At 43.2% G+C, this 271735-nt stretch overlaps 2 protein-coding genes, 2 long non-coding RNA genes and 1 other non-coding gene across 13 annotated transcripts; 3 read left to right on the top strand and 2 right to left on the bottom strand.

Moving 5' to 3' along the window:
- Positions 1-6046: 6046 nt before the first annotated feature.
- LOC122232171 lies at positions 6047-6241 on the top strand. The gene has a single exon (XR_006209528.1). It is a non-coding gene; the product is annotated as a U2 spliceosomal RNA (small nuclear RNA).
- A 37226-nt stretch (positions 6242-43467) lies between these two features.
- Positions 43468-57909, top strand: NSMCE4A (NSE4 homolog A, SMC5-SMC6 complex component). Its single transcript, XM_042960696.1, has 11 exons — positions 43468-43810; positions 44503-44580; positions 47248-47378; positions 49523-49674; positions 51575-51674; positions 52362-52452; positions 53330-53424; positions 55575-55623; positions 56332-56426; positions 56527-56612; positions 57725-57909. Exons 1-10 carry the CDS (start codon positions 43519-43521, stop codon positions 56599-56601), a joined length of 1158 nt encoding a protein of 385 aa, XP_042816630.1. The 5' UTR covers positions 43468-43518; the 3' UTR covers positions 56602-56612; positions 57725-57909.
- Positions 57910-61792: 3883 nt separating this feature from the next.
- LOC122231938 lies at positions 61793-76822 on the bottom strand. 4 transcript variants are annotated; one of them, XR_006209239.1, is made up of 5 exons: positions 76671-76822; positions 76228-76308; positions 75146-75275; positions 62795-62936; positions 61793-61885 (listed from the first exon to the last, which is right to left on the bottom strand). It is a non-coding gene; the product is annotated as an uncharacterized LOC122231938 (long non-coding RNA). The 4 variants fall into 4 exon arrangements; XR_006209241.1 differs by having other exon boundaries at positions 61800-61885; positions 62861-62936; XR_006209238.1 differs by lacking the exon at positions 61793-61885 and having other exon boundaries at positions 62149-62936.
- A 763-nt stretch (positions 76823-77585) lies between these two features.
- On the top strand, positions 77586-231493 carry ATE1 (arginyltransferase 1). 6 transcript variants are annotated; one of them, XM_042960796.1, is made up of 13 exons: positions 77586-77928; positions 80910-80973; positions 84037-84099; positions 88310-88413; positions 90173-90427; positions 95954-96186; positions 97997-98125; positions 99034-99162; positions 124266-124298; positions 150055-150236; positions 153850-153949; positions 194705-194825; positions 230991-231493. In XM_042960796.1, the coding sequence occupies exons 1-13, from the start codon at positions 77844-77846 to the stop codon at positions 231167-231169; spliced, it is 1677 nt and encodes a 558-aa protein (XP_042816730.1). In that variant the 5' UTR covers positions 77586-77843; the 3' UTR covers positions 231170-231493. The 6 variants fall into 6 exon arrangements, with proteins under 6 accessions (XP_042816730.1, XP_042816732.1, XP_042816731.1 ...); XM_042960793.1 differs by lacking the exon at positions 77586-77928 and adding an exon at positions 77983-78444; XM_042960798.1 differs by lacking the exon at positions 97997-98125.
- LOC122231939 lies at positions 169086-170873 on the bottom strand. The gene is made up of 2 exons (XR_006209242.1): positions 170438-170873; positions 169086-169409 (listed from the first exon to the last, which is right to left on the bottom strand). It is a non-coding gene; the product is annotated as an uncharacterized LOC122231939 (long non-coding RNA).
- Positions 231494-271735: the final 40242 nt, after the last annotated feature.

Genomic DNA, 271735 nt, shown 5'->3' with positions numbered 1-271735 from the left:
TTCAAGCTTAAATAGCATAATACATGAGAAGCACTTAACATAAGGCTAGACCACGGAAGATACTCCTATATGCTAGTTATTACCATTACAAAGAAGAAACTGACTCAAACCTCATTAACTAAGAGCCCCAGGGGCTATCAGAGCGTGGAGCTAAAGCAGTTCATCCGATTCTTCAGAAGATGCATCTGGCCCAAACCCAGAGCCACCGCTCCAGTGAGAATTAGCACCAAGCCTAACGGATCCCTGGGAGAAGAGACAGTGGCAGGAGACGAGTCACACTGAAGGAGCAATCCACTGTTATGAGCTTGAGTTCATCCTGGTTCACTGTCCCTTCCTTCAATTTCTTTCTCACTAAGTGCAGCGAAATCGTCCCAAATACCCACCTGCTGCCAGTAGAATATGAGAAGACGCGGTTCCCTCTAGGGCTAGTTTAATGCTGTCGGGGTGTTGGGTTCCTTGGGTCCCGCAGGAAAGAGAGAAACTCCCTCCCCAAGTAAAACCGGGGCCCCAAGCATTTGTCGCTTCAAACAATACGTGCGCATACGTATGGGTCGTTTATCTATTAAGCAGAATCATCATCACGTGGTGCCTGAGCCACAGCTAACCTCAGCCTGCAGAGACATGCTCAGTCACGTTGGTGGGTGGTCCCAGACCCCGGGGTCAGCTCACGTAGCACGGGGTCCCCTGTCCTCCTGGTCCTCTGCTTCTTGGATGTGGGGGAATTCCAGAATGCGAGGCCACGCGGCTGAGGTCACCTTCAGGAACAAACTTGAGGCCCAGGCTGCCTCTTGGACGCTGAGCCACGAACCAGAGGGACCTGCCCCAGCGAGGCCTGGGCTGGGGGCCGCGACCTGCTCTGTGCCCTCTGAATCCTGTTTATTTCCTGCTCCTCCCTCAGCTCTGAGCTCAAACAGCAGCTCCCCCGGGAGGCCTTCCCTGAACCCAGGGTCAGGTCAGGCGGCTCTGCACCTGTCTTCTTGCTTCATAGCATTGATCTCAGCTTCTATAGTTGAAAATCGTTTTTCTCTGAGACTCAAGCTACAGAAACATCCAGAGGGTGACATTGCTTTAAAAGGGTTTTTTAGGGGCGCCTGGGAGGCTCAGTCAGTTAAGTGTCTGACTCTTGGTTTCAGCTCAGGTCGTGGTCTCGTGGTTCATGAGTTTGAGGCCCACACTGGGCTCTGTGCTTATGGTGCAGAGCCTGCTTGGGATTCTCTCTGTCCTTCTCTCTCTGCCCACCCCCCCATTTCTGTCTCTCTCTCGCAAAAGAAAGAGTTTTTTAAATGATCATATATTTTCAAGCGAGGCCATTACAATAATAGAATTGTGTGTTCTTCTCTCCCCCCTCACAGTGTCAGAGCCATTAATGGCTATCATGATGAGCCCAAGAAGAATCCAGAAAGTGGTAATGCAGGTGGGTTGAATGCTGCCCTCTGCTCTGGAATCCACATGCCCGGAGCTCAGAGGTCTTCTGTGGGGCTTCCTAAAGTGAACACTTGAGTACAGAATGCTGAATGACTATGCTGGTCACCTTTCACAGCAACTTATTTCACCATCAATCCCCCCATGCAGGTCCTGATGCAGGAAACCCCAGCAAGGCTACTCTTGTCACAATGCCATCTCCACCTCTGTCCCAAAGAGGGACACACAGACTAGGACCCAGGCACTCCCAGGGACAGCGCGGGCTCCGCTTGGCTCGGTGTTAGACATTCTGCCGACCTCTGGCCGGACCATGCCTTCCGCCCCATGTGAGTCACCCTCCATAGCTGTGGTTCTGTGTGTGGTTTCTCTTCGTTCCCAACCAACACGTCTGCAGGAGAGAGAGGCCCGGGGTCTGGGGGTGGGTCACAGCCGTGCATGTTAGGGACCGGGCTGCTCTGTGCTCCCTGAGATCACCCTGCCTGCTCCAAGGCTTCAGTGAGTCAGTCACGGGAGGGAGGGAGCAGGAGTGACAACTAGGACCCAGGAGGCAGCAGCGGGCAGCCACCAGGGGCCGGCCTGGAGCTGAGAGGCCTTAGCTCATTCAATAAAGGGGTAGAATCGGTCCAGCCTGTTTGTGTGAACTTTGCCCACCAATGGCTTCTCCTCTCTTGGGACCACAGGGGGAAAAAAAAAATCCAGGCCATATTCCTAAATTTCAGAGTTTAAGCAGGGTTTGTGTGAATCAAAGAGGAAATAACTGACCGGTCAGCGGGATCCAGATATAGGACCACGGTGACGCTATTAAACTTGACTTCTTGAGTTAAGATTAAAAGGTCACCAACCAATTCAACGATCAGTTGTTGCCAAAAAATTTCAAAAGCAAAAATCATTAAGCTAATTTGCTGGCTCACTGCCAAGAGACTATGACGAGAGGTCCTTTCATGCTTCACATCCCTGCTTCTCTCCGTGACCGTGTGAAGGTCCGGTCCCCCCCAAGCACCTGCCATCCCCCAGCTCCCGTGCAGTTCGGTACATCCCCTGCCGCATCTGACCCCACTCTCCACCGCGTGTGCACCCCAATCAGCCATCGGAGGAGAGCTGCTCCCCCTCCCGCATCCTCACGATTCCCAGGTGTATCTGTTTCCATCTTCTCCCCACCATCCACAACGGCGGAGGGAACCCTGATGTAAGCCCACAACCGCTCCAATCCCATTGCCTCTCAACGGTCAAGGCCAGCCTTCCTTCGGTCCACCCATCTGTCACCTGTCCTCTATCCACCTCTGCCTCTCTCCCTCCTTCCCGCCAGCATGCAGGCATCTGGGATCTTCAGTCTTTAAACCTTCATACAACGCTCTCCACTAGCTACTGTCCCAATACTCTGATCCCTTTCCTAGAAAAATTTATTGCATCGTGGATACCTCTCTCTCTACTCCCTCTTCCTTATCTTCAGTTTCCGCTTCAGCCCTCTCCCCCGCAAACCGCATCCCTGTCATTCCACTGGGAGTGCTTACCAAGGATCTTGAGGGCAACATGAGGTTTCCCTCACATCGATGGACCCCACATCGCCACGTCATTGGGCAGGTGTCTGCCTTGATTTCTCAGGAGTATCTGATGGCCTCCCAGGTCCCTCATTATCCTATGTCTTTGGCTACAACTCCTTCACAGACTCCTCCGTTTCCCCTTGGGCTCACATCTAAATATTAAAGGACATCTCAGGGATTAGTCCTGAGTCCCTTTTCCCAGTGGCCTCCTAACTACTGTTTCTCCTCCATTTCCACCCTCCGCCCCTTAAAGACCATTCTCCACATAACAACCACAAAGCTCTTTTTTAAAACTTCAAATCAGGGGCGCCTGGGTGGGTCAGTCAGTGAAACGTCTGACTCTTGATTTCAGCTCAGGTCATGATCTCATGGTTCTGTGCTGTCAGCATGGAGCCTGCTCGGGATTCTCTCTCCCCCTCTCTCTGCCCCTCCCCCCACTCATGTGCTTGCTCTCTCTCTCTCTCTCTCAAAATAAACAAATAAATAAATGAATAAATAAATATTAAAAAAAAAATCTCAAACCATGTCCTGTGACTCCTCTGTTGAAATCTGGTGGTAAATCTGCAAGATTTACCCTCACCCACCTCCCTGGTCTCACATCCCGCCATCATCTCACCCACTCTCCTCCAGCCACACTGGCCTTCTTTGCTGATCTCGAAATACCACAAGCTCATCCCTCCCAGACATGTCACAGTTGCTCTTCCCTTTTCCAGAACGTTCCTTTTCCAGAACTTTATGTGGCTGCCTCCTTCCCGGCACACCAGGTCTCTGCAGAGAGGGCTCCTCTGGCCACTTATCAAAAAGAGCCTCTCACCACAGTGAGACACCCCTCCCCGCCCCCCCCCTCCAGGATGGCCACTACGAAAGCAAAAACCAAAAAGAATAACAAGAGGTGGCAAGGCTGTGGGGAAATTCAAACCCATGTGCACTGTTGATGGGAATGTAAAATAGTGCAGCCATCGTGGAAAAACTTGGTGGTTTTCAAAGAATTAAACATAGCATTCACATATGATCCAGCCATTCAACTTTTGGACGTATATTCCAAATAATTGAGAGCATGGAACCCAACACATTTGTACGCCCACGTTTATAGCAGCAGCATCCAAGCGTCCATCAACAGACGTATGGATAAATAAAATGTAGAATATGTATAACGGAATCCTATTCGGCCCTAAAGAGAAAAGCTGCAACATGATGAACTTAGAAGGCATTATGTTAACAGTGAAATAAATCCGTCATTAAAGGACAGATACTGTATGATTCCACTTATATGAGGTACCGAGTGGAGTCAAGTTGATAGAGACAGAGAGTAAAATGGTGGTTGCCAAGGGCTGGGAGTGGGGAGGGCAATGTGGATTTTTGTTTAATGGACACAGAATTTCGGTTTGGGAAGATGAAAACTTTCTGGACACGGGTGGCGGGGATGCTTGCCCAGCAATGTGATGTGCTTAATACCACTGAACTGTCCACTGTCCACTTAAACATGGTTGGGATGGAGGGGGCACTTGGGTGGTTCAGTCGGTTGAGCGGCTGACTTCAGCTCAGGTCAAGATCTCACGGTTCGTGGGTCCGAGCCCCGCGTCGGGCTCTGTGCGGACAGCTCAGAGCCTGGAGCCTGCTTCGGATTCTGTGTCTCCCTCTCTCTCTGCCCCTCCCCCACTTGCACTCTGTCTCTCAAAAATGAATAAACGTTAAAAAAAATTTAAAAAAATTAGCGCCTGATTCCAGTTACCCCTGGAACATTTATTAAGAGTTTATTTGCCTGCTGGCTCATTGTCTGTTTTTCCCTGTGGAAGGGGAAGCCGTGCCAGAGTCGATTATGGCTGAACTATTCACTGGTGATCTCGAGTGCTAGAATAGTGCCTGGGAAACAATAGGCACTTGATAAAGTCTTTTTAAAAAACATTGTATTTTGTTTACTTGTTGGTTTGTCTGTTTGCTCACTTGCTTCTTTTCTTTTTTTTTTTTTAATTTTTTAATGTTTATTTATCTTTGAGAGGGAGAGACAGAGCGTGAGCAGGGGAGGGGCAGAGAGAGAGGAAGACACAGAATCCGAAGCAGGCTCTAGGCTCTGAGCTGTCAGCACGGAGCCCGACATAGGGCTCAAACTCATGAACTGTGAGATGGGGCTCGAACTCATGAACCTGAGACCAAGTCGGACGCTTAACTGACTAAGCTACCCAGGCGCCCCCCCCACTTGCTTATTTTCGAACTCCCAGCTGGATGTCAGTCCCAGGAGGCAGGGACATGGTTTGTCCAATGCACAGCACCTACACCAGTACCAGCCACCCAGCAGAGGCTTCAAAATTGTCCCGTGAGTGAATGAAAAATCATGTCCACATCAGGGAGCCTGTCCGTGGGATCCTGAGCTCGGTAGCAAGGTGCTGTGGAAAGTCCCGAGCTGGACGGAAGAACCCAGTGCAAAAAACTCTGATCTGCCATTCTCTGTGATGCCCGGGAGACCGGGGTTCTAATCCCTGCTCTGCACTCACCCCGATGACCCACAATGATTAACCTTGGAGCCTGCTCCTTTGTCCATAAAGCAAGAGTGAGCAGCCTGGTCTGTCCACCTCACGGGATTTTGATGAGAACCAGGTGAAATCACATGTGGGCAAGGCTCCACCGTGCTCTACGCACAGGATCACATTATGTCACAACCTCAGACACTGAAACTGCTATAGAAACATAAAGATGAATGGAAATTAAGATGGACACACTAGGGCTCCAGCAAGGCTTGACTTTAAACTCAACAAATCTTCCCCTTTCTCATTCTTGAAGCCCCTCCCCCCCATCTCCTTCACTTGTTTTTGTGTAGAATCCTTTGCTCCAGGAACTCAGTATCCATATAGGCATCTGGCGACCTCAGTGTACGCTCAGTAACGAGACTCTGGTGGCCGGTGCCACCTCAAGGACATGGCCAACGGGACGGGCAGCACATATCACGTTCCTATCGAAACTGCCCAGATCCTCTATTTTCCTACAAACCCCCTCAGTCCTTTATTCCAGGCGGGTCTGCAGTCTTGAAGGCATTAGCCTGCCACAGCCTCTTTTACCTGGCACAGTAATAAAAACTCTCATTTCCCATCGCTTCTCGGCCTTTTGGCTAAGATCAAGTGTAGTATCTGTTCTTATCAGTTTAAAACTCTCGTTCCTTTTTATCCCCAAACTCTGTCTTCATGTTATATTTTGGCTCTGGAGCACAGAGGTCAGTTTGCGACAACGACATCCCTGTTTGGTGGGACATCCAGCCACCCTCGAGGGTGCAGCTGCTGTTTCCTTAAAGCCAGGAACCTGTCCCCTAGGAGCCTAACCCTCCTCCCTAGGTGTGATGGGCTTTCAGAGCAGGAGGCATTTTATTGCCTCACGCTGACCACGCCCACAAGCACACACCAACCTTGCCTGACATTCTCTCCAGGAAAAATCTCCTTGAAATGGATGCAGGGCCCCGAACTTGCCCACTTCCCCAGCAGATGTCAAACGCTTCAGCCCGAGCTTAAATTCTGAGACTCAGCCAGCTGCACGACGATGCTGACAATGGACTCAGAATGCAATCTGTTTTTTGTTTTTTTTTTTTACAACACATCAGTTTTGCCCACTGGTGGTGTAGACGGGACCCCCACTCCATAAAAGCCGCACTCCAAGACAAGGGAACGCAAAGCCGATGAGTGTGGAAGGTTAGTGTTGGCTCCCAGCATCTGCGTTACGTGGAAAGCATAAGCCTCCTTCAGCATCTCACAGCATAGCGCACCAAAATGTCATCTTAAAAAATCTAAACCCATATTGCCGGGGGCACCCGGGTGGCTCAATCGGTTAAGCGTCCAATTTCAGCTCAGGTCATGATCTCGAGGTTTGTGGGTTCGAGCCCCGCATCAGGCTCTGTGCTGACGGCTGGAGCCTGCTTCCGATTCTGTGTCTTCCTCTCTCTCTGCCTCTCCCCCCCGCTCATTCTCCCTCTCTCTCTCTGTCTCTCTCTTTCTAAAATCAATAAACGTTAGAAAAAACTTAAGCATGTATTGCAGATTCTACTGTTTTACAACTCATTTGAGGTAGATGAAAGGAAGCGATGGGCGGAGGAGCAGCAAACCTGAAAGTGTAAAGGAACGTGCCACACGCAAAGGCTGCAAACATCTAGATGTTAGGAAGGGGGCTGAGATGCGGACCACGCACAGCACACTTCGCGTACCTGCGCAGGCTCAGGGTCTGGAGGCCACAGGATGACGTTATGCAAGCCGGAGTTCTCTTGCTGAAAGCAAAGGAGTCCCGCCATTAGGATGGGCCGCAGGGAACAAGACCCCCCACAGTACCACAGGGACAGTCTTGGCTGGTCTCTACTCCCGGGTCCGACCTGCTGGGTGTACTCCCGCCCTGCCCGTGGCTACCAGGGGACATTTGTCCCAGAGGGAAAGGCACCTGCAACCGGAGGGTATAGCGAGCAGGCAAGGGTTGGGACTGGGCAGGCCTGTTCTCCTCCTTTGCCCCGGTGACGTGGCTGATCCTCAATGCCAGGTCTTTAATCTGTGAACCGGACCTTCCTTCAGACCTGGGTCTTGCCTTCTAAAAGGTCACTTGTAAGCAGAATGCTGGGACCCCCAAGTGTCTCTTCACAGAGAAAGAGCCTCTGGGAGAGGCCGGGGGCCCTGGGTGGGATGGGAGGAGGGGAGGGTGGAGGCAGAGAAACTAGTTTGGAGCTGTCTGGACTGATCCAGGTGTGAGGTAAGAGGGTGTGATGGTGGGGGTGGAGAGGGAAAACTAAAACTACATCTTGGACACGTGGCACCTTTTTGTCTCTTGAGGAAGTGCTCTAAGTGGTATTGATGGAGACGTCATCAACCGGGGCTCACCTTTCCCCTGCAGGGGTGGGTGCCTGGCTCAGGCGGGCTAATCAGAGTGTCCACATCCAGTGGCACATGGACTGATCCCAGGCAGAGCACATGACCCCATCAGGGCCAGTCCTTAGACGGTGCTAATCAGAGGCTGGATCGCCAACGAGAAGAAGCCTGGATGCCTAGAGTAGCCGGTGGCATGTTTTGTTTTGTTTTGTTTTGTTGTTTCTGCAGGCCGAGGGGACATCCCTAAGCACTCGGGCATCACGGAGGAAAGCAGAGCAAGATCCAGAGACAGGAGATCTCCAGCATCTTCTTTTGAACCTCTGGACTCAGTGACTGCGGCAGCTAGACCCTCTCTCTGGACTTCCTAATCCTACGAGCCAAACAATCCTTCTCGGCCTATAGTCGTTGGAGACAGGTTTCTGTCTCTCGCAACCAAAAAAAAGTCTCCATTAAACAGAAATCTAAAAGACTAAATGGCCAGGCCATTAATTTATTAATTATTAATCATAGAGTGATTTATGAAATGTGGACAAGGGGGGTGAGTGGAGTCAGAGGTGATCCCCAGATTTCTGTCTTGGATGATGGGGTAGATCGTGGTACCCAGGAGGGGGGATTCAGAAGGAGAAGACGATTGGGGTGGGGGAGCTTAATTCAGGTTTGAGGAACAGGAAGTGACCATGGATCATTCAGGTACAGACACCCAGGAGACAGTGGAAAGATAAGTCTGGAACACCAGCCCCACGGGGGAGCCCTGATTCCTGTAGCCAAATACACTTGTGCTCTCTTTCCACTTGTTTCTCTGTGGAAGGCAAACCTTGTTCCGACCCTGGAATCCTGAAGGCAACTCTATCATGTCCCACTGGGTCATGTGGGGCTGAGGTTGGAGATGTGAACCAGAAGGGAACTGAGGAGGGAGAACAGGGTTTGGGGCTGGCAGGAGGTGAGAAGATCTGAAACACTGAAATATATATATTCATCACTTGCAAGGATATAATGAGATGGACCCCCCACCCCCACCCCATAGCCTGATGAGAAACATATAAATTGGCATCACCTTTCTGGAAAGTATTTTGAATATAGCTATAGATAGATCTAGATCTAGAGCAAGAGTTTTGAAATCACCCTTTATTTGACCTAGAAATTCCATTTCTATGAGTCATGCCCAGTAAACCAGCCTTCAATTCTAAACAGTGTAGTTTAGTAAAGGTAATGAAAGAAAACTATAAGCCACTTTAATGTGCCTCTATTTGTGTAGAAATTCATCTCGGATTAGAGGAGTTCAGCCACTGCCCCAAGGAGTTCTCAAAGCGGTAAGACAAATATTCCTCTATTCTAGGTTTTCTCAACCTTGGCACCTTTGACATTTTGAGAAGAATAGTTCTTCGTTGTGGGGGTTGTCCCCGTGCATTGAGAACATTTAGTGGCGTCCCTGACCTCTACTCGCCCCTCCACTCTGGAGACGTGATACCAACCCTGCCTTCAGACATTGACAAATGTGCTGGGCGTTGGGGTGCCTGGGTGGATGCCTCAGTTGAGCATCTGACTCGTCATTTCAGCTCAGGTCATGATCTCACAGTTCGTGGGATCAAGTTCCACATCAGGCTCTGCACTGGCAGTGCAGAGCCTGCTTGGGATTCTCTCTCTCCCTCTCTCTGCCCCTCCCCCAATTTCATGCCCATTTTCTCTCTCTCTCTCTCTCAAAAATAAATAAATAAATAAATAAACAAACATTTATAAATAAATAAACATTTATAAATAAATAAATAAAATGCAAGATAGAACATTTCTTTAAGTTAGAGACTACAAAGAGGTAGGACATGAGCCAACTCCAGCCACCAGGAGCATCCTTTTGTCTCAAAGAATGTTCAAAAATAATTTAAATTAGTTGCCAACACTTGAAAAATTGTAAAGTTTCTTTAAACAATCTCTTCTAGAAAGTAGAAGAGGAGAAAGCACTCCCCAAGTCATTTTATGACATTAGCTTTAGCGTGATACCAAAACCAGTTAAAAAAGGAAAACTACCAAGCAATATTTAGCATGAATTTAGATACAAAAATCTTCAACAAAATGTTAGCAAATCAAGTCTAACAGTCTTTACAAATAATTATACACTATGACCAAGTAGGATTACTTCTGGTATGCAAGACTAGTTCATCATTTGAAAATTAACAGTGTAATCTAATATATCAACAACCCAAAGAAGAAAGATCATATGGCTACATCAACTGATACAGAAAAAAAAGCATCTGAAAAAATCCAATACCTATTCATGATAAAAAATCCTCAGCAAACGAGGAATAGAGGGGCATCTTCCTTAACTTGATAAAGAGAATTTATACCTTAGTCAGTAGAGCATGCAATTCTTGCCCTCAACGTCATGAGTTCAAACCCCACATTGGGCCTAGAGCTTACTCACAAGATAGATGGGTAGATAGATAGATAGAGTGTTTTTAAAAGAGAAAATTTATAAAAACCTGCAGCTAATATCTTACTTAACAGGGAAAGACTGAATGCTTTCCCCTCACAATTGGAAAGCAGGTGAGAATGTCTACTCAGACCATTTCCAATTAACATAGTATTGGAATTCCTAGCCACAGTAATAAGGCAAGAAAAATAAATAAAAAACATACAGAATTGAAAAAAAGAAATGCAATCCCCCCTTTTTGCAAATTGTCTACATAGAAAATCCCAAGGAATCTACAAAAAAACTTTTGGAAATAATAAGTGAATTCAGCAAGGTCACAGGATACAAAATCAACACACAAAAAATCAATACACTGACAATGAACGTGTAGAAACCAAAATTAAAATACTATTTATAATCACTGCAAATAAAATGAAATACTTAGGCATAAACTGAAAACATATACAGGATCTATATGCTGAAATTTATGAAATGATGATAAAGAAATCAATAGGACCTATATAAATAGAGAAGCACTGGGTGTGTTCACAGACTGGAAGATTCATCATATTAAAGATGTCAATTTCTCCAGTATATCTATAGGTTTAATATTATCCATATCAAAATCCTAGTAAGGTATTCTTAGACCTAGACAAGCTTATTCTAAAATATATATGGAAAGCTTTACGCCCTAGAATAGCTAAAACAATTTTGAAAAATAGTAAAGGGGGATGGGACTTATTATACAGCGGCAGTAATCAAGACTGTGGTATCAGCAGAAGAGTAGACATGTAGATCAGTGGAATAGAAAAGAGAACCCAGAAATAGACCCACACAAATACGACCAACTGGTTTTCGACAAAGGTGCAAAAGCAGTTTAATGGACAAAGAATAGTGTTTTCAACACTATTTTCAACATGTTTTCAACATGGTACCGGAGAGATGGACATTCAATGGCGAAACAAAACAGGACAAAAACAGAAAATGAACTTCAACCTGAGCCTCAAGCCTTACACAAAAATGGATGCAAAATGGATCACGGATTTGAATATAAAATGTAAAACTATCACACTTTTGGAAAAGATAATATAATAGGAGAAAATTTTCAGGATGTAGGGGTAGAAAAAGAATTCTTAGACTTGGCACCAAACGCACTAGAATTGGCAGAAAAGGAAAAGGAAAAACTGATCAATTGTACCTCATAAAAACTTTTGTTCTGTAAAAGAGCCTGTTGAGGTGATGAAAAGACGAGCCACGAATGGGAGAAAATATTGCCAAATCACAATCGGACAAAGATTAGTATCTAGGCTACACCAAGACTCAACACTCAATAGTTTCTTAAAAATCCAACTAGAAAATGGCTAGCAGACATGAACACCTATCTCACCAAAGAGAACCCATGGACAGCAACAAGCTCATGAAAGATGGTCAGCGTGGCCAATCATCAGGGAAAGGCAAGTTCAAACCCTAGTGACATTAGTGACATATCACAACACGTATCAGAACGTGTCACCTAACAGTGACAACACCAAATGATGGCCAGGCTGCAGAAAAACTAGATCGCTCATACATTACTCGTTGCTGGTGGGAATGTAAAATGGTGCAGAGATTCTATCTAACTGGCTGTTCTTTATAAAACTAAACATGCGGGGTGGCTCAGTCCGTTAAGGGTCCAACTTCGGCTCAGGTCATGATCTCACAGTTTGTGAGTTCAAGTCCCGCTTGGGGCTCTGCGCTGACAGCTTGGAGCCTGGAGCCTGCTTTAGATTCTGTGTCTCCCTCGCTCTCTGCCCCTCCCCCCACTCGTGCTCTGTCTCTCTCTCAAAAATGTAAATAAATAAGTAAATATTAATTAAAAAAAAAAAATGGGGCACCTGGGTGGCTGAGTTGTTGAAGCATATGACTCTTGGTTTCCTGATCTTGAGATCAGGTCATGATCTCAAGGCTTTGCTGGTTCGAGCCCCACATTAGGCTCTGCGCTGGCAGTGCAGAGCCTGCTTGGGATTCTCTCTCTCCCTCTCTCTCCGCCTCTCCCCCACTTGCGTTGTCTCTGTCTCTCTCAGAAATAAATAAATAAACTTAAAACAAAAACAAAAAACTAAACATACAACCACACATGACCCAGCCATTGTGCTCTTGGGCAATTGTGTCAGAGAAATGAAAATTTATGTTCACACACACACACACAAAACCTATATGCAAATGTTCCTGAGAGCTCTATTTGTAATCACCCCAAACTGGAAACAACAGCAAATGCTTCTATACCGTGGAGCACCACTCAGCCAGCAAAAGGAGTGAACAACTAACACAGCAGCCTGGATGAATCTCAAGGAAGCCATGTTGAGTGAAAAAAGCCAATTCCAAACAGTCACATATCGTGTGGTTCCATTTATATAACATTCTCAGAAAGCCAGACACAGACACAGACAGAGAGAACAAATTAGGAGTCGCCAGGGATTAGGAGAAGGGAACAGGAGGGCGGTGGGTGTGGATCTGAGGAAAATGAAAGGAATCCTTCAGGTGGGAGGAATGCTCTGTATCTTGACTGCATCAACGTCAGTCTGCAAGCGCGCTGATGTTTTGCAAGATGTTACCCTGGGGGGGACTAGGTGAAGGGTGCAGGATCTCTCTGTAGGACGTCTTGCAACAGCATGCTATTGTTTACCGCGTCTACCGTTATCTCAAAAGAAAAACTTTGATTAAAAATATTTTGCGATTTCGTAGAAAAACACACGTTTTTTACTTCTGTTGAAGAAGTTGCAAGGTCTTGGAACACTGGGCCTGCCATGGCAGCCATCAGCTGGAGGTGATGGTGGTGCCCCCTCCAGGCAACAGGACAGGATCCCTCCTGTCTGCCACAGCACCTCCTTCTCTCTACCGTCTCCTAACCTGCCATTTACTACCATTACTGTTTCTGGCCTGCTCCTAAAGACTGGGGTTTGCTGCCTTTGCCCTCGATGATTCCCGTGTTCCTCCTTGGGAAAAGAAGATTGCAGGGAGGAAAAAAGCAGAGAGGAAACAGATTGCTTTGCGCTGGCTTTCAGATCCCGTTACCTTGTTCGGAAGGCTCACCACCATCGATCCAAAATTCCCACTGTGTGCGAGATGGATAGGAAAGTGTCCCCCTGGTTTTGTTCACCAGGACACTGAATTGAATCTCTCAAACTTAAAATGGATAGCTGTAAAATTTGAACATACTTTAACCACGCCAGCCTTATGCACGATTGAGCACTTAAGACTCATTCCTCAAAAGTGAAAACCTGACCTAACGTGGAAATGACAGTTCGCGTTTAATGTGCTCAACAGTGATAGAGTTTAAGATCGCTTTTTGAGGGCCATAACTATTTTGGGGAGGAGTGTGGATAAGGTTTTATTTCATCCTCCTGTGATGCATCCACACAAGGGAACAGATGGGTGGGCACAATCCAGAAAAAAAATACGCCAAACTCTTATTATGTCAATGTTAAAAGCAAGAAATTAACTGTTAAACTAGTTTTTTACAGTTTATAAAATCGGGGCTAGCTTGAATGCAACAATTCTGAAAATGGGAATAAGAAATACTTATGCAGATACATGTGCCATATGTATCCAGGTATAATCTGTGTTTTTTAAATATTTATTTATTTTGAGAATAAGAGAGAGAGAGAGCGGGGAAGGGGCAGAGAGAGAGGGAGAGAGAGAATCCCAAGCAGACTGTCAGCGGAGAGCCCGACGCGGGGCTCGATCCCACGAACCCTGAGATCATGACCTGAGCCCAAATCAAGAGTCGGATGCTTAACCGACCGAGCCACTCAGGTGCCCCAATCTGTGTTTTAGCTTGGTCCTTCCTGGATGGAGAGGAGATGCTCGGGGGGGAAAAAAAAACCTAGTCAAGGTCAATCAAGGGATCCGGGTAGGTTGAGGGGGAAGCTCCCTGACACCCACCTGGTTTTCCGAGGTGCTGTTCTCATTGCCCATGGTGATTCAGGGTGCCAGCGACCCTCTGGATTTTACCAGAAGCAACTGGAAGAAATAAAAGGGTATACACATCCATAAAATTGAAGAAGACCTCAGGCTTTTTTGGTCTGCCCATCAACTCAGACTCAAAAGCCAGGTGATGGGAAATGTTGATCTCTGCAGCCGCATCACGGAAACTTGCCTTTGAAGGGTTTTCTTTTGTTATACGCCACCCAGACTTCTTTCCCCTGTCCGGGCTGCTGTTCTCACTCCCCACCCCAGGGGCTGGCAGACATTTCAGAAAAATTAGTTTGTTCCTGAGTCTCCGACTTAACGTCAATGTACACGCAGAGGTGTATCTACAGATGAAGTGACAGAAGGGTCCCAGTTGCCAAGGAGAGCTTGAGAAGTGTCACTGTCGGGGTGTTTTCTGTTTCTAATCGTGCTCACTCTGGAAATCCAGAGTATGGCGGTTCCCCCATCAAGTGACCGCAGAGCCCGGTGTCGAACATTAGGAGGCGTGAAATCCACTTTGTTCGATAACGTATGGTTTTTATTTATTTATTTATTTTCCAGTGTTTATTTTTTTTGGGGGGGGAGGGCAGAGAGAGAGGTGGACTTGGGATCCAAAGTGGGCTCTGCTCTGACAGCAGACAGCTAGTGCGGGGCTCGATCTCACGAACTGCGAGATCCGGACCCAAGAGGAAGTTGGACACTTACTAGACTGAGCCACCCAGGCGCCCCAATAACACGTGGTTTCTATATTTTTGGCTCAAAGCACTTGTTTCATCAAATCGGCTTTGCTTCTGCACATATTTTTACGATGGCAGAATGGTTTCCTTGGGGAGGAGAACGGGTAGCAGGGCCCAGACAAGGAATAAATAATCATGTAAAGCGGCCGGCCACCGGGAGGACTCTAGACCCATTCCGTCGGGCTCACTTAGCAACACTGTTCATCCCTGTCTTCCTGAGGATGCTTCCCATACACAGCGAAGCCCAGGTCAGCGCCGACATCGGCTGAGTTCCGGGAGACCCCCTAACATCAGCAGGACGGGGACTCTTACCTTCCTTTTTCTAGATGGAGAAACTAAGTCACAGAAAGCTGGTAAAACCTATCAAACTTTCAGAACTGGAACCTTAGAGATTACCAGTCTATTCCATGGGGGGCGGGTACTGAAATGGGAGAAGGCAAGGGGACTTGCCAAAGACCCAGCTTGGACAAGTCAAAGCTGGTAATAGAACTCAGTCTCCTGCCGTCGAATTCAAGATTCCTTCCACAGCAGTGTGGTATCATTAGTATTTGCTCAGAAAACCTCAGGGATTGACTTACAAATAAAATGTGTCCATTGATCTGCTCATCCATTCAACCAACACTGACCGGGTAGCTACCATATGCTGTGTGTACTGAACCGTCGCTGGAAAATCAAATTGAAGTATTTTGAGCAGCACAAATAAAATGCCCCCCAAACTGAGAAAATTGTGAGTGATGTCACCGTAGTGATCAATGCTCTCACTCCTAACCCTTGAGCCAAAAGGATACACGTCCTTAACCCTTTCTTGACCTTCACTGTTTATAAGATGGGCCAAAAATAAAATGCTCACTCACAGAATGTAAAAATCATCATGTGCTTCAAATTGATCGCTTCAGGGTGTTTTGGATGTTCATTTGGAAAATGATGACGCTTCGGTAGCAAATACCATTGTATGCTACAATCATTACGCCCTTATCTATCACCGTCACGTCCTTGTGCCGACCAGTTTAACCCAGACACAGTCGGAATGTCATGCGGTCCAATGTCATATTAGTTTGTGAAACTCATTCAGAGGATTCAGTTGAATAATTGTGTGACAGATCAGAGGGCTTGAACTAGCTTTTTACGCAGGTAAACAGACTAAAGACAATGGCACAACTACTTCTGGCCCAGTGCAAATTTCAAAGCCACAGAGCGAAGGCTTGGCCGTTTCTGGAACTCTCTCCTCCGTGAGCTGCAGAACTGCCAGCCCCTCGGGCTCCCCCAGGACCAGAAGGGAAGGCGGGTACGGCTTTGCTGGCTACTTACATTCGGGGAGGGTCTGTGCGACTTGGGAGGCTGCGGGCCCACGGAAAGTCGGCTGTTCAGCAATCGGACTTCCTCCTCCTCCATTCAGAAGCAGGTGAGGCCGAAGCCGAGGCATCCGCCCACCTTCACCCAGTTGGACAAACAACCCGTCTCCACCCCTGACACTGACACAAACCAGCTGCGCCTCGTACCTGAGCGGCGGCTGTGCGGAGCCTCTGTGATCACACAAACGTGGAATCAGCGTTTCTGCGCCCATCGCGGCCACGGCCTTTCACGTAGAGGATTTTCCCCGTGATTACATTAGCTGGGCTCCTTTCAGAGAAGGCTTATCCAGACTAAAACTGGGCCCGTGGCCGGATTGGCTGCACCTAAGCGATCAGAACTGCCTTGCCCGGCAAGCAGGGAGCCACGGATCACTCGCTCGCCCTTTACGCAATGGAGCAGGGACAAGCCTTTCGTTGGAGAAAGGAGTAAAATGCTCAAAGGGCTTCCTGTTTACACCTGGAAATTTTCCACCCTAAATAATGTGGAAACACAGAGAAAACTTGTGGAAAACGATGACGCCAGCAGTCTGGCACCTGTTTATAGTGTGTGGTGTGGAGAATGTACTTACCGAGGCGTGGTTTGAGTTTCAACAAGTGAAGTCATAAAAGGCCGCCGGCTTGGCCGGATCCCTGATAGGCAGACCTGCCCATCGGGGCAGAGGAGGCCCCCGGGCCCTTGGGTGGGACCAAGGGGCAGCCGCCCAGGGACCCTTTTGCCCAGCAGCCTCCCAGTTCCCAGGATTGGCCAGTTATGACCAGGCAGCCACTCTTTTGTACGAATGCAGCCGGTTTTGGTTTTGTTTTTTCTCGCCCGGAAGCCTTTCCTTCTGCAGAAGCCCCTTATCCCTGCCACAGGTGCGACCCCTCCCGGGAGACAAGTTGGCATTTCCTCAAAGGCTTCCCTGGGACCAGGTGTCTTATTAAGCTCGGAAGGGTGTCGGGATCTTCCCAGAGGGGAAAGTCGGATGTGGAGGGGATCTCTGTGCCCCCACTTCTGGTTCGAACAGAGCAGAAGTGTGTCTGTTTCAACAAATGATTGGATACTCAAATTGTGGTACACCCATTCATCGGAATATTAATCAGCCATAAAAAGGAACGAAGTTCTGACTCAGGTAACAACTCGGATGAACCTCAGAAATTTACTAAGTGAAAAAAGACACAAAAGGTCCCACGTTGTGTGATCCCACTGATATGAAAAGTCTAGAACAGCCAAGTCCAGAGGGACAGAAACCAGACTGATGGTTCGCAAGGGCTGGGGGAAGGGTGAGTAACTCCTTGATAGGTTCAGGGTTTGATTTCGTTGTGATGAAAATATTTTGGAACCAGATAGTGGTGGTGGTTGCACAGCATTGTGAATGTGTTAAATACAACAGTTCACTTGAAAATGGTTCATTTTACCTTGTATAAATTTCAGCCCACGTTTTAAAAGCGTAGGTGTTTCACAGCTTGGGGTTCCGCATAAACTATTGTTTGAAAAAAGCGTTCCACCTGGAGGGAGGCGGCACTTGAAAACTGTCACTTTTACGTTGACAAACACCAGGTTTCTGTCCAATTAAGGATCGGTGGGATGAGAAACAAGAATGTTTGCCTTCTTCTTCCTCATCCCCACTCAAATCACAGGAGAATTTTTCTAGGGAGGAAAATCTTTTTAAGTGAGATGCCTTGGAGGAACCAATTAGAAAGGAAGAGAAGTCTCTTCAACAGGGGGGCAAACGCAGTGAAAGAGAAGGGGAGGATTGGGGGCACACTGCTGAGGAGAGGGGAGAGAGGATGGCCGACCAAAATAGCCGAGTCACTGAACCCGAGTTGAAGGTGGGGAATGAATGTTCAGTATTCAATTTTCACTCGTGTACATTCAGCAGTGCAAATTGCTGAACCGTCCATGAACCATGAACCATGCTTCCATGACCCATCACCTCTGTCAACTCTGGGGCTTCATGGGTGGCTGCCGATATCACTATTGCTGCCACCATTGGTCCCTGGGCCACCGCCATCATGACTGCTGGATCCTGGGCAGAATCACTGATGCCCGTCCCACCACCACTTGCCCTGGCCGCCTCCCAGCTCCAGGGGCCGCCACCGTCAGTGGGAGAGAGAACAAATCAATACACCAACACTTCAGCTTCCGCCCCAGAAGCTGGTGCTCTTATAATGTCTTATAAGCGTCTCTTATAATAAATTGCCCAGGCACAGAGGACGTGTTGAGATGTCAGGCACTATGGAATCCCGACTGTCCACATTCCTTAGCTGTGACTACCTCTCCCCAAGGCAGTACTCTAATGGGACCTCAATCTCAGTCTCCTTGCCTTACCACTGTCTACATGGGTCCGTGGCTGACCAGCTTCCCTCTTTGTGCTTGTCTTCTTCCAACCCGGACACTAAGCAACCAACCAGATTTCCGTTTCCTGCCACGCATGGCTAAACACAGGTGTGTGCACGTTCACTCATCAATCTCCAGGATAACCTCCCTTTGGAGGCAGGGGGTTGGGATTATGAACCAGACCTTGCCGCCAGACTGTTGCGGTGTGAATACTAGCTTCACCACTCACTTGATGTATAGACGCTAGTGAGTTAGTTAACTTCTATAACCTCAGTTTTGTCATCTCTAAAATGGGAATCATAACGATACCTACCTCACATGGCTGTGATGAGTTAATTTCAGCAAAGCTCTTAGACTAGATTAAGCACGAAACTGCTGCCTATTACATGATTATTGGCAGTGGGTTTCTTTGGAGTCCCAGTAGGCAAATCCCTCAGTGGCACAAGGTTTATATTGCCTTCTTCTTATCCCTTCAGTAAAAATCAATAGATTTTTTTTCAATAGAAAAATGTTTTCAATAGAAATCGGGACAGCTGCAATAAAAGCTCAGCTGAACTGACTTGTGCATTAGAAGAAACAAATGGTGGCAAATAATGTTTATTTATTTTTGAGAGAGAGACAGAGCGTGAGTGGAGGAGGGGCAGAGAGAGAGGGAGACACAGAATCGGAAGCAGGCTCCAGGCTCCGAGCCATCAGCCCAGAGCCCGACGCGGGGCTCGAACCCACAGACCACAGGATCATGACCTGAGCTGAAGTCAGACACTTAAACTGACTGAGCCACCCAGGCGCCCCTGAAATTCACTTTTAAAAGATAATTGTTTGGGAGGATTTTCGTTGTTCAGCTGGCATATTGGTGTCCCATCATCACAGCCGCAAAAGGCCCCGAACATGATGGGACAGTCTTTGAGTCGTTCGTTCGTTTCTTCACACATTCTATAAATACGGAGCTTTTTTGTGTACCAAGCACTGGGTGTTTGAGTTCTCTTTGATACTTACAGTGGAGCTAGATATTTTCTTTTCTTATGGATGAACACACGAAACCCAGAGGGATCGAGTCACAGGGTCAAAGACCGGCAGAGAGCAAGAGGAAGGATGGGTGGCCCCAGACCCTGCGTTCATGAAGGAAGTGATGCTACTGCCTTGGAAGATTCTTCAATGCCGTTCAAAGGTAGTTGACGGCCTTTTTCTCTCGTGTCTTTTTCTGCTCATTTACTTTTGGTAGAGCTGTTGGCAACTGGAGCCGGTTAGGAGGGTCCGGGCTGATTGGGCCACCCCCTCCCTGATCTGCAGACAGGGCCAGGTTTGGGAAGGTGATTTACTGCAGTGGCCAGAGACAGCCTAGCAGGGCTGGGTAGGCGGAGCATTGCTGGGAGGAGCCAAGATCACCACCCGGGAAATGGAGCCTGGGGCCAAGCGTGGAGGAGGGGAGATGGAAACGTGAGAACCAGCACAGCAGCTGATGGGTGCAGAAGCAGCCTGTGGGCGGAGGCCGCAGCTCAGAACGAGATTGCGATGTCCAGGTCAGGCCGATGCCCCATTTCATATGCTGCGTGCAGGGTGGGGAGGTGCAGGGAGCTGGGAAATCAGAGACAAGATCGTGCCAGCCTCGGTGACGACGCGGAGACTCAGAGAGGTTTTGCAACTAACCTCCACTGTCCTGTGAGAACAGCCTCTTGGAATCTGCTGATCCATCCCACCATCGTACCAAGTTTTCTATTCGGGGTTTTCTATTCTCTTGTTTAAAAAAAAAAATTCTTTTTTGTATGTGATAGAAATGTATCTGTTTTGGGGCGCCTGGGTGGCTCAGTCGGTTAAGTGTCCGACTTCGGCTCAGGTCACGATCTCACAGTCCGTGAGTTCGAGCCCCGCGTCAGGCTCTGTGCTGACAGCTCGGAGCCTGGAGCCTGCTTCAGATTCTGTGTCTCCCTCTCTCTCTCTGCTCCTCCCCCGTTCATGCTCTGTCTCTGTCTCAAAAATAAATAAACCTTAAAAAAAAAAAAAAAGAAATGTATCTGTTTCAAAGGCTTAAGAAGTTTTGATTTTTCTTTTGCACTGAGCATGCTGGGTTGTGAGTGCTGGAAGAAACCTGGGGATCATCTTCAACACCCCCTTCGCAGATGGGGAAGCTGAGGCCGAGAGGGTAGGAAGGGATCGGCCCTCGTCTCCCAGCAAGCAGGGGCTGGGACCAGATGCAGACAGGCACGCTTCTAGCAGGCAGAACCCCGCCCCCTCCCCAGCAGGCCTCTGCAGTCACCTCCCGACCAGACGGGCAAGGTCAGATAGGACCCGCCTTCCCTGCCGTGGCATTGATTGCCCTCCGGCCTCGGTGGCATCCAGCCCGTCAGGTCCCGTGCCGGCTGAGGATGTGGGAGGCGTCGACCGGAGGAGTCCGGGTTAGGCTTGCTTATTGAAGGTGAGCTCAGCTGCACCTGACCAGCAGCGACTTGGGCCGCTGGCCACAGCCGGTGACCCCAGCCAGCTGCTTGTTCCCACAGATGGCCCCAGCAGGCGGGAGACCTCATCTTCTCCCCCCCCGCTCCCCGGTGGCTGAGTTCAGTTGTTCTAACTCCCTCCTTTGCACAGCTGAGCGTGGTGCTACTTATAGCTGTGTTATCATGTTCCTGTTTGAATACAAACAAACCGCCGTAGCCTGGGAAGGAGATTTGTTGCGAGACCTCGCCGGCCTGCTTTCTGCTCCGGCAGGGACCTGGCTGCTCTGTGGGGTTTGAGGGACGTGTGGCTCTTCCTGGCCGCTCTCCCCCAGCCTCCTGTCTTCTCCCTCGCCCATCTCTGAGGCCACCGAGAAATTTCGATGGGAAAAGGCAGCCTCGACGCACGTGAGGACTGAGAGTTACTCAGACATCTCCTCTCACGCCCCCCGAGACCAGCGGCCGCGTCCCCAGCCCTGCTCCTGGGGAGAGGCTGGGCCAGTATTCAGCTGTTGCTTCTCAGCCTCAAACCTCCTGTTTCCCGGTGCTGGGGACTCTGCAAAGCCACTTCTGCTTTGCCAGCTGCTCCTGGGAGGCCCTGCAGGAGGAGGCAGAGGCCAGAGGTGGAAGGAGGAAGGAGAGATCGTTCCGTCCCTGTCTGTTTCTCGGTCCTGGGAGCAGCACCCAGCCTGCAGCCTTCACCCCCGGGGGGCAGTCACCTGTCTGGGATCCTGTCTCCGGTTGTCCTGATGCCCACAGAGCTCGCCTCATGGCTGGGCCTCCCTCCACAGGGGTCTGGGGTTCCCTCCAAGCTTCTACTTTTTAATAATTCCAGCTTCTTTGTGCCCCATAAGCCCTAAGTGTGATATCTGCCTCCTGTAGCTACCACCTTCTGTCGCAACTCTGAGTTTGCTTTTCTGCCTTGGCATTTACTTAGATAGCCATTCTTTATGTCAGATTCTCTCTGATAGAATAACTGGGACATTTCTGTCTTCTGACTTGACTGGCTGCTACGCTGGCAGAGTTGGGATTCCAACCCAGACCTTCTTTCTCCTGGTTCAGGACTCCCTGCTTTGGAACCCGATAAACGTGTGTTCCATTCCATGAATGAACGAGGTGGGTTCCCCCCATTCATCGGTTCTGACTTTAGTTAAGATATGGTGAGGATTCCCCACGAGCTCTGGCAACCCACGATCACCAACAGGGGCAACCTGGCTGATCTTATGGACCGCCTTCTTAGACAGGGCCCTAGGCCTTTCCTCAAGGGCCACCCTAAATTTAGCTTCTTCTGGAACCACACCGAATCTGCACACTTTCAGCTGCATGGCTGAGAAGTAGTTGCTGAGAACTAGCCAGCCCACAGATGGCCACAGCCCCGTGAAGGATCCCAGCCGAGAGAGACCAAGAGAAAAAAACCCAGAGGAGCTGCCCAGCCCAGCCCAGATGCCAATCCACGGGATCAGATCCTAAAGAGTTTGTGTTTTAAACCCCTAAATTTTGGGGTGATTTGTTCATGGCAACAGCTAACTGATAAGATCTCCCCCCAGAGGGCCCATTTAACTTTCCTTCATACCAGCCTACACCCAACTGTGACTCTCCATCCTGAAGATCTGTGCACTGAAGCACAAAGGATGTCACGTGACAGACGACCGATAGATGGATCATATTCCTCTCCCGTGGTAAGATGACAGTTTACAAGCATGGCCCCTTGACTAGTGGCCCCTAGGGTCATCGTGGCTGATGCCAGACTATCCCTGCACTCTGAGGATGAAGCTCTGAGTTTACATTATAAACAGTGCCTGGCCCCTTAGCCTAAAATGGAAATATGAGGCCATATATTGGTTTGCAGTAAGAGGTCTCTTTTCTTTCTCTTTTCTTCCTGCTAAAACAGATATTTGACAACACCTTTAAATATAAGGTTCCCCTTCTTCGCGATCTTTATATAGTCCTTTGCAGGCTGGGTGTTGGCAAAACCATATTGCTTAGAAAAGCAAGCTGTTGAAACCCACAAACGTTCAGACATCAGTCGAATCCCAAAGCTAAAGTGTGCTGTCATTTTTGGAAAGCAAATACAGTATGAACATAATTGAGAACTACAGGCCCGGGGGGGGGGGGTTGGGGGGGTGGGGGGAGACGGGATGAGACACGACAGAAATCTTGAGTGTGGATGAGATATCAGTGCCAATTACGGCAGGGCCAAGATGTTATGCTGATGAGCTATATGTTAGAGCTGAACTAAGAAGCTGAAGATATTTGCCTTCTGCAGGATGTAATAAGTCTTTGCAAATGCAATTACTAGGTCTTGGAGAGGGTTTCAGCTACCATCAGGGAATTTTATTATATAAAATAGAGAATCACTTTTTAAGACATTTGTCCTTCAGACAAGTTTATTGTAGACTTATCTTTAAAAATTTAAGGAGAGAATAATCACTATATAATTTAAAAATTCTTACAAACGAGGCTTTGTTAAGTCCCATTTGTTCCAACTGTAGTTCTTTTCAGCAAGAACAAAAAGGACATCTTGAGCAAATTTTCCTGTGTGTGTGTTTTTTAAAACTTTTTTAATGTTTACTTACTTTCTGAGAGAGAGAGAGTGTGAGCTGGGGAGGGGCAGAGAGAGGGAGACACGGAATCCGAAGCAGGCTCCAGGCTCTGAGCTGTCAGCACAGAGAGCCTAATGTGGGGCCTGAACTCATGAACAGTGAGATCATAACCTCAGCTGAAGTCGGCCGCTTAACCGACTGAGCCACCCAAGCGCCCCCCTGTGTGTTTTTTTTTAATTAACTTTTGAGGTAGCGACCTGTCTCTCCATGTTTCCTCCCCAAAAGATATAAAACAATGAGATAGAGAAAGTAAATGCGTGCAACAACCAGACCCTCAGGATAACTTGAAGACAGGAAGAAAGCAGAGACAGTTAAACAGCACTCTTCAGAGTAAACTGAATAACAAGAGGAAAGTGAGACGATCCAGGAGCGTGATTTCTCATGCGCCCATCCTCTGCCCTCCACGAATCTTTGTGGAAAGCACAGGTAGACTGACTAATGTAGAAAAACAGTGGCTGGGGCACCTGGATGGCTCTGTCGGTTAAGCGCCCTACTCATTATTTCAGCTCAGGTCACGATCTCACTGTGAGTTCAGAACCCCGAGCTGGGCTCTGTGCTTATAGTGCGAAGCCTGCTTGGGATTCTCTCCCTCTCTCTCTCTCTCTCTCTCTCTCAATAAATAAGTTAAAAAAAAAAAGAAAAATGGAGAAGTTGGAAGGAAGCTAACGAATGAAGCCTTCGTTGATCTACAACTATTCTCGGAATGATTAAGTTTCCTCGTTGGACTTCAGATGTGGGGCGCCGCGCCTCCAGTGGACCTCAGTCCAAGCGTTGCTTCCCAAGCCCCAGCTCAGCCCCTCTCTCTCACCCCTGTTTGTTTGGTTTCTAGGACTACGTATAGTCTGAGCACTACCCGGCTTCCAGAACGTGGGCCTGAGGATGGATCTTGCCATGTATGAACACAGCTCCCAAAAGATAACTTCCTGAATTCCCTCCCAGGAGGATCTGCCCATCTGATAAGAAGGTCTGGTACTAATGACTGACTGCCCATGGGCACCGTTCCTTCTCCGTCTGGTTGCTTTTCCAAGGTTTGCGTCTGTGATTAGGTCATTCCCCACGCGTCCCCCCCCCCCCCACCTGTTAACCAAGACAAGCCAACCTGAATCTTCTTGTTTGTGCTAAACGAGGGAGAGGTGTTGACAAAAGCATCACCAGTCCCGGGGCGGGAAGACAGGCTGGCGCTGGGGGTGAGGGGAGCACACCCACCGAAGGCCAGAGAGCGCAACTGCCACCAGGTGATGCAGACAATAACATCACCAAATGTTCTCCAAAGAACTGGAACACACGAGAGGATGGTCTTGTGACTGACCAGGACTCGGGGCTTGGTCATCTCATCTGTTTGCTATGAAATATGAGCCACAAAATGACTCCGTCAGATCCTAACTTGAGCCTCATTATCAGCTTCTAGCAGAAGCATGGTCACCGGAGCTGTTTTCTGAACCACCAAGACTAAATACAAACGCATGTTTTGTGAGCCCCCGGAGTGACCAACAAAATTATGTCCCCTCAAAATGAACAACCTTGGCCCCACTTAAAAGTGATCACTCCAGGGGTGCCTGGGTGGCTCAGTCAGTTAAGCATCCGACTCTTGACTTCGGCTCAGACCATGATCTCAGGGTCCGTGGCTTCGAGCCCCATATCGGACTCGGGACAGCGCGCGGCCTGATTGGGATTCTCTCTCCCTCCCTCTCTCTCTCTCTCTGCCCCTCCCCTACTCTCTCTCTCTCTCTCAAAATAAATAAACTTAAAGAACAAAGATCACTCCAGCTGCACCCACATCCATACCCTTTACTGTCCCTTCACACATAAGGAGCACAACCAGAGAGAAAGAATCTTCCATGGCCTAAGCCTTGCAACCCTGGATTTGATAAGCCTGAAAGGCAACTACTCTGAGGAGAAGCCATCCTTTGGTAGGGGCTGGGAATTTCTCTGGGGCCCCGGAAAACCGACCCACAAACCAGCTTTAGTCATTCCTGAACCGACGTGAGCAGCTCGAGTACAGAAAGTTAGCTCCCTTTGCTAGAACAACATGGGCCCGTGTCGCTGGGTTTAATCTCTTTCTAATTCTTCGGCACCAATTCTGGCACCGGGCTCTGCCGAGGCTGTTCCCTGACTTGCGTGTGGAGCAGAATTTCCCCTTTTTAGGTCACAAACTCAGAGCGCTCCCTCGTCCCAGCAACTCTCTGCCCCGGGTCAATTTTCAACACCCTCCTTGACGGCATTTATGAAACGCTGGCAAGGTGGCCGCTGGGTTGACCCGTTCCTGCTCTCCACATCATTTCACGGGACTGAAACACGCACACCAACCAGCCACAGCAGGCCAGGGGTATGGAAACACATCGACGTCCATCTCTTCTAAACACGGCTGAATTAAGGGCCGTAAGACCGAGTCTGTGGACCCTCCAGTGACTCTCAAAGCGTTCAGATGAGCCCTCAAAGAGTTGTCTTCCTGTGTTCGTTCCTCGGGCAGGGATGGCTGCTGCCTTGTAGTCTTGCCACCCTGGAGCGTCCAACCCCCTGCCCCACCTCCTGTGTGGGGTTGGACCACCTCACTCGGCTTCCACTCTCAGGAATTGGAGATTTGGAGCAAGGTTGCATCATAGTGAGTTTTGTTCTCTACTGGCCGATACCTCACAGTCTGGTGAATTGCACCTGTCCGGGCCCCCCAGTGTTATGCCTTACACCCCGCACACCCTGGCCCATTCAGCACACACTCTTGCGTGCAGCTGGCGGGTCTCATCATTGCAATCCGCAATAACGTCCACTCCCATTGGGGCGCCTGGGTGGCTCAGTCGGCTGAGCCTCCGACATCGGCTCTGGTCGTGATCTCGCAGTTCGCGAGTTCGAGCCCCGCGTTGGGCTCTGGGCTGACAGCTCGGAACCTGGAGCCTGCTTCAGATTCTGTCTCTCTCTCTCTCTCTCTCAAAAATAAAATAAAAAATAAACATGAAAAAATTTTTAAAAAAATCCACTCCCATAGAATCATACACTCGAGCGAGGAAATTTCAAAGGCCCGCCATTGGCCTTTGCTCTGAAAATGGCTCGTTTCTCATTCTCCCCCGTTCCCTACCCCCCACCAACCCACCTCCTAGACACTGCTGATGGCACGAGGGGTTGATTCTGGCTTAAGGTGGGCCAATCAGATTTTCTCTCTTGATATGTAATAGGGGCCCTGGAAGTCAATCAAGGGGCGGGGGCTGCGTGAGTCACAAGGCAACGAGGAATGGAGGCTGGAATCCGTGCCAGAGAGCCCCCGAGACTGCGCTTGATGATGTGAGGGACGAGCAAGGTTAGGAGCCCAGCAGACACCTGCCCACCCTCAGACCAGAAGGACGTAGGTGCTGGCTGAGAAGCCGGGACACAAGGAGTTGCTACAGCCCACAGTGACGTCTTCTCAACTGATCCCCCAGCTCGTTTCCAGGGAGTTTCTGTTTCTGGCAACCAGTGTTCCCTGACACCACACTCAGAAGTTGCCCGTGACCCCCCTCCCCGCCCAGTCCCCATCCTGCTTCAGCATCTCCGCGGCATCTGACACTGTCACCCCCGCTTTCCCCCAGTGGGTCTGTCCACTTACACAGGTGCTCCAAAACCCGGCCTTCCTTGGCCTTCTCCAGTTTCTCTTCCCTGCTCTCAGGGAAGCCATTTAACAAGACCCAGGATTTGGGGCAGCCCGGTGGCTCAGTCGGTTAAGCATCCGACTCTTGGCCTCGGCTCAGGTCATGATCTCACAGTTTGTGATACTGAGCCCCACATCGGGCTCGGCGTCGACAGTACAGAGCCTGCTTGGGATTCCCTCTCTCTCTCTCTCTCTCTGCCCCTCCTCCGCTCTCTCTCGCTCTTTGAAAATAATTAAATAAACATTAAGAAAAAAATAAGATCCACGATTTGGTCTTAAAGCCTGGGGTCCACGGAAGATTCCACTGGTTTCCATAGCCTCCCCTGCCGAGTCCAGGCGGAAGGCTCCAAATCCAGGCCACCAGAGCTCACTTCCTCCCGCACCCACTGCGTTTTTAACTCTGGTGGCAGTTTCTTCTTAGATGACTCACTGTCACTTAACCTCTTGAAACAATTCTGCACCATGATTGCTCCTTGGGATCCGCCCCACCCCCTCCAGCCCAGGTGCTGTGGTTGTGCGAGTGTAGCTTACAACTATATCCTCATTCCCAGCACCTGGTACACGGGGGTCACTTGAGTGTTTGCGGAAAGAGCCCAGGGGACGAATGCGTGATAGACTGTGTTTTAATTTTCCCTCGATTTCATTCCTCTTGTCTCTCCAATGCACATTCACCAAGAACTCTGGGTTCTTCCTTCCCAGTGTGTCATTCACGGTCCCCTTCCTCCCCATTCCCTTTGCTTCTGCGTCGGACCCTCATCACTACCCATTAGAGCTACTGCAGAAGCAAGCGGGTCTCCAGGTCGTGATGACAAAACTGACCCGTGGCATCCTAGGAAGATGGAGGCAGCAGGGATTTCAGCTCTTCCCACATCTCCCCGTGCAAACAGAGCACCAAGCTAGGAAACCCCAAACCCAGGGGCTTCGAAAACAAAACTGGAGCATAAGGCTTTTCCTGGACATCAACCCCCAACGGCCACGAGACCCACCTGGTGTTGATGTCCGTGCAGGAGGACGTGGAGGGAAGCAACGGGACACTGCCAGCGGGACCCCAGAGCAGGACAATCCCGAAGTCGCCAACGGGCATTCGCTGGGAAGGACAGTGTGCCGATTTGGAAGCAGCAGCTAAAACCGGAGGGGCTTTGCCCCCTCTACACACGCACATGAGGACAGTCCACACCAGTGCGTACGCGGTGTGCGTGGGATAAGGGGTGGAAGTCTGTGCGTTCCTGTTTCGTGGAACGTGCTATGAAATAGGACCCACATGCGCACGTACACGCTCACGCTCCACTGTGTTTTACTAAACTGTAGGATTTTCGAATAAGGCTCAGCATTCTGCGTAACTTGAGTGTGGCCTGATGATCCAGTTATAACCGACACCAAGTCAGGCTCGGAAACACACGATTTTTGTTGAAATCACATGCAACTCCGAGTTGGCAGCCACAGCATCGAAACCGGCCTGAAAAGGTACTTGTGTGGGTCCAGAGAAACACTGGCAGACGTGACTGAGTCAACACCGTCAAGAGTTTTGAAATAACTTTTCCCCCCATAAAGTCGTGGTGTGTCGGAGCCTCAGGGGCCTCTTAAATCGTCATTCCACAGAACCGTAAATACTTGAAAATCCAATTTGCAAGGGGCAGAATCATAACAGAGGCCAGAAGAATGAAATTTCATCCAGCCAAAGCCTTATTTTATGAACGAGGAGACCAAGGTCCAGATCAATGGGGACTTATCCTACCAAAAGGAAACAGTAATTTACGGGAAAGAAAAAATACAGTTCATGCAGCTTCGGGGACAAGGGGGTGAAGGGCGTGGAAATAAGAAGCACAAATGTGCCTTTAGTTTCCCTTTATAAGGAAAGAAAAGAAAGAAATGCATTTATCCCTCTAATCTCAGTAGCCAAACCAGTTTAAAGCCACACGTCCGTTCAAAGGAATAAAGCCGTCAGGCTGAGACTTACCCAGTATCCTCTCAGCATGAGGAGCAGAGAGCCGGGAAAAGGCCCGCTTTTCCTGATGTCAGGACTTCTCAGCACTGCCCTCCCCCCGTGGTCTGTCTTCCCCCAGAATCACATGGAAGTGTTCTATAAATGTGCATTGGCTTAAGGTTGGGAACGCTGGCCTGGGAAGCAGCGGCGTGTAAGCAATCTGACCCAGGCCAGGCGGCAGCTTTCCAGAAGGCTCTGCAGCCCTGAGGGAGGATAACAGGGGCCAGGGCGGTTGCAGGTATCGAGAGCCTGCAACTCTGTTCTCCTCACTCTGAGTTGATTTGGGATCCGAATCCAGTCTCCACTGCCTTGGGTTGCAATTTCATTTACTTGGGGGCCGTTCTATATTTTGGCTAGGACCAGCCACTTTTCAAGACACAGCAGCCTTAATAATAATAAAAACAAAACACACCAAAAAAAAAAACCCCTATAAAATGAGAAGTGCTTCCGGTTCAGCTCCCACAGACCTCATAAGATCAAGTTGTCCTTTTTGGAAATGTCACTGTGCTCCCTTGAGACAGGGAGAATGAACAATCGCTCTTAGGCCAGTTCTAAATGGCAAAGCTACCTAAAATTCCGTCAGTATTTCGTGGGTCACATGCACAACCATACAACGAAAACAAAGCAACCATCAGAAAGAGTGTGGAGGTCTTTATGTACCGACCCTGAGAACTCCCCAAGTTACGTAGGTAAGTGGGAGAAAAAAGTAAGGTACGGGACAGTATGTGTAATATGCTATCATTTGTATAAAACAAGGTATACGTGTATGCATACATCCTATATTATGTGTGGTGTGTGAATTCTATGCTCTGAAAGAATCATAACACACGCTTATAATAAATAAATGAGTGACTCTAAAAATTCACACAAGCGACTAGTGAAGGGGGGAGCAGTTGCCGCCAGGAAGGGGCAGAAACCGGGGGACAGGGAAAGGGGGAAGATTGTCTCCTCACCTATTTCTTTTCCTATTCTAGGAATGTGACCTCATGTGTATAGTCGTTTGTCAAAGAAAAATTTTAAAGTAATCTCATTTCCATTAGAAATACTTAATTTTCAAAATTGCGATTCAGGGCAATGAATTCAATTAACCATAACGCGGGCGCGCGCGCGCACACACACACACACACACACACGCACTTTTTTTTTTTTTTTTTACATATTTAACATCTTTGATTAGGTTGAAATTCCCTAAGAAGACAGAGTTTTGAAATAACAAAAATCCTGGCTTACGCAGGACCCATCTGTGAGTTCCAATCGAGGAGTCTGAGGGCTGGACGTCTGGCCCCGATGCATCATCTCCTCTGTAGCCATGACTTAGAGCAGGTGCCCAGGTGCCTCATCGTGTGTAAAACAGCCCCACAGCACCCCCTCTCCGTGGGCCCAGCGTGTCCTAAGCAAGACGATGTACATAAAAGCCTCTGAAAACAGAAAGCCTTTATTCAGGAACAGAGTCGTTCACGGTGATCACATCTTGTAAGATTTTTCTGAAGTTCTTGTGTAATTCAATGCTCAGATCGTGGAAGGCAAATTCCCCCTGAGAATAAGCATCAAGGAAAAGGGGATACTTCCAGAGGGCCTGTATCTACCTTCACTTCTTAGGGCCGGCTTTTATTTTCTTACCCTGTGCAGGGCGCCTTCTGTAGGTGACCTCCTGGCATGTCCCGGGTTGGGGGGGGGGGGGGGCGGGCTGTGTTCAGGGCTTTCTTCTACGCCTACCTTCTGTTCCCACTTTATTAAACCAGGAGCATTTTTTAGTCCTTGCCTGAGTACCAACGCAGAACGCCTGGTTGAAAATGCTTTGAGATGTAAAAAAGTTTTGTTTGTTTTTTTAATTTTTTTTTATTACACTGAAATCACTAGTCAAAGTCCCGGTGCCTAGGAACAGGGTGGAGGGTGGCTCCCACAATCCCAGGACAAACCGCAGACAACTGCTCGCCGGCTGACGTGGCGCCACCGTGTGGCGACATTGCCAGTGCAGCTTCTATCGTCCGTTTGACCCGTCAGCTTTGAAAGGCTTCTCCACCAAGACACTAATTCATTAACAAAAAGCAAATAATGGTTTTAATTTGGCGAGATTTGAAATCTTTTCAAATTTGCTCATAAAGCGAGGTCTCATCAATATTTTTTTTTAATTTTCATTCATTTTTGAGAAAGACAGACAGACAGACAGACCAAGTGCGAGCCGGGGAGGAGCAGAGAGGGAGAAGGAGACACCGAATCCCAAGCAGGCTCCGGGCTCTGAGCTGTCAGCGTAGAGCCAGATGCGGGGCTCGAACCCATGAACCTCGAGATCATGACCCGAGCCGAAGTTGGAGGCTTAACCTACTGAGCCACCCAAGCGCCCCTCATTAATATTTTTACTGCTACATTCCCATCTTGCCCAATTCAAATTCAAATAAATGCAGCCCTACTGAAAATGACTGGCAGATGGCAGAGAACACGAGAAGAACAAAACATTTTGCAGGCAATGCTTAGAGCTGCTGGTTCTTTTGAAATTCCGAGGGGAAAATAATTCAAAGTTATGTTATGACAGTAAACAGGTGGATTTATGAAAATAAGGAGATAATGTTTACTGCCCATTATCTCCCTACGCAGTGAAAAAGAAATTCTCATTAATGAAGCAGAGTTCCTCTCCTTCAAGAATTCATTGAAGTGATAGCAAAGGAATTTATTTTTGTTGGGACCCTAATGAGGCGAACTGGGACGGAACATCAGTCAAGAGACTGCTCCATGTTTGTGGACATCGGAAAGAGGACTGAGGTCTGGTAATGGACGTATCAGGCCACCGCCTAGAGTTGGGGTAAGAGATAGTGGTGGGGCTTCGACCCGAACAAGACCCAGTCTGCGCTGTAGACCCAGGAGAGGCTCTGAAACACCAGGAACAACGGAGGGAAAGGAACTGGGGTTCAAAATTTGAAAACTAAAGTTGGTATAAGCAGAGCCTGGGTTTTCACCGTGTCCGATCCCCCTGATGCCCGTCGACCAGACGAAAGCAAAATCAAACAAAACCCAAACCTCCCACATAGTCTGAAATAAAAAAATTCTATAGCAGGTCGAAGGCAGACAAACAAACAAACAAAAAAACATGTCCCGAAATAGAATGAAAGAAAGATTTAAAATAGGAAAAAAATATGACAGGCTTAGAGAATCAATCCATGAGGTCCCGCATCTCATTAATGGAGATGCAGACATGAAACAAAAAAGTGGAAAGAAGAAATTATCAAGGAATGAATGTAAGACTATTTCCCACAGTTGAAGCAGGTGAATCTCCAGATAGAAAGGGCCCAGTAGGTGCCTGGCACAGTATCTTACAAATCCCTCATGGGTCTGCGTGTTCTTGGGCTCTGCTAAGTAGTTCTTATGTTGAGGGAGGGCTCTCACGAAACTGTCGTCAGACGAGAGCTAGAACTGGAGCCATCTGAAGGCTCGGGGGGTTGGACGCCCAAAAGACTCACTCACATGGCTGGCAGGTGACACAAGCTTTGGCTGGTAGCTCGCCCGTGACCTACACATGGCCTCTCCGTGTGTCTTGGGCTTCCTCATAGTACAGAGGATAGGTTCCAAGAGTAAATGTTCCGCTAAACAGAATGTGGAAGCTGCCAATCTCTTAAGGCTTGGATCCAGAAACTGGCCCTGTGTCACTCCTGTATCCTATTGGTCAGATGGTCGTGGGGCCCACATTAAAGGGGAGAAAGACGTAAATCCCCTCTCTCAGTGGGAGGAGCTTCAAAGAATTCATGGCCATCTCCGATCCACCACCAGTCTTAAGTATTTCTAGAAACAGATTACAGGTCACTTATCAATAATGAGAATCAGAACCAAACTCATTTTTCCAGAACTGTCTCCCTTGGATACCACACTCCAGCTACCCGTGCTGAAGTTTCCTGAAGTTTCCAATATGCCAGACTCCTTGAATCCTCACAGACTTCTCTTTGCCGTTGCCTCTGACCAGAATACAATTTCCCTGTATCTTCACGTGACTCAGTCCTTCTCACGATTCAAGTCTCATCTCAAATGTCACCTCAGAGAAGATGTCCTTGCCCAGCATATCTAAAATAAGTCACGATCAGCATTTACACCCTTAGCCTTGGCTACATCCTTCATAGCACTAATCATTACCAAAATGTTATTTTTTGGTCTTGCTTTTGTTTATTATCTGTCTCCTCTCTAAGAGCAGGGAGTTTGTCTCCTTCTGCATGGTATCTCCAGCACGAAGACCAGTGCCTGGAACGGGTGTTGAGTGGTTCAGAATCCGTTTCAAGCAGACAAAGAAACAATGTCTCTAAATTCCTGATGAAAAAAAATATATATATTTTCCATCCAAAATTCTATATCCAGCCAAACTATGAAGCAAATGGAAGGGTGGAATGAGACATTTTTCAGATTCAAAAAATTTGCCCCAGTAAAACCAGGGCATAAACTAAGAAAGGTGTTTTTATTTTTCCTAATGTTTATGTACTTTTGAGAGAGAGACAGAATGCAGACAAGCAGGGGAGGGGCAGAGAGAGGGGGACAGAGGCTCTGAAGTGGGCTCCATGCTGACAGAAGCGAGCCTGATGTGGGGTTGGAACTCACGAACCATGAGCTCATGACCTGAGCTGAAGTCAGACGCTCAACCGCCCCGAGCCACCCAGGCGCCCCAAAACTAAGAAAAGTTTTAAACACAGAATGTAGCAGAAGAAAGCAGGAGAGGGAAGCCCCACGGGGACAAATGTCCAGCAAGACGGGGCTTACGGCTCATCCAAATCAAGGGTGTAGACGGGGTCCTGGAACAGAGATCTCCAGAAAAAATAGATAGTGGACTGGGTGAAGAGGTTAGAAACAGTGGACAGTATATTTCTTCAAAGATGCACTCAAAGCAACTAGAAACGACAGAGGGAAGAAAAGTTTAAGAAAGAAAATGTAATCGGTAATCCTCTTGACCTCTAGCTCTGCAAGAAATGCTATTCACAGAAATCCAATAATAAAAACATGCTCGTTGATTTTCAGATTTGAGAATCGACCTATAGACAAAGCACAAAGTGCCTACAGGTTGTTACAGAACAGCCTGGATGATTTTGTGGCTGACCTTGTGCTGTGCTGTCCAGATGCCCCTCTAGGGGGAAAAAAAAAGAACTTCTTTATTACCCCAGCTGCTGGAAGTGCTGTGGTCTTTTTGGGGACGGTCTCAGCCGAAGAGAGATGCGTGAAGGGCAATTCGGCCTCCCCTTCTGCCCAATCCTGCTTCCTTCCCTTCCATGACTGCACCCCTAACAAAATTCCTGCAGGCCAATGGGTGTCACAGAGAGTGAGAGCTGGTGCCAGAAGCAGGGTGGTCCAAAAGAATGGACAGTAGGATAGGATTTGGGAGTGGTTTCACCTGCTATCTGACTGGCAAGGAGGACACCGTCACTGACGCCCAGTGGCACACCAATTGTCCCTGGTACAATGTGGCAGTACGATTGTTAAAATTGTTGCTGGCGGTGAGCTCAGATGGTACCTCAATGAAAGAAATGTATTCGCTGCTGCGATGTGTCAGGTGTTAGTGACATGAAAGGAGTAGTGGCCATAAGGCCATTGCCAAGATGACTGCTTTGGGACAAGATAGCATATCGGTGAGAGGGATTCATCAGCAACGATAGCTAATGTGAAGGCTGGAGGCCCAAACATGCAGCCAGTGCATGTGAAGGTTGGTTACAAACAGAAGGACGAGGCAAATAAGTAAATATGCTTACTGATGATAATGGTGACCAAGGTTTCCCACAGTTGAGAAGGGATTTGTAATATGGAAAGAGAAGGCTAGGTAAAAAAAAAACCTAGAGGTGCTGTACTGGAATTAGAGGTTGGTGTAAACGTGTAGGTTTTTTCCCCCCCTTTCTTATTTGAACACGTTTTAAATTTATCTATGTATCTATCTAGAGATAAAGATAAAAGATAAATAGGATGTGTTTAACATGTGTGAGTAGGTAAATAGGAACATATATTTTCCAGCTCTGTTTCTTTGTTGTTGTTTTTTTTCCAGAGGTCACCTTCAAGTTCAATGACCAGAACAGATTTCATGGAGAAGGTGCTTTTGTTTTTTTCAATATTTATTTTTGAGAGGCAGAGAGAGACAGAATGCAAGCAGAGGAGGGGCAGAGAGAGAGGGAGACACAGAATCTGAAGCGGGCTCCAGGCTCCGAGCTGACAGTGGGGCTTGAACTCGTGAAAGGCGAGATCATGACCTGAACTGAAATCGCACGCTTAACTGACTGAGCCACCCAGGTGCCCCTATCTCTATTTCTTGAGGGGGTCTACAAGCCATGATATCCCAGCATACAAAAGTAGGAGATAGTGCCATAGTCCTGGGTTATCCCCCCACAAAATATTTATCGGCTACAAAGGGAGAAAGGATTCCTTTATGGCGAAGAAACCTGCCAGACACTGGCATGACCAGGTGATCAAGATTCACATCACCAGTGGGGCAGGTAGACCTCACGTGCCCCTGGGGTGAAGCACCGAGAACACCGCTTCGTTCTGGTGCTACGCCTGCCAAGGATACGCGGCCTGGGTCTGGACATGAGGAAACATTGAGAAGACCCAAGTTGAGGAGAATCTACAGAAGGGAGATTCTTTACAGCTGTCAAGAGTGAAAGTAACAAGAGACCAAGGAGCTGCTCCTGCAGGAGATGAAAAGGAGAGACATCGTGTGATCCTGGATGACATCTTGGACCAGAAATGTCAGGACCCCGTTGGGACAAAAGGAGAAGTCGGAATGGGGTGTAATGACGGGATGCCAGTGTTGTAAAGTGTTGATTTCCTGATAGGGGTGGTTGTGTTGTGGTTACGCAGGGAAGAGTCCAGGGTGGCGGGGTCAAGCTGAGGAAAGAGGGGCATCAAGTCTACAACTTGACCCCAAATAAAGAATAGTAACAGTGAGTATCCACATGGGGCGGGGGGGGGCATAAATACAACTAACGACTGGGGATACGGGAGATCTTTGTATTCTTTTTTAAAAATATTTTTAAATGTTTATTTTTGAGAGAGAGACGGAGCGCAAGTAGGGGAGGGGCAGAGAGTGAGGGAGACCCAGAAACTGGAGCAGGCTCCAGGCTCTGAGCTGTCAGCACGGAGCCCGGCGCGGGGCTCGAACTCACGAACCGTAAGATCGTGACCTGAGCTGAAGTCGGACGTTTAATCGACTAAGCCCCCCAGGCGCCCCAAGGTCTTTCTTGTCGCAACTTGTATAAATTTGAAATTTCAAAATAAATTATTTTTTTAAATGGTGATATGTGTGCTCTCAGACCACCTGACCAAATTGTACTAAACCCCCTAAAGGCTAATGGCTTCGCTGGGCCTCTTCTGAGACCCCCACCACCCTGCCCCGCTACAGCTCTCAACTCTGCTGAAAGCACTCTAGGCTGGACAACAGTAACTCCTCTTGGATGAACCAGGGAGTGTGGCACCAGAATATTCACATGACTGGGGTACCTGTGGGGCTCAGTCAGAGGGTCCGACTTCAGCTCAGGTCATGATCTCACGGTTCATGAGATTGTACCCTGTGTTGGGCTCTGTGCTGACAGTGTGGAGCCTGCTTGGGATTCTCGCTCTCCCTCTCCTTCTGCCCCTCCTCTGCTCATGCTCTCTCTGTCTCTCTCTCTAAGTAAATAACCTTAAAAAAAATAAGAATATTCGAATGACTGAAGAATGCCAAGGTATCATAAATGACAGCAAAAAGGTGAAAGCCATCCAAATGTCCACCAGTGGATAAACTGTAGCATATCCATACAAGGGGATGTTATTCAGATGATGCTTCAACGTGGATACACCTTGAAAACATGGTGCTAAATGAAAGAAGCCAACACAAAAGACAACATGATGATGATTCAACTTACACGAAACATCCAGAATAGACAAGTCTGTGGAAACAGAGAATAGGCTAGTGTTTGCTAGGGGCTGCGAGAGCACCGGGGGAATGGGGAATAACTCCGAACGGATGTGGGTATGGGTTGGTTCCTCCCCCCTGCCCCCGAGGTGATGAAAATGTTCTAGAGTTCATTCTGGTGATGGTTGTGCAACTCTTGTGAATATAATAAAAACCATTGGATCGTATACCTTAAAAGTGTGAATCTTACAGTAGGTGAATTATATCTCATTGACAAAAAGTATCTCACCCTGGCCTTCAGAGGTGAGTAAACATGTTTAAATTGTTCTGCCTCTCCATTCATCTGGTGGGTCTAAGTACGATCCCTGAACAGCAGCACGGGCATCGCCTGGGAATTAGAAGTGGCCAATCAGAGGCCCCCTCCCCAAACCTACTGTATCAGAATCTGTATTTTTAAGATTAATTTTATTTATTCATTTATTTACGAGAGAGCGAGAGTGTGGGTGGGGGAGGGACAGAGGGAGAGAGAATCTTAGGCAGGCTCTACGCTCATCACGGAGCCTGATGAGGGGCCGGATCCCATGACCCTGGGATCGTGACCTGAGCCAAAATCAAGAGTCGGATGCTCAACCGACTCAGCCACCCAGGTGCCCCCAGAATCTGTGTTTTTAATAACCATCCCCTGTGATTCAAATGCACACTAACATTTGGAAAGCACTGGTCTAAAGCATTATTGAGGCCATGGACTCGACTTTTGGGATGACAAATACATAGCAGGCGTGGTCACATTAAGACACCATTTCAATGACATGACATGACATTTAAAAAATGTTTTGAGGGGCGCCTGGGTGGCTCAGTCGGTTGGGCGGCTGCCTACGGCCCAGGTCATGATCTCACGGTCTGTGGGTTTGAGCCCCACGTCAGGCTCTGTCCTGGGCGCTCAGAGCCTGGAGCCTGCTTCCGATTCTGTGTCTCCCTCTCTCTCTGCCCCTTCCCTGCTCGCTTTCTCTCTCTCTCTCTCAAAAATAATAAGCAATAAAAACAAATTTTAAAAAAATAAAGAAAAAAATAAATAAAAAATGTTTTGAATTTACTGGCCCTTTTTATTTCTTTATTTACAGATCCTCTTCAACATTAACAAAACGAAAGAAAAGCAAACAGAGGCGGCGTCCTGGAAGATGGCATGAGACACTGTGCTTAAGCGTGTCCCAAAATGTCCCCAGGCTAATACCAGCTGTTCGTTTTGCCAGCTGGAAATCTCTCCAGGAGCAGAAGTCTCACCGATCCGCTGCTGGTTACTAAGATGGCTGTAGTTCTGTTCCATAAAAATAGGGAGGCGGCCGTGGTGCGAAGGCTAATGATCCTTTTTAGACCATTTAGAGCCTTCGGCCTCGAGAGCCTGGGAAATATTTATTTGCATGTTTTGATTGAGAATTTGCACTCATTGTTTCACCGTACAAATTAAAAATTAATATTTATTACATTTCTCTCCCGAAATGATACAATTAACACCTCACTGAAACAGCACAGATTTAATAATCTCTCGCTGTCTCTGCGCCCCAGTCCCACCCCAGGTGAGCAGCATGCACGGTGTGTGTGCCTTTCTCTGGCTTCGTGCTGTATATCTGACGACAAACAGCCCCTCTGCTCTCTGGCCAAACCGCACGGCGGGTGATTCCTCTCCTGTCCACGTCCAGGTGAGACGGGCTCGGGGTTGTACATACGCTTCCCTCTCATACTTGGGGTGCTTTGGGCACCCCGGCCTGGAGGTCTTGACAGTGAAGGCAGGCACGTCCCAGTCCTGGGCTTTGTTTTCTCTCAGAAGCTTTTGGATCAGTGTCTAGACTTAGGGCAGACGCTTGGGAAAAGAGAAGTCTCTAGATCTGGAAAGTTCTACACTCGCGTCCCCCCTCCCCCCCAATTCACATGGCGGACTCCCGCTCTTAACTGAAATGTCAGCTTTTCGGCAGGGGCTTCCCAGACCACCCCAGCTAAAGTTACCCACCCACACTGCTCACCACCTGGTAGGTAACTCCTTCCCACAATATGCTGCCTTTGAATTTCCTCATATTGTCGCCATCTGAAATTATTTATCTATTCCCTGTTTGTTGTCTTTCTCCCTGATAAGACTGTCGGCTGGCATCCGCCTGTGACAGCAGCGATCTTGTCTATGTTGCTCACAGAGCCTGGCGTCTCATGGGCCCTTGATAGCCTTAAGCCGAACAATGTGTGTAGCAGGGCTGTGGATGCTCAGGCCCTGTGCCCCCGCCGCCCCCCGACTGCACCTGCAACCAAGGTGGACAGTTTTCCACGTGTCAAGAGCTCCCATGAGTCCTGGGCTCGCCTTTGCGTTCCTGTAGACATTTCCTTTATTTCCCACGAGCCCAGGAGTGTCATACAAATTATGGCATATACAGGATTGAGTTGTGTTATAGCAGGAGACTCTTCGGACGGTCTACCCTGACACATTCCTGATCATTTCCCACCTTGGAACAAAGCAGTTCCTAAACACCAAGCGACGGCCCCGGCTGCCTCCTGCTCTGCTCTCCTCCCCGCCTGCGCCCCGACTTCCATCCTGGGCTCCTTCTCACCTCAGCTTAACGGCCTTGACTCTGCTAGCCAGGTCAGATTCTTGCCTAGCTCCAAATCCTTTCCTTCCAAGCGTCTAACACAGCAGGTAATATACATTCATCTTTGTTTCGCTTGTTTGATGTCCGTCTCTCTCCAAAATCCGTAAGCTCCATGCGTGCAGGGCCTTGCTTGCAGTCTTTAATATTGCATCCCGAGCGTCCAGCCTGTGGCTTAGCACATAGTGGCCCCTCAATAAACATGCATTAATAAATGAAGCACCCAGAAAAGGGGGCAGGGTTTCATCACAGACTCACGCAATCGCCAGCATAGCAGGGGCTACTGGAGAACGAGGGCGTTGAGTTTTTACTAACTACTGCCTTCTCTTGGCAGCCTGGCCGACGAGGAGCGCCAGGATCTCCCCGAGAGATATACTGAATACCAAATCACACCAAGCGACATGTTTATGACACTAGCCGCTATAAATGCATCGTGGATGATCTAACTCGGCCCTGGCTGGACATACACAGACCCCACATCCAGCATTCTTGGCACCAAATCAGCTCTGACCAGAAGGATCCCCCAGTGGCTGGCTGTCTTCCTCAGTGCCGGAACTATTAGAAACTTTGTTTCCCACCCGAGAGCGTACACGTTTTCCCATCTGATTTGCGGGAGAGCTGGTACCCAGCCACAGCCTGAGGGACACTCTATGCACCGAGGGATTCAGTCCCTCCACCTCTGCCCCACCCGAAACTCTCCTGCCTCTCTCCTCTCTGCCCGGTGTTCATTAAGGCCTGCTGGCCAGATGTCCCCCTCCGGGTTACTCCTGGCCAGTTCTTCACTGTCATGTCATGTTAATCGGGAGGGTGATCCAGAGGCTCATCTCCCAGGAAAGGAGGAGGGAGTACACTCAGTCCCCTCTTCTCCCGCTCACTGGTCTCTGCCCCATCATCTCTTCCTGACTCGTAATGTTCATTTGTTAATCTGTCCCCACGTGGCCCCAAGACCGCTGCCTCACTTTGAGCACCGCGTGTGGACAGAACGACATTTGACTAAAGAGGAACGTTTCCTCTCAGTGTCTATTTTTATTGTGGAGAAAACATTTCTGAGTAGACCTTCCATAGACTTCTCCTTAGTCCCATTGGTCAAGAATGACCATATTCCACGCCCTAGGTCCAAGGCGGGGAGGAAAGGGGAGTATCTCGGGGTTTTTGTTTGTTTTGTTTTGTTTTTGGCTTCTATTTTGGAAAGCGGGCGTTGGCAGTAAAAAAGAAGGGATGGGGAAACAGAGAAAGAGAAGACACGTCTCCCAGCCTCCCTGCACTTGGGTTGAGGCCATGTGACCAGATGTGAGCGGCAGTGACATGTGCCCATTTGGGTTGAGGCAATTAAGCCAACACACTAATTCTGGACTGCCTACTTCTAGTTTTCCAGTGTCACAAGGAAAATTGTAACAATTTTGGCGAAGGTCCTGTACTGGAGTTTCTATTATACCTAGCTGAAGAAACCCTGATAAACCTTTTACCCATCATGTGGGTTATTCTCCATTTGTCCCCACCCTTACCTCAAATTAACCTCCACCTTTCTTGGGGCTCGGTCAGTTAAGCGTCTGACTCTTGATTTTGGCTCACATGATGATCTCACAGTTCGTGAGTTCGAGCCCCACGTCAGGCTTTATGCTGACGGCGTGGAGCCTGCTTAGGATTCTCTGTCTCTCCTCCTCTCTCTGCCCCTCACCTGCTTGTGATCTCTCTCAAAATAAATCAATAAACTTTAAAAAATTATGATAATTTTTATCACAGGTGCTCATCCTAAATACCAATATTAGTTTCTTCTTACTGCTTTAACAAATGACCATTAACCTGGTCTCCAATTTATCTTTTTTTTCCTTTGGTTGCTCGTGCTTTTGGGGTATATCTAAGAAACCATCGCCTAATCCAAGGTCACAGAGATTTGTACCTGTGTTTTCTTCCAGGATTTTTATCCTGTTAGCTCTTACATTTATTTAGATCAGATCCATTTTGAGTTAATTTTTATATATAGCATGAGGGAGAGGTCCAACTTCATTCTTTTGCATGTTGATATCCTATTGTCCTAGCACAATTTGTAGCAAGGACTGTTCTTTCCCCATTGAATTGTCTTGGCACCTTTGTAAAAAGTCAATTGACCGTGGATGAAAAGGTTTATTTCCGGACTTTTGATTTTATCCCATCGATCAATCTGTCTATCCTTACGCCAACACCACACAGTCTTAATTGCTACAGCTCTGTAGTAAGTCTTGGAATGGAGGAATGCAAGTCCTGCCAACTCTGTTCTTCTTTCTCAAGATCGTTTTGGCTTCTGGATCCCTTGTATTTCCATATGAATTTTAGGATCAGTTTCATGTCTGTCTCCTCGTGAGACCATGGAAGGCAAAGACAAGTCTCTGAGCCATCCTCGTGATCTACTGTGTTTGTAGGGTGTCTGGCTCATTAGAACACACCAAAACCTTATGGAACTGAATGAAATGCTCCAGGTATTTGTATCCGGAGCTCGGAATGAATTTCCACCTAGAAGAATGCTAACTACTTGTTTCGGTCCCAACGCGCTGAGCTGCAAGTGATAACCGCAAGACAATTAGCACAGGATATTTACAGCTCACTTAACAAGCAGTCTGGAGACAGGCAGTTACTCAGCAACTCAGCTATGTCCGTCCTTCTTCTCCTCCGTCCCTTAGCATCCTGGTCTTTTCCTCATGCTTGTCACTTCGTCATAGATGGCTGCTGTCGTGTCGGGTACCAGTTTATCACATCAGCATCTTAAAGAAGGAGTGAGGGTGGGGATAAAGCCTCTCTTTTCTGGAGGCTTTGTGTTTCATGCAGATGGGACGCCCCCTCCCATATCACTGACCAGAACTGGATTACATGCCCGTCCCTAGTCCAGTCATTGAGGAAGGAGGATAAGATTGCCACGACTCATTTAGGCCAATTATAATGCATCCAATGAAGCAGGCACCAGCTTTTACCTTTTCTGAAACCCAGGTAAGTAGGGCTGTGGTGCTGTACCGGCTGTGGGGCAGCTGCAAACAGCGTTTACCTCCAGCTGACTGTACAAGACGCACAGAAGTATTTTTGTAGCCTTACGTAGAAACGCAACTTATATTATTGTTTCTTTGAGAAAATCGAATGCATTCTCAGCACCAAAGGGAACTTTTGAGAAACAACATTTGCAATACAACCCCAAATACGTAGCATGACATGAAAGTCATATGTTTTTCTGAATAGAATTCCATCTGTCTTGGACCCTTTTTGAAGATACTTCAGAATATTTTAGCTTGAGGACCAATTGTGAACACAAGCTGCCATGCTGTAGCTATTTAGAAGGGACGGTTCACAGTTTACTAGGAGAAAGTCAATTTTTGTTGTTCATTTTTGTTGTCCTTCTGGCTTCACCAAGAGTGGGACTGCCGGCTGCACGTGAACCTCAGTGGATCCGCCCCGTGATGGCTCGGAGAAACTCAGGTCACAGAGCCACATCTCTGCCTCCGAGCCCGGCGTCATCCGCGGCAGCCTCCATGACACACGTGCCCTGCGCGCCCTGACGTCGCCAGGCCGTGGCGGTGTCCTGGGGAACCAAAGAGACCCGGGAAGATGCGGGCCGGGCGGGGGGCCCGGCGGGCCAAGGCCGTGACCCCCGCGCAGCGAGGAGTCAGCGGGCCCCGGGTGCGGCAAACGGCCAGCGAGCGGAGGGCCGGGGCCCCGCGGCGCCTCGGGAGCGCCCCGCACCGCGCCCGCCGCCGGCCTCCCGCCAGAGGCGTCGCTGTGCGCTGGCGCCGGCCCGGGAGCCGCGTTCCGCGGGGAGCGGGCGCTCGCGCCGAGCAGGGGTTTCAGTTTCTGGCGCGAACTTCCGCCGTTCCGAAGTTGCACGGCGAATTGGCGCGATGTCCGGGGACAGCAGCGGCCGCCGGTCCGAGGGCCGGGGCCGGGGCCGCGACCCGCACCGGGATCGCACCCGCTCCCGCTCCCGCTCGCGGTCCCCGCTGTCGCCCGTGTCCCGCCGCGGCGCCGCGCCTGAGCGCAGGGAGGCCCCGGAGCGCCCGAGCCTGGAGGAGGCAGAGCCGTCGGATTCCGGGGACGAGATGGTGGACCCCGCGAGCTTGGAGGCGGAGACCGACCACGGCCTGTGCCGCCAGATCCGCCATCAGTACCGGGCGCTCATCAACTCGGTCCAACGTAAGGCGGGGCGCGGGCGGGGGCAGGTGCGGGACGCAGGCCCGCGCGGCCCGGCTGCTCCACGGCGCCCGCGCCGACCCCGCGCCGCCCGGCCGCGCCTCGATTGGTTCGCCGGGTGGCCCCGCGCCGTCGCGTGGAGCGAGCCGCGCGACCTTGGCGGGGGCGCGCGGGCCCCGAGGGGGCCGGACGGCGCCGCCCGAGCCCAGACGGCCGGGAAGGAGTGGCGGCGGGGCTCGGGCCCCGGGTGTCGTATCTGGCAGTCGGTGGGTCCCGCGAGGGGTCGCCCGCCCAGCGCGGGCGGCGCCACCAGGGAGCTGTCAGAAATGGCCCGCACTAGGACCGCACCCCGGACCTACCCACTCCGAAACTCGGGGTGGCGCGTCCATCTGTCGGGTGGCCCTCCAGGGGCCCCTGTGGCTTGCAGAGTTTGGGAGCCACTGTTAGGAGGCTGCAGAAGCAGTGGAGCCCTTTGGGTGAAGGTTAAAGGCAGCCAGGCCCCTTTTAAAGTTCATGCTCCTTAAAGGTACAGTCACCTTTCTCTTTCGGAGACGCTTTGGTTAAAAAGATAGAGATGTGTGAAATAATCACCCCAGGGAGCAGGGGCAGGACTCCTCAGCACCCCAGGTGACCACTTTGTTAAGGACTTGGTGAATGACGAGCACATTTGCCAAATCTTGTATTTCTTTACGTAGAAAACCGAGAGGATATACTGAATGCCAGCGACAAACTAACTGAGGTCCTTGAAGAGGCCAACACTCTGTTTAATGGAGGTAATTCATTATTTTATATATGGGAGCTTTTTATTGTAAGTTTTAGGATAATTTTTTATTAGTTTTATATAAGATCCATATTATTGACATCAAACAATTCCCACATAATATAGTAGTGTTTTCTTTACTGGTTTTGGAAGCTTTCTCGTTGGAGTGGTTATACTGCTTGTGTTGTGCTTACCATTCCCTAAGGTGTATTGAAGGCTTTATGTGAAATTCTGGGGGCGCAGCCAGCAGCCTGTTTTAGCAAGCCCCCCAGGTGGTTCTGTTGCTCGTTCAAGGTTGAGAACTTGTATTATACTTGCATGAATTATCTTTATCTTTCTGTGGTATTGACTGCTGTATCCCCAGGGTGCGTTTGTTGAATAGATGAATTAAAGAAGAACTGAGCTGGGCTGTGACATCCTATTTCTAGTCCTGCCCTCCTCCCAGCTCCTTGCTATTGGTCCGCCTATGGTGGGGGGCAGGGGTGTAGTGGCCATGTCCACTAGTGGAGCTGTTGGTCTCTAGTAGGGGGGTGGTGAGAGAGAGATAAAGAGATACGTCAGAGCACTGAGCACCCTCCATGGGGAGAGGGGAGTTTAAAAAACAATCATGGTTTGGGGCACCTGGGTGGCTCAGTCGGTTAAGCATCCGACCTTGATTTTGGCTCAGGTCGTGGTCTCATGGTTCGGTGAGTTTGAGCCCCATGTAGGACTCCTCACTGGCAGCGTGGAGCCTGCTTGGGATTCTCTCTCTGCCCCTCCCCGATGGGTGTGCATGTGCGCTCTCTCTCTCTCTCTGAAAATGAAAAAAAATATATATCTTGGTTTGAATTAAAAGGGTTTGTGGCAGCAGTAGTCTGTTCAAAGACAGAAGGCAGGTCGGGCACCCCCTGATGTAGGCACTGGGGCCCCGAACCCTAGAGCAAGTCCCCAGACCACTTTGCCCACCGTCCCCCTAACAGTTCTGTGGCAACAGAAAGGCAGAGTGCAGACAAATTCGGTGGTAAGGAAGAGTCAACAACTTGTGTTGCCCAGACAATTCTTCATGTTCTTTGAGGACCAGACCCTTTCTTTCTAGTAATTTCCCAGTCCGACTAATGGCTTAACTGTTGCTCGCTTTTAACATTGCCGCGTCCGCATGTTCTCAAATGACTGTCTTTCTAGCCCTGGTCACAGCCTCTGCACCGTTCCCCATCTTGGTCTCCCACATTTGCTAAATCTCGTTAAAACCTTCCAGAACTGAGCGTTTCCCTTTCACCTGGTTAAATCCCTCCTCACCCCTTGTTAGCACTGTCTGTGACTCATTCACCCCTTTGCTTCTTTACTGTGCATCTTTTTAGTTCTTGGGCCACACATCACTCCCTCCTCGGCTGATGCCCCTGTGCTGACTGGGTCACCTCTTTAAGGCAAAGTTACTCACTCGCCCAGCAAACACAGAATTCTAGATCCTTGGCACTCATGGTTTTCCCTCGGTGGGAGCCTCAAAGCCAGCTGGGGCCGAGAAGTCTGCGCTTTTCTCGCCGACCGTGCTGTGAGGCCAGCAGGCAAGGCACCCGGAGCAGCCTGGCCTCTGCTTCCCTCTCTCACGCATGGTCGCTCCCGCAGCAGCACCCCCGAAATAAAAAGGGAGAAGAATGATGTATAAAAGCAAAAACGGGAGTCAGCCAAGTTCAGCCACTGGACGTGTGTGTTCAGGAAGCGTGACACCCACAAGGCCTCCGGGAGCACACCAGGCACAGGTGTTTCTGTACTTGAACTTTGCCGCCTTCGCCTCTTCTTGGCTCCCTTTCCGGTTTGCCTTTCCGGGTGTTCCCAGGGCCCTCTTCACCCTCCCAGTCCCGCCAGCCCCGCCGTCTCCTCCAAAGGGCCGGTCCCTCGCCTCTGCACACTTCGTCGTCCTGTTCCCTTGACTCCTGTTTAAATCTTTTTCTCGGTATAGCTTGTCTTAAATCCCGGGTCCTCTGTCAAACGCCTTCGGGCCCTCCATCCTCAGGGTCGCCGCCCTGCTGCATGGCCTCTGTCCACGTGGTGGCCCGGGCTGGCACCTGGGCGTCTTAGGCTGACTGCCCAGACGGTGCCATTATTTCTGTTGATGTCCCCTGACGGTTTGTGGTGGCCGCTCAACAAGCCACCAGGCCTTACACGGAGCAGGCCTTCCTTTTGACTTACCTCCGCTTGCATCAAGGAGGGACGCCGAGGTGGGGCTGCTGGCGTTGGGGGCGGGGTGGGGGGGGGGAGAAGCTGGGTGTTAAGAGAGAAGACAGGCTTTGTTGAACCCAAGCTATAAAGAGATGGTAGTTCAATTCACAGGAGGAGAAGGACCCTGGAGGGAGAGGGGCTTTTAGGAGGGCTGGTCAGCTTTTTTTTTTAATGTTTATTTATTTTTGAGAGAGAGAGAGAGAGAGAGAGACAGAGCATGAGCGGGAGAGGGGCAGAGAGAGAGGAAGACACAGAATCTGAAGCAGGCTCCAGGCTCTGAACTGTCTGCACAGAGCCCGGAGGACTGGTCAGCTTTGACTCCAGATATTGGTGGGTTGGGCATGAGAGCCAGGTTTTAGAGGGAGATGGGTATGTTTCCTTTTTTTTTTTTTTGGTTGGTCCAGTGGGAAATGGCAAGTAAGTAGGTGGAAATTTCGGGAAAATCCCTGTGAATCATGTGTATTTTCCTTCTTTTTTTGAACAGTGTCCCGGGCAAGAGAAGCAGTCCTGGATGCCCATTTTCTTGTTTTGGCTTCAGATTTGGGCAAAGAGAAGGCAAAGCAGCTGCGTTCTGATCTGAACTCGTTCGATATGTTGCGCTATGTTGAAACTCTAGTAAGTTCAAAGCTGCGGAATCTTAAACAAAAAATGTGTCCCAGGTCACAGATTAATTATCTGCTTTGATTAGATCTGTATGCAAATGGCCTTCACTTCCTTTTTCCTTTTCTTGGGCGGGGGGGGGGGGGGGGGGGGGGGGGGGGGGAGGGTGGGGGGGTGGGCACAAGTCTCAGATTCCCCCAAAGAGCTCTCATCTCACCAAGTTAAACGATGACAGGAGAGCCATGTCGAGGAATACAGGGCGGCAGCCTAGAGGTTTAGAAAAATCTCTTAGCATTCGAAGTAAAGATTCTGGGTGCTATGTTTATTTACAAATGGCCATTTTTCCCCTGAATTATCAGTTCATAAGTCTTCTAGCTCATTCTCAGTGACTGGGGACCCTTCGTCCTGGCTGGACAAAACCCACGCAGCAGGTGGCAGAGCTCAGCTGGAGATGAGTTAGGCCCGGGGGGGGGGGGGGGGGCAAGTTCTCCTCTTTTTCTTTCTTTTTTTTTTTTTTAACATTTATGTATTATTGAGAGACAGAGCAAGAGCAGGGGAGGGACAGAGAGAGGAGGAGACACAGAATCCGAAGCAGGCTCCAGGCTCTGAGCAGTCAGCACAGAGCCCGATGCGGGGCTCGAACCCACGAGCCATGAGATCATGACCTGAGCCGAAGTCGGACGCTTAACCGACTGAGCCACCCAGGTGCCCCTCTCCTCTGTCTTTGAGAATAAATGGGAACCACATGAATATGCTTAGGGTTTTGCTATTTTGTGGGTCTTTTTGTTGTTGTTTTATTTACCTTTCTTTTGGATGGTTGTTACCCAAAATTAAAAAATTTTTCCTTGGTGGATTTACCACAAAAGGCACAATGAAGCTGACCTTGCATTTTACCCTGTTGTCGATTTTTTTTTTCTTTTTTTTTGGTTCCACTCTGAGCCAAGCTCTGTCCTAGCATTTCTGCTAGACCTTTGAATTTCTGACTGAATGTTTGTCAAATGGCTATTAAAATGATTTAGTACTGTGAGATCGGACCAGATACATTCATTCTTTTGTAAAGGCAGGGGGCAGATGAGTTTTCTGTTGTTTTTAAAACCTTAAATGGTTTAAAACTGAAATTTAACTTACATTTAAAACCGTAAAATCTTCTTTTTTAACTTTTTTATTGTGAGGCATAATGCATTTGGGAAATGCACACTAACATACAGCTGAACAGATAAAATGACCATATACTGGGTTGTCTTTTTTAAAATTACTGGTATTTATCCAAGTGAGCTGTGTACTTGAACAAATCAAAATAAATTCCGGAAGTCTTTAAGGCATTCAGAGTAAAACCCTAAATTAATAGCTCTGTGATGGCTGGCTGGGGAAGATCCTTCTGAGTACATCAAATATAGGTTCTATAAAAAAAAGACTGGTAGACTGGACCAGACAGAAACGGACCCGTCCTCCCACGTTGGGGGGGGGGGGGGGGAGAGACAAGGTGGCAGGGGGCGGGGGTGATGGATGCCGACCTTATGTCTCTGATCCGGTTCTTGCAGCCTTTTTCTTTACAACTTGATTGCCTTTAATAGGGGTCAGCTCCTTGAGAGCTTTTTGATTGTTCATATTTGATATTACTGTTTTAATTTGATAACTTGGAGGCATTTTATAATTCTATAATGTAATCAAAGCACTTTCATTTTCTGTAAGATAGTTGGGGATGAGAGAATTACTAAACTTCTGGCAACTCTTCGCAGGAAGGCAGTTTTAGGATGAATGATTCTCTGACGCTAGGCCACTGCTCTCTGGATATACTGAGACGCAAGCTGAGTAGTGGTCTCTAGGAGGCTGGCTAAAATGAAAATCCGAAAGCCAGCTAAACCTGGCCTGTTCTGTGTTGGAGGCTTTGATTTGGGATGTGATTTCAGATTTGTATGCCGGAACTGCTTTCCTAATACTTTGATGGACTAAGTTCATTCATTCTCGTGTTGCTGCCTTGGAAAGTTGGAATTTATGTATGAAATTATCTGTATCGAAAGAAATTTAGCCAGCGTGTTAGGGCCTTGAAAACAGGCTTTGCCTCTGGCCTCTTAAAGTTTACTGATGCAGATTATTTGATGTGGTGAATGATTGCTTGTGGCTTAACTGGGGTTTTTTGTTTCCCTTCATTTTTGTAGCTGACACATATGGGTGTAAATCCGCTAGAAGCTGAAGAACTCATCCGTGATGAAGATAGTTCTGATTTTGAATTCATAGTCTATGACTCCTGGAAAATATCAGGCAAAACAGCAGAAAACACCTTTAATAAAACCCATACATTCCACTTTCTGTAAGATTATTTTAAAAATCTGACAGACCAGTCATTTGTAAACCTTAAGTTGTTTTTTCGTTGTAGGAACAAACATTATTTGGTATTGTGGAGGTGACAGTCATGATGCCATTGTTTGGAGACTTTGTAAACTTTGATTGAAAAGCCCATAAAATCTCGATGTGGATGGATCCTCATCCTGCTTAATTTAAGCAGGGCAGGCTGTGGGCCAGGACCTCTTACTAGGTGCCCTGCCGGCTCCTTTGTTTCCTAGTATGTGAGACTTCCGGTCTGGGGCAAAACGTCTGGCTTTGTTTTGTCACCTTTAATCCTTACCATGTAGGAGGACGATACCTCTTATGGAGAGTATCTTCAGATCCTACCAATGTATGTAAATTGCCACTTACCGTAATTTCCTGTCGGACGATCAACTGACCTATACTTGAAGCCTGCTTGAGTCACGGTCACATCAGTGCCCGGTTGATTTTTTGGATACAGCTCTAGTTTTGAAAAGTTTTTTTTTTTTTTTTTTATACTCACATTAACTTCCGTCTTCATTTCCTAGTTCAGTCCTTTTGGGGAAACTAAGAATAGTGCTCATTGGTTCTTCTCTAAGACCATCTTCAAATGCCCTGTGTCCCCCAGCAGATCTTTCTGCTGTTGTTTCTTCTTAAGTGCTATATAGCTCCTGGGCGGTTTGTCTGTTCTGATTTACCCTTGCAAACCTCCCGAGAGTGGTAGCGCCTCAGTTAGAAGGCTCTGGAGATGCACAGGTGTGGGGCGAAGCCTAGGTTTTTAAAAAGCCTTCAGTTAGCACAGGTGCCTGGAACCACTGCCTCCATTACAGCATAAAGGTCACACTTCTTCGTTACAGGATAAAGTCCAAATCTCTGTTTTTTGCTGTTGAGTTCTTGGCTCTGTCCTAAATCCCAAGATCTAAAGGGAGCCTTGGGTGCTGTGCCTTAAACTTTGTCTCCTCATCCTGCCGAAGTTGCACCCACAGTGAAGTGCTTACAGCTATGTGCCCTTGCACTTGCTGTTTCTTTGGCCTACAATGTCTTCCCCCATCTTTGCCACCTGGGAATGTTTGCTGATGTCCCAGACCCTAACTTGGAAGCCTCCAGTAACTTCTCCGGACAGATAGAAGGCAAGGTCAGAGATCGCAACCAGATCACTCCCACGTCTGGGTAGACCTCTGCCCACATGCGCTCCCAGCACCACAGTATTATTCTAGTATGATGCTGTGGGATCCACCCCATTGCGCTGAAATGGACACGTGTGTGTGGATTTGGATCTGTCCATCTACACTGCACCCTTTGATCTCCTCAGGCGGAGGGACCACACAGGTCTATGTTTTCGGGGCCGTGATCGCTGCATGGTACATCTATTACTGTAGCTTAAGTCTGCATTTGGGCTTTTTTTAGGGGGTACGGGGAGTCCAGAGGGGAAAAGAATCCCATGGCTTCTGTTTGAACTGTTCTCCTGAGACAGGTATGTTCCGTAGTCCGAGGCTGTGAGCCTCGGCACTGGCACCCCTAGTCCAAAGGCTTTTAACCCCCAGGGGAGCTGTTTTTTCCTCTTCCCCACATGTTCTTCTTCCCTGATCTGAAGTTGGCTTTGCCAAGAACACAGTAGGCTAGCTGGGAAGACCACAGGCATGTTGACCGGTCTACTGTTGAAAGCAAAATATGAAGGTGTTTGAGGAGGTATCTGTAATTGAGAGAAGCTCCTAGGAGTTCTTTGAGAAACACAATGGGAGCAGAAAGGATGTCACAGACCCGACCAGAGTTTCGATCTGATGTCAGCTCATACAGCACTGAAGCCTGGTCTGAATCTGACCATTCCGTGGGAGCTGCTTCCAGTTAGTCAAATTGGTTTAGAAAACAAACAAAAAAAGACATGAAAGCATATTTTTCATTAGGTTGGGTTCAATACAAGGAGAGTTCCCTGTGCCAAAGCCACGAAGCGATCGTCCGAGAAAAGGTCCCAAGACAGAAGAGAAGAAGACCATGCCTGACCAGGTTTGTCTTCTGAAAATGCCTACGGTTAAAGTAGCTGTTAATATACATGCAATTTGGCCATCTTTTCTAAGCTTTAGGGTCTGGAGTCAGGTTTGGTTACTTAAATAATCACTTAAATAATTTAAGCTTTTAAACGTTTTACCGGGTTAACCCTTGTCTTAGTTTTAATTCCTTTCCGTAATGGATCAGGGGCTCTCAGCCTCAGCACAGTCAGCCCTCGGGGCAGGAACATTCTCCGTCGTGATTGGCTAACCTGTGCGATGCAGGAGGCCCCATAGCAATCCTTGGCCTCTTTCCACTAGATGCCAGTAGCCGCCTCCTCCCCATCCCCAGTTGTGACAACCAAAAACATCTCCAGGTATTGGCAAATGTCCCCAAGAGGCAAAAATCACTCCCAGTTGAGAACCACAGTTCTGAACCACTTTCTGTGTTGTGCTATTTTATTTATATTCAACCTGAACATGGTTGATTTGGTCATGTTAACTCCTCTGTTAAAAAATTAATAGAAAAATGTTAACTGAAACAAAGTTTTTTGTTTTTTTTTTTTTTTAACTGTAAATTTTAAGATGGGGGTCAAAACTGGTAGTGATCCCTAATAAAAGACATTTAGACGAATATGGGCGTGGAAGAGGGCAGAAAACGCAAACAGGCAAGTAGATCAGTCTGGTAACGACTTTGTGTTTTCAGTTAAGTGAAATGGAAGAATCTCATCAAGAAGCAACAGAAAAGGAAGTGGAAAGAATTTTGGGATTATTGCAGACCTATTTCCGAGAGGATCGTAAGTATGATACCAAGTTCAAGTAGAGCAATTTGTATTTATCAGTTAGACACATGTCCCTTTCGATGAGAAGTTAGTTTTTGAAACGCATTTTCGGTTCTGTACAATGTTTGAATCATTTTGATTGCTTTTCAGCCTATATATGTAACGCGGCTTCTCTCCTTTAGATATCCCATGTGAGGTTGTTGGCAAAGTAACTTTTCATTTTTGGTTTTAAAAGATGGGGTATTTTTTCTGTTACAAAACAAAAGGTGCCATAGAAGTGAGAGCGGTAGAGTCAAGTACCTGTTCCACTTCTCGCTCCCTAGAGGCAGCTCCTTGTATGGCGTGCCTTGCGTACTCAGATCGTCTTAGCTTTATGTCAGTTATGTAACTATGCACATAAGTAAGCTGGGCATCTTTGCTGGTTTTGCTTTTTTCAAAGCTAATCATAATATACACGTTCTTCTGCAACCTGAGTTTTCCACGTCGACATTCTTCTACGTCGATACGGGTAGATCGCCCTTCTCTCCAGTGATTCCCGTTGTAGGGCTGTGTCATAAATACATTGAACAAGTCCCCCGTGAGTGGACGAGTGGAAGTTCTTTGTAGCATCTTACTCTCGTGAAAGCCGCTGTAGCAGAGAATCCTGGCACACAGCTTTGCACGCACCTGCCGACATTTCTGTAGGAGGAGGGTTGCCAGATCAGTGGGCATACGTATTTTATAATAGGTAGGCCAAATTGGTCTCCAGAAGGGCCGTATCCCTTTATAGTCCCAACAGCGGGTTGAGGGCCCATTTCCCTCCTCTGTGCACACAAGAGAATATTGGTCTTACTGATTAGCAAAATCCATCTTTCCTGTTTTGAAGAATTTTTTTTTTCTTTTTCGTCTACAGCTGATACTCCTATGTCCTTCTTTGACTTTGTGGTTGATCCACATTCTTTTCCCCGAACAGTGGAAAACATCTTTCATGTTTCCTTCATTATAAGGGTAAGATTTAAGATTATTTCTCTTTTTTATCTTTTATAGCTTTTAAGAGGGTACATAGTAAAAGCTATGGGTGGGAGCCGGCAGAGGTGTTTGTACTAACCAGTATGTATGTATGTATTTGCGTTGTAGCAAAACATTGGCACACAGGCAGAAGAAACTAGCTGAAAATTTGTGTGTGAAGGGCGCCTGGCCGGCTCCGTCGATGGAGCATATGACTCTTGATCTCAGGGTCATGAGTTCGAGCCCCACGTTGGGTGTAGAGATTACTCAACATAATAAGTAACCTTAAAAAGAGAAGTTGTGAGCTTGCTTTTACATTTTGGAAATTATTTATAAAAAGGATTGGCGGAGTTTGAGTATGGAACTATAAATTAGAGAACAGTGTGGTATAAATGTTCAATTTCCCAAATTTAAATTGCCCACATCTGATAGTTGCCATGTTAGGTAAGAAAATATCTTGTTCTCCTCAAGAACCATATACTGAAAGTACTAAGGAAAGGGAGCAGGCTATCATTTATTATCTCATAAAAATTACTAATACGGGAGGGGTGCATGGATGGCCCAGCCTGTTAAGTATAGGACTCTTAGTTTTGGCTCAAGTCATGACCTCCTGGTTTTGTGAGTTCAGGCCCTATATCGGCCTCTGTGTTGGCAGCACAGAGCCTGCTTGGAATTCTCTCTCTCTCTCTCTCTCTCTCTCTCTCTCTCTCTCTTTCTCTCTCTCTCTTTCTTTCTCTCTGCCCCTCTCCCAATTGCACTGTCTCTGTCTCTCTCAAAAATAAAGAAATAAACTTAAAAAAATTTGGGGTGCCTGGGTAGCTCAGTTGGTTAAGCGTCTGACTTCAGCTCAGGTCATGATCTCATGGTTCGTGGGTTCAAGCCCTGCATCGGGCTCTGTGCTCACAGCTCAGAGCCTGGAGCCTGCTTCGGATTCTGTGTCTCCCTCTCTTTCTGCCACTCCCCCACTCATGTGCACAGTCTCTCTCTCTCTCTCTCTCTCTCTCTCAAAAGTAAATAAACATTAAAAAATTTTTTTTTAAAAATTACTAGTACAGTGGTGTCTGGGTGGGTCAGTCAGTTAAGTGTCCCAACTTCAGCTCAGGTTATGATCTCAAGGTTCGTGGGTTCTGCATCAGGCTCTGTGTTTACAGTGTGTAGCCTGCTTGGGATTCTCTCTTGCTCGCTCTCTCTCTCTCTCTCTCTCTCTGGCCCTCTCCCACTTGCTGTCTCTTTTCCAACATAAATAAACTTAAAAAACAATTATAAATGAATATGTAGAGAGAGTGAAATGATGTGGCAAAACTTTAACAGTGAAATTTGGTGAAAAAAACTTGGTGAAAAACTTCGTGAAGCTCGGTAAAGAATATAGGAAGGGAGGGGTGCCTGGGTGGCTCAGTTGGTTAAGCATCCACTCTTGATCTCCGTTCAGGTCATAATCTCACGGTTTGTGGATTTGAGCCCCACATTAGGCTCTGCGCTAACTGTGGAACCTGCTTGGGATTCTCTCTTTCTGACATTCCCCTGTCGCATATGTGGGCACACGCTCGCTCTCTCTCAAAATAAATAAACTTAAAAAATACATATACTATAAAGGTTCTTTATAGTAGCCTTGTAGCTCTTTTCAGTTTGAAATTATTTCAAAATAGAAGGTTCAAAAAAAAACCCTACTCAAAAATATACTGAAATATAAGAAAAGAAGCATACTTTAGACCTATCTTTAGTCTTGTAACAGGTTGCACTGCTGCATATGTAAGATGAATTTGATTTTAACCTTAAACAAAAATCTTGTATTGACCAGAGCATCTTCCCAGAAATGATAACAAAGGCATATTTTGTCAACGGTAGATGATGAGCTAACACCTGCTAAAATATGGAGTGTTCAAAAATACGCATGAATCAGTTAAAGAGATAAGCCAGTTTCGGTTTTATTTAGCAGATCCTCAGGATAGAGGCTGATCAGAAACCCGAGGGAAGCCCCATGTATCTTCTTGTCTACGTAACCTCATTATTGTTATGGTACATTTTGAGTGTCTGGGATATGGAGCTTTCTAATTAAGGAATAATGCTTTTCATCCAGTGGTTACGGGTTTTGGATCTAATTTTTTAAATCGGTTTTTGAATCCAAATCTAAAATCATGTTTGTGTTTTAGGATGGTTTTGCAAGAATAAAGCTTGACCAAGACCGACTGCCAATAATAGGTAAAGGATACTATGTTAAGATTAGTTTTTGAGAAAACGTATGTGTTGTTAGAGGTCATGAAATGCAGCTTTCTAAATGTAAATGAGTTTGCATCTTAGGTATCGAACTTTTACGTTGCTGTATCTTTACTGAAAATATCGCCATCATTTAAAGCCAGAGGGTTCATCTGTATCATTGACTCAACACTTACTGCCTTAAAGACTGACAAGAAAGTCCCTCCAGTTTTTATCTAGAATGTTTGTAATTGCAGTTACTATTGTACTTTCCTTCCTTCTATTTTTCCCTGAAGCCACCTCCCTCCTCTCCTTGGGAGAATCTTTCTCAAATAATTTCACCGGTCTCCATGAGTCCTTTGTTTCCTAAGGTCTCCTGCAGAGAATCAAGTACATCCATTGCCTTTATTGTTACTTTAAAAGCTCTTAATTTCTCTGGGACTCAGTAGGGCTCAGCTCTGTGGTTAGTACTTAGATCTGCAGAGGTTTTTAAATGATTGCAACGTGTCACTCCATCTTGTGGGGTTTTTTAAAAATGGAAGCAAATGGATTACTTGCTACAACACTATAACAAGTCAGTGATGCGTGGGATCCTAATAAGTATGTAATATTATAAGTGTTTTTTCGATACAGGCTTCGTTCCTGTTCAACAGTTTCCGTTCAGCCTACCTCCTGTGATTCGATAACCTTTGAAAACTTTTGTCTTTCCAACAGAGCCCGTTAATATTAATGAAGAAAGTGAGGGAATTGACCAAAACACCCAAATTAGGAATCAAGGAATCATAGCTTTGAGTTACCGAGACTGGGAGGTAAAGCCTTGCCCCTTGCCCCTTTCCCCGGGGTAGTTCTGTCTCCCAAACGGCATTTGCTGTAAACCCAGTGCCCAAAATGTTCTCTGTTCTCCACCAGGAGATCGTGAAGACCTTTGAGATCTCAGAACCTGTGATTGCTTCAGGCCAGAGCCAGCAGAGGCTAAGCGCCTGACGCCAGCAAAGGTAACATTTCCTATGTTATGAAACGTTACTTAGCATTCCAAACTACCTTCCTTTTTCGCATTCTGGTGAAATTGGGATTTGCCTCCCTCTAGTGCCCCAGTCCTAGAACTGTGCGTGCTGGTGGGAAAGGCAGCGCGCCACCTAGTGGTTGCAAGTCCCCTTCTTTGGATTACTTCGGGGTTCTGAAGGGGCGAGGCAGGAGTGTGTTCCTGGCTTGGCTCCTCCTACTCCCCCCCCCCCGCCCCCTCCAACAAGTTGATAAACTAGATAAATCGAATACTGAACCCTCCCATCAGTCGTGTTCAGTGTCCGATTTGATTTGGTTATTTTATAGCTATGAAGTAGAAAGGGAGGATTAGGACAGATTTACCTTGGAATGATGTCAGTAAATGGGCGTTTCTTAAATGTGAGTTATGCTGTGAAACACTTCTTCAATTTTTATGAAGGAGAACATGCTAGAAGGAAATCTTAGTGACGATCGGGCATTTGCTGTGGGTGGGAGTCAGGAGACCTGGATTCTGTTGGCTCTGCCCCTTACTTTAAAATCATGGAGGGGGCGCCTGGATGGCTCAGTCGGTTAAACGTCCGACTTCGGCTCAGGTCATGATCTCACAATTCGTGAGTTCAAGCCCCCGAGTCGGGCTCTGTGCTGACAGCTCAGAGCCTGAAGCCGGCTTCGGATTGGATTCTGTGTCTTCCTCTCTCTCTGGTCCTCCTCTGCTCACACTTTGTCTCTCTCTCAAAAATAAACAAACATTAAAATCACTGAGATGACTTCATCTCACTCAGCTTCATTTTGTCTATAAATCCAATCTGTAAAATGGGGGGGGGGGGGAGATTTTGAATTAGAACATTGTTAAGGTTTTATTTTTCTAACTCAAATTTTCTGTAATTTTGAGAGTTAAAAATGAACTTTGAATACTTAATCTGCTTTGGTTCCAAGATAACTGAGGGAAAGAGAGCAGACGTAAGATATATGATGTGGGTGGACCGGGGCCCTCCTCACTGAGAAAGCACTGGTTGTTGGAGTCTATTTCTGTATATCTAGTAAACTTTGGATTCATGTTATCATTTACAAACTGTTAACCAGCTATTTTTTTCCTCTTTCTTAGGACTCAACTGGATAGTGAAATCCAAACAGGAAAGCAGCATGTATTGTATATATTGTATGATTAAACATTTTTAAAGACAGATTGTTTTTAGTAAAATGTAGCTTTTGATAGTTAATGAATTGGTCCTGGTTGTCTTTGATTAAAGGAAATTCACTGCCATATTCACAAATATTTGTAGTTACTCTTTATTTTCTGATTATGCCAGAGTTTGGCCTTTCTCTAGTCCTGTTCCACTGAAACCTTTTTAGTTAGGATGTCAATGGCCTACAGATCATTATGGTTCTTTTTATATCTCTTTAGTTAAATGTAAAGTTAGCTGGTCAAGTCAACCAATATTGGATTGAACTGTATGAAATTGTTTGTGTAGGCAAAACATTGTCAAATATCAGCCATTTTCTATGATTCAGCCTGTGATTTACACACGAGAAACTATTCAGTCCTCTGCCAGGCCAGGCTGAACAACCATCCCCACAGCTCCCAACAGCGGTCCCCTGTGTGCACACAGAGGACAGCCAGACGGGCGCGACTCCCAAGCTTCTGATCTTGGCTGGGCCTTCAGGCCTGTCCTTGATGTTTTTTAGCCCCTTGTTGGTTCCCTTTCCCGTTCCACAGCTTGCTACGTCCTCCCTCTCTCCCTCCTCCCATCTGGTGTCCGAGTCAAGTGTCCGAGTGTCGCTTCTCTGGCAGGCTCTGGGTCCCAGCCCTTCCTGGTCCTCGGGCTTGTCAGCCACTCTCCATACCGAGCACTTTCCCTTCAACCATGCTTGTTTATCTCTCACCTGAAAACCACTACCAGAACCCTCAGTTACTGTCCTGTCTCCTCTTTGAACAAGGATCTCTTCTACTCTCCCCTCCTGGCCGTCCTGGATCCGCGTGGAGTGGCACCCCCTTTCTCAGCATCCTCTAGGGGCTATTTTAGACCAAACTGGTGATTCCTACCCAAATAGATCCCCGGGTTAAATGCTGTGCATTTGGCACTTAAGATTCTGTTGCTTTCCCTGCTTCCCCTCCCCCCATCTTACTCTCATGAATTAATCCTAAACATTCTTCCGACTTTGACTCAACTCCGAAAAGCTACGGATGTATGTGCAATGGCTGATTGCCAGCATAGGGGCTGTTTTAAGCATAGGTATAAAACAGCTCCCAAGTCTGTCTTCCCTGTGATCCCTGTGCTGGTCCCTCTACTCCTTTATTTCCTCAAAAGAAACCCAGGATTTCTCTTCTCCTTCCCCTCTACCTCGATCGGTCACGACTCCCCATCTGGTGTCCTGATTCTCCATCCCGCCCAGGTTTCTGCCACAGAAGCCTCCCATCTGCTGTCCCTGCTTCCTTCCTGCCCTTCACATCTCCTGCACATCTTCAGAACCGCTCGTCAGCCTCAGTGACTCCCCACCGCCTCTGACACTTGAACAACCTGAGCTTTCAGAACCGTCCGAGGCCTCACATGATCTGGCTCCTTGCCTACACCCCTGCTCGCCTCCCGCTCCAGACTTCAGCTCTCTCTTCCGTTTCATTGAACGGCTTTGCAGAGGTTTACTTCATACTCTTTGTCATTCACCCATTCCTGGCAAACAACTCATCAGTCTCTCCACAGGGCTCTGTAACCATCACCACGGTCTGATGTAGAACATTCTCGCCCCCAACCCCATACCTGGTGGCCATCACCCTTCCTCGCCCACCTCCTCACCCCTGAGCCCCAACTGATAGCCTATTTTCTGTCAAAATTTGCCTATTCTTGGCATTTCACATAAATGGAATCACATACGTGGTCTTAACATTACAATCTTTCAAGCACACATGTCTAGAGTTGCCTTCCTCTGTGGGTGATGGAGTTTTCAGAGGCTTGGAGTGGTAGATTAAAAGATGGTTGCAAATTTGAGAGGAAAAGTCTGTTTCCTTCCCCCTTGAATCTGGGCTGGTCTTGGTGATTTGTTGTAGCAACAGCAGACGGCAGAAGTGACGTTCTGGGACCTCGGAAGCTACATCAAAAGAAGCCTTGTGGTGTCTGACAAGTTACCAGAGTCGAGTCACCTGTAATAAGGCCAGCTACCCAGTGGCCAGGAACTACATGAACAAGGGAGGCCCAGACCGGGACCAGCTGAGCCCAGCCTTCCAGCCATCCTCAAGGGCGTGTCGCCGGTACCCTCCGGACTAGTCCAGCGGTCACCTGAATATCCCCAAGCTGCTCTAATGGGGACGCGTAGGGCAGATCGCACTGGCGGGCTCTGCCTGAATTCCTGACACAGGATTATGAGCCATAAGATGGTGGGGGTTTTAAGTCACAAATTTTGGGGGATAGTTCTGCAGACAGCTGAAACGCTTGGTCTATCTACCCTCCCCGCCCCCAAAGTTTGATACACTTAGAAACAAGATTCAGGGGTATGGGATCTTATCGCACTGATTCCGAACGTATGCTCGCCTGAAAAAGAAATACAACAATCCAGAAAATAACTTAAACTTTAATTTTTTCTAGCTGACTTCTCAAAACGGTGGCATGCTCAAGAGCTCTCTGCGGAGCGGCTTCTTGACCTCCTCCTCCTTTTTGGCCTTTTCCGTGAGGATGGTCACTTCTAGGAGCGTTTCCTGGTAAGGCTGGGCGATCGGATAGGGGGTGACCCGCTCGAATTCCTTCACTTTCTCCCTGTGCACCGGAGGCCTGCGGAGAGGGGGAGCCGGGGCAGAGAGCCCCCGAGCTCGGCTCTCGCTTCTCTGCTCCGTGAGCTGTCTCCCCCGAGTCATTCGGTCTTGATGCCCCTTGATCTGTTCCTTGGCCCAGGCCGCCCTGGGCTTTTTGGTCTTCGTTTTGTGTGTCCTCTGGAGACTGTCCGTCTTTTCATCCTTCCCTAGGGTTAATGTCTTGGGGAAGACCGTTAGGCTGCGCATCCTTTGAGAGAGGGGCTGACGCTTGCCTTCTCCAAGGCCTCTGGCCCGTTTGGCTCAGTATATACGTGCTTCTCTATCTGGCCCAGCTCCCTCTCAGGCACTAAACAGTCCCATTTTTTAGCATCTCCTGTGTTTTCACTGTGCGGTCTCTCTCTCTCTCTATTTTAATTTCCCACCCCGGAACCATTTTGTATTTCCACGCTTCTCCCAGCACCATTTCTTGATGTCGTCGATAGTAATATGCCTCTGCTTTGGCAAACCGGAAGTCAAAAGACATGGCTTTGGGTTGATGAAGTGTTTCGTTCTCCTGTCGAAGCTTTTGGAGTAACAGTTTCCTCACTTGGGAAGAGTGGACGCCACCTAGGCTCTTGTCAGAGGGAAGCATTAGAAGTTTTTTAAGTCGGATGCCCTTTGTCACAGGCTCACAAGTGGCTAGCATTTCTGCCTGGCATTCTGACACCGTGTCCCTGTCGGGGTCTCTTAGCCGTGTCCCCTGGCTTTCTCTCCAAACCTCCCACACACCCCTCCCCCCGAGGCCCCTCCCGGTTGAAGATTTTGCCTTAGACGACCTTGAGGAAACAGCAGCAGGCAGTCAGAAACATCTTCCTCTTCTTGTTGCCGGAACAACCTCCGTGTGTCCATCCTGGACTCTGCTTTCGTAATGGAAACATTGCCCCTTTGTCTGTCAAAAGCCAAGTCTTCTACATGCCCGTGTGAAGCTTCCAGAACTTCAGTTTGCAATCACCAAATTCCCTTCCCCGCTTCATCAAATGTTCCCCTGTACTGGATCACTCCGTCCGCATAAAAAAAGGTTCCAGTATTGACGTCATTTTTCGACAGAAAGGGAAGACTCTGCGACGCGTGCCACCTTGGCTCCCCTTCCTAGTGTGCCATGAAGCGGAAATCTACCACCCCTCTCCACTGCCCCACCCCACAGTTTGCCCTTGACCCTTTTCACTTGGGTTTCCATCCCTCCACTCTTCCCAGACTGCTGTCGTCTAGCTCATGACGGATCTCCACAGTGACGAATTCAGCGGCCTCGTCTCTGTCCTGGTCATCCGTGACTTCAGCAGCATTTCACAGAGTAGACCACTCTTTCCTCTTTGAAATACTTTACTTTTCTCTGGCTTCCCGGCTGTGGCCAAGGGCATGTGACCAAGGCTATCCTGGACCTGCTAGAGAATTCCAGCCATTAGCTGAATATCCCCAGGTGACTGAATAGCCCTTCGTTCTCCTCCTACCTCATGGCCGTGCCCTCCACCGCTTTGCTGGCTCTGTCTTTTAGAGGTAATGCAAGAAAATATAAGAGAAATTGTCACTTAAGATGAGCATAGTCTCATCTAGGCTTTTTTGGATGTGGACAGTCTCAATCACTCAACAAGGTGACCTACCACAGGCCAGAGACTGCTCTAGGCGGGGGCAGTAAGGGATGAGCAAAACAGTCCCACACGACGCAGCCTTGCACTTGAATCTCAACTCCAGACCTAGATACTGTCTACTTACCACCTCCACTTGGCTCTAACTGCAAAGTGCTCCCTTCATTTTCCACCCTTCCAGTCCTGTCCCCGGTAGCTTCAGGATGCCCCCATCCTAGGGTGTTAGCCTGACTAGAGTTCCTGAATCCACACTCTCTCCCTCTGTCCCCAGCCCCATCAGACCACTCACACGGCAACCGGATTGATCTTTGTATCACACAAATCTCAGCATGTCACTTTCCTGCACAGAAACCTAGGATAGCGTCCTATCGATTTTAGGAGAAAATCCCATTCATAATCTGGCTCCTGACTGCCTCTTAGCTCGACTGCTTGCTTGCTCTGCTACATGTAGCCACCTGGCTTCTCTGTTCCTCAAACCCTATTCTCTTTGCCATCTGAGTATTTTCATATATTCTCTTATACTCCCAAACACACAATACAGCAGCTCTGACTATGGTACTTAATGTACGTAACGTTTAGGTTTTAGCTTAAATGTCACTTCCTCACTTTGCACGTAATTCCTTCAGATAAAATCCCATCTTTCATGACCCGTATCACAATTTGTGGCTGTCTGTTTAATGTCGAGGTCCCTCACTTGCCGAGGCCCCTCGAGGGCCCAAGCGATGTTTGTTTTGTTCAGCACTGCGGGTACTGAATGAATCGAACCTAACAGACAAAGCACTCTTGCTTGCAACACTCAGGCTGTTTCTACCTTGAAGAGGAACTTTTTATGATGGTATTTCTGGCTCCAAAGTTCACGGTAAATGTACTTCCTCACCTTTATCTTCTTTTCTAGTGGGGACTGGGAACCCCCTGCAATCCGAGGGTCCTGAGTGTTTTGGGCCCAGGCCAATCTGGAAGATTAAAAAGAGAGATCACACTAGGATTTGGAGAAAGGCTTCAGGAACCACGGCCCAGGTGTGCACTGAGGTAGGGAGGATTTGGGACTTGCTTTCACACGTAGCAAGAGGCGTTTCTTGGTGCCGATAGGCAGGATTCTGGCTAACTTCTGTCTTTCCTTGAAGCAAGGAAGGAGTGCTCTCTGATAGAAGTATGAACAGAGATCCATACGGAGTTTGAGGTTCAGACTAACAAATACCTTTAACACTGAAGAGGGGAGGCTCAGTTGTGATTTCACATTCCACAAACCACTGTTGGTATAATTGTTGGTAGAACAAAGAACTTAGCTTTGATCAGAAAATAAGTTTTCAAAGCTGTAAGTCCCTTTTCAGTTATGCATAAAATTATAAATAGTATAATTTAGAAGCTATCGTTAATTCCCAGCAGCAGCTAACTATAACATGTTTCAGGATTCTTGTCAAAGGCTTTTATTTTAGATAGATAATAAAACAATTTGATGGCAAGAAAGTTGGTTTTTTAATTTAATGCAGAAAAATACAGGCGAGACAGGGCACCTTAAGTGTCGGTTGAGCGTCCAACTCTTGATTTCGGCTCAGGTCATGATCTCCCAGTTCGTGGGTTCAAGCCCTGCATCGGGTTCTGCACTGACAGTGCGGGACCTGCTTGGGGTTTCTCTCTCTCTTCCCCTCTCTCTGCCCTTCCCCTGTTCGCTCTCTTTCTCTCTCTCAAAAATAAATAAACATTTAAAAAAATTGAAAAAAAAAAAAAGAAGAATACAGCTGAGAAATCTGCACAGTCACATTGAGGTATTCTGGAGAACTTTTTTTTTTTTATGTTTATTTTTGAGAAAGAGAGAGAGAGAGAGACAGCGTGTGAGCAGGGGAGGTGCAGAGAGAGACACAGAATCCAAAGCAGGCTACGGGCTCTGACCTGTCAGCACAGAGCCCCATGGGGGCTTGAGCTCAGAAACTGCGAGATTGTGACCCGAGCCAAAGACCGACGCTTAACCGACTGAGCCACCCAGGCGCCTGAGAACTCTTGTTTCTTAACCTGCTTAGTGAATAGGTTGTCTTTAGCAACCTGGGTTGTGAATATTCTGTTTCTCTGACTTCTCTTTGTAGCAGAAGAGAAGGATTTTATAACATTGACCGGTAAAAAACCAAACTAATTACTGTGTAAGTAAAGCTAATTTCTTAAACAGACTCCCTATTTCTGCTTTCGTGTTTTTCTTTCCTAAGAGGTTCTTATGCATTATTTCCAAAGCAGCATATACTGGGCTCACTGTATACCGGGTGATGTGCTGGGACCTTAAATGGGTCCTTTCACTTTGCCTCCCAAACAGTATGTGTGGGAGGCACTCATCACGTCTCACTGCAAAGACCTCTGAGGCCGAGAGAGGTCCAGTGACTTGTCACAGGTCCCGGGTCGGTTTCAGAGGCAGGAAGCATGCCTGCACGACTCCAGAGTGCATCATTTCCGTTCCTGCGCCACTCTCGTTCCTAGATCAACGAACACTCTCCTGGCGTTTGCTCAGAGTGGAGGGAATACCTCCTGTTCTTCCGCACTCAGATCCAACCATTCTGAGTCTGTCACCAGAGGAGGGCGTGAGGGTGGGGTCTGCACTGACACTTGGTCCTCCCTTAGGTTCCGCGGGGACCCTCCCCACCCGGCGCCTGTGGTCACCCCTCCAGAAGCCTTGTGCCGTTTATCTGCCGTGTCCTTTGTTTTCACCAGAGCCCGATCTATCGCCAGCTTTAGGAACAACATGCTTGCCCTTCACTCCCTTCTCTGGTCCCCAATCTCTTATTCTCTAGTCTGCAAAGTACTATTTTCCAGCTCTTTCGGACCCTCAGCCCCTTATTGTTGATCCTTCAGGATGCCGGGGGTGGATTTCTAGGGCAACCAGAGGCAGTCACAAGCTTTTGTATGTGTCATCACCATCCTAGATTGAGGCTACTGTGAAGTGGTAGGTGGGGACACTGTCCGGCTGGCAGGGAATGAACTTCTGCGCGAGCTGGGCTGAATGGCCACAAAGCGGAAGGGGCTGGGTTTCAGAGACACAGGCAGCCTTGCCGCTGGAGGAAGCCCCTTCCAAGGCAACGGGAGCGTCTTTGTCATTTTTGTTTGGCTGGTGTTTTGCGGGGGTGGTGAATATTCTGTATCCCCCAGGGAGGCGGAGGGCCTCGGGGCAGATCCTGCATGCACACTTGTAGCTGGCAGAGGCTGGACTGTGCGGGTGGCCTGGTCATATGGTCTCACCATCCCTTAGCAGGTATGTCACTTGGCTAAACGTTGCTGCTGCTGTGGAGGTTTTGCGTTCTCGTACTTTTTTTTTTTTTTTTAAGTGAGAGAGAGGACGCACACACGGGGGGTTAGGGGTAGAGGGAGAGAGAGACAGAATCTTAAGCAGGCTCCATGCCCAGCACGGATCCCAATGGGAGGCTTGATCCCACGACCCTGGGATCACGACCTGAGCCAAAATCAAGAGTCAGACGCTCAACCAACATTGAGCCAGACGGTGAACCAACACTCAACCGACTGAGCCACCCGTGCGCCCCAAGCTCTAATACTCTTTCATCTACTTGTAATCACATATTATTTGTGTTTATAACTGGTCATTCTTAAAGACTAGCAGGAAATACACAAATGTTAAAATAAAAACTAATGAAATGATTCTGCATATTCACTTCAAGATGCTTTTCACCATATATTTAAGCTGCAGATGGCCAAATAAAGTCCTCATTTTTTATGCTTTTACAATTGAGATGTCTCTACTTCTCAAAACGTGAAAGGAGAAAATATAGTGATTAACTACAACCTGGCTTCTGACTTAGTAAGAATAAAATCTATCCCTCCCCCAATGTGCTGTTTATAGAGATGTGCTTGAAACCGCAGCCCCGAACTCATTCAGAAATGAAACGGTTATGGGGCGCCTGGGTGGCTCAGTCGGATATGCTTCTGCCTTTGGCTCAGGTCATGATCTCATGTTTGTGAGTTCGAGCCCCGTGTCTGACAGCTCAGAGCCTGGATCCTGCTTCAGATTCTGTGTCTCCCTCTCTCTTCTGCCCCACCTCTGCTTGTGCTCTGTTTCTGTCTTTCTCTCTCTCTCAAAAATAAATAAACATTAAAAAAAATTTTTTAAAAAGAAATGAAACACTTAGGAAAGTAAATGAGGGTATATTATGCTTTAAAAAATAAAAGAATTTCAAACAGCAAGTCATGACTGTGATTTCTCTCTTCATGCCAAAACCCTGAACTCAATTTCAATCTGCATTTTAATATTCACCAGATACCATCTTAACACCGATAAAGTGTCATGTCTCTTGGATGTCAAACTCATGTGATATTAATTCAGCCAAAATTTGTATATGCCTGTGCCCTGACAGCTTTGCGTATTCCACAAGTTCCCCGTATTCACGATGAGCCAGGCTGTGTGTGAAGTGCTAAACGCTAATACCTTATTTACCCTCCTGTGGAAACAATATAGCCTCTTTTCTGAGAAAGAAAAATATGCAATCCCCAATATCAGCCTCTTGTTAACTACGGTATCAGCTTAATTAAAACTTCTATAAAGACAACCATGTGGACCTAAAAGTACTCTTCATTTAAGTATTATGTTGTGAATTGTTTCTCTTTCCTGATAAGATAAATGGGATGAAGACGACCAACCAGGGAGCTAAAGAACCTTTTTGAAACAGCAGATTGGTTTGGAACAAACCGTCAGCACCACTACACTTGGCCCTGACATAAACAAAAGGTAGCCTGAGTTGTGTCTTTCTCTGAGAAATACCAAAACAAAAGGACGTTTTGCTAAGAAGTATTTTATCATATACCTAAATTTTAATCCTTTGTCAAAAATCGTGAACTGTGTTTGAACAGTTATGAGAAGTCCTCGCTGGGGAAGGAGACGGTAGTGGTTCCTGACCTGAAATTACTGTTAACCACTTCTCATGACACTGACCTTGAAACAAATTTCAGAGTGTCATCACAGACTAACTTCGAGCATCAGAAACCGCACCCCGCCCGCTGACTCTATTTTGCAGGAGTTTGAAAACAGACTCAAATAAAAAATAAAAGTGTCCCTTCTAGTACCTAAACATAACACTGATACTCCAACCACCCTATTCTGTAACGTTATTATTATTCTGCCCATTTTCTATACGAGGAAACGTGGCTAAGAGAGTTAACGTGATGTGTTTGAGGCCACACGGTTGCCCAGAGGGGGACTGAAACTTGAACATGGATGTCTACAAGCAAACTTGTGGTCTTAGCACACGCCATGCCACCTGACCTTGGAAAATGGAAGGAGTGGAAACACAGCCCTCACCTTTGTGGAGCTCAGAACCCAATGAGGGAGGCAAGAAATGTACATAGGTGCACGTGTATGGTGTAGCAATACAAACGGGATGCATTGGTGTGGAGCAAAAACAGAGCAGGAGGCATTCATGTGAGGTGGGGCTGAATACAGGGGACCTGGAGGGGAGCATGTTCTGAGTAGAGTGGCAGAAACGTGGGGGATACTCCTGAGACCAACCAAGCAAGAGTGACTGTCAGTGGTTGTTAGAGGAAGTTGCACAGGCAGGATACCACACGTGGGTAGCAGCTAGAGCCAGAATATGGTGTAGAGGAATTACGCTGACTTCCCAAAACAAATAGACAACTATGAAATGTGGTTAATAGGAAAATGATTAAAAAGATGTGGCACCAGAGAAAAGATCCCCAAACCATAGGGCCTAGAAGCAGACAAGTCGAGAATTGGGTTGGGCCAGTAGAGAGGTTAAGAACTTGGTTCTAGACCAGCATTGTTCTACAAAAATAGAATGTGAGTCACAACTTTTCTAGGAGCTATGTTAAAAAATAAAAATAAAAAGAGGGGCGCCTGGGTGGCTCAGTTGGTTAAGCATCTGACTTTGGCTCAGGTCATGATCTCACGGTTTGTGAATTCAAGCCCCACATAGAGCTCTCTGCTGTCGGCACAGAGCCTGCTTCAGATCCTCTGTCCGACCCCCCCCCCCGCCCCTCCCCTGCTTGTTCTCTCTCTCTCTCTCAAAATAAACTTTAAAAAATTTTTTTAAAAATAAAAAAAGTAAAAAGAAGCAAGGGAGATTAATTTTAGTGATATCCAAAATATTATCCACGAGATCCAAAATATTATCATCTCAACATGTCAATTAAAAATTTTTTACACTGCTGTTCTGTTTTTCATTAATAAACATTTTTTAAGAGCACCTATAGGTTTACGGAGATATTGATTAAAAATTACTGTCTTCAAGTTGCCCCCGTTATTTATATTTTGTATTAGTGTGGTACACTTGGAACAACTGATGAACCAATATTGCCTCATTATTATTGGTAAAGTCCATAGCTTATACTGAGTTTCACTCTTTGTGTTCTGCATTCCATGGATTTTAACAAATGTATAATGACAGGTGTCATCATCACTGCATCATACAGAATTGGGTCATTGCCCTAAAAATCCCATATGTTCCTAGCTATTTGCCCCCCCCCACCTTGCACCCTAAACTCCAGCAAGCACTGATCTTTGTACTGTCTCATGGTGTTCCCATTTCCAGAATGCTGTAGAGTTGGCATCATACAGTATGGCTTTTTCATGCTGAAAAGGCTTTTTCAGTTTGGCTTATTTCACTTAGCAATATACTTTAAATGTTCCACCATGTCTTTTCATGGCTCAGTAGTTCATTTCTTCTTATTGCTAAACAATAGTCCATCATTGGTTCATCCATTCACCTAATCAAGGACATCTTGCTGGCTTCAGGTTTTGACTATTATGAATAAAGCTACTATAAACATTTATGTGCAGGTTTTTGTGTGGATATAAGCTCTCAACTCATTTAGTTATATACCAGTGATTACTGGATCATATGGTAAGAGTATGTTTAGTTTTATAAGAAACTGCCAAAGCATTGGGGTGCCTGGGTGGCTCAGTTGGTTGGGTGACCGACTTCAGCTCAGGTCATGATCTTGCCGTTTGTGAGTTCGAGCCCCACGTCGGGCTCTGGTGCCGACAGCTCAGAGCCTGGAGCCTACTTCAGATTCTGTGTCTCCCCCTCTCTCTACCCCTCTCCTGCTCACGCTCTGTGTCTCTCGGTCTCTCAATAATAAATAAACGTTAAAAAAAATTAAAAAAAAAAGAAACTGCCAAAGCATCTTCCAAAGTAGCTGTACATTCTGTGTCCCCACCAGCAATGAATGAGAGTTCCTGTTGCCCCACATCCTTGCTATTATTTAGTGTTGTCAGTGTTATGAATTTTAGCCATTCTAGGTGTGAATGCTATCTTGTTATTATTTTAATTTGCAATTTGCTGACAACGTATGATGCTGAGAGTCTTGTGAGCTTATTTGCCATCTGTTTATCTTTGGGAGGTATCTGTTCAGATCTTTTGCCCATTTTTTATTTGGTTGTTTGTTTTCTTGCTGAGAACTTTAAAATGTGTGTGTGTGTGTGTGTGTGTGTGTGTGTGTGTGTGTGTTTTAAATACCAGTCTTTTGGCAGAGACTATGATTTTCTCCCAGTCCATGGCTTGTCTTTTCATTCTTTTACCAGTGTCTTTTGCTGAGTACAAGTTTTTAATTTTAATCAAGTGCAACTTAATTTTTTTCATGGGCGATGTTTTAGGGTCCTATCTAAAAAGTCATCATTAAAACCAAGGTTGCCTTGATTTTCTCCTATGTTATTTTCTAGGGGTTTTTAGTTTCATGTTTTACATTTAGGCTTATGATCCATTTTGTTAATTTTTGTTGAAAGCATAAGGTCTGTGTCTAGATTATTTATTTTTGCATGTGGATGCCCAGTTCCAGCACCATTTGTTGAAAAGACTATCATTTCTTCATTGAGTTGCCTTTGCTCCTTTGTCAAAGATCAGTTAACGGTATTTGTGTGTGGGTCTATTTCTGGGCTGTCTACTCTGATTTATTTGTGTGTTCTTTCACCAATATCACACTGTCTTGATTACTGTAGCTTTATAATAAATCTTAAGTCTGGTAGAGTCAGCTCTCTGATTTTGTTTTCTCCTTTAACATTATTTGGGTTATTCTGAGTGTTTTGCCTCTCCATATGAATTTTGGAGCCAGATGGTTGATATCCTCAAAATAACTTCCTGGGACTTTCGTTGAGATTACATTGAACCTAAAGATCGAGTTGGGAAGAAACGACATCTTAACAATATTCATTTTCCTGTCAATGAACATGGATCATCTCTCTGTTTACTTAGATCTTCTATTTGTTCTGACGTTTTGTAATTTTCCTCTTATAGATCTTACACATATTTTGTTAGATTTATACCTTTTTTTGTGGTGCTAATATAAATGGTGTTGTATATTTATTTTTTATTTTATTTTAAAGAGAGAGAGAGCATGAGACAGCATGTGAGCTGCTGAGAGGGGCAGAGGGAGAGAGACAGAGAATCTCAACTAGGCTTCACACTCAGCATGAAGCCCAACCCAAGGCTCAATCTCATGATCCTGGAATTGTGACCTGAGCTGAAATCAAGAGTCGGATGATCAAATGACCGAGTGACCCAGGCACTCCTTTTTAAAATTAATTAATCACTCAATTTATTTATTTTATGGTGTTGTGTTTTTAATTTCAAATTCCAATTATTCCTTTCTGGTATGTAGAAAAGAGATTGGTTCTTGTATATTAATCCTGAATCCTGCAACCTTACTATAATTGGTTATTAGTTCCAGGGGATTTTTATTGTTGTTGATTCGTTGCATTTTTCCATTTGGCCAATCATGTCATCTGTACACAAAGGCAGTTTTATTCCTTTCTTCCCAATCTGTACCTTTTATTCCTTTCTTTGTTTATTGCATTAGCTAGGACTTCCAGCATGATGTTGAAGAGCTGTAGTGAGTGGGGATATCCTTACCTTATTCCTGATCTTACTGAGAAACCATCTAGTTTTTCACCATTGAATATGAGTTGTATGGGTTTTTTTTGTAGATGTTCTTCCTCAAGTTGAAGAAGTTTCTCTTTATTCCTAGTGCCGAGAATTTTTATCATGAATAAATGTTGAGTTTTGTCAGATACTTTTTCTGCATCTATTGATATGATATGATTTTGTTTCTTTAACATGTTAATGACATGGATTACATTGTTTTTGAAAGGTATAAGAGTGTATGATTCTCTATATAGTTGAATTTGATTTACTAACATTTTGTTGAGGATTTTCACATGTATGTTCATTAGAGATATGGTCTGTAGTTTTCTTGTAATGTCCTTGTCTCATTTTGGTATTAAGATAATGCTGGCCTCATAGAATGAATTAATAAATGCTGGCCTCATAAAATGAATTGCTTCTATTTTCTGGAAGAGACTATGGAGAGGTGGTATAATTTCTTCCTTCAATGTTTCGTAGAATTCACCAATGAACCCAACCCAACCCTGGGGTTTTCTGTTTTCAAAGGTTTTTAATTATTATTCCATTACTTTTGCTATAGGCCTAATCAGATTATCTATTTATTTTTGTGTGAGATTTGGTAGATTGCACCTTTCAAAGAATTGATGCATTTCCTTTAGGTTATCATATGTATGGACATAGAGTTGTTCATAATATTCCTTTGTTAATACTTTTAATGTCCATGGGATAAGTAGTGATGGTCCTTCTTTCATTTCTGATATTGGTAATTTGTATTCTCATTTTGTCTGTCTTACTAGAGGTGTGTCAATTTTACCGACCTTTTAAAAGAACTAGTTTTTGGTTTTGTTGGAATTTCTCTATTGATTTCTTGTATTTTCATTTACTTTTGCTCTTTATTTTTCTGCTTATTTTGGATTTGTCTCTTCTTTTTCTAGTTTCCTGAGATAGCTTAGATTTTTTTCTAGTATATGTATCCAATGTTATAAATCTCCTCTAAGCACTGCTGCTCTCACAAACCTAGTAAGTTGTACAGTTGATTCTTGAATACACACTCACCCACTTATTTGTGGATTTTGAGAAATATGTACTATAAATGTATTTTCTCTTCTTTATGACTTTCTTAATAACATCTTTCTCTAGCTTACTTCATTTGTAAGAATATAGTAAATAATACATATAACACAAAAAATACATGCTCATCAGCTGCTTAGGCTACTGATAAGGCTTCTGGTCAAGAGTAGGCTATTAGTAGCTATGTTTTTGGGAAGTCAAAATTTATACGTGGATTGTTGACTATGTGGGGTTTGGCACCCCCCTAACCCCAGCATTGTTCAAGGGTCATTTGTATTTTCATTTGGTTCAAAATATTTCTAAATTTCTTTTCAAACTTCTTCTTTGACCCAAGTGTTGTTTAGAAGTGTGTTGTTTAATCTTTGAATATTTTGGAATTCGCCAACTACTTTTCTGTTGTTGATTTCTACCTTAATTCCACTTTGGTCTGAAAGCATACTTTGTATGATTTCTATTCTTTGAAATTTGTGGCACAGCAGGTAGTCTATTTCGGTGACTGTTCCTTGCGAGCTTGAGTGTGTATTCTGCTGCTGTTGGATTAAGTATTCTATAGATGTCAGTTAGATCCAGTTGATTGATGGAGTTGTTGAGTTCAATCATGTCCTTATTGATTTTCTGCTTGTTGGATCTGTCAGTTACTGATATAGGGTGCTGAAGTCTCTATCATAGTGGATTCATCTAGTTCTCGCAATTCTGTTTTTACTTCACATAGTTTGCCCCTCTGTGCTAATTGTATACATGTTAAAAATTGTCTTCTTGGAGAATTGCCCAGTTTATCATTATGTAATGGTCCTCTTTATCCCTGACTTTCCTTGCTCTGAAATTTACTTTGCTGAAATTAATGTAGCTACTCCAGTTTTTGACTAGTGTTAACAATAGTATATCTTTATTCATCCCTTTACTTTTAATCTATCTTTGCTTTCACATTTAAAGTGTTTTTTTCGGTAGATAACATATAGTTGGGTCTTATTTTTTTTATCCAGTCTGACAGTCTGTCTTTTAATTGGTGTATTTAGACCATTGACATTTAAAGTAATTGTTGATACAACTGGATTAATATCTACTATATTTGTTATTGTTTTCTATTCATTGCTCTTGTTCTTGGTTTCTTTCGTCTTTCTTTCTTTCTTTCTTTTTCTTTTTCTTTCTTTCTTTCTTTCTTTTCTTTTTCTTTCTGTCCTCCAGTCTTTTCCTGCCTTCTCTGGTTTAAATTATGCATTTCATGATTCTGTTTTACTCCTCTCTCAGCATAGCACCTTTTTTTTCTTTTCTAAGTGGTTGTCCTTGAGTTTGCATTATACACTTACAACTAATCCAACTTCTCTTTCAAAGAATACTACACCACTTCACAGGCAGTGCAAGTACCTTATACGAGTATTTCCAATTCCTCCCTCCCATCCATTATAACATTGCTGTCACTCACTCAACTTACCCATAAACTTGTAAAATTACCCTATACAAGTTGCTATTATTATTTTGAACTGCCTATTATCTGTTAGAGCAATTAAATAAAAAAAAATTTTTAATGTTCATTTATTTTTGAGAGAGTGACAGAATGCAAGAAGGGGAGGGGCAGAGAGAGAGGGAGACACAGGATCAGAAGCAGGCTCCAGGCTCTGAGCTATCAGCACAGAGCCTGACGCGGGCCTTGAACCCACAAACCGTGAGATTATGACCTATGCCGAAGTCAGATGCTCAACCAACAGAGCCACCCAGCGGCCCACAAGCAATTAAATTTTTAAAAATGAAACATTTGATTTTATCTCCATTTATTCCTTCTCCAAATGCTTTTCCTTTTTTTATGTGGATTGGTTTCTGAATTATTTTCCTTAAGAATCTTCTTTAACATCCTTTGCCAATCAGGTTTACTGGTGATAGACACCCTCCATTTTTGTTTGAGGAGCCTTTACAGGAATACTTCATTTTATTACACTTCACCTTACTGTGTTTTGCAGATACTGTGTTTTACCAATGGAAGATTTGTGGCAATCCTGCATCGTGCAAATTTGTTGGCAATACTTTTCCAATGATATTTTCTCACTTCATGTCTGTGTGTCACATTTTGGTAAATCTTGTGGTGTTTCAAATTTTTCATTAGGATACTTATTATGGTGGTCCATGATCAGTGATTACGACTGGCTGAGAGCTCAGATGACAGTTAGCATTTTTAGTAATAAAGTATTTTAAATTAGTGTACTTTTTTAAGACATGATGCCATTGCACATTAACTTTTATGTGCCAAAACATCCATTTGGCTTGCTTTATCACGGTACTTGCTTTACTGCAGTGGTCTGGAACTGAACCACAGCATCTCCAAGGTATGCCTGTACTTCTATTTCACTTTTGCAGAATAATTTCACTGGGCACAGAACTGTAGGTTGGTGTTTTTTTCCCCCCAACACTTTAAGTATTTCACTTCCCTCTCTTATTACATGCTTTCTAAAGAAAAGTCTGATGTAAATCTTATTTTGCTCTTCTATTAGTAAGGGTTTTCTTTCCTCTGGCTTTTTCAAGAGTTTTGTTTGTCTTTGACTTTCTGCATTAAAAAAAATTTTTTTTAGTGTTTATTTATTTTTGAGAGTGAGAGAGAGACAGAGTGTGGGTGGGGGAGGGGCAGAGAGAGAGGGAGACACAGAATCCAAAGCAGGCTCCAGGCTTCAAGCTGTCAGCACGGAGCCCAATAGGGGGCTTGAACTCACAAACTGCGAGATCATGACCTGAGCCGAAGTCAGACGCTTAACTGACTGAGCCACTCAGGTGCCCCTTCTTTTTTCAAGTTTATTTTTGAGAGAGAGAGTCTAGCACAAGCGGGGGAAGGGCAGAGAGAGAGGGAGACAGAATCCGAAGCAGGCTCCAGGCTCAGCTGTCCGTATACAGCCTGATGCGGGGCTTGAACTCCTGAACGGTGAGATCATGACCTGAGTCAAAGTCAGATGCTTAACGTACTGAGCCACCCAGGTGCCCCTCCCCCAACCCTATTCTAAACACAGTTTCTTTTATTAATTTTCACACTACCAAATTGGAAAGTACATTGGAGAGTACATGTCTGTCCAGTGGAGGGAAATGTCCAATCAGGCCTCTTGACAGTGAGTGGCCCACAGAGCAAAGCATCTTCTAGGTGGCTACCATGCCAGCACCTGAGACCCCTGGTGTTCCTAGCCACCTCCTCCTAGAGTGCCCCTCTTCTCTGCCTCCGGTTATCTGTATTTTACTCTTTTTCCCCTGACTTTACTTAGGCCCCATCAACTCACGTTTTTCAGAAGAAAGAGGAATGCGTTCCACAATTCAAGAAACATGAATTGGGCCTAGCCCATGCAGCTTCCTTGACATCATCAGGGCCTCCCTCTTCCACTCTGCAGGCTCACTTAGTGACACAAAAAACTTGGTGACATAAAAAAAACATTAATGGGCTCACAGCTAGTGTTGCCAGCATTTCATTCCGTTAAACAAGAAAATTAAAAGACAACTACCTATTGCTTGCAATTTCATACGTAAGGGAACATTCCAATAATGTCTTCTTCCCATGTCTCCCCACAAAAAGGGGGAGCTGGGGGCACCTGGGTGGCTCAGTTGGTTAAGCATCCAACTCTTGATTTAAGCTCAGGTCATGATCTCATGATTCATGAGATCAAGCCCCTTGTTGGGCTCTGCGTTGTCATCATGGAGCCTGCTTGGGATTCTCTCTCCCCCTCTCTCTCTCTGCTCCTCTCTCACTCATTGGTGCTCTTTCTCTCTCTCAAAATAAATAAACATTAAAAAAAGGGGGGGGACTGAAGCTGAAAGTTATTTTTCTCACTTGGGCCTGGAAGATGAAAACTCATTTTCTTTCAGCAAAATAAAGACATCTAGCAACCACTGCCCTAGAGTCTTTGTTGATCTCTTTTTCACAATTTTATTTTTATCACCTTCCTCCCTCTGTTGCAGGTCATCGAAAAGACATCAAAAACCCAGAATTGCTTCAGGTTCTGTGTCTCCCTCTCTCTTGGCCCCTCCCTTGATTGCGATCTCTCTCACTCTCAAAGATAAACATTAAAATAAAGTGAAATTATGAAGCTTGGAGAAACAGGTAAACTTTGAAGGTCAGTTTCCACGTTCTTGAACCCAACGTCTACTGTGCTGGATACACACTTGCTTAAGGTGAAGATGTTTCTTGGTAGCCCAGTGACCTTACTACATTACTAAGCATCACTTGTGCCTACACAATGGGAAAAAACCTAAGGGATAGTGGTGTAGCATACAGGAGGTTCTTAGGGCCCCTCTGGGTTTCTCCAGTTCCTCCAACTCCTTAAACTTGAAGGTCCCTTGCTACCTATCAGTATCCATTAAGACAGACCTCATTCATTTCGTCTATTACGGCAGATTTGGCTCTATTCACGGGCCTTTCCCAGCCGGGTTCTCATTTTGAAGTAAAGTCCTGTGGACAAAACAGAGAGCAGAATGCCATGCTCAGACAGAGAGTAGGAAGCCAGGAGGCTTCCTGCTTTTCTTATAGCCCTCTACCAATTGACTTCTGTCCCTTTGTCCCCACCTCATCCCAAGCAGGGAATGCCAGCCTCGAGCTACAATGCCAATGTCCTAGGTATATGTGACAACTCATTTAATCCTTCCAGTAACTTCACGACATAGGAAATGAAGGCCAGGGTAAATAACCTCTCAAGATCATACAACTAGTAACAGACATAAGAGTGTATACGTGGAGGGCAGGGACAGACCAAAGGAAGTGGTAGGCCATTCCAGGTTGGTAGGTGGCAGTTTTAATAAGTAAAGGGAACTTACATATGAGGCTTGCTTGGGCAGCAGCAGGAAGAATGGATCCACACACCCACCTACCATATCTAAAAAGTTTGTACAGAGAGGCCTTAATTGGGTTCAGCCGAGTATCCTGTGCAGGTGTTCTCATCATTATCTCAAGGCTATAACCTCGAAGCAGCCCCTGGAAGTGTGAAAGCCAAGTGGGAACCAAGGAGGAGAACAGGTGAGGCACCTCCAATCACCTGGGTCCAGCTCACAGGTCAAGAACCGGGAGATCACGACCTGAATGGAAGTCGGACGCTTAAGCCCTACTGATACACCCAGGCGCCCCACGATTTCACTTTTCAAAACGCTACAAAAAGATAATCAGCTTTATTGTTGACTAGGAAAACTGTACAGACAGGCTTAAATTATCTGTGCACATAAATATTAAGGAAAATTAGCTTGTTGGAGGTACTCATTTTTATACCTTGCCCCAGACTCTTAAAATAGGGGTTGCAAATTGGAAGTCCACGGGCTGAATTCAATCTACATAAATGTTTTGGTTGCCCTGCACAGTTAAAAACTTTTAAAATAATATCTAAAAAAAAAATCTAGATTTGTCAGTTTCTCTTTAAAAGTTATAGGCAATGGGCTGATAGCAGCACAAGGCACATACGGGCTCTGGCAGATGTTTGCTTTAAAAACATTAAGTGTCTTCAATTCACCCACGACAGCTATTCACAGAACACCTGCGAGTATACTTATTCTATTTTGGCACTTAAGTGAGTACGTGCTGGTTTGGAAGCTGGAGTTGGCTACCCACATGGTGGTCAGGGAGGCCCGAGACGGTAACTTTTAAACTGAGACCTGCAGGAAATGACTGAGTCACAACCTCCGGCCCTCAGTTTCCCCATCTGTAAAACGGAGCTGAAGATGCGCGGTTGTAGGAATGCTTGGCGAGGAATTATGCAAAGATCCGGCCCTAAGTCGGGGCTCGAGGGGCACGACTACCACTTTCGCTAACATCTCCGGAGGCCTCGGCCCCAACACGGACCGGGACCCCGAGGAGGAGCTAGGGGCGCGGGTCGGGGCGCTGGGACGCAACCGCCAGACCCCGTCCTCCACTCCTCCCCGCCGCGGGCCCCCGCGCTCCGCCGAGGTCGGCCCCGGGGCGCCGAGAGGCGTGGCCGGCCTCGACGGACCCTGGAGGCGGCCATGGCCTCGGTGGTGGAGTACAAGGGGCTCAAGGCCGGCTACCACTGCGGCTACTGCGACTCCGAGGAGGGCAAGGTGTCCTGCGGTGAGTGTCCCCACGGACGGGGCCGGCGTGGCCGCCTGGCGTCCAACCCCCGCACCGCCCGCCGCGCCCCGCGCCAGTCCCCGGCCCGGGAGCGCACAGGCCCGGCGCCCCAATTCCCGCGTCCCTCTCCCACTCGTTTCTTCCCCGACTGGTTCCCTTCGCGCTCCTCTCTCCTCCTCACCCTCACCGAAGATGGCGGTCCAGGTCGGAGAAGGAACGGAAATAGCGGACGGCTGCCCTCGGTCAAGATGGCGCGGGCGGCGTCAGCGTGCGGGGTTCCTGGGGAACCTGGCCTGCGGGCGCCCGAGCAGCTTCGCGCGCGCCTCGGGGACTCCCGAGCGGCGCGCTGCATTGTGGGGTGGCGGCGGCGGGGCTGGGCCGAGCGGCGTCGCGCTTGGAGGGCCGGGGCCATGGCTTCCTGGGCAGCTCTTTCGCCCAGCATCGTGGAGTATTTCGAGGGCGAGGACTCCTACCGCTGCGGCTATTGCAAGAATGAGTCGGGCAGTCGCTCCAATGGTGAGCGGGCCGGCGGGTGGGGGAGGGCGTCGCGGCCTCGGGTTTCCGCGGCCGGCCGGCGGCCTCGGGGGTGGGGGGTCTCGGCGCTCTCGGCCCCCAGGGACGCGCGGCGGCGGGAGCCCCCGGCCAGATCCTGTCTCGAGGAGGGTGTTGCGGAACGCTGCTCGCCGGGGAGGGCCGTAGCTGTCACAATTAAAAACGAATCTCCGCTCTGATTCATCAGGGAAGCATCTGGGTGCTTAGCCTTCACACAGGTGGTCGGAAGTGCGGGATGATGATGGTCTCGCCGCAGCCCAAAGTGTGGCAACAGGTGCTCGTCATCCACCAGTAGGACAGGGTTAAATATGTGACAGCAAGCAAGCCATGCCGGGGAGCATTGCCGAGTGGTCAGTCCCGCCGGGGCGGGCCTCTGAGTGCTGATGCTGCTGTGGGATCATCCCCGGTTTTAAGTGCAGAATGCGGCGTGTCGGGTGGGCTGTTTGTGTACAGGGAGATGTGTGTGCATACGTGGGCGGGGGCATCTCGATAAAATGCGTCTGGAGACGCCGGTGACGGACCGTAGACGCTGCTGGCAAGGGAGCCTGTTCGTGTTAATGCGTTTGAAAATTTTACCGGGTGCTTGTTCATATGCCTTATCGTTCCTCCACCCACCCCCAGAACAACAAAGCCAGCTCACAGTTTTGTTTTGTTGTTTCTTTTTCCCCCATCATGGTTCAGGTTTCTTCCGGAAGATTTGTTTGTAAACAAAAACAGTATGTTTATATTACCTGCTGTGTCGTGCATTGGCAAGCATAGAATCTTTTATTTTAAGAAATAGTGCATCATGGTGGGAAATGGGATAGCTATGAAGATACACGTTTAGGTAGTTTCCGTTAAAAATATGTATAAATGTCCTACAGCAGGGCAATGATGTGGACGATTATGGTGTGTCCGTTTACTCATTAGTTGAAATGGTTCATTAGATGTTTGTGGGTAAGAGGAAGTAGAATGTAATATAATGCAATCATTTGGAGTGATGGTTATGAAGAGCTAAGCAGAAAAATGTTTAGAACGTAGGGTTAGACGGAGAAAAACAGGATGCAAATGACATGTGTGACAGGATCTCTGGGAGGATGAAAACCCAGGGGGAAACACACCAAATGGTGGCAGTGATTGCTTTCGGGTATTAGAGATTTCCTCCTCATCTTTTTCAGAATTTGGTATTCTGACTATAGTATGTGTGTAATAAGCACTTTAGATTGTGTGTTTAAAATTAACATATTCATAGATTCTTCATTATTTTCCCAGTGACTTTAATAAGAGGAAGTTGATTAATATAGATGTCCTTTGTTTAAAGTTCTGTGGAAGAAATCAGTTTTCAGCCTTTTCACCTAAAGAGACAACTGTAAATTTCCATCGTATTTATTTTAGTTCTGATGATAATCTTTACTATAGGGCATAGCACCTATTAAGTAGGTTTTATTATTCCTATTTTTATAGATGATGAAATTGAGGCTCATAAAGTAATTCAGTGTTAATGAGCACCTGCAAGGCTTCTGGACATTTCTGTTTCTTAATACAACCTGTGCTATCAAGCGTACCTCTGTCTTTGCATACTTCTTTTTAAAATATTTTTTTAATATTTATTTATTTTTGAGAGCGACAGAGACAGAGTGCAAGCAGGGGAGGAATGGTGGGGGGGGGCAACACAGATTCTGAAGCAGGCTCCAGGCTGTCAGCACAGAGCCCGATGTGGGGCTCAAACCCACGAATCGTGAGATCGTGACCTGAGCCAAAGTCGGACGTTCAACCAACTGAGCCACCCAGGCACCCCTGTCTTTACATACTTCTGATGCAGTTTGCTGTTTACGAGAGAAACATTTATTTTTCTATTAACATTAATTCAGATATACCTTTTAATGTTTTTTCATGGTTGCATCATGAATTATTCCATCATACTGATAATGTCCTCTGTAATCACTTTTTTGTTCCTGGGCATTTCGATTGCTTTCAGTTTTTATACTTAAAAGGAATACTGCTGTATACTTTTGTTCTATTTTCAACGTCCAAGACTATGCTAAAAACATAACAATGAGAATTAAATGCATAAGAAAACATTTGCTTTCCAATTCTTCGGAGGGGACCAGCTTATTAAATTATCGGGGATATTATTATGGTTAAAGGTGTTGTGTAATCTGATCTCAGGGAGGACCTTAAATTTACGGTGTCAAAGAGACTATAGAGTAATTCGGAATTAAATGTAATCACTTTGATTTGTTTGATTTTTAAGATTAAGGTAAATAATTTTTTTTTCATTTGTTGTGTATTATGTCACATGGTGTGAAGTATGTGCAAACTTTCATTTTTCCAGTGTGAGCTAGATTTTTTTTTTTGCTTCAATATTCACATTTAGAAAACGCTTTGAATTAAAAAAAAAAAGTTCAACCTGCTATGATTAACTTGGTACATGGCACTTACTTTTTCAGGCATGTGGGCACACTCCATGACGGTACAGGATTATCAGGATCTCATAGACCGAGGATGGCGGAGGTAAAGGTCCTTCATACAAAAATGCTTCTCTTATTACTCCGGTTCTTCTTATAACTAGAAAATGTTGTTCGCCTGTGAAATGTTTTCCTGTTGTTGGAAAAAGATTTAAGACTTTTTTTTTTTAAATGTTTATTCGTTTTTGAGAGAGAGAGGGAAAGACAGAGTGTGAGTGGGGGAGGGGCAGAGAGCGAGGGAGACACAGAATCCAAAGCGGGCCCTGGGCTCTGAGCTGTCAGCACAGGGCCCGATGTGGGGCTCCAACTCACGAGCCGTGAGATCATGACCCGAGCCGAAGTCAGACACTTAACCGACTGAGCCACCCAGGTGCCCCAAGACGTTTTTAAATTATATTTCTTTTTTTTTTTTTTTTTTTTAATTTTTTTTTTTAACGTTTTATTTATTTTTGAGACCGAGAGAGAGAGAGAGCATGAACGGGGGAGGGGCAGAGAGAGAGGGAGACACAGAATCGGAAGTAGGCTCCAGGCTCTGAGCCATCAGCCCAGAGCCCGACGCGGGGCTCGAACCCACGGACCGCGAGATCGTGACCTGAGCTGAAGTCGGCCGCTTAACCGACTGAGCCACCCAGGCGCCCCTAAATTATATTTCTTTATGTAGTGATTCCGCTGTCTCTTCTTTTAAAGGCATTTATTAGGAGCACCTGGGTAGCTCAGTCCGTTAAGCATCCGACTCTTGATTTTGGCTCAGGTCATGATCTTACAGTTGTGGGATTGAGTCCTGTGTCGGGCTTTGCACAGTCAGCGAGGAGCCTCCTTGGAATTCTCTCTCTCCCTCTTTCTGCCCCTCCCCCTGGTGCACGTGCTCTCTTTCTCTCCAAAATAAACAAACATTAAACAAAGATGTTCATTAGGAGAACTTCAAGCCTACATAAATGTAGAGTATGTTCTAATGAACTTGATGTAGCTATCAGCAGGCTTTGGCAGTCGTTAAGGTTTGTTTTGCCAGTCTTGTTTCGTCAAATCTCCTTGCTCCCTGTGGTGGTGTGAATGTTTGTGTGTCATCCCTCACAAGCCCCAAGTACATCTTTTCAATCCTAACCCCCGATATGATGGTATTGGGAAGTGGGCCTTTGGGAGGTGATTAGGTCAGAGGGTGGGACCCTCACGAATGGGATTTGTGCCCTTGTAAAAGAGACCCCAGAGAGTTCCCTTTCTTGCCCCTTCTGCCATGTGAGGTTACAACAAATATATGAACCGGGAAGCTTGTCTTCATCAGACATTAAATATGCCAACACCCTTGATCTTGGACTTCCCAACCTCCAGAACTATGAGGAATACGTTGTTGTGTTTATAAGCAACTCCCTCCGTGGTATATTGTTATAGCAGCTTGACCCAGCTAAGATGCTCCCTCCTCCTCCACAAAATAATTTAAAGCAATTTAGGTATCCTGTCAATACACCTATAATAGACACGTTTCTAAGAGAGGATTCTTGTTTCCTTTTTAATGTATTTATAATACCGTTACCATACTTTACAAAATTAATAATTCCTTGATGTCATCTGTTACTTAGTTTTGCTTAGGTTTCTACTAGTCTCAAAAATGCCCCTTTTTAATAGTTGGTTTATTTGAATCAGGATTCCATTAAGGTTTACACATTGCCTTTGATGGCTAAGATTTTTTGGTAATTATTTTTATATAGATAATTTTAGAGTATATAAAGTTTTTTTATGTAAATATAAGCAGTGGTAAGGGCCTTGTGCCAATACTACCCAAAAGATACGGGATTGAGTGCAACAGATGAAACTTCATAGCTTTCTTTAAACTTCATCATGAGACCCAAAAAGAAGATCTGGGTCAGATGTTGAAGGATTTTGTATGCCATGATGAAGAACTTTTCTTTTTTTTTAAGGTGGAAGGGGAGCCATTGAAAGCTTTTATGTCAGAAGTGTGACGGAATTTGTGCTTTGGAAATGACCATTCAGATCGTAGAGAGGTGTTTGAGGGGGTGGTTCTGAAGGCAGAAAGACCGGTTCTAAAGATCACCGTGCGGTCCAGATAGGAAATCGTCCTCTCACAACGATGCCGTCATCATCAGTGGCTATAGGTTAGAAGACAGGTGAAAGGGGATGGAAACAAGGTACGGTTTAGAAGTAGAAAGCTTACTGACGGGATATAGAGGTGCCTTAAAGGGAGGAATTTGAGATGACTCCCAGGCTTCTGGGTCAGGAACCGAACTCGTGTGTTTGCTTGGATGGCTGTAACAAAGTACCACTGACTGGGTGTCTTAAACAACAGGAATCTGTATTCTCACAGTACTGGAGGCTGAAATTTCCAAAACCCAGGTGTCTTCAGCTTTCTTTCTTTTCTGGAGACCCTTCCTTGGCTTGTACGTTGCCGCCTTCTTGCTGTGGCCTCATGGGGTCCTTTCTCTTTGCATGTATGTCCCTGGTACCTGGTGTCTCTTTGTATGCCCAGTTTCTTTTTCTGATATGCACACCATTCAGATTGGATTAGGGCTTATGTTAACTGTCATTTTAACTTAATCACCTCTTTAAAGGCCTTCTCTCCAAATATAGTCCCATTCTGAGGTAGTGGGGGTAGGGCTTCAAAATATGAATTTTGAGGGGACAGAATTCAGTCCATAATGTCATGGCTCTGCCATTAACCAAGATCCAGAAGGCCTTGAAAGGATTGGGTTGATTTTGGGCTTCGTGGCCCTAGTGCACATGGAACCCTCAAGTGTGGATATCCTAGGCTATGACACGTCAGGGTCCCCACATCCTGAGCAGTTTTCTGTGATTGCCTTTGTGGTATTGAGGATTGGTGGTGGGTTGAGGCCTGGAAGGATGGCAGGTGACGCTAAGAGGGTAACTGAGGTGAAGAGGCTTGGAGTATGTACGTAAAGGTTTAGGAAAGGAAAGGCTGGGCTCTGTCCTTGCTGTGCCAGTGTTGCAAGATTGCTTAGTTCTGAGGAGTAACTACATCTATATGTTTTTATGTTATCGATCAGATTTTTACCGTAATTAATTTTGTGCCCCTGTACTAGTCTGCTTTGGTACATGTGAGAAACGTATGAGACATTAACAAAACATTTTTCAATTTTAGAAGTGGGAAATATGTGTACAAGCCTGTCATGAATCAAACATGTTGTCCCCAGTACACGATAAGGTAAGAAAGAGGATCTGTCTCATATAATTTTTTTAGTGGCACCTTGCTTTTTTTTACATGTGAACTTTTGTCGTAGGTAGACATCCTTTATAAAGAAAAGCAAATGAATTGTATCTTTTTTACATACCGATGCTACATTTATACGTCATCAGTAGCTATTAATAATTCATGGTTTGGGTGTAAGTATGATATAAAAAAGTGTACTATTTAGTAGTCTAGTCAATGATTCTATGACATATTATGAAAATACCAGCAAATACTCTGATTACTTTTAGGTATCAAATTCTTTATAAAATTTAGCTTAGGGCTTTCCACATTCTAGTGTATTACTAGACGTCGTGCTCATATTCAAACAGTACTATAGGATCCGTAGAAAGGGGCGGGGGCTGACATTTAATCTGCCACATGTATTCAGAGTTGTTTTCTTCATTGTAAAACTTAAGCTAGAAAGTCTGTTTTCCTACAGAGTGTTTGCTTAACCAGCAAACCCCAGCATAACATGGAAGGATTTAACCTTTTTAGGTTCTAAAGGTCCTCCTCTTCTCCCTTGTTGTCCTCCTTGCCTTCCTCTTCTTCTGGTAGAAAAAAGAGAAAGCATGTTATCGTTGTTAAGCATTTGAGTACAGTTTCAATGTAAATATATTCTCTAGATAAAAAAAGCAAACGTAGTTGTATCCATCATGTTTTGGCTGGTCTTCACACTTCTGTCCCATCTCTTAATTTGTTTTGGGGTTGAAGACTGTTTTGACAATCTGATGAAAAGTTATAGATCCTCTCTGCAACAGAACAAAAGGGAGAGGGGCCTGGAGGCAAGAATACGTAACATTTTGCATATTAATTTTAGGATGACCATAGACTCCCGAAGTTCCACCGATTCCTGGTTAAGAATCCATTCTCTTATCTAACTGATCATAGGACTGGGCAATAAAGAGAAGAGGTGGCTGTCTGGTTTGGTGACACCGTCTCACTTATACAAAGAATAAAATGACAGAATTGTGCTGTCCTCTTTCAGTTTTAGTGGTTATGAAGCAGTGACATCGTCAAAGGCAGAAGTCCTTTTCCTTCAAATAGCAATTTATTATTGGATTATGGCCAGGATTCTGTTTAAATTAAGTCTGGAGCTGATCAGCTTGAACCCTGAGACTCTCTAATCAGAAAATGTCAATTTCAGTGGGTTAAAGAAAAAAGACAAACCTTCTATAATTTATTGGGTGCCTCTCAGTGCCAAGCACTGTTCCAGGTACATTGATTGCTTTTATGAAAAGGGACTCAATTAACATTGCAAAACAGAGCATGAAATCAAACATTTCCTGAATTGTTATCCTCTACACAACTTCGTTATATATGATGACACTATGGAGTCATTTTGTATATTTACTCTTCTGGGTTTTTTTTTTTTTTTTTTTTTTTACTTTGTTGACTACAATAGTTGTAATAAGACCTAATGTAAAGGCAAGGTGATTATAACCTATAGCATAGCTTCTTGTTAGAGAGAGGTCAGGGGCTGCCCAGTATGTGAGTTTAAATGAGGATGAGCTTCCTTGACGATGATTTTTTTTTTTTTTTAGTTTTTATTTTTATGTAAAATTATATGCTAATAATTAAAAAATCGAACATTTCATAAAACGTATTTTGCAGAATTGCAGTCCCCTGAGCCTTCTTGTTTCCTCTTTCCCAATACAGGGCACACTCAAATTTTTTAAGATTCTTTTGTTTTATCTTCTTTCTACCTTTTACTTGAGATGCTTATATAACTATATATCCTTATCTTTGGGTTTTTCTCATTATCTCTGTGTTTCTCTCTTTCAGAAATAAGGATTCAACTTTATTTTTTCTCACTGTCTCTGGGTTTCTGTCTCTGAAAGATAAGGACTTAACTTTATTTCATCCCTGTTCCCTTGTCACATTCAAGCTCCTTTTTGTCCTCATTGTCAACTTCCCAGCTTAGAAGTAGTGTAATTTTAAATAGGTGTAATGCCTTTGTTATGACCTATAAATACGCTTTACAGTTGAGTCATGTAGTGTGCTATGATTTTTCCTTCCTGTACGAGTTTTTGCTTTCCATGGAATTGATAATTGTCTTCTGTGTTTACATAGCCTTTTACGTACTCATCACCAGTTGGTTTAGAAATGCTTCCGTAGTAGTGTAAATGTCGTCTTGGTACTTTCAGATGCTTCAGGTACCCTATTGCTTTTATCTTCTTGATGAATATCTCTGTGTTGTCTTCTGACGTGCTCTGATCTGGACAGGTTGTCTCTACAACTCCTGCATCACTGTCACCCTGGGATCTCTTTTTACTGTCATCGTGGGGATTCTCTTTGGATTTCTTTTTGGATCCTGTGTCTCCTATCTCCTGACCTCTCTTTCTTGGATTATTTCCTCATTTTTGTGAAGCACATTTAATAGCTTTCTGAGGAAGAGTGCACGAGAAGTACTTTTTAGACATTGTACATTTGAAAATGTTTTAATTCTCTACTCGAACTTATAGTTTGGCTGGGATATGGAAGTGTAGATGGGAGGGGCGCCTTGGTGGCTCAGTCGGTTAAGCGGCCGACTTCACCTCAGGTCATGATCTCGCACTCCGTGAGTTCGAGCCCCGCGTCGGGCTCTGTGCTGACAGCTCAGAGCCTGGAGCCTGTTTCGGATTCTGTGTCTCCCTCTCTCTGACCCGCCCCCGTTCATGCTCTGTCTCCCTCTGTCTCAAAAATAAATAAATGTTAAAAAAAAAAAAAAAAGCGTAGATGGGAAATAATTTTCCTTAAAATTTTGAAGGCTTTGCTCCATTGTCTTACTGCTGTTAAGTCAGGTAGTCTTCTGATTCCTGTTCCTTTGTGGAGAATGTTCTTTCTTTGGGGAAGGATTTTTTGTTCCCAGTGTTCTGATGTTTTCTGTTTGGCAGTGTCTGTTTGCATCCGTTACACATGGACTTATGTGGCCCTTCTTACCTGGGACCTCCTCCCACCATTATTCTTCACTTCACGGACATTTTCTTTATTTTGTTGGTCTTCTTCCCTCCATTTTCTTTCTTCTATTCCATTATAACTGCTGATGATGTTTTTATTCAGTTATTGAACTTAAACATTAATTTCAAAATAATTAAAAATTAGAGCGATCCTCTAATTTTTTTTCTCTTCAGTTTTCCATCCCTTTTGCTGTATCTTTTGGAAGATTTCCTCAACTTTATTTTCCAAGTCTTGTTTAAATTTTAACTTTTTCTGTTATGCTTTTTCTTCTGGGAGATTTTTCTTTTTGGACACTCTCTATTGTTTTGTAACCTCCCATTGTTGTGTGGCTGTAATAGCTAAAGAGAAATAAGAGAGTGTTCTGAGGATGTTTTTATTTTGGGGGCTCTCTCCTTCCTCTGTACTCTGTGTCTTCCTAGTTACCTTCTCCAGTGTTTTTGGCAACGTGTCTTTGTAGAGTTTCTCTCCAAGTATCTGGTGATTCTCACTTTACAGTGGAGAGTGCCTGAGGACAGTATCTTGGGGTCTGATCACATTCTGGAGAGAAAGTGCCAGTTTTTGTGGCTGGGTTGGGGAAGTGGCTTGGAAGTCTCAACATTCAGGATGTAGACTTTAGACTTTTTTCTAGTCCAGTTCCATTGCTTTCCACTGTGCTTGTATCCTCATGTAGGAGGCCCTGTTTTTTTTTTGTTTTTTTTTGTTTTTTTTGTTTTTTTACTCTTTTCTAAGTTTGCAACTTTCTTCTGGGTTGTGTAAGGAGTTGTGTGGGGAGGAGTGGGGAGGGCATCAGACACCTAACTGCTTCCAAAACAGACTTTCAAGAGATTTTCTATTTTTAGACCTGCCTTCACACTTATCTCCTGAGGTATCAGGTATCACCGGTCTCTAAAACTTTTAGGGGTAATGTAGAGAGAATTGGTTGTCTTTCTGGCTTTTCAACACTCTTGGCTTAGGATTTAACATTCTTTGGTCTACGAAGTCAGTTACTACTTATACCTGTGCTATCCAGCTTCCAACATTTCTTTTTTTTTTCCCCAGTGATTCATGTCTTTTTTTTTTTTTTTCTAATTCCTTAACGTAGTTTTTTAGTGAGATTTGGAGTGGGACTAGAGGCTACATCAAGCCCTGTCTTTACCCAGAAATCCCAGGCATGAAGTTTGCCTCACTGTACTAGATACTATCCAGAACTCATTTTATTTCTTCATGGTTTGAGTTCACTTTTTAAATATTTGTTTTGCTTTCCTAGGTGCCGACCTTTACAGTTTCAGCCATCAAAATCACACAAGAAGGTTTTGAAAAAAATGTTGAAATTTCTGGCCAAAGGGGAAATTTCCAAAGGAAATTATGAGGGTAAGATGAGATTGGGTCTAAAAACTCTTTATATTGATGTTGATTTCCAAGGTTCTCCCTTCCGGCTCTTTCTGAAGTAGGGATAGGGGGTTCTTGCCATAGTCAGGCACTACTGTTAATCTGAGGATGGTGATTGTTGTTAGTGTTGCTGGTACTGTTGCCATTGGCCTGAAGGTCAAGGGTATGAGGAGTGTCTGTTGGGGAAAGGGAAGATGTAGGAAAGTTTTACAGCTCTTGTGATTTCCTAGAGTTTATTAGAGCTTAAGTTTTCACAGTACTTTGACAACTTGGTCCTATAATACCTTGTGAAGTACAGAGAAAGTGGTAGAATGTCTGAGAAACAGAGGCTTAGGTACCCCTTGCACAAGACTACACAACCACTTTGAATGCTGAGTGAAGCCCAGGTTTTCTTTGAGGAAGCCCTTCAGTAAATCATTATATTGCTTGAAGTTTTCTTTTTTGTATGATAAACTTTGAATTGTGAGTCCGTTTCCTAAAAGAAATTAACTTTGGTTTACAGATACTTGCTTTTTCAGTTGTTTCAGTATCTTGTCTTTTCTTTTTTAAAAGTTTTCCTCTAGGCCATGCCTAATCGATGAGCATAATTGGGAATGCCAGCTGTTGTTAGAGCTCTTTCTCACATCTGCCCTAGGAAGTGTCCAACCCTGGGAGCCTTCCTCACTTTTAACTTGTTAACTTTTAACTTGTTAACTTGTTAACACTTTTAGCTTGTTAATACATCCCCAAGTATATTTTCAGTGCCAACAATGTGCCAGTCCCTGTTTTAAGCACTGGCGATACAGTGGCCAGCAGGCCAGGGAAGTTCTTCGCCCTTGGGCACTGTCCTTAATGGATTAAAACTCAGGACATCATGGAGCAGACTTGGCAGAGCTGTGGGCAACAAAAAAGCCTGGAAGGCTTACAGGGTCTAGAGGTTCAGGGACAATTGGGCATTGGGGACATCAGAACTTTGGTACAGCTCTGATTAGTATTGTCTGTACATAGTCTTAAAAACTAAATACATTTTGTTGGTTGGTCAAAAAGTTATTTCAGTGGCTGAAAATCATGTTCTGAGTTTCAAAAATTAATATTCAGATAAGCCTTGAAGTGCCTTCCATTTATAAATTGATGATTGCCTGTCTTTATACATAGCTTTTACATTTGGCTCTTTATTTGACTTGTTACAGACTTCTAAATTATTTATGTTTGTAACTTATGGGAGTGATGTACTCATTAGAGTAGAAGGGTAAATAGCTATAAGAAGAAGACACCAGCATGCGATGACTAACAAATGCTGGAAGTCTGTTTGTTTCCTCGTGTGACAGCCCATTGTGGGTGTTTCACATTAGCCTACAGTCTGCTCTGCGCCCCCAGCCATTCTGGGACTCCCTTCAACATGTAGTTTCCAAGCTCACGCTGGTTTTTACTAATCCAGTCAGTGGGGAGAGGAGGGGGTGGAAGTTCAGGGTTACAAATTACCTTTAGAAACAAGTGAGGCCAAGTTGAACCTATCAGTTTTGGTTCTGTTCCACTGGTGGGAACTTGGTCACAACTTGCAGACGGACTGGGGTACATTCCCTTGCTTGGGTGCCACAGTCTTAACTACAGCCCTGTTACTTTGGAAGGTGGGAGAATGGACCTGATGCACACACCGTAGTCTCTACCACATCAGAAAAAAGGGGCATTTTGTTTTTACTACGTGTATCTTAATTGCGTCAGATGGCATGGCTGATAGACTTTGATTTTTTCTGATTTGTAGATGATCCTATGGAGCCCACCATGGAGGACACTGTTGCTGGTGACTTTGGATTAATAAATAAATTGGATATACAGTGTGACCTTAAAACGCTCAGCGGTGACCTCACAGAGAGCTTTGACAGTGAAGAAAAGAAGAAAGGAAAAAGCCCAAAGAAAGGAGCATCTAATGAATTCATTCAGTCGCAAGATATAGAGGAGAAGTTGGGCTCTGGTGAGCCGTCACATCCAGTTAAAATGCCCATGGCTCCTAAGCCAGGTAGGGCAAGTTTGCTCTGTGGCCTTTTTAAAGTCCTAGTGATTTTCTTTGTGCTTGGAACATTGTAGCCCTTGGGCTGTCTCATCAGCTAAAAATATGAGTTGTATGAAATCTGTAAAATCCCTGTTTTGTACAACTTATTATTGCCTGGATTTAGATGGACAAATCACATATTTTAAAAACTGCTATTTTTAAAAAGCCTGAAATAATAGTTTCATTATCTCCCAATACACATATTTTTAAAGAGTGCCATTTCTTACTACCCTAGGAACGTAGAGTTTGAGAATCACATTTTTACCTGTGCAAGGATGTGGTGCTAAACATTTTTATTTTTGGTGTGAAGTAAGACAAAATAAATTTTAGGTATTATGTTCAAAATACAGACATTATAAAGGTCTTTAGTTTATTATTAGATTTCTTTATGTAATCATAATGAATTTTAGTTTAAAAATTTCCAGATTTTGATATTTTACTTCACCTTTAGTAAGGTCAGATTTTTTCCTATACTTTCACTTGTAAAATACTTAGGTTTTAAAATTGTATCCAACTTTAAATGGGTTTATTTGTGTGTGTGTGCATGTGTTTGTATGGTTTTTTAATTTTTCTTTTTTCTGTATTTACTTTTAAAAATGTTTATTTTTTTAAATGTTCATTTATTTTTTTATTTTGTCGGGGGAGGGAAAGAGAAAGAGAATCCCAAGCAGGCTCCGCACTGTCAGTGCAGAGCCCCATGCCGGGCTGAGTCTCACAAACTGTGAGATCATGACCTGAGCTGAAATCAGGACTCAGATGCTTAACCAACTGAGCCACCCAGGCACCCCTGTGTGATTAAAAAAAAATTTTTTTAACATTTATTTATTTTTGAGAGACAGATAGAGACAGGGCGCCAGCAGGGAAGGGACAGAGAGAGGAGACAGAGTCCAAAGCAGGCTCCAGGCTCTGAGCAAGCTGTCAGCACAGAGCCCGATGTGGGGCTCGAACCCACAAACCGTGAGATCATGACCTGAGCTGAAGTCGGATGCTTAACTGACTGAGCTACCCAGGCACCCCACCCCCTGTATGATTTAAAAAAAAAATTATTTCATAAAATGTCAATTTAGATGTTTATGTTTCAGTTCCTGAATTCTTATATTTATTTATACAAAATGATCCAAAGGAGAGATTTTTATTACTATTACGGTTTTTCTTGTCTAAATCCTATTAATGCACAGAAAACTTTGTTTTGGATTTTTTTTAAACCTCTATTTATTTTGGCGGGGGTAGAGAGAGTGCAAGTGGGGCAGAGATGGAGACTGAGGATCTGAAGCAGGCTCTGCATAGACATCAGAGAGCCTGATGCAAGGCTTGAACTCATGAAACATGAGATCATGACCTGAGCCGAAGTTGGATGCTTATCCAACTGAGCCACCCAGGTGCCCCATTTTGCATTTTTTTTGAATAGGTATTTTTACGCATGGCTTTCATGGCATTTAATTGGATGTCAACCTGAGATTTCATCCTAACTAGTAAGAAGAGTCCAATAAAATATTCTGAATGGTTTAGATAAATTTCTTACATCTCTTACTGTCTTAGGTGATAGGGCCAGTTCTTTTATTATTTTAGTTGTTTATTATAAAAATTACAGTTTATTACATTTTTAAAAACTTCATTTTGCATCTCTATAAGATTAGAACTTTCAAATACATACTCACAATAGCATTATTACACCTAAGTAAAATTCCGTAATGATACTGAATATTCAGTGTTAAAGTTTCCAGTTTTTAAGTATTTGTTTGCATCAGGATCCAAATATGGCCACATATTGCAGTTGGTTGCTATAGTTAAAAAATCTCAGTAGATCTTTCATTACTCCAGCCTTTTTATTTGCACTTTATTTGTTGAAGAAACTGGGTTGTTTGACCTGGGTTATTTGACCAACAGTTACATCTACAGTGCAGTTTAACATGTTGCCGTACCTGCCTGTAAATTGATAGTTGGATGTAGAGCCTTGATCAAATTCAAGATTAAATTGTTTTTGTTTTGTTTTGTTTTTTTTGTCTTTTGGCATTTTGGTTTTCTTTTGCTTTTTTGGAGAGAGAGATATCTTCATCAGATTGGAGTTCCAGTTATTTATTTGAGGATGGGTAAGGTTAGTTCATGGGTGGTGGGATGTTCTTTCAGGAGACACATAATGTCCGGGTGCCTCTCTTTCTGTTCATGCTAGTAGCTGTGGACCAATGCTCAATGCCTAAATCCGTTTATCCGTTAGATATTTTAAGTCTGTAATTCATTTTTCATTTACTAACTGGATACTTCCATAAACAGAACCTTCTCATCCACTTGTCTCCCATAAGAACTCCCAGCAAAGGCAAGAGGAATTCTTGATTCTTTCATTTTGTGTCATCCATTTTACAAAATAACCTCTTCTAACAGTGAGTTTTAAACACATTTGCCATGTTTTAATTCTTGCTCCTGTGGGAGTTTCTCTAAGTTGGCTTCTGGTTTGTTTGAAAAAATGTTGGTAGTCTTAGCAGCTTTCTATGATATGATGCTCCTGGAACGTCTTGTACAGCCATTTCCCCAAGAAGCCCTGGTTTCTTTTAGTGGAAAATGGCATTTGAAGATCACCAGCTAGACCAGAGGTGACCACTATTGTTACTGGCTTGGTTCTTGTTTTCTAGGCTTTTTCCATGAACAGACTTAATAGGTCGTGTGGTCATATTGATATTTCCAATTCAAATTCAGGACTGTAAGTATTTTTACGTGTTTGTTTGCTTGTTTGACATTGGATCTTCTTTCTTCCACACTTAGAAACCTTGCTCTCAAGGACATGGAGAAGGGTAGAATTAGAATATCACAGTTACCCATTTGCTTTACCCTACATTACACAACAGTTTTATAATAACAAAACTAACTTCTTCAGCAGTATGATTACTGGAACATTAAAAAAAGTTTGCACTTATTTTCCTTTTATATTTTTCAATAAAAATGTGAGATTATTTTAAAATGTAGGAAGCTTTGGATTTTGTCTAGAAACACGCATTTCCATTTTATTTACAAAATATTAAAGGTATATTTCCTGAAACTTAATTAGGAATTATGCGGGTCTGCTGAACTCTTTTCAAAACTCTTGGGACTAATCTAGGATCCTTGAGTGGTTTGAACATCTGTGGGTGCTGGGTTGGTACGGTGCAGTGATTTTATATTGATCTGTTTCTGTTCCATTGAAGGAGCTTCTTGCTTTGGGGGGATCTTTATTCCCATAAATAAGCTGAAATCCTAATTTATCCTTTGCAGTTCATATCATGATAGTACATACGTGTAGAGTAAAACAACCACAAGAAGGATTGCTTAGTCCAATGAATCCGTTAATGCAAAGCTGACATAGGTGATCTTTCATAAAAATGGTGAAAACTTGTTTCTCAGTTCACTCTAGAGAATGTCATTTTGAGTAACTATTAGAAAATGCAGGATTCTTTTTTGCCTTATTACCATTTATGGAAATGCCTAAATAGGTGAACCATTGTAGGAATTGGTGATGCATATAATAGCTAATAATAATAGAAGACCCCAGTTAAATAGTAGGTATTGTTTTATGAGCTACACATGTATTGACTCATTTAATTCTCATGGAACTCCAAAGGTAAGACTGGTTATTGTCTTTCTTGTATAGACAAGTAATGTTGCCTCAGGTCAGCTAGCCGAGAGACAGGGATGACCTCTTGCGGCCCATGTCAGAGTGTATGCTCTTAACCAAATGCTGTTGTGCCTCTGTGAACAAATTTGAGGAAGACGCATTCCCTGGCCAAAGAAAATTAATTCTCTAAGGCAGTAATGGTTAATTATTGAGTCAAGTCTTTTGTTGCCTGGTTGTTAAACTTATTCAGAGTCTTCTTTTATGGGTAGATTTTGTTTTTATTTGGAAAACATGTTAGTGAAGTTGTAATATGGTTTCACTATGAATGAACTATTTTCTCATCAGATTAATTTTTTTTGACCAGCTCTTGGTCTCTAGCAAGTCTCTTAACATACTGGGTCTTAATTTTCTTTTCTATAAAATTAAACTTGCTGGTCTTGTAAAACTTCCTATTGCTTACTTTTATATGGTTTGTAAATATGTGTTTTAGGAACTTAAAGTAGCATTTTTCTTTATCTTGTTAATAGCTAAAAAATTTACAAAGGTATGTTCATCGTTAGAGAATTTGAAGAAAAGAGAACACTGCAAGGAAAAGAGCAAGAAAAGTCCTTTCTTTGACTGTTAACATGGTGGTATATTTCTTTTCAGGCATTTTAATAAATATTTTTCGTGTATCTATTTGTAAATAATTGGAAATCTTTTTTAACCTTGTGTAATGACAAATCCCCGAAAATTTCTGAAGCATTTCTAATGACTTTTTGATATTCTGTTGCTTAGCTGTTTTAAAAATTTGTAGGGGGGTGGGGGCCAGTCAGTAGAGCACGTGACGCTTGATCTCAGGGTCATGAGTTCAAGCCCCATGTTGGGTGTGGAGTCTACTTAAGAAATTGAAAATAAAATGAAAATTGTATAATTATTCTATTGGGCATTTAAATGATACTGAAGTTTTCAGGTGTGTTCATTATTTGCCTCTAGCTCTTGATTTTCTCAGCACAGAGTCCTTAAAGACAACTTACTGGATGAAAAGGCACTCACTAAAATTTGTGGTTTATTGTACTTAAAATATTTATTTATTTATTTATTTATTTATTTATTTATTTATTTATTTAAGTTTACTTATTTTGAGAGAGAGTGCACAAGCAAGGGACGGACAGAGAGAGAGGAAAGAGAGAGAATCCCAGGTAGGCTCTGTACTGCTGGCTCAATCCCAGGGCTCAATCCCATGAACCGTGAGATCATGACCGGAGCCGAAATCGAGAGTCAGATGCTTAACCGGCTAAGCCACCCAGGCGCCCCTGTTTTAGTTAAAAAATTTTTATATCTTTAAGGCCTTTCAGTCTGATACTTGCTCTTTTAATTGAAACAAAAACTGTCATTAACTGAGCTGAGCTAATGAGGCCCCTCAGTTAGATGGAGAGACACAGATCCCTTCAACTAAGCAAGAGTATTTTTTCATTAAAAAACCTGCCAGAGTGTTTTCTGGGATCAGTATTCATTTACACCCAGGTCCTAAGCGTTTGTTTATGTCACAAGTGCTTTGAGAGAAATGTCCCTCAGAAATGTGCTGGAAACATTCATGTCCTGAAGCAGAAGATAATTGATTATGTTTTTTTCTACTTATAAAGACAGAGAAGTGGATGAATATTAAAAAAAATTGTTTTTGAATTTTCACCAGTAAAAGCTGCCTGAAAAGTTTCTGTGACTGTTTATTTTCTTTGACAGTTCCTGCTTCTAAGATAGGATTTTAAGATAACTTAGAGCTCTACACCAGAATCTTCTGAAGAATCCACCTATAAAGCTAACCTAACTGTTGAAATGCTTTGGGCCTAGTTCTGTAGAATCTTTGAGACTTGAAAAAAACATTTCTTGAGTCAATTGTGAGTGGTCTAATATTTTGAAATTGTTTTTAGGCAAAGGAGCAGATTTGAGTAAGCCTCCCTGTCGAAAAGCAAAGGAAATCCGGAAAGAAAGGAAAAGGTTAAAACTGATGCAGCAGAACCCGGCTGGAGAACCTGAGGGTTTCCAGGCTCAGGGTGAACCACCGTCTTTGTTCCCACCAAAGGCTAATAAATCCAACCAGCCCAAATCGCTCGAAGATTTAATTTTTGAATCTTTACCAGAGAATGCATCACACAAGTTGGAGGTACTTTGGAGGGTGTTTTATTTTATTTTGTTGTTGGTGGGTACTTTATTTATTTTCATTTGAGGTTCTACTCACCAGGTGATATTTTGCTGTTTAAATAATGGGAAATTAAAGTGAATTGGGATGGAGTAGCATTTGTATTTGCTAAGTTGATTGCTACTTGAGAAACCCCCCCCCCTTTTTTTTTAAGATTTAAAATAAATATTTTAGGCAATTTGGCTACTAAAGTTGTGAAAACAGTTCCAGTTTTAGCATGTTACTATGTAAGGGACTCTGGCTTTTTGTATCCCTTGATTGAAATTTAGTAGTGAAAGAGATAAAATATACTATGTCAATTTTATCTTTGGTAGTTTTGGTTAGATAGTGAAGGAAATCACAGTAGGCAAATCTTTGTTTTTTAGCCATTCTAATATTCTGATCTTGACCAAGGCAACAAATTGTATGACATATGCAAGCCAGCAATTAGGAATTAACTAAATAGTACTAAGTTGTACTACTACAGTCCTTTCTCAGTAATTCTCTCAAACCAATATAGGCATAATACGAATACTTTTAGAATATTCCTATTATTTTTGACTTACATTTCAGATTAAGTCTACATTTTTCGGTATTTGGTATTCATTTTTTTCCCCTAAAACATTAACGATAATAATTTTGTTCTCATCAGTAACTGGGCAACCTTTGAATTTATAGCTTAATATTGTCTAAGTGTATCACTAAGGACCTGCTATTAAGAAATTAGCTTTAATGCAATCTAAACCTTAGGATGATATATATTATTAGACTTAAGTCTTAACTATGTTATAATTCCTTAGCTGTTCTGATTTTGGTATTGACACTTTCTCCTTCCCAAATTAAAAAGAATTGAACCCACTACTTAACGTATTTTAAGAGGAGTCTTTTCTCTTGTGATCATAAATAGTAATGTGTTCAGGGCACCAGGCCCATCTAGCATGTTGTACAGTAGGAGGCTTTTTAATTTTTTAATGTAATGATAGCTAGGATGGGCAGAGATTTTTTTGTCCACTGTATGACCCTCTTTTTATGGAGAAGAATTACTTCTTATGGCACACATGAAAATTTTCTACTTAGCCTTTTTTATTGCACTCGATTTTCTGTTTTATTATTCTGTTTTGCTAACACATTTTAACTGGTTAGTAAATAGTTGATGTTAAAATAAATTGACTTTACTGTATAATTACGGTTTTTAACTCCTCCTCATTTTACGTATGAGGAAACTAAGGCACAGAGAATACATTTATTTACTTGACCCAAGATGGTGATGTTAAAATTTGAGTAGGAGAAACTTCACTTTAGAATCTTCATTCTTAACTCTGCCATGAAGTACAAATACTTTGTGAGGGTTGTCTTTCACCCTTACAAAAAAATTTTGTAAATTTAGAGTTAGCAGTGATGCATGAAGAGCGTCTAAAAAATGTGTTCACATATTTTTGTCTTTCTGACTGATTTACTGAAGGTGGGTTGCATGCAACGAAACAAGTATTTATTTGCGTTTGTTTCTGGAGTGCCAGAAGCATTCTGCCATTTTACCATAGAGTCCATCTTCTGTGATCGGTCATAGACCTTAGTCTTCGAATCCTCCGCCTTTTTAATGAGTCTGCAAGTTGGAGAAATAACTTTTTAAAAAAATTTACTATCTGGTTGATTTTCAAGGTTAAAATACTATCATTGTTTATGCTTTAATATTTGTGTGGAAACATTTGGTTCTTTTTGGGTGGGAGTAACTGTTTTAATGCATGTTCTGTGGAATAAATAATTAATGAACATTGTTTTTTAACTCCTTCTGAAGGTGAGGGTGGTGAGATCATCTCCACCAAGTTCTCAGTTCAAAGCCACATTTCAGGAGTCTTACCAGGTCTATAAACGTTACCAGATGGTTATTCACAAGGATCCACCTGATAAGCCAACTGTGAGCCAGGTCAGCAGGCCAAGTGCGATTTTTTTGTGCAAATGGAACTTTCCCCTCCATTTGATATCATTGTATGAAAACTTGGTTTATTTGTGGTACATTTTATTTGTATTCAATTTGCAGCATATCTGCAATATGATAGGACTGTGGATTAATGGACATTCTGAAAGTGCAAATTTTACCTAGCACGTGTTGAGTGCCCGTCATGTGTAATTTCAAAGTGGAAAGTAACACGTAAAATGAGTTATCTTTATTTGAAGTAACGATGTTTAGATGTATTTATCTAAAAGTTAGTAATAAATAGAACTCTAATTTTTATGATAGGCATACTTTGAACAACACGGTTAATATGCTTTATCTGCATGTAAAAGTCACGTATAAACAGAGTTCATAACAGCTAAATTATTCTTTATTGATGTACTACCCATACAGGACAGAGTGGAATTAGAAAAGTAAGATAGTAGAATTTTTTTTGAGATAATAGAATATTTTAATAGAAGTTCACATATGCTTATCATTTTATAAATCAAATTACCCAAGAAAAATCTGGAAGGGGAAGAATCTTAAAACACTTAATACAAATAGAGGAGACAAAAGTAGTGACCCTTATGAGCAACATTGTGACTCCATGCAGAGAACCACAACAGGTGGAAAGAGTGAAAAAGTAAAAAAAAAAAAAAAAAAAAAATTTGTCCTGGTCCATATGAGTTAAAAATTTCCTAAGTGTTAGTGTAAAGTTAGTGCTTGAGGCTCTGTGCCAATCAGCACGCCCCAGGGTTCGTTCATTTCATGAAAAATAACAGCGCTGAGCTTTGGAAGTGGATTTGCGGAGATCTTACTCTAGCCTCACCTTCAGAAGCATGTCATCAGGTAGAGATGTTTCAATAGCATTTGCTTGTATCTTCCTTGCTCTGAAGGTGAGGTTAGTACCTGTCTCCTTTGAGGACCCAGAGTTCAAGTCGTCCTTCAGCCGGTCATTTTCTCTATATGTCAAGTATCAAATGGCCATACACCAGGACCCGCCCGATGAGTGTGGGAAGACTGAGGTACCTTTTGTTAAACGTTTTTTCCTATCTTGATGAGGCTGTCTGAAGAAGCATAACATCGAACTTTGTTTTGCTGTTTTCTTATTTGTTAAGTAGAGCCGATCATACTTTTCAGTGTATGTCACTAAACTTTCGTGAAAACAGGTTCTATCTGTGGGTATGTAAGTCCCCCAGGAAGAAGGATAGGTTCTTATTCAGTGTTGTCTCTAAGAACCTGATGTAACGTGTTCCCAGTCATCTGGCTAAGTCAGTAAACATCACTGAGTGCTGGTTAGGTGACAGACTGTGTGCCATGGCACAAAGGGGAGAGTCTGTGCCTTTGAGGAGTTGATAATCAAATGGGAAAGATGGGCCAGTGAACAAACCTATGTAAACAAGCCAGTGGAAAACAATGAAATATGTTGAGATTATATGGAACATCATTTAAAGCATTTATTGAGGGCTTATAGTTTCCAGGCTGGAGATATTTAGATGAATGAGAAATCGCATAATTGTCAAAGAGGAGTGGATATATTAGAAGAAAGATGCCAACAGATGTGGAAGAATTAAATTTTGATTTTTTTTTTTCGTTTGCTTTTTAATGACACAGACTGTTTTAGCTTAAAAGAGAGGATTAGTAAGACAGGAGTTAATGCTGTAATTTCCCTGAGAGAGGGCTGACTGCCAGGTCTCTTAGAACCTTACCTAGTTGAAGAGTGGTCTGCAAACCAACAGAATCCACCTGGAATGCAGAATCTGGGGTCTCCCTGCAGCCCTGCTGAATTAGAATCTGCATTTTTTTTTTAACATTTATTTATTTTTGAGACAGAGAGAGAGCATGAACAGGGGAGGGTCAGAGAAAGAGGGAGACACAGAATCTGAAACAGGCTCCAGGCTCTGAGCTGTCAGCACAGAGCCCGATGCGGGGCATGAACCCACAGACCGCGAGATCACGACCTGAGCTGAAGTCGGACGCTTAACCGACTGAGCCACCCAGGCGCCCCTAGAATCTGCATTTTGAATCAGGTCTCCAGGTGATTTGTATGCACCTTCTGGTTAGAGCAGCGCTTCTGTAAGTTCCCTGTTGAGACCTGCAGCTGCCTGTGATTGTGTTTACAAACAGTAAGGAAATCTGCCAGGTCCCAGGACACTCCCTTTGATATTCCCAGGGCGTCTTATTCCTTCTGAACATTATTTCTTCCTATTACCTTGGAGACCCTGGCTTTGTGCCTGCTTGCTTACCAGGTACAGATGGATGGGCCATAACACAAGGATGTGATCCGATGTGTTTACTTGGTGAAGATTACTTTCCTGGAACTTCACCCACTTAGGCTTTAGGTCTCTGTGGAGTCTAGTCCTGCAGACTAGTCCATTGTTAAAGGCGTTCACAGCCTGATTGGGGCAACAGGTGGGTAAGCAGGTCCAGTGCCATTAGGGTTAGCTATTGGATTAGTAGAGAAAGCCGGCTTAGTGGGGACTGGAGGGTAAAGAGGTTTTTCTGAAGGAGGTGACATCTGAGCCAAGTCTTAAAAGATAGTAAATGTTTTTCAGGACAAAAGGGAGAAGTGTGTTCTCGGCAACAGAACTATATATAAGAAATATAAAGTGCCACCTATGGAATATTCTTGCTAAAGATATTGACCCTGAATTATAGGCTTCTTTTTTTTTTAAATTTTTTAATGTTTATTTATTTTTGAGAGAGAGAGAGAGAGAGAGAGAGACAGCGTGAATAGGGGAGGAGCAGAGAGATAAGGAGACACAGAATCAGAAGCAGGCTCCAGCCCCTGAGCTGTCAGCACAGAGCCTGATGCGGGGCTTGAACTCACAAACTATGAGATCATGACCTGAGCCAAAGTCAGACGCTTAACTGACTGAGCCACCCAGGAGCGCCTTGAATTACAAGTTTCTAATTGTAATAACCAGTTCACAAAAAAATGAGGGATAAAGGATTATTTAAAATGATACCTGGGCACTTCTATGAGACAGATACATAATAGACAGTGTTTCAGAAAAAGAGGGAGTGGGATGCCTGGGTAGCTCAGTTTGAGCGTCCAACTCTTGATTTCAGCTCAAGTCATGGTCTTGAAGTTCATGGGTTCAAGCCCTGCATTGGGCTCTGTGCTGGCAGCGTGGAGCCTGCTTGGGATATTCTCTCTCTCTCTCTCTCTCTCTCTCTCTCTCTCTCAAAATAAATAAACTTAAAAAAAAAGAGGGAAATCTCTAGATTAAAAGTTATAAGCTTTAAAAAATACATAACAATACATATGTAAAAATACATAACATAATGCCATCATCACCCAACAGAATTAGTAGTCAGATCATCTAATGCCCAGTGGATGTTCACTGTTCTTTAGTTGTCTCAAAAGTGTCTTTATAGTTGGTTTGTTTGGCTCAGGATCCATGTAAGATCTATACATCACATTTGGTTGATATTCTTGTAACATCTTTTAATTGAAAACAACCTCTTGTTTTTAATAGCATTTTTATAAATATATATTTTTATTCTTTTTTTTAAGTTTGTTTATTTTGAGAGAGCGTGCACTGCCATGCAAATGGGAAGAAGGACAGAAAGAGAAGGAATGAGAGAATCCCAAGCAGGCTCTGCACTGCCAGCACAGAGCCCGATGAGGGGCTCGAACCCACAAACTATGAGATGATGACTTGAGCCAAAGTTGAATGCTTAACTGACTGAGACACCCAGGCACCCCCTGAAACTGTGTTGTTTATCTTTTGCTAATAACTAATTTTGCTTTCTTCTATTGATACTTTTTGAAAATGTAAGCAAATATATATGTGTTATCTGTGTGTGTGATCTTTCTGTATATATGGGGTGTGTGTGTGTATGTGTCTGTGTATACACATATCTCTGTATGCATGTTTTTACAGCATACCAGTACACGCACAGGTATAGTGGAGCTAGAGAATTCCATTTCATTGTTGAGAAATGCGGTAAGACTTGATAGGCAACAAAAACCAAAGTTGAATTGATTTTTTTTTTTTTAAGAAAAGATTTACAGTAAAACCTTAGTTTGCAAGCATAATTTGTTCCGGAAACATGCTTGTAATCTAAAGCATTTGTGTATGAAAGCAAATTTCCCCATGAGAAATAATGGAAACTCAGGTGATTTGTTCTACAACCCAAAAACATTCCTATAAAAATGATTACAATACTGTAATAGAAAACAAAATAATAAAATACAAAATACAAAGAAAAATGAACAAGTGAACCTGCACTTACCTTTGAAAACCTTTGTGGCTGGTGTGAGGGAGACAAGAGAGGAGGGTTATTGTGTAGGACGACTTTCACTGCCACCAACGAATCACTGCTATCGGTTGGTTCAGTGGAATCTTTTTCTGCATGGGGGCTGTTGTATACGCTCGTGTGGATGTTAATCACAGCACGGTATTAATAAACTCTTGTCACATACTGTACTTAATGTAACTGGCGATAAGGCAGCAGAGGAAAGGGTCTGTGTCTGAAGGCAGCCTGACCTAGAATGAAGCAGAGCATTTCTGAGTTTACTCTTGTCTGGAAAGACTGTCCATAGGTGCTTTGAAGTGACAAAAAATACAGTAATGCCAGTTGTGAGTACCTTCCAGTGTTCTGAAAAATCAGTGATTTCTGCCAAACCCTGCGTTCTGAGACCCGAGCTCTGAGCATGGGAGACGATCACCCACAATCCCGCAGTGAGAAAGAGAAGAACCGTTGGCTCAGTTGTGATCTTGTGACATTCAGCGTCACGTACTACTCGTATTACAAGACATCACTCATTTATCAAGTTAAAATTTATTAGAAATGTTTGCTTGTCTTGAGGAACACTCGCAGAACAACTTCCTCGCAGTCCAAAATTTTACTGTATTTGCATATGAAACAGAAGTTTTGGGAAAATACCATAAGTGTCTCCTGCTTGTGGTCTCCCGGCTCCCTTTCTTTTTAAGGGTTGACTCTTAGGCACATGGTGGCAGAGATGAATACTGCCAGTTTAAGGTATGTTGTTCTCACAGCGAGTGATCGCAGCAAAAACGTGCATGTTTTAACTTATTTCAGTAAGAAGTCCTGAGGAAGGTGCTCATTGGCCCAACTTGAGACACGTCCTTATCCCGGGATCAGTCACTGTGACTGGGGGATGGAGAACCGTGGTCATGTGTGGGATCACGTGCACACTGTACCCAAGAGCTGAGATGGAGGAGGGTCCTTATTTGAACACATGTTTAAAAGAGAGTGAAGGAATGTCTCCCAAAATAATGTTGGACGTTCCAAAATCCTGTCTGGTACTGAAGGTCCCTTTGGTGGCAGGCTTGTGCGGGAGGTTTTCTTCCAGAGTGGTGAGACTCGAGACAGAGCCAGCGAGGTATGCCGGGCTTGAAATATGCACTGGTAGGAAGCAGACGGTGCGGGTACAGTAGACACTTCGGAGGGAGAGCTGATGAGGATTTGGTGTTTGACTTGAAGGATGTTTGGGAGTTGGAAGTGGAGGAGAGGGACAAGTCCAGATTGATCTTTCAAATTTCCGGCTTGCGTGATTGGGTAGATCGTGGTGACCTTATCTGAGATCAGAAATACAAGAGGAAGAAGAATTTGTGCGCTTTGGGACAGAAAATGAGTTCCAGGGTGAGTTTGAGAAGCAACTGACTGTGGCAAGATACTAATCAGAAATGAGCATCTGGCACTTACCATCCGGAGAGACTCCAAGGTGGTGTTCTGTGTTTAGACTTAAGGTGTGATCCAGGCTTTTAGAAAAAGACTTTGTATTTTTTGAGTGGTAGATTATGCTTTCTCAATTTTGTTATATATTATGGGATAGCTCTAATGTATAATATAAGTGACGCATATTACAGGGTAGTAACCCATACTCTGAAAGTCGTATATATTTAAGAAAGATGAACATGGCATTTAATTAAAATCCTTTTATAGTACATTTTAATTTGAGTCATTTAGATCTGTATTTCCTTCTGTATGCAGTTTTTGTACATTTTTAATTTACATTCACTGCCATTAGTAGCCTGAACTCTGGGTATGTGATTTGACCTGTGTTTAAATAGAAGTATGTAATGGATTTCTTTATTATGGCCAGATGGTTTTGCCTTCACAATCTGTCTTATAGGTCACATCCTTACAGCAAGTTTGTACTGGTGAAAATGTCTTTGACGGTATAGTCCTTTTTGATTTCACAAGTAAACAGGTTTGATTAATACTATATTGGGTTTGATGAATCCTTTGACTTTGAGATCACCCATAGATAGCATTTTATTTATCTGACATCTAACTGAATTCATGCAGAGTTTTCAGAGACCTACGAAATGGTATTTTTTTTTCTTACGAGCTGAACTGTCTGTTATCTCTCTGAATATAGTTTCTAAGGAATAACATGAAATAATATGTTGCAAGTCAAGACTTTTGTACTGTACTTTTTTAAAAGTTTTTTTTTTTTTGCCTTTTTTTTTTCTTTTTAAAGTTTACCTGTTTGATAGAGGGAGAGAGAGAGAGAGCTGGCGAGCAAGCTGGGGAGGGGCAGAGAGAGCAGGAGAGAGAGAATCCCAAGCAGGCCTTGTGCTGTCGGTGCAGAGCCTGATGCAGGGCTCTGTCTCACGAACCATGAGATCATGACCTGAGCCAAAATCAAGAGTTGGACATGTAACCAACTGAGCTACCCAGGTGCCCCCCTGCACTGTGCTTTTTTTTTTTTTAAATAACAGCTTTACTGAGATATAATTCACATACCATATAATATAATTTGCCCATTTAAAGCATATGATTCAGTGATTTTTAGTATGTTTATAGTTATGCAACCGTCATCACTAACACCAGAACATTTCTTCATCCCGAAAAGAAACCGCATATCCATCAACAGTCACTCCTCACTTTTTCCTGAATGCCCCAGCTCTAGGCAACGACTCTCCCACTTTCTGTCTCTGTAGTTACCTAATCTGGACATTTCATGTAAATGGAATTATACGGTATGCGGTCTCTTGTTGACAGGCATAATGTTTTCAGGGTTCGTCCATGTTGTAGCATGTATCAGCACTTCATTTCTTTTTATGGCTGAATAATATTTCATTGTATGGATATACCACAGTTTTGTTTTCCTATCCATCGATGGACTTTTGGGTGGTTTTCATTTTTTGGCTTTTGTGAAAAATTCTGTGTACATTCATGTACAAGTTTTATGCGGGCATACTCATTTCACTTTGGAATATATGTAGGAGTGGATTTGAGTTACCATCTAGTATAATTTCCTTACTATATTACAGTTTTCTTCCCATCCACCTTCTTTATGATGTTGTCAAACATACTACTTTCCTTTATGTCATAGTTCTAATAATATAATTATGTTTTTATACAGTTGTTTTAAAATCATTAGGAGGAGAAATAATACGCATTTATATAAAATATGAGAAGTCTCTGATGTCACTCCCTAGGGGGCTCAGCCTTGAGCAGTGCAGTCACCCTGGGATGCCAGTGGTCTTCCCAGGGTTCTGTTTCATCTCTCACCCAGGTCTTTGATGTTTTGTGTCTTTTGGCATCACACCCAGCTCTTAGGCTCACTAATTGCTGGCTGACTGAGGTGTGGTGTTGCAGCAGTGTCCCAGGGCAAATGTTGCTTCCTTGTCTGCTTCAGTGAAATCTGGGCCCCTTTGCTGGGGCAGTTTTTGAGGCCAGTCTTTTACGGTTTGCTCTGACCCCAAAAGGGCCCTTCTTAGCAGTCTCTTCCTGTTTCTCTGTGATATATCATCTGAGCTTGTGGTTTAGCTTGTTGCCCTCATGGAATTACTAGCGCCCTCTTACTTGCTTATCACCAGAACCTCAACTTTTAAGAGCGCCCTTAGGCTTGAACTTTCCCATGCACTGTTCCAAATATAGTTATTTCCCTTGAGAATTGGTGAGGCATTCTCTGTTCCCGTGGCCTCATTTCTCCACTGCGCTGGAGTTGGGGGCGAAAACGGTCCTTTCTCTTTGAGTGACACCCCTGTTTAGAAGCAGGGTGGTGGTCAGGAGCAGTATCTCTGGTCTCCTCTAGGTAAGATAATTAAATTCGGAGAAAATCAGTAGGGAATTTCAAGCCTGTGAACTGCCTCGAAGATGGTTCCATGTAAGGAGAGGGTCCCTGCTGCAGACTGTTTTCATCCTAGAAATTCTTACCTCACTTGGCAAAACCCTCGCTTATGGATGGAGAGTAAGCTCACCCTGTCAGTAGGTTGGCTGTCTCGAGAAACTGATCTGGACATAATACTTTGCTTCCCAAAAAAGCCAAGAGTGGCGTTTCATTTTGAAGGAACCCGTTCAACTCATTCTAGAGCGCAGAAGTAATTCCTCCTTGTACACGACTACAGTTTTCTGCATGATTGCCTGGCCAGTGTTCCTGTGGTGGGATGCAGGAAGAGAAGCCAAAAAAGTTCTCTGCAAAGTTTAAGTGTTCTCCCGACTTGTGTTAGGGCCTCTATGCAGCAGCTCACTGTGGCGTGGTTTTGTTAATATAATAGGTGAAACTAATTTACTTGTGTTCAAGAAAACACGTTTTTTTGCTCTTATGGTTGTAAAGCATTAAAGTAAATAAAAGTCAGCCTACTGGGAGACCTCAGTCAACCATATCAGCGCATAAAATCCATTTTAACTCTTACCGGTAACCGTAAAATAATCATTTCAGCACCCCAGAAAAGTAGATTGTGTTTTTTCAGAGATTTGATGAGAAGTTAAATAGATGTAGATTGCTTTGATATATAAAAGAGCAAGTCAGCTCTCTTTAGAAACATCGTTAGAGAAGTAGCACGTAATTGTAGATAGCGAGATTGTAAAGGACTTGATGAATTCTTCCAGAAGGCTTTGCTTCCATTCCTGTTTTCAATCACTGAAGTAGATACCAGATTTTCCGAAAATAATATAATATATATAAAATAAAATGGGTGTATTTTGTGACCTATCTTTTGTATAGTACGATATGAAACCAGCATTTATGAATCATTGTTTGTCAGAATACCACTAATTCCAAATCATAAACATGGGATCTTAGCTGGAATTCTATTGATATCGTATTATAGAAACTACCATTATCTAATAGTATTTATTAAGTGCCACTGGTTCCTTAGAATAATTAAAATTGATCTCAACTCTTCTAAACTATTTGAAAAACAGACTGTACTCTTAGTCCCAGTGGTCTCTTCACATTTCTGAGGCATTGACTAAATTTTACATTTTATTACGGACTTCCAAACAGAAAGGAAAATTGGAAGAATGGTATACCAACCGCCTGTATACTCATCACCCGGATTCAACAACAGTTACTTTTTCCATGTTTGCTGCTTCTCTTGTGTGTGAGAATCATTTTAGCTTCCATTGTGTTCCATGACGTTTTACTCCTAGGTTCTTTAGCATGCATCTCTGAAAAGTAAGATGCGCTTGTTGAAAATGCAACATCATTGTCACACGTGGGAAAATTAACAATGATTGATTTACAAACGCCGTCTAATATCTGGTCCTGTATTCATTTACATTTTCCCATTTTTTTTAAACCTAAGCATCCAAGCTAGGTTTTTATATTATTTTTGTATTATATTTTTTATTCCAGGACAGCTGTCTTTTAAATATTTGTGGTGATATTGCTGGGTTTTTTGCCCAACTTTTTACTTTGAAATTGTGAAATTTATGAACAGAACAGTTGAGAGATTGCAGTGAACACTCACACTGTGCACCAGGGCTCACGGTTAATAACTTTGTCAGATTTGCTTTATCTTTCTTCTTCTCCTTTTTCACCTGAACTGTTTGAGCATGAGCTGTGGCTACGATAACCCTTCACCTGGAAATACTAAACATGCTCCTGCTGAGAATAAGTATATTCTCCTACATAACCATAATATTTATCATTCCTAAATTTTGTAACATCACAGTCTATGTTTAATGTTCCCAGTTATGCCAAAAATACCTTTTATAGCTTCTTTTTTTAAATACAGGATCCAGTCAAGGTTCATGCATTTCATGAACTGTTGTGGCTACACTATGTTTATAAAGTGGCTGTTATTTCTTTAGTCTTTTTTGTTTTTTGTCTTTCTTATGACTGACATTTTTAAAGATCTTAGGCTAATTGTCTATAGAATGTCCTATATTCAGGATTTGAGTGTTTTCTAGTGATTCGATTCAGTGTAAGTGTTTTTAGGTGTAGGTGATGTGTACTTGAAAAAAAACCTGTTTATTGGGGAATAACGTAGAATGGAAAAAAACGCACGTAAGTGTTCAGATAGATGAATTTTTGTGAATTGAACTTATTTGTGTAACAATTCTCCGATCAAGAAATTGACTACTCGCAGCCCCTCCTAAGTTTCCTTTCCCCCTTTTGCTGTTACTACCGATACACTCTTGACTTGTAAGACCTCTGATTCATTTTTGCCTGTTTTGTGCTTTATGTAAGTAGAGTCCTACACGTGTCATCTTTCGCTCGTGGTTTCTTTTGCTCAGCATTTTGTTGGTGCGATTCATCTGTGTTACTGTGTGTTGTAGGATGTCCAGGCTCATTGGATAGTGTTCTCCTTGTGAATATACCGTGGTTTACCATTTCTGCTGTTGATGGGAATTTGAGTAGTTCCCGGGTCGGAACTACCATGAATAGTGCTGCACATGGACATCCTTGTACGTGTCTTCTCGTGAACAGGGGCATGCTTCTGTTGGGTGTATACCCGGAACAGAACAGCCATGTCCTAGGCTCTGCAGATGCTCAGCTTTCGGGTATCACCGGTTTTCTCTCAAGGTTGTGCTGGTGTTTTTGCTCTGCAGCATTATCCCTGGTGGCACACAATGTCAGGTTGTCCCTTATTTGTGATGCTAGGTCTGCTCGCTTGGTTGGACGAAAGCCATCAGATCTCTTTATCGCCGAGAGCCATTTTCACCTTTGTAATTAGATCTTTCCATTGCAATGCACCTTATACCCTAAAGTAATCTGTGGGGTGACGTTTTTTCAGATATTTTGAATAACCTCTTTCCCAACAGCGTATCAGCCAGTCGTTCTAATGTCCTTTGTTACTCCTTGCCTGAATCAGTTATAGGAAGGTAGGACAGGCTGCAGAATGGTGATTTATCAAATTGTATTACTTTCTTCCACATTTATGACCTTGAAACAGCATATTCACTGTAAAGAGGAATACTAATTCTCCACCCCACCCACCATCTTTTTTCCTTATGACATCACTGTGGGCTTATGGATTTAAAATTTTTTTGGAATATTATAATTCTTTGCTATCATTTTTTAATGTTTAAATTGTCCCAAATTGGGCCACTAGGATTCCCCTTAAGCTCCTATGACCTTTTGTTATGATCCCATTAGTCAAGAGTTTCCTTTTTGTCTGGCACAACAAGATGTTCCAGACCAATGTTGTATTTTTTCCTTCCAGATTTGGAATCTGCCTTTTTTCCAAGGAACTCCAGTTCCTTTTAGCGGAGAATCGTACTGTTGTGCTTAAATCAGGGCGCCAGTTTTGTTCATTACTGCAGTGGTACATGACAAGTCCAGGCCACTTGTCTTACGTAATGCCCCACGTTCTGTATTTATCTGAATCTTTCTTCTTGGTCTAATTTAACTTATTCCTTTGTGGCCCCAATTTCCTGTAGACTGAAAATTAAGTCTAAATCTTGATTAGGTTCAGGTTAAACAATTTTGGCATATGTACTTCATTAGGTGATTTTGCATATATCATTTTATGTCAGAAGATGCATAATGATGGGTTGTCTGGGAGTTGATGCTGCTTTGGAACACTGTGTTAAGCTGGCGACCTCCAGATTTCTTTGTTGTAGATGAGCAAGTAATCTGTAGAGAGGTATTTCAGCACAGATGAATAAATACTTTTTCCTCAACAGCCTTTCATGTAATGGTGTTAACGTCCTTCGATGATCTTTGGATCAATCATTTCAATGTTGTTCGTAGACTAGGGATTTTCTTTTCTTTTTTGTAGAATAGTTTTCTTTTTTCTTTATTAATACGTGTATTAGTAGCCATTCTTTGTTAAAAAAGCTGGGGGAGATTTTCCTAATCCACCGAGGTTAACCTATAGTTTCTCCTAAGAAAGCAAGGTAAATGCTAAATGCTTTCACCTTAGGTACAAATTTTAGAGAAAGGAGCTGGTGACAAATTAGTTTCTCTCCCTCTTTTTTTTTTTTTAAATCACTGCAGAACTCCTGGATATTTTTTTATACAGTACTTTATAATCACAGTCATTATTCTTTTTGATGCTAAACCTGTCCCAAGTTTGCTCAGGACACACTCCCATCAGGATATCGCCTCTGTCCTTTTGATAGGCTCCTTTTAGTGTTGAGAGCCTTCCTGTTTTCTAGAACAGAAAGATACCCCAGTCTCATCTTACACATTTCCCAACCCAGTCTTTGAAACTGCCAACCATTCTTCCAAGAAGCTGTGGTTCCTTTTAATGGAGATTGAATTTAGAGACCAAGAAGAATTGGGTAGCATGAGTTTATGTTGATAGTTCCAATTCAGATTTAACATGTGGTGTTGTCTTAACTTCTCTGATTTTGTATTTGTTTCTCTTTTTTGTTTCTTGATTACATTAGCATATTTCTGAACTCGCTTTGTATTATGATATACCTAAAGTAGATTCAACATTACGGTATCAATAGCCATAGTAATGACAGCTGATAAGTGAAGTTTATGATTCTTTTGTGATTCTTTTTGGAACATCAGATATTCCATCAGAATACTGTGTTCAGAAATCACATGGAGTAATTTTCTTCTCTTATGTGGTGATGTTACCATATTGACTTAACGTTCATTTATTTCTGTGGGCTTTGAATTTGAGGGTTTACTTCATAATTGTAGTTTTTTAATAGGTGATAGATTTATGTGATTCCAAAGTCAACCAAGGAGATCCACTTAGAGGAGCCTTCTTTCCACAGCTCCAGCCTGTTCCCTGCCCTGTGGTAATAACCATCTCGATTAGTGTCTGTTACATTCTTCTGGTGTTTTGTTTGGTTTTACAAAAATAAACAAATACATCTGCATAACCTTATTTTTCCTCCTTTCTTTCACTAAGAGAAACATCCTGTGTACACTTTTTGGCACCTTTCTTCTTTCCCTAGAAACCTATCCAAGCAAGGTCACAGCCCTAGCATATCATAGAGAACCCTAATTCTTTGTTATTTCAGTCCCATGCTGTTTGGAAAGGACGGGCCGTAGACGGGCCGTAGCTTATTGAAGCGGCCTTTTGCTACTGCAGGTTGTTTGGATTATTTCTAATATTGTACTGCTACCGGTAGTAACATTTTGTCATTGAGCGTGTGTAAAAGTATACTTTTATGGTTGATTTCACATGGTGCATCAAAGGGCAGAAGTTCATATAATGTTGCTAGATCTTGCCAAATTCCCTTCCCAGAGGTACTCAAGTTGGTGGGAGTGCCCTCGTCCACAGCATGCCCTGCAGAGAGTGGTAGCAAACTTTTGGTTTTTTGACAATGGGTGAGAAACCTATCCCTGATTAATTTTTAAATTATTAGGAAGATGTTAGAGGAAGTGTCTTATTTTGGTTAACTTCTTTAGAGAGAGTTGTGTTTTGTATTTCTGCTCTATACAATTAAAAAACAATTTTTTTAACGTTTATTATGGAGAGACAGAGTGAGACAGAGCATGAGCAGGGGAGGGGCAGACAGAGGAGACAATCTGAGGCAGACTGCAGGCTCTGAGCTGTCAGCACAGACCCCAGCAAGGGGCTTGAACCCACCAACTGCGAGATCGTGACCCAAGCCGAAGTCGGATGCCCAACCGACTGAGCCACCCAGGTGCCCTTGCTCTATACAATTTTGAGAAACAAGTGACAGACTGATGCCGATGGCAACAGGAAAAGGAAAGGGGGGTGAGCATTCGAGGGGGTGACAGAAACGGCAGCACTGTGACCGTCCTGAAGTACTAGGAATGTTCTTAACAATGTAAATGATAAGGTGGAAAAATTGTCTTGCTAACAGACAGCATCTTGAATGACTCATAACATTTTTCTCAGTGAGAATATGAATCTGCTCTGTTAGATTTAGTGACTGAATCTAGCTTATTGCCTTAAGAAAATACTTATTTAAGCACCTAGTCTAACTGGTCCATAAGAAATGTTCTGTTTGCAATAAATAGGTAGGCTTATCTTTTGCCCTTTTTCCCTCACTGTGGAATAAATGTGTGATTTTGTTGTGTATGTGTGTGCGTCATCTCATAGTTGCATTTTTATGGGATTAAAGGAATTTTTATTTAAATTTTAAGAGAAATATTCCTATCGCTCCCTTTTTTTGGTAAGGTTGAGTCTTTTACCTGAGGTATAGTTAGGGAGGATAGAAAGTAAGCCTGGCTTGAGTGATTTGGGGGGGTTGGTCACATATTGGAGCAAACCCAGTGTCCAGCACAAAGGACCTTCTGGTGGCATCGTTATCATTCACCTCTCTTCATCGCCTACAATCCCTGGGGCTGTGGTAACGGATCGGGGAGCTGCTGTGAGACTCCTCTGACTTTATTCTCCTTCCATGATATTGACTAGAACCCTTCCTGAACTGTTTTCTTTTTTTTTCCCCCCTGGCTTCATTGTTTGCAAGTGGACCCCTACCTGCTTTTAATAAGGTCCTATTAGAGATCTGTATTCCAAAAATATTTCCTTTTGTGAGCACGCCATTCTCTGTATGATGAAACAAAGGTAGGTTCTCAGGCTTCGTGGTCCCCGCTGTTCCACATTTTCATTCTCCCTCCTATGTTACACATTCTCAAATTAGTAACAAGAAAGTACAGGGGAAGGTGAAAATGGTTTGTCACCTGCCAGGTGTCTTTGTCAGCACTAGAGCCACCCCTTTGGCACAGATTACACAGCACATAATCTTTGCTGCTGTTCAGATTGTTTAAATCTGAATCCATGGATGAAACTAATGGATATGTTGTGTTAGGCCGCAACTACTCGATTTAATAACATCAGAAGAGTTTTTTTCTATTTGGTTGTAGATAATCATGACATTCGCAGTGTTACCATTTGTTGTTTTTTAAGCAAAACAATATTTATTGTTAAATTTATTTTAGAAAGTTTCTTTATTTTGAGGGACAGTGTGCACAGTTGCGCACAAGCAAGGGAGGGGCAGAGAGAGAGGGAGGGAGAATCCCAAGCAGTGCAGAGCCCATTCGTGGGGTTGATCTCACGAATCATGAGATCATGACCTGAGCAGAAACCAAGAGTCGGATACTTAACCAACTGAGCCACCCAGGTGCCCCTTAAGGGTATCTTTACAAGATTTAAAAAAAGATTAATAAACTTTATTATTTTGTTCTTGGAGTTTTAGTTTAAAAGGCTTTTTTTCTTTTTGGAAAGAAGTTCACGTATTACTTGAAAGTCCTATCTCCTGGGATTAGTAAGTAAATCTGAGTATTTTTAATTAAAAAAAACTTTAAAATCGGGGTGCCCGGGTGGCTTAGTCCGTTAAGCGACTGACTCTCGTTTTCAGCTCAGGTCATGATCTCGCGTTTTGTGGGATTGAGCCCTGCATCGGGTTCTGTGCTGGCAGCCTGGAGCCTGCTTGGGATTCTCTCTCTCCCTCTTTCTCTTTCCCTTCCCCACTTGCTCTCTGTCTCAAAATAAATAAATAAAATTAGGTTAAAAAGAATAAAAGACTTTAAAGTTGAAAATCTCAAGCATTCGTAGGCTAAAGATAGTATAGGGAACCCCTGTGTGCTCATCTCTGAACTTTGGCATTGTCAACCCAGCCTTCCTTCCCCTTCCCACTTTTTGTTTGTTGGGTTTTCCAGAAACAGGTCCCTGAAACTGTGCCCTTTTACCTGTAAATAAATTTTTTGTTGGCTGATTCCATCAGATCTTGTATTAATTCAAAACTTAACACTACTGTGCTTTCTCAGGAAGCAGTTTTCTAAATTATTAGTTCACAGAACTTCCTAAGAGAGTCTCGAACGTAAGGAGTCCTCCTCTTCTGAAGAATACTTGTTTTGGGGAAAGTTATCTTGCATTCAGGCATATAGGATTTGACAGAATGGTGAAGAAAAGGGGAGACAGTTGCTGTGAGTCCATTATGACCGGAAGTGGTAGACTCCTGGGTTGTTTTCTCACTCCCGACACTAGGTGGTGCTCCAGCTCTAGAACAGGCGCGCGCCTCCACCCTGGCTCTGCTCTGCCCGAGCACCCTGCGTAAGCTGTGTGTTCACAGCCCGTGAAGTCTGGATAAATGCTTTTCTTCTGCTGTTTGTTAGAGGTAATTTGCATTGAGGCATTGAATATGATCTTTATAAATGAGTCTTTGCTTCTTAAAGATTTAAATATTTTCTGGAACTTAAAGAAGCTTATGTCCTTTAGCTTCATTTTTATCTTAATAGTCTTACTCTACATATGTGAAAACAATAACTTAGATTTACAAAAGTATTCGTTGTATCAGACTGACATTTTTCTTCAGTTATGTAGAGAAATCAGGCAATCGTGCATAGGCATGTACTATTTGATAAATATCTAGCTCATATAATTAACAGAGTTTGTATGATGGCAAGTTCTCAGCATTTTGAAATATTTTTTTTATTTACTTTTAAGGCCAGGGATAACGTACTTGACTGAAGTAGGTAGCTTTGACAATCATTTGTACAATTCAGTCAAAAAAGGCTCTTCTCCTGAACAGCCTCTGAGCCAAGGGACTTTTGTATTGTAGTATGTCTTAAGGTGTGTTGTGAGACATTTGTCACTGATAGTAGTTAAGTTACTAAAGCATTATTTAAAATTAAAAAAAAAATGTTGTTTTTGAGAGAGCAAGAGAGCGCGAGTGAGGGGGGAGGGGCGGAAAGAGAGGGATACAGACTCTGATGAGGCTCCAGGCCCTGAGCTGTCAGCCCAGAGCCGGACGCGGGGTTTGAACCCATGAACTGCGAGATATGACCTGAGCCAAAGTTGGACGCTTAACTGACTGAGCCACCCAGGCACTCCAGTTACTGAAGCTTTTGAGTCACTTACCTAAATATATTAGAGCAGAGGCAGGATAGTATCCCCAGCATAATGTTAATTTGGGGGGAGATGCAAAGGTGGAGTTACAGCTATGAGAACATTTTTCCTTAACGTTTCCTTTGTCAGCAGTTTCTAAAACTTGTCTCAGATCATAGGATCACAGCATTCTACGATATTAGACATGAAAGGATCTTAGCCATTGTGTAAATTTCTTATTTAGAGAGTTAAAGTAGGTTGTCCAAGATAAGGTGATGGTTAGTGGCAGAACGATGTCTGTAAATTTCCGTGTTATTTACGCTCGACCACGGTGCTCAAGTCCAGAAAGGTGAAAGCGGGCCTCAATAATTAAGACAGGATAACTGACATTAGTGAATGAAATCTTCAGCATTAGCAGATTCTCCAGTAATAGAAACCTTTTTGTTGCTAAGGCTTTATGTACTCTACTCGCTTAAAATGACCGTTTTCCCCAAGTGTGTGGTGTTCCCTGTCTTCTCACACAGGGTGCTGTGTAGGACTTGACTGCTGCTGATGGCTCTCCTGGTGCCTCGGGAGCGCTCTATCCTTGCTGGATTCTTCTGTGACACGTGCCCTCGGACGACTGGTTTTTCCGCCGAAGCGTTTCTCTGTTTTAATCTTTTTTCCTTTATTTTCTTGCTGTCAGTCCTGAACTGTAGTAGCTTGTCTGGTTTCAGCATTCTTTTCCTCTCTAATCTGTGGCTTCTTAGTGTTTCCCTTAAAATATGTATGGAGCACTTAACTGTGTGCCATGTACTCTTCGTGAGGCACTCAGCACAGTTGGCAGATGAGTGAGTCGCGTAAAGATGCTTTGCTCTTGTGGAGCTCACGGTCAGGGGTGGGAGGAGGTGGTCAGAAATGGTCATTTAAACAGTAAGCATCAGAAATTAGTAAATTATGTAGTAGGTTAGCAGGGGAGGAGCGTTAAGGAAAAGCAGAGTGGGTATAAAGGAGGAGCAGAAATACTAGTCATTGGCTTGGAAACTAGATTGCCAGGTGTATTGTTACTAAGGTCGTTGTGAGGAGGAAGACGGGAGAAGGCACTTCAGGGAGTTTTCTGCGGGTTGTGGACATAAGCATGTTGTTTGCCATCCTCATTTTGACCTTTCCTGCTCTCTTCTGGGGGTTTGGCCTTAAGTGTCACTATCTGAAATTCTGGAGTGGCGTGAAAATGGCCTGCCGGGTATGTAACAGCTATCCTAGTTAACATAAACATGCCCGCGTTGTTTCCTGAAAGCCGAGGGATGCAGCAGTGAAATGGAATGGTGGGTGTCAGATGGCGTGTTTCGCATCAAATGCACGTTGATTCTTGATTAACCTGACGCTGCGTTCCTGCTTTCAGTCTTACCTGTGTCTGTGTGGCTCTGGGCCAGTTTTCTGATGGCTCCGCTTTATTCGGTTCAGGTTCCTCATTTGTAAACATGGGGGGAAACAGTGCAGAGGAGTTTGTCATGAGGATTAAATAGAGGTGAAGGTGCTCGGCCAAAGAGTCATTGACTACACCCCAGTTGCTAGAATGCGGGTGATAAACGGCTAGGACTCATCAGAGATACTGAGGTCATGGGCAAGTAAGGGATACTGTTGGCCCATCCCGCCGGCATTTGCAAATGAAGTTCTGTTTTTCTTTGTTTCGTTTTTCCATTGTAATTCAAATATTTGCTCAAACGAAAAGATCACCTACGTTTGAAATTTTATGTTTCATTAGAATTAGTTCAAAGGAAAATAATATTCAAAACCAGTTTGGTTCATCAGTATGTAATTTTAGTCTTTTAAAGCCTGGTATACCACATAAAACTTATAAAAGGTATTACTTGGGGAAGATTTATACATATGGTTTTGTTTGCTTGTTTTACCGTTTATTCAGTTTTGAGAGAGAGAGAGAGAGACAGAGCATGAGCAGGGGAGGGGCAGGGAGAGAGGGAGACACAGAATCGGAAGCAGGCTCCAGGCTCTGAGCTGTCAGCACAGAGCCCGATGCGGGGCTCGAACTCATGAGCTGTGAGATCATGACCTGAGCCGAAGTCAGACGCTTAACCGACTGAGCCACCCAGGTGCCCCTAAACATTTATTTCTGAATTGCTTTACTTACAAGGGGAGAAAAAGGAACTGTGGCTGTTTCTGTGTTGTTGTTGTTTTTCCACTTGTAATAGAGCGTCCTGCCTATTCTTAGAGTATATCTCTCTCCTTCTGAAAAATTAGCTCATTATTCTGTCGTAACGTGTAGCATACTTTGTGCTGTTACACCTACTTCTAAAAATCTGGTGCCAGAACCCGAAGAAACTCGCAGTGCTCAGCAGAGCGTCTGGCACCGAGGAGGGGCCCAGTGAGCATGCGCTGCAGGAGTGAGCAGCCGAGTGGCTTGTTCTTGAGAAACAGCTGGACAGGGAGCTCACCTCTTGCCAAATGGAAAACTACTCAGAAGGAAAATCGTGTTCTTGAAACTCGTGACGTGAAGCAAAAGGAGAATGCAAATGATGTCAGAAGCCCTTGACAGTTGTCCTTCTGTAATAAGTAAAAGCTGTTTTGGATTTCCTGAAAGAGAGTGTTGAGAAATCTGCCTACAATGAGTTAAGCACGTGTTAGTGAGTGCAAAGCTCAGGTGATAGGAGTAATCTTGTCGTTGAGCACAATTTGTCTTTAGCTCTTGTATGTTAGCTCTGCTTTTGCCATTAAATCTGCGGAACCTCAAGTTTTATGACCTCCTGGTAATGACCTAACAAGCGAACAATACCGCCTATTGATAACTAGTCTAAACAAGGAGAGTTTGTGTTTTTGCTATGGTAATTCATTTGATATGCCAAATAATTTTAGGCAACTGCTTGCACGACTAAAAAGTAGTTGACTTTATTTTAGTCAGTAGTTGTAAACGTAAAAAGTATGTATTCTATACCTATTTATCCAGAGCATAATTCTGCCTTAAGGGAAATAGGGGAGATATATTTGTATAGGTCTGTAAATATTGGTGTGTGTGTGTGTGTGTATTTGTGTATATATATGTTTTTATGACAGTCATTCTAGAAATTGGTCAAAAGTTTATACTTAGCATGGCTCCATGTTCGTTTCTTCTGGGCTGTGGAGAAGTGTGATTTTTCTATTCAGTCATATAAACATTTAATTCTTAGCATGTTCCAGTCACTGTGGTAGGTTCTGGGGATGCAGAGGTGGATGAGACATGGTCCTTTGTTCATTTTAGCTTAAATGAAATGAATTTAAAAATTCTTTTAAAAACATCTTTTCATAAGTTTGCATTAATATCATAATGTTAAAATACTAATAATAAAAATTATTGGAAATATATGTACCTAGTGTGATGTGGAGACACTGGATCTTGCGTGAAATAAGTGATTTGATAAGAGTGTAAGTAGTACCTATAACCGTTATTAATATGTTAATAGAATTAAGTATTAGCTTTTAATAATTAAATAATACTTAAATACTTACAAATAAAAATGAATACTTAAATGATAAATTAGTGATCATATATTCTATTTCTTAGTATCTTGACCAGAGGGCTTTTATTTTATTACTTTAAGGTTTTATTATTTTTATTTATTTTTAACAATTTTTAATGTTTATTTATTTTTGAGTGACAGAGAGAGACAGAGCACGAGCGGAGGAGGGGCAGAGAGAGAGGGAGACCCAGAATCTGACGCAGGCTCCAGGCTCTGAGCATTCAGCACAGAGCCCGATGTGGGGCTCGAACTCATGAACTGTGAGATCATGACCTGAGCTGAAGTCAGATGCTTAACCGACTGAGCCATCCAGATGCCCCTGTTTTTATTTAGAGTGAGAGTGAGTGAGAGAGAGTGTATGCTTGCACGGCTGAGGGGCAGAGAGAGGGAGGGATAGAGAGAGAATCCCAAACAAGCTCCGTGCTGTCAGCACAGAGCCTGATGTGGGGCTTGATCCCAAGAACTGTGAGATCATGACCTGAGCTGATACCAAGAGCCGGACGGACACTTAACCAACTGAGCCACCTAGGCAACCCTAATCAGAGGGCTTTTAAAATAAATTTTGTTTTGATTATTGTTTCCTGCTGATTTTTATTTCTAGGTTTTGTATTTTCTGCTTATCCCTAATTCTTACCCGGATATTTGGAAGACACCCAGTTTTTCAAGGGCAATTTGAATTCTTTCACCCCACTTAGCGGCATTTAAAATGATCCCTGGTTTTGCCTTCAGTCTCTTGAGTGGTTGTTCCTCAAAGATACTTACTGGAGGGGCTCAGTCGGTTAAGCGTCCAGCTCTTGATTTTGGGTCAGGTCATGATCCCAGGGTCATGGGATTGAGCCCCATGTTGGGCTCTGTGCTGGGCAGGGAGACTGCTTGGGATTCTCTCTCTCCCTCTGCCCCTCCCCTGCTTGCACTGTGTCTCTCTAAAAATAAACTTAAAAAAAGAAAAAATCTTACTGGAAGTTTCCCTGCAGGAAATTAAAGGTGTTCCTGGAGGACACTGGCCCTCCTGAGAAGATCAAATGAGAAGGGCACAGGTGGTTTCTTCAGTGATAGCAGTGCTTGGTTACTGGTGACTGCTTCTCTCTGGTTATGGCATCTCACCTTGACCAGATGTGATCCAATTCTACAAAGTAGCCAGAGGCCATGAAGAAACATAGGGGAGAAAGGAAAGAACGTGAATATTCATTTATTCGTTTATGAATTAAGTCATGAAAGAATGAATGCATGTAGTCATTTAAGCAGCAAATATTGAGTCCCTACTTTGTGCCAGGCATTATTTTAGACTCTAGGGATGCAACATAGTGAACAAGACAGAAAATTTCTTACCCTCAGATTATACGCTAGTGAGAAAGATAAAAAGTATAGTGTCAGGGTAATATGTGCTGACAGTTAATGAAGAAGAGGGGAGGGATAGAGTTGGTGATGGTGACAGTTACCTAAGGCGATGGGGAAGAGGCTCTGAGGGGAGGGGCTTCTTGGCAGACGCCTGGATAAAGAGCCTGCACCTGTGTATTTTGTCAGGCGGTATGTTTCAGTCCACAGGAGAGGCGGGACATGCTCACACGGGGGCAGGGACACTGGTGAGGCTGGGGAACAGAGCATGGGATGTCCTCCTCATTTATGTTACTTGTGAATGTATTTTTTTCTTTTTTTTTTTTTTTAAGTTTATTTTGAGAGAGAGAAAGTCAGCACAAGTCGGGGAGGGGCAGGGAGCAGGAGAGAGAGAATCCCAAGCAGGCTGCAAGCTGTCAGCAAGGAGACCCGACCTGGGACTCGACCCTGTGACCTTGAGATCAGGGCCTGAACCCAAATCAAGAGTTGGACCTTTTTTTTTGTTTGTTTGTTTTAATGTTTATTTATTTTTGAAGGAGAGAGAGAGACAGACAGAGTAGTACTTTGTATGAGTACTCTACATGAGTAGTTATAAGCAAGTAGTTCTAAGCAAAGCAATTCTACTTTGACAAATAGGTATAACTCACTGATGCTCTTCAGTTTAGAAAAAAACTGGCTTATCTTGTAAAAATTGCTGTCTAGTGTTCCTTTTTTGTTAAAATATAGGAATTTAACATGGTTCCTGATGAAACAGGAAAGGCATTTGAGGAATACAGTAGCTTAAATTCTTATGTGTTGAATGTCTTATGTTACGAAGATCAATAGATGATTATCGTTGTACAGGAATATTTTGACAAAACCGGTAGTGGACGTTCTTTGCTCCCTTTGTTTCCTACCCTGCTGCCCCCACCCTTTCCACCAGCATAACTGGCAGGGTTAACAGCAAGGCTTGGGAAAAGAAAGAACTTGCTAATCATAACTGACAGGAAGTTAAACTACAATTTTGTGTGCTTGGAAAACTGTTGAGAAAATTTTGGTAAGCGTTAAGTGCTTCTCTGGAAGGAATGATGTGTTACCGCACGGCTAGCGATGTGGCTGGAAGTGGTGAGGACGCTTGGAAGAGAAGCAAGGTCAGTAAGTAGCTGTGGAACATGAGACTGTTCTGGGTCTATCCTTTTCCCTTGTTTAGAGGCCCGAGAGATCTTTGAAATAGTACCGAGGCTCTTTATGCACGGATGCTAAATACAGAACATAATCCGTATTTTAAAAAAAAATGCGAGAGTAGACAGAATCACTGACAATTAAAATTTTTGTGAATTTTAGCAAGTGAGTCCCAAGTAATAATGTTATTAATGTTGTTATGGGAAATCTTACCTGTCTGCGTTTGAAAAGCCAAATATCAGGCTGACTGTTCTGTTTCCAGCTATATTAAATCAACATTTCTTAGAAGTGGTCTTTAAAATAGACACATAGAAAGACAAAGACTATGGCTGTATTTACCTCCAGTTGTTTCTAGAATGATGAAGTACGTTCCTGTCTGTAAAGTCAGATATTTTATAAACATAGTAAATTCTTTATTTTGTCAACATTTTGCCTAAATATCTAAAATAGGATCTTTCCTTAAACTTACTAGCTAACTGTGCCCATAACATAATATTTTTAAAATAGCTACATTAGTATAACCGTGTGAGAAAAGTGGTATTAATGTGGATTGTTGACGGTGGCCATAATCTTTGTTGTTGTTGTGAGAGTAGCACTGAGCCATTTTCATACTGATCAGACGCTGTGATGGGATTTGTTAGAAGGCCTCTGTTTCTAGATAACATGTGTCTGTTTCTGTTGTCAGGTACAGTGTATGTACGAAACAGATTTTGCAGTTATATTTGCTCTTTTTATAGTTCTTTTTCAGAGTATTACCATTTGTCTTGAATGTCATGTGTAATTTCACAATGAAAGAATTTACTCATTAAATGAAGGGCTCTGGCAGTGGGTTTTCTGGTGCACTAATCAAGAAGCAGCATTTTTGGACCTTTCTCATGTCCTTTGAATAGGAGAGTGTGCGCCTTGTGATTTCTTATTCTGTTTTTACTCCTTTGGGAATTCAGAACTTTTACTTATTAGTACTTCATGTTTTGGCAGCTTCCAACAGGGTGAGAAATTTTAGGTCTGTTTTGAAAAAGCTGTGACAGGAGTATTATATACACCTGTGACAAAGATGTATGTAAGTTATTGGAACGGCAAGGAGACCTTAGTTTTCTTGGAGAGTAATTTATGTGCTTCTGTTTATTGTTATTTAAAGTAACCTCCATCCCAACTGATACATCACTTGCTTCTGAAACAGAACTACTCCTAAGTTCTCAAGTTTAATGTGTAACTGTAGTTAGCAGGCACATGGTGGAGAAAAAGCACAGACACTGTGAGATAGCACATTTCTCATTCTGAAATACACATTCGCCGAACCTCATTTTTCTCCACTGTTGCAACTAGCTGGCCTTTCAGTTACCACTTTTTACTCCTAGGAGGAAGGGTAGGAGGGCTTGTCTCTTGTTGGGCGACTGTGAAAAGAGTCTGAGACCACAAGGTTGCACTTCAAATTTCAAAAGAATTAATTTGTTTCCTACCAGCATTATGAAAACTTAGAATTTTGGTATATCTTAGGGGCACCTGGGTGGCTCAGTGGTAGAGTTTGTGACTTTGATCTCGGGGTCATGAGTTCAGACCCCACGTTGGGCATAGAGCTTACTCAGAAAAAATAAAGTTGTGGTATATCTTGCACTTTCAGAAAGTTCTCTTTTTTTTAATTTTTAATTTTTTTATTTTTTTTATTTTTTTTTCAATATATGAAGTTTATTGTCAAATTGGTTTGCATACAACACCCAGTGCTCATCCCAAAAGGTGCCCTCCTCAATCAATACCCATCACCCACCCTCCCCTCCCTCCCACCCATCAACCCTCAGTAGAAAGTTCTCTTAACAGTTAATATCTAATTGCATATTGATATTTAAATTAAGAAAATACTTAAGTACACCCTGTCACCTAGGGCCTGGATGATACTAGTTAATTACATGGCTTTGGTGTGCGTTGCTAGCATTTTACAAATGTAGTTGCTTTAGTTTTGCGGGGAGGAAGTGTCTGATCGTACTTTTTTAAACTTTATTATAGAAAAATGGAAATATTCACAAAGTAGGAGTCGTATAAGGAATCTGCATATATTCATTTCCGGTCCTTGCCGGTTTAATAGAACGGCCGGTCTTGTTTTATCTGTACACTTCCCTACAATAGTTTCCTCCGACCCCCAGTGATTTTGAAGGAAATCCCAGACATCATGTAATTTCATTGAGAAATATTTCAGTGTGTATCTCTAAAGGAGAATCAAATTATCTGTATTCCCTATGAGTACTAGCTAGCTTTGTTGTGGAGAGGAAGTTCAAGAGTGCTTGGAACCGGGCCTGCTATTGCATTTTATTGTGGTTATTTTGCATTTAGAAAGATCAAGAGTTTATACTACTTGGGCATTTTATTATTACAGTAACTCTCAAGTAACTCCCAGAGGATTTGAAATGTTGATTTTATAAATAATATCTAAAAAACATTATGAATTACCATCATGAATATGTATGAAGTTGTGTGACAGTCCTCATTTCTGAGCTGACCAGCAGCTTGCTTTGTGGTCTGTCCGTGGCTCCCCGCTGCCCCTCCAAGATTTTTGTTTTTTTCTTTAAATGCTGAGAACCAGCAAGTGTATAACGCTTAGCATGTTTCACATTTGAGCTGAAATTCCGTAAGCCTCCCTGTGTCAAAGAAAGCGACAGCAGAGAGACCAACGGTGCACGTGGGCTGCACAAGAGAAGGGAAGACAGGAGGGGGTATCACGGCAGCCAGGCCCCCGGGTGGGGGTGACTCCCCTTCTTTCCCTCTTGCTCACCCAGCCTCCTCTCCTGGTCTTGACTTGTTAGTTTTTTTCTTGGTTCCCCTTTAGTGTCTGTCTTTTCCTTCTCTCAGCCTTGACTTAATTTTGCCAGTGGCATTCATCATCAGGAAGGTTGCTCATCCCTCCCTTGGAAGGGTTGTAAGATGAAACTTTAAAAAATGAAAGCTTTTAGGACTAATTTGTTGTGCTTTAATTTGGTTTCTGTACAGGTTTTTAAAAATGTTTACTTTAATTCAGCTAGCTCAGTACCAGCTATGGGTAGATTGAACTTTTTTCTACCTGTGGATGAGTTACACAATGTATTAAAACCATTAATTTTAGAGACTTTAAGGTTTACTTTAGATGCTGTTATTGAAAAAACATGTAATAATAATTTTTCCTTTTTTGTTGTCTTTTGCTGCCCATTTATTGGATGAAACGGATTCGGTTCAAATGTGGCTCTGCAGTTCACAAGATTCCTTTGCAGCTCACCTTTGGAGGTAAGCGTTTATTCACTGACCTTCATACTAGAATCGCTAATTGGACACGTCACTATTGGCATGTTTTGTTAGGCATTTATTTGATAGTTTAGAGGTGATCATTTTGTTTTCACACATATGAATGTTGATGAATGAGATGAATTCCAGTAAGTTACAGAACTGTTCACCTTTATAACTGGTCGTTGCTTCTTTTTAAGTACATTTTCTTTCTTTAAGCAAACTGAAATCAGTCTTTCATTGTAAAAAGCCTTATTGTATCTGCTTCCTTAGTAAGTGACACTAGCCTTACTCTGTCTTAACTGTGCTGGCGTTAAAAGAGAGCTAGAGGGGTCATGGGTGGAGGGGGCGTTGTCAGGGAAGTTTCTGTTGGTTTAAGAGCGCTATTTCAAACCCCCAAATTGATAAGGGAAGAGCAAAGGACTTGCTGAGCTTCTCTTAAACACAGGCATGTTCTCTCCCTCTGTCTCCCTTTCCCTCCTCCCTCCCCACCCCCTCTGACTCCCTTTCCCTCCTCCCTCCTCTCCCCTCTCCCTCCTTCTCCCTTTCCCTCCTCCCTCCCTCTCTCCCCTCTCCCTCCCCTCCCTCCCCTTCGTGCCCCTCCCCTCCCTCTCTCATTGCTTCATCCACTTTCACATTCAGCCATCATCAAGGTTCTGCAGTGCAGAGCGGAGACTGCAGTGGTAACATTGTGAGATAAAGGTATTCAGGGCGGCAGCTGTCCTGTGAGTTGATGCGGATAACCGGATATCCGGTTATCCAGATAACTTGTAGGATAACTTGTAGAAGTTGGGTGAGGCTTTGAGGAAGGAGGAGGAAAGAGAAGGCAGAGGAGAGTGTGGAGAGATGCTTGCACTCAGAACCAAAGCTTGATTTCAGAGCCTGCCTTCCCTCACTAGCCACACTGGGCAAATCGCAACTTCCCTGAACCTGGCTTTCCTTATCTTTGAATACAAATGATAATTCCTCCTTCACCAGTGAAGCAGTGGACATGGCAGCGGTTTTGAAAGTGCTACTCAAACCTTAGTAATATTTCGTATTTTCCTCTTGGGCTGTACTGCAGCCCACACAGTAAGACTCTGTTTCTGCCTTTCCCTTCTCTTACTTGGGAGTAATGGAGGCTTGGTTGGCCCATGAGTAAGTCATTGCATTTTTTGGTTAATCTAAAAGTGGAAATGGTAAGACTTCATGGTTGTTAAAATGAAATGAAATAGTGTATGGGAAACACTGAGCACAATGCCTGTCACATAGAATTTTAAGTAAAATTTAGTGCAAAAATTAAAAAGCCAAACCGTAAGAAACTTGACGACAGTATAAATTATATAATCTCCTCTTTAGTTGATGAAGCATTTTTAAAGCATAGCAGAATGAGAAGTATCACAAAGGAAAGGATAGAAAAATAAGATTTGCTTCTGTTAAAAATCCTTAATTTTCTTCATGAAAACAGGTATAGTTAAAAGGCAGTTTGGGGAAAGTGTGATAAAAAGGTTATTATACTTAATATAAATGTACTATTTTTTTGCATAATTTTTGGTTGGATTTTATGAGATAGTTTATGTGAAATACAAATGGTAATAAATGTTTTAAAAGTTTAACCTTGTAAGTAATCAAACAAATGTAGTTTAAAACAATAGTGATACATGGTTTTTTACCTATCAAGATATCTTTTTTTTTTTTTTTTTTTGAATGAATGCCTGGGGAGATGGGAGGTTTTTAAACTTTACCATTTACAGAAATGGGTTTAGGCATCTATGTTAAGACCTATAAATTCATACCTTGCAGTTGTGTGCTTGAATAATTCTTGTCTAAGAATCACTGCCAGAGAAATAAAGTTGGGGACAAAACTGGCATAAATGTTTATTATAGCATTATGGTGAAAAATGTATAAACAGTGTAAATGAGGAGCATTAGGAGAAGGTCAAGTAAATAATGGTACAGCCAGCCATATTATTGATAGAACATTCTACAGCCATTAAGATGGGCATCCTGCATATACGTGTTGGTGAGTACATATTGATGAACAAAACAACGTAAGATACTTTTGCTATGTTGAGATAGAGGTAGGGTGCAAAATTATAATGCAGATCTCAATTGAAAAATAATTTAAGCATACAGAAATTAGTTAGGAAGGAGATACACAACATGTTACATTGTTTTACGCTTTTCTTTTCCGTGAGGGAGCCACAGTGGGGAGAAGAGATACCTTGGTAGGTTTTTAGCGGTGGCTCTTATAGTCAGCGTTTGGGAAGTACATCAGGGAAGTCTCTGATTGATGTGCAAACAGGGTCTAGTCTTGGGGGGGAAAAAGGCAGGTGAGGAAATTGCAGGAGCTCAGGTGAGGAGATGCCGATGAGGTTTAAGGCTGGACTCTTGATTTCAGCAAGAGCTTCTGAGGAGTAACCAGGAAGAATGGTCTGACTGATTCGGACACGGAGTGAATAAGGAGGCTGGGGCTTGATGTCCACTGCGTTGGGGCAATATCACTAAACAGTGGCAAAGAGACTTCTGAATAGATTTCACTTACAGACTTCTCTCAAATGCAAGCCCGATGAAAGAGGACCCTGTTTTTCTTGCTTCCTTGTGTTTCTAAGTATAGTAAGTAGTACATCGGAGGCAGTGGATAAATATTTGTTGAGTGGATGGATGAACGAATGAATGAATAAGCCAGGCGGGGCTGAGGCGGCAAGCAGCAGGCTTTTTTATCCATAATTTGGCAGGAGTCAGCTAAACACACACGAGGCCTAATATTCGTGTTTCAGTATGGTAAACGGTCTTCCTGGCAAGATTGTAGCCGTTGAAGATCAGGATCTTTGTCTTTTCCATCTTTGGATGCTCTCAGAGATAGGGCTTAGAGTTTTCCAACCATACACCTAGAGTTGCACCGAACAAATATTTTTTAAAATCACATCTGGCTAAATATTGGGAATCCCTATGTACGGAAACTTTAATTTTTGGTGAAAAACAAGGGAAGATACGATGAAATTTTAGTGATAGTTTTTGTCATCTTCTGACCGATCTGCTTTTTCCGCTTAATAATCTAGAGTTGTGTTTTACTTGGTTAAATATCTGTTTTTGTACTGAGCTTATGGACATGGGAAAGGGGAAAAAAAATCAAAATTAGAGATGACCAATGTGCTTTACTTTTCTTGAAGTATTTGGGAAATACTTGGAGAGCTTTCTGTTGAAATTTGGCTAGCCTGGAGTTTCACGGGGCGGCTGCCTGTGGGCAGAGTTAGTGGCTGCTACCCCCAGATTTCCAACAGCACTGAGCTCAGGATTCTGGTCCCTTTGCCACTATGCAGAGCCTGAGAGCCAAAGCAAGCCAAAGTTGGAGAGTGTTAGGAGTCCTAAATGTTTAATTTTGCCATTGGGCTTATGTTTTAGCTGAAGAAGGAAAATTACACATGTGGTAAATACCCAAACACCTTCCGTAAATTTGATCAAAAGAAAAATAATTCTGGTGGAGATTGTAAAATACATGAGACTTGCAGTTGAAAACGAAGGAGACTTTAAACTTCACTCTGTCCACAGAACTGTGAATGAACCATGTCCCTTTGTTGTAAGTCCTAAACAGTTAACTGCCACATGAATCTAACGAAATTGTCAGGTTATAGTAATTACATCAGTAATTTGATCTGCTGTCATTTGAATGGAGCCATGTGTGGGGAGTCAGTTACTTCCCTCTGTGGGGCTGACCCTTTTACATTCCTGTAAGCTGAAAACTAATAGAGCTCATTAAGCTTTATGGGAAAAGAGCTTTTATCACCTCGTCAAGTCAGGCAACATATTTCCATTATATTTCTAATTTCATGTGGCTCTGTGGCTGCTGATGTGCGCTCCCCTGCTAGGTTTACATCGGACCTCTCCCTCACAGACATTTTTATTGACATTTCTGAGTCTGAATTACGTTTTGTGTGGCACCACCTACAGATGTCTTCAATTAAATGTAGGTAAATAAAAGGGATTATATATCAGAGGCTAAAAGATTCTTGAAATTCTCTTCCGAATCGGAGTTGGCCAGCCAGTCCGGTAGGGTGCAGTCTCGTTGGCCCTTTGGAGGCGGAGAGCTGTAGGAGAGGTGTTTGTCCGACGCTTCACCCTGTGTGCATGTAGGTTGCTTAGGTTTCTGTTCAGGTATGTCCTTCTGTTCCTTGATTTCGAATCAGTTAAAGTCTTCATTCAACAGGTATCGTAATAACTTAGCGAAATGTTAGCACCTGTAGCGGATGGGTACCAAGCTAAGCTCTTGGCTTCTGTTGTTTTAATTCTCACAGGGTGTCTGTGGCATAGATGTTCCCAATTTCGTTCTAAGAAAAATTGGGCCCAGAGAGGTAGATTGGCTGAGCTCAACGTCACAGCTGTTGGTTTGTGGCGACAGTAACAAAGTAGAAAGGAGAAAATGGAATACTGCCATAATATCCTTTTTTAAAAAGTTTTTAATCCCCATTAGTTAACGTACAGTGTTGTATTAGTTTCAGGTGTGCAATATAGCGATTCGACACTTCCAGACCTCACTCGGTGCTCATCATGACGAGTGCGCTCCTTAATCCCCATCACCTGTTTCACCCATCCCCCCTCCTGTGGTAATGCTGTAAGATTCTTACACTACCCGAAGTGATACAACATTTGAAGGAAGACAGTGATAAGTTCGAGATGTATTTTGTAAACCCAAGAGCAAGTTTCTCAAGCTTGGCACTATTGGCACTTGGGATCGGTTAAATCTTTTTTGTGGGCACTGTCTTGGGCGTCGGGTCTTTCTTACCGACATCTCTGGCTTCTACCTGGTAGGTGCCATTAGCACCCTCCCCCTGAGTTGAAACAGAATGTCTCCAGACTTTGCCACGTGTCCCAGAGGGGTAAATTGGCTCCTTGTCGAAGACTGCTGCCTTAGGGCAGCCTTAAAAACAAGGAGATACAGTTGATAAGCCGATAGTGGAGATCATTGCCATGAGAACATGTTTTCAGTCTCATGAAAGGCAGAAAAAGAAGGAAAGGTGAACAAAGAATAAGTGAGGTGAACAGAAAACGAATAGCAAGTTGTCCACTTAAATCCAGCCCTGTTGATGACACTAAATAGAAACGATCTGAACCATAACTCTGCTATATGGACATGTTCTGTATCTGCACTGTCCGAAGCGTGTATGTAGCTAGGGGTCATATGTAGGTATTAAGTTCTATTGAACACTATACCCAGGAATTACAAACTACATATTTTTTCAGATACACAGGGAACATTCACTAAGATGAGACCATTATATATTATGGATTATAATCCATACCATTATACAGATTTGTGCCATTATACAAATTTTAGTAATTGAAAAGGATTGAAATAATCTCTGGTCAAAATGGAATTCGGGCACCTAGGTGGCTCAGTTGATGAAGCGTCTGACTTTGGCTCAGGTCATGATCTCATGGTTCGTGGGTTCAGGCCCTGCATCGGGCTCTGTGCTGACAGCTCAGAGCCTGGAGCCTGCTTCGGAATCTGTGTTATCCTCACTCTGCTGCTTCCTGCACTCATGCTCGTTCTCTCTCTCTCTCGTTCTTCCCTCCCCCCCCCCACTTCTCAAAAATAAATAAACATTAGGGGCGCTGGGTGGCTCAGTCAGTTTAGTGTCTGACTTCAGCTCAGGTCATGATCTCACAGTTTGTGAGTTTGAGCCCTGCCTCGGGCTCTAGGCTGAGCACTCAGAGCCTGGAGCCTGCTTCCGATTCAGTGACTCCCACTCTCTCTGCCACTCCCCCACTCGTGCTGTCTCTCACTCTCAAAAATAAACATTTAAAAAAAAAAGATTAAAAAAAATTAAATGGAATTAACTTAGATTCAGTAACAGAAAGAACTCATAATAAGGTAAACAGTGTAGTTAAAAAAAAATAGGGGCACGTGGATGGCTCAGTTGGTTAAGCATCCGACTCTTATTTTTGGCTTAGGTCATGATCTCACTGTTTGTGGGATTGAGCACCACATCAGGTCTGTGCTGACAGTGTGGAGCCTGCTTGGGATTCTCTCCCCCTACCCCACTCACTCTTACTCTCTCTCAAAATAAATAAACATTTGAAAAAATAGGCAAAAACTTGATTATATATTTCACCAGAGAAAACATACAAATAGTTAATAAGCATATGAAAAGATGCTCACCATCCATTAGGGAAAGGCAGATTAAAAGCACAATGAGATACCACCACAAACCCACTAGAATGGCGATAATCAGAAGACAGTAACAGGTGTCAGCCAGATGTGGAGAAATTGGCAACTGTATACATTGTGGCGTGATTGTTAAAATGCTATAGCTGTGGTTTCACATTTCCTCAAAATATTAAAGATAGGGATACTATATGACCCCAAAATACAGGAATATACCCAAGCAGAAGGAAAGTATACATTCCAAACAAAGACTTGGATGTGAAAGTTCACAGTAGCATTATTCATAATGGCCAAACCTGGAAATAATTCCCAATGTCCATCAAATGGCGAATGGCTAAATGTCCATGCGTCCAGTGGAATACTGTTCAGCAATAAACAGGCACAAATTCTGATCCAGGCTGCGACACGGTTGAACCTTAAAAACATTATGCTCGGTGAAAGAAGCCAGACACAGGAGGCTGCATATTGTGTGTTTTCGTTTAAATGAATCACCCACAAAAGGGAAATTCAGAGAATCAGAAAGCAGATCAATGGGATTAGAGGTAGGACTGGAGGACTGGCTGCAAATGGGTCTCACAGGAATTTTGGGGGGGGGTGATAGAGATGGTCCCAAATTTCACTGTGGTGATGGTTCCACAATTCTATAAATTTGCTAAAAATCACAGAATGCAGGTGCACCTGGGTGGCTCAGTCAGAGCGTCCAACTTCGGCCCAGGTCACGATCCCATGCTTCATGGGTTTGAGCCCTGTGTTGAGCTCTGTGCTGACAGCTCGGAGCCTGCTTCAGATTCTGTGCCTCCCTCTGTCTCTGCCCCTCCCCTGCTTGCACTCTGTCTCTCTGTCTCCCAAAAATAAATGAATATTAAAATTCACAAAATTAAAAAAAAATCACCGAATTCTACACTTAAAATGGGTGAATTTTGTCGTGTGTAAATAAAGCTGGGGAGAAAAGGCGTATATCATTTCTTCATCCTTTAGTTTTCTAACATGTGTAGAAAAGATCTGATTCAGCTTGACATCTTGCATCTTTACCGTGTCCCTAGTTGTGGTGTAGACGGGTGCACACTTGCAGTATTCAGCAAGCTGGTATTCTGTATTGAAATAGATATGTTTTAATTAATATTTAAATATTAACTATGTAGTTAATAGTCTCAATTTAAATGTTAGCCATTAGTATTTTTTGATAGCTTAGAAGACCGTCTTATACAGAGTATGAGTGGGGGAGGGTCAGAGAGAGAGAGAGAGAGAGAGAGAGAGAGAGAGAATCCGAAGCAGACTCCAGGCTCTGAACTGTCAGCACAGAGCCCAGCAGGGGGCTTGAGCTCACTAACCGTGAGAGTGTGACCTGAGCCGAAGTCAGGCCCTTAACCAACTTGGCCACCCAGACACCCCCCGGCCCCCTTTCTCCAAGCTTTTTTTTTGAAGTCGAGAGCTCTTTTCCTTCTCACTTGGAGCTCTGTGGTAAACTGGGGCGGTGTGTCCAGTTAGGTGTGTGGATATGCACCGATTGCAAGCTGCACGTAGCAGGGGTGGGGATCTGCCCCCTGAGTCACTGGCTGGGAGCATTCGTTTTGCCGTCGAGAAAAAAAAAGGACCAAGAGAACGTAACCATCTCTGCGGTCTGTCAGCAGATCAAGTATCACTGCTGGGGTGGCTCTGGTAGATGGCAGGATCTCTCCAGCGGCCAGAGCTCGGAAGAGGGGATGGCTCTTCCCCAAACTGGGTCCTCTGGCGTTGGAGGGACCTCATAGAGGTGGTCGTGGAGGGTGAGGTGGAGAACGTTGAGCCCCTAAACTTGGGGAGGGAGGGAGTGCAAACAATTTTACCGAATAAGGGGGATGCTGAGATAGCCAGAGAGCTGGCTTGACCTGGAGATGTGTGGAGAGAGGGCTAGGGAGAGGGTTGAGCTGGTGACCTGGGGGAAGCTTTCACCTGCTGTCTGGTAGGGTGTCTGGGAGCACCAGTTGTGTTTCAAGGGCCGGGACCAGGGCAGACAGAGGTGTCTGAACGGGGGCTAGATCTTGGAGAACGGTCATCAGGCTGCTCTTGGTACTGAACAATCAGAAAACAAAAGCTAGGCCGTGGCTTGATCCACTGGGCAAAAGTGAGATATAAGTGCTGTTTTTTTCCTAGTTCCGTGGCTTGGGAAAGAGTCCTGTCATTTTCAGGCTGAGTCCCACATACTGTGGAATCAGGTTGAGTGGTGTCGGGCAGAAGCACCAGTGAGAATTCTGGAGCCAGATCCCCGAGTGCACTGGGACCATCATGTGATTACTCTCCCATCTGGTCAGGTCTGGAGGCTATTGGGCAGTTGTGGCTGGGGCGGGACTGCTAGTGAGGCCACTGACAGAATCTGTTGAACTGAAGACCTTCCTTTTTGCACACTTTTTGCACTCTATTCGCCTCAGTAGATCGTGCTTGAACCAAGTCTTTCATGTGGCAGTCAGAATAGTGTTCTCTGGGCTCACTCGGGCACTCAGTAACTGTTGTTGAGCAGACGAACTTGCTTCCAACTTTTGTTTCTGGACATCACATGATAGTTGAGCCAGTGTTATTTGAAACCTTATATTTTATAGTGAAGTTATATTATCTGGAAGTCTTTTTAGGGAAACCAACCTCCTGTGAGTAAAATAAATAAATAAGTATATATACATACATATATATATATATATATATATATATATATATATATATATATATATATATGTATGTATATATATAAATTTATTCTGAGAATAAAAGAAAGCATACCAGAATAGAAAACCAGACATTAAGTAGAAAGATGCCATAAATTTCCTTTTGAAGATTTTTCTGGCATGGGACTTAGATCAGTTTAGGCATCTTAAAACGGAAGTCCATTCAAGATATCGTTTTGGCAGATCAGTCTTCTTTAGCAGGTAGTGGTTTTCATCATTGGTCCGAGGATCTTCCAACTGTGTTCAAAATTAGGGTCATCTGCCTGGACAATTTTCATTACCCATTAAGTGTGCGTGAATGCTTCAGAAGATGTTTGAATGGAAAATCCTGGGGTGGATTAGTTTCCATGGGGATGTCAGTCTTGTTTGATGTTTGCAGTCATTCACTTCTAAGTAAAAATATCGGTTTGGGTTGTCACTGGGGGCTGCTTTTCCCCTCTGTAAGAAAGACCGGAGAAGCAAGATTCTTAACTGAACTGGTTTGTGAAGGAGGGGGGCCCTTCGTTAAGATCGTGACTCTCGAGTCTAACGTGTTTGTTGTAGAGTTTAATAAATATGGACTCATTTGTAGAATTGTGAAGTTTGGAGTTCTGTTATTTTTCCTTGTAAGTGTTTTTGTGGTGTCTCACCAGAAGTCTTGTTGGATAGCTAGGATTTAAAAATATAAGGAAATGTCAAAGTAAAGAAAACCATTAACAGATTAACATCTTCATTTTTATGTATGCTGTGATGAAAATGCAAAAATAAATTCCTTTCTTATTCCTGTCACACTTACTAAAACACATTTGCTATAAACCATTCCTCCGTGATTTAAGCTCTTTGTAAAGTTCAAATTTTCGTCTTTACAGTACTTCTAGTTTTCAGTTATAAATGTTAGGGTAAACTTTTTTGCTTGCTTTGAAGCATTTCATTTCCTATGATTTATGTCACTGAGAAATACATTTTTTGATTCATCCTTGGCTTAGTAAGTTGCTGAAAATACCTTAATTCATTGCATTGACTAGAACATGTTAAATATTATGATTGTTTTGACATGGGACACCACAGAAGCAGTGGCCAGTGAGAAAAACACCGAACTGAGGTTGAGAATTCCAGGTTTCCGCCCTTCTCATTCCTGTAAATGGGTCTTGTGACCTTGGACAAGCCCCTTCATTACCCTGAGCCTCACTTTCTCACTTATAGAGTAGGGGTATCTCAAATAAAGAGCTCCTTCAAAACTGAGTGAACTTAGCCAACATTTTAACACATTTTATACAGTTAACTCTTGAGCAACACAGGTTTGAACTGTGTGGATCCATTAATACACAGACTTTTTTTTTTTTTTTACAGTACTGTAAATGTATTTCTTTTTCTTATGGTTTTATTAATAACATCTTATTTTCCCTAGCTTACTTTATTATATTACTTTATTACTGTATTCTTATACAGTATAATACCTATAACATAAAATAATTGACTGTTTCTATTATCAGACTTCCTGTCAATAGTAGGCTCCTAGTAGTTGTTTGGGGGAGTCAAAGGTTACTTGTGAATTTCCAACTGTGCTGGGGGTGTGTTGGTGTCCCAACTCCCATGTTGTTCGAGGGTCAACTGTAGCTGCTTTTCAGACTCAAATATTAGAAATTAGGCAAATAGGGGCGCCTGGGTGGCTCAGTCGGTTGAGCGTCCGACTTCGGCTCAGGTCACGATCTCGCGGTTCGTGAGTTCGAGCCCCGTGTCGGGCTCTGGGCTGATGGCTCAGAGCCTGGAGCCTGCTCCCGATTCTGTGTCTCCCTCTCTCTCTGCCCCTCCCCCGTTCATGCTCTGTCTCTCTCTGTCCCAAAAATAAATAAACGTTAAAAAAAAAAAAAAGAAATTAGGCAAATAATACACATTTTACTCAACTTAAAACTTGTAGTCCCTCCAGCTTTGTCTTTCATTGTGCTTTATGTTCTGAAGCAAGCTGACACTTAGAACAATTGTGTTCACTTTCTTCTATAAAAACAAGTGTTTTCCTGTTATCTTGCTTACCCAAATGTGTTTCTTATTTTTGCCTTCAATATGGTCTCAACTGTACATATGAATTATATCTTTTAATAAAGTAATAGCTTTGGGTTCTCAAAACTCAGAGGTGGGTCATTGAGAACTCTGTCATCTAGAAGCATCTGAGCAGACTGGGAAAGTACCTAAAAACAAACACCACAAATTTCTTATGCATCCCTCTTACATCTTCTCACAGTAGCAAAGATGAGCATGTTTAATGACATGATCCGAAGATACAGTCATTCTATAGCATGTGTAAATCAAGCAGGACAAGTTTATAAATATTATACTCAGTGTTGTAGTATTCATTCTTGCTTAGAAACTACTTAGTTATCCAAAGGTTGTCTGTCAAATTTGTTGATTTATATTAATCCACATTAAAAAAATTTTAATGTTTTTTATTTTATTAATTTGTGTGTGTGTGTGTGAGAGAGAGAGAGAGAGAGAGAGACCGCATATGAGTGGGGGAGGAGCAGAGAGAGAGGGAGACACAGAATCTGAAGCAGGTTCCAGGCTCTGAGCTGCCGGCACAGTGCCCAGTGCAGGGCACTTGAGCTCATGAACTGTGAGACCATGACCTGAGCTGAAGTCAGACACTTAACCGACTGAGCCACCCAGGCACCCCTATTAATCCACGTTTTAAAATTCTGTAAGAATCTTAGAAGTTCCATTTAAGCCGCCACAAAACCTAACACATAAAGATGTTTGTCAGTTGCTCAACATTACTAATCATTAGGGAGCTACAAATTAAAACCACGATAAGATACCACCTTCACACCCATTAGGATGGCTCTTATCAAAAATACAGCAAACAACAAAGGTTGGCATGGATGTGGAGAAATTGAAACCCGTGCACTGCTGGTAGGCTTGTAAAACGGTGCAGCCTCTCTGGGAAACCAGAGGCAGTTCCTTACAAAATTGAAAATCGATTTACCCCATGATCCAGCAGTTTTCTAGGTATATACACAAAAAATTAAAAATAGGGACTCGGGTATTATAAACCACTGTTTACAGAGGCATTATTCACAATAGCCAGAAGGTAGAAGCAACCCAGGTGGCTCTGGACCGATGAAGAGATAAACAAAACGTGGTATGTGCATAACATGGAATAATATTCAGCCTTAAAAAAGGAGATTCTGACACAGGCTGCATCATGGATGGACCTTAAGGATATTATGCGAAGTGAAGTAAGCCAGTCACAAAAAGGCAAATACTGTGTGATTCCACTTACCTTAAGTACCTAGAGTAGGCAAATTCATAGAGACAGAGAGTAGAACAGAGGTTACCAAGGTCTGGGGGGGGGGGGGGGGGAAGGGGGCGGTGTTACTGTTTAGTGGATACGGGGGTTTCGGTTTGGGATGATGAGAAAGTTTTGTGGGTGGGTGGTGATGGTTGCACGACAGCGTGAATGTACACTCGGTGCCCCCGAATTGTACATTAAAAATGGTTAAGATGGTAAATGTTATGTGTATTTCACCACAATTATGAAATATTTTTAAATGTCAGAATTGCAATTTAATTCAGTTGAACACAAATTTAAAATTTCGAATCACGAGCATTATGTAGGAATGATGTTAACTTTTTTGATGAACAAACCAGAGAGTAGTTTGGGAAGTTTAGACCATCGTCTTCATTAGGAAACAAACTCTGAGGATTATTTTAAAAATCTATTCCTATATTATACTTAATACTAATCTGAGAAAAGGCCTACCTTTTTCCTTTCTTAAATCCAAATCATTAAGCCAGTTTGATTTATCTTAAAAATGTTTCTGAGCTAGCAGTTTCTGTAAGGAGTTTATTTTCTGTGAATTTGGAGAATATTTGATTTATGTAAATGTGTACTCGTGCCTGTAAATCAATTTAACAGAGCTCCTTTAATAAGGAGACCTGGTAGTGTGATTCGTTAATACCCTCTGAAGGGAGGAAAATATTTCACCTACAATGAGAAATAAAGACTTTTTTGAACCACGAATTCACAAACATGTAGATCTCTGAGCTTCAGCTCTGCAACTTGAGCTACAGGTCACAAGTGGACACAAAGTCATGGATTCAGATCTCAGAGAGCTGTTGTTCTCCTTAAAGGGTTGAACTCAACAAATACACAGACGCGGACTAACAAACCAGAGTCTCCGTCTCCTCTCATCCAGCAGAGAATAGATCTACGTCATCCATCCAACAGACCGTAAACCGAATCCAGATATTACTGCCACTAAGGGGGACGTGCTCACTGGTAGTAGAAGAACCAGAAACGAAAACAAAAGCACAGACTTCGTAGAGAGGGAGAAGAAGAGAAACACAGCCAAGCTGAAGCTCTGTTGCTCCGGGGAAATGTCTTTGAGAGCCCAGAAAAGATGAGGCTTCACAGACCCTGGGGGCCCTTCTGTGTCCACCAAGCGAGTTCACTTGAGCTGCTCGGTGGCCGACTGCCAGAATTGCTAAACTAAATCTTCAGAAAGGTACAATCACGATCTTCATGCAGATAGAGCACGAACACATGTTATATTTTACTTGACTCATTAATTAGCACAAGAACCAGTAGCATATTAAAACTGATGCAGGGAGCATTTGTGAAAATATGCTGATACACATATATAGACACACACACAATTTAATTGAATAAGAGATTGAGATGAGATTGCTAGGCTAGATAAAAACAACTGATTATTGGCTTACAGGGCATTAAACTGCAACCTTTTGGGTTATCTGTTCCACTGGACAGAAATCTGTAAGTTAACCTCTGCCCCAAACAGATTGTAAAATAACTCCATCAATAGAAAATCAAGCCCAGAACTGCGCTTCAAGGACGCCCGGTAATTTCTTTGGCCTTTATCAGATTGCAGCCACCACACTTCTTTTTTTTTTTAATTTTTTTTTAAATGTTTATTTATTTTTGAGACAGAGAGAGACAGAGCATGAACGGGGGAGGGGCAGAGAGAGAGGGAGACACAGAATCGGAAGCAGGCTCCAGGCTCTGAGCCATCAGCCCAGAGCCCGACTCGGGGCTCGAACTCACGGACCGTGAGATCGTGACCTGAGCTGAAGTCGGATGCCCAACCAACTGAGCCACCCAGGCGCCCCCCACCACACTTCTTTTTAACACTTACTAGTAGTTCTTCAACCTTGGTTTTTAAAGCTCTTGATTCTACATTCGTGCATTTTCAATAAAAAATGTGGAAAGTGGAGAAGACTAAGAAAAGTATCATTCATGAACCCTGTGGTGACAGCCCTCGATGTTTTTTTTCCCATCTTTTTAAGTTTGTGTGGGGGTTGTAGGTACATGCATGGAGAAAGACATTTTTCATGTGGTTTGGATCATATATGCCACCTTATGTCACGGTTTTACTTGGAGAAATGTTTATAATGTTATTAAAAACTCTTGGTAAGAATAGTTTTTAACTACTACATAATAGTTCTTCATGTGAATGTACTGTAATTAACTTCTTTTATTTTACAGTTTTGTTTAATTTGGCTCCTTCTCCCAATTTGGAAGTGAACAGAGGTTGTCATGGTCTTAATTCAGTCTGAGCTGATTAAAATTTTTAAGTTAGATTCTATTTAGTTTATTGAGATTATCAACAAAAATTGAAGCAGTTGGTATGGTTTGTTCCTTTCTAATGACTAGATAATCTTTATTAACTCAGGGATTCTGATGAAATTGAGGCATTTGGAGGATTACCCAGTATAAAGTACTGTATAGAACTCGAGAGAATTGTGTGAATAGGAACATCAAAGGAATTCTTCCTCAGCTTAAGGCTATAGGAATTATGTCATTTATGTTACTTAGTAAAATTAGCTTTCATAGGCTTTCTTTATGAGCAGAGAAAGTGTTGCTTAAAACAGAATAACGGGGCCCTTGGGTGGCTCAGTCAGTGAAGCGTCCAACTCTTGATTTTGGCTCAGGTCATGATCTCATAATGGTGGGGTCCAACACCGCATTGGACTCTGTGCTGAACGTGGAGCCTGCTTGAGATATTCTCTCTCTCTCCCTTTCCCTCTCCCTCCCACCCTTCCCCACCCCCTTTCCGCCTCTGTCCCTCTCCCCTTCTCGAATTCCCTTTCTCTCTCTCAAGAAGAATAGAATAACAGAAAATAGTTACTTTTATATGCACTTTTTTATTAGCATCCTTTAACTGTAATTGTCTTTGAACTGGAATATAGATGGTGATCAGTATAAGTGTTTAATTGGTTGGGCATCTTTAGTGTACTGATTGATTGCCAACAGACTAGGAACTGGTTATGTTTGTTGTTTTTTTTTTTTAATTTTTTTTTTTTAACGTTTATTTATTTTTGAGACAGAGAGAGACAGAGCATGAACGGGGGAGGGTCACAGAGAGAGGGAGACACAGAATCTGAAACAGGCTCCAGGCTCTGAGCCGTCAGCTCAGAGCCCGACACGGAGCTCGAACCCACGGACCGTGAGATCGTGACCTGAGCCGAAGTCGGACGCTTAACCGACCGAGCCACCCAGGCGCCCCTATGTTTGGTTTTTAAATCACTTGCTAGTGCAGCTGTGTGATATGTAGGAACCAAGAGTGTTCCTGTTTGTATTTTCCAACTTCATTTATTTTCTTTATTTCTTATAGACCATATCATCTCAAATTTTCAAATTTAGTTTTGGGTTTTCTTTTTAAGAAATCAGGTAATTTCGGGGCGCCTGGGTGGCGCAGTCGGTTAAGCGTCCGACTTCAGCTGGGTCACGATCTCGCGGTCCGTGAGTTCGAGCCCCGCGTCGGGCTCTGGGCTGATGGCTCGGAGCCTGGAGCCTGCTTCCGATTCTGTGTCTCCCTCTCTCTCTGCCCCTCCCCCGTTCATGCTCTGTCTCTCTCTGTCCCAAAAATAAATAAAAAACGTTGAAAAAAAATTAAAAAAAAAAAAAAAGAAATCAGGTAGATTTCGATATCGTAGTGGTTTAGCACATTTTTGGGTGTTTATTTTTAAAAGGAATCTGACCTTCAGTGCAGTGTTTCATGAAACACTTCACAAAGGTGAAGCAATTGGAAGAATAAATTATTTTAAAACAGTGCAGACTTTTAATCAGGTGCTTAAGGTAATTACCTGTGGGGGCCTCCGTAAACTTGTTTTTAAAAAAATTCAGGGCGCATATTGTCTAATTATAGATTTTTGTGTGAACAGGTGTGATTTGGGAGAGGTCCTCGGGGATGCCTTTCGAGGACAACTCAGGTTCTGCTCTCCTGAAGCCTGTGAAGACTTTCCCTGTTACTGTCTTTGAACCTGTGATTAAGTCTCTCCAACAGATGCTGCCTCTGGTGCCTGACGAATGACTCCCTCTTTGTCTGTTCCTTTGAGTCTTAATAGTGTTTGTTTTAAGCATAACTGAAGTATGTGGAGGCAGGTGGGTCAGGAGACAGGTGTGCTTCATCAGAGTAAATATACCCATTTGGGGAGCAGTTTAACTAGAAGACTGGATTGGCCTATTAATATTGATGTCATTTCTACGTAGAGCCTTCGGTATCGTACCGCGTAGCTCATTTATCCATAAACCTTGCCGTTCTTCCCCAATGTTTAAGACATTCTTTTCTTTTCTGTAGCTAATGGCGGGCTTTATTATATTTTTTCCTGTTATCAGCTAAATCCTGGAAATGGAGGAGCTTCTGAAAAACAGCTCTGCTTACCCTCTCACATATGCGGAACTGTGCAAACTGCAGGCGTGGGAAAGATAAATGATGAAATACTGTTAATCACATCACTGACTTATTTATGAGGAAATTAAAGATCACTGCTATCAGTTTTAAGTAACTTCTGTTAAATGAGCTACTGATGTAATTTCATAGACATAGTCTTTGAGGATGTGCCATTCAGACCCCTTAAAACCAAAAGCAAAACCGACCCCAGTTTGCTCACGGTCTGCTTTTATTTTTACGTTATCATTTGTTTTTCACAGTGCCCTTTGGGGGTGAGCAGTAGTATGATTCCTGTTTTTAAAATGCAGAAACACCGGGGCGCCTGGCTGGCTCAGGCCCTAGAGCACACGACTCTTGATCTCAGGGTTGTGAGTTCAAGCCACACGTTGGGCATGGAGCCTACTTCAAAACAATTGCAGAAATGGGTATGTTTGAAAGTAGTTATTGCCTTGCTGAGGTTAAATAGCCAGAAAGTGTACTGTGGAGTTAGGGCTCAAATCCAGATCCTTTCATTCAGAATGCTGGACTCGAGTCCCTCAGCCCTCCTCCCTTTCTGTGGTAGCTTACTGCTTTCTGCTTATATCTTTCCCCGCTGCCTGTGGATTTTAAAAATTCATTTATGCGAGGGCTTCTCAGAAACATCCTGCAATCCCTGGTGGTCCCTGAAGCCTTAGCAAGGGATCCTCGAGGTCAAAATTATATTTTATTAGCGTTTTTCTCTTCTGTATTGTCTCATCCTCTTATGAATTTGTGGGGATGTTCCCCAGAGGCTGCGCGATGACAGCAAATGCAGAAGCGGATAGAAGATTCCACTCTCCTCTGCCAAGCTGGACTTCAAAGAGATTTCCAGAAATGTAAATCAGTGCCGTTTTTCTCACTAAATTTTTTTGGAAAATATAGTAGTTGTTTTTTTAACAATGTTAACATGTACTGGATTCATTGGTATTTTTAAGCGAATAACAAATACATCTTTTTAAAAATACTAGTTTTAACATCTAGTGCAATAAATATCTCCTAAACTCCTTATATCTCCAGTAAGCAAAATCTCTCGGTCTTCAATAAGATTTGTAAGTTAAAGGGATTTTGAGACCAAGAAATTTGAGAGCTGTTGATTTACATGATACCTGTGTCATTGTGCCTCTGTTGGTTCTCAAATAAAGTGTACTTTCCTGCGTAATTACAATCTGTAATTGTATCACCTTCTGTGTTTTTAAGTAGCAGTTGAAGGGTATTAACAATTAATAGGCTTTAGGTAAAACGTTGAAGAAATGCGACAATCCCAAGTATTGAAATAGGATTCTTAAGGAAATAAAAATACAGAATGGTCACTGACTTGGAGAGGCCTCTCCGAGGCTGGGGGACTGAGCCCCTTGGAGAATTAAGTGAAGGGGCTGTTGTAAGATGTGGATCTTTCTGACCTAGTGGGGGTGAGGGTGACAAGTCTGTATTTGCTGAAAATACATACGTTTGCAATAAAGGTAATTTCTGGCTGCTACTTATAAAAACCAACAGGTATCCAGGTAATAGCATATTGAAACATATGGCGTCATAAGCCCATGAGTCTGGGTTTCAGGGATGTTGCTGAATGCTCAGGGAGACATAACCAGGAGTTCTGCTGATTTCTCATTTCACAAATTTACTCATTGTTCTTTGTTTTTATCGCCTTACTCTAACACTCAAATTCCTGTATTCTTTCCATGTTTTAGTGTTAAAAAAAAAGTTTGAGCTAAGGGATCGCATTTGAGGGAAGCCTATTATGGCGCTTTTAGGTCAGCTGATTCAGCAAATGTGTGTATGTTCATAGACAAGCATGAAGAATCTTAGTTAAATCAGTTCAGTTTATGGTATTGGACACATGGTAGGCCCAGAATTTTTTTTTTTTTAAACGTTTACTTATTTTTGAGACAGAGCATGAACAGGGGAGGGGCAGAGAGAGAGGGAGACACAGAATCTGAAACAGGCCCCAGGCTCTGAGCTGTCAGCACAGAGCCCGACGCGGGGCTCGAAATCACGGACCGTGAGATCATGACCTGAGCCGAAGTCGGACGCTTAACCAACAGAGCCACCCAGGCGCCCCCAGAATTTTTTTTCATTTGCTTTTTGTTTTGTTTTGTTTTGTTTTGAGTGAGAGAGGGTGCAAGTGAGCAAGGATGGAGAGAGAGGGAGCGAGAGACAGAGTCCCACGAGGGGCAGAGAGAGAGAGAGAAGCAGGGCTCACCTGAGGCGGGGCTCGAGCTCACCAGCTGGGGACTCCTGAGCCCAAGTCAGATCTTAACCGACTGAGCCACCCAGGTGCCTGGCCCAGAATTTTTTCCAGATTTCCTAGCCAGAAGTGAGTGATCTAGGGGTTCCGGCTGTCCCATCTTCACAGAGAGCCAAGGGAATCAATAGTTCAGGTTCACCATCAGCCCATTTCCACAGCTGCCATTTAACCTGTTGAAAAACTTGAAAGTATTGATTGAGTTACCATTTGGGGAATAGTAAATCATTATTAATCAGTACTGCGGAAACAACCAGATGTACTTTTTGGAAAATAGCTTCTTACCTGCCTTTACTGAGATTGTTTTCCATTTATCAAATCTGCTTTTTTAAAAAAAAATTAGGTCATTGAAGCTCCCACAAGGGAGAAAAGGAAATCATTCATATTTTAATTGTCCGAAAACATGTTGGAAAGAAAAAGAATGCAGCAAAATAGGTTTTAAGAAAAGCTGTTGACAACCATGCATTGAATAGTTTGTTTTTTATATTGCCTTGTTTAGTGACTTGTATATCCTAGAGATATTCGAAAGTGAGGATATTTAAACGATGAATTAGATGATTAGCTGATACTCTTATCATAGCATAAAAATAGCATCGACCTAGGGGCTAAGAAGATAGTTTGTGAATCAGTTTATAACTCCATAGTTTCATGATGATTGTATTACTTAATTGACTCCTGGGTTTCTTGTTTCTTTGTCTGGATGTAGTAGGGGGTCAGAGTAGATAGTCCTGTGGCTTCTTTTTTCCTCAATAATTATAAGGTAGCCCATACCTGTATAAATAGATGCGGGTTTTACAGAGGGAGAAGACTGTTAACTTCCACGGGCATTGAGACACGAGAATAATGCCTGTGGTAGGGTATGTTGGTCATGGGTGGACTCACAGAAGAACAAACAGTGAAGCAAATGGGAGGTTATTAAATGGGAGGTCCCAGGAATGGATGACATGATTAAAATTGGAAACTCAGAAGGTAGCTGCAGTTTGGAAAAAGATTTCAAGCTTGTACAACAAGCAGGATTGATTTATATTTAGGGTTAACGTGGTCTTTTGGTTATTTACTTATTGAGAACATGCCCATTATTAAGTCCATATGTATTATGTCTTTGATAAATACATTTTTAATGAATGAATGCACACATTGGATTTAGTGAGTCCTAGAATGACGTACTAAACTGAAATTGTGGAAGAATTCGGGTTCATTTCAGAGTCATTTAGTTAGCTTTTGACTGCCCGACGTTGGACAGGCTCCCCACCTCGTGTGCCGTGGACTGACAGTTTGTCTCCCTGTCACTGTGGGATTGCTCTCCTACACGATTACTTTTAAAGACAGGGAGCTTCATTTCCAAGAGCCTCAGGGCTGACTTACATCTAAAAGATGGCTTTCATAAAATTCAGTGATGTATAGGAATCTGTGTATTTCTTATTACATATTTGGAGCAGCCTAGCTTCTGAGACAAGTGATTTGACTTCAAGTCCATTAGCAATTTAGAATATGGGTGTCAGTTGTGGTGTTGTAGTTTTAATGGGTTAATATCCTTTTTTTTTTTTTTTTTTTTTTTTTTTTTTTGTTAATGCTTCTGTTTGTTGCCTGTTCTGCTCTTTAAACTGTACCTATTTCCAGGGAAATAATAATATCTTTCTGAAGACTAAACCTATATGATAGTAAATGCTAAAACTGGGGTTTGACGTAATTTATTATCGGCGGAAGCTGTTAAAAGTTTCAAGATATATTTCTTGTCTGAACAACATTTTTAGCTGTAGCAGTGGAAGGTTTAGAAATCATGAATAGTGCTAGCACCTTAGTCGGTCTTCTCATTTGCTGTTGTAGACCTTGCTCACCTGTGCAGTTACTCTCTTAAGTTCCTTCCCATACCTCTGGAAGGTACTCTGAAAGGGAGTTCCTGTGCGTAGCCCACACTTCATAGGGAGTAATGCTCCCTTACCTTTAGGGCAGACTGTCTACCTGAACTCTTTGGAATTCTTCTGCATGGGAGATTCGTCTTTCTTCCTCATTTATTAGTTTTTTCAATCGTGTATGTCAGTATGGACTTACGGATATTAATTTTATACTTTGGGTTGTAATCTAACACTATTTTATTTATTTATTTTTTTTTGCTCAAATTGTTCCAGCTTTGGCCATTGGGAGCTTTTTCAGTCGCCTTCTGTGCCTCTTTGATATAACTCCATCAGTGCGTGTTTCTTTTTGTTTGTTAAGTACTTTCTTTCTTTTTTGGCACCACACGATGAAGTAGGCTCATCTTAAACGGGCTCTTCCTGTCCCAGTCCTGGAATTGGCCATTTTTCCAAAGAGCCTTGTTCCTTATACTACAGCATGGAGAAACCAAGATCTGAGTGCTAGATGTGCTTCTTGCTACTAGGGTTTCCTTTATTTAGGCCTTCTCATCTGGCAGAGTAAAGAAACATATGTGTGCATACTAACCCTTGTCTGAACATATCTATGATATATACAGACCTATAAATATTTCTGTATGTAACCATCTTGTCTGTATTAAGCTAAACGTGAGTTCTTCCGCTTGTCTCCAATACTAATCCATCACCCTGTGGGTCGTTCTAGCCTCTTCCCCTTGCTTATCTGTAAATTACGACTTCAACAGTGAGAAACTTGGTTCCCATCACCTCCATCACTTTACAGTAGGCACGTGTATCAGTGTCAGAGTTGTTAACCTGTAGTCTCGTGGAAAACAACTTTATCAGGTAGAATACAATGCTTATGTGCGGATTTCCTTTTGCCTTCATTCTTACAGACCCCAAAGGTTACTGAAGTCAGCACCTTTCCCCTCCCGACCGACCTCTTTCAGTCAGGTTGTTTCATACATTTGTAATACAGGTAGATTCTCTGTCCTGTCTCCATTCCTTCCTGGGATCCCTTAATCTCCTAAAAGATTTTCTTTTAGCTTGCATCCATTAAGGCTCACTTTGTGTTTATAAAGTTCTGAGTTTTGGTAAGTGCATAATGTCAAGTATCCACTAGTACAGAACTATAGAGAATAGTTTTATCCTAAAAGTCCCCTGCTCCAAATCCCCCAAATTCTTGGCAACCAATGATTTTTTTACTGCCTCTGTAGTTTTGCCTTTTACTGGATGTATTTGGAATGTATGTATGGAGCATTTTCAGACTGGCTTCTTTCACTTAGCAATATGCATGTAAGGTTTCTTCATTTTGTGTATTTGTGGCTTGATAGTTTATTTCTTTTGATGAATAATATTCCATGTGTCATGGTTTATTTATCACCTATTGAAGGATATCTTGGTTGCTTACAGTTTGGGGCAATTATGAATAACATTGTTATGAACATTTGCATGCAGGCCTTTAGGTTTTGTGTGACCCAAGTTGTCAGACAAATTGGATAAATACCTAAGAGCGTGATTACTACTTTATATGGTAACGCTATGTTTATCTTTACTGGAAAGTCCCAAACTGTCCTCTGAAGTATCTGTACCATTTTACATTCCATCATCATCAATGAATCCGAGTTCCTACTGTTCTGCGTCCTCGCCAGCATTTGATTCAGGTTTTTGGATTTCAGCCATTCTAATAGTTGAGTAGTATTAGCTCGGGGTGTGTGTGTGTGTGTGTGTGTGTGTGTGTGTGTGTGTGTGTGTGTTTTAATTTCAGTTCCCTAGCAGATGATGTTGAGCATCTTTTCATATGCTTATTTGCCACCTGTACATCTTCTTTGGTGAGGTGTTTGCTCAGATACTTTGCCCAGTTTTTAATTGGGCTGTTTGTTTTCTTACTGTTGAATTTTAACAATCTTTCTATTTTTGAATACCAGTCCTTTATCCGATACATGTGTTGCAATTTTCTCCAGTCAGTGGTTTAACTTTTTATTTTCCTAGCAGTGTCTTTGTAGAGAGAGCAGTTTTTAAATTTAATGAAGTCCAGCTTATCAGTTATTTCTTTCATGGTTTGTGCTTCTGGCATTGCATCTAAAAACTCATCGCAAAACCCAAGGTCACCCAGATTTTCTCCTATTGTTATCATCTAGAAGTTTTATAGTTTTGCATTTTATATTTAGGTCTGTGGTGCAGTTTGAGCTGAATTTTTGAAAGCTGTAAGGTCTTTGTCTAGATTTGGATTTTCTTGCATTTGGATGTTTAATTGTTCCGGCATCATTTGTTAGAAAGACTGTCCTTTCTCTCTTGGACTGTCTTTGCTCCTTTGTCAGAGGATAAGCCCACCATGTTTATGTGGGCTTATTTCTGGGCTTTAGTTCTGTTACATTGTTCTACTCTTCTCTTATTTGGCCAGTATAGACCCTATCTTGATCATTGTAGCTTTACAGTAAGTCTCGACGTAGGCAGTGTCAGACCTTCGACTTGTTTCTTCAGTATTATGTCAGTTATTCTAGGTCTTCTGCCTATTTATATGAACATTAGAACAAATTTGTTTATACCTACAAAATAGTTTGCTGAGATTTGGATTGGGATTGCATTAAATGTATAAACCAACTTGGGAAAATGGACAGCTTAACAATATTGAGTCTTACAATCTATTAACAGATAATATTTTTACACTTATTTACCATCTCTTTGTTTCATTTTGTCAGTTTTCTGCATATATATCCTGTACATACTTTGTTAGATTTATATTTAGGCATGTAATTTTTTTTTTTGGTTTTATAAAATGGCAGTGGGTTGTTAATTTCATATTCCAGTTATAGCTGGTATGTAGTAAAGCAAATGGCTTTTGATTGTTAGCTTTGTGTCCTGTGACCTTGCTATGATGGCTTATTATTTCCATTTTTTGTTGTTATTGACTCTTTGGGATTTTCTACATAGTAAATCATGTCATTTGTGAATAAAGACAGTTTTATTCTTTTCCTTCCCAATCTTAATACCTTTTATTTCCTTTTTTTTGTTTTATTACACTAACTAGCATTTTCAGTATGATGTTGAATAAGGGAATCTTACTGGGGAAAGCATCAATTTTCTTATCATTAAGTGTGATGTCAGCTGTAGATTTGTTGTATATGTTCTTTATTAAGCTGATGAAGTTGTTTTCTCTTCCTAGTTTGTTGAGTTTTAGTCATAACTGGATGCTGGATTTTGTCAGAGGTATTTTCTGCGTCAATTGATATATGATTTTTTCCTTTAGCATCTTTCCATGATTAACTGCTTTTTATTTTAAATTACTTTTTTAATGTTGAACCAGCTTTCCATACCTGGAATAAATCCCACTTTGTCATGGTGTATAATTCGTTTCATACATTGTTGGATTTAATTTGCTAAGATTTTGGTGAGGATTTTTGCATCTGTGTTATGAGAGATACTGATCTGTAGATTTCCTGTCTTGTAGTGTCTTTTTTCTGGTTTTAATATTAGTAAACTGACTTTTTCATTTTTCTTCATTCTCTTCTAGGTTTTTTTTAGTGTTTATTTTTATTTTTGAGAGCGATGAGAGTGAGTGTGTGTGCGAGCGGGGGAATGGCAGAGAAGGGGACAGGATCCAAAGTGGGCTCCGTGCTGACAGCAGAGAGCCTGATGCAGGGCTCAGACTCTCAAACAGTGAGGTCATGACCTGAGCTCAAGTCAGATGCTTAACCGACTGGGCCACCTGGGCACCCCTCTCTTCCGGCTTTTGTGTATACATGTTATCTGTGATTTTAGCTGTGTGAAAATGATGTATGTGATATACATGTGTGCGTGTGTGTATATATATACGTATATATATACATACGTATATATATATGTATAGTGTATGTTGTATTTGTTCACTTAAATTGTTAATCTCTAACATCCATTTAGTCTCTACCTAAGCATTGTTTCATGTTGCATCATAATTTTCATTTAGTAACAGTTATATTTAAAATCATATTGAATTTTGGGGCTTCCAGGTGGCTCAGTCGATTAAGTGTCTGACTATTGATTTTGGCTCAGGTCATGATCTGACGGTTTATGAGATCACCCCCGCACTGGGCTCTGTGCTGATAGCATGGAAACTGCTTGGGACTGCCTCTCCCTCTCTCTCTGCCTCTCCCTCGCTTGCTCGCTCTCTCTCTCAAAATAAATAAATATTTAAAAACATTGAATCTTAAAATGAAAAGTGTCACTCAACTATTTACAGATAAAAGGTTATACTCTGAAATCTCTAAGTTTCTTTTGTGGGATTATAGTTACATTAAGATAATGGTAAGGAAATTATTTTCCTTTGGCTCATAAAGGGAAGTGTCCTAGACTTTTTTATTTACACAGGAACTCTTACCTACAAAAGATAATGGGATCATATGCCTTGCCAGTGCGAGGGTCGTCACAGATGAGGCCTGGCCGATGGTATAGGGGCAGTTCTGTTCTCACCCACCCCTCTCCTTCTGTGTTCCCCGTCTTTCTTTCCTGCACCATTTCTGTCTCAGCTTTTGTGTGGAACTGAAAAATAGACTTTAATATTTACTTATCCTGTAAAATTTGTATTTCCTACTGTTAAATTTTTAAACAAGGTTAAAAAAAAACCTTAAGTTTATTTCTTTTTCTCATTCTTTTGTTTGGTCAGTGTTTCTACAAGTAAAAAGTTTTGTAGGGTGTGACTGCAGAGGATGATGACAGCAGGAAATTTTAGGAGTTACAAAGTAGAAGTATAACAGGACAATTATTAAGATTTTTAATATAAAGAAAAAGATGATAGGGGCACCTGGCTGACTCAGTCAGTGGAGCTTGTGACTCTTGATCCTGGGGTTGTGGGTTTGAGCCCCACATTGAGTTGTAGAGATTACTTAAAAGTAAAAATCTTTAAAAAAAAAAAAAAAAAAGAAGGGGCACCTAGATGGCTCAGTCAGTCGAGTGTCCGAGTTTGGCTCAGGTCATGATTCGTGGTTTATGAGTTCCAGCCCTACACTGAGCTCACTGCTGTCAGCCTGTCAGCACAGAACCCGCTTTGGATCCTCTGTCCCCTCCCCCACTTGTGCTTACCCCAAAATAAATAAATATTAAAAAGAAACGAAAAGAAACTGTTCACATGTATGTCTGCTTTTTCACAGGCGGAGAATCCCCCTAATGGACCAGATTGTGGTTATGGCTCCTTTCACCAGCAGTATTGGCTTGACGGGAGAATCATTGCTGTGGGGGTGATTGACATCCTTCCATACTGTGTGTCATCTGTATATTTGTACTACGATCCTGATTATTCATTTCTGTCTTTGGGTGTCTACTCTGCACTACGGTAAGATTACTTTTGACAGCTGTAATGGGTCATACAGAACTTCAGATAATTCCTCACTTGATTATATTTCATCATATAACAGCAGAAATCCTATTTGATAGTTCATAATAATTTTGTTGCTATAGTAGTCTCTCATATATCAATATTTAGAAATACCACTTTTAGAACTGAGGGTAGTGCCCGATGGTAATTCCCTAGCTTTTTAAGCTATCCATGTAATCTAGTGTAGGAGAAGTCATTGTATTTGTGGGGTGTTTTTGTTTATGTCTTTATTTAAGCTCCCCTATCAAAAACCACTCAATGTCCCTTAAATATTCTAGTATTTACATATTTTTTGTCATCATTATTATAGATATTTTTTCATAATTAAAGGTTAAATGAATCTCATATAAATGAATTCAAGCAATGTAAATCTGTTGGAAGGAATATACAATTATAGAAAGTATACAGAATAGGAGTGGCAAGTCCCTGACTGTCCACTTAATTCTCTGGCCCTCATCAAAAGATTATTTCCCTTGCATGTCCATGGATACAGATATATGCAGCATCGGCTGGATATTTTGCATTATCCTAATGGTAAAAGGATTGGGGTCTTTTTCCATGAAAATACTGGGTCTGTTTTTATTCCTTCGTATCTGTGAATATGTGTGGTACAGAAGGGAAGGAAGATTGAAAATTATTTTTCTATTGCTTATGTGGGAACTTGAGTCTCTGTTTCTCATTGTGTCAGTATTTTCACTTTTCCCAGTCTCTGTGTCTGATGGTCACAATCTCACATCATAGGAAGATACATTTTGAGATTATTTCTTTTATTAATTCTGTATGTACTTTTTTCTGAATTATAAAATTGGAAAAGTGGGTATTTTTCTTTAATTACTGTTTGATTTTTGTGAAAAGTCTGGTCCATAATAGATTTTGTGTGTTTTAGTGGGCCAAAGAAAAATTCTCCATCTTGGTATTTTCAACCTGAGCCATCTCTTAATGATAAGTTATAGCGATTCACAATTACACACTGTTTACGACTGATCCCTGTAATATTCCTTTATTTTTCCTTTGTGTTTAATTGCATTTTTGTATAAGCTAATTAAGAATATTCGTGACTCCTGATGGCATCAATGAAATTGAAATTGATCATTTGAAACATTTACATTTTGTAACTTTAGAAGAGTGTATTTATTTCAGAAAAGCTACTTTTTTTTTTTGTACCAGAATCAGTCAGCACTTTGTAATCATTGCTATTTTCCTTCTTCTTTTATTTTTGTATCTACTTTTCCACTTTACAGTATGTAGCTTATGGATTTGTTTAGACTTCTCAGATAAACATTATGAATATTTATTCCCACATAGTGAATCCCAGCCTATGTATGAAATATCATTTCATGCCTCAATAAACCAGGAGATATAGAAATCCTGCTGCATTTGAGATAGTAAATAATCAATTCCCAGCAAAATTATAAAGAGTTCTATTTACTGTTTGGTAGATCTCTAAGAAATAGAGATTTGGTAGATTTGGTAGATCTCCGGCTAGAGCTGGAGAGCTTTGAGGAGGAAGCAAAGGAGACTGAGAGCATGAACATTGTTGCCAGTTGAGAGCGGGGAGGCTGCCACTGGATTACAGCCTCGTCACTTGTTTGTAGTGGTCTGGGGGATCAGTGGTCTGAGTTGCTGAGTTTATGGAAGAGGAAAGGCAGCCAGGAGATTGACATTTCCAAGCAAAATTGGGGAGAGTAGGTTGTAAATTGCCAATTCTGTTATTGATTATAGTGTATTTCAGTGAAACTCATTTAGTTTCCCCTCCATTCCTTCAATTTCTTAAGCAATTTACAATGAATTTAGTTTTTGTATTTTAATGTATAATCAATATACATTTTTATATAACCTAGTCTGTAGATTTAAAAAAAATGTTTGAATTGGGGATCATGAACATGGCATTAATTTATGTTTTGTTAGCAAGGTGGATTTTAGAAATGAGTTCATTTGTTTAACATATTTATTTGAGAAGAATCTATGTGTCCTGGGCATGATTCATAGAAGTGAATAAGACAGGGTTTCCAGCTTTGTCAAAGCAGATCGTAATGAGAATACCAACGACATAAATTTAGATACTCCGTTATGCTGTGACAAAAGTAGTCACAGTGCCAGGGTGAGGTCCTTTTTGAATAGGGTGGTCAGGAAAGACCTCTTGGTCAGGTGACATTGGAGGAGCCCAGAAAAAAAGGAAAGGAGCCAGCTGTGCAAAAATCTGAAGGTAAGATATAGGGAGGTTACCTGATCTGATTAATATTGTAAAACGACGACTGGTTACCACTCTGCGGGATTTATAGAGGGGCAAGAGAGCACACTGGGAAGCCAGTCAGTTGCAGTCAGCCAGGGGAGCCAGGATGCGGGCTTGGACCATAGTGGCTGCGGTGGAGGTAATGACAAGCGGTCAGACCCCCCGTAAATTTTGGAGGTTGAGCCGGCTGGATTTGTCGACATGGGTCGGACATGGGAGTGAGAGGAGAAGATTGGTTGAGGATGGCTCCTAGGTTTGGGCCCGGACAGCTGAGGGAGGGAGTGGCAGTGCAGGACCAAGCGGAGTGCCGTTGTGGCCGGGCGTCCTTCCTCACTTTGAACCTTCCAAGTGGATTCGTTCTAGGGTTGGTAGGATTTATTCTGTTACAGGCCACTAACGTTCAGTCTGCTTGGATTTAGAGATACTTTTATTTTACAGATGAATTTGTAGGGTCACACCTTTTCAGTGATTTAAATGTGAACTTGCAAAATGCACAGGCTATTCACTTGAATTTCAAGCATTTGTTGCTACAAAAGAGAAAGAAAAAAAGAGAGAAAGAAAAGAAGAAAATCTTCAAGAAACAAACGTAAAAATGAAACAACTTTTCTCTTACTTTAGAAATGTACTGAAGTTTTGCTTAAAACTCTTAAATACAGCCAGTCATTCACTTGGGCGGGTAGGATGAAGTTCTGTGCCCAGATTTATCCCGATACAAATGAAAACCACTCCAAGCATGGGCATTGCTGACAGCTTCTTTGTTCGGTTAATCCTCGCCTATGCCCAACAAACAGGAAAAGTGGTGAGATAGCATAGTTTTTTTCCACTGTTTAGTTTTAGGGAAAATAAATATTAGAGTAGCGTCTCGATGTAGGAGAGAGTCCTACAGCAGACACACTTGCAAGGATGTGCGTGTAAATGGTCATAATCAGAGTCATTTTTCCTGAAATGTGTTGGCTTTTGAGTTTTGTAAAATTTGTTGCACTGTTTTTAACTTGATAAACCTAATCTTTTGAGAACTCCAGGGGATAATGAGCAATGTACTAAATAGATCTCTGTTTTTATGCTCTTTGAATTTTTGATCAACTAATTAGCTCTATAAAGTGTAAAGCATGAACTTAGATGCATTTGCTCAAACTAATGTAGTGTTGTTATATCTTTCTTTAGTAAAAGTTATCTTACAGTACTTTTGAAATTGTTTTTCTTTCAACACTTGGAGTTTCTTAATAGCCTAATGTCACAATTTCAGATGTCATCAGATATTTGACGTCAGATTACATAGTACTTTGAATATTGGAGCTAGATTTAACTGTGCCTTCATCTTTATTCTTCTTTTGGCAGAGAAATTGCTTTCACGAGGCAACTTCATCAGAAAACATCTCAACTCAGCTATTATTATATGGGTTTCTACATTCATTCATGTCCCAAGATGAAATACAAGGTAAAGCTGATTTTCACGTGTCTGCTTGTACATACATTTCATGAAAATTAGTGCTTTTCTGGTTTCTCATCATTTGAGGTTAACTTGGTTGCGTATTTCGAATGTATGTCATGAGTTATTCCATGAACTTTGCATGAAATCTGGCTTGTTCATGGCTTAGAACACTGCTGGACACATAGGTGCTTAATATTTGCTTAATACAGGTTAATTTGTAGAAATTAACCAAATATTTAAAAATCCCAGGTATTCTGGAACATTCAGCAGGGCCCTGCTTACTTGGGGTATACCCAACTAGTAGGAATCTACCATTTCCGGGTGGATCCTGACCCTTCCCCCCACCGCCCCATTTATTTTGTCCCTCCCTTCTGTTTTAGCTTTGTTTCCTTTGGACCCAGTCACAGTCCAGAAAAATTGGAGCTCAATGTAAGCAGTGAGGTATTTTCAATAATAAAAATAATAATAGTAATGCAAATGTTCATAAGGTTTTCATTATAGAAAGATGAATCTTTAATTTTTGTTTCAGGGCACAGGATTTGGGTTTTGAACATGGGTTAATTAAGGATAACGCTTTGCTGCCTCAGAAATTAAGCTTTCTGTAGTGAGAACCACGGCATTTACCGCTCTGACTTTGTAATTCATCGTACTATTGTGAGATTTAACTGTATTTCAGAATTTCCCTTTTAAAACAGTTTTGCCTTCTATATTCTCTTTAATGAAACTCTTTGTTGTTTCCTAAGGATTAGTGGCCTACTGTGTGTAAAAACTCTGGGAGGTACAGAGAAGTGTGAAGGAGTAGACTCCCTATATCCTGCCCACCTGAAAAGCAGTAACCGAACACCTTCGCTCTACTTAGAACACTGCTTTAAGCTCTGAAGAGGCAAAAAGATGTAAACATGAATCTTCCTCTGAAAACTTGTAATCTAGGTGAAGATGGGAAGCATTTTACATGAAAACAGGTCAGGCCAGTGGTTTGGTAAGTGGCCTGATGTAGAGTAGGGCTGGTGGGGAAGCACATAGCAAAGAGAAGGAGCAGAGAAGTAAGGATTTGCCCAGGGCCTAGTCCTATAAAAAAAAATGGGTAACCAGAGGACTCTGAATGACTTGAAAGCTTCTCTGAGGTATTTAGGCAGCTGGGAACCCTTTTCCCAGCCAAGTGCATCGCATTTACACATCAAAAAACATATCCGAATATATAAGTTATGACTTTTTTAAGGTAGGGAAATTTTTAAAACATAAACCAAATTGAAAAGTGTACTTGAACCCCGTGTACCTATTATCCAGCTTCAGCCCATCAGTGCCTCTTGTTTCATCTGTTCTTTCTTCCCCATTCCCTCCTCCATCATCTTTTGAATTATTTTGGAACAAATCCAGAATATCATTTCATCTGTTCATGGTGTGTATTTCTAAAAGACAAGAGCATTTTGAAAATACACGCAGTCTCATCATCACACCTCAAAAGTATTAACGGTATTTCTAAGTACCTTTCTGTATCTAGTCAGTGTCCGTTTGTTTTGCAGTTTGACTTTGAACCCAGACGAGGCCTGTACAGTTTGGTTGATAGATCTCTTAAATCTTGTTAACCGGTAGATTTCCCCTCCCTCCCCCCCCCCCCCCGCCCCCGTACAAAGGAATACTCCGTAAAACTTGGTGATTAACTATGGGAACGAACAAAAGTGGTTCCAGAGTGTTGATGTTAAGTACGGCAAGTATGGGGAAGGGATGTTTCCATTGTTAGAAGCTGTGGATCTAACAGAACTGGCTTTGAAAGAAGGGTGATACACATTACCTTGCTGGTTTTATGCTGACAGCCCAGGTAGTCTGGTCAAGGCATTCTGCTGGCATTTCATCTCATATTTAAGTGTATATCGTAGGTAACTTGTGAATTTAATATTCGAATATTTCCTTTATGTCTGCATTATTAATTTAGTTGATAGGTCCAAACATATGTTCTTTTTAAAAAATTTTTAAATGTTTATTTATTTTTTGAGAGAGAGACAGAGCACAAGCAGGGGAGGGGCAGAAAGAGAGGGAGACATAGAATGTGAGGCAAGCTCCAAGCCTCAGGCTCCGAGCCATCAGCACAGAGCTCGACGTGGGGCTCAAACCCACTAACTGCGAGATCATGACCTGAGCTGAAGTCGGATGCTTAACTGACCGAGCCACCCAGATGCCCCTAAACATATATTCTATGAAGAAGGAAAAGCATGGACATATTTCTGCTTTCCAAAAATACTTACTCGGTACTGTTCTTACTAGTATTTTTTCCTTCTAGCTCATTTTTGTGATACCAGATCTAAAGAAGCTCAGGTAGGAAACTCAGGTACTATAGATGTTGTAGGACAATAATAACAATCAGAAGAAAATTCTAGCCATCTTGGATATTCATCTTCCTCTGTGTACTTGTGCACGACCCTTCTAAATGGAAGCATTTTTATGCCAGTCTTAGGGACCCGCAGAAATTTCACTTTTACTTCTCATCTGTAATGGCTGCTGTAGTGTCGCAGGATTTCCCTCAGCGAGTTTTTCCTCATGCCTAAAGTCAAATCTTGATTGCTCCATATTTTGACCTATTTCTTCTTTTTTTGCTATTCATGGAAATGGTGACCATATTTTCATCCCCCCCTTCCCTCTGCATGAAGACTTTTAATCCCACCTTTGTTGACTCCAGTCCAGAGTAAATACTGTGTGTTCTTCAGTCTCCTTCTTAGGTAGAGCTCTGCTTGGAAATAGACATCTGGCTTGTCTAGTTTTTAGCTAAGAATTAAAAAATGTTCTCCGTGCCGTTCGGTCAGTCTGGCTTAATCATACGCAACCGAAATTTCTCAGAATTATAGCTTCAGGATATTATTTTTTAAATTCCATTTCCATGAGAGATACCCCCATGCCTAACTGTCCTCTGGCTTACTTCATTCGTTCATTCATAAAGTACTTCCTGACCTCCTACTGGAAATGCAGCAAGATCCCTAGTCTCAAGGAACTTCCATTCTGTTGGAACACCTACAACAAGGTAATAAGACAGACGTCAGGAATAAGCACTGTGTTATGTGGCACATACTAGGTGTGGCTCCTTGCTCCTTTAGAGTCGGGGTCAGGGCGGGCCTCTCTGAGGAGTCATGTTGAGGCTGAGATTTGATTGACAGGAAGTCAGCCCATGGGAAGGTGAGGGGTCATTTCAGGACCAGACCAAGGCTCAGTGCTGCTTTGCTTTTGAGTTGTTGCTGTCATCCATTTGGCTATCCTTTAGAGTGACCTGTGGAACTTTTTTTTTTTTTTTTTTTTTTGAGAGAGCGTGTGCACACATTCCAGTGGGGGAGAGGGGCAGAGAGAGAGAGAGAGAGAGAGAGAGAGAGAGAGAGAGAGAGAGAGAGAGGAGAGAGAGAATCTCAAGCAGGCTCCACACTTAGCACAAATCCTGATGCGGGGCTCGATCACATGACCCTGGGATCATAAGCTGAACCAAAATCAAGAGTCGGACACTCAACCAGCTGAGCCACTCAGGTGCCCCATAGGATGACCTGGGGAACTTTACAAAGATACTGATAATTGGGCCCTATCTTCTAAGATTTGGGGCTCAACCAAGGGCATCAATTGTTTTTTTAATGCTCGGAGGATTCTAATGTGAAGGCAAGCTTGAGAACCACCACACAGATTAATTTTTCACATCTCAGAGCCTAATAATGAACCGGAAAAATGATTACTTCTCATTTTAAAGTTGGCTCTTTTCTGTTTATTAAAGCGAGAATCAGTCATATTGAAGAAGTTCGTATCTACGCTTTGTTATCTGGGTCCTGGAACGTCTAAGGCTGAGTGACTGGAGTCTTCCAGCTGGGTGTTCCCTTTACCCTTACTGATCTCTTGTTTCTCTCTCTCTCTCTATACATCCTCCATGCTTGCAAACTCCTCATTCATCGTTCCACAGCCTAGCGGTCACTTGCTCCAATAATGTGTACGGGACACTAAGGCTAGACTTGACCACCCACCCATCCACCCCACCCCCTCCTCCCTTAGCAGTCTACAGTTCTTTCCAAAATCCAAGTCTGTCTCCTGTGCATATGCTCGTGAGACCCTCGTGATGTTTATCTTCATCACGTATGCAAGTACCTAACAGTGTGTCTGCCACACAGGAGATGTTTAACTTTCAGTGGACATTTATTGACTTAATGAGAAGCAATACTAGCACTGAGGGTTGAGAAGCATGTGGAATAGTGAGAAACTCCCTCATTTGTTTCGCAAGTGTTTACTGAGTGTGAATAGGATAGCTTCTGCTTTGCAAATAGGTTAGAACTTTGTTAAGACACGCAGGCAGTTCTAACGGACTATGACTGGATATCATGGAATACCGCTAAGTACTCTGGCATCGAAGGGAGGTGGCGGTACAGGAGTGTGCAACACTTTGGAGAAGTTGCTTAACTATAGTTGGTCTCGGTTTTTGCAACTGTAAAATGGGAACGATGTAGAAATGAGATATATCGTTGTTGTTGTTTTTAAGTAAGCTCTACACCCAGTGTGGGGCTTGAACTCACAACCCTGAGGTCAGGAGTTGTATGTTCTACCAACAACGAGCCAGGCACCCCAGGATATATTGTGTTTTTATCTCAACTTGAGTATAGAATCTTCCTGCACTGATAGGATAGCACCTTCCCAGTTGGGTAGCATGCACAGAATCGTTACCTGTGCTTTCGTTGAGACCTGTCAAGGTTCTGTGTTTATATGCTGATAAATGGCACCCAAATTTCCAAGTGGCCTGCTTGTGCTATTAACCAGACTTCTTACTTTAGTTCAGATGCTGGGGAGAAGCAGAGGCTTATGCTAGTTCATACCAGTTCTGCCTCCCTTTATGGAAATTTGTAGAATTGTGGACACTTGCCTTTTGTTTGGAGGAAAGTGGCACTGAACTCTTTGGGGTTGGTGCTAAGAGTGGTAAACCTCTCAGGAATCAGTCCCGTGTTGTGCCACAGGGTGTCTCTTCATTTTGGCCTTGTCCATTGAGGGCCGAAAAAGTCTGAGCTCAGATGTTTGTGGGTAGAATAAAATGGCTGTTCTGTTCCACTTATAGATATTTTCATTTCACCAGAGGATATTTTATTATATTTTCAGCAAATGAGAACTCTCAGTTATGAAGGACTAGCACAACTGCTTATAAAAGTGGGAATTCTCAATTAGAAATGTGCTGTTCAGAATCGCAAGGTAGATGCTGGTTCCGGCATGAATAGTTCACGTTGCAATTTGAGGGCCCAGAACTAGACACCAGCAAAAGATAACTCACAGAAAATGAATGGCACACTATTATAAAATCTCTCGTTTTCAAGGTTTAGTGAGGGTAAATTTAGCATGTAACTACAATGGTAGTTAAAAGTATATCTTCTTCCTTGGAGCATAGCTAAGTGTTTAAAGCATCAGTAACGGCGTGTTTTTGCCACACGTAGAAAAATCTACAGAAGTGTTTTCTATTGGGTATTAAAGAAAGAAGGAGTAGATCTTCAAATAGGCATATTTTCGGTCACCGAGAAGGAGCAGTGTCGTAGATCCTGCAGACACTGGGAATACAGCTGTAAACGGTGCGGATGCCCTGCCCCGATGGAGGTTACAGCCGAGGGGGCACGTAGATCACACAGTGCGCGAAGTGGCGCCCAGGGGTACCGAACTGGACCCGAGACCAGAGTGATGTTTCATTTGGATTTTTCTCGCGTAGATTTGGGCCTGTTCAGTTACAGCCTTTACCGTCTAGTACACCGATTATATGAAGCAGAGCAAGTGAAAGCATGTAACGGCAGGTCCAGGGTACGCAGAAGAGCGGGTTTTACCTGCTCTCTTTTTATTGAGTAATGGGCTTTCACAAAGGCATGCTGAAGTGACGAGTTTCTCGTTATGTGTAGGGAGGACCGTGGCTCGGTAGCTGGTTTCCAAGGGTGTCGTCATCAGTTCCTCTCACCTGGTGTGTGCGTGCCGTTCCGTCCATCAGAAGTAGATTCTGTTTCCCTCAATTGGACTGGCCTTGTGACTCGCACGAATAGGATACCACGGAACGAACTCTCGGGGGGCTTGAGGCCCACACCTTAAGAGGGCTGGCAGCTTTCCCTTCCTCTGCCGGGGGAGCCAGCCGTCATCATGTAAAAGGGCCGCCTGCTGCTGGACAGAGATGGCAGCAGCATCCTGGGGGTTTCGGCCCCCGCCAAGCTTCTGGCTGAATGCCGCTACCTTGACTGAGCCTAAGAGATACCGACGCAAGAACCCCCTGACTGAGCTGTAGCCAGCTCACAGAATCACGAGGAATAATAAATTAGTGCGGTTTTCAGCCACTGAGATTTGGAGTGGTTTAGTACTCGGTAGCAGATGACTGAAACACATGTTGTAGGATGGAGATGTCCATGTAGATAGAAATCATTCTGTGTTGAGCTGTGCAGGCTCAGAATCGACCCTGAATTGAGCTGAACTGATCTGAGATGTTTGTGATGGCTCAGTGTGAGAGAGTTTCGGCGAAGTCACTTCATTTCCATATGCGGTCATACCTAGAGATGTGCCGAGTTGGCTTAGGTGAATTCATCTTTGTAAGGCATTTCATTTAATACCCTGACTCGAGCCTACAACGCATTTCTTGACATGATGATGTGTTTTGATTTTGCTTGTCTTGCTAGTGATGAACACTGCAAGATGAAAATCATCATGTGGCCGTCTTCATAGTTACGTAAGTGGAGCACGTTGCTGTAAATTCTCCTCTCGGAGTGTGCGTGGTTGGCTAGCTTATAGCACTATTATTTTTGTGCATCACATTCTCTGACATGCATATTTAATGAATTCTTATGATTTTCCGTGTGTGTGTATGTGTGTGTAAAAGATTGATTTACAAAAACATTGCATGGTAAGATAATGTTTTAAAAATTTTTTTTTTTTTTACTGTTTCTTTGTTTTTGAGAGAGAGAGAGTGTGAGCAGGGGAGGGGCAGAGAGAGAGGGAGACACAGAGTCCGAAGCAGGCTCCAGGCTCCAAGCCATCAGCACAGAGCCTGACACAAGGCTCAAACTCGCGAACTTCGAGATCATGACCTGAGCTAAAGTCAGACACTCAATGGACTGAGCCACCTAGGCGCCCCAGAGTAAGATGTGTTTTGTCTGGGCCTATAGTCTTAGAAGTAAGGCATAGGATAGTCACAGATGAATTGAATGAGAGCTGAAAATAGTCATTAATGAAAGGAAATTTCTTGATATGTTATTAGTGTTCACATTAACTGTTGTAATAATCATGGCCATGTTCATGGGGTTCGGTATAGTTGTAGCATAAATCAGTGCCAGTTTGGGGGCTCAGGAGCTGGCTGACATGAACAGAAATTGTGTTTTCAACCTAGAAGAGTCTCTCCCTGGAGGAGTCCTCCTGCCACAGTAGGCGGGGAGGGTGCAGCTTTCTGGCCACCGAGCCCGGTGACGCCCGTCTTCCAGGTCTGCTTCTCTCGTGGTGCCCAGAAGGACATTTGGGCTGCCCATTTGGGCATCACAAGCCATTAGTAGTGGCTAGAATCAGAAAAGAGCTATGTCTTCTCCTGTGCCTCTCATTTTCTTAACAAATATTTTTAATTGTGGTCAAATATATGTAACAAAATTGGCCATCTTAACCATTCTGAAGTGTACGGTTTTAGAGGTTACGTCCTAGAGGTTCTTCTAGAGGTTACGTTCGTGTGGCTGTGCAGCCACCACCACCATCCATCTCCGGGACTCTTCTCAGCTTGCAAAACTGACACTCTGTATCTGTGAGACAGTAGCTCCCCGCTCCCTCCCCGACAGCCCCTGGTGCCCACATTCTACTTTCGTCTCTGAATCTGACTGTGCTAGGTGCCTCCTGTGACTGGAGTCCTGCACTATCTGTCGTTTCGTGACTGGCTTATTTAACTTAGCATGATGTCCTCACGGTTCTTCCATGTTGTAGCAAGTGTAAGAATTTCCCTCCTTTTTAAGGCAAATAACACCCCGTTGTACCCAGATGCCACGTTATGTTTATGCGTTCACCGGCTGACGGACGCTCAGGGTGTTCCCACCTTTTGGCGATTGTGAGTAATGCTACAAACACGGGTGTGCAGATACCTGTTCGGGTTTCTGCTTTCAGTTCCTTTGTGTATCTTCCCAGAAGTGGAATTGCTGGATGATATGGCAGTTTTATGTTTAACTTTTTGAAGACTCACCGCGCTGTTTTCCGTGGCAGCTGTGCACACAGGTTCTGACTTCCCCACATTCTCACCCACGCTTGTGAGTTTCTGGTTTTCTTTGACAGCAGTGCTCCCAACGTGTGTGCGGTTGTCTGTATCTCTCACCAAGAAGCCTCCTGGCCCACTTCGCTCATTTTACCTCTCGGAGTTGTGCCTCTTGTCTGTTCCTGAGCCTGCTGCTGGTGAGGGGCAGGGAACTGACTGAGCACAACTCTGCTTGGTGATGGGCGGAGTCACTTTCTGGAGCACAGGGAATCTCAGAGGGTGAGCACCTGAGCAGGTTTTCTCTTCACTCTGCCTAACCACCAGGAACGCGGCTGCTGCTTTGTGCTTGTTTATTTTATAGATGCATTATGCAGCTTCTATAGATACGTTATATAGTTTATATACATATATAGCCATACATTATTATTTTATATGCTCTTAAAAATCGAGCTGTTGGTTTAAATCTGTCTGGTTTGTTTTCTAAACACTTTTTAAATGAGTTTTCCCGTGCTTCCAAACTGTTTAATGTTTACCTGTAAAGCTTACTTTATACTCTTCCAGTGTGGCCCCTTCCCATACGTTTTAAAACTGTTCGATTTCCTTAAAAGTAAAAATTGGAGTAAATAGAAATGATGGTAGGTGTAATGTTTCAAACTCCTTCGTGTTGTCTCTCGGAGTTCTGCCGTAAGGCCATTCTGTGATGTGAAAGAGGTGTTTTGACTAAATTCCTATCCAGACTTGTATGTGGGCCAAAGTAAACAGTGACTTCAGGCAGTCTGCTTTGGTAGCATGACATGGCCAGACATCAGATAGTTGAAACATCAGAAAGGGTTCGGAAATGTCAGAAAAGAAACAAAAAGCGAATTCATCTGTGATTAATCATTCTTCAGCTCGGTGCCTCAGCACGATCGTGGTCAGACAGCACCTCTGGAATTCTGCAGGGGCTTGCCTGAAAGGAGGTAGCTGGCATTACTGTTACAAAAGCAGCTACGGGAAAAACTTGGGGTTTACAAAGCTGCATCTGCAGAATCACGGGCTGTTGAAATCCCCAGGCTCCCACAAGCTCCCACGCGTTTCAGTTTCCTGACCAGACAAATTAGCATGTGTTATTTTACTACAGTATTGCAGCCCGGGGTGATGCATTTGGGTACACGTGGTAGTGACTTTGCTACTGTTGGTCTGAAAGAAATACAAATGATCTCATCAGCTACCCACAGCACAGAACAAAACTCTGGGGTTTTTGACTCAGCATCTCTTTTTCTGGATGTTAAATGTCCAGTGAGTTAGACATAGTCAGGAGAAAAAATGACCACCGAATAATTTTAGTAAGGGATTTTTGATGCCTCCTGCAGGCCGTGGGAGGTAAAAGAATTCACATGCTCATCACAAATTCTTGCTTCTAAAATTGTCACAGGTGGAAATTTGCCACATCAGAGTCAAAAAGCAGTTCCTTATGGGTCATGTGTTTTTAAGTTTCTCATTACAAATGAGAAAATTGAAGTTCAATATGCTTAGCTTGCCCAGAGTTTGAATTAACTCATATTTTTTCAAAAAAGACTTTATCTTGTAAAGTAAATTCTACACCCAACATGGGGCTTCAACTTACAACCCCGAGACCGAGAGTCACATGCTTTACTGACTGAGCCCGCCAGGCTCTCCTCACATTTTAATTTTAGTAAAATAAGGGGGAGTTTGAATTGAAGTTCGTATAAATGGCTTTGTTTATCAGAGTTATGAGTTACAACTTGTAATTTTGAAGTATCCTAAAATGCTTGCATATTAACTAAAAGTAAATGTTAACTGGGGAATAGAAGTGTATTTGATCGTGTGTCTTTTCCCATCCTTTTCCCGTCTGTCCACAGTGAAATAATAAGCTTGGTGCAGTGCATGATTTCTAATCCTTGAAAAACAGCCATGGTCTTTGGAGCTTTTGGAAAATACTACCACCGAGCTCTGCCCTGACCTCCTGAAAAAGAAAGTTTGCTTTTCTCCTGCCCGCAACCCCTTTCCCCAGCTGTCAGGCACGACTTTACATGCTCTGGAGCCTCCCTTCCGCCAGGCCTTGTGCTGCCTCTTGCCTCCTGTTCCTATCCCGCCGTGTTCTTGTCCCCAGCTGGGAGCGTCCTTTCCAGACCACAGTCCTGTGCCACTTCTTCAGGGAAGCCAGTCTCTGTATCTCCTCCCGGCTGCCCCCACCAGCTCTCCTCCCTGGGCGCTGAGCGAAGCCGGGGGCAGCCTTTCGGATCCTGTGAACTCTTGGCATTTCCGAGTGTGTTACCTGTAGCTCTCCTTGCGGTCCAGTTGTTCGTAGGTATATGTGATCAGTCAGTGTTTGTGGAGGGCCTGCTCTGTAGAAGACATCGTGCTAGATGCCAAGGCAAGAGGAATGTGATCAGACATGGTTCCTGCTTGTCAGGTCCTCGAGCAAACCAGGGCTGATCTGTCGCTGTCCTCAGTGCCCAGCACATTAACTGGCACATACAAGGTGCTCAGTGACTTTACTGACGTGCATTGCATGTGGAAGGCAGGCATCTGTCTGAAGGAATAAAACTGGGAAGTGAAGGAAAAGCGGTATATAGAAGTGTGTAGGGAGCTGGCTTCTTCATGGGTCCTCTAGTTGGAGCACTGAGCTTAGGAAAAATGTGAAGTCCTCTCTCAGTGGTCCGGTTTAGATTTTCCAAGAATTCTTTCTGCTGCCTCTCTGTGGGTTTTTTTTTTCTTTAAACTGGTTATTGAAATGTGATGTGTCTACAGAAATGTGCACTGTTCTTAATTGCACAGCTTGATAAATTTTCAGTCTCCAACTGTGCGACCGACACCAAGATCAAGAAGCAGAATATGCCAGCCCCCCACAAGCCTGTTTCATGCCCCCACTGATTATTATCCCACCTCAAAGATAACCACAGTAGATTCATCTTGCCTGTTTTTATATTTTACGTGGAATCACTCATTGTATTTTATTTTGTGACTGATTTGTTCCACTCAGCAGTATATTTGTGAGGTTTATTGATGTGGTTGTGTGTAACAGTAGGTGGTTTATTCTTATTGCCTGTACGCCCATTCTCCTAGGGATGGACTGTTTCTGGGTTTGGCTAACGGAAGCGCAATGTGAAGACATGTCTTTGGTTGGACATATGTAGGTATTTTTGATGGGCTTAGACCTAGGTACGGACTTGCTAGATCATGGGTTTAGTTCCTACTGCCCGTCGTTTAAGTGACTGTATTAATTTACACTTTTACTCACAGCAGAGGAAAGGTCCAGGTGCTTCCCATCCTGATAGTGGAATGTGGGGGGTGCACCGTGGTGCTGATTTGCATTTTGACATTGACTGACAAAGTTGAAGGCCTTATCATGTGTCTCCTGGCCGTTTGGGAGTTGTCTCTTCGAGTCTTTGGCCCGTTTATCTGTTGTCGGTCTCTTATTTGTAGAAGTCCTTCTGGCATTCTGGATGAGAATCCTTTGTTGCATACGTGTTTTACAGATACTTTCTTCCACTCACTCCTTGCCTTTTTTTTTTTTCTCCTCTTAATGGTGTCTTTTGATGAGCATAAATTCCTAATTTTAATGTAGTCCAATTTATCTTTAGGGCTTTTGTGTCGGGTTCAAGAAAATTTTGCCTTTTCTGTGGCCATGGAAATGTTTTCTTTCCTTCTAAGAATTTCAGTTTTACCTTTCACTCTTCAGTAATCTGCAATTTTTTGTGTATGGTTGTGCTAAATGCCAAGACTGAATTATTTTCTCCCAGATGAGTAATTACTCTTAGTTTCTTAAGGGCATTGCCCTAAACATAACCAGTTTAATAAAGAATTCAATTAAATAACTTCTGTGTCATTATATTTGTATCGTGATAAAACGTCTCGGCTTCCCCCTTTTGAGACTTATTCTTGATTCTGTTAAATGAGCAAATACCTCATTTAACTTTAGGTTTCTCCCTATAGAGTGACACTGGCCAGCCTATTCTACAGGGAATGTTTGATTTCAGTACCAAGGGCTGTGCAAGTAAGTCATTTGCTCTTGTACGTTTCTTCCAAATAACTTAAAAAATAAAAGGTGGAGATGCAGAGAACCTCTTTCATTGAAACAGGATGATAGGTTTTGTGAAAATTAGTTACAAGAATGATTCAAACCACAATGAAAAGTTCTTTGTGTATTCGCAGTTGTCATCTCAAACATTTCTCATTTGCCAGTCACATCCCATTTTGTCATTTGCTTTATATCATTGTTTATGCCATATAACTTATTATACGGAAGTTAGTATTTTTTATGTCACCCAGTTTATTAATCCTTTTCCTCTATGACTTCTGGTTTCTGTGTCATGCTTTTAAAATACCTTCTCTGTGCCAGCATATTAACACAGTGATGCTCTGCTTTGCTCCTTTCACTTTACAAGATTCATCTCCGGTTTGCTCCCGCTCTGAAACCTTGCCGGACTGTATTGTATTATAAATCCCTGTGTTCCCATCTGTCTGTTTCTTTAGCCTCTACACATCTCAGGAGGTGGAGTTTGAGCTCGTGCATTATTCAATTTTAGCAGCAATCCCTGATTTATAGTAAATGTTCAGTAAATCTTTGGACAAATGGACGGATGGCCATGTGAGAACGATGACTTAATTGGATGATTGGTTAGAGGGAAAGTACATATCTAGGCCAAATAAAGTGGTATCCTTTGGCATTTCTACAGGATAGATCTCTTTATGATTTCAGCAATGTTCATTAAAGGTAAGTTTATTAAAAGATGGTTTTCTTTTAAGGTAATGAGAAAGTTGTGTTTGAACTGTCAGGTGAGCAGTGAAAATACTCTTGCGTTGGTTATTCAGACTGGAAAAGCATTGCAAATACTTTGTAATTCTGAAGTGGCAGTCCTGTATTATATTATATATGGGTTATATTTGAATTAAAAGGTTTATTTACTAATTTTTTTATTTTTATTTTTTTAAATATTTTATTTATTTTTGAGACAGAGAGGGACAGAGCACGAGCAGGGGAGGGGCAGAGAGAGAGGGAGACAGAGAATCCGAGGCAGGCTCCAGGCTCTGAGCTGTCAGCACAGAGCCTGACACGGGGCTCGAACTCACAAGCTGTGAGATGATGGCCTGAGCCAAAGTCAGATGCTCAACCGACTGAGCCACCCAGGCGCCCCAAAAGGTTTATTTTTAAACAGGTTGATTTAGAAATGTATCTAATTGAAAAAAGTTCATTGTGTGTAAAGCCCTTGAGATAACAATACGGTATAGTCTTTCCTAGTCTTGATAATTGTGTTATGTAAATTTATAGTCTAAATGCTATTTTTAACTCACATTAACTCATTTCATGATCGAACATATTAGGTAGAGTGGGGCAGTGAGAGGCTTCCCACCCAGAGTTCCAGTTGCTGCTTGCCCTTAAACAGTAGTTCTCCGTTGAGCAGTTTTGCACCCAGCCCTGCCCCATATCTAGAGACCCTTTTAATTAGGACAGCGGGGGAGGGGTCCGTGTGCTACTGGCATCTAGTGAGTAGAGGCCCAGGGTGCTGCGACACATTCTGCTGTACACATGACAGCCTCTGGCCCAAAGAATTCTCCGTCCTACCAAGGTTTGGAATCCCCGTTTAAAGGTCACCCACTTGCCATTAAAGTCTGTAGCGCTTGTTGCCGAATTACCACGGGTAATTTGACTGTTGCTGTCAGAAAGGAGCTGTCAGAAGGATTAATTTGGGGTTCACCATAATGGTCTTGAAACAAACCATCCTGTATGACCCACCAAAGAGAAGTTTCTTGTCTCTAATTCCTAACCCTGTGGAGCCATATACTCACTGATGGCTCCAGGACTGTCTTAAATTTTCTCTAGGGGGTTTATGGGTGGCCTTCATGTCAACTTAAAAGTAATTTAATGTTTCTGTACTATGAGATATAGCTGGCAAATCTTGAGGTCTGTCAGAAGGAACAGCAACAACAACGAATAAGGTCAAAGATTCCAAAATGTGATGCTTTCTTTTCCTAGTTCTTATATGCATGGTAGGGTCTGTCTTTAGTATATATAAGTCATTCTGTTTTCCTTGCTTTGTAGGAAACAAAAAACAACTTGACAGCCTAATAGCCACGTGAACTTATCCTAGCAGCTATATTCAGTTCATCTTTTTTAGTGCGGAAGCACAGTGTTGCCATCGACGTAGTCAGAGAGGAGGTTATGCTCGTTTTCAGCTTTACTGGGATTGAGGTTTGGCACATTCTGTGTTGATGTGCTTCAGCCTAGCGTGTTTGGAACTAAGGTGTCTTAGAGAAGCACATATGTTTTACGTGTTCAACTACTGTTTATCTTGCTGGGTATTCTACCTCAGTGTTGATGCTAGAATGAAACCAGTTCCCACCCCTCCAGGACTTTACATCACGGCACAGATCTTCTTTCCTTCTTGTACCTACAGATGTTCTCTTGGTTCTTAGGTCTTCATATGCAAAAATAAGGCAATGATAAGATTCTCGTATGTGACACTTCAAAAGCCTTGCAGTCTGAGTTTGTGTATTAGCCAAAGGGAAGCAATCTTGAGTAGCATAATTATCTTGGATATAGAGCAGTGCATTGAAAATGACCATGCTGAGTGACTCAGTCAGTTAAGCATCCAACTTCGGCTTGGGTCATGATCTCACAGTTCGTGAGTTTGAGCCCTGCGTCGGGCTCTGTGCTGACAGCTCGGAGCCTAGAGCCTGTTTTGGATTCTGTGTCTCCCTCGCTCTCTGCCCCTCCCCCACTTGGGTTCTGTCTGTATCTCTCTCAAAAGTAAATAAACATTTCAAAAAATTAAAAAGGGGCACCTGGGTGGCTCAGTCGCTCAGGTCATGATCTCGCGGTTTGTGAGTTCGAGCCCCGCGTTGGGCTCTGTGCTGACAGCTCAGAGCCTGGAACCTCCTTTGGATTCTGTGTCTCCTCCTTTCTCTGCCCCTCCCCTGCTCATGCTCTGTCTCTCAATAATAAAATAAATGTCAAAAAAAATTTTTTTAATTAAAAAAAGAAAATGACCACACTGAGAAGCAGAGGAAGCTCCGTGACCACTGCTGGGGGACTGCTCCCCACCTTCCATCCTGTGCCAGTGTCACCCCAGAGCCGTTTAAGGATGATTTATACTATGCACGAGTCCATGTTGCTAGAAAATCTGTGGTGTCGCACACAGTTCTCTTACATCTAGATTCTTCTGCTTGGTCTTCAGGGGTTCCCCTTTTCTTCCTGATTCCTCACCATTGGCCTTTAGACACACCTTTGTCCACCGGGGTGTGCTTCTTTCATTCTTTCTTCAAGTTCATTTCTTTCTTGTAAAAAAGAATATAAATGTAAAAGTCCAATGGTCTGCCTTATCCCACCTTAACCATTCTTTATTGGCATCCCTTCAACCGTTAGTCATATATATGTGTGTGGGTATATATGTACATATATATGTGCCTGTAATTTTTATGATTTAATCTGGGACCCATGTGGTGGTTTGCACTTAATATCCTCCATTTTTTTTCTATTATGTTCTGCATGGAGAAGTCCACTGCGCTCAGATGTCCGCCATGCCCATACCCCTTTTCTGAGGGAACTTGCTATTCCTATAGACTCTGTCAAAAGAAATGCAGCCTTTGCGTTTAGACCACCATGCCTGGTGACTGTCAAACACTGCCATCTTAATCACTATCGGACTGGGCATGAGTGCCTGACGCAAAGGTGGTCAGTCTAGGGTGGATTAGTGTCACGTAGGACTTGGCAGTAAAGCTTTGCCCCCTGAGTAGTGGGGGACCAAATCAGTGAGATCCTCTCTTAGAAGGAAGTTTCAGTTGAGATTATAGGGAGGATCAGTACTCAGTAGGGATAGTCCCACACAGTGCCACCTAGAGAAACCGTGGCAAAAGCTCAGAGTGAGTTTAAGGCTTCATAAGCACAGGTCCATAACGTTTGGATTGTGGGCAAACTTTTGTCTACGTGCACATTTATGTTGAGGATAGAGTCCTGAGATTTCTTTCATCTGGTTTTCAAAGGGATCTGTGAATCAACAGATACCAAGATGAGAGGGCGGCGAGATTAGGGGGAGGAGAAGCAGAGTCGGCAAATAGCAGATGAAAATACAGATTGGGGCCTCCTGTTGCTGAGGGGACATAGATAACCTCTTTTTGGACCTGCTTGCCAGTTCTTGAATTATGTTACCCATGAGGCCTTCATCTGGCCTGGATTTCCTCTTCTTCCTGGATAGCCTGGAATCGTCTGGAGCCTGACCCTACATGGGTAAGATTTCTGCCCTCATTTTCCTATGTGCCTCCCTGAAATGTTGTGTTCCCCTCCACCATCAGTACCAGCTACTTACTGGATCACCTGAGCGAATTTCTTTGTTTCTTCAAGGCCAGGTGCCAAACTAAGAAACTTGTCTCCCAGCAGCCTGGATGCTTTAGAGAGGCCAACGGCTGTGCTGTTTCCTTGGGCGCTCCGTGTTGTGGTCAGTACCTGATAAGTGTGTCCACATAAACCATGTGCCCAGCCAAGTTTGAGATGGAGAATAAGACAGGAAAGAGCTGGTAAATTATTCTGTATGAACAGGACCAGATAAATAGTCTTTAATCTTTCCGGTCAGAGAAACATTTTATCCTCTGTTTCTGAGATGTTGTCGGTAAGATTGTGATGGGGAGTTCAAACGAGTAGTTATTTAACCATGTTTGTGCCTGGGCTTGGTGTAGTGAGATAAATTCTACGAGAGAAAGAAAGAAAGAAAGGAAGGAAGGGAGAGAGAGAGAGAGAGAGAGAGAGAGATAAAGAAAGAAAGAAAGAAAGAAAGAAAGAAAGAAAGAAAGAAAGAAAGAAAGAAAGAAAGAAAAAGAAAGAAAGAGAAAGAGAAAGACTGACTTAAAAACGAATGTGAGCAGATGGTAGAGAACGTTACATTATCTGAAGTTTTAAAATACTGGAACAGATTGCTAAGGTTGAGATTTTGTTTTCCCTGAGAATTTTGAAAAACAAAATGATGACAAAACAGATCTTTGTTGTCCCAGAAGATAAAGGACCTTTATCCCTCAGAGACAGAGGGCCATCTCAACTCTCCTGGCCTAGCTCTATGAGCACTGAGACCGAGGTGGTGCTAATGAGTTTATAGTTTTTCCTGGGTGATGTAACAGTCACTTTTAGAACCTGGAACTACCAAGTTTAACTTAGTTTGAATAGCCATTTTTCCAGGGCTTGTTGCCGCTGACCACATGTGCGGCTAAGCCAGGCAAAATTTTCAACTTGGTTTTCAAACCAAATTAGGGTGAAGGATTGAAGTGAGGGAGAGGGCATTGGTGTAGAAAAAATCAAACAGTAGAGAATGTGTATTTTCTTTTTTCACTAATTCCCCAGTGAAGCTTTTCACTAATATTCTTAGGGAACAAAATAAGAAGTTGAAATAATGAAAATTAGAAATGTATAATTCACTGAAACTCACCGGCTGCATTTTTTTGAATTGGAGGTGGAAAAAGTTTTAAAGGGCCTCATGACCACCGTGGTGAGCCAAGTAATGAGAAGTATTAGGAGACTCTGCAAAATAATGCATCCCTTTTCCCCTTTTTTCTTACCGTTTATTTTCTCTTATCTTTGAATTTATTTCCCATGACTTTTGGGTGAACTGAGGAAAACTTCCAAAGGACGTCCTGGGGGTGCTTGTAATGCCTCTGGTATTAGTATGGAATCACATAGATCGTAGCCACATATTTTAGTTAAGAATTTGGAATTAGGCCCAGAGAAGGGACATTTCTGCCTTCTCTGTATTCAGGGTTCTGCATCCTAGTTCAGCACCTTGTAGTTGCACTGCTCTTGGCTCACAAGGGAGAAAAAACAGCAGAAGCATGATCAATTTTTTTTCATATTGATTCCTAGAAAGAAGGATCTAGAGAGATTCTAAGTATTTTTATTACTTTACTTTTAAATGTTGATTTATTGTTGAGAGAGAATGTAAGTGAGGGAGGGGCAGAGACGGAGGGACAGAGGATCCAAAGCAGGCTCTGCGGTGATAGCAGCGAGCCCAGTGTGGGGCTCGAACTCACCAACCGCGAGATCATGACCTGAGCCGAGGTCGGACACTCAACCGACTGAGCCACCCAGGCGCCCCTTTTTATTGCTTTCATTCAGCTGAAGTCTGATAAACTCATTCCAAAAGCTTCGTTCAGTCCTTTGTTGAGGTCCGAGTGATAGAGTTGGCGAGCCTTAGATGAGACTCAGGCAGTTTCACCTGTTTTGGGAGCATTAATCCACTTCCGCTTTGGACACCTTGCCACTTGCAGATGTGGCCCCAGGCCCTCACGTAGTATTCTCGGTGAGGTAGGAAGACCAGAGGGCCCGCTGCCTTATTGTTACAATTAACAGTCGAATGGTAGACCTTGTTTTTATTTCATTATTTGGAAATACTTTCTAACTTCGAGAAAAGGTGCAAGAATAAAAGTGATAAAAGGATATCCTCATACCCTTCTCTCAGATTCACTTATTGGTAACATTTTACTCCATCTGCTATCCTGTTGTTCTCCCCGCCCCCCGACCATGTACACACAGATACCTGAATGTGTGTGGTTATATAATTTACACGTACATAACATAATACATATTACTTTTTTAACTTTTGTTTTTTTACTTGAAAGTAAGTTGATTATATTATGTGATTTTTTTTAATGTTTAAAGAATTTTAAGTTTCTTTATTTTGGGGGGGGAGGGGCAGAGAGAGAGGAGGACAGAGGATCTGAAGTGGGCTCCGTACTGACGGCCGAGAGCCTGATAATGGGGCTCAAACCCGCGAACTGTGAGATCGTGACCTGAGCCGGTCGGATGCTCAACTGACTGAGCCACCCGGGCGCCCCCTATATACATAAGTGTTGTGTAGTTATTCACACAGTTGATTCCTAGACACGCTCCTAGACACAGGCGTTTGCATTGTCACCGTCTCATAGATGAGCAGCCCGGGACACAGACGGCCGGTGGGCGGACAGCTAGTTAGTGCCAGAGAACTCGCCCGCGGGCACACGTAGGCCAGAGCCGCGGCCTGCTGTCCTCTGCGACTGCCCTCGCGGCGCATTTCCAACGTGAAGGCTTCTGCGTAGGTTTTGAAAGCGCTCTGAGTGGCCACGGGTCCTCTGAGTCCGTATCTCAACCCTCCCAAGACCTGCATTTTTCTCCCCCTCGTTTTTATTTTAAAGTCCTGGGTGTGTGTCTTACGGTGGATGGTGACGTAGTTGTCATCACAGACCCGTGTGTGCGGACTTAGTGGTTATTTTTGGTGGTGTGCTTGGCCAGTTGAAGCCCCTGGACGCTGTATCAGTGGTGGCCACCGGGCCGTGCGTGTGTGTGCGCGGGGGCGTCTTCGGCTTCCCACTTGACAGGGAAAATGATGTTGTGGGTTACCAGCTCCCAGAGGTGGAGGGGCTCCTGCATTTTATTGAATATTGTGGACTTGCTTGAAGTCCAGACCTGCTTTCCCAGGTAAAATATGTAAATGTTTCTGAGAAGACCTCTCAGCTCTCCTTAACTGCTGGCGTTTGTTCTCACTTCTGGGGCCGCGAGGATTATAAAGGAGACTGAGTGGAGTGGCTTGTGCAGTTCCAGAATCCCCTTCCTTGAAATGATTATTTCCTGCTTTCTTCTATGTGCTCTTCCCCTTTCCGTTCTCGTTCTTTCTTATCTTTTTTTAATTTGAAAAGTAATTCCTCTTGTGGAAAAGGGAATAAAGGGAGTATTAAAAATAAAAGTTGCTTGCGCTTCTCTCACCCAGAGCTGATCGCTGGTGACGTTTTGCTGTGTGTCCTTAGGCTTTGGTAAATATGCAGACTGTCTTTCTCCCGCATGGTTATTAGGTGATACACGCAATCTTCTTTTCCACCTTTTTCTCACTGGTTTCACGAGCCTTGTCCCACTCTCCTTAAACCTTTTTTGTATACCCCCGATTTTAGGTGACTGCAAGTGTCATAATAATGTGCCGTAATTTACTGAGCATACATTTAAGTTCATTCCACTTGTTTTGTTACAAATAAGGCATGGCAGACATCTTTTTGCATGTTTCCTTTTGAGACATCATCGCAGAATTAGTTCTTGTGCACATTCAGTAAGGAATCCATCCGCAGTGTGTCTCTTCCTTGGGGAAATGTTCTCCCGTGGGGAGTAGAAGAAGGCCATCTACCGGAAGCTGCTTAAAATTAGATTTGTAAACATACGCTGGCATATAACGAAGGATACTTCTGTTTCAGGAGACATAAACCAGTGATTTTCTATTTTAATTTTCCTGTTCCTCTTAAGTTTTTACGTTAAGATTTGATTTGATTGCCATTAGTTCATTTTGTGAATTGATAAAATGTAAGTCAGTCTCCCCATTCCCACCGTTCTCTGGATCTATGTAGGCACTGGTACATTTTGTGCTACCTTTTAGGAGTCAGTAGTGCTGATCTCTTGAGGCTATTTTAATTTCAAGTTAAAGCGCTACAGGTGGCTTTTGTTCCTTCAGTACTTCCAGCCTTAGTTTGCAAGTTCTCAAGAGGATTGTAAGGAAAATGGAATAGCTCAGTGATGTCAGCCCTCTTTGTAATAAGGCAAATAAAAGTTCTCTTTTAAAATTTATTTCTCTTAAGAGGACATTCTGACAGGAAAATGAGGAACACGTCAAACAATATGAAAGTAGGTAATTGTCTTTTGCCATTTTTGTTCCTTTTTTTTTTCCTTCTTTAGCTGTATTTCCTCTCAGGCCATCGACAGTGAAGCATTGGCTCTGTCCCGACTTTGTTCCGCTTTTTCCTTTCCACCCCTGAGAAGGGTCACCGAATCTTCCTGCAGATGCACCTTTTCAGCTGTTTGCCTCTGCCCACGGAACCTAAGAACTCTGTCGCTGTGTGTCTAGGGCAGTGTTGTTCCCTGCTTTAATAGCCCCGGCTCTGGCTTGCTTCTCCCTGCCCGGTGCCTTGAATCTGTGATTTATGTGTTCATTTTATCTGTTGATGCCTTCCATGCCCTCCATAAAACTTACCCAACGAAGCCCGTGGCGGTCTAATGCTGATGGCTGGCACGCTACGCTTCGGTACACGTGCATGTCCGTTTTCGTCAGTTTTTTAATGCCAATTTTACTTGTTATTGTAATGATATAACTCAATTGAAAATTAAACCATTGAACGCTGTTTTAAAAAGTAGTTATTTGCATTAAACTTAATTTGAGCACTTTAGATAGATTCAAAGATGAATCATAAAAAAAAAATACTGCCAAATTAGTTGTGGATAAGATAACTAAAAGTGTTTCCAGTAAAAAAAAAAAAAAAAAAAAAAAAATCCGTAAAAATCTGGAAAGATTCTCACTTCCTAACCTGTAAGTTCTCACTGTATTTTAAAGAACCAGTGACTGAAAGTCACAGGGATGCCTACCCGAAGAAAGGGCGTGGTCCTAAATCAAAGAATGGCTGATGTATGCAGTCAAGTGTTGAAGGTATGCGTGTTTATGTGCATTTTCCTCCATACACACTGTAAGGGCATTTTCAGTTAACCTGCCACTACTCCTGCTCACTTGGGGTGTGGTGGCGTTTACTGTAAATTATTCGGTACTATTTATAATTGAAGATACTCAAGCAAATTGTGATTAAGTAGGTCTAACCAGTGGGTATTGCCATAGAGTTCACAAGCCTTCAATCTTGGCGAATGAGTAAGATTAGAGAGTAGTTGGATATGGCTTTGGGCTTGTGCACTTTCATAGTGGCCGTTTAAGTGTTAAAACCGTATTCATTCTCCTCACTCTTCTAGTCCTGCTGGGTCCTAGAGTCTTACTGTTAAACCCCAACCTATGTCCGTGTGTCTGCTCCTTGAGTTGGGTCCTGCTGTTACTGCCTCCTTGCCTAGGTTGCTTTTAGTTTCTGGAACTGTCTTTAAATGACTTGTTCAGGTTGATCTCTGTAGTTTCCATATCTGCCCATCCATAGTCTGGAGGTCAAACCTTGGTTCTGACAGCACCTTTAGAAAGTCACTGTCTTATATGTTTAATTTTGGAAACATGGGAATGTTATCTCTTTCATACACCCTTAAATTCACTATAATAGGATTTTTTTAAGAAGCCTTTTTATTGAGGCATACGACACATACAGAAAAGCACACAAAAGCATAGCACTCCATGAATATCACAGGATAAACATACCCATGGGTCCTCGATGTCTACTGGATATTGAAATTTCTGTCTCTGGCATTTATTCTATAAAGGGCCAGATAGTAAATATTCTAGGTTTACAGGCCATATGGTCTGCCTTTGTAGCAAAAGCAGCCATAAAAAATACATAAACAAATGGGCATGGCTGTGCTCTAGTAAAACTTAATTTATGGACATTGAAAGTCGGATGTCATATAATTTTCATCTGTCATAAAGTAGTATTTTTCTTTTGATTTATTTTCAACCATTAAAAATGTAAGAACCATTCTTAGGTTGTGGGCCATATGTAAATGAACAGCAGGCCAGTTTGGGCCCATGGCCATGATTTGCTGACCCCTACTTTACAGTATGCCACTGCCCTGCTTTTATTTTATGGCCCTGATGATCCAGCCTGTACACATTGAAGTGAACATCATGGTCATCCTCATCATCTAGCACCTGATAGCTGTTCTCCTGTCATCACAAAACCCACTTGTCAGGACAGTTTGCTATGTGAAGTTCAATGATAAATTTACCCTGGTGCCTCTAGAACACATATTCCCAACTTGGGATACAAATTTTAAAATAGCTACATAATTTACCTATATAATTTTAAAAGTACACTATATGACATAATAACCATGAGTTATTCCAGAGTGGTTTACAGACTAAACAGTGGTGATTGTTTGATCACCTCTGTGTACTTTTTTTTAATTTAACTTTTCAGCTATTTAATAGTTTTCAAACGATTCTAAGTTTAGGGATTATATAGTATAGTTTATCAGTCATGAAATACTTCTGTTGTGAGTCCTTTTTAATACTGTAAAAAACTATTTATCATCACCCATATGGTAATATCTCAGAAGAAACAAGTGTTTAATTCAGCCCACGTTTACTAGACCTGCTTTGAATGAGGCACTTTGAAGATCTTCAGTGAGTAAGTCACTCCGCTGGTCCTGATGAGGTAGATCTAGGCCCTGTCTGCACATAGCTTTTTGACAGAGTAAACACTTGCAAACGATCCTGCGAGATCAAATGTGGTTGGTTCTACAAGAAAGGGACAGAATGCCATGGAGTGTGCACAGATGCATGGTAGAGAAAAGTATGTATTTATCGAATCAGATTTTCCCTCCAAATTTTGAAAACTTCACACCTGCAGAAAAGTTGAAAGAACAGTACGGTAAACACCTGGACACCTTCACCTAGAGCCACCAGTGATCAGCATCTTACCACTTCATCTCTTTGTATACATCTATAATTTTCCATGTGTATGTATTTTTCTGCTAAGCTATGTTAAAGTTAGTTTCAGAGATCATGACAGTCATCCTAAGTGTTTCAGCACGGGTTTCCTAAGGACAAGGATACTCTTGTACTAAACCATGTACCGTGATCATGCTCAAGAAATTTAATATTCTTGAAACAATACAATCAAATGTGAAATTAATATTCACATTTCCCGGTTGTCCCAATAATACTCTTTCTTTCTCTCAATCAGGGATCTTATTAAAGACTATAGATTTCATTCCGTTTTATGGGTTTTTTTTTTTAAAGTTTATTTTGAGAGAGAGAGAGAGAGCACGTGAGTGAACAGGGGAGGGGCGGAGAGAGAGGGAGAAAATTAAAAGCCACAGAGCCCGATGCCTGGCTTGAACTCCCAAACCATGAGATCATGACCTGAGCCAAAACCAAGAGTCAGATGCTAACTGACTGAGCCACCCAGGCGTCCCTGTTTTTTTTTTTTTTTTTTTTTTTTTAAGTATCATTTACTCTGGAACTGTAACTTTGCTTTTTTGTTGTTGTTGCTTTTACAACATTGACATTTTTGAAGAGTTCAGTGTCTCGTAAATGTCTCATAATTTGGATTTGTCATTATTTCTTCACAATTTTATCCAGGTAAAACTTTTTAGTGCAAATACTACTGAGGTGATGCTGTGTCAGTCTCAGGATATCACAAGTCCATCTGTCTGTAGAGCTGCTTTTTCCCCTTTGCAGTTCGTGAGTAATCTGTGGGGTCATAGAGACTATGGAATCCTGTTCCCCCAACCTTTTACCCAGGGGTAGAATCTTTTTCACAATTTCTTATGATCGGTAGGATTTAGTTTAGTTTTTTTTTTTAATTTTTTTAATGTTTACTTATTTTTGAGACAGACAGAGACAGAATGTGAGTGGGCTAGGGGCAGAGAGAGAGGGAGACACAGAATCCGAAGCAGCCTCCAGGCTCCGAGCTGTCGGCACAGAGCCCGACGCGGGGCTCGAACTCAGGAGCCGTGAGATCATGCCCTGAGCTGAAGTCAGATGCTCAACTGACTGAGCCACCCAGGCACGCCGGGGTTTAGTTTTTTTAATTAAAAAAAATTTTTTTTTAATGTTTATTTTTGAGACAGAGACTGAGCATGAACGGGGGAGGGTCAGAAAGAGAGAGGGAGACACAGAATCTGAAACAGGCTCCCGGCTCTGAGCTGTCAGCACAGAGCCCGATGCGGGGCTTGAACTCACGAACCACAAGATCATGACCTGAGCCGAAGTAGGACGCTTAACCGACTGAGCCACCCAGGCGCCCCAGTTTTTTTAATTTTTAAAAAAATGTTTGTTTATTTTTGAGAGAGAGAGTGTACGTGCACGTGAGTTGGGGGAGTGGCAGGGTGGGGAGGGGAGAGAGGCTCTGAAGCGGGTCTGTGTTAACAGCAGAGAGCCCCATGCGGGGCTTGAACTCACAAACTGTGAGATCATGACCTGAGCCGAGGTCAGATGCTTAACCATCTGAGCCACTCAGGTGCTCCTGAACAGTAGGATTTTTAAAACATAATTCCATAATTCCAGTTGTTTGTAAACATCTTCGATTTAAACATGCGTTTTGTTAATGAAATACTATTGAAAGTTGGACTACAAATATATTTTTAAATAGAATTTAAACATGAATTACCATTTCATTAGGAGAAAGCAGTTAAGGTCAAGTTTCCAAAGACAAAGAGCTGAGTTCAAATCTTGGTTACATGCCTTATTGTATGTACAGACTTTCTAAGCCTCAGTGTCTCCATCTGTAAAATGGGAATAATCATCACTACTCCTTATAGGATGATTGTAAGGATTAATGAGGCAGTATGTGTAGTGCTTGGTGTAGTGCCCAGCCCATAGTCACCACTCAGTAAAGATTAGCTTATTGTCATGATTTTTACTAATACCAACATTATTTATTTAGTTATACACGCAGACATAATTTTTACTAAGAACTGGTGACTTCAAGTTATACAAAGAAAAAACATTTCTTTATTTAGTTCTTTTACCCAAATTTGATCTGAAAATATAATTAATTTCCTTTTTCCTAATGCATTTGATTTAGTTTTTAGACATTTCTTAAATATGCCTTTCAGTTAAGGGTAGATATTTTACTAAAAGTGCTTTGGAAAGATGACGTTTAATTCTGTCTTATGTGATTCTTTGCATTCATCTTGTAAGTGCCTTGTGCTGTTATTATGGGAAGGAAGCTTAGAGACTATACTGTTCCCCAAAACTACGGTTAAATAATTGGATGGAAGCTTAATTCATTTAGTGATAGATTGTCGAATCTATAGCCCAGAAATACACAGTGATGTCAGAGGATAGTGAAAACTTGAATAAACAGTCTCTATGAGGATGAAATGAAATCAGCGGGCATAGACATCATTAGCAACTAGAATTATATCCGAAGCTCTCAGGGGCCAACTGAAATTGACTCTCACTGGCCAAACTATGGCCAGTTTGAACATCAGAAAGGATAACTGTAGTGGATTGAAACACCTTAAGTATCTCTATACCTGTGAGCTCGTACCGATACAGAAGAATCATTGCTGGAGTGTGTGCTGGGGTCCACGTTGTATTACCCAGAGGCTGCGTCCCCAGAAGCCTACGGCCTGCCTGTGGATTGACAGCTTCTAAACAATCCTCAGTGCTTCACACTTTCAGGCTCAAAACCATACCAATATCATAATCCCAGGCTCTGTCGAATAGTAACTTGTCAAAATAATACTTTCCCACATCTGGAAATTGTGGATTTCAGCTTTAATTTTTATTCTGTTCCCAGAGAGTTCTGACATGGTAAACTGACAAGATGATTATACTGTTTCGATTACACCAAACTGTTATTGGGTAGAGAGGTGATGATTGGCTCCTTAAAAATTTTAGGATGGGGGCGTCTGGGTGGCTCAGTCGGTTGAGCATCTGACTTCAGCTTTGGTCATGATCTCGCAGTTTGTGAGTTTGAGCCCCACGTCAGGCTCTGTGCTGACAGCTCGGAGCCTGGAGCCTGCTTCGGATTCTGTGTCTCCCTCTCTCTCTGCCCCTCCCTCACTCATACTCTGTTTCTCTCTCTCTCTCAAAAATAAAATAAAAACATAAAAAATATTAAAAAAAATTTTTAGGATAATGTATTTCTTGTATAAAGTGAAAGTAGGGGAACTTTTTTTAATGGTTTAACCATTGAACACTTTGCTTTTATATACATATATTTTAAAATTGAATTCTAGGGGTGCCTGGGTGGCTCAGTCGGTTAAGTGTCCAACTTCGGCTCAGGTCATGATCTCACAGTTCGTGGTTTTGAACTCCACATCGGGCTCTGTGCTGATAGCTCGGAGCCTGGAGCTTGCTTCGGATTCTGTGTTTCCCCTTCTCTCTGCCCCTCCCCCACTCGTGCTCTGTCTCTTCCTCTCTCTCAAAAGTGAATAAACATCAAAAGAAATTTAAAAAATAACAATAAAATAAAATTGAGTTCTAAATAACACTTTCAGACCCTACATGAAAATGTGAAAAATTCTTAATACGTCATAAAGATTTTTTTGTATTTGGTGCATAGATGGTTTTGTCATGGGCAAAATAATGGATAAAATTGTAGCATTTATAAGGACATTAATGATTGCTGTGATCTTGGGGAGCTGTATAACTCTAAATTTTATTCTAGCGACATGGTTGAGTTTGGACCAGTGTGATATTTTAGGCTGGATGTCTTAGAAGAAATGCAGACATGAGGGTTCGCAAGTTGGCACCCAAGATTATTGGGTGTTTGTGACATAAGAAATCATTCACAATAACTTATCTACAGTTCTATGACTGGACTTGATTTGCTCACCCCGTCAAATACTAAGTTAAAAGTCGTTGTGTTCATCATAATTCTATAACTGATCATGTAGAAAAGGAGGAAGTAATCTACCAGATATGTTCTGAGCTGGCTGAAGTGTGGGCACTTCAGCTGTCACATTGACCTTCTACCAAGTACTTCCTTACACAGACACACAGAATACTGATGACATCCAAGGGGACAGGATGTAAATTCTACCCGCCCTCCTACCGCTACAGCGGGGAGGGGAAAGGTTATCCTCAGACTTGAGGCGTTTAAGTCATTTGTGATGAATTTTCCATCAGGCAGAAAAAAAGGAATGATTACCAAAGATCACACCCTGGGGATAAATATGAGGTTATAGCTAACTTCTTATTTCCCTCAGGGGTGTAATTAAACAGACTTTTACGATTAAGGTTTTCAGGCATTGAAAAATGTTTACTGGAAAAAAGTAATAGCTTCAGTTAGAGACACGATCAATCAGATACAGCTTACTGACGTTATTAAAGCTGTGTATTTGTGGTGAATTGCTGTTAGCATTTGTTTGACTCAAGGCATATCAACTTAAAGAATGTTGGAAAAATACTGCTGGTTGTATGTTTCTAATGGGTCCAGATTCTAAATGATTCTGATTAGGCAAATCTTCATAAACAGGAACATAGGACTTTGCTGACACACCGTAGGTGTTCATACTTCTGTCTGGCTTTACCTTGGGAATTTTAACAGAAAAAAGAATATTAAGATTGAGCTTATGATCTTGCCTTTACCAGTCACTGGCCTTAAGTCACTTAACTTCTCTGTCCCCCCTCCCTTTTTAAATATTAAAATGAAACTGGATACTGACTCGGGAGGTCTACAGCCCTTCTAGTTTTAAAATGATCCGATTGCCTATTTTAAGAAACACAATTTGACACATTCAGTTTAATTTAATACATATTCAATATGTATTTATTGAGAACTCAGTCCATATAAGGAATTCTGCCTAGGCACAAGGAATGCAAAGAAATGATGTACTCCCAGCTCTCCAGAAACTCCCAAGTTGAGGTTGGGGAAGGGAGGTGGGAGGTTGCAGAAGTAAGAGAAACAGCACGTAAACAGACCACTCCAGTAGCTTCGTATTAAGTTCTAGAAAAAACTTCTGTACAAACCCAGATACCCGCTAAAGACACCAGCCCTGACACTCCCAGTCTAAATTAGGTCTCCCTGTTGTACTCTCTGAGTGCTTTTTCTTCACAGTGTTTGCCACACTTTGTAATGATATGTTTCTGTGTGATTATTTTCTTAAAGTCCTCTCCCTTTGTAGACTAGGAGTTCCCTGAGAACTGAAACTCGTGAGTGTTGTTATTCACCATGGCATGCCCAAGACCTTACCTTAGAGCCTGGCAGATGGTAGGCATTTAATAATAACCCGTTGACTTGCAGGAAAGAGAGCATGTGGGATGATTCTGTCCGGGGGTGAGAGCAGTTGGTGGTGAGGTGAAGCAGAGTCCGAGGAGAGCTTGGCAGAGAAAGAGTAGACAGCACTTAGGTCCACTGGAGGCATTTAGACCCAAGTGAGTAGTCCTCCTGGTGCCTAGATGTGAGTACCCTGCGGTGAGTGTGCCCAGATAAGCAAGCAGGCTGAAAGCACATCTTGTGCCATTCACTCAGGGTGCGTGATGTCGCTAAACCAGGGAGCGAGAAGTCTGTGCGTCTGTATACATGTTGTGGGTGTAGATTGATACACCCGTGAGTGTAGTACTGTCCTTGTGCAAACACATTTAGGACCTGTTGTCATTGGTAAAATCCATACTCATTTAAAAGCATTCATGAATTTGTAGTGGCTTTTTATCTTATGTTATTTCTCATCTGCTTTAACTAAAATTACAATACTATCTTATAAAGGCCTGTGACTTTTTTGTTTTTTTTTTTTTTTACCTTAAAAAGGATTATCCTACTTTGCTATACATATTGGAGCGCCAGTAAGGGGCTTTAAATGGGGCATTTACACAGACAGTTCTCTCTGTTGGCAGTAGGAGGATGGATTCAGAGCAGGAGAACTTGAAATCAGTCCCTCTCGCTGTGGTCCAGGTAAGGACATCTCCGCCTATGGTAGGGACAGAACCAGTGACTCTCAGTGCCGCTTCTCACGCAACAGCCTGAAACCCGACAAAGCAAACGTCTATCCTGATTGTTCTTCCTAGTATGGTGAAGGCCAAATTTAATATACACACACATACACGATATTCACATGAATATTTGATCTTTAACAGAAATTAAAGCAGCTTTGGATTTCACCTTTTCGTTTTCTCTTATATTATTTTCTCTGTCTTCGTCTTTCATTCTCTTTTTTTCTTCATCCTTTTCAACTTATGACCCTTCAGTTTGAAATTAAATTTGGGCTGTAAGTTGACTCCCTGAATCTTTTCCTCACAAGCCTTCTTTGTATTTTCTAGAAGAAAAAAGATTAACCCAGGGTTTCCAAAATAAAAGCAAAGATTGTGATTAAAACTGAATTAGAATCTTTATTCTCTATTATTCACTAATAGTAAAATAAATAGCCCAGTCTTAAGGAAGCTTTAAAGTAAGTCCTGGAGCCTTTGCAAACTCTTGGATTTTAATTAAAGAAACACAGAATACCATCACTTTCTGTTTGTCAGTGGGAAAAATATGTATTTTTAAATTTTCAAAGCTTAGCCCAGCAGCACATGGAGTACATCTGTTGGCTCTCAGAACTCAGGGAACACAAATGGATTCAGATGTTTAGGCCCTTTGTCTTCACTGGTCTCCGCTCACCTCGCCAACTGAGCGTGGCACAATCCAAACACAGTTTCTGAAAACAGAGCAGCTAGAGTTACTTCTCAAGCACTCTCTTGGGGACTGATAAAGTCAATCTCTGTTTATGTAATGAAATCAGGGAGCAAGGGGTCTGCTGTAGTGCTTTGTGGATGGGATTGCATTGGTGTTGTCTTTCAGGGAAAAGACTGGATTTAATAAGCCCTTGTTCTTACTCGTTTTCTGTGTAGGTACAGCCCACTCTAATGGATTATTTTGAGCTATTTTTGTTTATGTAGTGTTAGAGCTTCTCTTTAAGCAATTGGTTTTAGTAAAATAAATAGGTTTATTGTAGAAACATAGGATACTGATATCACCTTTACCTGATAAAAAGACTTAAATGTCTGGTAACTTACTTCTCCTTTGTTCAGTGCTACTAGGGTTTACTGTGTGTGTGTGTGTGTGTGTGTGTGTGTGTGTGCGTGTGTGTGTGTGTTTAAGTAATACTGCCTTTTTAGTGTTCTTACATTTTAATTTAACTTGAACTTTTAAAATAAACTCTGCTGGTTTATCCTCTCCTCAAATACTTGCAAAATCCTTCGTATTTTTCAAAATATTTATAAAGTATTTTTGAGAGTGAAATCTCATAAAGATCTTTGCTTCAGGACCAGAGTTCAAAGGAAAGTCCGTTTGGTTTTAATTTGAAAACTGTAAAAACAAAATACCCTCAAAATGGCAGGGTGTGAATTGGTAACTTCAATTTTATTGCAATCTGCCAAGCCCATCCCCAGATGTTTCCAATTAAAAGCCAAGAATGCTAACTTGGGTGAATATCATATGAAAGCATTTCTTTACTTTTCTCTGATTTTTTTTTTTCTGAGAAAAATAACAGTCTCAATTCCTTTAACTTTAATTAAAGAAATAATTTCTCATTTGCATGTTGTTTAAATTCGTACAAAGACAATGTAACATTCAAAGAGAATTCTTACATGTCAGATTTGCAAACATGTAGTCCCGAATGCATAGAGGTTCATATATGTCGTCTTATAAAGGTGAAGTGAAAAGGCTTCTAAAAGATGTTGGAGCCCTTTAAAAGAAAATAATGTATTTCTGGATTTGCTATAATCAAAGAGTATACCTTTTAATACCCCACATTTATTTAAAAGGGGTGGTTAGTAATAAGCTTTTATTTTTGATCAGTTGTACATTGAATTGTAAGAAGTCCTTCTGTAGGAATCTAAGGTGTGATAAGATAAACCGGAATGTTATTTTGAAGCTGTCAATTTCATAATATTTCTCTAGATAATACTAAGTTACATTAGGATCCATACATGAGCTTGAAAGTTACTTCGAATATGTCATTCCATATTAAGAAAGATATATGCTGGCAATAAATTTGAATTTATGGAAACTGGCATTCGTTCAGAGAAAAGATGGAATTGATCTTTATAACTAACCTAACATTTTGAGTGTAAAGCTGAAGAGACATTGATTTTTGAAGCATCCACAAGCCACAGACACAGGACCACATACTACTAATCTGTGGAACCGAAACGGTTTCCCATCACATTTCCTATTTGGTGAAATTTTGACGGACATGTATTTGGGAGCTCAGGAAGGAGACAGCCATGTGGGTCTTGGGTCTGTTTTTGCTTTTGGTAAGTGCCTGACTTTTTTTCCAAACACGGTACCACTCAGACTTGGACATGCTACAGAAGGGACCTCTTCTGAGGAGTCTCCCAAGAAAGCTGGTTGTCTCTGCCTTGTGTTTGACCAGCAACTTGTTTATAGTCCTTGTTGCTGTGCCAGGTATCACAGCCACATCGCAGCTCTTTGTCCTTCCATGGCACCTTGTACCTACCACCCTGCATTTGCCCCTGGCTACACAAGTCACGGGATCCCATGCCTCCCTTTTCCCCAGCTGATCATGAGTGCCTCGCGAGGCTCATTCCATCTTTCCATCCTTGATGACAAGCAGAGTCCTGTTCATGTTGGACTCAGTTGTGATTTTAAGGTTTTGGGAAGTTATTTTGAAAATACTTTTGGGGCGCCTGGGTGGCTCAGTCGGTTAAGCCTCCGACCTCGACTCGGGTCATGATCTCATGGTTCGTGAATTCGAGCCCCATCCCATGTCAGGCTCTGTGCTGACAGCTCAGAGCCTGGAGCCTGCTTTGGATTCTGTGTCTCCCTTGCTCCCTGCCCCTTCCCCACTCATGCTCTGTCTCTCTCAAAAGTAAATATGAAAAGAGAGAAAATACTTTTTAACAATTGCGAATATCTTAGCATTTAGGTATAGAAAGAGAAAGGGGATCAGGAGTCTAGGTCTGAGTTCATTGCTACCATTACAGGACCTTCCTGTTTCATCTGCACAGTAGAAACAGCATCTGTTTTCATTACCTTTGTCATTTATTCGGAGATTTAGCTCCTGGGATGTGCAGTCATTACGGAGGCTGTGCTTAAACGCTGGGGGAGCTTGTTGTTCATGTTCTTTAAAAAAAATTTTTTTTAATGTTTATTTTTATTTTTGAGAGAGACAGAGACAGAATGCGAACAGGTTAGGGGCAGAGAGAGAGGGAGACACAGAATCTGAAGCAGGCTCCAGGCTGTCAGCACAAGGCCCGACGCGGGGCTCGAACTCACGAGCTGTGAGATCATGACCTGAGCTGAAGTCGGACGCTCAACCGACTGAACCACCCAGGCGCCCCGACATTGTTCATGCTCTTGTCGTCACCAGAGTGACACTGCTGAACTCTGCACAGACGAGGAGGTCTTTTCTCAGGTCATGTCTCCCCCTCCTTTTTCCTAAAATGAAACTTAACAAGCTATGCATTTTTTTTTAAAAAGACAGTGTATACCAGTAAAATAAGGAAAGGAATATTTTCAGCTCTGAGGGGGAAAAAGCTAAATTGACGCGAACTAGAAGTTTCTGACGTTCTCAAGTATGACAACCGCCGTTTAGATTTCAGTGACTCTTCTAGATCCTGTCGTGATCATGTACTTTTTAGTATCCAGTGGTAATTCACAGAACTCCTAAAGGTTGGGAACTGTTTCTGTACAGTAAAAATGCAGTGAAGCTGCCTCATAAATACAAGTTGAGCAGACACTGGTCGATTCCTATGTGTAAGAAGGGCGTATTCAAAGTGACGTCTGTGTTCAGAGAAGGAAGTAGAAAAGGCCTCCGGGCCGAGTGTCCTGCATTCATCCAGCCAGCAGTCAGCTGATGAGTAAGGTTTGGGGATACGTCAGTGAAAAAATCAGACTAAAACTCCTGACCCTGCAAGGAGTTTCCTATGGATCTAATAAGTAAGTAGGAGGAAGAGTGTTAAAAGGCGGTAAGTCCTACGGAAGAAAATAGGAGGGAGAGGTGGGCTTCCTTGAGAAGGTGGCACTGGAGCAAAAACTTAAAGTGGATGACAGTCTTGGGAATATCTGTAAGACCAGCAGAGAAAACAGCCAGAAGCCTGAGGTGGGAGCAACCAGGAAGCCAGTGCAGCCAGAGTGGAATGACGAAGGAAGGAAAAAGTCGTAGAAGACAAGCCGGAAGGGTAACATGGGTCACATCACTTAGGGCCTCGTAGGCAGTGCTGTGGCTTTGGGTTTTGCTCTGCCTCTAACAGAAGTGTGGCAGCGTAAACAAATACTCCCCATTTTAAAATGGATTGCCAGTAGAGTTAATGGTTGCCAGGGCCTTAGTGAGAGAGAAGGGACTGCTAATGGGTAGAGAGCTTTTTTTTTTTTTTTTAAAGAATGATAAAAATGTTATGGGATTAGGTAGTGGTGTTGATTGCACAACCTTGCAAAATACACGAAGCACAATGAACTGTACACCTTAAAAAGGTGAATTTTATGGTATGTGCATTGCATCTCAAAAAAAAATTACAAAAAGTGGTCGATTGCCAGGGCTGGCTAGAACCGTTTTTTTTTGTTTTTCCTCCATCTACCTAAGGTAGATTTTACCTTTAAAGATCCAGGTTTTGGGAGCGCCTGGGTGGCTCAGTTGGTTGAGCGTCCAACTTCGGCTCAGGTCATGATCTTGTGGTTGATGAATTTGAGCCCCACATCGGTCTCTGTGCTGACAGCCTGGAGCCTGCTTTGGATTCTGTGTCTCCCTCTCTCTCGGTCTCAAAAATAAGTAAACATTAAAAAAAATGAAGATCCAGGTTTTTAGGGGCACCTGGGTGGCTCAGTCAGTTAAGCGCCCGACTCTTGATTTCAGCTCAGGTCATGATCTCGCATTTTGTGAATTTGAGTCCCACATTGGGCTCTGCACTGACATCGCAGAGCCTGCTTCGGATTCTCTTTCTCTCTGCCTCTCCTCAGCTCTTGCACACATGTGCTTGCTCTCTAAATAAACAAACAAACAAACAAACAAACAAACAAACATTTCTTTAAAAAAAAAAAGATCCAGGTTTTTAACTAGTTATACCTTAAGGGAAAGTCTTAGTGTTCTTGGCTGTGCTTTCATTAGAAGTAAAGGATGTTCGTCTGTTTTAAAGTATCCTTGCTGAAATTGTTAACAATTGTGAAATCAGACTATTCCAGACACCCTTTTTATATGCACTTTACATACCTGTGTGACTCTTACTTGGTAAGAAATGATAGCAAGATGTTTTTAACCTCTGGTTAGCAAAATGAATGTAATTCTTAGGTCGACTTTTGATTAATACATTTTGCTACACTAAGATAGTCTCCATACGGTTTATTTTGTGAGTCATCTACAGGCTAGAAAATTAGATCAATGTGATAATGTTCTTCAAATTATGGTCTAAAGCATGCAAGTGAAAAGAATACCTGTTCGTTCTATTGACCAAAACCCAAAATTGAATGCCTCTTATTCCAAAAGAAGCAGTTATTTTTAATAGAAATAGAACAGGAAATGTATTTACCACCCCCACTCCCACCCCCGTTTTAGCTTTAACTTTGGAATTTCCTTGAATTTCAATCTATGACAGCCTAGTAAAGTTGACCGAAATATTATGACCATATCCTAATTTTTTCTCTTCTTTTGGTGGGGTTGTATAAGCATAATTTGGGTTTTACCAATAGTCTAAGTGGTTTTCTTTAAATGAAATGAAATCATTGAATACAGTCATGGAATGGAACATTGATTATTGCTGAGCACTCCAAGCAAAACATTCACTCTTCTGTGATAACTCAAAATGTAGAGGCCCTTAGTTTGTTTCGTGTTCCTTTTTGTTGTCTGCCCTAAAATGGTTTATAACCAGCTGCAGAAGTGATTTCTGTTGGTGAAGCTGTAGGTCAGAGGTCACCGAACTTGCTTCCCTTTGAGGACTTTGACCGGAGTGGTTGTCCCTCCCAGAAATGTGTAATTAATAATGAGGACTAGGCCTTCCCTCCTCTAAATTTGGGCTTCTTAGAAGATAGCTTTTACGTTGCCCAGGCTTCTTGAAGTGCGTCATCCGGAGCCTCCCCTCCTGGAATCGGTGCCTTTGCCGGCCCCTGGGGCCCTGTCCTTGTCAGATGGTGGTCGTGAGACGGGGGGGTCGTGAGATGGGGTGGTCGTGAGATGATGGGGTGGTCGTGAGACGGGGCGGTTGTGAGATGGGGCGTGGTGATTCTGGGGCTCCTCTTCTGAAATTGTACATCAGATTGCAGGAACGCTCAGAAAAATTGTGAGATAAGCCCTGTCAGACCAATTACGTTTTCAGAATTTCGAGTACTTGAGAAATCTATGGTAGCTCTGATTTCTTCTTCTTTGCAAAGAGTCTGCACCCTAGGAGAGGATTCATCTGCTTTCGCCTCATTGTTCCAGTATGAATGAACGTACTTAGGGGCTGATTAAATATTTTTTCTTCTGACTACAGGAAAGTATGTCCAAATCCTTAAGTAATTACATTCTTAACACAGACATTTCTCATTTTCTCACACTAGCTGCAAAGGCAGGGCAGATTCCAGGCCCTTGCGTTTCTCATTTGTGTGACGGTGACTTTCAGTGGAGCTTTAAGTACTTCCCTCCCCTCACTCTCAACCAGCTAATGTTAGAAGTGTTAGAAAGCGTAATGTTTCAAAGTGGTTTATTTCATAAAACTCTTTGTATTCTTTGGTGGCTCAGGAGAAGAGCTGCCGCAAAGCCCTGAGATAAGCCTACGCTTTGGAGGAAAATGATGTCTTCACCTAATCTAAACACTTGATTTCGGATGATGAGCAGAAGTCAAAATGTATTCATTTGTGACTCTTCAGCGAGATAAATGAAGTATTTAAAGAGTTAAAAAGAAACTATCCGACCCGCTGTTGTGAGCAAGTATTGCCTGAAAAGAACGTGACATTTTAGAAACCCTGACCCCCTGCACTCAATCCTACTTGCTATAACCTGGCGTGCGCTTCATCTTTGTCCTGGTCTGTCGCTACCGGGAAATGGTGAGTTACCTAGAGGCACTCGTTTGTTCACCATTCTGCTCCCAGCCACCCAGCGTCTGCCGCACAGTGAGGATTCGTTTCGTGGTCAGTGACTGTTTTTGAATGTCACTGTCATCGTTAAAGGCAGACATTGGGTTCAGGTGTCTGTGGATGAATCTGCATCTGTTTTTTTACTAGACATTCTTGGGGTTCTCTGCTTCTGTGTCCCTCCATCACAACAGACAAGATACACCATAACATTTTTATTACTGTTTCCTTGTTCATATTGGTAATATTTTTGTACTAAGTACAGAATTTTATTTTATTTTATTTATTTTTTAAGATTCTGTCTTTTAAGTAATCTCTATGGTACCCGACGTGGGGCTTGAACTCAAAACCCTGAGATCAAGGGTCACACGCTCTACTGACTGAGCCAGTCAGGCGCCCTGCCCCCTAAGTACAGAATTTTAGAAAAATTACACAAGAAGAGCCGGGAAATTCTGCACATGTGAAGAGCAGTCGTAGGGGGATGGTTAGATCTACTAGAGATTAAAATACAATATCAAGCTTTAATAGTTAAAACTGTGTGGCATTGGTACATGAATAGACAGATAGTGTCTAAATAAATAGGAAGTGCTGAAAGAGATCTAAATATATATGGAAATTTAGTAAGTTATCAAAAAGGCGTTTAAATCAGCGGGGGAAACAACGGTTCTAAAATGATGTTGAGGCCACTTGGTAAACATCTGAAAGAAATTAGGTTAGATCCTTTTCTTATACCTTACACCAAAATAAATTCCAGATGGAGCATACATGTGAATGTAAAATTATGAAACCATAAAAGCACTGAAAAGAACATGTAAATGTTTTTATAATATTTGAGTGACAGTGACTTTTTAAAATTATATTGCAAAACTTAGACACTGTTTTAACAAATGATATGTTTGACCACTTATCAGATTTCCACATGGTGAAAGAAAATACCATACAGAGTCAAAAGATAGATAAGCTAGGGAAGTACAACATATTTTGCAAACCAAGGGTGAATTTCTTTAATATATAAAGAGTTTTTCAAATAACAAAACCAGAAATCTAACAACAGAGGGGGCCAACTTTATGGAAAAGGAAATGCAAATCCTTTCAACTTATGGAATGCTATGTAATGCAAATTCAAACCACAATGAAATGCCATTTCTCAGATTGGCAGAGATTGAAAGTTTTGATTATAGGCTGTGTTGGTAAGGATTTGAGGAAGTTAGCACTGTGTACATATGTTGCTGATGGAAATGTAAAATGGCACAACTTCAGTGGAAAATAGTTTTGGGCTAATAAAACATAAAAACCCTTACAGCCATCAATTCCAATTCAAGGAATTTATCCTGGACATATTCACAGATGATGCATGTCCAAGAATGTATTTTCCCAAATGGTTCTACCGTTTTAAACCAACAATATCCAAGTTCTACATAGTCCAGATCCTTGCCAAAACTTGTTATTCAGTTTAAAATTAATGGCTTAATTTTAGCCATTCTGGTGGTTATGCAGTGGTATGTTATTATGGTTTTAATGGCATTTCTGGTAACTGATACTGAATATGTTTTCAGGTACTTACTAAACATTCATTTATATTCATATATATTTGGTGCCTTTTTAAAAATGATTTTTTTATTCTTGAGTTGTTAAATTTTTGATACGTTTTAGATACAGCTATGTTTTCTAATATATGTTTTGTTAATATTTTCTCTTAGTCTTTCGCTTGCCTATTTCTTCTTTTTTTTTTTAATGTTTATTTTTGAGAGAGTGTGAGCAAGGGAGGGGAAGAGACGGGGGGAGACACAGAATCCGAAGCAGGCTCCAGGCCCCGAGCTGTCAGCACAGAGCCCGACGCGGGGCATGAACTCACCAACCGTGAGATCATGACGTGAGCCAAAGTCAGACGCTCAACTGACTGAGCCACCCAGGCGCCCTGCTCCCTATTTATTTTCTTAATTTTTTAATGCAGTATATAATGGTCATGAAGTCCAGCTCATTAGTGTTGTTGTTGTTTTTATTAAAAAAATTTTTTTTTAACGTTTATTTATTTTTGAGACAGAGAGAGACAGAGCATGAACAGGGGAGGAGCAGAGAGAGAGGGAGACACAGAATCTGAAACAGGCTCCAGGCTCTGAGCTGTCAGCACAGAGCCCGACGCGGGGCTCGAACTCACGGACCGTGAGATCATGACCTGAGCCGAAGTCAGACGCTTAACCGACCGAGCCACCCAGCGCCCCTGTTGTTGTTGTTTTTAATGGTTTATGCTTTTTGTGCACTAAGAAATCTTTGTATACTGCAAGGTGAAGAAAATTTACTCCTTTTTTCTTTTTCTGTAGAACTATGCTTAGCTTTTTAAACTTAGCTTTTTCCTCCTCATCAGGCTTTCAAAATGGTCTATGACCCAAAAGGAAAATAAAAAAGGTTTAGACCCAGTGCTTTTAGACTGCTGGTTTTTCAGATTTGTTAATAAGGACATTGTCATATCATGCTGCTGCTTTCCACCAAGAAAACACTTTCTGAGTGAATCTTGCTTTTAACAAGATAGGTATCATTGAATATTGGGCTTTATTGCACCTGCTAATTATTCATTCATCTCAAATAATCCTGTGTTGTGAATTTTCATGTTGGACGAATATATGCACCACCTGGAGAGCTGCCCCTATGGATGACGTTGCCCGTGCCAGGGCGGTGAGGCATCAGCAGGGCAGTGAACAGTCTGGAAAAAGCAGGGTCACAGACCTGAGTTCTGGTCTTCCTCCTGTCCAGCAAGCATTCCCATTTCATCCAGAATAGAGTTCAAAACTTGAATTCTGAGGCTTCACAGAATCTGGTCCCAACCTACCTCTCCATTTCTGCAATGCCCCGCTATTTCCTGTTCCTCAGGGTGATCTTGCAACTCTGCGTCTCTGTTTTTACTGTTCCCTTCTTCTAGATTGTTCTCATTCCTTTTCATCCTGCCCTGGACTTAACTCCAGTCAGTCTGTTAAATCCGCAATAAAACTCCATATCCTTCTTGAACTCTCTCCCGGCTTCTCAAGAAGAAACTAGTTTGCACACACTCTCTCTGTACGGTCTCCCCCATTAGCTTGCGGACTTCTGACTGCTTCGAATACTGGGGGGTGTGGTGTTTCTTGTACGTCTGAGTGGGGCTTCATACAGTGACCACGTGGCGGGCCGGTTACAGAGCGCCGGTCTGTCATAAAGGTATGTGACAGTGTGGAGCCCATAACAGCGGTATTCTTTGTAGAGCGTTTGGCATTCGATAGTGTTTTTCAAACTCTGAAATTGTGACCCATTTGCCGTTCATAAAAGCATTTTTTATGGCTCAGGAGCATCATTAAAAAAACCAAAATGGAGTAGGTTAGGAAATAAAAGATTACATAACACGGGTAAGCGTTCTGTTGTACCAAACAGAATTGGGAGACACCGCACTGGATTTTAACCTCTATAATGAGTTTTGAAGTTTGCAATTTTAGAGAAGAGATATTTGGAATTTTTAACTAACTTTGGTACTCCTGAAATTTTTCACTAAATGATTTCACATAATTTGTACCTGTGGGCAAATGATTTTTTTTTCTTCAACATCTCGTGTGTAGTCTTTGTTTTAGACTTGGGGTACATAATTGGGTTATAAATCTATAAAACATTCTTGCAAAATGGCATTTTTGAAGAAGCTAGAGAATTATAGACGTTTCTCTAAAATTTCTGTAATGTTTTTTAAACTTTACATATATCAGTTTAGATTGTTCATGAAAGTTTCTTGACAAAGCAGTAGTTTTTAGTACATTGGAATGGAATGAGTGTTATCAACTAAATCTACAAATTAAAAACTTCTAAAATTTCATTTTTGAAAATGAGTTCACTCCATATATAAATTATGCTTTCATATATGAAAAGACAGTTCACTTTGATTTTGAAACTGGGTATTCTTTGCAGTCAGCTCAGCAAGAATCCTATATTAAATATTTCTTCCAAAAGGAAGTAGAAACTCGAATCTTCCACATCAATACAGGCATCACAAATAGTGATGCATTGCTTTTAGAGAGCTTTTGAATCAAATGTGCATTCTTGAGATAGGAAAGCAGTTACTAGAGACAGCTAGTATTTACAGTAAAGCTGTTTCTGGTTGACTTTGTTTAAATTTGTGATTAAAACCTTTCCTGGAACTCTGGAGCCTTGTAACCAGGAAGTTACTATGTTTGTAAAGCCTGTGTTCTTGTTCCTTCACTTCTCTTTAGGGTCAGTATAGACCTTCTGATTTGTTGTGTCCTGAGACGTATGTTTGGGTGCCCATCGAACAGTGCCTGCCTTCACTTGAGAACTCAAAGTACTGCCGTTTCAACCGGGACCCAGAAGCAGGTACGTTTGGAACAGAGCTCTGCCAGAAATCCTTGGCATTGTTTTTGGGTTCCTTGTGTGTGGCTTTGGCTCTTAATAGGGTCCAGGTAGCTTTTCATCTATCGTAGAATGTGTATGGTGTGTGTGCGCGCGCATGTGTGTGTAAGACCGGGAGATACCACATGTGCACACACACAACACTCTCGCTTCTGGAAATAAATGCAGAAACCTCATGTGCTTCTGCTCCTTACTAACCCGTCTCCTTCTACTTTGAGCGTTGGTACCACCTTCCATTTCTGCTACAGCTGTCACAGTGCATAAAAATTCTTCCCTAGACTGTTTAGTTTAGGTAAAGAAGATAGAAATACTGACCAGTTCGACTGAACAAGGCCGGGGAATGGTTTCCCGAAGGCCAACAGGCTGGGATGGGTTTTGTGACAGTACTTTTGTTGTTGTTGACAATACTTTGTTGACTTTTTCTTACATCTTTGGTGCTTCTCCTCTCCCGTCCCTTCTTCCACCTCCTGCGCACGCAGTCCAGCCCTAGCCGTGTCTTATCTCTTGGTACTCCCCATTTGGATAGTCTGTGCACTGGTGGTAGGCACAGACACTTGCACATACAGCCTGGGGTCAGACTCCCTGCAGGTGGGTCCTGGCTCCATCAGCAGCCTGCAAATTGTGTGCCCTTGGGCAATTTCGTGATCTTCCAGGCCTCAGATTCCCGACCTTCAGAATTAAGATAATAATAGAACCTACCTTGCTGAGCTGTCATGAAGATTAGAGTAAGACAGGCACACTGAGGATAGCCCCCTCGTCTTGCTGGGTTGGCGATGGCTGGGCAAATGAGCACGCGATGTCCCGTAGACTGTGCCACGGGCTTTCATGTGCATTTCCTTTATTTGCTCTGATTCCTGTCTCCAGAAAAATAACGCAGTTCTAGTCACCTCCCTTTTGTCTAGATCTCGCTCAGTTTTCAGCAGCCTTTCTCACCCTCCCTGCGTTCCCCCGCGGCTTCGTCCATCAGGCGTGAGTTGTGTTCGTGGTGGGCATCGACTCCCCATGTGTGTTTTCCTCAGACTGGAGTTCCTGGGTGTTCCCCCTGTGCCTCACTGACGTCTGCCAGAGGAGGCGCCCGGTGCACAGTTAACAGTCACATTTTCTGTCTAGTCACCCGTGGTCTAAGCTTGGAGAAAAATCAGAAAAGGGAAACGGAAAGGCCGGGGGAGGGGCAGGGAGTAAATGGAAAGATCAAATAGGAAGACAAAGGGACAAGCAAAGAAATGCAGGAATTTCTTCTGTTCTAGGATGTGCGTTCTTTACCACCCCCGCCCCCCGCCACAAATGAGGTTTTTTATTTCCAAAAAAGGAAAATTGGTTCATGTTTCATTGTATTTTGGCATCTCCTTGAAAAGCTGTTATGCAATCAAGAGTGGGCACTTCTTACACATGGTGATACCTTAGAATCTGATGAACAAGTGGCCGTAGCGACCCACCTGACTCCTACACCAGACACCCCGAGGTCACCCCAGGCTTCCTAGACATTTAGGGTTCGTAGAACAACCAGGGCTTTATAGTTCTGCACCTCCGATTGTCAGCATTTCATTATTTCATTTTAAGTAGAATTACACCTGACTGATCAGACAGACAGACGCGTTGCTTACAGACAGCCGTACTGAATTTGTCAGCGTTTGAGTCAGGCTCAAAGCGAAAGGCAGTGGTAGTTCAGAGGAAAGCAAATACTTACCTGCTGTCCCTTCAAAAAAAATTGTTTTTTCCTTTTTAGCTTTTCTCAAGGGCAGCTCAGAGTCATTTCCTTCTGGTGAGAACAGCTAACCGTCCTACTGCATTATTTCACGTTCACATACAAAAGTGGATAAGTTCCTTCCAACTAAATAAAAATGATCACGAATTGGTTTCTGACTCCCAAACTTAAGACGCAGTTTCACTGTCCCCTTTTTCTTTCCTGGATCTATTTTAAAGGTTGCTTCTCTTATATAGTATTTGGAGATTAAGACAATCACAGGCTCTGTCTGTTGTAGAAAGCTGAAAAGGTAACTGAGTAATTTCCATGCACTGAACATTCAAGTAAAGATTTATTCGTGTTAATAGACTTCAAATTCATTTTCTGAAGTTAGCACTGAGGAGCGTTTCATGGCAAAGAAAATTTGAAGTCTCATTTCGACGGGACTACACCATGGTGAGTGAAGAGTGTGCACGACATGCTTTTCTCCTGTAATCTGTTACATTCCAGTTCTTACGGCATAAGCTCTAGGTCTTAACATATTCATTGTTTAGAATCCATTTACAAAAGTCAGAGGACTAAGTTTTCTTCTTCAAAGAAAAGGAAGATCCTTTTCCGTATGCTGAGTCTTTGGAACTTGCAAGAGAACACCGTACAGTTTTATCAGTATTGAATATCACAGTCCAGACACTATTTGAAATCAGACTTACGTCCTGTGGTTTTAGGAAATTAAAATGCAGTTACATGCTGAAAGGTATTGAGCATGCTGTGAAACATGGTCATTTGAGATTTAAATGGCAATCTGTGAGAAACCGTTCTCTTCTCTTGGGTCCGTTTTACTTTTACGTGACCCAAACTCCGACTCAGACAAAATACAGAGTTTAATATGGACACCGTTGTTAGTCGGCATGGTGCTTTTTTCCACTAAATCTGTTTCTCCTCCCAGCTGTTCAGTAGTTACATTACTCTGCAGAAGGCACAGCTGATCGCCACAGGTCTCTGTAAAAACAGTTCGGCTACAAGGCGTATCAGGAGCCACTTGTAAGAAAAATTGCATTTCCCTCTCTCCTGAATTGATGTAAGCCTCTGGAAATCCTACTCCTCCCTGCCCTCCACCCCCTACTCCCCTACCTCCCGCATTTTGGAGGTTTGGGGTTATATGGTTATTTGCTTAACTAGGAAGTGTGCATAAGGGTAAAAACCTGTTGTAGTTACTGCTTTCGTGTATGGTGGGGGGGAGGGGCCGACAAAAGGGAGCAACTTGGAAAATTCTAAAGACGTCCCTTGGTTCATAAATAGGTCTTTTGTTTTTGAATTCAGGAACTCTGCCTACTCCAAAGAAAGGAATTTAGAAGTTTCTCAAACCATTCTTAAGTAAAAAATCTGTCAGGTTGCTTATTAAATTGATAGTTGGATATGTGTAGAATTCAAAAATCCTGCATTACAGTTACATGTTGCCTCTTTTGTTTGAATTATCTTTAAAAAATGTTTACTGGGAACAGTAGTAGAAGATTTATCCAAATGCATAAAACCATGCCAGGAAGAAATATTGGAACGGCCCATCGATCTCTCTCTACAGCAGTAATCACTGTCAGTATTTTTATGCTCTCATCCGGATCTTTTTTCTCTGCATACCTTGGTTAAACAACAGAGCAGGAATCATCCTTCACACTTGTGTTGTTTTTTTCTGAGTACTCTGTGTCTCTTCTTCCTTTTAGTAAGGCAAAACCTACTGGGCCACTGATTTGGGGCTTCAGCTGACAAATGCCACTACTTAGGTGACAGGCAGTGTCTGCCACCGATACTTCATAAGAGGCATTGGAAGCAAAGCGGATGTTTTGGAGCTGGTTTGAGGACCATGATAAATTATGGTTTGATTTGACTCTTAATGTCGTACAGGTGTTATACTATTTATCGTTGGTAGTAGAATCCTTTTGGGGGGGTCTCGCTGGCTTAGTCGGTAGAGCATGTGACTCTTGATCTCGGGGTCGGGAGTTCAAGCCGCACACTGGGCGTGGAGCCTACTTAGAAAAAGTCCCTTTGGTTCCAGACTCGTAAAAAAGGATAACCTCACTGAGCATATGCTGGTTCCCAAGTACCATCTCCGGTTCCTCCTGCGTTACCCCAGTTGATCCTCAGCACGTGATGGAATGTTTCGTGATTGACCTCCTCAGATATTATTTACCGCGAAAATATCAGCGGATGCTTGTTTTTTAACCAGAGATTTAAAATAATTTTAATTCAGATATTGCTCTTTCATTTTTGTAAGTACTTATTTTTAGCATTTATTTCAAAGAAGCTAAGTAGAATGATCTTTATTTCTGTCTCTACTGATAATTACAGCAGTATAGACATTTTACCACAGATTAGTCTAGATTTCACTCCCTCTTTTCTATACATACTTGAAACTGATTGCAAGAAATTTCCTAATTTGTCTAAGTCATGATATCAGAATATTGAATTTAAGTTTGCTGTAAAAAGGACAGCACCTGATGTTGTCTTAGTGCTTGCTGCATTTCTCCAAGTTAGAGGATTTCTAAGCCATTTACCTTTTGCAGCCAGTTAATGAAAATCTAAGTGTAAGGAGCTCAACCCTGAACTTCCAAGACTCCAATCTGTGTTACTTGATGCTTTCATTTGTCTCTTCTCTTTACTGCCTTCTTCTTTCTTGCTGGCATGGTTCCCTGGCACTTTTTCTATAGTGTCGTGGTTTCTGTCGTAAATGCCCATCGAGAAAGCAAGTCCCACTCTGACCGCGTGTGGGATGATCAGGTTCAGAAAGAATTCTGACTGTATTCGCTTGCCTGGTGTCTCCAAGCCCGGTCTCGCTTCCTGAATACTGTGTTCACGGTCCCTCCAAAGGGTGTACCCTCAGCCACAGTGTCGCCTTGGTCACTAGGAAGTAACGCAGAATGACAAAAAGATAAACCGGAACTTCCGAGGGTTCCTAAAAATGCGCTGCGGTGAGAAGTTACAATTAAGTGGACGGTGTCTTTCTTAGTTACCAGAGGTGTGCAGTGAAGCTGGGTCTGAGGATGACTTCCCGCTTGAAGTCGCAGAGTGAATGATGTTCGATTGCTGGACGCTTAGTAAACATAAGTTCTTTGTTGCCGGTGAAGGCGGTGGTGCCGGGACGTAGCTAGGTGGAGACAGGAGCGGCCGAAGCCCAGCGTCGAGACAAAATGTTCTCGGAAATTCGGCTTGTTTGGATTTGGTGAACCTGGAGAACGTATTTTTGACGTGGAAAACATCAAACGTAGAAAGTTAAAGCCTTGTAAGTTTTCAGTTTACTCTCTGTCTGCTGAAAAATGCTTCTTCGTTCTAGCGTTCCTCTCTTTTCCCGCTTACCCGTTTCTCAGAGGTACCCTTTCTAATCCAGATGTTAGTGTAGCACTAACACGACTGCTGGCTTAAAAGTGAGAAACGAGGTTTCCCCCCTTGTGACACGGTCTTCTAATGAGGACAGAGAGGAGCAAGGAGAGAGGCCTTTCCTACGATATTTGTGCGTAACACTGAAGGATTGTAACATTTTAGTGTGTGCGCTTTCTACCAGAAAACCTGAGACGGACTTTTAAGGTAAACTTCCAACAGTTGCAAAGACCGTGTGCATTTTTTCGGTGTTTTACAGCCAGTCTCGCACAAGAGAAATTTTAAAACTACTGCTTTGCAAATTTTTACCGGGCAGTCTTTGCTCAGTAAAGCACGCGCGAGCAGTAAGCCAGTGACCGAAGCTGGCTGGAGCCCTGGCCAGAGGCAGACTGAAATAGCTCTGAAAAACTTTGAAAAGCAGACTTGAGGTTTCCGTTTAGCTGTTAAAGAAAGATTTCCCTGATCCTGTTGTCTTTTCTTATGGAACAGATCAATTTTTAAAAATAAACAATTCCTTTTACGGTCACCCAGTTTTTAAAATTGAATTAATCCTATGATTTTGAAATCATTAATTAATCCGTTTTGAAATCATTCCAGTAGGCCGGAAACTACCAATACACTTCAGACCGTGTCTAAAAAAAATGCTAGTTCTGCCTGGCTTTAATGTGTGGCGTCTTAGAGTAGTGCTTTGTTCGTTTGAATAAAGAAACTGACATTTTTGAATGTAACGAAGAGGTTGTCCAAAATGTCACTTAGAGAATAAAAATAAAGCCCACAGCCGCTTAAGTGCTGGCTGAACGATGATACGCCGTTGAATGGAAGACACCGTCCGTTTTAAGTCCTCTATCTTACGTACCGCTAAGAAAGAAAAAATGTTGCCAGTTAGACTATGACTCTGTCAGTTGTAAGATGCATCTGGGTTTCAGAAATACCAGAATGTGTGAAAATGTGAATCTTAATGACGTAGAGGAAATGTGGTTCAGTCTGTGCACCGCAGTACTGGGCAAAGCCATGGAGTACCTAAGAGACTTGTTTTTATTTGTTAGGGAGCTTTGTGGCATCTCGCTTGTAGGCATTAAATAGATTATAAGTGGGGTGCACACCTATGTGTCAGAGTTAGAAGGCATCAGTTCCACCTGCTTTTTGATAAAAACAAGATTACTGTCATGGATATATGACAACAACAGAGTTCTTTTAATACCCTCTCCCATGGACTTCAGAAAATTTTGAGAAGACCTGTAACTACTTCACAGGGATACTTTATCGTAATGAAAGTAAAAATGTTTTACTACTCAAAAAGCAGTGACGTTCTGTAAGCATTAATGATTTCAATGCATTCTGGTCTTAAACACATTTTAAAAATTTAAAAACTTTGGTGTTGGAAGGCAAGGATAAAAACAGAGAATTTAAATTAAACTCTGCTTAGCCCATAAATTCAGCGATCTCGGACACCTGATGGAATAACGATTAAAGATGAAATAGTAAAGACGGGGCAGAAGATCCTGTCCTTCGATGCCATCAAGCTTGTCATCAACCTAAGTCGTGCCATTCATTGAACACTTGTGAATTATCAGTGAGTGTTCCTGGTTTAACTTGTGGCTCCATTGTAACAGAACGTGAATCATTGGCTTAGTGGGAAAAAGTTCTGGAAGGGGGTTTGATGCTCCGTTTTGGAGCCTGCATCATTTGCTGTTCAGTGCAGTGTCTGCTGGCTACTGGAGGCACTGAGACAAAGACAAGCCACAGTCCGAAGGTTTCTTAGATCATGCACACCCAGCTCCAATATAAGAATGAAGTCACTGCGTTTGTCTGCAAGGTATTTTGAAACTGTTCAGATTCTCTCTTGTGTCCGTTAATATTCAGTCTCTCTGCAGGAAAATAAGCAAGCTATAACATGAAGGTACGAGAAGGTCTGTTTATTTTAGGAGTGTTCTTTTATGTGATGCCAGCAAAATGTTTTTAATACAAATACGGAAACTGGGGTAGAATTCCTGTTCTTGTAAGAAATGTGTTTTCCTAGCTGCCATTCATTTGAAATAGGTATCATTTATGGGAGACTTGACTTGTTCATGCTTCTGTAGCGTGTGCACTGATAACAAGATGAAATTTGTCGGAAATTAGGAAGGACCTGTTGACAATCGGGAAAGAAGTAAAGCCACCTGCTCCGCTAACTGCTACCAAAATAAAAAAGCAAGAGGAAAAATTCTGATGCCGAAGCGACTCTCGGCCGGGTTTCCTTCCAGAAGCAGATCCTGACGTGCGGGCTTGCGTTGATGGGAGCGGGAGTGGGGGCTGGTGCGGGTGAACTAGCGAAGGGAGGAGGAGAAGGTAACGGAAGTGTGTGTGCGCACGGTGCGGTCCGGCACTTTAGCGACTGGACGTCAGTCCCTTGAGAAACCTATTTCAGAATCGACTGCCTGAGGGACCAAAGGAAGACGTATGTGCTCACCTGGCTTTCGTTCTCCACTGGCTGTTGATTAGCTCACGGGGTGTTGGTGTCTCTGCCCTGTCCTTTGTACCTGTGCAAATGGAGAGCGGGCCGCTGCATCTGCAAGGAAGCAGGGCGGGCCGGTGGACCCTTCACGGAACCGTGCACAGTAGGGGCGCCGCGAGTCAGAGATGGGGCTCGGGGCTACAGGGCGGTGCCCGAGGAGTGTCTAATCCAGAAGAAGTGCGGGTCGAGGCGGCACGTCCCTCGCGTCAGCTGACCGCGTCAGCCGCGCTGGCGCAGATCGCATCCGGACCGTGAACACGAGGAAGTAGTGGACGTAAAAAGTAGTTGGAGGAGCCAGGCAGGATTAGAGTCATAAATGTGAAGAATTCATAAAATCACTCACTCAACAAATACTTATTCAGCCGGGTATTACGCTTTATGACGGGGAGGTAAATTAGTCCTCCCGCCCTCAGAGGGCCTGCGGAGGACGCAGACAGCCATCATGCAGTTTTCGTGAAGTGTGATAAGCGGCCTGTTGGGGGAGGGAGGTGCAGTTAGTTCACGTAGGAGGGTCCTCAGCTCAGATCTGCGCAGGGTGTGGGAGGGCAGGGAACGCTTCTTGGATGACGTCTCAGAATTTTTAGAGGAAGGGAATGCAAGAGCTTCAGGGAGAGACAACAGCATGTTCAGAAGGCCCAGGGGGCAGAGAGCACACCTAGAGTTTGGGGGGCAGGCTGGGTGGGGGAGATCTAGCTGGCTAGCGAAGGACTGGTCATTGTAAGGACTTCGATGTTTCTCCTGAGAGCACCGGAAGGCCAGGAGAGGGTTTAGGCACCCGATGGCATCCGGACGTTCTGTCATTTCTACTCCACATGTGGAGAGTGACCAGGACTCAGACCGGAGGTAGGAAGACTAATCAGGAGGGTTTTGCACACAGTACTCCAAGCAAAGGATGATGGTGGCCTGGACGTGGGTGGTAACTGTTGGGAATGGGATGGGAGCAAACGGATGCCAAGGACATTCAGGAGGTGGGGTACATGGAACCGGCTGGTTGATTGTGTACGGCGAGGGTGAGGGGAGAGAGTTTAGGTTCTGACACGAACTGAGTTAATGCTTACTCTTCATTTGTGACATGAAGCACATGAACAGAGGGGCAGATTTGGGGGGGAGGAGGAGGAGAGGAATGGTGAGTTCGGCTTGGACATGTTGAATCGGGGGTGTTTGGAGACATGGACAGAGACGTTGGGGAGGCAGGTGGACATACCGACCTTAAACTGATGAACAGGCTGGGAAGGAGGCACTAGTACGTGTGTGGAAGCCTTACGAGTGAATATGCCCTAGTTCGGAGTGAAGAACGACAGTCCTAGACGAGAAGCCCGAGGAACCCCACTATGGAACCCCACTATGGAATGACTGAGTAGATGATGAAGAGGCCAAAGGAGTGTGGGGTCATGGAAGCCACGTGAAGCATGCTCAAGAAATGGGGAGCAATGGCAGTGTCCGATTCTGCCAACAGGGCTTGGGAAGCATCTTTGGAGGACCCTGGCAAGACCTGTGTTCGTTTGGACGAGGATAAAATAGTGTCGTCAAGGCTTAAAAACTGAGTGGAAGTTAAGAAGGCGACCATGATCAAATATGAATTTTGAAGATAGTAGCTCTAGAGAGGTAAATCTGATGGCAGAAGACTTTTAAAAAGTGGGAGAGACTTGAACATTGTCAAAAGCGGATGGGAGTTAGCAAAGAGAAGGATGAACAGTAAGAGAGAGGTGGAAATCAGTGTATCAAGGTCTCTGGGACGAAGCACAAGGAAAATCAAGGACACAGGAAGACCAGCCTTAGATCGTAAGGACCCTTTGTTGTAGGAGAGGGTGAGGAAGGGCTCAGTGCACTGAAGAGAAATAGATTGGTGTGATGGCAGCAAGTTGGATGCTTTCTCATTTGGTACCTTTTCTTTTCCATTTGGAATGGGTGCTGGTGGAGGGGGGAGATGGCAGGGTAAGAAGAATGGGAGACAGAGCTGATGGCCAGTCCTTGTCAGAGTCCGTGAGGATGAGATCATGTAGAGGAGATGCTTCTCTGACGGCCTGGGGAAGGCAGACCATTGTCTGGCTTCCGGGGTGTGGGCTTGTCAGGCCGTTGCCGTGGAAGGGCAAGAATTGAAGGCTGTTGGCAACGAAATGGTGGGAATATGGTGATGGCATCTGAATTCAGTTAGAAAGAACTGAAGGGACAAATGGAGCTACATGTCATAGAAGGGGTCAAAGGACTGGAGGTCCCAAAACCAGGATGATGGGCTGACAACTCCCTGCAAGGATAGGAAATGGTGTCCAGAGAAGAAAGAGGGTCTGATTTTACAGTTTGGAGGCATGACAAGCTTTGGCCTGGGGTTTGGGGAGCCTAAGTTGCATTAAGGTGGAGTTATTTGAAGAAGACTGAAGGAACGAGGATGGCAGTCCACAGGGACCGGCCGGAGATTTCCGTTCCTTCCTGCCATTTAGATGTAAGAGTGGTGATGTCCCTAAGTGAAGCTCCTTCTTATTTATCAAACAATTCTGATGTTTCTAGCCCCCGGCAACATGAACACAAGATCAAGGGCCTCCCGCCCGTCAGTATAGGATAGAGAACAAATAGAGTTTTGTTTTCCAGAAAAAGCTCATTTTGTACAGACAGTGATCTTGAGAACACCTGTCTATCTTTGTTTTTTTACAGTTTTAACTACAACTCATTGAAAAATACATAGTTTATATCTCCAGCTAGTACACGGTGCTTATGTGTGTGTGCAAGTGTCATGTCCATATATATATAGATTTGAAGCCAGAGTCTCATGAAATAGTGCTTATCCTCCTGCAGATGTGATACACTCCATCTTCTTTACTATTTTATTTTAAAAAATGAGTCTTTCTTAAAAGAAAAATTAATGTTTATTTTTGAGAGAGAGAGAGAGCATGAGCGAGGGAGGGGCAGAGAGAGAGAGAGAGGGAGACGCAGAATCCAAAGCAGGCTCCAGGCTCTGAGCTGTCAGCACACAGCCTGATCCAGGGCTTGAGCTCATGAACCCTGAGATCGTGACCTGAGCTAAAGTCGGACGCTTAACCGGCTAAGTCACCCAAGGGCCCCTCAGACATTTTCCTTCTTAATTCGGTTTTTTCCAGGTTGAAAGACAAAACCACAGCCTATTTACAGTGCCTCTTCAGTGACCTCGTATCTCAAAGAGGTGGACACATAGCCCATGACCAAGTGTGTTCTTACCTGATTACATGGTCTGCTGACTACAGTTTGCCTTCCTTGAGCCCAAAAGGTTATGTCTTAACTGGAATGTGCATTGCGTTTAGGTCTTAAGATGGGTCATTGATTCTAACTCTAAAGGTCCTTGAGCTGATGGGATTGTCACGTTGACCAACATACCACATTGTTGTGTTCTTAGGGTCGTCCAAATCGCGAGTTGAATGGTAGTTACATTCAGTTGAATTTTCAGTATCTTTCGTAGCATTTTCTGATTATTTATTCACAACTTCCAAAACCAGTCTATTAACTTTATTTATATTTAATACTTAACCATTACTCTCGTATAATAGCAGGTCACTGGAGCATGAATGCCAAGTGACAGTATTTAAAGTAGAAGTATGAAGACAGTAGTTCTGCCACACGCTAGCTTTGTGACTTTAGGCGGGTCACGAGTTTCTCAGCCTCAGTTTCATTATCTGTGAAGTGGGGCATTCAGACTACATGAAATGAAGGATTTTTTTAAAAAAATTTTAAGGTTTTTATTTAAAGTCCAGTTAGTTAACATAGAGCATAATACTAGTTTCAGGAATACAATACAGTGATTCAGCCCTTCCGTACCTTACCCAGTGCTCATCATAACAAGTGCAGACCTTAGTCCCCATCACCCGTTTAACCCACCCCCCCACCCCTTGCCACCAACCTCTCTCGAAACCATCACTTTGTTCTCTGTAGTTGAGTCTGTTTCTTGGTTTGCTTCTCTCTTTTTTTCCCCTTTGCTCATTTGTTTCTTAAATTCCACTTATGAATGAAATCATACAGTATTTGTCTTTCTCTGACTTATTTTGCTTAATGTAATACTTTCTAGCTCCATCCGTGTCATTGCACATGACAAGATTTCATTCTTTTTTATGGCTACTATTCCATTGTGTGTATGTATGTATGTGTGTATATGTGTGTGTGTATATATATATGTATGTGTATACGTATATATATACATATATGCCACATCTTCTTGATCCATTCATTGGTTGGTGGACACTTGGGCCGTTTCCATAATTTGGCTGTTGTGGATAATGCTCCTGTAAACGTCAGGGTGCGTGTATGCCTTTGAATTAGTATTTTTATATTCTTTGGGTAAATACCTAGTAGTGCAACTGTTGGATCATAGGGTAGTTTTCACTTTTGGAGGAACCTCCATATTGTTTTCCAAAATGTCCACACCAGTTTGCATTCCCACCAACATACACAAAAATACATTCAAAATGGATTAAGGACCTAAATGTGAGACCTGCAACCATAAAAATCCTAGAAGAGAACATAGGCAGTAAGCTCTTTGACATTGGCTGCAGCAACTTCCTTCTAGACAGGTCTCCTGAGGCAGGGGAAACAAAAGCAAAAATAAGGCATTGGGACTTCATACAAATTAAAAGCTTCTTTATAGCAAAGGAAACAACAAAACTAAAAGGCAACCTATTTAATGGGAGAAGATTGACATATCTGATAAAGGGTTAACATCCAAAATACGTAAAGAACTAAAACTCAGTACCCCAAAGAAAAGGATTCGAGTATGTTTTGGGACCTCCAAATGTTTAGGACTTTTTGTGAGGATCACACTATTAAAAAACTAGAATGCATTACATAAAGGTAAGGTATACGATTCTGAAGCATCAAGTGATAGGCATCACATAAACCTTGTAGCATTTTCCATAGTTGTGCTGGACTTCACTACAGTGAACCCTTTCACCCGCCTTCTCTGTTCTGTTAGGAGCAGAAGATTCAAGTTGCAGTTTCAGATGAGGCCAAGTCTTTAAGAAAGTGTTTTCCAAACTCTTGAATATGGTCCACTGTAAAAAAGGGATTTTCCAGTGTGACAGTACACATTTCCGCGTTTCTCGCAAACACAGCTGAAATAAAGCTGTGCTGACCATTACTCATCTTTACTCATGGGAGGCACTCCAGTATTTTTGAGTTGGTTCTAGGATTGAGAGATGAGGATGGGGGGGAAAGCTCTGGATTCTCACTCCAACTTTGCTCTCCTTCTGTTCTGATAGACGTAGTCGTGGTAGCAGTGATTGCCACGATGAATATTGGTTGGTCCACCTGTTGTGCTCATCACTTAGCATTTATCATCTTAATTCATCCTTCCACTGACTCACATTCACCTCGCTGACTATTGCTGTTACCTGTCGATCAGTATTCATGAGGCAAACAACTGATTAGTAGTAGAAAGAGGTTGAGTTGGGCGAGTGTAGTAAGAGTATTCCTGTCCCTGGAAGGACCTATTTAAATTACTCTCCGAACATCTCACAGTTGTAGTTGTTGAGAGTCCTTTGCCGAATGGTGGATATTGTGTGTATGTGGTACGTACGTGCAGCGATCCCTGGCCCTGAGAGATAAGGACAGACCGAGGAATGTGCCCCACACAGCTACGTTACCGTCCTGAGTGGCCATATTTGAATGACCAGTTACTACCCTAGACAGCTTTGGGTGGGGGCTCTAGATCGGATATTTTGAGCCTGTCAGGTGTAGTTGGCGTGTTTGAAATAATGGGCCCACTCATCAAAAGCCTGAGGAAGTTTTGGGCCATAGGCAAAAACTGGACTACAGGCAAGAAAAAAATGGTACAAGTTTGAATTGGTTTCTTTCTATTTAAGAGCACTTCTGTCTCTCCAGGCTTTCTTGGTCAGTTGCTGACAGGCCTCTCTGTTTCTTAATTCCAGTGATATTAGTAACTAAGATAGCAGTTTTGCTCATGGTTTTCGTTTTGTGTTTTAGCCTTGTGTATGCACACATACATGGGCTTTGGGTGAGAAAAGTCACCAGCACATTGGCGAGGTGCCAGAATGGTTCTCCGCCTCTCCTCTGCTGTGGCAGATGTGGATTCAGGATGGTCGCACAGACCTTTATGTTCTCGTAAGTGGTCTACTGTCCATCTTGGTCAGGATTCTCGTGTTTTTATATTTTACTGAGGCCTCAGCTTGTAATTTTACTGATCAGGTATTCTAAAGATTATGTCCTAGCTAGATAGTTAACTGACAACTGCATATAAAACTAAACAAAATTGTATTCTGTGGTATCACACAATAATATTACTGTTTATCATGTATCTTAGCAAACTACACAGTTGTATGCCCAATTTTTAAAACACCTCCTCACTGTTGTTTGTTACATAACTGTCTTTGTCTACCAAGTGTCTGGATTCTCCAGATGTGTCTGCCTTTGAAGAAAGATACGACCTTAGAGGCTTACCTCTTTTGACAAACTCTGGACTGAAATACTATGTCCGTTGATTTTATGATGCAGTCACAGATGCCCTTTAAAACATATTTTACTCTAAGTAAACACGATTTGAGTATGTTAGGGGAAATTTAAATCAATACCACTTGTGTTTTCCTCTTTTAATTTCTTTTTTGCTTACTTAATGTTAAGTTGCATAGATCATTTCTTTGAGCAGACAGCAGCAGAGTTTACTGCAGTCGTCTGAACCTTGGCATCAGGAACTCTGAGTTCTAATTTCACGTTCAGATCTAAGTTACATTCCCTTCGTCAAGACGCCTCTCTTCCAAGGAGTCGGTTGTAAGTATGACAGTGGCTATGGAAGCCCGTGATGCAGGTGCCAGGGAGAGCTCGGGAACGCTATGCCCTTTGAACTTTGTCCTCGGCTCTTTCTCCACCTGTCTTCTGCACAGGCCTTCTCAGTCTGAAGCGAGTTATTGTTCATGTGGGAGCTTTGATACACATCTTAAAGCAATGCCAGGTGATTCCTCAAAACTGAATGAAACCAAAAAACAAGGTCTTTCGGGTTAATGCAGTTAGAGGGTGTGTGTGTGTGCGGGGGTGGGGGGGGTGAGGTGCTGTGATCTACTGACTAAATGTAAAGAAGTGTATCTGAGCTGGTTCACCAAATTTACATAATCTTTGTTCTATAAAATAATGGTTTCGGAAAAGTCAAATGGGATCTAGTGATTATAAATTGAGCTCTATCTTTTAATGTCTCTTTTAAAAAACACCCTGTTGGGGCGCCTGGGTGGCTCAGTCAGTTAAGTGTCCAACTCTTGATTTTGGCTCAGGTCATGATCTTGAGGTTCAGGAGTTCAAGCCCCACGTCGGGCTCTGCACTGACAGCGTGGAGTCTGCTTGGGATTTTCTCTCTGTCCCTCCCCCACTCATACTCTCACATGTGTACACGCTCTCTCTCTGTCTCTCTAAAAAACAAAACAAAACCAAAAATACCCTGTTGTTAAATCCATTATTGCGAATTCTTTGACAAAACAAAGACTCTCTTGCAGTACAGCTAATCATCTGTGTTATATTTTCATTTTTAAAATTAGGATTTTTGAACATGTTTTCTTAAAGCACTCAAACTGCATTCAAGAAAGCAAGGAAAATCAGAAGGGACTATTTAGTTTATTTGCACTTTCTGAATTTGCCAGTGGTCCAGTGTTTGCTTTGGGACCGTAGGCCTGGCTTTAACTACAAACTGTAGCCATTTCTTTCGCAACTGCACACTTCTGAAAATACAGTTGACCCTTCCGAAAATACAGAAGTTGACACTTCTGAAAATAACACAGGAGTTAGGAGTACCCACCTCCGTCCAGCTGAAAATCAGCATGTAAGTGTTGACTCTGCTGAAACTTTACTAAGAGCCTCCTGTTGACCAGAAGCCTTACCAGTGACGTAAATGGTCAGTGAATGCATAATTGGTATGTTATATGCATTATATCCTGTATTCTTACAATAAAGTCAGCTAGAAAAAAATTTTAAGAAAATCATAAGGAGGAGAAAATACATTTACAGTCCTGTACTGTATTTATCAAAAAAAAAAAAAAAAAAGTCTGCATGTACCTAGATCCACATACCTCAAACTTGTATTGTTCAAGGATCAGCTGTATTTTTGAAAGAAATTGGTTTCCAAAGAGGAGTGTGTATGAACTAAGTACAGTGCTTTGTAACACTGCTTTATTCGTTTTTAGTCACAATACTTTATTTTGTTTTTCAAAATACTTTAAGGGAATAGTCGAGATTCTTAAAAAATACGTCACAGAAACGTGCTTGGATTCAAAGGACTGAGCAACACTGTTCTATAAAAGGCCTCAGATTCTGTCCTCTTACGTTGTTGCCCAAAAGTTCTATAACAGGCTCAAGTCTTAGGAAGAAGTATTTGAGATGTAGGAAGCGTTCTTAAAGATTTATTTTAAGCTTAAAAAAAAAACTGGAATTTACTTTAGAAAGTCTCAAGTTTTAGGGATTCATGAATAAATCGTGTACCTGAGCAGCATGAAGACAAAAACTCAGTTTCTGTGTCAGACCTGTCAGAGCTGATGAAGGACACGGAAAGTCCCAGGAGTGGCCTGGTGGAACAAAAGAGAACTCTCCTGTTGTTGTCCAGAGGTTCTGTGTATCACTGGTAAGATTTTGCCTGAGTTGGTTACCCGTTAGCTTATTTAATGCCAAGAAAGGAGTTTTAATCTTATTATAGTTCCCATCACACACCTCTTCATTGTTCAACCATTTTGCTTCAGAGTAGATCTTTTCAGTGCACTGTAATGAAAATGAAAACCAAGAGCATCAAGTCATTTGGGGAGATTGGAGTCAGCAAGCAACAAATGGATTTCATCACACGCAATTGTAGACTAATGAAAGCACAGCAGAAACTCTGGAAGAACATGGAACAATCCACTGGACTGGCAACTCAAGGAAGGCATAGAAGGATTAAAATTAAAGCTAAAACAGCTGGGGCACCTGGGTGGCTCAGTTGGTTGAGCGTCTGACTTCGGCTCAGGTCACGATCTTGTGGTTCGTGAGTTCAGGCCCCACGTTGGGCTCTGTGCTGACAGCTCAGAGCCTGGAGTGTGCTTCAGATTCTGTGTCCCCCTCTCTCTCCGCCCCACCCCTGCTTGTGCTCTGTCTCTCTCTTTCAAAAATGAATAAACATAAAAAAATTTTTAAAAAAGAGGCAAAAACAGCAAAACCTGCGTAGCTGTGCAGGGTGAAAAAAACCTTTCTTCCTCCAAGCAGGAGGATAATATACCGGAAGGAAATGTGGCAAAGCTTCTTTAGTTGAGTTTGTTTATCACCTTGGAGAAGGGCGTTTCCCCTGAGGAAGTGGGTCGCAGTCTCCAATCTCGCATCCAAAGATAGAACCAAAACACACTCAGCGATTATCCTCCCTGGATTGGGGACCAATAACCAACAGGGCCTTTGAACGGCATCTAAGTAATTCCTAGCTCACGGCTGCCTCACAAGTGTCCGTAAATGCTGCTTAAGCAGTTGACCTTGGCTGTGGTTCACTGCTGGGTTTGGGCCCAAATTCCTCTCTTTATATAAATCATCAGTTGAGCCCTGCCAGTTCATAAAAGTTCTGGAACATGGGTATTCTCCATGCAGTGTCTCTGTTTCTAAAATTCTTAGTCTCTCTGGAGAAGCAGACATATACTGGTCTAGGACGTGAAGCGTGAGACACAGCCTTTTCATTCCAGATGGACTTAGGTTGTATTTGATGGATTGTTTACAGTTAGCATCATTTCTTTACATTTTATTGTGGCTAATTAACAGGAGTTTTATGTAGATGTCAGATACCATTCTTGTTCTAAAAACAGATTAAACAGAGCACAACTCAAAGCGATTGTGACCCGATCATTTTCAATATTTATTACATATTCAGAAACAAAATAATCCAAGAATGATTTAATTTGGGAATTCAGACATTGAGTAATAAACATGAGGTACTAATTAACAAGATAGTTGATAAAAGCTGGATAGTTGCTCTGAAGATGTGTTGCTAGTCTGGAGTCTGAGATCAGCACCATGAACCACAGGCATTTAGGGGATGCCTACTCAGCACTTTGTATCTCCAGGATCGAGGGTGCATGGTGCCTGGACCTTGAGGCTACAAAGAAGTACAAGATTTGCTTCCCATCCTCAGGGAGTTTACTGTTAGGATGGGAAGACCATCCACATATAAGATGACAGAGAGCAATCAAAATATTGTTCCTGTAATAGGTTTTTTCTTCATTAAAAAGCACTATCGAGGGGCATCTGGGTGGCTCAGTCGGTTAAGTGTCCGACCTCGGCTCAGGTCATGATGTCGTAGTTGGTGGGTTCAAGCCCCACGTCAGGCTCGTTGTGACATCTCAGAGCCCACAGTCTGCTTTGAATTCTGTGTCTTTCTCTCTCTCTCTGCCTGTCTCCCGCTTGCGCGCTCTCTCTGTCTCTCTCTCAAAAATAAACAAACATTAAAACAATTTTTTGAACACTTTTGATGGATGTGTTAATTAGGTTGATTGTGGTAATCATTTCACAGTGTGTACATATATCAAATAGCATGCTGTACACCTTAAGTGTATGCAATTCTAATTTTTATTTGTCAAGTTTACCTGAACAAAGCTGGTTGCCAGGGGTAGCACCATTTTTAAATGGTCTTAATAGAAGAAAAAACTAAGTGGACATAAGATGCCTTACAGGGACAAAATTGCTGAGATTTGAAACTGCATTTTTCTAAGCAAAGTAAGAGTTACATTGTCTCTAATTTGCCTAAAAGATCTTGGAAACTTTGATGATAGCCATTAACTCTGTTCATTGGCCTTTGCATTCCCACCATTGTTTGGGATTAAAAATAAAATCTAAGGTATGTTTTTGAGAATGAAAAGGCCTTAGGATTATAGGATAGCTGGATGGTCCTGGCTGCTGAACCTGGGGCTGGGGGAGGAGCTGCTTCTAAGCTTTCTTCCCAGGGAGCCAGCACCTGTGTTTGCATTAAGCATGGTTCCTTCGTTCGTAACCTAACCCCCACAGACCGTCTTCATTTTAATATTCAGAAAATCACTATTTACAGCAGAGAGAGATGGCTGTGACTGACTTTCCATCACTTACCTCACTCAGCTTTTTGTGAAGATTTTTGAGGGACCCGATTTGATGTTTTCTTTTGGTTGCATTTTTTTTCTTCCCCTGATAGCCTTAGTTTCATTTGTGGGTATTAAATGTTTCTTTATTTCAGAATTTTTGCAAGCTTCAACAAGGTGGGTGCCATCCTTACAGATATCCTAGTTTGCTTTAAGACTGGAGTTTTTTATGTTTAAGACGCTTGAGATGTTTGTTCATTCTATCAAGATACTTTAAAACAGTGAATGTATAGAGTCTCATTTTGAGATTGCTCTTAATTGCAGTGGATAATGAAAGGTCCGATGCGATTTTTTTTTTCAGTTAAGGAAATAGCTTATGAATCCTCCACTCATCTTGAATAAAAAATTATTAAAAATTAAGCACAATGAATTATTGCTTTATTAAGTCAGATCAGACTTACTGAATTTTGGCTTTATTGATCAGAGTATATACGGTTCATAGCATTGTTTGAACTTTAAGCCACAGAGAAGTAATTGATCTTAAGGTTCAAAAGCAGATTGTTTTAAAGAACACAATATATAATAAATCCTGAAAATATTTCACATTTGCACTTAAGATGCTATAGTTTTGTTTTAGCTTATGAAAATCAATAAAATCCTGAAACACTACCTTTGACTACTAATCTCAGAGGTTAAAGATCTTCATGCTAAAGTACAAAGACATGGCCCAGTGGGAATGTCTTGGATATTGTACTATATTTCCTTTGTAATTTCCCTCTCTTCTCTGTATGTGTGGGGGAGAGTGGTGGGTAGAGTATGTGTGTATGTGTCTTTCTCTCTGTCTTTCTTAATCTATTAATCCATTCCTACTTACTGCTGCGTAGTGGTCCATGGTGTGGATGATCGTTGTGCCCCAGCTTGTTTGTTTATTTACCTGTTGAAGGATTTCTGTGCTTTTCCAGGTTATGACTATCACCAGAAAAAACCCTGCATAAACATTTGTTATACAGGTTTTTGTGTGAACTTAATTTTCGCTTCTCTGGGATGAATGACCAAGAGTGTTAATTGCCAAGTTGTATGGTAAAAGTAGGTTTAGTTTCTTAAGAAGCTGCCAAGTTGGTTTCCAGAGTTGTTGTGCCGTTTTATATTACCACCACCATGTATGAAAGACACCGTTCCTTCACGTTCTTGCCAGCACTGGTTTTGTTTCTATGTTTTTGTTTTAGCTGTTCTAACAGGTGGATAGCAGTATCTCACTATGGTCTTAATTTGCGTTTCCCTAATGGCTGATGGACATCTTTTCATGTGCTTATTTGCCATCCATATTTTCCCTTCGGTGAAATGTATCCTCCTGTCTTTTGTGCATTTTTCTAAAGGGATTGTTTGTTTTTATATTGTTGGGTTATAAGAGTTCTTTATTTTTTTTAAAGTTTAATCTCTACACTGAACATGGGGCTCGAACTCACGACTCTTAAGATTGAGAGTTGCACACTCTTCCAACTGAGCCAGCCAGCCCCTCTTTATATACTTTTTTAAGGTTTATTTATTTATTTTGAGAGAGAGAGTGAGAGAAAGAGTGCGTGCATAAGCAGGGGAGGGGCAGAGAGGGAGGAAGAGAGAGAGAATCCCAAGCAGGTTCTTCGCTGGCAGCAGCCGAGGCCACTGTGTGGGCTCGAACTCACAAACCATGAGATCATGACCTGAGCAGAAACCAAGAGTCAGTTGCTTAATCCACTGAGCCACCCAGGTGCCCTTCTTTATATACTTTAAATATCAGTCTTTAGTAGCTTGTCTTTTTATCCTTTTAACAGATTTTCATAGAGCAAAAGTTTTTAATTTTAATACTGTCCAACTTATCATTTTTCTCCTTTATGAATCATGCTTTTGGTTTCATGTCTAAGAACTCTTCAGTAAGCCCTAGGTGTCAAATATTTTTCTCCTGTTAGTTTTATACTTTTACAGGTAACGTTTAAGTCTGTGATTCATTCCGAGTTAATTTTTTTTGAGATGTGCAGTTTAGATCAAGATTTAGTTTTTTGGCTGTGCATATCGAGTTACTCCAAAACTGTTTGCTGGGAAGGCTCTTCCTCCACTGAATTGCTTTTGCGTCTTTGTCAAAAATCAGTTGGCCATACTTGTGTGGGGCTGTTTCTGGATACTCTGTTGTGTCCCACAGATCCGTATGTCTACCTGTGTAATGTGTAAATATTACACAGTCTTTTTTTTTTTAATGTTTATTTTTGTGGGAGAGCAAGAACGCACGTGAGTGGGTTGGGGCAGAGAGCGGGAGACAGAGAATCCGTAGCAGGCTCCATGCTCTCCGTGCAAAGCCCAATGTGGAGCTTGAGCCCACCAACCATGAGATCATGACCTGAGTCGAAGTCAGACGCTCAACCAGCTGAGCCACCCAGGCGCCCCTACAGTCTTGATTACTGTAGCTATGTAACAAGACGTAAAATTCAGTCGAATGATTCTTTTTCAACTTTATTCTTTTTCAGAATTGTTTCAGCTCTCCTAGTCTTTCTGCATACATTCGAGAATAATCTTGCCTATATCCATAAAAATACTTGCAAGGATTTTGTTAGGAACTGTGTTACATCTATAGATCAGCTGGGAGAGAATTAATATTTTTATCACAAGTTTTTCAGTCCATAAAATGGAACATCTGTCCATTCATTTAGATCTTTGATTTCTTCCAGCGGCGTTGTGTGGGTTTCAGCATGCAAGTCCCATACATGTTCTTTTAGGTTTACAGGTATTTCTTTTTCCAAGTAATTATAAATGGCGTGGTTTTTTATATTTCATAATTTCCACATGTTTACTGTTCATTGAATACAGTGGGCCTTTTAAAATATTTGTTTCGATCGTGGCAAAATATACACAACATAAGATTCACCATTTTAACCATTTTTAAGTGTGTAGTTCAGTGGCATTAAGTACATTCACATTGTACAATATCACCACCATCCCTCTCCAGAATTCGTTTCATCGTCCCATATCGAAACTCTGTACCCATTAAACACTAACTTCTGTTCCTTTCTCTCCCGGCTCCGGGCAACCATAATTCTAATTGCTGTCTCTATGAGCTTGATTATTAAGTTTTTCATAGGAGTGATATTGTACATTATTTGTCCTTCTGTGACTGGCGTATTTCACTTAGCACAGTGCCTTCAGGGTTCACTCATGTCATAGCAGATGTTAGCATTTCATTTCTCTTTAAGGTTGAATGATATCCCATTGTATGTATACACCATATTTTGTTTATCCATTCATCCATTCGTGGACACTTGGGTTGTTTCCACCTTTTGGCTGTTGCAAATAATGTTGCTCTGAACACGGGTCTCCAAATATCTCTTTGAAACCCTGCTTTCTGTTTTTTGGATATATGTCCAGAAATGGAATTGCTGGATTATATGGTAATTCTAATTTCATTTTTTTGGGGAACCACCATACTGTTTTTCCCCATGGCCACACCATTTCACATTCCCATCAGCCGAGTGCAAGTGTTCCAGTTTTTCCACATCCTCTCCAACGCTTGCTGTTTTCTGTTTTTTTGACAATAGCCATCTGGGTGGGAAGCGTTATTTTATTGTGGTTTCTATTTGCATTTCTCTAATGGTGACTGATGTTGAACATCTTTCCATGTGCTCTTTGGCCACCTGTGTGTCTTCTTTGGAGAAATGTCTATTCATGTCTTTTGCCTGTTTTTGAATCAACTTATTTGGGGTTTGTTGTTGAGTGTTAGGAGTTCTTTATATCCCAGATATTAATAACCATAGCAGGTATGTGATTTGTAGTTCATTTGGTGTATGTTGATGTTTATCCTGTGACTTTGCTGGGCTCACTTGGATTTCTAGGAGGATTTGTTTTACAGCATCTTTGAGGTTTTGTGCATAGACAGCTATGTTACATGCAAATAGGGTCAACTTTATTTCTTCTTTTCCCATCTGGGTGCATGTTTGTTCCCTTTTTTACCTTATTGCAGTGGCAACTTCCAGCACTACCTTGAATAAAAATAGAGCAGACATCCTTGCCTTGTTTCTGATCTTAGGGGGAAAGCATTCATTCTTTATCGAGTTGAGGAAATCCCCCTTCAATCCTAGTTTTCTGAGACTTTTTAACATGCATGGTTGGTTGTTGAATCCGTCAGGTGTATTTTCTGCCTCATTTGATGTGACTGTGATTGTTTTCTCTAAACTGTTAATATGGTAGATTATATTGGTTAGCTTTCAAATACTGAATCAGCCTTGCATACCTGGGATAAATGCAACTGCTGAATTCTTTTTTGCTAACATCTCATAAAGGATTTTTGCATCCATATTCATAAGGAGTACTGGTTTGCGATTTTCTTTACTTGTGCTTTGTCTAATTTAGGTTCCTGTTTTTATTTTCTGAAAGAGATTGTGTAGAATTGGTGTGTTAATTCTTATTTAAATGTTTGGTAGAATTCTCCAGGGAGCCCACTGGGGCCTAGAGATTACTTTTTTGGAAATTAATTACAAATCCAATCTCTTTACTAGTTAGTTATAGGGCTATTTATATTATTTCATATTGGGTGAGTTGGGACAGTATGTTTTTTGAGATTATTCTCAGAAAGCTTTTTTTCTTGCTACATTTTTTTTTGTCTCTGTGTATTGGCTTTTCAGGGTCACCAGCTTTTCCAGGATCCCCTCTGGAATACATGAGGCAGAAAGAGCCCAGGACGCTCACCGCCTTATCATTCCTCGGGCCTCCGAGTCCCTACCGGGCTGCGCCTTCCCTCCTGTTCCAGTGTCTTCTTAATAATGTCCAGGGTTTTCTGTCATCCTCAGTGGGGCAGTGCAGAAAAGTAGGTGCGCCTCATCTTGCTGGAAGTGAAAGCCCCTGTCTTCTCTTGTCTTAATTAGAAAAAAATAATAATAAAATGCCAGGGTGCCTGGGTGGCTCAGTTGGTTAAGCATCCAACTCTTTAAAAAAAAAAATTAATGTTTATTTTTTGAGAGAGACAGAGCATGAGTAGGGGAGGGGCAGAGTGAGCGGGAGTCACAGAATCTGAAGCAGGCTCCAGGCTCCGAGCTGTGAGCACAGAGCCCGACACGGGGCTCAAACTCATGAACCGTGAGATCATGACCTGAGCCGAAGTCGGACACTTAACCAACTGAGCCACCCAGGCGCGCCCCCCCCCCCTTTTTTTTATTTTTTGTTTAACCTTTAGCATCCGACTCTTGACTTCAACTCAGGTCATGATCTCATGGTAGTGAGATCAAGCCCCACGTGGGGCTCCGTGCTGGGAGTGGAACCTGCTTAAGATTCTCTCTCCCTCTACTCCTCTCCCCTACTCATGCGTGTTCTCTTCCTTCTCTCTCAAAAAAAGTCCTAAGAAGTATTTTTTTTTTAACTGGTTAGGAACGTGTAAACTATTATTCCTGTTTCAGCTGTGCATTTACAGCTATACTATGAAGACCATTAATGCATGCTACTGGTAGTTAATATGCAGCAAATGAGTAATTGAGAAAATTTAGCAAAAATCAAACATGATAAAATCTGATCCAAGTTTTGTAAAAAGGCTTATTTGTATCGCTAATACTACTTACTTGATTAACTTTCAGAGAGATGACAACACCTAGTTTCAGGTTTAAAAATTCAAAAGAAAACCAGATTTCAAAATCATAAAGCTGTGACAATAAAAAGGCACTTACAATAGATGACACCACTGTGCCCCTTACTCCTAATGTTGTGATGGTCTTAAATTGACTTTTAAGGAACTATCGATAATCATCTCTGTCTCCTCTTCTCTCATCTATGTTAATATGTTGGAGTTTTTTTTTTTTCAGTCTCCACAGAGTCACTTTATCAAATTACGAATAAAATTAAATGGAAATCTGCTGATTTCTAACACAAAAACAGTGGATCACAGCATTATTATAGAAGATGTGAAAGGACAACTGAGGTTATTTTGTACGTTCTTATTTGCACTGTAGCTAAGGCACACCGGAGGGTCACTCTCTCCATTCTGAGGCTTTAATAGGAGCAGAAATGAAAAATGGCCACATGAATGTGGCAGTGGAGAAATTCCCTGCTGTAGCCTTGGTTTTTGGTTTTTGTCATGGGTTTGCTTTTTGTCTGTTTTGGTAATTTCTCTGTCTTAGAGCACTGTTTTTAAAGGCAATTGCAAGAAATTGTTAACGCACCCTTAGATTCATGCGCCGGTGTGTTTTTTAAGATCTCCTACATGTCTGACTACATGATGGGGTGTTTCTGTGCCGTTGCCTGTAGGCCCCACTCCCAGGGACTCCGATGGTCCATAGAGATCCTGAGCGTCAGAATTTCCTAAAACGTCCCCCGTGATTCTAGTATGCAGCCAGAGTTGAGGACCAGCGTGCTAGAATTTAGCTTACTATTTGTAGTATGTGTTTTATTTGGGCGACTGGCAGAGCTTTCTTCTGCCTGCTGGACGATTCATTGGTCCAGAAGTCTAGATGAGCCTTCAGGGGTGACTTCGCATTGAGGCAGGTCCGTGTGCTGTGTGCAGTCCCCGTCAGCTGACTCAGAAGCTCCCCCCTGTACCCGAGAACACGGCAGGCAGGCGTTCTCCTTACCCAGCTCTGACTCACGGCTTCACCTGCTAAAAGCCGCACAGATGTGAGCACTCTCTTTAAATAAGGGCGAAGTGACCGAAGTGGGAATTCTATCAACAGTAATTGTAGCTCTGTTGCTGCTTTTAGCATCGGTCTTGTGCTGGACGCTTCATATTTATTTATTCACCAGCACTTTAGCCCTAGGTGGCTTCTTTGTGTTGAAAATTTTCTTTACTAGAAACATGATTGATTATATGATTGTTATTAAAAATATGGTGTGGAAAGTTAAAATCCCACAACATATCCCAGTGCACGTGCATATAAGCATACATATCCACACCCCAGGCTCTGCAGAGGTAAGCACTATTGAAGTTTGGTGGGAAGTTTGGGTTTTTTCCTGTGCGTATATTTTCTAATTTTAATTTTTAATCACATCATTTATTTAAACCTAGAATTTATATGTGTAAATTAAATCCTTCTAAAATATCCTGTGGCTTGGTTTTTTACATTAAAATTAGGTTATCGTGAAAATGTTTTATCACGAACTTCCTCATTCCTTTTAAAAGTAAACTTTCTTAGAAGAGTTTAAACTTTACAGAAAAATGGCAAAGATAGTATAGAGCATTCTCCTGTACCCCCCGCACCCACTTTCCCCTGTTGTCATTATCTCACATTTTTCTCATTTGTAGTTTTTTTTTATTACTAGACTTTTTTTTGATCAGTTTTAAGTCTACAGAAAAACTGAGCAGAAAGTACAGAGAGTTTCCATCTGTCCTCCAACGCCCACCTCCCATTTCCCCTATTATTAACATCTTGCATTAGTGAGATATATTCGATACAGTTGATAAGCCAATATTGATCCATTAACTGAAGTCCATGGTTGACAATGGGATCCACTCTTCGTGGTGTACATTGTATGATGTACAATGTGTAATGATATGTATCCCCCATTACAGGAGCCTGCAGAATAGTTTCGTTGCCCTAAATACCCTCTGTGTTCCACCTGTTCATCCCCGCTTCAAAGCCACCAACCCTTGGCCACCACTGATTTTTTTACTGTCTCTATAGTTTTGCCTTTTCCACAGTGTCACATAGTTGGAATCATACGGTACGTAGCCTCGTCAGATCGGCTTCTTTCACTTAGTAATATGCATTTGAAGTTCCTCCGTGTTGTTTCATGGCTTGAAAATTGCTGTCTTTTCGTCACTGAATGATAGTCCATTGTATGAATGTATCACCCAGTGTGTTCATTCATTCACTCATTGCAGCACATTTTGGTTGCTTCTGTATCTTGGCACTTATGAATAAAGCTGCTCTAAACATTTGTTTGTAGGTTCTTGTGTGGACATAGTTTTCCGTTCCTTGGGGTACCTGACTGGCTCAGTCAGTAGAACATGTGACTCTTGATCTGGGGTCACAAGTTTGAGCCCCACATTGGGTGTAGAGCTTATTTAAAAAATAAATCTTAAAAAAAACCTTAGGGGCCCCTAGGTGGCTCAGTCTGTTGAGCATCTGACTTCGGCTTAGGTCATGATCTCACAGTTTCTGGGTTTGAGCCCCACATCAGGCTATGTGCTGACAGCTCGGAGCCCGGAGCCTGCTTCAGATTCTGTCTCTTCTCTCTCTCTGCCCCTCCCCTGCTTGTGTGCACTTGCTCTCTCTCTTTCTCTCTCTCAAAAATAAATAAACATTAAAAAAAAAAACTTAAAAAATTTTCAGCTCATTTGGGGAAATACTGAGAAGCATAATTATGGGGCCATATGGTATACATGTGTTTACTTGTTCTTTTTTAATGGCTGCGGACAATGATACACGTTATTGATAATAGTTACCTCATTGATGGACATTTAAGTTGTAAATTTTTTGCTATTACAAATAACGCTACAACATACTTTTAAATATACATCTTTTTGCACACATACTAATATTTCTGCAGGACACATCCCTAAAATAAGAATTGCTCTGACCAAGAGCATGTGAATTTGCCCAGCAGAAGACAAGTTGTAGACTATAGCCTCCCATCTCTGCTCCACTTAGTATTATCGAGTCTCCTAGGGCTCAAAAGAAAGATTTAGGCTGGAACCTGAGGATTGGGAGGTCAGACTTAAGTGATGGAAATTGAATCCATGAACATGGTTAAGGTTTCCTAGGGAGAAAGTGTAGAGCAAAAAGAGAGGATGACCTAGAACGGAATACTGTGTAACTCCTAACATGGAACGATCAGGCAAAGAATTGCCCTGGTGGAAAGAGAAGAAGCGGGGTGCGTGGCGTCAGAAAGGCTGGAGTGGATTTCAGGGAGGAGGGAGGTGGTCTTCTGAGTTTACGCTTTGCTGAGGGAGACGAGGACGGAACCGTGTTCGCCGTATTCAAGAACAGTGAGACCTTTGCCCTTAGTGAATAGAGTAGACTGGACGGGGCTGAGACACACAGCGTGACAGATTGTGCAGTGGGTGGGACACGAGGAAATGGACATTAAATACCCTTTAACGAAGGAGAGAAAAGTAGAATAAGATTAACTGGAGGGTGAGCAGGGGTCAGAGTTTTGTTTATTTCTGCCAGGTGGCAGTCTTAAGCTTTTATGAAAGTTAGTAAAAAGGAACTAGTAGAAGGAGGTACTGTAACTTACAGAGATTGTTTGCAGATGGGTTGAGGCCAAGAATGGGGAAGAGGACAGATTCCTGGAATGAGGCCTTTGGCAAAGAAAAATGAATTTGTATTTGCCTGTAGGTAAAAATTTTGTAATTTTGTAATTTTGAATTTAACTTTATGCCCCTGGAAATTCTTAAAGGTTTTTGCCCTTTGAAGGTACTTTTGGACGTGTCTAGCTCGGTTCCCTTGGAAAGAAGCAAAGTTAACTCAATGTCAAGTTCAGTCACTGGAAGTTATTTTATGGCTAACTTTCATTTTTAATGGCTTTGTTTGTGACCCAATGGGGTTACCTATCAGTGAGGTTACCAGTGAGATTACCTATTATTGTATTAACTTTAACAAACTGTCACATGTGGAATTTAAAGGTGTTGATTAAAAAAAAAACTAGGGGTGCCTGGGTGGCTCAGTCTGTAAGCAGCTAGCTCTTGATTTTAGCTCAAGTCATGATCTTATAGTTGGTGATTTGGAGCCACGCGTCAGCATGGAACCTGCTTGGGATTCTCTTTCTCCCTCTCTCTCTGCCTCTCCCCTATTTGTGCACTTGTGCGCGCTCTCTCTCTCTCAAAATAAATAAACTTTAAAAAATAAAATGAAAACTAATTTGTTAAATCAACTGAACATCATAGATCATAAAAGGAACTAATTCAGTATATTTGATAATAAAAAAATTGTCAGATATCCATGTATTGACTTACATTAAATACAGTATTACCTTTTACAGTTCCTTTTTCTCAGGACTCTACTTAAGATTTTTATTCTTCATCTTGATAACTCTGCTCTCTGACAGAAGAAACAGAATCTGAAAATACCTCCATAGGTTGTAGTGATGAGAGCATGTCAGAACAAAATTTAACAATTAAAAAGTGTAAATGTAATGCTTGGGTTTAAAAATATACACATAGAATATGATGAGAGGCTGAAGAACATAGTTTAGCATGTTAATTTTTTATTCTGAAATACTTGCAGATGTACAGAAAAAGTTTAAGACTAATACGAGGAACTGCACACCCTTCACTCAGATTCCCCAGTTGTGAACGTGTTACCACATTTGCCTTCTCATTTTCCCCTACTCTGTATTTTTTTCTGAACCATTTGGGAATAAGTTGAAGATCTCTTGCACCGTCATCCTTAAATATTTCAATGTATATATTGCCTGAGAGCAGGGATACTTTTCCACACAGGCAGCCATCCAGACGAGCACGGTAGCAATGTTCTGTTAGCACCATGTATTACACAGAAGCCCATGTACACACAGGCAGACCAAACCAGAGTAAAAGTCAGTGTTGTGGGCTACATTTGTTGTCATGTCCCTTTAGTCTCCTTTGATCTAGAACAGTTCCTTAGTACACCCTGGCTTTCATTACCTTGACATTTTTGAAGACACAGTCCAGTTGCTTTCTAGAATGTTCCTTAATTTCTGTTCATCAATTTCTGTTACGTTTCTTCATAATTGGACGCAGGTTACTTCGTTTTGGCAAGAACACCCTAGAACTGATACTGCGTTCTCACTGCATCATCCGAGGAGTCAGTCGCACTGTCAATCCATCTCACTGCTGGGGACTTGAATTTGTATCACTTGGTATAATAATGTCAAGTGTCTCCACTGTAAAATTAGCATTTTGTATATGTTAATAAGAAATTAATATTTTATAGGGAGATACTTTGAGACATTGTAAATATCCTATTTTATCAAACTTCTATCTACCAGTTTTTATATCCATTAATGATGATTCTTGCTTGAATCATTTATTACTGAGATGGTTGCCAAATGATGATTTTCTGGGGCACCTGGGTGGCTCATTTGGTTAAGTGTCTGACTTCGGCTCAGGCCATGATCTCGTGGTCTGTGAGTTCAAGCTCCATGTCAGGCTCTGTGCTGACAGCTCAGAACCTGGATCCTACTTCAGATTCTGTGTCTCCTTCTCTCTCTGCCCCTTCCCCCCCACCCCCCCCCAACCCCCCACCTCAAAAGGGGTAAAAAGATAGAATTACTGTTAGGAATAAATTTAACAGAGAAGTATAAAACTTATAATCTGAAAAATACAAAATATTGAAAGAAATTACAAAAGACCTAAGTAAATGGAAAAACATCCAATGTTTATGGATTGGACGACTTAATATTGGGAAGATGGCAGTACTCCTCAAACTGATCTACAGACTAAATGCGATCCCAATTAAAATGACAGCTGGTAGGGCTCACTTGGTTGAGTGTCCGACTTCGGCTCAGGTCATAATCTTTCGGTTCATGAGTTCGAGCCCCACATCGGGCTGGCTGCTGTCAGCCTGTCAGCCCAGAGCCCACTTTGGATCCTCTGTCCCCCTCTGTCTGCCCCTCCCCTGCTTGCACTCTCCCAGAAGTAAATAAATTTAAAAAATAACAGCTGGCTTCTGTGCATAAATTGACAGGTGATTCCAAAATTCATGTGAAAATTAAAGGAATCCAGAATAACCAAAACAGTCATGAAAAGGAAGAATAAGGTTAAAATTGTGTGGTTGTGACACATAGACCTATATATCCGTGGACTAGAATTGAGAGTCCAGAAGTTAGCTCTCATATTTATGATCAGCTGATTTCTAGAAATGATACCAAGACATTCCAGTGAGAGAAAAAGAATCTTTTCAACAAATGGTCCTGGGTGAACTGGATCACCACATACAAAAGAATGAAACTTGTTCCCTATTTCATAGTATATGCAAAAATTAACTCAAAATGGATTGTACCAAAATGTAAGAGCTAAACCATAAAACTCTTAGAAAAAAATAGGAGTAAATTTTCCTAACCTTGGATTAGGCAGTGATTTCTTAAATATCACACCAGAAGCACAAGTAACAAAAGGAAAAAAATGAATAAATTAGGCTTCATCAAAAGTTTAAAACTTTTACACTTCAAGAGACACATCAACAAAGTACAGAGTCCATAGAATGGAAGGATGTTTTCATAGATCATCTATCTGGTGAGGATCTAGTATCCGGGATACACAAACAACTCTTAGAACTCCATAAAAAGCTCAGTTTAAAAATGGGCAAATGACATGAATGTACATCCCTCTAAAGAAGATCCGTGAATGGCCAACAAGCACATAAAAAGAAACTCAACATCATTAGCCATCAGGGAAATGCAAACCAAAACCGTGGTAAGATACTACTTCATTCACACTAGGGATGGCTGTAATGTCAGTGTCGATGAGGATGTGAAGAAATTGGAACCTTTCTACACTGCTGATAGAATATAAAACGGTGCAGTCACTTTGGACAGCAGTCTAGCCTTTCTTCAGTAGGTTCAATGTAGAGTTTTCCTATGACCCAGCAGTTTCAGTCCTTGGTATATATCTAAGAGAAGTGAAAGCACACGAAAACTTTGACCTGAATGTTCATAACGTTAGTCGTAATAGTTTAAAAGTATAAGTAACCCACGTGCCCATCAACTGGATAAGTAAAAAGCAGCGTGTCCATACAATGGCATATTATTTGGCAATAAAAAGGAATGAAGTGCAATTATATGCTGCAGCGTGGGCGAACTGTGCCAAGTGAAAGAAGTAAGTCACAAAAGATTGCATGTGGAGACTGAAAATAGACTGGTATTGCCTGGGGCTAGGGAAGCTAGGAGGGGTGGGGAGCGACTGTTAGTAGGTGTAGGGTTACTTTCTGGGATGCTGAAAATGCTCTAAAACTGCTTGTTTTGATGGCTGCACAAGTCTGTGAATACACTAAAGACCATTGAATCGTACGCTTTAAATGGATGAATTGTAGGAGAATTATATGTCAATAAAGCTACTATTCCATGGTATTTTACATAAGCTAAGTTTAGATTTGTTTTCATTTTGTCCAAAAGAATATTCCAAGAGAAATGACTAGCAACATTATTCCTTATAGATTATGAAAATGTGTAATTCTCCCCGACTGCTTTTGGATTCCCAGAGCAATTTTTTGAGCCTCCCACCAAGTGAACTTGACCAAGTAGCTGCCGAGTGGAGTTCATTTCTGTCACACGTGCCACGCGTTCCCTTGCCCGGCCCTTTGCTGCCCGCGCTGAAATCTGCCTTTCACGGATTCTCCCCCTTCCCCATAGTGATCGAAACGTTTGTTAATACCTCTTGTCACATGAAGATACTCTAAATCATACTTGATAGTGAACTTCCCATAGTTGAGTCTGGTTTCAGAGTTGGGTTCTTTCATGCCTTCTTCACAATTCCACACTCTTTTTGTTGCATCACAGTTTCACTCAACTTCAGCTTCATTCGCGTTGCCACATTTGCCGTCTGCACGGCCATCGTCCTGAGAAACTGTCAAGCATGTAACTTGTTTTCATGTTTGTGAAATAATGTTCTACCAGTAAATAATGAAGGTAAGAAAATAGACCATTTCATCATTTTCTGGGAATCCTAGACGTTAGGAGAATCACGAATGAGGTAAATCCCCGTAAGAAGAAGTAAAGCCGTGAGCTCTAGATTCTTTTTGTCGGAAAGCGCCTGTGAGGTGCAGTTCATCCCTTGCGAATAAAAAGCTGGGGAAAATCCAGCAGTCGTTGCCCATCATGACGAGTTTCCCTTGAAGATTAAAACATCATAGATTTAACAGCATATTTGTATTGCCAGTGATCAGATGCTCAACTCTGAGAGTTTGCGGGATTGCCTTTGGTTTTTATCTTACAAAACTGTGATACATTAGAGAAAGAAAGGGTGCAAGAGGTCCTTGTTGGCACACCTTTCTAAGACTTGTCAGTAAGCTGGCAGTGTCCCTTGGATGCGATGGCAGATGGCCTTTAATCTCAGAGTGGCTTATTTTTCTAGTCAATTTCGAGTCCCCTCAAGAAGAGGCCTGTTGTGCCACGTGGCTTTAGCTGTGTGGGGTTTTGTCTACCAGCACCGATGACACTTACCAGGCGAGCGATTCAGGATGATCACAAACGTTTTGTGAGGGTGCCGGAATGCTTTTGTTGTTGTTGTTTTACTTGAGTAAATAAATCCACATTTTTGGTGTCTTAAGAATCTGGCAGTGTCTACGGCCATACCACCCTGAAGGCGCCCGATCTCGTCTGATCTCGGAAGCTAAGCAGGGTCGGGCCTGGTTAGTACTTGGATGGAAGAATCTGGCAGAATATTTCTTGTTTAGGTTTTAAATTGGTTTTAATACTAATAATATAAAATGTGCCGCGAATCAGAATTAACCTTCATTGCAGATGCAACTAGGGACAGTAACACTGCAGATCGTTAAGCCGAGAAAAGCGCATCGTATTTTCGCTATAAGGATAATCGGCGGTTTCTGAAGTTTAATACAGTATATCCACTGAAAGGGTGATTGATTTGATTTTCTGGCCTTAATTTAAGGTATGGATAGAATGTGATCCGAAACTCCTAATATTTAAATGTATCCTCTGAAATTGTTGAACACTGATAACGTGGGTGGAAGTTTGCTGAGGAAAAGAGGAGTGGGGGAGAAAGGGTTCCATGTGCTGACATCGTTCAATTTTTTTATTTCTGGATTATTTGAGTTTTTACAAGCGTTACTTTTTTTTAAGTTTTTGCTTAAATTCTAGTTAACATAAACTGTAATAATTAGTTTCAGGAGTAGAATTTAGTGATTCATCAGTTACATATAACACCCAGTACTCATCACAAGTACCCTCCTTAATGCTCATCCCCCCACCCACCTTGCCTCCAGCAACCCTCGGTTCTCTATTGTTACGAGTCTTTTATGGTTTGCCTCCCTCTCTTTTTTTTTTTTCCCTTCTCCTGTGTTCATCTGTTTTATTTCTTAAATTCCATACGTGAGTTGAAATCATACGGTATTTGTCTTTCTCTGACTTATTTCACTTAGCATAATACACTTTAGCTCTATCCATGTTGTGGCAAATGGCAAGATGTCATTCTTTTTGATAGCTGAGTAATATTCTAATATATAGACATATATACACATACCACAATTCCTTTATCAGTGGATGGACATTTGGGCTCTTTCCATAATTTGGCTACTGTAGATAATGCTGCTGTTAACATCGGGGTGCATGTACCCCCTTCGAATCTGTATTTTTGTATTCTCTGGGTAAATACCTAGTAGTGCAATTTGCATAACTTTTATGATTAGAAAAAGATTAATTTAAAAATTAATGTGCTTATTGAATATTTGGTAATTTTGTTGATGACTAATTCCCAGAGAATTCATTGAGTTAGTTCAAGTTACTGAAATATCAGGTTTTTAAAAATTTATGATAATATCTTTCCCTTTGTTTCTCTTACCGACGCCTTGTGGCTCTGCATTCCATTTACTGAGCCAACGACTCAGCTGGTTGAGTGTCTGACTTTGGCTCAGGTCATGATCTTGCGATACATGGGTTCAAGCCCCACGTCGGGCTCTGTGCTGACAGCTCAGAGCCTGAAGCCTGCTTCGGATTCTGTATCTCCCTCTCTCTCTCTATGCCCCTTCCCCACTCACGCTCTGTCTCTCCATCTCTTCAAAAAAATAAACATTAAAAAATTTTTTTAATACAAAAATAAACATTAAAAAATAGTTCATATAAATTCTGCATGGTGGGGATTTCCCTAATTTTCTATTTTTATGTGTCATATTAGCAAAGAATAAAAGAGTGGCATTCGTTCTAGATAAAATAAGATGATGGCATATCAGATTTTACATTTTTATTTGCTAGAATGTTCCATCAGTTTGAATGTTAAAAGTGTGTTTGTCCTGAAATATTTTAGGGTAAATGTTTAAATGGTTACACATCATTTTATAAATGTAGACATTATGTAGGGCCACGAATGAACGGTCAAGAAAGAATTTTTGAGACGTTTTCAGTGCCAAAATGTGCTTTTATTATAGCATAGGGACAGGACCTGTGGGCAAGAGGAGTTGGTGGTTATATGCCTAGTGCTCAAGGGAGAGGGGGATATGCAGGGAGTATTATATCATAAATGTCTTCTTCAACTTTCTACTCGTAAAACCACTTTCACAAGGTTTCTCTGGTGCTTTATCATTCAGCCCCATATTAACTGTCGGTGAGATATACAGGCAGTCATGAGACCCAGTATGTACTCAGGATTGAGAACCGCAGCTGGAGGATGGTTCTTGGAAGTGGCCTGGCCAAGTCCCTGATAAAAGACATTATACGTTGAAGTGCACACCGTCGGGGTGGTCCCTGTATCCGCTGGAATTAGGAGCAGCTGCCATTAATTGAGACCTAGAGTAAATTGGCTGAAACCAGGGAGTTTCTTTTTTTCTATGAAATTCTTTACATCGGCAGTCCGGGGCTGCCCTGGTAGCTTTAGCCCGCGGAGTCCTCTGGTACCGGAGTTCCTTCTTGCGTCAGTTTTTGTTGACCTAAGAGAAATCTCATAGTCTCGAGCTCAGGAGGAGACAGGTGGGCAGCCCTGCCATGACGTTCATGAAGCAGGCAGCACAGTGAAGGAAGGGTTGAAAAATAAAAGCGGGAGAGGGCACAAGACCAGCTGTTCTTTTAAAGGATTCCTAGAAACTGCCACAAGACACTCCTGCTCGTATCCTGTTGGCCAGAGCTTGGTCACGAGGCCGCACCCGACAGCAGGAGCAGCTGGGAATCAGGCTTTCCTCCAGGCGACCGTTGTGTCCTGCAGAAACCAGGGATTTGTTTCTGTGAGAAAAGAGGAGAAGCGAGAGCCGCAGCCGCTGGCCATCCCTGCCGCATCCTCCACGAAAGCCGGAAGAATCTGCCCGCTGCCCCCGGACCCTGCCTGCCCAGTGCGCTGACCTGCTGGGCTCGAGTCAGCCAAGCCGCTGGGTTGCAGAAAGCTTTGTTGCAGTGATGAGAACCTCAGTACGTTGGCTTGGGGACAGGCAAGGTCCGTTCAGTTCAGACCCAGGAAAGATGCTAGAGAGTTGTAAACTTTCCCGTTAGGAGAAAGGAATGTGTTCAAGGCCGGTTGTTTAATTGCATGCAGTTCTCTTCCGGATGTTCCAGCTCTCTTAGGGGAGGGAATTTATCACCTTTTGTCAGGGCATTTATTTATTAACATACTCAGGTTCATCTTAATGTTCATGCCGCACGCCCTCGTTTAAACATACACGGCTCGAGGAGAACATCTTAACACATAATTATTACTCAAATTAAACATTTGTTTTTAATATTTTGAGAGAGAGACAGAGCGTGAGCAGGGGAGGGGCAGAGAGAGAGAGGGAGACGCAGAACCCGAAGCAGGCTCCAGGCTCTGAGCTGCCAGCACGGAGCCCGACGCGGGGCTCGAACCCACGAACCGCGAGATCATGACCTGAGCTGAAGTCGGACGCTCAACCGACCGAGCCTCCCAGGCGCCCCAGAAATTAAACATTTTTAAATTCAGAAATGAGAAGTAGCTGGACATGAGACTTTCTTAATGAATATTTTCTTTCTTATTGCAGTGGATGAAGGTCGCAGTAAAGACCCTGACCGTTTGCAGGTGTTCTACAAGAAAGCCATAATGCCTTACGGCGTTTACAAGAAACAGCAGAAAGACCCGGGCGAGGAGGCCGCTGTGCTGCAGTACGCGAGGCTGGTGGGGCAGACGTGCTCCGAGCGGATGCTGCTGTTCCGGAACTGAACCCGCGCCGCCCCCGCTCCCGCCCGGGCGCCCACCCTGTGCCCGTGACGCGCGCCGCACGGTACATGCCCCTCCCTCCGGGGACGTTCCGGACCCGCCCACAGATTAGACTTTTTTATTTTGACTATGATACGGCTTTTCTAAAATATTTTGTGGCAATGTATTTGTGAGAATCTCCTGGTTAATACAAAGATTTTAAAAATACGTCGTGACCTAGCCTCGTAATTGGGGCTTATCATTTTGGAAGTTTGTTTTATGAGCAAGATACGGTGTAAACTTCTCATGTTACTATTTTGGAAAGTAAAACTAGTAAGTGGATCTTAAGTAATTTCAATCACTGTTGTGCTTTTTTTTGTCAAAGAAATTACAACAGACTTCTCAGATCCATTCAACACATTAGTTTATGCTACAAAACCTTACGTGTGGGGAGGACAGCGAGGGGGTCTGTCTCACCACTTGGAAAACGTCTTCTCAGGAGAACGAGACTGTGTTGTTATTCGGTGTTCAGTATTAAATTACTGCTGAATGTTATGTAGTTAATAGAAAACTCAAAAGAATATAAACATTGAAGAAAGGATGTCATGTGAACATCAGATATTCATCTACCCAGGACAGTCCCCATCGTGTCTGTTGTCTTGACGGGATTAGTTTTTCCTAGAACGATTACTACAAGAGTATCCCAGTTTGGACAGCAGAATACATGTTGTGTAGATGATTTGCTGTATTTCTAAAAATCTAAGAGATGGAGTTTTCTTTGTGTTTGTTTCGGTTTTTTCATTTTGTTTTTGTAAAATATTGGCTCCTGCCTTGGCCTAGTAAGACCCACCAGAAGTAAACATACACTAAATTTTTCATTCCTTCGAACTCAGGACACTCGTCTTTGGTTGCTGATTAAAAATTAGTTAATATCGGACTACTAGCTGCACTACAGGTCACACGTAACGAAGCCCAGGAATCATTCTGACCTCTGTTCCGGGGCGAGAGGTGAACAATCCGTGCCTTGCCCTCTGGTTTGCGAGTCACGGAGCAGGTGCTGCGCTCAGGAGTTTGAGGCAGAGGCCGGCTTCTTTTTTCCCCTCTCACTTGCTTTTGTTTGGCCCCTTACCCAGTCAGCCAGTGTCCCTCGTCCACCACCGTCAAGGTGACAGGCACTGTGCCGGGAAGGAAGAGGAGACTCGCACGTCTCAGTCTGTAGTTAGAACTGAGTTGGGTTGGAGACCATGAGCGACAGAGCAGCGTCGGTTTCTTGTGCTCTGTATCAGCTCTTCCCGTCTTCTGCAGCCAGCTGCTCGGCCACCAGTTCACTTCATACCCCATTTTGCCTCTTTTCTATTGATCTTTTTAAAAAAACACACATATTATAAAAGTTAGTACTTGGAAACCCACTACCGATTTTAAACTTTTCTCCTAAATGCACTGATTTTAGATAAAACATTAGAAAATAATTTCAGTTAGCTAAGGGAAAGATCCTAAAACAATGATTTTAAAAATCACATGTCTAGAAATTCAACATCTAAATAAACTGTGTATTTATTCATTCAGATAGGGTGTGTGTGTGATGTGTGTGTGTATGTGTGTCTGTGTTAACACCTGCCACGGGCAGGTACCTGGCTAACTGAAGACAGGGTAGCGAGGAGAGCCATTTTTTTCTGATAGCGTGGGTTTAGCATTCTTTTGGAATTTCGTTCCGCAAAATAAGTCTCCCAAGAGTATTTGATAGACTCGTATTTGGAACTGCCTTCAGAGTCTATAGAACTTTTTTTTCTTTTTCCCTCTAAAATGAAGACAGCTTGGGGTGCCCGGGTGGCTCAGTCGGTTAACCGTCTTGTCTTGACTTCGGTTCAGGTCATGATCTCCCGGTCCGTGAGTTCAAGCCTCACGTCAGGCTCTGTGCTGACAGCTCAGACCCTGGAGCCTGCTTGGGATTCTGTGTCTCCCTCTCTCTCTGCTCCTCCCCTGCTCAGGCTCTGTCCCTCTCTCTCTCAAAACAAAATGAACATTAGAAAATAGTAATAAAATGAAGATAGCTTAGTTGTTTTCTGATGACAAAATGGTACTCACTGTAAGCAATTAAAACATTAATAAAACTATAAATTAGAATGTAAAAGTAATCTGAAATTCTACCATACCAGAGAAAGAGAGAACTGTTCTGTATATCCACACGCATGCATGTATAATTTCAACACAAATAGAATTATGCTCCACATGCTGTTTTGTGGACATACCTGAATTTTGAAAGAAGTTTCAGAATAGGATTTCGGAGGTGTTGTGAGTAATCTCAGTACCAGTGAAGCCAGCAGGGTAGGCTTGGTCCGTAGTACCCTTGGCCTTGGAACGTCCTCGTCGTTCGGTGCTGCATCACATCTTCGCGGTCGGCAGGTAGCAGGGCACTGTTGGCGATCACAACTCTTGAGTATCCCGTGAAGAGAAGACTGGACTCTTCCATCTTGCCACAAGCGTGGTTTCCTCGTGCAGAATTCAGTTAAGGTTCCTTCAGAGGAAAGCGGTCAGTCACCCCTGTCGGGGAACCACGGTGCTGCCCCTGAGGGGGACGTGCAAGGTCGGCTGCAGTGAACTGCCAGAGCTGGGCGCAAAGATTCTTCTGCTCGCTTGCTGCGTTCATGTGCCGTTCTGGGAATAGGTAGTGCATTGATCCTGATGAGTTAATTATTTGTTCTTTTGAGCCCTAGCTGAGTGAGTATCAAGAGTGCTAGACAAGGACAACAAGGAGAGCCACCCAGCTTTGTCAGTCGACATGCAGTCTAGCTGAGAAATCTGGTTTTATGTTAATGGCTTTCATCCAAAGAAGGACACTCGAGAACCTTTCAAAGACAGTTTCTATCTTTATCTTTTCAAGGCTGGCAGCTGCACATTTAGTCTCAGAGTTGTAGTCCCTTTCTGGATTCAGGTAAATTCACATCTGCTGCCTCCTTGTCTTGGGAGCAGAAATGAAATCGAGATGTCCCCATGCTACTATCTTTATTTAAATCCTTTCAGTTCTGTGAGATTTTTGTTATTTTTTTAAATGTAATCTGAGCACTTTTTTTATATTCTATGAAAGATAGAGGCTATTACCAAATGAATATATTATTCATTTGATTAAAATTATTTAGATAAGAAATTATTACTGTTTATCTTTGCTTTCAGACAACTTTTCCTATTTTTTATCCATTTTGCAAAACAGCACTTGTGTGTGGTTTCTTAACACATTGGAATCTATTCTGTAAATGAAGCTTTTCAGATTTCCGAACAGTGTATGGTTTGATTTTATAGTCTTTATACTATCTCAGTATGAATAAAAGTGAGAAAGAATGTGATGACCAGTTATCTAGAATGTGTTGTTTGTTGCTAACTTTAAAGAAGGAAATGAAATGGAAACATATGGGAAATGTTTGAATTAGAAGTTATTCAAATGTGTATTCTTCTCCAAAAGAAAACCAGTGACTGTAAAGCAAAACAAGTTTGATTGCATGTGATAGATATATATATTTTTTTTTTTTTTTGCTCTTGTGTATGCTTTTTGAATAGTCCATTTGATAAAGCTTAAGTGGAAAAAAATAAAGCTGTTTCTATCCGCAGTGGCTCGTGCTGGTCAATACTTAAAAGACCTATGTTTCCATACTCTTAAATTTTTTAATACATTTTACCTGTAGTGAATATTCAGAAAACAGAGGTAAAACGCTGGCTGTATGAATCGTAATGTCTAATTTACAGTAATTGGAATTCTAGATCATTTGGTTACCTAAATCAAAGCATGATGGATTCCTTTCTTAGGAATAAATAAAAATAAAATAAATCTCACTTTAAGCAAAACATCCGGGTTTCACAAGATAAATTAGGGAATAGACATTCTCTTACCCAAAGGGATTAGAAGTGGCATTTAAGTAGCAAACTGAAATATAATTTGTCTTAAAAAGCTTAGTTTACAGAGAAATTTTCATTAATATCTCATAAAACAAAGTACGCTTTCATGGTTCATAATGGTACACAGTGTATTTATGAAATATGTTTACAAATGTTTTGTCTTTTTACGGTAAAGAGGACCCTAGTAGGTGTACGATTTTCCAAGTGATTGAAATATTGGTTAGACTTCCCACTGACATGTTTTTTTTCTAGAATGGAAATTTGCGTTGTTGTTTTTCTTACCTGAAGTGTACGGTGTTCACCAGGGAGCACTTAGGCCGTGTAGAAAAGTACACAAAAGAAGATACAAAATCACTTCCCATCCTATCAGCAAGCACCACCACTACGGTTAACACTTTGATGTGTGTACCCGTTCATAGTTTGTTCAGTCTACGTGTATGTATGTGTTCTTATTTTTTTATTTTTATTTATTTTTTTTTAATGTTTATTTTTGAGACAGAGAGAGACAGAGCATGAACGGGGGAGGGGCAGAGAGAGAGGGAGACACAGAATCGGAAGCAGGCTCCAGGCTCTGAGCCATCAGCCCAGAGCCCGACGCGGGGCTCGAACTCACGGACCGCGAGATCGTGACCTGAGCTGAAGTCGGACGCTTAACCGACTGCGCCACCCAGGCGCCCCTGTGTTTTTATTTTTAAATAAAAATGGAATCATGTCATGTATAGGGTTTTATATTTTTTTCATCTATTTAATATATTTGAACATCTTAATCTGTGAACATGAAGCTAAATGAGGAAGAATATAATCATTTTAATAGCTGTTTGATAATATTCTGCTATGTCTAGTACCTTTTGAGAAAGGAGGCTTAAGACGTCAGCCCCTCCTTATGGGCACTCGGAGTTGTAACTGACCGACATTCATATCTTTCATCAGTTGCTTGTAACATTCGGTCACATGGTTCCTACTCCTCATTTTTCCCAGCCCCTATGCCTTTCCCTGGACAGCAGGGGTTTTTCCTAACTTGAAGGTTCAGGAAATGTGCACCTTTTTTTTTTTTTTTTTTTTTTTTTTTTTTTTTTTTGGAGAGAGAGCACACATGAGCAGGGGAGAGGGGCAGAGGGGGAAAGAGAGAATCTTAAGCAGGCTCCACACTCAGCGCGGAGCCTGATGTGGGACTTGATTCCACGACCCTGGGATCCCGACCTGAGCCGAAATCAAGAGTCAGACACTCAACCGACTGAGCCACCGAGGTGCCCCAAGAAATGTGTAGCTTTTAAAACTTAGTGTCCCTTTCTCTCGTTATCTCTCAGCTAAATATTTTCTGGGAGATGATACCATTTTTACAGTCTGCACATCTCTAAAATTTCTAGTTAGAAAATGTCTTAAAAACTTGACGTTATTTAAAACAAGTTTCCGATTCATTGATTCTTTAGACAACAGAGGTCCTTAAAATTAGAATGTGGAGAGGGTGGGCAGTTGCTAATTTAGCTAAGCTTTTTAGCTGTTGGCTTCTTCAGATTGAATTCTCAGTACGATCGTATGTTTATGTTCAGTTGGTTGTCACGGGCAGTATCCTCAGTCCAGCCCCGTCCAGGAAATCGTTTCCTATTGACGGCTTCAATTAGACCAAGAATTAAAGTTGCTAAATATAGTTTGCATGCCAAATTCTTATTCTTTCAGAGCTTCAAAATAGCTTGCAGATTTATACCAATTGGTTTCCTCAGCACATCACCTGCGGTGTGAAGAAACAGTTCCACAGGGGTGCGCTCTTAGAAAACAAAATGAAATCGTTTTTCTTTTTTTTTTCTTTTTCTTTTTTAGAAAATGTGCAATTTTCTGTGCGCAGTATAGATGTGCATAAATGCACAGTAAACCTTTTTTTTTTTCAGAAAGTGTGCAATTTAATATGAGAAAAATAATGACCTTTTTTTCTTTACTTCCATTGAGATTTAGTTTTTTGAAGGGGTAATAATTTATGTTATAAAGTAATTCGCTATTATTTCCTTTAAGCAACATATCCCTCTAGGTCTCTATTTATTTATTTATTTATTTATTTATTTATTTATTTATTTATTTATTTTTAAATTTACGTCCAAGTTAATTAGCATATAGTGCAATAATGATTTCAGGAGTAGATTCCAGTGATTCATCCCCTACGATATAACACCCAGTGCTCATCCCAGCAAGTGTCCTCCTTAATGCCCCCTTGCCCATTTAGCCCATCCCCCCACCCATCACCCCGCCAGCAACCCTCAGTTTGGTCTCTGTATTTAAGAGTCTCTTCTGTTTTGTCCCCCTCCCTGTTTTTATACTACTTTTGCTTCCCTTCCCTTGTGTTCATCTGTCTTGTCTCTTCAAGTCCTCATAGGAGTGAAGTCCTGTGATTTTTGTCTTTCTCTGACTAATTTCACTTAGCAGAATAATACCCTCCAGTTCCATCCACGTAGTTGCAGATGGCAAGATTTCATGCTTTTTGATTGTTGAGTAATACTCCATTATATCTGTCTATATCTATATCTATATCTGTATCTATATCTATATATCTATATACCACATCGTCTTCATCCATTCATCCATCGATGGACATTTGGGCTCTTTCCATCCTTTGGCTATTGTCGATAGTGCTGCTATAAATATTGGGGTGCATGTGCCCCTATGAAACAGCACACCTGTATCCCTCGGATAAATACCTAGTAGTGCACAGCAAGTTTTAATGTTATGTGGCATTTGTGATTTTTAATAATCACTCTCTAATTTGGGATTCAAAAATCAATGTTTCAGCCACCTCGGAGGAGGAGAGAAAGACACCCTTTCCTTCCCACGTCTAGCATGCATAAAGCAGACCAGGAGTGACTAGCACAAATAGCTTTGTTTCTCTGATCATTACAGTTTGATTAGAGCCAATGGACAAAAAGCGGTTTCTAAAATTATTTCTGTGCCGCAAGCTAAAGCCCTTATACCAAGAAGGTACAAATGTTGTGCTCCCAGCTTGCACAGTCCGACTATGTGATTTTGGATCACATTTTCTCCTGACCCTGCATTTTTCATGCTTTTGTCAGTCTGGGCCAGGGTTTTGAAATCATTTAACATTGGCCTTTTATAAAATTTTATTTAATTAACGTTAGATGAGGACTCATGAATACTTCATGAAGTCCCATTCATCACACTTTGTTAATTCAGTATTCAGGGGGTCTGAATAGCATCTCTTGACTAATGGAGCTTTTGGATCATGAAATAAAAAGCATTTCGATTTGTGAATTCAGAGCTCAAGGATCTTCGCTCAGTTCTACGTGGACGGTTCCCAACACTTTTCAAGCACATTTAAAAATGTTCAGAGGTGGCCAGACTGGAATTAGAAGCTGTTGCTGATGTTATTTTATTGACCATTAAAGCAGAGATTATATGTACATACATATACAGTGAAAGAGAGCGTGTGCTTGATTAAAGCTCACTAGTAACAGTGTGATTTATTCTAATTCCAAGAATCAATACATCTGACTCTTGACCAGCATGGGTTTGAACGGTACATGCGTCCACTTACATGCAGATTTTTTCAATAAATACAGTACTGTAAATGTATCTTCCTTGGTTTTCTTAATGACATTTTGTTTTCTCTAAGAGTTTATTGTAGGAATACAATATATAATACGTATAACGTAGAAAATATGTGTTAATTGACTGTTGATGTTATTGGTAAGCCTCTGGTCAACAGTAGGCTGTTAGAAGGTAAGTTTGGGGGAAGTCAAAAGTTATCTGCAGATGTTTGACTCACAGGCGGTTGGTGCCCCAAGCCCGTCTTGTTCAAGGGTCAGCCGTGAAAGGGTTTAGATTTGTAAGACTATTGTAGGAGCCCTACAAACTGATGGAGCTTTTCTGTCCGCAATAGCCGCATATGTCCACTTACTTAATTAAAATTAAAATTCAGGGGCGCCTGGGTGGCTCCGTCGGTTACGTGCCTGCCTGACTTCGGCTCAGGTCGTGATCTCGCAGTCCGTGAGTTCGAGCCCCGCGTCGGGCTCTGTGCTGACAGCTCACAGGCTGGAGCCTGCTTCGGATTCTGTGTCTCCCTCACTCTCTGCCCCTCCTCACCAACCCCCGTCTCTGCCAAAAATAAACATTAAAAAAAAGTTTTAATTAAAAATTCAGTTCCTCAGCCTCACTAGCTACGTTGCAGGGGCTCGGTGGCTAGCCATGTGTGGTCCAGGGGCTGCCCTAACAACTTACCACAACCTGGGTGCCTGAAAATAACACGTATTTGTTCTCTCACCGTTCTGGGGGCTGGACGTCCAAAATCAAGGTACCGGCAGGGCCATGCTCGCTCTGATGGATCCAGGGAGAACCTTTCCTGGCACCTTCCAACTGCTGGTGATTACCAGGAACGCTTGCTGTCCCTTGGCTGGCAGCTGCTTTACTCCCTCTTCCTCCGGGTTCCCAAGGCCGTCTCCTGTCTGTGCATTTCTCTAGGTCATCTTCTCGTAAGGACACCAGTCCTATTGAGTTTAGGGCCCACCCCAATCTAGCATGACTCTATCTTCATACATCGGCAAAGACCCTAATTCCAAATAAGGTCATATTCACAGTCACCTAGGGTCAGGACTTCCAACATACTGTTTTGGGTGGGGGGACACAATTCTTTTTTTTAAGTAGACACCATGCCCAACATGGGGCTTGGACTCATGACCCCGAGATCAAGAGTCACATGCTCTACCTACTGAGCCAGCCAGGTGCCCCTGTGGGGCGCACCGTTCAACCCACCAGAGCCTGCCACCCTGGACAGGGCAGATACAGAGGCATTCTACTGTTGCAAGTGTACCTGGACAGTGCTGCAGAAAGGCCGTCTTTCAAAATGAAAATGTCGGGGCTTGATGATATCTATTTTACGTGTCTACATAGCAAAACACCGTGGAACTAACACAGCAGAACAAACATTTAGGGCAACTTATTTTGACACTTTCTGGTCTCTCATTATAATTTACATCGTGCAGTCTAGTTCCATCTTTGATTAAAGTACAGCTACACATACTGTATGAATTTGCAGTATCTCATTACCAGGAGGCTGCCCCAGTTTCCTAAGATAACTGCCATGGCATTGTGATTTAAAGTTCAACTATGTGGCACAAGAATAGACACGCAGGTCAATGGAACAGAATAGAGAACCCAGAAAGGGACCCCCAAACGTATGGCCAACTGATCTTTGACAAAGCAGGAAAGAATATCCCAATGGAATAAAGACGGTCTCTTCAGCAAGTGGTGCTGGGAAAACTGGACAGCGACATGCAAAAGAATGAACCTGGACCGCTTTCTTACACCATACACAAAAATAAACTCAAAATGGATGAAAGACAGGAAGCTATCAAAATGCTCGAGGAGAAAGCAGGCAAAAACGTCTTTGACCTTGCCCGCAGCAACTTCTTACTCAACACGTCCCCGGAGGCAATGGAAACAAAAGCAAAAATGAACTACCGGGGCCTCATCAAAATAAGAACTTCTGCACAGCGAAGGAAACAATCAGCAAAACTAAAAGGCAACCGACAGAATGGGAGAAGATATTTGCAAATGACATATCAGATAAAGGGTTAGTATCCAAAATCTATAAAGAACTTATCAAACTCAACACCCAAAAAACAAATAATCCAGTGAAGAAATGGGCGAAAGACATGAATAGACACTTCTCCAAAGAAGAGTCTTATCCAGATGGCCAACCGACACATGAAGAAATGCTCAACATCACTCATCATCAGGGAAATACAAATCAAAACCACAATGAAATGCCACCTCACACCTGTCAGAATGGCTCACGTTCACCACTCAGGCAACAACAGATGTTGGCGAGGATGCGGAGAAAGAGGATCTCTTTTGCATTGTTGGTGGGAATGCAAGCTGGTGCAGCCACTCTGGAAAACAGTATGGAGGTTCCTCAAAAAACTAAAAAGAGAACTACCCTACGACCCAGCAATTGTACTACTGGGAATTTATCCACAGGATACAGAGGTGCTGTTTCGAAGGGACACATGTACCCCATGTCTATAGCAGCACTATCAACAATAACCAAAGTATGGAAAGAGCCCAAATGTCCATCGATGGATGAATGCATAAGAAGATGTGGTATATATATATATATATATATATATACACAATGGAGTATTACTCAGCAATCAAAAAGAATGAAATCTTGCCATTTGCAACTACGTGGATGGAACTGGAGGGTATTCTGCTAAGTGAAATTAGAGAAAGACAAAAATCATATGACTTGACTCATATGAGGACTTTAAGAGACAAAACAGATGAACATAAGGGAAGGGAAACAAAAATAATATAAAAACAGGGAGGGGGACAAAACAGAAGAGACTCATAAATATGGAGAACAAACTGAGGGTTACTGGAGGGGTTGTGGGAGGGGGGATGGGCTAAATGGGTAAGGGAAATTAAGGAATCTACTCCTGAAATCACTGTTGCACTATATGCTAACTAATTTGGATGTAAATTTTAAAAAATAAAAAATTAAATTAAAAAAAATAAAGTTCAACTATGTGCAGAGATCATGTTTAAAAATTTGAATGAGATATTAATCCAGAAATATTTCTAAAGTATTTCTGCTCTTTCTTTTTAAATTTTTTTAATGTCAATTATTTTGAGAGAGAGAGAACAGGAGCAGGGGAGGGGCAGAGAGAGAGGGAGACCCAGAATCCGAAGCAGGCTCCAGGCTCCGAGCTGTCAGCACAGAGCCCGACGCGGGGCTCCACCCACAAACCGTGAGATCATGACCTGAGCTGAAGTTGGACGCTTGACCGACTGAGCCACCCAGGCACCCCCGCTCTTTCATTATTTCCATTTTTAGATGGCATCTCATATTCTCTTTCAGAGAATTCAAACTGTCGTAGTTACATGTTTATTTTGATTACGCAGAAATTTTTTTAAATAAATTGATCAGTAAGAATCTTTGAATCTATGCCAGTAAAAGGATTTAAATGCATCTCTCACAAGAAGTCTACCCAAAAGTATGCAGTGGCCTGTGTGCGAAAGAAAATGGGAAAAATAGGGGCGCCTGGGTGGCTCAGTCGGTCAAGCATCCGACTTCAACTGAGGTCAGGATCTCACGGTCTGTGAGTTCGAGCCCCGCGTCAGCTCCGAGCCTGGCGTCTGCTTCCGATTCTGTGTCTCCCTCTCTCTGCCCCTCCCTCCCTTGCTCACACTCTGTCTCTCTCTGTCTCTGAAAAATGAGTAAACCTTAAAAAAAAAAAAAAAAAAAAGGAAGGAAATGGGAAAAATAAATCCTCATTACGACATTTCTCTTGTACTGTTTAATACACAGGTGGTGGTTACCTCACCAGAGGACAGATTCAATCGATTTGCGGGTCTGCCTTAAAGATTTTTTTTTATTCCTTTAGTATTCCATTGTTTTAATGTTTATTTATTTTTGAGAGAGACAGAGAGACAGAGAGAGAAAGAGAGAGAGAGAAAGAGACAGAGCATGAGGGCAGAGGGGCAGAGAGAGAAGGAGACACAGAATCCGAAGCAGCCTCCAGGCTCTGAGCTGTCAGCACAGAGCCCGACGCGGGGCTCGAACCCACGGAGTGCAAGATCACGACCTGAGCATAAGTCAGAGGCTTAACTGACTGAGCCACCCAGGCGCCCCAATTTAGTGTTGCATTTTTAAGGGTGATTTTGATTACTGTTGTTTTTCCTAGTAAGCCTACTTCTGACCAAAACCACGTATCAGTGTTCTCAACGTGGGGGTCTTCGTGGAATTTCGCTAGAGGCGTGTTATTTAGACCCGGAGACATTCGTCCGGATTCACTTCATGAAACCGTGTGTGGCCACCCAGGAGCAGAGCTGGCGGTGGGGAGGGCTGAAGGAGACCCTGGTGTCGGCCAGTGGCCCCAGGGCTCTGCACAGGGTGAGGGACAGTATCTGCAGGGATTAAGAATTACCGTCGCTGGTCTCCCTGGCCTTCTGCCTATTCTTGAGAGCCACGTTGTGATTTACTTAATTCCATTCCCCACGCTGTTTATAAGAAGGCCAGAGAAACATCAGTGTGTGGCCAACTGTGTGTAATTGCGAGCTTCGCGTCTACAGCAGCTGGCGGTTCATGCTTGGGGCAATTAATATTTCTGATAATGTCACCAAAGATGCTGTCGAGAAAGTTTAGAAATAAAGGATCCGAGTTGAGAGGAAAAAGTCCGGAGAACACTCTGAGCTTACTATAACGAGCTCATTATTCATTTGTATTACCCCTTGGTTGCCTTTGTTAAGATACGGAAACTGCTATATGTCAGCATTATCGGTGAGTGATGATGAATCTTGGGCCTGGCTTATCGGCAGGTTGCTTATCTAGCCACTTCACCATCTGGAACGTAAATGGGAGTATCCAAAAGTAAGGTTAAAAAAAAAAAAAGAAGAAGAAGGAAAGAAAGAAACTTGCCTCTTGGAAGCTCAAATGGGCTCGAATCCAGGCACTAAAGGGCATCCTTACCCATGGGAAAGCCACTCGGGCTACGTGGCATAAGGAGAAGAAAGTTTTGGTTCCAAAGTAAAAGAATAAAGTGAACAGGAAATGACGTATTAACGGAAGGGTGCGCATCAGCTCCTGGCCAGCTCTTGCTGTATATACGCTGACGTTCAACACGGTCTCCGTGGACGGCGGTGCTGGGAGTCTGCTCTGGAGGAGGGCAGATGGACTGGGGGGGGAGGGGGGGGGCGGGCGGTGAGCAACACTAGGCCTAAAGCAACCTTCTGGCCACATTCCACTAGCAAACAGACCCTTTTATCCACCTTAATAAGTTAAAACCAAAAACCAGAAACCAAAACACGGCGTGGGGGAGGGGACCCTTCAAGCTGGACTGGGTTCAAGTCCCAGGATCACCTAACTAATGGTGTGGCCTTAGGCAAGGACCAGAAGGCGGGCAAACCTCGGCTTCCTCATCAGGAGAGATGAGTTGGGCAGGCGGGGGCCCCGCTGGTAGGAGTCGAGGGCAGTTGCCTTGTAGAAGGCTGAGCACGCCGCCTCGCTGGTCCACGGCTCTGCGGCCCGTGACGCCCTGCCCAAAGCGGATGTGGACCAAAAGAAAGGTCACCAAGTTGTAACAAAATATTAAAGAAAAAAGAAAGAGTACACCCCACTAATCCGAGGCGTAGGACCCCAAACATCTGAACGGCCCCTGAGCACCAACAGTGTCGGGTCCGTCATCGTTGACTTCGGTAAGGGCGATGCTGAAATTGTCAAGGGAACAGTTACAGTACATTCGGTATCCTCTAACCCAGGAACAAGATGGTATAATGCATTCACATATTTCTGTTCGAAATCGTTCAGGCAACAAGAAGAACCTATTCGTGGATAAATTACAGTTATCTGCAAAATTCACCATATTGAAACAGGTCTTCAAGACGAGGGAGTTAGAATCCATGTTAAATGCCCGTTCGCAAAGGACGCTCACGTCTTAGGAGGGGGAGCACTTTCCACTGGCTGGCCTTTGCCTGACAGAATGTGGATGAACAATTATTCATAGGAACCCACGGAGAGCCTCACTCCAGTGGCGCCACTATTCCGGATTTCCTTGGTATACTGGGAGAATAAAATGGGTTTTGAGGCCTGGTACAATTATGCGCATTTTTGTTTGTTTTGTTGGAGACAAAACTGAACAACAGGATATCTGGAAAAGCAGCAGCATTTTGTGGGCTGTGCTGTTTGCTCTGCACAGCAGGCTGCCGTATCCAGTTACAGCCGACCTGGTAATGACTGGACTGTTTTCAGCCAGCCCCCCAACTGCTCCTGCTTTTCTTCGTCCTTCTGCATTGTTCCGCTGCACTCGGAAGGCAAATTCTGGAAGAGGCATTACCTCTTAGAAGTGGCTTTTCACAGAGCCACACGTTAGCTGAAGGGCATTATCAAAAAGGTCAGGAGATCCAAAGCACGTTTTTTCGAGTGGAAAAGGAGTGATGTTGCGCAGGACCGTGGAATGCTGCCTTTCGCGGGGAGCAAAAGGCGATCTAGAAAGATGAAAGTTGGAAATAGATTTGCAGCTTTTACCACCACCACCACCACCAGCATCAACAACAACAACAACAACAACAACAAAACCCACCCCAAACCGAAAATCCCTGATCTAATTAAAAGTGCATTCTGCTATGTGCAGAGCTGTGTGCCCGGCCCCTGGGCCAATGCGATTCGACACGGCGGCCAGTGGAGCTGTTTCCTGAGCATTGTCAGAGCCGCTCTGCTCACAGATCACGTTCTAGCAACGGCTCAGTGGAAGCCCGATGGAAGCGGAGTTGGAATCTCAGCGGCCGCCTCCCCCGTCCCGCTGGGCGCCGCGCAGAGCCCCCCGCCCACGCTCAGCAGACGACACGGCCGGTGGCCCGACCTCCGCTCGCCAACCTCAGGCAGAAGGGCTGAGATGTCAGGATGCCTGAAACGCCTTCGCTGTGGTTGGAGTGCTGTTTGCTCAGTTGACATCGGACACGAGTTGGACAAACTGGTCCCCTCTCTTCTTTCTGCCCTTTCCGTTCAATTTTCCCGAAAGCCACCAGGGGGCAGAAAGAAACTTCCTTGCCCTTTTTCTCCCCTCCCGTCTAGAGAGGGGAAAGTGAACTTTTCCTTTGGTTCATTTGGGCCAATGTTTTTGATACAAATTGCATTTCCTACTTCCCATATCCTTGATTTTTTTTTTTTCCAGGTTTGGGTGGTCTTTGAATTAAGTCTCCTTTCTGCGCCGAAAGCAATCAGGAAGGGGAAATCGCACATCCTCAGCGTTTGTATGATTGGTGACCTAGCTACGTGATGGCCAGGCCTGACTCAGCATCCCAGTCTCACCTGCATTTTCCCCCGTGTCTGCAGTCTCACTGGGCTACTGCAGGCCCCGGTCCCTTTTACCAGGATCATTGCCATAGCCTGCCAGCCTTCCCAGCCAGTTCATGGGCCCAACACACATCTGACTGATGTATCTCTGTGCCCCATTGGCATGCCCAACGTATTTTTCAACCTTGTTTTTTGTTTTGTTTTGGGTTTTTTTTGGCTACATCTGCCTTCCATAAACCCTACTCTCAGCAGTCTTTTGCCTGTTTCTTGACCTCCGTTGGGTCTGTCCCCTCATCCGTCTTGCCCAATCTCCAGCGGCTGACACTCAAATCGGCAAGGTCCAGACCAGATGGCGCCTCCCAACGAGTGCCTGGTCTACAATATCCGAAGTCCTTCCTCATCTGGCAGTTCTTTCTTAAGGCTGGAGACAACCAAGAAACTAAACGCAAGGCGGGCCATGGAAATGATGCACGTTGCTCTCGGAAAGCCGGCCAGAGACTGGATTCATTCGAGGAACCTCCCTAGAGAAAGTGTGCTTTGGGTCACGTGGGTGCTGAGACCCAGCTCCCAGGACGCCAGGATGGGTCTGGTCCGCTCCTCGGGGTCAGTGTCACAGCACTCGGTGGAGATGTTTAGACAGCATTCCCGAGAAGTGAGCCCACAGTGGGATCTATCGAACTTCGCGGGCTCTTAACACATTAAGAACAACGGAAATGCCCATAAAGAAGGGTTGTAAATTTGATGTACATAGATGAGGAGTTTTTCTTCGTGACCTTAGAAGGGTGCCAGTCTGCTTGCTTGTTAACGGGCCAAGGATTATCTGTAGGAAACGCATCCATTGTTCTGGCCGCTTGTATATTCACAGATGGGTGGGGGGGTGAACACGTTCGTGAATCGCTTCGGATGTTAGCAGAGGTGAAGATTATGCTTGTGTGGATATTTGTGCCTCGACAGGTACCTTCATGGTCACCTGCTGCCAAAGGAACAGTGAGAGAAAGGAATAAAGGATCCCGTGTGTGAGGGCTGACGTGCCTCGGCAAGCAAGCGGGGACGCATGCGGAGAGCCATCGTCTGGGGACATTTGGCTGTTTCGCATAATGAATTCCTGGCCTAATGGCTATGTGGACCCCAGTACTTGAGGGCAGGCCTGTTTTGGTTTAGTGCTCTCATACCAAAAAAAGAAAAAAAAAATGCACCAATATGAGTTGAAAATTCTTAAAGGGGATCAGGGTAATCCCTATTTAATTTGGACTTTTCCTCTTAATTCATTTCGCATATGGTAAGACATTCTTACAGGGGACACAAAGGCACTCTTACACATGCGGACACGCTCTGCTCCGGGGGATCAGTCCTCCTGCACCCACGGAGGTCCTGAAAGGAGGAGAAAACCCTTGCAAAATGACCCACTGCAAGTGCAGAAGAGAGCCCTCCCCGGCCCCCAAGTGCACAGGTGGTACAGCCTCCCTTTCTCTCGGGACCTCCCAGGCCAGCGGATTCCTTGAGCCCGAGGTGCTGAAGTGAGGCTGAGCCTTCATGATGCCTATTTCGCGGCCATTTCTTTCACTTGGTCTTAACCTCTGTTAACTCCTCCTAACTTTTCTGCGGCCGCTGCTTCTCCTTGAGGCTCCCAAGGGCGCAAGAACTGGCCCAACTCTGTGAGCTGCGCTGCTCAGCGCATGGGGATTGTGACCGGCTTCGAGCGATGAGGACACGGGACATTCGCGGAGACCCTCCGCATCGCCCACTGGCAGAACGTGCCCGTTACAACTGGCTGGCAGGGAGGGGTGGTTCCGGGGCAGACAGCCCTCGTGTTGACCCAGCACACCCGGGGCTGCAGACCCACATCTCTCCCGGAGGCCTGGGGCTCTCAACCTGCTTGCTCTCAGAAAGCTCTCTGCAACATCCAGGCCACGCACACAGGCTTCATGCATTCATCTTTTGGTTGATTTATTCACCCGACGGCTGTCTGAGCGCCTGTCCTGTCCCGAGTATAGTGTGAGCCACAGAGGTGAACAACTCCGAGCCCCTGTCTTCTTGGAATCACCTTCTCTGGAGAGACAATTCACAGTAAGCAGAGAGGCAAAACGCTGGGTTGTGTTCGGTAGCCCGAGAGACCACTTTGCATAGGGTGTTCGGGGACGGCCTTTGGAAGCAGCGTGTTGAGTGAATGAAACCACGAACACAAGGACACACGGAGTTACTAAGGATCCGAGATGGAACAGGTGTGGCCTTTGCCCTTTCGGAGGCCGCAGTCCCGGAGGGGAGACCCGAACCCATGGGGTGGGATGAGAACCGCTCTGAGGCCACAGATGAAATCCTATGGACACCCTGGGGAGGAAAAGCTTGCATGTGGCTGAAGGCAGTCAAAGCGGTTTCTTGAGGGAGTTGATCTTTGACCTACAGTCGATTTTCAGAAAGGAGGGTCAGGGTTCCTGGCAGAAGGAATGGAATAGAGCCCCCAAGTGGAGGCCGAAATACTTTGGGGGCAGCGTGCAGTTTCATTTGGCTGAAATATAAAGACTCTGAAAGGAAATCATGGGTGCTTAGCTGGAAGGCCTAGTACAGCACCCCCTGAGGGGCGGGTGTGGACTCTGGCCGCGTGTGCGGGGCTCCTTCTCTCCGGCAGCCCAGAACCACTATGCTTTGTTTTTTTAAAAGTTTCTTTATTCTGAGAGGGAAAGAGAGAGCGAGTGGGGGAGGGGCAAAGAGGGAGACTCCCAAGCAGGCTCCGCACTGCCAGCACAGAGCCCGACGTGGGGCTTGAACTCACGAACTGTGAGATCATGACTTCGACCGGAACCAAGCGTCAGACGCTTAATGGACCGAGCCACCCAGGCGCCCCCCTCCCCGACCGGGGAACCCCTCTGGATGGCAGTGGGGAGTAGCCGTGGCTGGAAGGAACAACGTCCCAGCCAGAGAGGAGAGGCCACCTCCTGATCTCCCAGGATGCAAGCAGAGCACGCCCACCGCAAAATCGAGAAGCCAGCTGATTTCTTACCATCAGCTAAATTGGTTTGTTGTTTTCACCTGGACACCTGGGATGGACCGTTCCGGAATCCTAAGCCTCCCCCATAGGGAACACCCAGTGGGGAGGCCGCACAGAAAGGCCAGGGCGCCTGGCGGGGGCGGCGCGCTCAGTCGGTTGAGCGTCAGACATCGGCTCAGGTCATGATCTCGCGGTTCATGAGTTCGAGCCCCCACAGAGAGCTCACTGCTGTCCGCACAGAGCCTGCTTTGGATCCTCTGTTCCCTTCTCTCTCTGCCCCTCCCCTGCTTGCATTCTCTCAAAAATAAATAAACATTAAAAAAGAAGAGGAAGAAGAAAGAAACAGCAGAAGAGGAATGTCCCCAGAAGAGGAAAATCTGAGCGTTGCACGTGGATTTAATCCGTAAGTAAATAACCATGTGTATCGGAGAGGTAAACAGGCTCGTTTGGGTCAGATTTCCCCTGGACACAGCCCGACAGGGGGTCGTTGGGTAGGGGGTGTATCCAGGGTGTTCTCTGAGGAGCAGGGGAGGGAGGAAGCATAGCTGCACCCGGGAAGGGGCTGAGCAGGCCTGGGCTCAGCTGAGGTGGGGGCCCAGGCCGGGTGGGGACCGTGGGGACCGTCACCTCGCGGGCCGGATGGTTTCCGCGGCAGCGCCTCAGCATCCCGGTAGGGTGAGCCGCTGGGGTCCGGGCGCCGGGCAGCGTCCGCTACGACGCTCAGAAGCCTTTGCTGCTGGGGCGCGTGGTCAGAGTTCTGGGCCCACCGATGAACAGGTGTCAGCCGTGGCCGTGAGAGAGGGGAAGCGCTTTCTTCTGCGCCCCGCCCCCACTGCCCCTCCCGTGTGGCCGGAGCCAGGCTCCCTGCAGCCCTCCTCTTCCTGGGGTGAGCGGCCACCGTGACCGCGGGCCGTCGCCACTGTGGTCGGACCCCTGGACGGCGACCGGTGTGTTCTTGGGTGAAGAGGCCACAAGAGAGAGCCGCCTTTTGATTGTGAGGGGCTAGAGGGACCTGTTGTTGACCCAAGCAGGACGTGTGATCCGGAAAGATGGCAACTGTAGCTGGAAGGTCGGCGTGGGGCGTCACCGGAGGTAAGAAAGGAGGCGGGGCTAAGGTAATTGACTTGATGGTAAAAGGAAAACGTGTGTCTGTGGGGCCGAGGAGGAGAGCAGGGGACTAGGGGGAGACCTAGTCCTCACCCTGCCTCTGACGCCAAGCGCCTGTGGACTTGGCCAGGCGTCCTACCCTCTCCAGACCTGGCCTGAGAAGGAACAAGGCACCCCCCTCGCTGTGCTGGGTCCCAGCGGCCCCTCCTGCCCACAATGCTGTTCTCCTTGATCTGGCTCCGCCTGTTTCCCCTCGAGGCCTCTGTCTCCTCTATTCAAAGTTAGCACCCAACCATTGGCTTTCAACACAACCGTTAGAACGTTGCTGCATTCTTGTGTTAGGCCTGCTCCCTACCGACCACGTTTCCTGTTCGTCTTGCTGTCTGTCTGTGTGTCTGTCTGTCTCCCCGGAGGACTGGTAGCTCTGGGAGAAGAGGTCGGCTCTGGCTTGCCCGCTGCTCCATTGTCGGGCCCAGAACAGCCCCTACTGGGCTCTCGGTGAACACTTTCTGAATGATTGAATAGGCTTTACCAGAGGGAAAAAGAAGATAAAAATGAGGAAGGACCAAGGAAATTGTGAGATTCTACATATCCCTGGCCTTAATATTCTAGGCCTTCTCAGCTAAGGTCACTCCATATTTTTCTTTGAGAATATCCATTGTAGCCCATATTTTCTTTCTTTAGAAGTATGGAAACATAAGGTGACTGGGACATGTCTCAAATGATGTTTAATTTTTTTAATGTTTATTTATTTTTGAGAGAGAGAGACAGAGTGTGAGCAGGGGAGGGGCAGAGAGAGAGGGAGACACAGAATCCGAAGCAGGCTCCAGGCTCTGAGCTGTCAGCACAGAGCCTGACGCAGGGCTTGAACCCACAAACCGCGAGTTCATGACTCGAGCCGAAGTTGGACGCTCAGCCGACTGAACCGCCCAGGCGCCCCTCAAATGATTTTTTAAAAAAAGCAAGTATGCATTTTATTTAAATGTGGCTTTGGTTTTGTTCCTCCCCTTGGTAAGAACAAAACAGGAAAATCCCACCGACCCCTTTCTTAGGTGTGTGCTCACTTTTGTCCTGCCGGAGCCCTGACTGTCCCTTTGCTGGTTTGGAAGAGGCTGATGTTAGACGTTCTGAGTCTCTGCCTGCTTTCTGCCCACCAGGAGGGCACATCTGCTCTCCCCTGTCCTCAGCCCACCTCTTTATGGTGTTGCCATTAAACACATATCTATAGGCAAGGTCCTGATACCGGGGGCACGGGTAATCTAGTCAGCCACTGACATCAGAACCACGCGGACCTGCTCGGGAATAAGACACCTTGTGACGTGTTGCCCCGGCTACTGAATCTGGCACTAAGGCCCCCTTTCCTCAGGGAGTTGTGGGGCCACACGTTCCCAGACCCCCACACCGCTCCCACGGACATTACTAAGGGACATGTGACGGAAACCACATGCTGTGCTTGGAAAAATGTATGGGCTGACCCACACGTGCTCCCCAGGGAAGAGAGAGCTTTCACTCCTCGAGTCCGTCAAGGACAATGAAAACCAAATGTGTCTAGCTTGCACGCAAGCCCACATAGACCCGCAGACGCGCGCCCACATTCTGCAAATATTCATTATGTGTGATAGGCCAAGGGTAGTTACTGTTGTTGAAATGTAAACTTGTTGCTCGTTCTATAGGAGGCAGAATGCTAGGACATCAACCATTTCTGCACACCATGTTCTTTCCTTGCTGCGGTGGCTGAGAAACACTGACTGTACCGCCAAATTACATTCCCTGGGGGATCGGCTGGCCCCTTATCCTGTTGACAACACGTGTGTATCGAAGCAAGGTAGCGTGCGTTTCCAGCTTGAAGAATGTACTTCAGATGTTCTTACCTTTCCCCTCCATGACTGGCCCTCATTGCCCTGCTGGTGGAGAGAGCGCTGGGCCTCGCCCGCACCCCCAGTAAGGAGGTACCACCGACCTGCTGGCGGTAGCAAGAGACTCCCTTGGCTTTTTTAGGAGCACTGACCCCCCCCCCGCCCCCCGTGGATTTCATTTTGAAAAAGGATTTGTTGAGGGTCCCCACGCAGGCTGCAGCCAGGGGGCTGGGAGCTGCTTATCAGCAGGCCCAGCACTCCGCCTGTTCTTGCAGATGCCTTCGCTGGACCACTGCAGCCAAAGCTGGGGAGGGTTTCTGGCTCTGCTCAAGGTGAAACAGTTGGCAGCACAACCCTACGCGGGACAGATTAATAAAAATTCCTTTGTTCTAGTAACGCCCTGTGATTTCGGCTTCCCTCCTCCAAGGGTGTCCTCGTGGGGTCACCTGCCACGTTCTTCCCTCTGCTCGCACTTCCTCTCGCTGACACCTTCATTCCTGAGCTGCTTCCCTGCAGCTGGGTGCTCCCCGCCTGCTCCTGGTCCTTTACTCTTGGTCTAGGAATGCCATTAATTCCCCAGGTCACCCACCTTGCAGCCTTGGTGCTATCATGGACTCCTCTCTTTTGTGTGCAGCCTAGAGTCACCTGAAAAGCCCTATCCATCTCATCTCCAATGTGGTTCTAGCATCTCGATCCTTTTGTTACCCTGAGGCTGGCAAAGATCGCCACCTGTTTGCTCTCAGCTCTGCTACTCCAGCAGGCTCCTCATGGGCTTGTTAACTTCAGTCTTTTCTCCAATGCAGTGATGTCTTGTTAGATAACTGGCAAAGGACATTTCTTCTTAAAATAAGCTAAGGTAGGGGCACCTGGCTGGTTTAGTTGGCGGAGCGTGCGACTCTTGATCTTGGGGGTGTAAGTTCAAGCCCCACGCTGGGTGTAGAAATTACATAAACTCTTAAAAAAAAAAAAAAAGATAATGCGTTCCATGCCTTTTGGCTGGTTCCTGATATTTCTTTGGGCCAGGCTTTCACTGCATAATTGAATACTAAAGGTAAAAGTTTAACCTCACCCTCCGTAGGATGGCTACTTATAGAAAAATCAGAACAGAACAAGTGTTGACGAGGACGCGGGGAAGTTGCAAGCCCTTGCGCACTGTTGGTGGGAATGTAACGATGGTGCAGCTTCTATGAAAATAAGGTGATTCCTCAAAAAATTAGAAAGAGGGTTGCCATATAATCTAACAATTCCACTTGTGGGTATATATACAAAAGAATTGAAAACAGGATCTCACAGAGAGATTTGTCCATCTGCGTTCACGGTAACGTTATTCCCAACGGCCAGAGGGTGAGGACAGCCCAGGCATCTGTTCATGGAAGAATAGGTGAACAAAATGTAAATACATACAATGGAGTACCATTCAGCCTTCAGAAGCAAGTGCGTTCTAACACCTGCTACAACATAGATGGAACTTGAGGACATTATGCTAAGCGGAACAAGGGAGTCACAAAAAGCCAAATACTGGGTGATTCCACGGTTATATCGAGAGGAGTCAAGTTCATGGAGACAGGGAGAAGAATGGTGGTGGCCAGGGGCTGGGGAAAGCGCATGGGGAGTTGTTATTTCGTGGTACAGGGTTTCAGTTTTGCAAGATGAAAAAGTCCTGGATATTGGTTGCCTAATAGTGTGAATATATGTAACACTACTGATCTGTGTATTGTATTGTATTGTATTGTATTGTATTGTATTGTATTGTGTTGTATTGTGTTGTATTGTATTGTATTGTATTTATTTTTGAGAGAGAAGGCGCAAGTGAGTGAGAGGCAGAGAGAGAGAGAGAGAGAGAGAGAGAGAGAGAGAGAGAATCCCAGGAGGGATAGAGGGAGAGAGAGAGAGAGAGAGAGAAGTGGGGCTCATCCAAAGCAGGGCTTGTGTTCACCCAACGTGAGGCCCAAGCTCAGCCAATGTGGGGCTCGAACTCAAGAACTGTGAGGTAAAGGCAATAAATTATATTAAAGAAAAAAAAAGTGAGCTCATGACCTGAGCTAAAGTCAGATGCTTGCTTAATGACTGAGGCCACCCAGGTGCCCTGAGCTGTACATTTTAAATGGATAAGATAGTAGGTTTTGTTATGTGTATTTTAACAGTTAAATTTTTTAAATATATTTTTTAATGTTTATTTATTTATTTTGAGAGAGAGAGAGTACATGCACAGGGAGGGGAGGGGCAGAGAGGTAGAATCCCAAGCAGGTTCCGTGCTGTTAGCTCAAACATGGGGCTCGATCCCACAACCCTGAGATCATGACCTGAGTTGAAATCACGATTCAGATGCCCAACCAACTGAGCCACCCAGGCGTCCCAGAACTATTTTATTTTATTTTATTTTATTTTATTTTATTTTATTTTATTTTATTTTATTTTATTTTATTTTATTTTTAATGTTTATTTACTTGTGAGAGAGAGACACAGACAGAGTGTGAGTGGGGTAGGGGCATAGAGAGAGGGAGACACTGAATCCAAAGCAGGTTCCAGGCTCTGAGCCGTCAGCACAGAGCCCGATGTGGGGCTCGAACTCATGAACTGTGAGATCATGACCTGAGCCGAAGTCGGACGCTCAACCGACTGAGCCACCCAGGCGCCCCTAAAACAATTTTAAATTAAGCTTACATTATGATATAGCAACATGGTTGTTTGTTGCAGTGTTTCAGGAAGATGAATTTCAGTATTTGGCAGAAGAAGTTAACTTTGTAAACTATGTGGAACTTGTAGAATAACAAAACGTGAACTCTAAGGTTAGAAACTCCATCTCTCTTCTAAGAAGGATGAATTAGATCCCATGTAGTAAATTTACAGTATTTATAAGATTCTTTTAGATGAAGCTTTCCAGTTGAAACCTGTCGTTGACATGCCCCAGGGTCCATGTGCTGTACTTGGCACAAGAGTTCTAGCAAGTTTAGGTAGCTGAGAACCTAGGGTCTCAAGAAGGTGAATTATAGGAGTACCTTTTGGTGTTGGAGCTTAAAAGGGATATGCGAGTAGTTAGTGACACAAATCTGGACTGCGGGCTGCCCATTTATCAGGAGATTTTCCACTCCTGTTTCAAAGGAAGACAAAGAATAATAAGAGGCAGTGTCCAGATCATTTTAATAAATACAGAGTTCTCCAAATGGCCCACCGTTCCAGACCTCATGGCTCCTGCCAAATCCTGTAAAAATAAAGATTAAACCATACAGAATATTTGTTTTGCTCTGATAGCTGTTATTTTGTTTTGGTAATAAAGGTCCCTAGCCATCTGGCCTAAGAGAGTGCTGACGGCTCTCGCTTTTGACTCCGTTCATCTCCTGCCCTTTAGAAGGAATCACTTCTTCCTTGGCTGCCTGTTCCCCTCTCTGCTTGGAATCACACACCGCCTTGCTCACAGGGCACGGCACAGTGCCGGGCCACCATGGGAAGTCCTGGTTCTGGTGCCAGTGGGCCTGGGTCTCAGATTCCTCATTGTGACTTAAAATGTTGTATTTTTAAGTAATTTCAAGCTGGTGGAAAATTTGTAAGAACAGTGCAAAGAACCATTGCCAATCTTTAAAAAAAAATTTTTTTTAAGTTTATTTATTTTTGAGAGACTGAGCATGAGCAGGGGAAGGGCACAGAGAGAGGGAAACACAGAATCCGAAGCAGGCTCCAGGCTCTGAGCCGTCAGCACAGAGCCCCACGTGGGGCTCGAACTCACGAACCGTGAAATCATGACCTGAGCTGAAGTCAGACCCTTAACTTACTGGGCCACCCAGGTGCCCCCCACTGCAAATCTTTTATGCAGATTCCTCATTATTAATACTTTGCCTTTCTCTTTTTCTTTCTCTTTCTCTCTGTCTCATATGGTCATAGTACAATGATCAGGCTCAGGAAATTAAACATTAGCACAAGAGTTATTTACAGTAGATCTAATGTGGGGGATTTCTCCAATAATGTCTTCTGTAGATCTTTTTTTTCCTTCCAGTCTAGGACTGCTCACTGAGTGCATTTAGGCAGCAGGGACTCATTCGCTTTTGACCACCAAGGAAGCAAGTCAACCTTCCACGCTTTTTCCCACTTTCCAGTAGAAAACGAAGTTGGTGATTACAAGGAACTGGAGAACACTTAACTTGTTTCCAGCCCATGTGAGGCAATTATAATTTACCTTTTAAAACAAAATGAATTTATATGCCTTTATATTACTGATATACTACCCTATAATAATTGAAAAGAGGCTGCAACAAAAGGGAACGTCCTTTTGATTCTATGTTGCAAGTTATTTAAAAGGTACAGCTTCACAGGCTACAGTCATCAAGAAGGTGTCCCTCTGCGGAATGGGACGGTTATGATGCAAACATTTTGCAATAGGGGCCATGTCTCGTTTATGGACTAAAGTCACTGTTGTACCGTCTCTCCATCGGGTTAACGAACCAATTCACAAGTAACCCAATGGTAATAAGCGAGAGTAGAGAAACGGTCAGAGGAAAAGTCCACAGGCCAAGGGGGGGATGCTCTCTGATGCTGGCTGCATGAGCTGCCCGAGCTTGTCTTCATATCCCAGTTGAAGGCTGGATTAAATCCCTTGAAAGTATTGTCTGGGCTCTTCCCCTATGCAACATACACTCATTTCTCCAGGAATGAAGACTCCCAGAGGAGGAAAGGTTGAGCTTTCAGAGTTTAATGATGGAAAGGAGGGAGTTGGACTTCTAGAACTGTCATTAATTATAATGACACTTCTCCACCCCTGTCTTAAGGGTGTGTGTGTGTGTGTGTCTGCGTGTGTGTGTGTGTGTGTGTGTGTGTGTATAGGGAGGTCTTTTTCAGGGTATCTTTGGTCAGGGTGTATTTCTTTAGGTCAAAGAGGCTATTGTATAAGCGAGAACAGCAATAGTCCCTCCCATGGACCTCATGAGGAATGTCAATTTCACGAGGTTGTTATGTTTCATATGTTATTCATTTACGGGATTATTAAGAGGGCCCAGTGGGCTTATTCAGGGTGTCCAATGTCAGATCAGAAAGTAGAGACCAGCACCCTTGGAATTGCAGGTAATTCTACTAAAAAAAAGATAAATTTTTCATTGTGGAAGATTTCAAATATACAAATTAGCATAATATAACGAGCCTCCATATACTTACCATACAGCCTCCACAATAATCATCTCATGTATTTTGTCTATTCCCCCTTACCCTCCCAATCCTGAATTTTTTTTTAAAGTCTATTTATTTTGAGAGAGAGAGTATGTGCACCTGCACGGGTCAGGGAGGAGCAGAGAGACGGAAAGAGAAAGAATTCTAAGCAGGCTCTGTGCAGTCAGCATGGAGTCCAACTGGGAGCTCGATCCCACAAACCATGAGATCATGACCTAAGCCAAAATCAAGAGTCGGACACTTAACCAACTGAGCCACCCAGGCGCCCCACATCCTGAATTATTTTGAATAAAACTCTGATGTCATTCCATCAGTACAGGGTATATGTTTAAAAGATGTATGTTCATATTTAACCACAAACCACTGGCATTCCTTATCACAGCTCTATTTTTGCAATCATCAATAATTCTTCCATGTCAGTGACTGACATGGAAGGGTTCCACGTTAACCCTTCCTCAATTATCTTATAAAATGTTTTACTAATTGTTCAAATTGGGATCCAAATTAGGTCCACTCATTGCAATCAGTTAATAACATCTCTTAAGTTTGTTTTCATCTATGAGTCCCCTCTGCACACCCCCCTACCAACCTTGGAAGTTACTTGTTGAAGAAACTTGGTTACTTGTCCCGCAGAGTTTCTCAAAGTCCAGATTTTGTTGGGCATGTCCCCATGGTGTCACTGAACATGTTCCTCTTTCCCCTGTACCTTTTGTCAATTGCTGATTCCATCTCAAGACTTAATGAAATCCAGGTTTGAGTTTTTTAATAAGACTCCTTCATAGGTAACAGTGTGTTCTCCCAGTAAGAGTTAAAAAAAATGACTGGGGGGCACCTGGGGAGCTCAGTCAGTTAGGCATCTGACTCTTGATTTCAGCCAGGTCATGATCTCACGGTTCATGAGATCAAGCCCCACATTGGGTTCTGTGCTGACAACACTAAGCCTGCTTGGGATTCTCTCTCCCTCTCTCTCTGCCCCTACCCCACTCATGCGCTATCTCAGAAATAAATAAATAAACATTTAAAAAATACATCTGGTTGTTTCTCTTTTTTGATATTAGCAGCCATTAGTGATTATTGCCCAGATCCGTTATTTGATTAGGGGTTGAAAATGATGCTAGTCTAATTTTATCTTTTCATCTTCATTTTTTACCTATAAAGATAACTTACCTCATCAACTATGTGACCCCAAAGCACAGTTCATAGAGAAAAGCTAGGCTAAGTGCTTCATGCTTGCTATCTAGCAACTTTTAAAATAAAGAGTTGGTTTCCTAGCATATTCCAAAGATAACCAATAAGTTTGTTTTAAAATATCATATGAATTTGTGGATTTAAGCAGGGTTGGTGGGTTTTAATCCATTATGGTTATTGTTCTTAAGTGATTGCTCAATGAATTATCCTATCTTTGTGCCATGGGTGCCTTTTCAAATTTGTTGTTGTGGCCTTTTGACAGAATCCCAAAAGTCTTTGAAAGCTTCTGTGCCTTTTGGGATGACAGGTTGTTCTGAGCTCGTCTTGCAAATTTCTGGGAGCACTTTGGGATCAAGCCACTTAACTATGAGTCCTGAAGTTTCTTAGTACTAAGGACATTCACTGCTACTGGGCTGGGAGTCACTTTAGGCCTTTTCAAGAGACAAACCTAACAAATGATTAAAAAAAAAATTGGATGGGTTCTTAATATTTCCAATCCACATTTAGGATTCTATATATCTTTTTTAAAATTAATTAATTTATTTTTGAGAGAGACAGAGATAGTGTGAGTGGGGAAAGGGCAGAGAGAAAGGGAGAGAGAATCCCTTGCTGAACCCATGAACTGTAAGATCATGACCTGAGCTGAAATCAAGAGTCAGACGCTTGACCGATTGAGCCACCCAGGCACCCTCGGACTCGAAATAATCTTACTTAACCAGACCAATCTCATATCTACCTACCTCTCTTTTCTCCATGTCGAAGAATCCCGGTTCCCAATGATACCAACATAATTACTCATTGATTTTATCCCACAACAGCCCCGCCAGTCTCAGAATAATAATGCTAACACTCTTGCCAGCAATATGCTTACTGAAATGGGTTTTCAGTTGAAGAGCACACGATGTAGGGATTTGCTTGAGTGTCTTCGACTCTCAGTTTGTATTTGGGACAATTAATTGCATGTGCACAGGGAATTAGGATCTCACTGAGGATTCAGCCAACAAAGGAGGGATTCAGTGGAGTTTGAGTAGCCTCGTCCATGGTTGCGAAGAAGGTTTTGGAAGCTGTGAAGTCTAGATAGGGTTGGTCTGCAAGTATCTTTATACGTCCCGTTGCCATAAGACTAGTTAAAGGAATCTTTGGTCACCTGTTGTCAGGTTTTCATGCTAGATATTATTCTCTTTCCGCATAACCTGGCCTCGTTTTAGGCCTAAACTAATTCTGTTTGAGCTCCTGGTTTGTGGGCACAGCCTCACGGGATTTTGGATCTAAAAAGACCTGCAAATTCAGGGAACATCTAGTTCAACCCTCTTCTATTACAGATAGGGAAAATGGGTCTCTGAGAGGTGCGGTATGCTTATGATATGTTTTCATGTTTTTATTTAATGTGCAAGGTGGTGAGGTGTGTTCATGTGTTCGCCTTTTGCTGGATTTGGGGAAGAGGGAGCTTAAATCCAAATAATTTGCATAAGGACAAAATTATTAGGAATTAGGTTAAATTTTATCATGGCTAAATAGATGTCAGAAACGATAAAAAAGATAGTAAGGGAGTATCGTGACCGGTTCTCTCTTATGTTATCTGACCACACTGTCTAAGGGTAAACCCTTCAGAGTGATCAGATTTTAAAATAGAGAAGCTAATCGTACGCCATATGAAATTAATCCTTCTGGCAATACGAAAGGCATCCTTGAGGTCAGAAATCTAGGTTTCTGATCCCCTTAAGAGGAAGTGTGATACGTCTCATAAGAAAAAAACAATGTACAAACAACTTAAATGTTTAGGTCACAGAAAAAAATCAGAGTTAGCAATAAGCACATGGTATAATAAACAACTTCACCCCCCACTGGAAGAAACGCAAGTCAAACCATCAGTGATGCATGAGTTTTTCTCTTGCAAAACTGTCAAGAATGCAAGTGTATAGTAATAACCTGTGCTATGAATAACATGGGAAGATAGGCAGTAAGTCCATTGTTGCGGGGAGCGTAAAACTTTGTGAAAGCGGAGAGGCCATTTTGACAACGTCTCTCAAAATGCAAAAAGCACATATCCTTTCATGTAGCAATTTCGTTGCTAAGAAATCCACCCTATGGACATACTTGGAAGGCACACAACGGTCTCCGTGCCAGGATGTTCACTTCAGATGTCTGTGGTAGCACAACACGGCAAGAAACCTAAATGGTACCAATAAAGGATAGTTAAATAAATCACAGAACAGATGTATGATAAAATACTCAACCATTAAAAAGAATGAAGTACCAGGGTGGCTGGGTGGCTCAGTTGGTCAAGTGTCCAGCTCTTTTTATTTTCGAATGTTTGTTTGTTTGTTTGTTTATTTATTTATTTATTTATTTAGAGAGACAGCATGATCAGGAGAGACAGAATCCCAAGCAGGCTCCAGGCTGTCAGCGCAGAGCCTGAGGCGGGGCTCAGGCTCACGAACCGGGAGATCGTGACCTGAGCCGAAATCAAGAGTCAGTCGCTTATTCAACTCAGCCCCATCCTTGTAAGTGTCCACCTCTTGATTTCGGCTCAGGTCACGCTCTCACGGTTCGTGGGCTCAAGCCCCGCCTCGGGCTCTGTACTGACAGCATGGAGCCTGCATGGGATTCTCTCTCTCCCTCTCTCTCTGCCCCTCCCCCACTTGCTCTCTCTCAAAATAAATAAATAAAAAGAAAAAAGAGAAAAGAATGAAGCATAGCTATACGTGCTAAAATAGAAATCTTCCCCAAATATATCATTGACAAATGCAAGATAAAGACCGATCTGTATACAATATATAATTTATGTAAAAATATTCTGAGGACTATTCATATATACTTATGGATATACTACACATACATATTTGCATAAATTATTTTCTGGAGGTGCACACATGAATTTGCAATAATTGTGGTTTGAGGCTGCAGAAACTGGAAATAGCCTTTATTTATCTTTTTAAAATTTTTTTTAATGTTTATTTATTTTTTGAGAGAGAGAGACAGAGCACGAGCAGGGGAGGGGCAGAGAGAGAGGGAGACACAGAATCCGAAGCGGGCTCCAGGCTCCGAGCTGTCATCACAGAGCCCGATGCGGGGCTCGAACTCATGGAGTGTGAGATCATGACCTGAGCTGAAGTCAGACGCTCAACTGACTGAGCCACCCAGGCGCCCCCAAACGTGTCTTAAATACAAACACAAAACACAAAAGGTGTGAAGCACAACATTATTATATTTCAATACACAGCTTCTGTACAACCAAAAAGTAAAATATCATCGTAAAATTTTGGGGGAAAAAACATGGTATTTCATTTGCAATGTGTGGCAAATGGTTAACATCCTTAGTCATAAAAGATCTCTTAGGAACCAGTAACAAAGACACTAATATTCCAAGGGAAATGAAAAAAAAAAAGAAAAAAACAAACCGCAGATTACGATGAAATAACGAATGACTAGTACAGTTTAAGGACATATGAAGATGATTGAACTGAACAATAACTGAAGAAAGGCAATTTCTTTGTAGTATCACACTGTCAAAGATTAAAACCTTGACATCCAAAGTTTGTACTGTTTTAGAAAAAAAGAAGTCTCATAAACAAACACTGGGAGACAAGACTGATGAGGACAATCTATATAATTTGGGGGAAATCTCTACTTTTGACTCAACATATAAAATTTAAGTTATAAATATACTTAATTCCAATGAAGTGGAAATAGAAGAACTATTTCAACAATTTAGCTGGAGAAATTAAAAAATAGCTTATATATAAGCGTGTCTAAACTTTCTTCTTAATTCTGGGTTGAGACTGGTTAAGGGGATGTGGCCAATTTGGTGTCCTTTTCATTGGTAGCACAGCCACAGACTCACAATCATGGCACCTCAGCATGATTCCCATGCATCTTTTAAAAAAATAACTTAATAAGCTGTAATAAAGCATATGCCTCTGTAAATCCCATGCAGATCATGAAATAGAACTTTATAACAGTTTCCCTAGAAGTCCTTCCTGTACTGTCCTCGTGATACGTATATGTGTGAATACACACATATATTCTGAACTTGTAGATTTTAGCATATTTAACATATTTGAACATATTTTATGAATTTTAATCCATTGTGATTATTATCCTTTTTTTTAAATTTTTTTTTTTAACATTTATTTATTTTTGAGACAGACAGAGAGAGCATGAACAGGGGAGGGTCATAGGAAGAGGGAGACATAGAATCTGAAACAGGCTCCAGGCTCTGAGCTGTCAGCCCAGGGCCCGACGCGGGGCTCGAACTCACGGACCGCGAGATCGTGACCTGAGCCGAAGTCGGATGCCCAACCGACTGAGCCACCCAGGTGCCCTTATCCTTCTTGAAGCTCCTAAATACCATCTCTGGCCAGTGGGAGGTTAGCAAGTACCCCTCGGTAATAAATCATTCATTCATTCATTCATTCATTATTAGTTCGTTGGCTCATTCATTTAACTGAGAGTTTTGTGTACCTATTGTAGGCAAGATATACAAGAAGCTTGCAGTCTGTGATGAGAAATAACGTATATACAGGTTGCATGTAGAAGGTGGTATCATAAAAGATGGAGAAATAAAGATGTGCCACAGTGATTCCAAAGTCTCCAAATTTCATATCATAGGAATCACCCAGGATCTTGTTTTAAAATGGAGATTCTGATTGAGTAGACATGGGGTTGGGGGGTGGGGGGAATGTTGGAGTGTTGTATTCTAACAGGCTCCTAGGTGAGGCAGAACCTGTTGATTCTTGGACCGCATTGAAGTCCCACACTTCAAGGGTAGGACAGATTGTCTGCTGTCAGGGCGGCTCAGTCCCACAGACCCCTGGAGTCCTCTGTAACTGATCTGTAACTGATGCTCCTGTTTGGGAGCTGTTTGGGTCATTACCCTGCAGCTGTTTGGGTAAATACCTTTGAGGAATGTTGAGTATTTGTATTAAATACCCAGACGACGGGCCGGGTACAAAGTGCATTTAGAAGGCTTTTTGCCCAAGGTAAATTGTGTATTAGCTTTTGTTTAGAATTTGAAGTTTTCCCTTAGGATTAGAAAGTTTGGGTCATCATCATTTTTAAAATGAGTGATTTCCTAGGTCGAACACAAATCACAGAAGCACACAGATTTCTTGGCATTATAAATATTTAGATCTGTGGCCTTCCTCCAATTTGCTTCAAACACTTTTGAAAGTGTGAATAATTCTACTCGATGCCAGTATAAATAGCACTTTTATTTCCCAGAGAAATCTAAACACTTAAAGGCCCTTTAAGTGTGTTATCTTTAAAATTTTGTGAATAAAATGGAGTCACGAAGCCTTCCTTGGGCCGGGGTCAGCTGCCTCTGGCGTGCACTCCCTCTGCGTCCTCCACCTCTCCAACGTGGCCCTGAACTGTCAGCCCCAGGAGGGCAGGACTGCCTTGTTCTTGTTCACCTCTGTATCCCATAGCCTAGAACATTCCCAGCTCCCAGGGCTGGGTCTGGAAGTTTGGATTTCTCTGCCTGTTTTGTCCCCAGCAACCGGCCTTTTCTGCTTGACCTGCCAGTGCCCGGTCTCAAAGTGCAGTGCTTTGATCTCACTCCAGCTAGGCACAGCCCTGGCTTCTGGAACAGCCCAGGGTCGTTAGGGAGATGATAGGAGGAAAGGTCCTAGAAGCACTTGGTCAGCCATAGAGTGCTATACAAATGTAACAGGGCATTTCGCTGCATAATAATAATTATTATTACTTATAAATTTTGAACATGCGCTGCACGCCAGAAGTGAATGTTCGACATAGCTCTCTCCTGTAATTCTCATCTCCTTTTCTCAAATGGAGAAACTTGAGGATTCGGTAATTTGGCCGAGGTCAGGCAGAGCCGGGAATCTAACCGCGACCTGGGGACTCCTATGCGCTTCTATCGGAAACATTCAAATCTGATTCCACTGTACGTTGAGAACGTATTTGGGGCTGTGTTCGGGCTTGAGTCTGGATTTGTAAATCACGGTTTTATTTAGTTTCTTTTCATGTTCCAAAACGTGCTCTTCCTACCGGGAGGGCCTCCTGGCAAGTTTTAGTTCACTGGTCCCTGAAGTGCGGGCTTGATGGTCCCTCCGTAGGCGGGCATCAGAGGCGGTGCGGGCGTGTGCGAGTTGGGTCGCAGGCAGCGGCACAAGTAAAGGATCCAAGCCTCACCTTTCAGGTCTGCCTACAAGAGGAGACCCAGAACCTGGTGTGAAAGAAGCAACAGAGGGTGTGAAAGAGCCTGGGTGGCTCAGTCGGTTGAACGACCGACGTCGGCTCAGGTCATGATCTCACGGTTTGTGAGTTCGAGCCCCGCATCGGGCTCTGTGCTGACAGCTCAGGGCCTGGAGCCCGCTTCGGATTCTGTGTCTCCTGCTCTCCCTGCCCCTCCCCTGCTCACGCACTGTCTCCATCTGTCTCAGAAATAAATAAATATTTAAAAAAATTAAAAAAAAAAAAAAGAAAAAAGAAGCAAGAGAGAGCAGCGGGAAGGATGCCTCTGCCCCCACCCCCCGCCGCCCGTTTGAGACCCTGCAATCTGTTAGGACCATTATGTCACCCTCTTCTGCATTTGCAGTCCAGATAATGTTTATTTGCCCCCCTCCCTCCAACTTGGAGAATCACTTACCCTCTGGTGTATAAAATAGGAATGCTGTGTGCTTTAGTAGGGGCACAAAAATGGAAAGGGAATTCACCTTACCCCCTCTGGGCATTTCAACGAGCATTTTTTAAGGTGCTTAATGAAGCATGGGGCTTCTTTAGCATGGACTTACATTCAAACTGCAGGCTTTGGGTTTCGTTTCTCCCCCATCCTCTGAAGGAGAGCCCGAGCAGGTCAGATCTCTTTCTCCCCCACCCCCAGCTCCAAACAGCCCCCAACTACACTCCCCACCCCCAGCCTGGCGGCAAATATCCCGTGGTCCCCTCCCCCAAGTCAGCCTGAAAATAGCGCTCAGAGGGAGAGAAAGTGGCTTTGGGAAGTGTGACCTGAGCAGTCAGCTTAGGCGGAATGTGCACAATAAACTTCTATCTGGACTGAATTGTTCTGTAAAGTGGCAATCACTTCCCAGACAGACGGGCCCTGGAGGACCCGCCATTCTGCATCTTTTAATCACCGTTGCTATGGAGAAAGCCACTATTTCATTAGAGAAAGCGCCTTAACGCAATTAACACATAGTTCAGTTGTTCCCCATCCCTTTGGGGCCCCGCGATGGAGGGGGTTGGGGGGGATTGCTTTCCCCGGGGGCCCCGCAGGAGACATCGGACCAGGCAGGGCAGGGCAGGTTCCCAGGAGGTAAAGTCCCAGGGGTACAGCACTAGGCTGCATATTAAGGGACCTCAAAAGGAGGAAGGAGCTTAAAATTAACAAAAATTCAGGGTGCGGGTTTGACTCCGTGTTGCGGAGGAAAGCGACACAAAATAAAACAGCTAAGTCTCTGCCTGCTACTCTTGGGAGTCGGAAATACACTGAAAATCTCTCTCTACATCCTCTGGCCAAACTGATTTTTCTACTCTTGCTTATTTCAATTTGCTTTTTTTCCAGGACCGGGACGATCCAGTAGCCAGGCGGGGTGGGTGTAGACGCGACCACTGTCCCCGCGCCCCAACTTTGCCTGGCTGCCGTTTCAATCAACCCCCTTTCACAGGCTCATTTGCAAAACAGGGAAGATAATATTTTCTACTTAACTGGGCCATCCTAACAAATTTTCCCCAGGGTGCCTGCCTGGCTAGAAAAAAGAAATGCTCATAAAAAAAGATGAGTTTTTGATGGTTATGAAAGGAGGGCTTGGGAAGAGTTTTTCTGAAGTTACCAAATTCTGGGTATTTCCCAAGAGCGGGGCTGTCTGTAGATGCGTGCCCCTGTCCCAGCTTTTCTCTAGCTTCGTAGAATAAAAGACTCAAGCAATACTTTAATTCTCCATTAACAGTATTAAAAAGAAGCACGTTCATGCATCCTCTTCTGAGAGAGCCCGCCTGGAAGGAGAGGAGCAGCGGAAAAGTCGGGCAAGGAAAGCGAGCAGTGGCGTATATATCTTGTATATAGATGTTTGCCTCATCCCTAATTAGCTAATGTATTTCTTTCCGCCTTCCCTCTTGGAGGAATTCTCAAGCATGTCCCCTGCCGCTCCTGGAGACCGCAGAAAAGCAAATGACACCGAATTTTCCCTTCTTAATTAAAATGTTAAACAGGGTTAAGATGCCAAGTTTCATCAGAGATATTTGTTCCCCCGGTGAACTCTTAAGTCCTGCTGAGGTTCAATTCAATGGGAGTTATTTGAGTCAACACATGTTATTAAGTTTCCAAATGTAATCAGCCCAGATATTTTAATGGAAACTTTCTCCTTTCTTTTAATAAGCATGCGGTTTGGTTAAAAAAGCACTTGGGTTAGGTGCCCTGCGTTGCCCTTCCGTAACCAAATCGCCATAGCAACGGGCAGCTGGTCTCTACAAAGGCAGCGGGCGCTGTGAGGGGCCGCCGGCAGGAGCCCAGCCCCCGGGGGCAGTGTTTGGCCAGGCATAAATATCCTCGATGGGATTAGAATGTTTAAGGGGCTAAAGGCTGTGGGAAAACTTTTGTCTGCCATATTTATCTCTTCTGCTGTTGTGTGTTAACATTTCCACTCGGGGTACAATGGGGTTAAAAGTAAGAGCAAATGTTTTGATGGGTTTATTTTGAATTATGAATTCATGGGTGTGCATAATCGCCTAACTTGCTTTTCACTGGGCCAGAGATGGGTGGGGGGAGAAGGCAATGGGGATCCATCCCGGGGAGTAGCTTCAGCATGGAGAGTTAATTACATGGGGGAGGGGAGCCGCTTTCCCCCCGGGTGGACACTATGTATCTTAGAGACAGGTTTCAGGCTCACCGCACAGCTCCTGGGGTAAGGGCTTTGCAAAGAGGAGGTTTTCTTATCGGCCCAGTTTGTTGTTATGGGGGAGGAAGGAACTGGCAGGCAGGTGTTTCTGTCTCCTGGGCCTCACACTCTAGATGGGCCGGAGAGGATGCCGGGTCCAGCATTTCTGTGGAGAATGTTCTTGCGTTATGAGCCAAAACGCGTCCTCCTACAAATTCATATGCTGAAGTTAGAACCCCAGACCCCTTAGCATGCGACTGCCTTTGGAGACGGGATCTTTGAGGACGTTAAGTTAAAATAAGGCTGTCAGGGTGAGCCCTAGTCCAATGTGATGGGTGTCCTTACGAAGAGGAGGGACCACAAAGAGGCACCAGAAGTACACGTGAACAGGAAGACGACCACGTAAGGACACAGCAAGAAGGCGGCCGTCGGCAAGCCAAGGAGGAGAGGCCTCAGAAGAAACGAAACCAGCCAGCACTTTGGTGTTGGACTTCCAGCCTCCAAAGCTGTGAGAACATAAATTTCCATTGGTTAGGCCCCCCAGTCTGAGGCATTTTGTTATGGCGGCCCTGGCAGACAATTTCTCAGCTCTGCCAGACGCGTGACAGAAGAAGCAGGTAAGAAGGTCCCGTGGGGGCCAAACTCTCTCCCTTTTCCTCTCTCTCTGGAGAAGAACACGTGTCACATTCCCAAGCCGAAGATCCTGCCATTGAAGCAACATTAGCTCCCAAAGTTGTCGGCTCCCTTCTGAGCGGCCCAGCTTTTTCCTTTATACTAACATCCGACTTCAATGTTACATGTTATTGGCACATTTAATGGAGCAGATGTTGAACTAGTGCATTATTTTGTAAAACTTCTGTGCTAAATACGATACGGATGATACGCCCATTCTTTTTTTTTTTTTTTTTATGTTTATTTTTGAGAGAGAGAGAGACAGAGCACGAGGTGGGAAGGGGCAGAGAGAGAGAGAGAGAGAGACAGAGAATCGGAAGCAGGCTCCAGGCTCTGAGCTGTCAGCACAGAGCCCGATGCAGGGCTCGAACCACAAACTGTGAGATCATGACCTGAGCCGAAGTTGGACGCCTAAATGACCGAGCCACCCAGGAGCCCCGATAGACTCATTCTTATTACGCATCCTAGGAACCCCAATGTTTGGGGGCCCAGGAGCCTCCCCACATGGATCCTATGCTATGTTCTACCAAGCCACCCCTGTCCTATGCAAGTGAGCAAGGGAAGCCCCTGTTCCAACTGCTCGGGGGGATGAGCAAAGTTTGAGGCAGAAAGGAGTAGGCGTGCCCCAATTTTAAGCATCAACCCTGGATCTGAAGACAGACAAATTTAAGGTTGAAGATTTCCATTTCTCTAAAATGCACCTTGCAAACATATGGGTGAGTGATGCATTAAATCACAGACTCCTTCGGTACATTGAGAATCGGAGTCAGTGTAGAAATTCCGATTTGCAGGGGATTTCTTTCACAACCCCTGCATGAAGCAAGGCCTTCCTGTTTAGTAGGATGAGGCACTGATGAGTAACCAAGATCTCTTTCTTAAGCTGCTTAGGTCAGGAATGGGGGTAGTACAGCCAGACGAGGGACAAGTACAACTTGATAGATGAATATATATATATATATATACATGTACATCTATTCATACGTAGACAACTATATATAGATATACACGTATACACGTACATGTGGTTACACACACACACACACACACACACCCAATTTCTTGCCATTTATGCCTTCATTCAAGAACCATTTATCAAGTGCTCACCTGTGTCCTGTTGTACCAGGTGCTTAGAAGACAGACGACACATGGTTTGTGCTCAAGAAATTCACAAGAGGAATGAGACATGGAAACAAATAATTCTCATACCAGGGACACGACCCACATGGCGATGTTTGCAATCACTTATTCCCAGGGCCACAGTCCTGAGTGCTTTCACACCCACCACTTGTGAAATCCAGCCTCCCCGTGTCGCGATCAGCCTCCACCTCTGTCCGCGGCTTTCAGGAGGAAGCCGAGAATTCTGTGCCAAGATGTGGTCACATGGATAAATTGCCCCATGCATGAGAAGTGGTAACAATGTGCAAAATTATTTAAGTATAATGCAAATTTGTCTTAGGAGGGTAGTGGAGGTTCTTTCTTGCCCGAAATTGGTCCCAAATGAGAATCTAAAAACCAAACCGGAAACAGTTCGGTGTTCTTTTCAGCCCTCCCAACCCGAAGCTTTGGGCTAGTCTCCTGCTTTTGGAGTTTGGGGTCACAATACCTGTCCAGCTCCGCGGAAGATGTCCATGTGTCACGCATCCATATTCTTCCTTCTTCATAGTCTGCACCTGCCTGCCTTCAGATGGCCCTTGCTTCCGCAGGTGGATGTTGTAAGAAGAACCCTCTGTGCCCCCTGCCGCCCCACCTTGCACTGCTGCTTGGATAACATACGTAGGGCACCTTTGCCCTACGTCCGTCCCCCGATCAGAAGCCATCCAGGTGTATTTCGTGTTGTTAGCTGCCATCCATATGCTAAAGAGTTCGCACGTATGTGGCTTACAGCACAGTGTCCTAACCCTGAAGCCAAGCATCGTTGAGCTCCCGCTCAGAGCCCCCCGCCTCTCAGATGCGTCCGCCACGCTCTGTGGTGTCCTGGATGCCCCGTGCCCTGTCTTTGCTGCGTCCACCTCCCCACACGCCTTTCCACTCACCTGCCTCTCACCTGCTGTGCTCTCCCCACCTGGGCCAGTTTGTGATACATTAAAACAAGAAAATCATCAAACCATTCACGCACAAGAACGACACTTGTGTAATAAACAAGAAACAAAAGCTCTTATTCAGACAAAAAGGAAAAAAAAGAAACACTTTTGAGGAAAAGACACTAAAATATGCTGAGTGGTAATTTCTGGGTACTGGAGTCATGCATGCGTTTTTTTTTTTCTTCGTTCTGCGTTTCCTGAATTTTTAATATTAAATATATTTTGCCTGGAAAAAGAAAGCAAAAAACAAAAGAAAGGGTTTCAAAAATAAAACCTACATATTCTTCAAGACCTAGCTTGGGATGCCAGAAAATTCTGCTTTCGGATGATAGAAGAGAGAATGAGCTTTTGGTTATTTAAACGTGGGTTCAGGGGCGCCTGCGTGGCTCAGTCGGTTAGGCGTCTGACTTCAGCTCAGGTCATGATCTCACAGTTTGTGAGTTCGTGTCCCCCATTGGGCTCTGTGCTAACAGCTCAGAGCCCGCCTGCTTCGGAGTCTGTGGCCCCGCCTCTCTCTGCCCCTCCCCCACTCTCACTCTGTCTCCCTCTCTCAAAAATAAATAAACATTAAAAAAATGTTTTTTAACAAGTTCAGACCTAGCTCCCACTACTTCGTGGCTAGTATTAGCTGTGTGAGCCTCGGTACGTACATCTAGAAAATGGGATACTGCCTTTCGTATAAAATGTGGGGGATAAAATAAAATGGTCATAAGCTGCTTAGCACATTGCTATGCTCTGTGATTACCATCAAATGGAGACCCCGCAAGGTATTCAGCCCCTTCTGTATCTCCTGAAGCTCCACTTGTCCTAAAGACGCTTAAATAAATATATTGGGGGGACAGAAGTAAATAATCTCTGTATTGAAATAAAGAATCTGCCAGAAAAGTTCTGAGATACGAAGATACAGTGAAAGGCAGACTCAACCGGAGGGCAAGAACAAGCAGGGGAGAAAGAGTGGACATCTCACACTCACTTGAAAGTCATAACTATCCGAAAACTCAGAATTATGACTCCCTCTCCTGCTATAACCTTTTCACATCACACATATGGAATAGAGACCATAAAAGTTAACACGATGTTCAGTAGCACACTTTACAAACGGATTGCACGACATGTGTTACTCTTACAGTGGTGTTCATAACTTTGAACTTCCTCCCTTTTATGCCTTGGTAATAGCATCAGCTGTGGCTGTGCGTGGTGGGCCAGTCTACACTCAGAGCCCAAACTGTATTTACAGCGGGAATCAAGAGGGAAGAAGTTACTCTTTGCGAGGCCCCGAAACCACCCTGCATCTCTTGGGGTCTCCTGGCAAGTTTTCCAAGTGGCCTTTTTCAGAGCCATATTGGAATAAATGGGGTATTTTCCCATTTTTGCTTGAGTTTACCGAACGGTGTTTATTTTCCATTAAAATAAATACTTTCAGGGGCGCCTGGGTGGCTCCGTCGGCTGAGCGTCCGACTTCGGCCCAGGTCATGATCTCGAGGTTCGTGGGTTCGAGCCCTGCGTCGGGCTCTGTGCTGACCGCTCGGAGCCTGGAGCCTGCTTGGGATTCTGCGTCTCCTTCTTTCTCTAACCCTCCCCGGCTCCCGGCTCATACTCTCTCTCTCTCTCTCTAAAAAGATTTAAAAGAAGTAAAGACAAGAAAAAAAATTACAAATAATGCTTTCAGGCGAGGGCTTCACCACCAAGGCGCTATTGTTGACGTAGTCACATAGCCCAGGAGGCTCCGGGCTTGCTGAAGCTGGGACTTCACAGACCGTAAGCTCTGCCCGGTGCTCATGCAACACGTGTCCCTCTGCTTCTAGAGACTTCACGACTGTCACCTCCGCACGAAGCTGCCTACCCCGAGGACATGAAATCTGGAGCCTGAGGTGACCTGGTTTTCCGTGGTCACACTGCAAGCAGAGATGTCTTCTGTGACCCTCAGCTCTGGGCCCAGGTGAGTGGCCTCTCTGGCCTTTAAAAGACACGCGGAGAACAAGTGATGACTGCCTTTCCTGGTGCCCTGTCCCTCGACGAATTATTCTAC

The sequence above is a fragment of the Panthera tigris genome, chromosome D2, assembly GCF_018350195.1.
Source record: "Panthera tigris isolate Pti1 chromosome D2, P.tigris_Pti1_mat1.1, whole genome shotgun sequence".
In the NCBI taxonomy this organism is placed as follows: domain Eukaryota; kingdom Metazoa; phylum Chordata; class Mammalia; order Carnivora; family Felidae; genus Panthera; species Panthera tigris.
The sequence above is the reverse complement of the archived record's forward strand: the minus strand, read 5'-3'. Positions and strand labels throughout refer to the sequence as shown.

What these genes read in the sequence shown, in the direction of transcription:
- ATE1 (XM_042960793.1), top strand. Translation starts at nt 78,177, where the DNA reads ATGGCGCGGGCGGCGTCAGCGTGCGGGGTTCCTGGGGAACCTGGCCTG. An exon ending in ATAGACCGAGGATGGCGGAG is followed by an intron (nt 80,974 to 84,036) that starts GTAAAGGTCCTT and finishes TTTCAATTTTAG; the next exon opens with AAGTGGGAAATATGTGTACA. An exon ending in CAACCGGGACCCAGAAGCAG is followed by an intron (nt 194,826 to 230,990) that starts GTACGTTTGGAA and finishes TTCTTATTGCAG; the next exon opens with TGGATGAAGGTCGCAGTAAA.
- NSMCE4A (XM_042960696.1), top strand. Translation starts at nt 43,519, where the DNA reads ATGTCCGGGGACAGCAGCGGCCGCCGGTCCGAGGGCCGGGGCCGGGGC. An exon ending in GACCTATTTCCGAGAGGATC is followed by an intron (nt 52,453 to 53,329) that starts GTAAGTATGATA and finishes TTTCGTCTACAG; the next exon opens with CTGATACTCCTATGTCCTTC. An exon ending in AGACCGACTGCCAATAATAG is followed by an intron (nt 55,624 to 56,331) that starts GTAAAGGATACT and finishes TCTTTCCAACAG; the next exon opens with AGCCCGTTAATATTAATGAA.